Source organism: Calypte anna, chromosome 15 (genome assembly GCF_003957555.1).
Source record: "Calypte anna isolate BGI_N300 chromosome 15, bCalAnn1_v1.p, whole genome shotgun sequence".
NCBI lineage: Eukaryota > Metazoa > Chordata > Aves > Apodiformes > Trochilidae > Calypte > Calypte anna.
This window is the reverse complement of record NC_044261.1, coordinates 8,319,138-8,563,793: the sequence shown is the minus strand read 5'-3', so window position 1 is coordinate 8,563,793 and position 244,656 is coordinate 8,319,138. Positions and strand designations below refer to the sequence as shown.

Genomic DNA, 244,656 nt, shown 5'->3' with positions numbered 1-244,656 from the left:
AAACATACCCTGGTGTAAAGATGTGCATTGACCAGGTAGCAGGCTAGGCACAGGGTCTTGTTCTGCACATCTTGCAGATGTGCAAATCTAATCCACTTGTACCCAGGTACATCTGTGTTGTCCTTGGTGTTCCCTGTAGGAAGGGACATCTGAATTAGTTAACAAAACTGAGGCTTTTTGTGTAAATTAATTAAATCAGATCAGTTTTACAATTACTTACCTTGCATGTCTGTAACAAGCCAGAAAAGTTGTCACTAAAATTTCCATGGCTAGGTGTTGGTGTATGAGTTGTAACTACCTTGCTACTCTTTCAATAAGAGAAATTCTTGACCAGGGAGTCATTTTAATGCAGAATATTTATTGGCGTATTAGTAGAGACTGTGATATTGAAGATGTTTTACAAAATCTATCTGCTTTATTCTTAAAACACTCCTTTCTAAGTTGTTTGTTCAAGCATTTCAGTCCCAATTATGCACCAACTCTCTTGAGTGAAGTTAATGATTCCAATGAAAACAAGGGAAGAAAACTGATTTACGGATTGTTTGCCTTCTGCACTGTAAAGCATTCTTTAAAGCAGTATTTTCTCTGCTTGTATTCAGCGTTGGCGATATAGATTTTTAACCTCAGGTTATTTTTAATTTTTCTGGTGAATGTTGGCTACAGCATTTGCTAATTTTCAGGGAAATAAACTGGAAGAGTCAGATTGTAAACACAATTTTGTTTAAATAAATAGTCCTGAATAGTAAGGTGAACAAGGGAAGCTGAAACTGAAAGTTCAGTTTAATGATAGGTCTCACTCACAGTGCTGTTAAAGTCACTAACTTCTCTAATGTATATACAATTGATCTTCATGTTTTGTTAAACATTTGTCTATGAAAGTCCTCCCTACTGTGGGGCATATGATTTCCCAGTGCTTTTTGCAAGCTTCTTATTGTTCCTACAGATCCATCAGCCTTTCTTTTCTGTTTAGGGACCTCATTCTACCTAGCAGCAAATATGCAAGCTGCAGAGCTGCCCCTCCTTGGTTTTTTTGCTTCTCTCTGCTTAAGTGGGACAAAAAATCTCGAGGCTTTTCACAGACCTATTCCAGTACACAGAATCACAGCTTTCTTCCTCCTTGCTCCCTTAATAGAGTGAGAGAGCTCTACCAGGGAGAAACCTCTCCAGCAGGGCTGCCCAGTTACCCAGCATATGGAGACCTTTGTGCTTTTATTGACATGCAAGTACATTAAATGAACATTAATTCATCAGCAGGTTCTTCAAGAGCAATCCACTGAGATTGTGAGGCTTGGATCAGGCACTCTGGTTTGCACGCAGGATGCCTGGTGCTGCCTCTTGTCTGCTGTGAGAGCAGTATGACTTCTCAGATCAGGTTTCCAGAGGATCACAGGAATAAATTCAGAATTTGTTTCTGCAAATAATCTCTGATGTCTGCTTGCAATTTGCTGTTGCCACAGAAATTTTTGGCAGTGAGCAAGTTTGCATGGATTCTCACAATTGTTTTGGTAAGCATATTCTTTCCCTGGACAGGCCCCTCTTGGCGAATATTTCAAATTCCTTTCTTTCTCCTTTTACGTTTTTGCCTCTCTCAGGATTTTTAGCTGTAGCACTCAATTTCTACTCAAGTTCTACTTGTCAGTATGTGATGCAGAATTCCTAGGGTTTGCAGAGTTCCTCCTCTTCTTTCTGGTTATAGGGGAGATTATGGCTAACACAAATGAGGGAAAGTCTTAAAAAACCCAGCAGAAAATAAGGAAAACTTAAGCTGGATATAATTAAGTGGGAAGCTAAATATTTTGCAGGACATTCAAACCGAAATTCAAAATTTAAAAAATTATTTTGTTGTAGGTCTTAAATCAGGGTTACAAACAATGTGTGGTTTTTTTTTCAATACTGAAATTTTGTGATATTAAATGTTGATAACATCAAATTATAAAGAATTTATAAAGCATTTATAAAGAATGTGTGTCTTAATGTTTAGAAAATCAATTTTTATCTCTTCAGTCCCTGGGCCCTAGAGTCCTGTCTACTTGCCAATTATCTGCAAGCAGATAGTTACCACCAGAAGCTTTAGAAGTTCAGTATACATACTGGGAGCCTGCTGGGTAAATAAGGGCCACAGCTATTGCCAGACTTTCTGGGCTTCCAGCTATATAATCTCTATATAAATTGTCAGTGGAAAGCTTTCATCTTAAAAGTTATAATCAAATCAGAGTTTGGTGCAGATGTGATTAAGTAGAGGGTTAATATACTGGATGTAATAGAGCTAAGAAAAGGAACCAGGCAAACATTGGCTGATATAAGTACCTGAAGAGATAGGGCCAAGATTGACAAAATGGTTGGGTGAGGAGGAAGGATAACTAAAGTACAGAAGATAGGTTGTAGAGGGGAATTAGCATGTGTGTCTTGTGTATCATTGATTTTAGGCAGGAATGTTTCACTGCATGAGTAAGTATCTTGATCTCAAAATAAATTCTGCTGACAGAACTTTTGACAAAGAACAAGGTAAGTAAAATTATTTGTATTTTATTCAGGTATTAGCATGGTATCCTAGTTTTTAGTTTCTGATCTTGCCTACATCACATTTAATGAGGATAAAGAAGCAGTTGATATGGAAATGCAGGGAAGAGATGAACAGATATTGAAAGCTTATAAAATGTTATTTAAAATCTGATTTGGTTTATTGTCCTGAAAATAAAGAACTTGGTGGGAACTTAAAACAAGATTTTACCACAGGAGAGCAGGTTAAATGAAGGATGCCAGCTAATTGTAGTTTCTATTTTATGTATAAAATTATTATTAATATTTGTGACAGTTCACAGTGTAATTTGGAGGCTCTTATAAAAATACTCAAATGTACCTTTTAATTAAAAAAGTACAGTGGCAACTACTATTTACCCAGTTCTTTTACTACGTTTGTGAATTTTTGAGCAAATCAGTGAAATGGCTAATGCCTCAGTTTCCCTTTCTTGATAGAGATGTAGTAAAATTAATCCCTCAGTATACCATGTGATTTAAATCAATATTTTTTTTTAAAAGGTCATGCTTCTGTAGACAGAAATACGTGTTAATTTATTAAATAGATATTAGCTTTCTTTCAAAAATTTATGTCCAAAGCCTGTTTTATTTTTCTTAAGTATTTAAATCTGAACACTTGTTTTGGCTTTGATTCTACAAGTGTGCAGATTGCTAAGAGCAGTAATCTCTTTTATCTGTTTGCTGGAGCACATTCACTTGTTTCCACTTGTTCCTAGCTGGCTGGTGTTAGGACCCAGAAAAGAAGCAGCAGTGTGATATAAATAGAGTACCAGAATGGGACAAAGTTTGAGAAGAAAGCATGACATCACTCAGACTTGCTCTCCACCCAAAAAGATCTGGGATGGAGGTGCAAACGTGAGCTGGACAAGCAAGGAGTTAGCAACTCTTTTCAGCTGAGTTTCTGAGGAAATAGTGAGAGTTCTGCGTCCTGCCTGCTACAAGGAAGTGCATTTTCTTGCTAGCAAAACTAAAGCTGGCTTCAGACTTCTTTCAGCGTGGAAGTAATTGAAAGGAAAAGGCAACTGTAGGAAGAAAGTTGAAAACAAGATCTTTTCTTTTTGGCAGAGATTGTAACAGAAATATTTGACTTCTTTCCATGGAACACTACAACTTTCGGATCTGATGAACATTTCTTTTAATTTTCCTCCAGCCACGGTAATTTATTTATAGTTAAATGAAGAGATCAAAGTGTGAAGCGAGCAAATACTACTTAAAGCATCTGGAAGGATATTTTGCCATCCCTGAAGGAACAGAATTTTTGAACCTGCATGGAAAATGTCTCTTGTAATACAGAAAGTAGCAAAGGAAAATTTATGATTGAAATCTTAGAAGAATTTGATTTCACTTGTACTTTAAACCTTTAATAGACCATGGAGAATTTATTACCTCTGCTCTGTTGTCATTATTCTTTGCTGATTTTATTTCAGTACAAATATCAGGTAATATTCTGAATATGGTCAGAATTGAATTATATTTAAATTCCTCTTAGCAATTTTTGCCTATGTCTCACTTATGTTTTATGTGCAGGTGTGTGGAAACTATTCCCAGCTACCCAAACATCCAGGTAAGGAATGTTCTCTTTACATTTTATGATAATGTGCCTAAATATTTACTTGCTTTTCCAGTTTGTATTGTTCCTTTTTTTTTTTAAGTAGCTCCAAAGAAACTGTGATACTGTTTGAATGTCTGCTCCATATTATAAATGTAATGAAGTCCAGAGTATAAGACTGTCCCAGTCATTTTAAATTCAGTAATCTACCTACTAGGTATCTTCAAATATAGAGAAAAATGGCTTGTATTTTATATATAGAAAGTCCATATACAATGTTTTTGTTACTAATTTTTTGAGTTTCTAAATCAGACTTCTACACAGACTATTTTCTTTTTTCCTCGGCATCTCACTGTTCAGCATTTTCAGTTCAATGATTTGCAGTTAGATATGCCAGCTCGTATACTTTGCAATACTTTGGCTTGTCTTCAAGTCATCTGCTCTCTCTCATGCTTAAGTTTAAATCAGTTATAGAGCATATGAAGAATCTCTCATCTGTTTTTGATGTAGAAAAAAACTTGCTCAAAGCTTATTTGGGGTCTGTGTGTGTAACTGCAGAATTCTTCTGTTTATATAAATAGTTTAACCTCAAGCCTCATGGTGGTGTACAAGTACAATTTTACTGCTTACCAATTCATGTATGGCTTTGTGCTTTTAAGTTTTCACCATATGTAATAATTTTCAAATAAAATACAGAGTCATGTGGAAAAGCCATGTTGCCTGCTATTGCCGTAGCTTCAGGCCAGTTAGTTTCTTTTTTTCCACCTTTACTAAAAAACAAAAATATAGTCTAATTTCCTATAGATGAGTATCACTGACTTCTAGCTGATGGAGCAGTGGGGGGAAAATCCTGCGGGAAGGGGGCAAGTTACACAACATTTATTTTGCAGTCTGTGTGTTAGCATAAATGAGTGATGCTTTCTGGATTTGAACTAGGCTGTAAAGTCCTGTGATTTTGTTCTAAACACAGCATAGTTACCTACTGAAAGGATAGTGCAAGTGTAAGTTGAATTTGAGGCAGCAGGTATTTGTTTTTTATAAGGTCTTCTCAGGGCTGATGGACAGGCTTGAGTAGTCATATCTCCTAAAATCTGCTCAAACTCATCATTTAAGCTGTGTGGATAAATCTGCCGGTGGAAAGCAGCAGATGTTTTGCTTTTGTCTGCTTGTCCACCTCTTGCTGAGAAGGACATCTAGGAAAGCAAAATGCTTTTATCAGCACCACAGAGTTCTGGTTTTGATGTAGTGGAGAAGTTTCTGAAGGAAAGCTAATACTGTGTGGGGAGAAATGAACTCTCTTCTATACATTGCTTATTATTCTGGAAGCCCTTCTCTTGAGGAACATCAAATTCCTCCTGTTAAAGGAAGTTCTGCTGTATGACTGTAAGGTGAGAGTTATCTGTAGGTGTCAGGAAGATTAGACTGCAATAGCAACTGTGCTAGCACCTATACTCATCCATGGTGCAGCTCCTCCAACAGAGTACTGCTCCATATTCTTGTCTTATATGTGTTTTACTAATAGTGTTGCATTGATTTTTCCAGGGGCGTTTGGAGATAGAATAATATTTCTGGGAATTTGGAAGTTTTTTCCTACTCCCTTGAACTGCAGAGTGCTTATGTGCCTGTAGAGGAAGCAAGCAGGAACAGAAGTACCATGCTGTAGACTCTAAATACTCCCTGGTGCATTTCCTTCTTGGTGCTTTGTACTATCCACAGTGTGTTTAAAATCTGGGTAAAAGCTTGAAACAACTCTTGAATGGCTCCTCAACTATTCAATGAAAGCTGCCTGGTACACTAGCAGAGACTGAGTCAGAGATTGTTACACATTTTAAGTGCAGTTAAGATAAAAATGAATTGAGTTTTAAGGGAAGTTTTCTGCAGTGGTAAATCAGATATATGGCTTTTATCTACTGTGCCACTTTGATTTATGATCTTGCTTATGTGACATACTTGATTTACATAAATTATCTTTAAATTATTGTCCTCCTTTATTGGTTTCTTCTGTAGAGACTTGTTACACTCCTCATTGTCCCTTACTTCAATAACCTTTACCTCTTTCTTGAAAAGGGTTCAAAGTTCTGGCATCAGCTTCCCATTACTGGCCATTGGAAGATGTGGATGGAATTCATGAGTTTCGGGATACAAATGGAGGTAGACAAAGGATTCATTGACAATGACAATAACAATAACATAAGAGTTTGAGGCAGTCTGTAAGTAGGAAGGGAGCAGGAGAAAAAGAAGGGGTTAGGTTTTGTACCACAGAAATTGAGGTATTTTCAGGTTTTTTTTTTTTGCACTGCTCCTATGTCCAAGGGATTTTGAATTTGTGAACTAATTTTTATATTCTCAGACATTTTATGGGCTGTCTATGGATTGTTAAGGTTATAAAGAGAAAAGGTTTATGATCCAAAGAGTCATTGAAATAACATTATTATTTGTTGGTTTGGTACACACATAACATGCACTAATCCACTCAGTGACTGAGATGTTCATCTATGCCAGCAGTGAAGATACCTGCTTCTTTTTTGCTTTTCATTGGCATGAAATGCCTAAGTTCTTCATACTCTTTTGAAAAATTACATGTAGGTATCTATAGAATGGGAAGTCTTAGCTTTTACCTGAATAATTCTTACTAATCTTTATTTGCTTTTGGGTCTTTCTTTAAAAGCAGTATTGCAGTGTTCAAATTCTTTTTCCAGTCGAGTAAAATCAGGAGAGGTTTGTAAGGCAGAGCTCACTGATTTGAAAGTCTTTTGTCAAGACTGCAGGATCCCAGAGGGAGTGATATTAAATAGCAGCCTGATTGGATTCAGCAGTTTTCTGGTTCTGATATTTCACATCAGGATGAAAAAAAGGGTGGTGGAACTTCTTGGGAACAAGTCCATTCCTTTCTGATGGACTTTTCAGCTATGCTCAGCCTCTTCCTGAAACTCAAAGGTCCTGTAGTAATTTTCACATGACCTGTTTTTTTAAACTTCTGACATGTTAGCCAATTCCAATTTGGGAGGATGTATATTTACCAGTATTTCTCACACTGTGGCTGACTACCCTGGCAGTTAGCTAAACTGTTTTTTGTACTAGTGCAAGGGGTAGCTGCTGTGTTACTACTGCTGACTATATACCTTTATACTATATACTATAGCTTTACCTTGAAAGACCAGTGCATAAGAGACCTTTAAAACCTTATATGAAAAATTTTTCAAAGTGTTTCTAAAGTACAAAGTTGTTTTTTTATTATACAAAAAAGTCAATATCAGTCTCTAAGTGGGGAAAAAACTCCATGAATATCTAAACCCTTTTATTCCAGAGGTGTTCAAGTATTTCAAACTTTGACCCATCTTCATACAAAGTTTGTTAAAGAAATTAAATTGACTGACCAGGAATAAATATAGGCAGTGTTCTGCTACCATTGAAGACTGGCAGCATTCCTACTGACTTCAGTAGAACCATAATTTGGCTTAAAAAGTTGCCATATGAGTTCTCTATCAATGTGTTAAAGTAATTTTCTGACATGGCACCTCATACAGTTTCAAGAGTAAAGCACTCATGTCACAACAAAGTGCTTGAAAGCATTATATAAGATATAGCTCTTGGAGAAATGACAATTGATGTTAGATTGTTTTTCAAATTATATTAGATTTCTAAATTTTGCTGAAATAATGTAGTCTTTTCAGTAGTGTCTTGGGAGAGCTAAAGCAGAACATTTAAAGTTCCTAATTCTACAAGCCTTCACTTACAGGAAAGGAACTGGCTCACATGAGAATCTCCTTTGACTCCTATTATGACATTGTGTTAAATAACTTTATAAATGAGCCAGCTCTGTGACTTCGCTAAAAAAATTTGGTGGACTTTGTCTCACTATTATTTGCAGAGGATGCCAGTTAGCAAAAGTCTTTTTCTCTGAAGTTCAGTTCTGACACTGAATTCTTAATGCTTTAGTGGATAGCTCAGATTCCTCTCAGTTTCTTTTGTTGTGTCATGTAATACGCAGGTGATATTTCAACTGCTTCCAGCAGAGGTTTTATGTATCTATATGATAATTAAATTTGATATACAAGATTTTTTTATTCTGTAAATGTAATGCAAGTGACAATTTGCTTGTTTTTGTTACTGTTCTGATTACACAACTCTTCTGTTTATTGCTAGAGTCTTTCTTGTTTTTCCACTCATTGTATCATGCAATTATTTTCATTCCATATTTCTCCTCTTAAACTCTTGAAGCATCATAATCTGTCTGTCGTGTTAATCCATTTTATTTGTTGGACTCATTGTGTGTGAAGCCAGATTTATATCTCTCAATGCATTTGTGTTGTGAGAGAGCATGTTGAAAACTAATTTTTTGAATCTCAGCATTAGAAACAATTGAAAGGAAACAATCAGCTTAAAGTCTAGCAAATGGAAAAAAGATGTGGTTGTATTCAGGTCTCTCATCTGCCCCTTGTGTGGTGGTGTTGTGTTTTTTTGATTTTATTTTTTTAGATTTGCCTTTCTCTTCTCTGATCTCAGATGGTCTAAATGCCAAATCAATGTCTTTTTGCTTCCATGGGCTTTCCATCAAGCTCTATTTGCCTGCACAGCATAAATAATTACAAGATACTGTTAAATTATCAAAGTTAGGAAAATAGACCTACAGAATAAAAATGTTTTGTCAGATATAAAAAAAGCTGGGTTTTCCCCCTGTGTTTAGATGGAATTTATTGTAATTTAATTTGTGCCCATTGCCTTCTGTCTATTCACTGGACACAACTAAGGATAGTCTGTCATTACCTCTAAAACCTCTGTTGTGTGTTTATACACATTGATAAGATCCCTGAACCCTCTCCTCTCTGGGCTGAGCATTCTCAGTCTGTGATGTGTGCTATGTTGAGAGATATGAACTGGTCAATTCATTACTGATTGTGTTTATTCATTGTTTTGCTTATTTGCTTATTTTCTTTTGTTGTTCCACCCAGCTCTAAGAATCCACAACTTCACTGTGCTTCCTTCCCATAACTCTACCTTTGTATATACCAATGACTCTGCCTACTCTAACTTCTCTGCAACTGTAGGTGAGGATTTATACGTTTTTTTGTTTGCATTTGTCAAGCTTGGATGATTCTTATAACGTTGGATTCAAGGTTAACAAGAATTTTGGTTGAAGTGGTCACATGGTAAAGATCTATTTATGCTTTTGTTGGTTTACACAATTGAAAAAGCACTCTTGTAATGTTACCTGAGTTATTCTGAACTACTGGGAGAGTTATCCCCATGCTAAGAGCAGCCCATGGGAGGGTGGCATCTGCTCCTCCACAGCCTGAAATATTCGTATAGAGCTTAAAACAAACAGATGACATTTCAGAGGAACATAAGAACAAATAGGTTGACTTAAAAGGAAAAAAGTCATCTGTTTTTCACCATTTCATAGTAATTTTTAAAGGCCACATTAAGAAAGACAAATGCAAGCAAATCTGCAAAGCCTGGAAGTAAGGCCTTGTCAATCAGGACATCTTTGATTAAAATGCTTTTTTTTTAATATTAAAAAAAAAAAGGGCAAGCAAAAATCTGCACATGTAAATAAATCCTTTTGTTTGTTTGTTTATTTATTTTTACACCAACACACCAGAAGATAAAAACCCCAGAAAATGACAGCTTTCTAGGCAGAAGCCTGACAGATTGGAATCTAGTTACATCTATAGCACTATAATCTTAAAGTAATTTAAGTCACTAAGATTGATACTTGTGTAGGTGCAGTTGAAATATGATCTCTTGTCCTCTCTACCATTAGGTATTAACTCACATCTAGTTGGAAAATCTGACCCAAGGGGAAGGGTGGAAATGGTAGAGCTGTCATTCAGGCTGCTCATATAGAAGGAGGTTTATATTAGAATACCAAACCCAACATTTTTCGACCTCTCTAACAGTAAAAATATGCTGGCAAATATGAACTATATTAGTAATGAACTTCAAATGACCCTAAATCCTCTCAGCCATATCTTATCTGCTTTATAGACCATTTTCATAGTTCTCACATAATAAGATATATTAAAAATGGACATTAAAAAGTGTGACAACAGTGGCAAAGGAAGTGCTATGGAAACAGAAATGTATTACCTTGTGGAATTTATTCTGACAAGATTAATTTAGAATGCCAGTGCCTCAAGAAGAACATAGAAATATTTGCTTCACTCCATAATACTCTTTCAAAATTTCAACAGAAAGTGTATTTTATCTGTCAATTAGAGACAGAGCTGGATGAGCCAGAAAAAATGATTCTCATAGCTCGTGTTTCCCTCAGAGCAACTCTTCTCATAACATCTTTTCAGAAGAAATTATAGAAAAGTTTTAAAACCAAGGTCCTGAATTTTCACAGTCCTTGCAGAATTTCTGCCACAAAAAATGTGAAATTCCAAACTGAACAATGGCATTGTCTGGCTTGGAAACAGTATTCTGTGGAATGCAGGGTTTTTAACACAGTAGAATCTTGGCTTTTGTTATGTTTTTTATTATCTTAATTGCTCAATATATTCCCTCTTTTTATCTTAGGACTTCCCATCATTCATCTATTAGCTGTACTCCTCAGACCGTAGTGAGGTTTCCTATATTAAACAACTGTCATGGTTTTTTAGTATTAAGAAGGCTTGTGTGTTTAGCTAGAAGGCTAAACAAGATGAATCAACTTGCTTTTCTTTAGGAGGGAACACAAGAAAATCACAGTCATATCACGAGACAATCAGTTACTATCAGTGTTAGACAAAGAAACAGAGTTTCCAAATGACAGTGATGCCCTACAAAAGGATGTCTGAAAAGGATGTGTATTTCTGCCTTCTGAATATAACTTGTCAAGTATATTTCATGGAGTTATTTGTTTTTCATGAAAAGTGGCTTTTGATTGCAAAATTTCCCTTTCAAAAAGGGAAGGAAAGAAAGCTCCCCATTCTGTTAAATCTTTTATTTTTGCTTAAAGAATCTCTTCAGTATCTCAGCCAGACAGTAAGACAGCAGATGCCTCAGTGAGGTATCTGGTATTCAGTTTTATTCAGGTTATTTTGAAATAATGATTTTTGGATATATGTGTTCAGTCAAGCAGTCTTAGTTAATAAAAAATCCGAGTGATGGATATGAGCATAATTTTTAAAAACTTTAAATCAAAGAGTTATCCAGTTGATTCTTTAAAACACCCCACCAATATTTCCTCATCAAATGAAAACAAAACCCAAAAAGACCACCAACAACAAAAAAACCCTAGAAAAGCAAACACACAGATGGGATAAAAGAAACATGAGGTGTATGGGTCTTAAAGTCATGTTTCTATAGAGTTTTGATTTTCCAAACTTTTAACTATATTTTGCTTTTCCTATAGATATTGTAGAAGGAATGGTGAACAAAGGAATTTACGTCACTGAAAAGAAAGGAGTTACCTTTCTCTTCTTTGGAAGCTACCAGAATTCTTGCATTAGTAATCCAGAAGTTTGTGGACCTGAAGGTTAGTAAGTTCATTAAGTGCTATTTGCTTAAATTTTGCCATGTAATTGTGTAATTTAACAATCATTGTTTCTTTCCTAATTGGAATGAACTCTCTAGAATTCTAGCCTACATTTTTCTTTATTGACTTTTAAAACACAGGCTGCTGATTGCTGAAAATCTAGGGTTTTTTCCAACTGCAGTGTCAATTAGGACTAATCACCAGTTACTCAGATCAATGATTTCCAGTATGACTTATTCTAACAAACAAATAAAAAAGAAGCTTACTGTGCCCAAAATCCTGCCTGTTGCAAGAAGAGTAATTCCTACTGCAGTTTGACAAACCAACATGTCCTACAGGTTTCAAATTTAGGAGACAGTTTTTCAGTACAGCCTTCCCAGGAACATTGGATTGTTTTGGTTTTTTTTAGATTTATCTTTGGAATTGAGAATTTTAGGTCTCTGTCCTGATGTCCTCAAAGATGCTTAAATCTCATTCTATATCTTTTCCCCTTTCTTCTTGGAGTAGGGTTACAAAATGACTGGTGGAATAGGGGGCCTTGGGTTTGAAGTGTTGATGATAGAATATGACTGAAACAGTAGTTTCAACAGTAGTTGACTGTCAGATCAAGCACAGACTAAACACTAGCATAAAACATTCACTGGAGATTTAAAATTGAATAGAAATGGGAGAATCAATGAAAACGGTGGCTTTCTATACATCAGCTCAGCAGTCCCTAAATTTAAGCAGTATTGTTAACATTCAATTTTCTTGTTTTTATTGATTTAGGTCATTCTTCAAGTAGTTAATCTTATTTGAAACAGGGTACTTTATTTTGAGCTTCTGTAGCAAGGGCTTTGAATTAACTTTTTAAGAGTAGGAAAAACTTGGAGAGTAGATGGTACACAGCTATTACTTGAGTGTTAGAAAAAGTAATTTAGTATCCTACTGTAGGCATATTTTCTGATACATGCTGTATCTTTTAATAATTTTTTATGCCACTGGGAAATAAAAATCATCACTAAGTTATATTATTTCTGCATCTATGGTATAACGTAATAATCGGAATAAATTATTTTTATAGTACTGGAGCACTCCAGTATCTCACAAACAAGAACATTAAAAACATAAAACACTGAAATATTCAGCAGATAAATTGTGAGGAGAAGAAATCATATAACAAATACTAAATCACTGTAGCAGGTATAAAAATGAAGGGAAAAAAGCCAACACCCCTTTAACTAAAGTGAGCATCTTTTGGTTTTCTGGGAATTGGATAAAACCTGTGGCAATAAGATGTAGTTTTATTCAAGGCTACTATTGCTTAACCAGGCCTTGGTGTTCATTGATTGCAGTTCTGTGAAACTGGTCTTAATACACTTGAGCAGGGAATGCTTTCTGAAAAAATCTTGGCATCTTTTCAGATGAAATAGTACAGCCTATGAAACAAAAATCCCATTATTGTTCCCTAGTCTAAATATAATAACATTTCAGAACTGTTATTTTGACTTGACAAAACAAATTCTTGTTTCTTAAATGCTGAAACATTCTCCCCTACCTTCCTTCCTTCAATAATTTTTAAGCAATGGTTTACTGTAAACACCTCAGGGCTCATTAAAGTGGAATTTTTAGTCAAAAGAAACATTTCTGAAAGCTGGAAGAGAATGTTCTCTTAATCATTAGTTTGAACATACTAGGAGACATTGGATTTAGTTATCATATGTGAAACTGAAATTTAAAAAAAGCAGCCCTATGCACAACTTCTAGAGGGCCAATGTTAATTGATCAGGATTTTCATGGTGGTTATTTTATCATGTATAAAGCAATTAAGGAATAGTGTGTAGATCATGTAAATTGATGGGCCCTGTCATGGGGATAAACAGGTCAGTTAGGGAGGAAGATACTAAATAGTTATATTAATTATTGTGCAATAATAAAATTCTTAACTTTTATGGTAAGTTAATGTGACAAAGAATGTGTGAAATATAAAAAAGTTCTTTATAGTAATGGGGAATATTTCTGACTGCAGTAAGTGGTCTGAAGCTTTTAATAATTTAATAATAAAATTATGAAATATAGGGTTTTTTTTAACAAGAAATATACCTAATAGTTTGAGGCCTTCATTAACTTGTGCTGGGCTGTCTGGTTACAAATTTGTGAAGTTCATACTGCTTAGGCTGCCTGCAGAACTGCTAACTATAAATTCATCCAGACAGATATTTTGACATGTCAAAAGAGCAGTGTCAGCAGGCTAAGGGAAGTGATTATTCCCCTCTATTCAGTGGTCATGTGAGTGTATCTGAATTACCAGGTCTCTTTTTTTGTCTCCTGATACAAAAGAGATGCTGACAAGCCAGAGTGAGTTCAGCAGATGATGTAAGAGGATAGAGAATGTGTCATGGGAGGGGAGGCTCAGGCTTTGCCTTACACCACTGCAGAAAAGAGAATGCTAAGGGCTTGTATCAACTACTTGATGGGTGGTTATAGAAGCAGATGGAGCTAAGCAATCCTGGAGATGTATGATGAAAATGTGACAAACATTGCAGGCACATAGTAGCACAGGAAATGCCAATTGGATCTATGGAAATCAAGTTTCTTTGCAATGTAGATGGTCAACATTAGGATGGTTTGCAGAGAGAGGCTGTGTAATCTGTATCCATGGTGACATAAAAATCTCAGCTGAGCTCTGAGCAACCACATCTAGCTCTGAAACTGAGCCTGCTTTGGGAACATAGTTTAGATTAGGTGGTTTCATGATCATTGCTAATTTATTATGATTCTTTGTGGCAAAACCTCTTCCACTTCTGTACTTCATAACCTTTTTTATCAATCTGCTCAGGTCAGATTTTATTGTTAGTACTTTGTATTATATATTCAGATATGAACATTTTTAGGACCTGTTAGTGTTGAGCCATTTTCTTTGTAACTGCATTTGACTGCAGAACCTCTACAATGAACTTCTGAAGTGCAAGGGGATTTGATTTGCTACTTGTGTTTCAGTCAGTCCTTTTGAGGTAACCTTTATTAAAGCAGCAAGCCATCTTTCAGAAATCATACTTCACTAATGTGCAATCTGAAGAGCTCTTTAATGTATTGTGAATTGAACAGGTTTATTTGTGGACAAGTTTAATCACACAATGACTTGCAGGATTGCACAGGATTGCACTTTCATTTGGGGAAGAATTTTTTAAAAAAAATTAATTATATTTTAATTATCTTTTTCTTATACTTCAGAATTTTGTCTGTGGGTTTGCATATGTTGTTATCCCTTTCTTTACAGTAGCTCTTTACTGTGAGCAATTAGTGGAGCACTGAAGTGTGAAAACACAGGTGATAACATGCTTAGAAGAATTAAAGTCAATGGATGCTCCTCAATAAGCACAGGCATACTGGCAGCTAGTTAGTGCCTTAGTAGCCTAGAAGCAGTCAATGCACTATTTCTGCTTTTTCTGGCATTTGAACATTAGAGAAAAGAGGTAGTTGCTGGTGGAGGGTATGGAGATATGAGAGATATTTGTGTGTTGAAATAAGCTAAGATCAGAGGAGGAAAAGGAGATCGTCACAGGAGTGTGAGAAAGGTGAGGATGGAGAGATGAGAGGAAAATGGAAGCCTAATTCTAAGAAAAAACTTCATTACTTTTTGTGCTTAAAGATCTTTCATTTTAACTGACAGGAGCTATTCAGAAAGCGATGATTAAATGTCCATGGGTATGCACAGGTGATGTGAAACTGGAGATGTTTCTTTGGTTTAAATTGTTAGAGCATTGTTGATTTTAAAAATACTGTCCTTGTTTATGATAGATGATGATCTGTCCTAAAAAGCATTCCCACTCTGTACTTTAACAGTGCTGAAAGATCTTAACTGTGCTTGTCTGCGTTTATTGGTTTGGGCTTTTTTTGTTTTTTTTTTTTCCTTGTTAAAATCTCCTCTCACTTGTTTTTTGATCAGGAGTAACATTTTCCTTTTTCTGGAAGACTCAAGACCAGCAGGCTAAGTTTCTCCCTGCCTCTGGTGGACAAGTAATTTCCAGTGGTTTCAAAATCTGTTCAAATGAAGGTGAAGGCTCAGTAGAATTTTATACCCGTGGGAATGCAATGATGAAGTGGAAAGCAAGCTTTAGTCCACCAGGTAAAACTTATCAATTTTTTAATTAATTTCTTTGTAAAAAATTACTTTATTCTTGCAGACATGTAGTAGTAAGAGCACAACTTCAGGAAAGAAAAATGGGTATATAAAAATAGCCACAGAGCTTTGTACTTGAGAATCGTCTTGATTTGGAGAGAGAGAAATAAATCACAAACTGAAAAAACATTGCTTTTGTATTATAGAGCAATTGTTGTTCAGTAACAGTCCTCAGACCCAACTTCCAGCTATTTTTGAAGCAGAATTCTTATTGGCAGCAATAGATTAATGGGGGTGTAAGTGCAAAAACACAAGAATGTAGGTTAATCCCTGTCAAGTCTCAGTATATTCTAAAACTTCATACATGTGCTGTCCTCTATGGCCTCCTAAATTCAGTCTTTATTTGGTAACCAAGTGTTCAGTGCTTTGGACATTTTATTATCTGTTGGGTGTCAAGTTTTGTGTGCCGTGGCACTGTATGAGTAAACATTTTGGAATATCACTGTCTTACTGCTTCTATCTAAACTGTGCATGGTTGGGTTGTGGTCTTACCTAGTGACTGGAACAAATTCTGATCTAGTAATGCTAATGACAGTCATTCAGTCTTCCCTTGGCTACCTGTACATTGGTAAAATAGGACTCTCTCACCTTCTAGTAGCAGTGTTTTACAAAGCTTAATAAATCAGAGTAGAAATCTTATTTTAAGAAAATAAACTTCTAAATTATAAGAATAATTCACATGTTTGTGGTTTTACTCAATCCAAGTGAAAATTAATATAAGTTTTCAGCCTCTCAAGTACAACAAAACTCTAACTTTTAATTAGTCTGTTGGCCTGTTCTCCAGTACTTGCATTCTTTATGCAGTTCTTGCTGCACTGGGTTTTTAGACAGTATTGAACAGACTTCTGATCTTGGCCAGTAATACTTTAGCAAGTGTAATTTATGAAACTGCAGTGAGTCCAAGTAAGAGTTCAGAGAAAAGCTAACAGGAGTTCTGCCAAAGTATGGGCTTCCCCTTGGGTATAAAGATTAATATATGTGACATCAACATTCCATAACTCACTCTTACCACTTTCTATACAGTTCTATAGCATTGCACAAGTCAGCAAAAACTTACTGAGCAGGAGAGACTGTAAATGGAATTGATTCATGGATTTTGCTGTGACTTTTGATGTTTCGCAGGTCCTTATTGGACTCATATTCTCTTTACCTGGAAATCAAGAGAAGGACTGAAAGTCTATGTCAATGGAACTCTAAACACAACTGATCCAGATGGGAAAGTTTTCTATGACTATGGAGACCCCAGTGCAAATCTACTGACTGGGACAGAGGGGGATCCAACAAAGCGTTATGTGAATGGGGCATTTGATGAGTTTATTATATGGGAAAGGGCACTCACCCCTCATGAAATTGAGCAGTACTTTACAGCTGCTGTTGGTGAGTATATGCATTGTTGCCCTAATTTATCTTCTGTAAAAATGCTGACTTCAAAATCTTTATTGTGTAGGATTTGTCTTCGTTTTACATCTTGCAGCTATTGAATGTAATATTTAGAGGCAGAAAAACTCAGGTATCAATGTCATCAGAACACTCAGCTGTCGTTGGAAGTGCAGTGTTTTCATCCTGGGTTCTAAGTCCTTAAAAATTTCATCAAAAATTAACAAGACCCAAAGTATTCATCCATCTGTATTCTGACAGATGTGGTTAATAACAGTTACCTCTCCCATTCCTGGAATGATAAAGACTAACTGATGTGTGCTTCTGAACGGAAAAAAGGTATTTGCTAAAATGTAATATCAAAGGCAGAGAATCAGGATTTTAACAAAGACTTAGAAGACTTTGTTAAGGCCAATAAAGCCTGATCATTGTTCTATGGATCTTTATAGTAAACTTTTCATAAGAAAAAGTTGCTATTAAATGCTTATGTGTGAGTAGCATCCCTCTTGGGAACAGAACTATAGGGCATGTGGCTTTACTATCAGTTTCCCTGATTACATCTAGTCTTACTAGGTAAGTGAGAGCTAAAGCAGTTATTCCCATAACTCTGGTGCTTCTAAACTCCTGGAAAACTTTTTAACAACAGAAACTCTTTGAATAACAGAACTCTTGATGCATGCCTGGAAATGAGAATGTATATATTTGACTTAAAAGTTTGTTTATAGCAAAAAATATATACAAAATGTAGTATATCAAAAAGAACATAGAAACTACTTTATGTGGAATTGAAGTCACTGAAAAAGAAAACCCTCCATCTGGTATATAATGAAGAAATCTACTTGCTTTGTCACACTAATATTAGCAATTGCACTAAAGTTTTCTATTTTACAACCTTTTAATTTTAAAAAGTGAATAGTCTGAAAGTCTTCAAAATTTCTGTTTGGGAGAGTATTTATTTTATGCGGGAAATAGTTTTAAAATCTTAGTTTTATTAACTTATTAAAGTTCTGTCCATGTTGGAAAGAATGCTTTTGCTTTTGGCTGTTGTCTCTTTCACAACAGTCTAGGGTGACTATAACACTATCCAAGTCAAAGGTACCATAAATCACATTCTTTGATTTTGTGTAACTCAAGAAGAAGGTTACACTGTTAAACTCAAGAGCTACAGATATTTATATTGACCTGATCATCTATATGTGTGTGCTGCTTCACTGTCAGAGAAGTATAACTTAAATAAATACAAAGAGAACTCTTTTTAACCACTTGTGAATCGACAAGGAATGTGTTTTTAACCACTTGTGAATCGTGTTCATTTTGGATCCATGAGAAGTGTGTCCTGTATATGAAACTATTGTTTAATTGTGCTGCAATGCCCTGCTCCTGGCAAATATAAAATCTTGGTAAAATGTAAATTGGAAGAAAATTTTATTTCCCTGTTACAAATGACCAATAAATTCCTTTGCACAAAAAGGAATCAATATTTTTAAAATGGAGCAAATGGAAACCATCCAAAATCAAGTTTATTCTTTCTGTCTTGACAAATCATTTATGGTGTGCTCATATGGTATTTTTCAATGGATGTAGTGTTGGTGGGTGACATTTACTAGTGAAGTCTGTCTAAATAATAGCAACTTCACTCTTGCTTGAAATCAAGCTACAAACATCTAATGGAGAAATTCTCTATATGATGTTCAAACTACTAATAATGGTTACAATTCAAATCCTTTACTCCTGTTATTTGTTTTATGCAAAACTGGTATAGCCCAACAGCTTTAGTGTACCATAATTTTTACCAGTGTTCTTTTATTTGGGTGTCTTAGGTTTTTTTTCTGCAAGTAATGAAAATGTTTCCATTGGAGTATTTCTTGCAGATTAATGTGGAAAAGGCTTTCTGAACTTGCCTTTTTGGGTGGGGTTATATTTGGCACTCAAGCAGTTGAGGCTCAAGATATATATGTAAACATTAGCATTTGGAGATCATAGGTTAGGCTTGAGTCTCATTTTTTCCAGTGAGTGTATGTTCCCAGTCCCAGCTTATCAAATAAAGAAATACAGCAAAGTCATATATGAAATTGTCAGAAGTACCTACAGATTATTATTTACTTATGACAAGACATAAGTTTATTTTTTATTTTAAATTTTTGCTGAATTGCAAAAATGTTTGTGGAAGAGCTAGAGAAGAAAGATGGATCCAAATGTCCTTTTTTATTGAGATACAACTTGAGCACTTGAAGTTTCTTATTTGCAAACAAAGCTTTAAATGTATAAGTCTTAGACTAAATTGCAAGGCTCATCTATATAAAGGTGGCAAAGTAAAATTAATGACAGAATCAGATAATGAAATTCTTCAAAGAAGCATGTGTAGCAAAGGTGCTGCAAAGAAATAATATGCACCAAAGAGTAAATGAGTTACTTTTAGTTGAAATGGATTCAAGATGCAGTGGGAATATCAGATCTGCTAACATTCTCATTTGTGCATGAATTTTCCCCAGGTGTACAAGTTTTGCTTTCTTCAACACTTCCATGGTCTGTGATGACAACCACTACAAAACCTGTGGTAGGACAGTCCTCTCTTTTCTACAATGTCAGAATGTGTCTATATTACAAAATTACAGAACCTCCTCACTTTACAATTTTCATTAATGGTACTTATTTTATTTCCCCAATTATAAACACTTTCCCATAGGCATAGAGGGAATTTTTAGACACTTTGGGAAGACTGAAGTACTACAGAACTCTTAATGCAGAAGAGATAAAAATACATTCTATATTTTTAGAAAAGGGAAGTGTAGAAACTTCTGAAATATTTCATTGAATTAAAATTAGAAAAAATATCCCAACACAATAACAAAAACTTGTTTTTATCTGTTTAGTAGATGTGTAATGAAAAAGCTAAAAAAAAAAGTATGCAGAATATATACAATTAGCTGTAATGAGCCTGCATGCAATTAGCTGTTGCTGTGTATTTTCACTTTCTTGCTGTCTGCAGTGGTCTATTAGTTTTCTTTTTTAGAGGCTTTCAGAAAATGATGGCAGATAGGACCTTATATTTGCTAATGAAAAATGAAGCTGTGCCCATATATTCTGATTCTCCCATCTCTCAGCGTGCTTTCCTTTTCCCATGGCTTATGTACTCTCCTGTGTGTCACCAGTCTGCTGTGCCTCAAACTGTTTTAGGCCAAACCTATAAATAATGACTGCTGTATGGAATAATTTCTGATGAGTATTTCTCTTCTGTAGCTCTCTACAAACGCCTATCATCCCATCATAACCAATCTGACCAAGGAGAGAGGGAACTTTCGCTCCCCTGAAACCATGCTGGGCTACCTGGAGAACCTCTCCTTCAGCTTGCCCAACAAATCCTTGCCAGAAAATACTGCCCGAAGCCTGGCAGAGGTGAGTATCTTTCACTGAGTGTGTGGAGCCACATAAAAATTTCTCCAGAAGCTGGAATACTGATTGCAGCTTTGAAAATTTCTGCTAATTGTAGAAAATACAAATGAAAAAAGCAGTAGCTGTTATAGAGAGCAGCAGACGATGAGCTTCAACCAGAGAAAATAGTTTTATGTTCTCATTATTGCTTGGGGGTGTTATTTAATGAATAAAATATATATACCTGGAACCATGACTAAAATCAACAAAAATCAATAATTATTTAGAGAAGCAGGAAACAAAGGATGATTAATTTTTTTCATCTGCAAGTGTGTCCACTGAAGAATATATAATTCTGGGAAAAAGGCATTTCTCTGCATGGCCCAACTAATGCAAAATGCAGCAGAATTTGGCTAACACCTATCAGGTGCAGGACATAAAGACACTAATCAGAGTGGTGGCAGCAGCAAAATGGAGGCACATGAGCTAATAGCAAACTGACTGACTTGTGTGCAGGGTACTACTCTGGTTGTGGCTGTATCCCCAGGGAGCTGCCCAAATATAAATGTAACTTATCTTTGAGGTTCACACCTGCACTATAGGGTTAAAAGTTACCAATTACTGCTCTCTGCTCAACCTTTTATTAGCTTTTATTGCTCCTGTAGTAAGCGGAGAGCAAGCTGTGCCTCTCCTCTGGCTTCTCTTTTGAGAAGTTATGCATCATTCTTTCTTGCAGAGGCACACAGCCTGCTCTGCCAGCTCTCTGCTCTGGAGATGGAGAGGGCCTGTTTGGGATGGTGGTGTCCCTGAGCTTTTGTGAGTTAGCAGCTTTATCTTGCTCCAGGTTTCAGTCACAGACAGGACTACTATGCAGACATATGACAAATCTCTGATGAAAATAGTTCATGGGAAGATCAGATCCCAAGCTTAACTGAGCAATGTGGTTTTGTTTAAGCTAATCCACAAAGGAAAGCAAAAAAAAAAAAAAAAAGGTATTTTCTGCAGTCTGAGCTGAGGACAAGGGGTCATGTTCTGCTAAAAAAGTTGGCCTTCTGTAAAATGATGGGCATCTAATTCCTTGATTTCAGCAGGCTAGAAATCTCTTATTACAGTAATCAGCTCTGGCCTCACTAGTGATTATTCCTTTTAGCTTGTGAGTAGTCCCAGGGTGACAAGGATTCTTTATTCAGACAAACAAATAAATGTTTCTGAAAACTACATGGACAGCAGTGGATAGTTTGTGTTAAAAGCTTAGCATTTTTCGGCTGTAAAGCTTGGATTTCATAGCTCACAGTTTAATAGGTAGCAAAAAACCTTCTAAAAAGCTCTAATACATTGTTTCTTTTTGCTTTAAATTTTGTGTGTTTTCTAAATTGAAAAAGGAACATCATCCTGTCAGATTTCATACCTCTTTCCCACATCATTTCAGCTGCCATTTCGTTGCTCATTCATGCTATCTGATGCTGCTTTGTGTGTCATGAAAATGATTTGCAGACAGAAATGTGGGACATGATTATCTTTGGCAAAGCTATTTTGGGAGGTAAATACAAGAGAAGCCTGATCATACATACAGACTCTGTCATTTGTCTGATTGATGGTTTGGCTTTGTATTGTCTGCAGCTAATTCCCTGAAAGACAGGAGCTGAGCATTTATGCTATTTTCTGTAGTTATCTCTGTCCTGATTGCCATATGCCTCACAGCACAAGAATATTTAAGTGTGATATGCAATAAACCTTTTGATTTCTGACACACATTCATAATGGATTGCTTCTGACAAGTAGCTCTGCTCTGCCCAGTGGCTCCTGCTTTTCCCTCCCTTTCCAATGGTCTGATACATTCTTGGAGTAATTCTGGAGTGATGATGTGACCTGAAAGGGACACTTCCTGACTGTTCTGGGCAGGTTGAGCTGGGTTCTGAGTTTAGGATAACTTCTGTGTATGCCAGGAAGAATTCCACACTGAATGGCTGAGAGGGTTTGCAAAAAAGTACTGCCCCAAAGTAAGCTCATATAGCAAAGTTCTGGTGCTGTATTATTAAACTGTAAATTATGCTCAGAAAAGCTTTGTAGCTTGCTTCCACATTTTTCAGTGGAATTTTTCTAAACTGAGTTGATGCTTTTAAGTGATTTTAACAGAAATAGCTAAGCAGGAGATGTGTGGTTTTTTTTTCATTTTAATTTTCTGTATCATTTTCTCCTTCCATTTGTCACCAGGACTCCTTAGGACAGGGACTGTCTCATGCTGAGTACTTGAACAGTGCCCAACATGACATATATTTCACCTCAAAACCAACCTTTAAGTGCAGATGTTAGGGAGATAATTGTACAAGTGATGGAACCCAGATATTTAACAAGTGCTATTGAAATATCTAGTAACCTAAGACTGAAAGAGCTATTGATGTCAGATGAATTTAGACAAAATCAGAGAGAATCATAAGAGAATCCTAGTGGAGATCTGCCTTGGATTCTTACCAGGAGATGTGGCTGATTAATTAATAATAAAATAATATACTTCTATTTCTCTTTTAGGCATTTTTAAAAGCTATTGAAGATTTTCTATTATTGCCCAACTGGAATAATGTACCACAGGTAAGACACATGGGCTTAGATTTAGAAGTTGCTTCAACTGCATAATGTCATATAAATAATAATAAAACGGGTTGCTTTTTGAGAGTTAAGAGAGTTTAAGAGAGGTGTTTTATTTAAGAGTTAAAACAACAACTTTATCTGCTGCTTTTTTCACAAATTTCAAGAAGAATGAATAAAAGTTTGATAAAATAAGGTATTGTCACTGAAGTGTAAATGCATTCCTTTTTAGCACTGAACTTAGTTATTTAGAAGTTTGTTTTGTTTTATTTATTTTGATGTTTTTCAATGCTCATGAAATACGTGGTAGTATTTACCTGTTCAGTGAACTGAAGCTTTGAGAGAGATTAAACTTAATATATGAAAAAGCAAACTGCATCAATGTTCTTTCTTTTCTAGTCTGCCTGTTAGACTGTGGAGAAATGTTTGCAGTTTTTTGTTTGAATCTTCATGGAGCACAGATTTCAGAACAGAGAGCTTTTAAATTGAGAGGAGAGGCTAAAGTAAATTAGTTTTCCTGAAGCCTAAAATGCTTTTATGACAAAAAGCTGTGTAATTGATGCAAGTTCTTGGCCTAAAATCCTTGGTTGTCTCTGATGTAAATAGGTTTTAGATAATGTAAGTTTCCTTTTCATTGAAACATGCATTCACTCTGAGATTTCATGGAGCAAGTTTCAAGGGTTGTTTTTCAAGCAACATATAAACATTTTGAAAATAGCTTTATACTAAGGACCCTTTTAATAAACAGGAAAGAAAGCCCAAACTGGAGTGTCTCCACTTATGTTCCAATCTGATATCAGTCTTTATATATTGTCAAAATAATTGGCTCAGTTCCTGGCCTCATTCTACTGAATCCTGAGTACATTTGACTGTCTAATGCTGGTGGGAGCAGAAAGTCATTTGCAGACATCCTGTAAATACATAGCATTTTATAAGGTCAGGCTCTGGGTGGCATCAAGTTGTGTAACATTTTATCAATAGCCTTTTTTTGCCATAACATTTAACAATTTTTTTTTTTATGTGGACAAGGTTGTGGAGAAAGTCTCAACTTCGGACAGTTGAATAATGAGTCTCACAGGGCTTAATATAGCACCTTGGCATTTTGTGCAACTGCAATTTCTTTCTCTTCTTTTCTTTCTTTTCCCAGACCACACACATGTGTGGAAGTCTAATTCAAACTATTGACAGTGTGATGGCTCACATGACACGCAACCTGGAAGAAAACTCATTGACTTTAACTGTTGAGGGCACATCATCTGTGGCAGGTAGGATTTAGCTGGAGTGTCTTCTCTGGACTGTCAGGATGTCCTAAATGCTTCTGTGCTTGCAACTATTCCTTTGCCAGCCTGAAGGAGGAAATAAAACCAGGCACTTCTATTTTTTTAATATAAAAATAAGGCTTCAGTTGTAGAAGGATGACTGGTTAGTTCAGAGGTAATCAGCTCTGAATGTACTTGAATATCCTCAACACTACTTGTGAGGATTTAGAATATTAATTCGATGAGATGAACCTACTAATACTATACTAATAGGCAGCTACAGTGCCTAGAGTTCTTATGCATCATCTTAGAAACTGCAGATATCTGGACGTGAATAGTTTGGGGTTTTTAGGGCAACCTTATTTTACTGCTGTTTAGCATCCTAGCACCCTAATTTCATCTGTGTCTTTGGATGCTACTGATAGAAGAGGTAATTTATCTGTTCTAGCATTGTGCTGCCTTGAGACCTGTAAGGGGGGTGTAGGTTTTAAATTAAAAGTTTGCAGTAGTTGTTAGGAAGTCCTGGTTAAACAGTCAAGTAGGTTGTAGAGGCTATTGATTTAATCATGCTTTTGTTTGGGTTATTACACAGATTACACGTTAGTCAAAATGCATCCTCAGATTCTGAATTTGTCCCACTATCGATTTCCAACTCGGGGGCAGAGTTATATTTCCATTCCCAGTGAAGCTTTTCATGAAAAAGGTAAGGATTATGTAAACAGGCTATCTGAAAATTATTTTCCTTGAAAACAGGTTTTGGTTTCTTTATTTCTCCAAGTAACTGATTTGATCACTGATTATGCTGGCTCTAAAGAAGCAGCAGTTGTCCTCTCATACTGATGAATGATTACTGTAGTAGAATTTTCATAATGCTTGAATTACTCTTGAATAATACTGCTGAGCCATAGAGACTGAAGCCATCCCATCAGAGAAGACATAATTTCACAGATGATTTTTAATCATCTGAACTGGTTATTTTGAGGTAATTCCAAGATGTCAGGTCATTTATTACTTATCCCTTCATGCAAAGTTGCTCTTAAAATGTTGTCTGAAATTAAACTTTGAAATGACAGGTTTAAGCTACAGAAACAGAATGCAGATGTAAATTACAGTCAAAGAAAAAAATCAGAACTCAGAAATCCATACCTATGTTAAAATTTTAATAATCTCGAATGCAAAGTATGGCAAAAATCTGAAGCTTTAGTCAGGACTCTAAAATATGCTTCAAGTTAATTATCTATATTTTAATCAGGGATTGAAAAACATCTACCTGCATCTTTTAACATTTGAAATTCTGACCTGTGTGCTCTAGATTCACACACTCACAGACCTTTCCACTGAAGGAAGGTTTAAGGAAGGTTGGTTCCTGTTCATGAGGTGCAGCACTAGGGGTCTATAACCTGCAATGATAAATACTCTAATAACTACTTAGCTGTTTACCTGACTTGTGATGGCAGCTTTGGTTCTTTGCACTGGCAGGGGGCTCTGTCTGGAGACTTCACTGCAAGTGTTCTGAGGCTTGAATACCTCTAACTTCAAACCAACTTGTAATGCCAGAAATAGCATGTGGGAGAACTTCTTTTCCTGTGCTACACATAAAGTCTCTCACCATGCAGTTTTATTTTTTTTCTTCAGAACATTATCATGCATTGATAACCTGAAGTGATACGCCCTATTAAATGTTTAATTCTTTTTCCAGCTAAAACTCAGTTCTGAGTAATTTCAGCCTTCAGGCCACACTGCTACACTGTCCACATGAGCTAACCTAAAAAGTTATTCCACCTTAAACAGTTGAAACTATAAATACTTGGAACCCAACAAAAGGGGTAGTAAAAGACATCTGTGTGGCTGACACTTAGAAAATATGCATCTGTCTCTTCACTCAGATGCTGAAGAACTCATAAATACTCGGAATGCAGGCAGCAAGCAGACAACCAAAGTGGAAATGCCTGTGTTAGAGTTTCATAAATTGCAAGTTAATGTAGGTGGTGGTGAATTAGCCTTGAGATTGCTGTAGCTGCTACTGAGACATTGGCTGGAGTGTCATGGCTCCCTTTTCAGTGCCATGTGGGTGGTTTATAATTGACTACTAATTACTTTAACAATCTATTTTGGAAGAACAGTTGCACAGGGCAGGCATCCTTCTGTTTTACTTCTGATATCTCTCTTCTGTGCTGTACTGCAAGGTGTTCATACTTTTTCACTTAAAAGAGTAATAGAAAATCTTTTAAAGCAAAGATATGAAAGTCTACAGAAGTCAAGGCTCTTCATTACCACTGAGTTTCAGGTCTATGAGAAGTGTCTCTTACTATTGCTCTCAGAAATAACCCCTGTTCACTTTTCACAGCTTGGATCACCATTGTTGGCCTGCTTTACCATAACATGCATTATTTCTTTCACGATATCAACCCTATGGATACCAAGTAAGTATCTCAGACCTCTCATGTTGCAGCATTTATTACCTTAGTGATACACTTTTATAACAGTCATGTTATATGTTCATTAGAAACTGTAAATGGTGAGTCATAATCCTGATTCTGCAATATTATTGACATGTAGTCATTAACTAGAGAGAGATTAAAGCTTACATTAGATATTTTATTTTATGTTGCAATAAAATAGATTCTCGCAGCAACATGTTTGTCTTTCTTTGTCTTTCCTTCCATTCATTAGATCTGGTATTAGAATTTCATAATTCTAATCTGCCTTATGAAAGGAAATTACATCTTTTCTCCTGACACATATAAAGATAAAGCTTGCACTTAAATGAAACAAATGAGAAAGCATAACATCTCTCTTTAGATGAAAACTGAGTCCTAATCCTAGAAACCTGTAAGGTAATTATATAACAGGAGACCAAGCAATGCTTTAAAGACCTTTTGTTTTATATGCTACATAAATGAAATCATTAGTAGATAAGATAAAGTAAATGCAGAGCTGTGTACCTCAGCAATACAGTTCCCTGGGGAATTTGGCAAGGCCATTAATGTAAATCATTACACTTTCCTTTTAAGGTAGTATGGCTATGGCTTTGTTTTTATCTGATCTTCTTTGGGGTATTTAGTTTAGTTTATGACAGCAGAAGAGAAGATGCAGTGCCTCATGGATGTCAGGGAATTGTTTTCCTTTCTTTTATATACAGTTACATGGAAGGTCATGATCATAGGAACCCATTTGTGAACTTCAGGGTAGAGTCCTGGCTTATGACCAGATTGATCACACAGAGATAATCACATGGCAGTTACTAAATATTATTTCTAAAACAAGTAGCAAGCCATACTGTTGTTTACCCTGCTCTCTCAAAAAAAGAGCCCTTAGCAGGTGGCTATAAAGGAACTGAGTCAGTATCATGCAGTATTTTTTACTGACATGAAGAAATACAGGCAATAACTTATGACAGTTCATGTTTATCAAATAGGATCTGTGCAATTTATTAAGATAAGCTATAATCTCAACTTCTCCAAGAGAGAATATATGGTCTATGGTTTCACAAGCAAAATATGATGAAAGATGCTTCTTGTCAAAACACTGTGTTCCAACACACTGTTATAGAGTCTACAAATCCTGGGGCTCTGATTTAGCAAAACATAACACTTGTGTCATCTTTGTGTATGTTCTCTGAACTTCCTGGAATAGGGAAACCCATTCCTGTTCCACTGAGCTGTATATATATGAACTCATTTTCAAGAGGGAAAGATCTGGCCCTGCTGAAATACTAAGAGACTGGAGAAGAAACATCTCCTATTTCTATAATTAGTTGAAACTACTTTAACTGTTTGCAGTATGTAATGCACTACAGTATGAGATTTATAAATTCAAGATGCAGCTTTGTCCAAAACAGCATCTAAAAAATAGTAGCACAGGGAAGACTGTCTTAGAGATTTTATTCTATGGAATAAAACCTCAGATATTCAAAATAGTTTTAAAAATAAGTATGTGCTGTATTATTTTTGCTTGGTTTTCTGTTTTGTGCTGCATTACTATAACTTTTTTTGCTTACGTTTCAGTAGAATAACAGCATTTTCCCAGAGCAGTTTGTTTTAAAGACTGTCTTTTATGTTACTTCTAGCACTGGGCTACTTGAACACCTCTTATTTGAATCCCATTCTGTTTCTTCTTAAGGGGATTTTTTTTTTCCGTGTTGGGTAGAAAGCTAAAACTAAAACTCTTGGAGCTTTTGTGCTATGCAGACACATGATTTGTATTTTCAGACTACATAAACAGCAGTTTCTGAGGGGATTCAGTTTTGATTCATTAAAAGAAAAAAACAAACCAAAAAACAAAACAAAAAGAGATTTTGAGCCCAGTTCTGGTCCTATTCATATGCATTTGGTGTTAATCTGTAGTAATGCCACTGGAAGTAATGAAATGAGACTCATTTTTATCTAGAATCAAGTACCACAGTGAAGGAAGAGTTGTGTATGCCACAACAAAACACAGAAATACTGTTTCTTTTTTTTGTTTGTTTTTTTTTTCCTTCAAAATTCATCCACCTCTCAAGCTAAAATGGCAGATAATGGGTGTGGAAAAAATGTCCATCCTGTTAACTTGTGTAGAAGAAAAATGTCTGACAGTGGTTTTAACATTACGAGTCCTCTACATGGAAATAGTTCCTGTTGGAGTCAGCAAATTCTGCCCTCAGAGGAACAAATTCAATTCACATGCTGGTTCCTGAGGGCAGAAGCAATCTCTTGATACTGATGTGTATTTGTGGTCAGAACTAAGGACTGGTACTTGGGGTGTGCTTATTGAGTTCTGTTTTATTTGACCTTGCTGAGGAACAGAATGAAGCTATTTAATGTCTGCCATGACTTTTTTTTTTTTTAAATTCTGAATCCTTAATATATTTGTTTCTTTTTAAGGATTGCTGAAGCTGCTGCCTACAAAGGTTATATGATCTCAGCAGCCAGTTATCTTATCTCTATCAAAGTGGAACCTCTACCCAAGTTGTCCCACAATCTTTCAGGATCTCCTCTCATTACCATCCAGCTCACTCACAAATTGGTAAGTGACATGGAACCTACCTGCTTAGGCTATCATCAGGGCTGTTTAAAATTTCGGTGTTTATGATGACTTCTTTGTCTTGTAGTTTTTGTGGGCATATTTAGTAGCAACTCAGGTGACATTTGTGCCTACAATGTTTCATTTACCAACCATTCATTGACTTCTCTTTCATCACTGCAAAAAGGCTGATGAGAGCACATGTTGAAAAAGAAGGTGAATTGACAAGTATAGCTTTAGGCCTTTCTCTTCTATGAGTGTTCTATGAATGTATTTGTGCAATCTGCAATAGGATGGTATGAATTATTGCTGCTTTTTCATTAAGATTGTCAAAAACATGAATTCACTTCCAATTTTTCTTTTGGTCTTATTCCACTGATGTATTGGAAATGACTGAGGAACTTTGAATGTTCTCATGACTAAACCCAGAGAAGGAACTCCTTTGAGGGCAGATACAAGTAGGACAGGCAGAGCATCTCCTGAGACAGGAGTGGAGCAGGTTCACATCCCTCTTCTGGTGTAAACTGCCCTTGCCAGAGAGCAGAGCATTCTGTGTCTGAGAAACAAGATATCTCCAGTTTTTCCAGGTTCTCATATAAGTTTTGTGAAAACTGATAAATTTTGGTAAGCTATTTTAATTACCACATTAGCATATTCCAGCAAGAAGCTAGAAAATACCTAATTGTGTTTGCTCTCAGAGAAAAAACCATCCCTTTCCTGTTAGTAGAAATGGAGAACAGTTGAGTTCAAATTCTGAGGTGCTGCAGGAATCATGTAGCACTTTGTGTTGTATGGAAATGGAAAAGAATTATTTCTGTTCTTAAATGCTTCCTACAAAACATCTCTTAGATGTTCTTCCAAATATTTTGTCATATTTTTCTTTTAATAGCTGTTTTCAGTTTGGTTTATCTTCTCCCTATTGGGTTTCTCATAAAGGCTGAGTAGGCCACAGAATACAAATATATAAAAAGCACCTAAGAAAAAGAAATAAAAACTCTTGGTGCTCTGACAGTTATTTAAACTTGAGACTCATTCTAAATGTCCCTAGTGATCTCTTAGAGATGAGCACTTGTGAAGACTGAATTTATTGTAGTTCATTTATAAAATGTACTTTGTTGATTCAGGTACCTCCTCATGCTTTAGTATGATGATTTACTAGCAGGCTGTTAAACTTGTGAGGTTTTTTTTATGCCTGTTGACTTTCATTATGAATATCACTGAGATTGTGGTATACAAAAAAAAAATTTACATTTATCATCTGCCTCTTTCTCTCTTAGTGAGGATGTGTCTGTCTTACTTAGCCTCTACATAAGAGACAGAGGTTGTTTGGGGGTTTCAGGCTCCACAAGAACAGTGTGTGGGTCATATGCATAAGGGAGCAGCTGTTTTCTCTTACAGAGCTCTTATTGCTCACTGGCAATCCATTCACAGATGTTCATCTATCATCTACTGTAATATTTCTCTGGCTGCTTCCATTGTGGGTAATATTAAGGTCTTACTAACCATGGTAACACCTGTTCAGGTGTGTCTTGATTTTGGTTGTTGGTGGGGTTTTTGTGTGCCTGTGTTTGTTGGTTTCTTGGTACATGAGCGTCATCCTCTCTGTTGTCTTTTGCCTAGCCAGCAGCGTGCCATATTCCATCATTTGTTTAACATCATTACTGATAGGAAAATAAAATTACAATTTGTACACAAATATTATTACTACCATAATAGAGAGGTAAATCAATGGGGAACCAATTTATTTTTATGGCAAGTTAAGTGTTGACTGACTAATTTATATATTGAGTGAGGAAAAACATTTTGCCCACATCTGCAGAAAAAAGGTATAGTTTTTCACTGGATGGACTCTGCCAGAAAAGCTTGAATAAAATCCAATTAAAACTGTGACTCTTTAGAGCAAACCACAGTTAAGCAAAAAGAAAATAAAAAACCCAACTTGTAATTCAAAAATCAATGCAAAGTTTGACACTTTGTTACACAAGTTAAATCCTTGCTATAAAGAATACAGAAAATCCATTGAGTTCAAATGAGAAATGGTCATAGTTGTAGCTAATTTTCTTGCTCCTGGGCAATTTTAAAATACCAGCAGTCATTATGATGATATGCAGCATCTCTTAACAATACAGCAATAGTCCTGTATTGTTCATGTTATTAAAAGAAAGATCCCAGGACTTATTTTCTTATAGGAATCCATTCTAGAAGCCTAGAAAGGTGCAATAACAAAAAAATATAGATTTTCGTTAAGCACATAGAAGATTGCCTGTTGTAGGAATCAGGATTGCATTGTAATAAACTGCAATTCATAGAAGCTTTCATTTCCATGGCAGAACAGACTTAAGCCTTTGAAGGCACAATGCTTGTGTTATCACTCATTTGTCATGAAACAAGCCCTCAGTATTTCTTTGTAAATGATTCCTTTGCCTTTGAGGTAGATACAGCAACAGGAGTGAGGGCATCATGATCGAATGGCTTTGGACGTGCAAGTAAAGTTTTTTTTTCAATTTTAAGTTTAGTTGCTGACTTATTCTTTGGGTATGAAGGTAATTTTATCTGCCAGCTTCTCCTTAGTATATATAAAATTACCTCTTGCCTAAAGAAAATAACCACTGGTGACTGGAACCAAGTGTTATCAATCTATAGCAAAAATAATCCACTTTTTCAAACATCTGCTTCCAAGTGATGGTGCATCAAGCAGTTGGAGGTCAGTCAATACCAAGCAATAAACTTGCTGACTTAAACCCAGAACTGAATTCCAGTTATCCTGTTTTTAGAACTGTGGCATCTTGTGCTGCTTCACTCTCTGCCTTTGATTGAACATTTGTCACAGGAGGAGAAGGGAAAATTGAGGTTTATATTTGACATGATGTAGAGTTCTGTCCCAGCCATGTACACAGCTTAAAAATTCAATTTAGTTCCTCTTGTTTTAAGTTTCTCATCAGTGACTACATCATTGAAGCATTCTTGCACATGGTGATGGCTTGTTACAGGAGTTCCAGCTGGTTGTGCTATATTTGTCTTCTATAAAACCTTGTGTTTCTTTGCACAATGTTGAGAGAGATAAATACAAATTTAAACGTTATGAAAAAAGTTATTGCAGAAGTGAAGTAGCCAACATTCACGTTTTAGTAGCTTTGATGCTAAGACTTATAAAATGATTCTGTTGTTGATTAGTGGCATTAGTACAGAAACAACTGAACAGATTTTTGTATTAATTATGCCCTTTTTGTCACACTTCTAAGCTGTTGTGTTCACCCAGCAATGGCAAAATAAGGCACCTGCTCAGCAGTGGTGAGTGTGATCTGCCTCTGCCTTTCCACAGGGGCATTTCTGCTGAAACAAACCCACAGTCACCTGATGCTGCCTGGGGCTCTGCCCATCCTTATTACAAGGCAGCAGTGTGGCTAAGTGTAGGCTCTCTTACAGTAACATCATCAATCTAAAACAATGCTTGTCTTTAGTTTACACAGTATAAATAAAACCTTTGGCTTAGAAAATAGTGTTAATTTTAGCTCAGAAATGGCAGTGGAGTCATACTTGAGAGATTTCTGTGGATGGTAAATTTCTAGGTTTGCTTGTTCCCTCCCCACCTCTTGTTACTCTGGGCATTTTTAACTCCCTCTGCTTTGCAACAGAGCTGGTAGATAATGATATTAGCAGATAGTATGAGAAACTTTGAGTAGTTTTCATAGCAGGAAATGGAACTGCGCAGCTGCTAAGAGGGGGGGGGGGGGATTTCTTTAAAAAATAAAATAAAAAAAAAATCCTTCCCAGTTTCAGAGGCTCACACAAGCTAGGTCAGTAACAAGATTGCTATCAGGACAAGGCCAGCCAAGAGGAACTGCATTTCAGTGAGTCACCCTGAAGCTAGCTCTGCATGCCTTCCTCCTCTGCAGTGACTCCTAATAAGTTTAAGCAATTTTAATCTTTTCAAGGTATCATTTAATGTCTAACATATGCTTTGAACAGGAAAGTGCACCCTAGACAAAGATAGGGCTTACAGGATAACTCAGAATGACAACCCGAGCATCACCCTTTAGGGGAGAGAACCAAGAACATAGCAACATGTCCTACAGGGATTACTTGTGTGATTTGAATCAAGTGTATTGCTAAGTGCTTTGCTGAAGTTGGGTATGAGGTAGTGCTAAACAAGGAGAGACAGAAGAGATGAAAAGCATTAATATGCAAATTCCATAAACAAATAAAGAAATGTAAGGAATTTTCAGTAAACAGATAAGTTTAAGTTATAATTCAGAATATTAATCTATTTTTTTTACTTTTTAAAAAAGTTCATTACAATCTCCTTTCTAATTTCTTTCTTTTTTCCCCTCAGCTTATTCATTTTCTGAGCACTTTTTTATCATTGATGAATTTTCTCCTGGATTTTGATGTTTTGATTGTATTTGTTTTTCTAGATGTTTCACATGTATTACTAATGTGGGGGTTATAGAATATGCTTTGTATCAAAACCAGTTTGGAAATCTTTGTGAAGATAAGTGTAGAAAGTAATGTATTAGAGGCACAGAAATTTTTAGTAATAAAAAGGTGTTGATAGATTTCAGAAAAAGAAATAGTTAAATATTCCCAATTTTAGTTAAAATAAATTGTCACGTTTAGTTAGAGCAAATCTAATCTGGTCAACTGGTTGATTGGTTGTTTTTTGGCCTGTCATATGTGTATAATATCTATATAATATCTATATCTCTCCCAATTTAGTTTTATTTACTATGTATGCTTAAAATTAGTAATGATCTACAGATTACTGAAACAAACAGAATCAAGAAGTTCTGATTTCCATTGATTTCAATGCATGAAACTTGTGATGATCTATTTTCTAGGCCAATGTTCTCGTTGGCTTTTTCTCAAAGTGGGGAGAAAGAATGATGGTTATAGAAGTAGGCTAAATTAGTGGGATAGATTCTTATATGGAGTAAATCAGCAGGAGTTCACAGAAGTTAAAGTGATGTCAGTTTGTACTGGGAGCATCTCCTTGAGGAAAGACATTTTCAGACTCAGCCACAGGGGCCTCCGGGGTGTTATTGAACAGCCATTGTAGTGCCCCAAACTGCTAAAATTTGCAAAAATGTGGCTACTGCAAACATCTTGAATGCTACCAGAAAAAATTCGTTTCAAACCATTATTTCAGACTGGGATATAAAAGCTTTAAAACTTAAAACTAACTCTTAAAACGAGCCTCTTAAACTGAAGCTGTTTGGTGAATGGCAGAGGAGGTCAAAATGTTGCCTTTGTTGATTCTGCAAATGCTGTATTGAGTCCTAAGCAGTCACCAAGGAATTGTGACAGCTTCATGCATTTCTCCTTTGCAAAGCAGTTGGGCTTTATGCAAATTCCTTCCAGGAGCAGAAATATTTACATTGAAAATCTGCCAAGAGCTGGACAAAGTGTTAGTTGGGGTAAAAGAGGTGTGGGTGAAGGAAGGAAATCACCCAGGGAACAATTTGATATAGCAAAAAAAAAAAAAAAATAGAAAAACACCATTTGTGTTTCAGAGAAGCATTACTTTGCTCTGGGGAACAGTTGCCAGTGTGAGACAAATGGGCATAAATTCAGCATCCTCTTTGGGACTGAATTCTCCAGCAGTATGGCCAAGTGCTGTCAACTCATTCACTTCAGAGCTTGGCATGTGATAAGGTTAGGTTAACTTTTAATCTTTCGGGTCAAAGCTTTTACTAAGTGAGGTACCTCTAGATGCTCAGGGCCCATGTATTACTGAATCCATAACCAAAGTGACAGGAGCAGTGGAGGTGCTTGCAGGCTGCATGTGTACACAGCTCTGAGACGCTTCTCCATGCAGCCATCCACGTGGTGTGTGTTTGTTTCTGCTCGGAGCCCTAAGAGCAAGCATCCATGCACCAAGCACAGCTCTGTGTCTGATAAATTCCCACTCTTAAATCCTAACTAGAGACATGTAATTTGTCTATCAGGGAAGTTTCTGCCTTTTTTTTTTTTTTCTTTTGTAGATTTCCATTAGGTATTAAAATGTACAGGAATGAAAAAACAGCATGGGGGTGACCAGGCAGAAGGAGTGAAATGGGATGCTGGGTGCGGGTAATTCAGTAAAAAGTACTGGGACTGTCCCTTAAAGGCAGCATGGAAGGAATGAGCCCCTTGTTGGAAAAAAAAAAAAAAAAGCCCCTTAAGAGAAAATATTTTATTACTTGATATCTAAGCTTCTTAAATTTTCCCATGATATTTTCTTTCAGATCATCAGGGAATTTTACTTTCAGCTTTTTGGGACTGACTTCTGCAGTGTGTATCTTAGTGCTAGAAAAGAGTTAGCTTCTGAATTGTAGCACATTGTCAAAATGTTAGAAGTGAATTTGCTGCCCATCACACTAGATGAAGAGTAGACAAAATTCCTATTGGCCTTTCCAAGGGCCAAGGGATAGGAAAAACACCCAGTGACTGTTCACTGATGCTGCTTGAGTGGGTTCCTATAGCAGTTCAGAAAAAGGCAGAGGGCTGGATCTGTAGAAGTATTTTGATATCCACTTACCCTGTTCTGAGGAATGAAGGTGTTTGCATTTGAAGGCCTGGGTCAGGGTGTGTTTGAGTAAAACTTCTGTGTTTTACCATACTACATAACTGACACTTTGGTGGGGGCAACAGAGATACATCAGGGAATTAGAGGTGCCGTTTGTGCTGAGTCAAGACTGTACAGATAAGATAGAGAGAAATATAGCTGTGATGACTGAAGTCTGGATTACTTGCTGAGAAAAACCTGCCTTGTTTAGGATTTTCTGTAGTGTGTGAATTTCCATAGTGTGCAAAATTTAAATGTAATGAATGCCTTTGGAAAGATAGAGAAAAACATTTAAAAGGGAAAGGTACAGAGACTGAAGCAGTGCTTTATTTTGCCTCATATTCTTTCTTGCATGGCTGAACCAGGGTTGGTTTTGATGACACCACAAATGTGACATTTCAGCCCAGAGCTGTAGAGCTCTGAATATAAAAATGTGTCTTGGAACCACTGACAAATCACTGACAAGGCTGGGGCTTCCAAACTAATGAGAAATTGACTTCCCCTGCATGCAGATGTTTTTCATTCTGAGCTGCAGTCTTTCTCATTTGTCTGACAGTGTTAATTCTTTATACAACATTGCCTCATAGCACGGGGTTTCTGAACAGGAGATAAACACTCATTATCTAGCTGTAGTTTGTGCTAAGTTGCAGGATCCAGAATTTGGTGTTACTTGATTTACATAATTCCTGATGAATGGATCAGGGCTTTGATGTAAAGGACCAGGTAGGAACTGGACTGTGCCTACACTCAGCTGGATTTCCCTTTTGTAAGGTGGCTTAAGCACATATGCTTTAGGAATATGAGGGACAATATAGATGTCAATATTTTGCATTTTGCACACAATATCTCCTTCTGTCACAGATTGTTAACTAACTTTAGGAAAACATAGGCTAAAAATAGAATGCTTAAAAAAATATTGTGCAGCTGAAACATAACTTGATGAGAATCTATATATCTTATACTTTGACAACTAAATATACTTAAGAATATTCATATATTCTAATATACTTAAGAATGTTCAAATATCCCTTATTTAATTTACTCCAAGCTTGAGAATATGGCAAAACTAATTACAGCTTTGGTATCTGTTGATGAAAATGATCTGATGTGTCACGTTGTTACTCTTACGGCAGCAAGACAAATGGAATCAGAATATTGTCTGCTGCTGTAGTTTTTTATTATGGCTGATGTGATGCGAGAGCTTTCTGTTCTGCTTCTGTCTTCTGGTCTGGATCCATCTCTGGAGTAGGGATGCACTGGGTGACCCTAAGGATGCGGGGGAAGCTGCCCCTGCAGCTCTTTCAGCCCAGCAAGATGGTTCTGGCTGCTATCCTAGCTGGTCTGCAGCTGACATGCAGGTCAGTAATTTATACCCCAGTGATAATATGTTGTAGTGCCAGTAACTTTTTATAACACTCATTAAATTCCATATTCCTGTGGGGGAACATTCCTCCAGTGTGGGCAGTTAAAATGATAACTTTCAGATGTTGGTGTGGACTTTTACATTGATATGTTGCCAAGTGTATATTAAGGTGACCAGATTTTTTAGGCACCAAGTCAAGGAGAAGTAGTTTGGAGAGTTGGAATGTGGACCCCACCTGGAATATCATACAAGCCAGAAAGCCAGGAGTTCCCTTCTCTCTCTCACACCTACCACCTATTTCTCTCTTGTATCTTGAAAGTCAGATACAAAGCAACTATATCAAATGGCCATCACAGTCTGCTGTGTTATTTCATTTAAAGTCGCTTTGGTTTATAATTTAATCCTTGTCCTACATTCCTTTGGTGTAATCTGTGTAAGTATTTTCCAGGGTTCAGTCTGTCCTGCTCATGCCAGCTACAAGAACTCCAGACTTTAAGAAAATGTTAGCAATGAGGCTGTGTCTTCCAGCACTGCTGTGCCTGGTGGTGCTAGGCCAGGCTGGGGAAGGAATGTACTTGATGGAGAGCATCAGGCAATGGAGAAGATTTTTCTTCTGAAAATGTTATCACTGGAACTGTCTTGAATAAACCAAACACAGCTCAAATAACACATTTGCTTAACTGTTCCAGTTGTGTGTGGATCAACTAGTAACAACTGCTTTGAGGAAAAGATACTGGCACAGCTAGCCCTGATGTTGCTTTGTTTGGTTTTTTTTCCATTTTCTTTGTGAACAGAAACTCTCTTTTGACATCCTGTTCATTTTCTAGTGTAATAGAGTAAAAGCCGTTCATGAAAACTTTAGATTTCCTGCAGGGAGGTTATGGAGGCAGAGGAGTCTGCTTACTCTTTAAAATTTCAAAGTCAGTCATGCCTTTGAAATTTTCTCTTATGCTCTCATTTTTATGATACTTCTGCTTACAGAATTCAAAAAAGCAGAGTGTCCCTGTGAAAAATCTTGCAGTATACTGTGCTTTGGTTTTAATTAAATTTTGCATAAGCTTTATCTTCTGAAAATCCTTGTATAATTAAGATTTACCTGATGTTTAATTTGCTATAGAAACAGCATCATCTTAGCATTTTACCTTTGTAAAGATACATGCACCTAATTCTTTATGGGGACAAGATCAAAATTAGTAGATTGTTGGATTTTTCTTCAGACAACGTATCTGCATCACTGTTATCAGACATCAGTTAGCATGCTTACTTAAGGTAAGGACAGAAATAGATTGAGGAGTAGAGCTCTGAACTGGCTTTATTTTAGCTCACAGATATTTCTAGCAAACCATTATGCTGGAATCTCTAGGCAATGAAAAACTTGGCCAAGCAGACAAAAAGTTGCCTAAAATACAGCAGGCCCGGAAACAACTTGCTTTTTAAAAGTAATGAATATCCCAAAAGGAGCAGCATAGGAATATACTTAACTATGTCAATGATTTCCTGAACTTGGGGGTACTGTATTTAACATTTGTGGATGGAAAATTCAGCAAAGGTGGAAATTGGGCTAAAACTCTGGATGGGGTGGTATTTTCAGCCCAATTTCAGAACTGGGTGAAGAGACCGTTTTGGTGTGAACCACGTTTCACGTTAACAGTAGAACTGCATAGGAGATCCAGTGGGTCTGAATCCTATATGTTTCTCTGTAAGGTAGAGGAAGATTTTCTCTGGTAGCATAGAGCTAAAAAACTGGCCTAAAGTCTTTGTTCCATAGCCATAAAATGCAGAGCCTCTTCTCCTCAAACCTGGCTTGCTTGTGAAGAAATGTGAACCTTGCAAAGTCTGTCATAGAAAAAAAGTCAAGAACAAAAAACAAAACAAATGCAGATGCTAAACCAGAAAAATACCTATAAAGTCCTATCAGTTTCAAAAGAAAGAAACTCCCTTCCAGGAATGTTCTCTCTCTATGGTGGGTGATGGCAGACACTGCATGCTGTCAAAATAGGTTCTTGGAGCAGAAGGCGTAAGCTGGGATGATGTCAGCCCTGCCTCTGATGCTCTGAGTCTTTGTTTCCTCCAGCCAGAGGTGGAGGCAGGCAGCCATGCTCTGGTGTTGCTTGGGAAATACCTCCTCTATTGTTTGGCAATTGCCCCTTTTGCTCCAGTGTAGTGATAGATTGAACTCAACTCCAACTCTTTTCTTCATTAACTGCTCTAAAAATGGGATCACTTTTACCTAGTTTAGAGAGAGAGCAGTTTGCATATTGTTTTCTGATAATCATTAATTGCCTCACTTTGCATGGGCAATTGCAATTCTAATGTGAATGCATATATCAGCAAATTATTGTGATATAAAGTAGACTGGTGAAAGCTTGTCTTTTTTTGGCTCCTGTTTGCATGACCTGATATGGACTTTGACAGCGGAGGAGTTGCATGAGAGTTTAGGTCTTTCTAATTAGTTTTGCAAAGAGGTTCAGATTCCTTGTATGAATCTTTGAAGCAAAGCACTTTTCAGTGTGATAGGATCTTGACTTTTTTACAGGTTTCTTGGACCACCTGCTGTGGCTAGAGAGAGAGAGTTTCTTAGATGGTGTATTGAAACAGCAGATTGGGCTAAAACACCTGGAAAAAAAGGCCCCTGGGTAATTAATTAATTTTATATAATTACCCAGTTCATACTGTTCTTTGTCCATCTGTTTGAGCTGTAATGAGACATCATCTCAAAGGTACAAAGGATTTTAAGTTTCCTAGTGGTTCAGACATTGCAGGATGTTTCCAGGATGCTGGGTCTCAGGAGGCTCTTTGTTGAACGTGGGATAGCAATGAGCTTTTTTTATTTTATTTTAATCAATTTAAGAAGGACAGGGGAAGCAAGCACTTAAATACAAAGCTGGGAAAATCGGAGGGAGCATGCAGCTTGGGTCATGATGTGGAAGCATTAGTCATAAGTACTGCAGTTCTTACTTAATCTCTCAGTGTATATGAATCTCTTGACTTTGCAAATGGGCACTAAAACATCTGTTGCTCCTTTCTTTATCATCTCTATTACTCATCCTTCAGGTCCTTCAGAAAAGTAGTGAGGGCAACTTTTCTCAGCCTATTTTCAGTCTGGTCAAGTTCTGCCTTTCTGGCCCTTGTAGTAGGAGACTTCTCAACTTTCTTTGAGAAGGAAACCCTAAGAAGGGTCACAAAAAGGCACATTATCTAGAAGTAACATTAATGCTCTGGTAGAAATTCACAAAATACCAGTCCCTGTTTTCACTTAGCTGAGCAGAGTTATTTAGGCAAGGAGTCCACATCTCCTGAAATGTGCAGTCATGGAAGCCGTGGGACTGAGTTCCAGGAACAAGTTTCATGATGAAGATGTTAAGGGCCTGGTGCAAGGAAAAACTGGAAATATTTGCAAATAAAGGTGTCTGGTTGTTCACACAACCACCTATTTGCTTGTGGCAGAATCGAATGCAATCTGTTTCATACATTAAAGTGCCTGTTCCCAAGGCACCTCACTCATTTGTTTATAAGGCAGAGCACATCTGTGGAGCTATCCTGGCCCTCGGATAGCATGATTTCATCAGGAATGATGGAGGAAGGCCAAATGGGCGCTCTTGTTTTGCAGCAGCCTGTGACTTTTTCTTCTTCCAGATCAGTGGATTCAGCTCTCCCAAGTATGGGTGTAGGTTTGCTCTTTAAGGTTTGTCATGAAATCTTTCTCATTTGTCACAACCAGCCACTTGCATTTACATAGGCACCTGTGGTTTTAAAGCACAACAGCAAATATACTTCTAACAGAAAGACAAGAAATTACTCAGAAGAGCAGTAGTCCATTTATGTACAAAGTAAATTTGCTTCTTTCCCTCTCTCCATGCACTGAAATGGTTTTGAGGGAATGGTTTCTCATTGCAAATTATAAAGTATTTCAAGGTACTTCTTAGGAAATTTATGCCTTAACAATTATGCAAAAATATTAGTGATTCTGGTCAAAGTTCCAGCTCTGACTACAGTGTGAAATTAGCTGAATCACAGACCATTTCCAGTAAATTCTCAAACACAGGAAAATATGTACTTGGTTCTCAGAAATGCTTGGGTGAGAATCACAGTACTGTCTTCTGCTCTTCACCCCAAACAGTAACACTGCCCATTTTAGTACCAAAACAATCTCTCATCCAGGGACCTGGGTTTGCTTGACTGATAAACTTTTTTGCTGGTATAACTTCCATCCCTATCTACTAAGAAGCTCTTCTGGTGTCAGTGTTTTGGCAAAACTTTTTCAGCGTGGATGAAGTTGTCATCCCAAAATTTGTGTTTCCTTGTGGTGCTCTCCATACCCTGAAGCCTTGAGGTAAAGCATATCATAAAACAGCTTAAGAGATCTCCTGGAATTACGTTTCTCTGTTTCTGTTGAGGCTGATCCCTTACTTGGGCTGCTCAGTTTAAAAGGAAGATTATACTGAAAGGAGCTGCATTTTTACTGCTGTCGTTTGTTTTTGTGTTTCTACTTTTAAAAAGAAGAGTAGGGGACTTGCAGCTGTGCTGTTTTAACAGGCTCCAAAGATCTTTGTTAGTGTGCCCTCTTTTTAATAACAGTAATGGTATTTATGAGCTGAGAGAGTGAGGTTTTGGAGCCAGATGTGCTACCTTGTGCAAGAGGAGAGCAGAGCAGCAGCACCAGGGCTGGCAAACCAGCATTGGGCTCACTGGTGTCAGCATGCTGGGGGCAAAATGCCCAGAGCTCCTTGAGACAGCCAGAGGGAGATGCAGAACTAACTGTGCATTATGCTGAGGAAATCTTTTCTTTTACTTTTATTGACTAAAACTTGTAATGTTGGAGGAGCTTAACTAGTTGTCATTTGTATTGAAACTATGGAATAGTTCTGGCAAAATGTTGGTAAACACGTGGAGGATTTTTAAATTTGAAACATTTTATTTCCACATTTAAACATGGAATACAAGATTCAGGGTATTTTGTGACATGAATGTAGGTTTTTGCTGTATCAAAGAGGAAAATGGATTTTTCTGACAACATAGAATATCTTGCTACAACTACATTGTTAATTTTTTTTTTCTATTAACAAGAAGTGGTTCCACTCTGAGAATCCAAATGGAATGAACTGAGCAGTTATTGTCTTACAGTCCTCCTTTGGCATGGCAGATTGTTACAAAGTCAGAGGGATAAAGGGACAATGCCATGGTAGGAGAATTGTTCAGGAACATTTAAGTGAGGAAGATAATTGAGGGGAAACAGGGGCTATTGCATTCAATCTCTGCTGTCAAGAAAGGACTGGGTTTAACTATGAGATGGATCAACCTATTCAATGCCATCTATATAAAAGTAACTGAGGTGCAGCAATTGTACAAGGCCAGAACTTTGTGAAAAGACACATAATAAAGTATGTGGAGGCCAGAAGTTGTATACATTTCCACTGATCATTGCTTGTATTTCTGTCTGGAGTTTGTAGCTATCAGTAACTTCAAATGTGCTTGTCCTTCTGTACCTCTCACACAGGCAGAAACCTGAATGTATGCCTACTTTGGAGGCAAATAGGATATTTAATATGTCAACCCAGAATTGACAAGCAAGTCTAAGGTGTTTTAAGGCACCAAAATGAAAGCTAAGAAATTTGCTGTTTACCAAATGTGTTGGGTAAAGAGTGAAGATTTAGTGGTTGTTTGAGGAGTAAAATAATTTAGAATTCTGTGAAAAGAACTAGCTGTCAGAGCTGGCAGATGGGATAAACCAGGCAGGTTGAAAGCTGGGAAGAATCTAAGCAGTACAGAAGTTGTACAGAACAGGAACCTATTGCAGACACTGACTGCAAGTTCAATGAGAACTGGGCACTGTCCCTTGTGTGTTCTCAAAACCCTACACAATGTGATTTAGAAGTGTTCTGACCTCAAAGCAGAAACCAAATGGCGCTCCAAGAATCTGTGAAGAGCCTTGGTAATCCAGAATATGAGGCTTTTCTGCTCTCAGCATTTCAGATTAGGCAAGTCTTTTTTTCCCTCTCTATCTCACACACACATGCTCCAAGGATCCCTTCATTTCTGGTGCAGTGGCAGACTCCTCTGAGGCACAATTCTCCCTGATGCAAGCATTCAATTGGACATCACTGAGTTTTGCATAAAAGCTTATGTGGGACAGCTCTTCTGGGCTTCAGTCAGGCAAAACTATGCAAATTATTATCATGAGGAGGAATTAATCCTAACAGCATAAACATTTTGTATCACCTTATTCTCTTTTTATTTAATATAATATCTTATACACCAGATTTGGCATCAGAGGTGTTTGGTATGCAGCAGGGATGGATGAATCCTTATTCCAAAAATGTGGAGTGTTTTATACTCAGTCTAGGAGGATCCTGATCAGTGTACAGCTCCCTCAGCAGCTGCTCTTTGGAAAGCAGATGCAGTATCCATCTCCATAGCCTTCTTTCCTTGGCCTCTGAGCAGCTCATGCAGATGACCATTATGAAAGGGTGGGAATTCTGCTGTCTGTACATGTGGCAGCCATTTCCAGCAGTATCAGAGGAAAATAATGTTGTTCCAGAACTTTAATATTTTATGGCTTAAATGTGTTTGCATAATTTATCAGATATAGTTACTGTGGTTTTTTTCTGTCATCTTAGAGATCTTCCAAGATCCTTAACTTGTCTGGTTGTTACCCTGTTGCTGCTTATTTTAAGAACAGATAGGACCCATCCTAAGACTGCGTGTGGAGACTGAACTTCAGTTCCTTGCACAACCTTCTCATCTCAGGGACAGCTGCTAATTTAGTCTTAGCATTCCTTCTTCAGTTGTTCATCCCCAACATGAGTATAACTAGATGAGATCCCTGGGGACCTTTTAAATAGCTAGGTAAGGTCTTTCCTAATAAGATGTCATAATTCAATAGCAACTAGAATGTTGAATTCACATTGCACAATGTTAGGAAATAAAGAATCATGAGGGAGAATAAATCCTCCACACCCTGGTCTTAATTTATTTTAAACAGCAAAACAAATGAAATCCAATTAAGCTCATAAGTCATAGTATGAACAGAGTCCAGAAAAATGTCAGTTCCAATAAATACAACAAATAAAAAATATTGGCATAAACTCCAAGGATTTATATCATTGGAACCACAATAAGGCCTTCTTTAGTTGATCTTGAGACATGACTCAAAATGTGAAGAATGAGAAGATAAATACAAATAAAAGGATTTTTTTTTCCCTAAATGCTGAAAGGGTTATTTTTAACACAGTAAACATTTTCATTTTAAGTTAATGCTATCCAGTGTAATTGGAAGAACTTCTTGCTGGGGTTAGCCCAACAAGATGAAGTATTCAAGATAATCTTAGCTGAAGTGTCATGGAGCTGGATAACATAGATTATTTTGCTAATCAGACAATAATAACCCAGAGAATGTTTCACAGTCTTCATGATCTTTGTAATGAGTTCTGCATTACTGTTTCATAGATATAACCTTTATAAGGAGCATTTTTTCAAAATATAAAGTCTACCCTCAGAGGTTTCTTTTTTTTTTTATCTTTTAAATTTTTTTTAATTGCAATGTGTAGGCTATAGTAGCAGAGGACTGATGCACCCAGCAGTGGAGGCCTAGTCTTTAGAAAGTTTGTTTTTCTGAGAGCCATTTAGTATGAATGAAATAAAACCCATGCAGATGAGTGCACTGAGGAACTACTTGTGCTCCACTGAATTGCTTTCACCTGCAGACCCCATGGCTGCTTTCTCTGAAGGCTCTCAGCTTTCTGTGTGGCTGTGGGCTTGCTGTCACAAGATGCTACACTGGCCTCCTGACATCTGTGAAAGAAAATCAGCCCTGGGCTTGGCTCTGTGTGTCCATGAACATCAGCAAAACTATTTTTGAGGCCTGAAACTCAGACCTCAAAGGTTGAAAAATTTATTCCAGAAAGGTACAACAGCATATATGTAAACCAACACTCATTTCCATGAGTTTTTTGTTCTAAGATATTTTTCATCCTTTAATTAAATAACTTCAGTGTGCAAATAACAAGCATTGCCTGTGACAGAGTGCATTTATAGTTATTGAAGTGATCTCCACCAGCAAAATTGGCCTACAATCAAGCTGTACCTTGTCCTTTCAAGTAGATTTAGTGATCTAGATTGATTTAAAAAATGGAGCTCTTTCTATTGTAGAAAATAATAGATGTTCATTTCACATTCCCCCTTTTTTAAAAAAAAATTAATCACGAAATGTCATTCAATGAGTCTGAAATAGCTTCTGGCAAAAATAAAAGGAGTTGGCATGTAGTGTTATACTAGTGGGTGTCAGAAGGGCATCTGTGTAAATTAACCATAGACTCCATGGCCTTGTTTACAGTGATTTGTTTTGTCTTTTACTGTTTCAAACTATATTGAATTATTGTATCCAGAAACCAAGCCACAAGGTAAATTGCTTAAAATGTCCACATCAGGCTGCCTTCTTCATTTTCTGGTAGTGATAAATTCCCCTTATCTGAATCCTCTTATTCCTAATCTGATGACTGGTAACTGATGGAAGCATCTGGGGAAACTCCTCAAGCGAGAAGAGTCTGCAGTATTTTACAAGATTAATTGCTTTGGGGTGAAGGTTCTTAGTGAGTGTAAACTATTGTAAAATACATTGAATTCAGAACAACTTGGCTTTTTATGCTGAGATGAGGACATGGAGCTTATTTTCCATTTCACTTAGAGCTATGTACAATGAGCACTGATTCAGTTCTATTTCTGTTTGGTAGCATTTGAGGCTGGCCTTACACATACAACTGGGTATTTGTACCTTTGCAAAATGTGGTTCATTTTCTGTAATTTTTAGTTCTGTAAATATACTAGGGGTTTTTTGGTTGGTTGGTTTTTGTGGCTGTTTTTGTTGGTTTGGGGTTTTTGTGTTTTCTGTTTTTTTTTTTTTTTCATCTGCCCTTTGATTTCTGTCTAATCTTGATTTTTGTTACAGCCTAATGCTATACAACTCTTCTCTTCAATTACTTAAAGTGCTTAAATTAAATTATTTTATCTTAGAAAATCATCATAATGTAGTGGTCCACAATACTGAGAGCAACACAAAAAAGCTGATGTACAAATGACTGACTTATAAAAAGCTAGGAAAGGTACAAAAGAGAGATGTAGAAAAAAAACCTAAAGGAAACTACAGATTTAGACAGCAGTTTAAATTATAAGGGTAAAATTTAAACCCAGCTGTCCCAGAAGTCCGTGAAGATTTTGTAGAATAAGGGAACTTCTTCAGTCCTGAAGGACTGAGTGGGAGACCATGGGAAATTAGAATTAAATCCTTAAAAATAAAAAAAAAACACCTTAAACTTTGCTTAATCTCAGAACCGCAGTTTCAGTGAGATTCAAAGTGAAATTGCTGGTGTAAAAATACAGTTTAAGATGATGCAGTTGTTGAGTTGTGTTTGAACTGGATGTGAATGCCATGCCAGTAGCTTTTCACGTGGCAGTTCTGGTTTGTGGCTCACCAGGCACCACGTGGAACCTCACGCAACTCTCATTTCCATGGACTTGAAAAAGATGCAGTGCTGGGCCAAGTTTCAGAGATGCTATAAGTAAACCATGCAGTTTTGGATCAGTGTCTCATATTTCTGAGCTTTCTAAAGTTAAAATAAGAAAATAGACTGGAAATTATCTGGTTTTGGTAGAGTTCATCTTTCTGCCAGTGCTGTTCATTATTATCCCTGTGATATGCCCTCTCCAATTTTAAATAAGCTTTGTTGGATCAAACAGGAAAATCTGTATTTGTCCCAAGCAGGCATGAGGGTTCTGCTTTACAAAACCCAGCCTCTGGAAGTACTGGTTCTGTGTGTGTGAAATTAAGATGCTCAGTACTTTTCCAGCTGGGCATGTAACTTTTCACAGCCTCATTCTTTTGTTCTACCTCTTAGAAACAAAAGCGTGGATGATCTTCTGCCAAGCTTATTCAGTGTTTGTTTTCATTCCTTTTACCTGCAGTTTTCTAGAGTGTTGCTCAATTAATGTAGAAATTGCTTTCATTTATAATTGCAGACCTGAATATGTAAATCTGCTTTCTGTAAGGATAAATGTTGAGAAGAATTTATTTGCATAAAAAGTTTATTTTCCTACATTTGCTCCAGCCTTTTGCTGCCTTTAATACCCTTATGCGTGGTCCCTCAATTAGGACTGCTGTGATAGCCATGATCATTGCAATAGTGAGCTGCAGTTGTTTAATGTGAATGATGCTAATTACAAAAGGAGAGTGAAAGGACAGCTTTATACTGACCGATCATTTAATAACTAAAATCAGTTTCTGGATCTGGCATAATTTGCTTCTGTAGCTGTGGGAAAACTAATCAATGTAGTTAGTTCACTCAGATGAAATAAGAGGAAGTATGATGAGTTATGTCACTAAGGGAAATATTCCATAACAATTCAGTGCCTCAGTTTTCCCATCTGTGAAATGAATGCAATGATATTTCAATTTTATTTTTTTAAAATTTCTTTTCTATTTAGTTATTTGGCTCTTCAGAGCTGAAACTGTGTGTGTGCATAGCACTTAAAATATTGGTATTTAAGACAAACGTAGACTTGGAATGGAGATTTTAGGATAAATTGCTGCTGCATCACTTGTAGAAATCAATTAGAAGTTAATGTATTATATTATTTTTTAGAAGGATTCCTGTTCCAATACATATATTTAAGAAAATACCAACAATTTTCCATTCCTACCTTCCAAACAAGATCTAAGGAAGGCATGCTCTGGTCCCACTAAAGTCAATGGCAAAGTTCCCACTGACTTCAAAAAGACCAGGAGTTGGCTGTTTATGTATAGATTTTATTTTTTCAATAAAAACAAGCAAAGCTAACTGAAAACAACTTGGGCAGCTCACAGTTGCTGGTTCCCATATGCCACAAATATTTTACTATTTGGTTTGTGTCCATTTCTCATCACAAATTTGAATCAGAAGTTTATTATTCCATGTGCTAGTAGGATCTTAGGAGAAGAAACTATTGTGCAAACGAAATCACTACGTTCTGTCTGAAATTATTTTCTTAATGATTTCATGTTTTTAGCTAGACCTCTCTTGTACCATGTAATGGGGTAGGAACCAGCTTACATCAAAGAAGCAGCCTCAATTTTCCTCAAGTGGCTACGTGCATGGTTTCTGTGATTCACATGGGATTCACATATGTTTTACTTTATTATTACTATTTATTGTGACTTTGGTCTCTTGGAGAAAATTTGTTCTTCTGTTGAAGTCTTTTTAGAGAAAGATTTAACTGAAACTTGAAAAGCCATTGCACTCCTTGTTTCTGCTGGAAAAAATTATTTTCCTTTTTCTTTTTTTCCCCAACTATTATTTACCCAGAAATAGAGCCTGCAGATTTTTATAGTGGTGACTGGTTCCTTTCTGAGCTCTCTGGAGGGAAATCTCAAGTGCTGGAGTTTCAGAGTTATCAGCCTGTTTGCTGTGGTCTGTGACTCTGGGGCTGCTCAGATCTCAAAATCCTACAGGAAATCTTTTTTTCTTCAGCACATGACTCTCTGGACCTGTGATTTTACTTGACACTCAGAACAGTTCAGAGGGAAGGCATTAGTGACCAGGTGAGATGCTCAAATGAATTTGTTTAGTTCAGCTTTATTTCACTGCAAATGAAGTCTTGGCCAGCAACTGTACCAGGGTGGAACCCTTCTCCAGTCCTGAAGTTAACAATAGTTGTTATTTTTGTCCTTTTTACAGCCACAGATTAGCTTGTTTGACTTATAGTCTAAGATGTTTTTAGAGAAAAAACACTATATATACGTGAAATATATTATTATTACAGGGTTCTCCATAACTCACAGTTCATAGGCTGTCAGCATTTTCTTTAGAAACCCTGTATTTTAGGTGACTCCAGTTTGGTCTTGAAGTTGTTCTCGGAGTTAAAAGCTGAAATACTAGAAACAAGCTCAAAACAAAGTTCTTTCCTTCCTCTCCCCTTGTCTTGTAAAATGAAAACAAGCTCTTCAGAAGCTTTTACATCACAGAGACTCAGATGTATAAATTACACTGTTGGCTTCAGGCTTTTTCATGCTTGAAAAATAAAAAACCCACCCTCCAACCAACAAACAACCCCCCAAAGCATTGTTCCTCTTAATGAATATCTCTGGAAGTCATCATCCTCATGGGTCTGATCTTGTAGTTTACATGAATTTGGTGGGTCTGATCCTCTTGCCACCAAAATCAGTGAATGAAATCCCTACACTGGATTTAAAGCAAAACAAAACAAAACAAAAAGGCTTGGGTAAAGTAATAGGAGCAGTGGGATAACAGTGAGAGGAAATGTGCAAAAAGAAAAATGAGAAATATGTCCTTAGGAATGTAGGTGATAAACATGTCTGGAGGCTTTCTTGTTTCTGTGCTCTGGGGTAACAGTTACTGAGCAGTTGTGTTGTGGGTCTTTCAACTATGGTAATTAATACCTGTGGGATACTAAGATGTGTTCTGTGAGTAAATTTAGTAGGATAGAATTTAATAATCTGTTGTATTACATATAGGCCCAAACAAGAGAATGCTGTCCAGAAGAGAAAAATCAGTGTGTTTTGAAAATGTCTTGGCATTTTTGGTCAAATTAAGGGTACAATTTTTTTTGTCACTCAGTGATTTCTTGGGGGAAATGGTATAGAAAAATAGGGCTTTTAAATATTTTACATTTTAGAATATTCATTACATTTATATTTCTGCTGACAATTATAACAAAAATGGAAAAGCCTAACAAGAGTAATACAGCTCCCCCACGTTTAAAAAAAAATAAATGTGGAGAGGAATTCTTGTTTTGTGTAAAGTTTCAGGAAAAGTAAGAAACAACTCTTTATGAATCTTGATGAGTTTTCTGTCCAATGGATGAACTCAGAAATGGGTAATTTCACACCACAAAATGATTTCATGGACATGCATACATACGATTTTCCTCCTCTTTGCTGTCTGTGTCTGAGAAAGTCATCCAAATCTCCCAAACAGGTAATTTCATATTTTATCAGGCTTCTGACAAGGCTTAGCAGAGACTGTTTGTGCACTCAACATTTGTAGCTGTGGCTCTTTTTTTGGATGTCCTCCTTTTTCAGAATCAGATAAACTGGAGTCTAATTTAATCTAATCACAGAGTTTGTTCTGTGAACAGAATGTATTTTCGGAGTCTCTCTCCAGTGTTCCTCTGTGTCTGTGTCACCTCCTACCACATTCAAAATGCTGCTGCTATTGTCCAAAGTATTTAACTTTGTTGTGCTGTGCCTAAACACATTATGTATTTCAGCTTGACAACAGAGTAGGAAGAAACACTGCAGCTATATAAAGTTAGAATTAGATGGCAGTTGTTCAGCATAACATCGAAGTATTCTCTCAAAGAAAATGTTGTGACCTCGTGGAATGTGGGGAAAAGAATTTTCTTCAGTTTTCACCAAATGGCCCTTTAAGGCAAGTATGTTTAAAAGCCACAACAAACCAAAGAGACAAGCTTTTTTTTTTTTTTTTTTTTTTTTTTTTTTTTTTTTTTTTAGGAGATAAACTTGTAAGTGCTACAATCAAAATGAATAGAGATAAAACATCGCTTGTAATTGTTGGAAATCTGCACGTTAGTTTTCTGAGGATATTTTAAACCTTGCCTCAGCCCTCAGGATGCCAGCAAACTCCTTTATATAGCTTGTGTCAGAGGAGCTGTGTTGGTGACTGATGCTGGGGAAGTAGAAAGTGCCTTGGCACTCTCATGATTGCTACTTTTGTTGGCCTGTGGGCATTATTAACAGTTGGACAGCAGTCCCCTGGTGTAACATACATTAAAGGCTGCTTGTGTTAATTACTAGGAAGAAGTAGGCAAAAGTAGGTATTTGGGATGTCATTTTTTGTCAGTTGAATTCAAAGTCAAGCGAGTGCTGTAACCTATAATATCCATGTACCACATAGCTGTATGCTGCAATTTGCACATCTGTAGCCATTGACAGTAATTCTATTACATGGGGTCTGTTACTATGTATGCTTTAATTTATCTTTAGACTTTTCAATACCTCACCACATTCCCACTGAAGCAGAGGGATTGCTAAGCAGCCAGTGAAAAGAATGGAGAGGAGTCCCACATTCCAGTTCTTCAGTGTGTGGTTAATGAAAAGATGCAATCTTGTTCCAATCTCATTTATGTAAAATACACCAAGGATGAGAGTAGATTACTGCTGTCTGGATTGCCCAAGGCTGGAATTAGTTTCACTGCTCTTTCTATTAAGTGAAAAAATAATGTGATTGTTATGATTTCAGTCCTTGAGGGCAGGAAAGAAAGGATCTAAAAACAATTCAAGTGGCCTGTGGATTTAGGGAGAAACAGGGTTTTAATAGCCTTGATTCTTCAAGCTTAAGGCATGCATCTGCAATACAGATTACATCTAATAGCCCTCAATGTTGTGTCAAATAGCTGCTCAGTACACCTGAATGTCCACATTTTGCCTTTAGATATCTTCACATGTGTTGTATCTTCTTGCAAGTTCTTGTCACAGTTTGTTTCATCCCCCAGATATCTTTGTTAACAGAAAACAGGAATATCCATACCATGGTGCAGACCAAAGGACATGTATAATTTAGATGCCTGAGTAGCCCCTTCATTTCTTTGGGATGACTCAAGTGGGGATGATGTTCATGTCAATATATATTTATACTGCAGCTTAAATTTGTAAGCATTTGGGCAACCTGTAGCTGAGTCAATCAAAATTAAAAAAATAGAAAATAGTACAACTTGGAAAAACATAAGAAAATTAAAATGTACCCTTGAAGTGGGCCTCACCTTTGTGCTGTAAAGGACTCTGGTGTGAGAAAACTCTTGGGCTGGCATCAGTTTCCAATAATGAAGTCTGTCCGAATCTGGAATCTCAAAGGGTGTTAATTTGGAGTTTTACTGGCCCTATAATGGTGACAGTGAGCCAAACCTGCTTTAATTCTAAAGACAGACTGTAACAGGCTTAAATGGTTTTGGCTGCCAGCCATGAATTCTGTAATGATGCTCACTTCATAGACAGATTCCACTGGACATAGACACTGCTTGATTTATGTTGCAGCTCAGTCTCAGTTACAGCTGTGCCCACCCTGAAGGCCCTCATGGGTCCAGTGTAGCGTAAAGAGACCAAACGTGATGACAGATTCAATTATAAAATTGCTTTAAAATTAAAAGTTGCTTTTACAGCTAGTAAACATTAAGGTTTAGATATTCCTGAAACATCCTGACTCACCTGAGATGTTGCATGCAGCCTTATGATTTTTGTTGCTCTTTCTCTTCTCCTAAGCATGAATGTGGGAAGAAGCAGGGGAGTTTGCCAAGGCAAACAATGAGAAATAGGACGAAAAATGTATAAAAAAACCTCCTGCTGGTGGGAAATACACAGAAATTAATCACTACTTTGTTAAAGAAGTAAGACCTATCTAAGTAAGAGTATGAGCAAGCCAGTAAGACTGTGATACAGAAGTTCTGCTGCAAGTGCTTAGAAGATTCCCTGACTGCTCCACTGTGATCAGTGGGCGCTCCTTCATTAAAATGTGCCAGATGTCTGCTTGGTGGCACCAGACTTAGCTGACTGGTGTGCAATTATTTGAAGAGGTCATCAGTGATAAACCTGTTGGTAAACAGTATTTCAGATGAGGTTTTGCTGCTTCTGAAAGTTGTATTTTCTTTCATTCCTTTAATGTGGAGTACTCTCAGGCAGATTACAACCTTGTATACACAGCTGAGTCCAAGGCAGGAAAGAGCTGTGTTTTCCCTTACCTCTTCACATCTTTCCATCCCTATCCTCAGGCTCTTCTTCTTTCTGAGTCTGTGTATCATGAGGAGACCATAATGAGAGGCTGCCCATAAACAGAAAGATTACATTTAAAGAATATTCCTTTTCTTTGTATTGAGGCTCAAAGCTGTTTCACTCTGGTGCTTTTAACTTCTGATTTATTAATGGGCACAGCCTGGGCTATCCCCTACAGTGATCATGGTCCCCACTAGGGGAATTGCAGCCTTATGATATGGGTTTATGAGAGTGTTTATGTGATGCAGTAATACCTTTTGTGTGCTCTGCAGTCACAAAATTCCCATGATAGTGTTGATCCCCCTGGTAAGTTAATGGGCTGAAGAGAATCTAAATCTACCTCCAGAGAGGATTGTTTTTCTTTCTTCTCTTCTCCATTTTTAGAAATACTTTGATTTTGAATTACCATAAGAGTTTGTGAAGGAGCCTCTCATCTCTGTAAGAAACTGACGTTACATTTTTTTTTTCATGAACCACTTAAGTATTCCTTAATAAGCATTAAATGATGTGGACGTGGGATAGATATGAATAGCATGTGCCATTTTTGGTTCTGAGGATTCTAAAAGTGCTTAAGTAATGGTCGGAAGGAAAAACTTGACTTATTTGGACTGTGTATCACTCTGAGACAGGTTTACCATCATTTGTTTCTTAAAAAAATTTCTTTTTAAGGCTGTCAGCTACTTATTAAAGTATCTATACACTATAAAAGGGAGGTCTTAATTGGAAGTGTTGCCCCTTGGAAATATTCCCGTGAACAGTAGAAAAATGTTTCCTAAAATAATGTGTTTAGCAAAAGAGAGAAATCTCTGTGCTCCATGGGATGAAGTGTCTCAAACCAGCACTGAGATGACACTGAAATAGCTGCCGTAATATTCTGAGACACTGTGTTCCTAAAACTGGACAGTCTTTCTTTTTAGTAACTCCTAATCACAGTGGAACAGGAATATCTTGCCTTGTACCTACTGAGGGCACTGGGAGTTTCCCTCCTAGGTTCAGTGGGAACAGAATGGGTGCCTCTGAGCCCTATAAAACTCCTGTAAGGCAGCATTTTGCTGAAGGCTTTTCAGCTTTGGTTTGTAATGTTTTTGAAGTTCTGTAGCATTATCCTAGAAATTAAATTGTGCTGTTAGCCGTTTCTGTTTGCATTTGATTATTGTTTTATTAGATCTAAAAGCATTTCCTCTATTTATGTAATACACTTTGCTTTAAAAGAAAAATGGGAAGAAAAAAATTGATTTACAGGGTGTCTGTGTCACAGGAGCTTATTGGAATGTGACTCTGGTACATTGCTTAGCTGCTGGCCACTGCATCTTGTCAATATGCTTAAAAATCCAGGTTACAACATAGTGACATTTCACTGGAGTGCAAGAAAGAGAAAGAAAAAGGGGTGTAACAGCATTCCCATTGAAGGGAAAACTTAACATTTCTCATTCTTTGCCCATTTTAAATTGTTGTACCAATTAAGTTACAAGTCTGGAGATTTTGCAAAGCTCTAATGACTGTAGCTGCATTCCTCAAACCATTAGATCAGTTTCCAGAGGGACCCATTGCTGATTTCAGGAAACACATGGAAAAACTGAGCTCCAGACAGCAGTGCACACTAGGAGCTGAGTAATTATGGAGGTATTCAAATTTATGGCAGAAGATGGCTTTATGTAGTGCTTTATGATATGGCAGATGAATGGGCCAGCAGGCAGTAATACCTTATTGGGTTGCTTGCTGCTCTTCCTGAGCTTGCTGTAAAGCCCTTTGGGGTTGCTTTACCAGCTGCACACAACTATTTTGGTCATGTGTTGGTGTAAGCTTTTAGCTGAGGAAAAAGAGGAAAAGCTGGTGTTATTTGCAAAGTGGCAAAAGTCTGGAGGGTTGACTGTAATCCTGCTTTTAATCTTCCATCCTGGCTGTCCTGAAAAATACCTCACACACTGCAAAGTCAGAGCTCCAGCTTCTCAGGAGTGCTGCATTTCTTGTGCTACTGAAAACACAGTCTTGAAGTTGCCATTCTCATCATTTCTGCAGTCCCAAGACCTCCCTGCCTGGCAGGCTCAGGTGTCCCAAGCTCCACATCCCCTCTCCCAGCACAGTCTGCCCAGTGCTTCTCAGGAGCTTCCCAGGTGGCTGTGCCAGCCCTGCAGCCTCTTGCAGAGCCAGGGTCCCTGCCTTAAACCACAGTTGGGCTATTTTTCTTTTGCTGCTTTATCAGCAACAATATCTTTATCTGCATTACGTCTAGAGACACACACAAAGCTCCACTAGCTTCTATGTTCTCATCTGAAAAATTAATTCAATGGCTTTTTCTCATATTGCTCAACTTTGTAGCTGGAGTTAATGGACCAGGCCTAATTCCAAAATGGTTCTCAATTCATTGGATGTGGCTGAAGCACAAATCAAATAGTTCTGGCATCTTGACACTTCCTATGAATGAAAAATGACCCAAAACCAAATAGTTGTGTGAATTTCATCCTCATTCATGCAATGGAATAAAGAACAACTCATATTTTGGCAAATGTACAGGAATGGGAGAAAAGATTCAAATCAGAGAAAGAAAAATGTAAATGCTCTTGAGAGAGGGTTCTTTCCTACAATGAAAAGAAAAAAAAAAAAAGTAATGAAAATCTGTGAGCTTAATCCTAGAAAGATCTAGTCAGGAGTGGATAATGTCTTAATGGGATGTGAAGGTCTAAGAAATACAGTTTTGCAAGAGGAGGTGTACATTACTCTGCTTCTCAAGAAGCATTACAAATAAGGATTAATTTTAGACCCAATCTGGTGCAGATCTGTGCTTTATCTGAACAAAGCAATCTTGCTTATGTCTTTGTCTCCCTTGCCTTGCATTACTTGTCTCATTTATTGATTGCACTGCTCAAGACAGCAGCTGTAGCTTATTCATGTGATAGAAAACTTCTACTTTTTTATTTGGGCTAGAGTTTTTTTAAGATTATTTTCACTCTGGGGCTCTGTGTTTGCTAACACTGGAGCAAGTGAAGAATTGGGCAGGTAACTCCCTACCTGATGTTTGGAGAGAGAGAGATGTCAGAGAAGAAAGCCCCTGGGTTTACTGGGTACTTAAGGAGGTATTTAGATGACTCAAGGCTGCTTTTCTGAAAATGCCACAATATTAAGCTGTATGTGAACACAGGCTTCTACACTGGTCTCTGGAGACTGTAGCTGGATTCCTACCATGCAAAGCTTAACAAGATACAGGAGTCATATTTTAGCTTGAGACATTCCAGACTAAATAGGTAGAAAAAAATTAATGTAAACCAAAATATAGAAAAAGGGAAGAACCTGAGAAAAGTCACATGGAGAAAGTGAATTTGGGAATAAAAACAGGTGATCAAGTGATTTTTTAAAAAAATTTTTTTATTACACAAAATATTCTTGAATCTTACATAGTGGGCTTGATTATTTTGGCCTTAAGAAAGCATAAGGTTTTTTTGTAATATTTGGTAATTTTTTCCATCTGATTACAACAATCTTATCATAGAAGGATTGGGAACTGTATCTTTCTCAAAGTTGTCTTTGTCATGAGATGTGACATTGCAACTGGAATGTTTCCTGTATTCTGTCAGTATTTATATACCCCATTGCTTCCATTCACTGCCTGTCCCACCCGCTCCATGGAGATTAGCAGAGGCAGGGAAAGGATAAATGAGGATGAGCAGCTAGTCCAGGGATGTAAGAGCTGAAAGGGTCAATATAAAGCAGAGTCTGCTGCACATAATTCACAAAGAATGTGAGGCATTGCTTTTCAGAGGCAACATTTGCATAGTCAGGATTTTAATGAGAATGGAAAATGCTAGCAATATAAATTCAGTCATAGGACATATATTAGCAACAAAGGTACTGGGCTGTAAATATTTTTACCATTAATCCTGGCACTCTGCTTCTGATGTGAACTATTAAAACTCCTACTAAAGCTTTAATTAAGTCACTTCTTTAAAATGCCCTTTTAAAAATGGACTTTTTTTTTTAAAGAAACATTAGCAAAGATGACTCTACAAATGTTCAATGTAAGCCAACTGAATATCATATCAAATCGTGGGGTTATTTATTTTTTTTTTTTAATCAAATAAATGCAGACCTGATCCAACTCTCACTGAAGCTGATGAAGTAGCTTCTGGCATCTGCAGGAGCTGGTCTTTTCCTTCAGGAGTACAATTTTACTTGTATTACCATATCTCTGTCATAAACCAGAGTCCCAATAAGTTACATGCTGTGCACACACAAATCAGAAGGATTTTTGTACCTGTGCCTTGAAGACCTCACAGCTTGGGTACTCACCTTTTGCTGCTCCACTGTCACATCAATTCTTCCTCACCAAGGGTTACGAAGCCCTTGCTTTTTCAGGTGTGTGTGTGCATGGGAAAACAGGGCTGTGCCTTATCCAGACCCCTGGGCAAAGCCTCACTGGATTAACAGAGCTCCCAAAGGACTGGCAGCCCTGGTCCCTTTGCCATATTTCTAGTGCCATAGTGCCCTCTTTCTTTATTGTTGTTTATGTGCTGGTTTTGGCTTCTTGTATTCCCCAAAGTTACCCCTTCCCAGAAGCTAAATTTGCCCTTGCAGGTGAAGTGCAGGGCACTGAAATTTTTACAAAGAAGGTAAATGCATTATTCTGTAAACAGTTCATTAGTCCTGTTATTATTATACAGAATACATAAAATTTTAATGTTTAACTGCTCCAGGCTGTCAAAGTCCTTGTGCTCTTCAAAAATAAGGACACAGGCTTTGTTTGATCTCTGTGTGGGAAAATCAGGACAACTTTGTGCTTTCTCTTTTTGTCTACCTAGAAAAGGCAACACATAGTGATTCTTCACTGGAAAATCTGTCTTGGGCTAACTACTATGTGCTCCTTGTGTGAAAAAATTCTTAAACAGTTTTTAAAGCCTCTTCCATAATAAATATGAGTGAATATTGATTGGTTCTTCTTATAATTATGACTTCCAGTCCTGCAGGAAACTCGCTTGCAGATTCAGACTCAATTGGGGTGTTGGTAAAGCAGTGTGTAAAACTGATATGTGCCCCCAGCCTTCCCCTTGCTGTTAGGTGTTGTAGCTTCACCTTGGTTTTGATTTTGGTGCAATTTTCTACTATTGCTGATACTTGTTATTTGTTGGGGCCCAACCTGTCTTTTAAGGGACTTCAGTTTCAGCTGAGCTTGGTGAAATCTGGTTATCAAAAATCCATGGGTGTCTTGTTTTGGGGTACAGGTGACTGTTGTGTGGAAATTGGAGCAGGCACTGTCTGTCTGTCCATCCCTCCATGGGCAGGGTGGCACAAGAGCTCAGCTCTTATCCAGCTGGTACCAATTTCTTATTTTTGATTTAAATTCTCTCTGCCCTAGTAACACAGACTGGGAATCACAGCTGCAGCCAATGTTAAATCAGTGTCTTAAGTGGTTCACAGCTGATGCAAATGTTTCTCTTAAAAAAACAAAACAACCCAAGAAAACAAAACCCCCAAAACAAGAAAAGAAAATCATAAGGAAGAAAAGTCCAAGCACTTTTTTTTGAAACTAAGAATCGTGGAAATACTGCCTCATAGGAAAAATATTCTTAAAACTGATTCTACTCTGGGCATCCCTTTATGGGATTATGCTTTCTGCCTGCTCTCTGGTCCCTTTCATGGCTCTTTTTATTGCCTAGACATTGGTTCCTGCCACAGAGTTCTGGATTGGGCCTGGACAATTGTGTGCCAGAGGGAAATATTTCTGACTATGTCAAAATACTGCAGGTGAATGGGGAGAAAAAAAAGATTTGTTTACCTCTTTCATCATGGTTCTGTTGCTTTAGAAACGTGTCCATTTTTAAATATCCTTTCAATATCAATCAGACCACTTGTTTTCCTTTAGCAGTACTTTCACATGGGTTGAGAAAAATTGAGGAGTTTGGGGAGAGGTATAGAAGGAACATCTGCTTCTCATTTTACCAGAGTAATACATTATTAACACAATAATGCAAAGGAGCAGAAAAAGCACAGCAAAAGGAAACAAAAAATGTTAACAAAAGAAACCATCATCTTCTTCAATGAGCAGTTTTGGGAAGTTATCATGAACTTCTATCAGCATGACCACAAAATCTATTTTATTGTGCTCATTGTAAGGGAGGCAAAAAGCTAAAATGATATTTCATTCATCTATCCAAAAAGGCCTTTAAGCTGTTAGCAAGGTATGTGACTAGAAGTTTTCAAGTCAGGTGGAGAATTTGCACAGACAAGTTTATAAGTATTTGACTATAGTTGCATATAAAAATACTGTTTTCAAGGATCTCACATTGTAGAAGCAGCATAAGGCAACACAGCCTTGAACCAGAGGGCTGAACATGCAGCCAGTTGCATTAATAGTCAGCTTTGGCAAAAAAAAAAGCCACAAAATTAGTTCCTAGAAGAAGGAGGCCAAATGCCCAGGTTTGGGGTAGTTTTATATTTTTATCTTAGCTTCATCCATGCTCAAAACTTACAACTCAAACATGTTAAAATAGATATAAATGAGATTTGGGTTAGAAAAGAACAGCCCCGTGGAATCTGGTGTTTACAGCCTTTCAGCAGTCACCACTTTAGGTAGCTCTTCCAATGAAAACAACAATAGATTTCCTTTTTGTTTGTTTATTTGCCCCTCTGACAAACATTTCCTGAGCCCTGATAACCAAAGTTTCTTTTGTCTGGTGTGAACTTCAGGTAACTCTGAGGGAAGGGAGATGGCAAAAACAGAAAAGCTGCTCTGCAGGGCTTTACATTACAGTAAACCAAAATAAGGTCTTTTAAACAATGAGTAACTTCTTCAACAGGGGCACCTTGAGTGAAATAACTTACATTTTAAAGTACTTGATTTAAGTTAGATCTCTTTGGAGCCAAGATGCATTCCTTAATTTTGGAGAGGTAGTACAGAGTTGGAGGTCATGCCCTGAGACAGCTGGAGGCAATGTGGGAATGTCCCAAGAAGCCTGATGACCCTAACTCTACATAAAAAAAATTCTGTCAATAACATGCAGGAAAGAAACAGCCCTCGCTTGCTCTCTCATTTGAACTGAATTGCTAAAACTCAAAAGGTGAATCATGTCCCAAGTGCTTGAGTATCAGTGGCTTTGGACTCTTTAGAACATCCTTACATATCTGAATCACTTGCATATGTAGAGGGCTGGGTATGTCATAAGAGTTTGTCTCACATATGGATAAAACAGTAACTGTAAGGACATATCAAAACCCATCAGACTGCTTTGTTGCTAATTACTTAAGATACTATTTCTAGAAAGACCATATTAATGTTTTCACTTTGTCATTCTTTGTACCAGAACTGTGCTTTAAGGGACATGAGAAATCATTTTTTCACTTAAGCATTAAGGCAGCTTTTCATGCAGATCATGAGTTCAGTCCTGCATTTATTGGTGCTCACGTAAGGGAAAGCTGCTATGCTGAGCCCTGTTTCTTGCAGACTGGCATTTAAAATTTTTAAACATCAAATATTTACTGGTGTAACTTGGTTTCTGCCCAAACTGAATTTCAAAGGCTCTTACCCTGCAGTTTCTGTTTGTGCCTGCCTTCCCTTGAAGTCAGCTCCATACATCTCTAATGAAAATCAGCCCTCTTCTTTCTGTGGCTCCTTTTCAGCCTTCCTGTGCTTTCCATTTGTTACCATGATTTACATCAATATTGTATTATTAATCCATGTTGCAGTCAGTGGGAGCCTGGTATGGTTTTACACTGCAATACTGCATCTTAAATAGCTCTGGCTTCCAGGCTGTAACAATTTGGCATTCAACTACTTGTCACTGCCCAGTTTTAACAAATACATGCAAAATACTCATCATGCCCATATGCACTCTGGCCAAAGGGAAAGAAAAAGAGAAGAAATATATTCTTATATATTTGAGATCTTTGAAATTGAGGAATGGCTCAAAGCACAGTCCAGAGAGGATACGTGGCTTAGTGAGGCTGAGCAAGGTACTTCATGCTCAGAAATTCCTGGCTCCAGCCCTCAGTGCTGACCTAGTGATGCTGTGGTATATTAACTGCCTGGGGGATCTATAAGGATATAACTTCTACATTAGGGTGGGATATTTTTTTTAGCTGTAAAATTACAGAGAAGTCACAAGGGAGCTGCACATGGGTGTTTGGGGAAAGAATAATTTTAACCCATGGTTGCAGTCAGTTTTCATTGCTAAAACTGCAGTTTTCCTTGAGCACTTTGGAAAAAAATTACTTTTATGCTATTTAGCATCCAAAACCAGAGAGAAGAGCTATTACTCTTTTAGTACTGTCATGGCATTGCACATAGAGTATATGCAGCAATCTCTGTCCCAGCTTTTCCCGTTGTCAGGAAGCCTACCTGTGCTCTAAGCAGGGATTTTGAAGTGGCTAAATGAGACAAGCTAAAGAAAGGTAAGCATCAAGTAATAATTACAGTTTCTGTAGATCATAAGCAACTATTTTACAGATGAATGGTTCTTGACAGCCCACACTGAGGTCTGCAAGTGAGCAGATGTTGTCTTGGCAGATGTTGGATGAAGCCCCTCATTCAGTGCCATAAAAAAGATGAGATCCTGTTAAGAAGATGACATTTTTATTTAAAGGAATGTGCACTTCATAGTCTCAGAAAAATAGTAAGATTGCCTGATGTACATAATCAGGAGCAATAAAATTATTTGTGTACAATAATTTTTTTTAAAAAAAAGTTCCAGGACAATTTCCTCATCTTTTCCCTCCTACTTTTCTTTCTTTATATAAGTGCAATCAGTAGAGCAGCCAAGCTATTTTTCAGTCTGTTGCTTGTCGGTTTTTCTTTTCATTACTTTTTTTCTTCTCACACTGCTTGCCCAGTACAGCATCTGGGGAAAGCAATTGGCATAGCATTTGATTAATAATATTTTTTGATAGGAATTGATGATTTAACTATTTCTAACCTCAGGCAAAGCAAGGATCCACTCCAATCCCTGTTCAATTATATGACATCCTTTTCTAATTTCAGAGCCTCTGATATTTTACTGATTTTTCTCTGTCACAATCTTCCTTCCTTTCTGATATCATGGGATTTTTTTTCTTTTTTAAACTGTATGACTATACCACTGAGAATTATATCCAGCATGCTTTCATGTTGACACTGGAAGCACACAGCATTTTGCTCATTGTTTCAGTGTGTGTGTCTTGGCATAGCTCTGCATGGATTCTCAATGGAACAACTAAAGGTTTTCAATGCAGAACACAGTATCATTCCATGTTCATGAACTAAGGGGAATTTTGTACAATTTTTGGTTTGTTTTGTTTTTTTTTTTCATTTACATGGACTACTTATATACTTAAACAGATCCTAAATTGAAATAGTTGGGTGATCTAAGCCCAGGATTAATGCAGTTTTCTCACAGCTTGGAAGAAAACTGCCAACATAGCCACTGTAGAAATAGTTGACTTTCATTCTATTTGTCTTTTTCTAGGGAGCTAAGTAGATGAGTGCACTTTAAAGTTTTCCTTTTCAAGGTAATTAGAAGTAGATTGTAAAAGGTGGACAGGAAAGTCAATAAACCATGTGGTCCTGGATAGGGCATACTAACAGTCAAGATGGCAGTGTGAGGACAGGAAATGCTGAAAGTTAGAAGCCTCACTTTATTCTCTAATTTAAACCATAAATCAGAATAACAAGTGCTTTTGATTCATACACCTTCAAGGCTACTGCAGTTATGAACTGCAATAAGACATGAACATACTGATAAGAGGCTTGTTTGTCTTAGTGTCTTTTCTTGCTACCTTCAGAGAAATCCAAGGTATTCCTTGAGGCTGAGAAGGCAAGGCTTCAAAATTTCTGAATTAGACAAATTGCTGTATTTTGTAAACAGAGACATGTGAACTCCAAACTTCGTGGGCTAAATTGTCAACTGCTTTGGATGACAGGAAGTCCAACACCCAACACTTTGCAGTTGGAGGTACTAAGTTTAGACCAATGGCAAATCTGACCCAGAGATTTGTCCTTCTTCACATTGCAGAAAAATACAGATTGAATTAGAAAGCACACACCCTCTCTCCTCCTTTGGTGGTCACTGCTATGTAACTAAAAATTTACTCTTTTAAATTCAGGGGAGGAGAAACAAGCTAATCTCATAAAGGTTCACCCCACCCTCTGCTTGGCTTCTCCTCCTTGGCAAGCCTTCCCAGCAGCAGCTGGCTGACTGTTTTTCTTCTGCAACTGTGTGCATGACATTTCCTGCAACTAGGTTTTCCTGAAGGTTTCCAGCAGTGTTTTCAGCCCCCCAGGCCCCCCTTTTTGGCCTCTTCACCCACTAACCATGGCTTTGTGCCCAGTTCCCAGCAGTGTAAGTACCACATCCCCATCACACATCCATGCATAGCCTCTCTGTGCCCTCAGCTCTAAGACTGAATTTCTGTGGTTTGCTTGTGAGTCCTGTGGTTAGTGTAAGAGGTATCTCCAGATACTTCCAGTCCCTCCTTCAAGATACCTGCTCCTTCAGACAGAGTTTGCACAGTTTCTCAGTGACAAGAGATTGCTTTCCTCTTTTAATTTAATTCTTTTCTGAAGCAGCTGCATGTCCCCTCTCCACACAAAAGGACTGATAAGAAGCACCTGGATTAGGGAGAGCTGGTGCACAGATCCTGGATTATTTGGCATGCTGGTACTTTCCCTCTCCACACTGCTGGAAGCTGCATAAACTGCCCTTTCACAGGATTTTGTAAACACTCAAGTTACTTAATCTTTCAGTGTAAAAGCCTACTTACATATCTAGCTTTCTGTTATCACTGTCATTAGTTCAATATCCTCAGTGTTACAGGATCCAAGTCACATATAAGCTGTCACACAGACTTTAATTTAAGAAATGCAATATTGAGGTTCAGTCAGTTGATTTTTCATAGAGAATAGTTTGAAATAGAGCTGTTGAAGACCAGAGAGGGTTTATTCCTCATTGTAGCCAGTACCTTATATGTTGGTGATTCTAATGATGGATTTGTTGCAGAACTTCACTGGAGAAGAAGAGTATTTTATGCAGTTATCATAAGTGGCAGTGAAAAGCCTTGAGAGACCTATGTCGTATGTGTTAAAACATGAAGAAAAGCAAATAGGCAAATAGATATGGACCCTTCCTCTATGTTCATTACTTATCCGTTTTCCATGTGGCTATGCAAGCAATTCTGGACAGCTCAGACACTCTATATCCTCACTTGGTGTAGTTCTTTGTCTAATGGATGACATCTGTGTTTAGAGTTAAAGATGAAGAAAAACAATAATTTGTCCCTTGCCAGAGATTCTTAATTGAGGGTAGAACATACATCTGGGATTTATTTGTGTAAGAAGATACACAACTGAAGTACTATGCCTTCTTCCAAACTGATGCAGTGGTGCCCTTCCCATTTAGTATATTAAGAATCAAGATTTATCCAGATATAAGGTACAAATCAGAAATGAGATTTATCGTACCATCCAAGCTGTTACTACAGCAGATCTTTCTCTCTTCTTTAGCCACTTTTTTTTCTGTCATGGTAATTTTAAAGTACAAACTGACTGAAGTAATTTTAAATACAAACTGACTATGGATTGTTTCAGTTGCTTCCTTTAGGAAAGCTGCGGAGATGATGAACATAACATTATACAGAATAATGGGCAAATATTTTAATACATGTACTTGCTGCTGGTAGAACAGTATGAATGCTGCCATCAAAACTCTGAATTAACTGGAGCTGCAGAAAGCAGTTTTCCAGCCATGAGTTATGCATCATTAGTCTTCTGCAGTCTCTGGAGCAGTGTTCCTCAAGAATACTCTGAGCAGCAGGAGGTGGGATAAAGGGAAGGAAGCAGTTTTTGAAAGACACTCCATATTTCAGAGGTGGTTTGTGATTTGGAAGCTGTGCAGGACCACTGCCAGTATTAAAGGTGAAGATTATTGTGGGTTGCTTTCTGAAAAGACTGGGAAGTTCAGAATTGATGGACCTGGCAAGGAAGACACCAGTTTGATCTGAAGCCTTGCAAGGGGTTTTCACAGGACAGCCAGCAATGGGGAAGGTCTTCCACAGGTGAGGAAGGGCTCCTCTCTATTAAATAATGTCACATATTTGGTTTTGCTACATGTCTCTCACCACAGTTGGAAAGAAAGTGAAATAAGTAGATGGGGATTTATATCTGTGAGATATTTCCTGATGATCAGGGACATTAACTTTGTGCCATTATCACTTCCCAGTGTGGCACTCATGTGAGACTGAGGCTTTACTGTTTGCTTTGCTCCCCTCGTGGAAAAAAGGTTTCAGGATGTCACCAAAGTCAAAGGGGAAAATGGAGACTCTTAGCAGATAAGTGCAGTCTTTCCTCCTCACAAAGCTCTGCTTCTGTGGGTTCCTGACCTGCAGTCTCAGCTGTTTCTGTGGTGAGGGTTTAGGGAAAACAGGGTGAGTCAAAGAACTACAAATTTTTGTCCAGGGATGTTGCTTAAGCAGATAAGAAAATTCCATTTATATTATCCAGAGATGTGAGTTAAGAAGAAGCAAATGGTCTTATCTACAGCATAGCTACTTGAAGTGTGTGGAAATCCAGTATGAATGTGTGAATGTCCTGGGTTAGGCAGAAATGCTTTGTTATCACTGGTAAGGAGGGAACTGTGCTACCTTGTGCCTGACATTTGTTGGACTTGTGGGAGAGGAGAAGGAACATTGCATCAGGGACTTCTTGTACTTGGTTGAATTTCAGTGTGGTGAGGCAGTGAGTTTTTGTTTTTTTTTTTATTGTCTAAAACAAGGAAAGCAATACATGGTTATCTTTCAGCTTGACAACAGAATCATGTTGCAATAATCTGGAGGCTGATAATTCACCAGTGATTTCTCTATGTTGAAGACTTTTTGTATTTGAAAGATTGCCTTAAGGTGGTGTTTAACACAATGTGGACTTTGGGTATTAATACATTAGAAAGGATTGAGCAGATTCTGGAAATCCTCCAGTTTGCATATTTTGTCTGTAACAAACTATTACTTCACTTCAGTATAATTTGAATTATTTAGTCATGAAACTGGTGTAACAGAGTGGAAAATGGGGTCTCAAGGCTTCCTGAATGGAGGAGATTGAGTTAGTGGTTACATCTGTTTATGAAAGATGGAAACCATGTCATTATAAAGCTCAGGTGTGTAAAATAAATCTTGAATTATGTCATTGATCTTTCAGTTTGATTGTTTTAAAATAATCACCAATGTGGAAAGAAAATGTCTGTGAGTTGGTCACTGTAATGCACATATTTCAGTGTTATTAGTCCTAAAATGTGAGATTTTTATTACCCGATGAGAACAAATCTCAACAAAACCAAGTACATGCTGAAGAGTAAGACCCCAGTCCTGCAAAAATTATCCCATATATTTGTGCTTATATACAACAAATAATTCTGATTTGCTATTCAATTAAATGGGATATGGATTTCTCACTCAAGGTGACATGAGTTTAATGCCAATGTGTAAAATTAAGACTGAACACCAGCCTTTGCATTTCTGGAGTTTGTGTTAAAGCTACCAAGACTAAAATTTGCTTTCAGTTATGCTGTGTTAACCTAGAAAAAGTCTACTGAAGTTATTATAGCAATGAGAAGTTAAAGCAGTTGAATAGCAGAATTTAGTCCTTTTAAAATGTTCCTTTAGAGTTTATATTTTCTTTCTTGCAGACTCCCAGACAATACAGCCAAGCACTAAACAAGAGTAACAGAGTTCATCTTTACTGTGCATTCCTGGACTATAGGTATGTCACAAGATATCAACTTCTTTTAACTTAGTTTTAAATTACACTTCATTTGTCTTCTTGTTCTCTTTCATTTGTGGAAATAGTTAAAGAAATGGAACCACTGGTTTACAAAACCCACAATCTGATAGTGGCTTCTTACCATAAATAGGAGACTTGATATTCAGAGACCCTGTGTGAGGGGTAATGGGGGAGGTAACGGAGACTGAAGAATTTTGAAATCAAAACTACAAATTGTGCTTATTTTGCTTTATGAGTATGGCTACTTGGGCAGATGCTTGGATATTTTAAAATGGCAAAGTTCAGAGCAGAGCCATTGTTTTCACTGTGCCTGTATCACAGCATCATGTGAGATAAGTATTTCAGAGCTGTGAATTTTGGTCAGTGCTTGAAGTGGAGAAATATCATGCCCCTGAATCCAAATCAGAATAAAAGAAAAATAAATATCATCTCAAATTTCATTCAGAAAATAGAAACTAACGAAAAGCAGTAGGGTTTTTTGGGTTTGTTTTTTTTTAGCTCTGAATATATTTAATCTGTCTTTGTTTTCCAATCATGCTGCTCTTAGTGAATAAATTGAGAAAGAATACAAATAGTTGATTTTTAATTTAGTGGGGATTAGCAGTTTTTGAGCCACAGTGATATAAACCTATTTGATGTAGCAATGGCCTGCAATGCTGTGATCCCTCCTATCCAGTATGCACATGGAAAGGTCACTGTAATTGTTTTATTATAGTTTTGTTTCAAATATGTTGAACTGTCCCAGCTGTTGGCAGTTGTTGTTACGGTTACTCACAAATTACAATAAATTAAAACCAGATATTACTGAAGCAAATGAATATGGTTTGAGCCTTGTTCCTGTACTGTTTTCCTTTGGGACTTGGGCCCTGAGGCATTGCCTCTGGATAGAAACTGGACTATGAAATCTGTCCTTCCAAATGAGTTTTATTTGTGTCAAGATGGTCTTATTCCCTAGTGCATGGTAGTCAGAGAATAAGCAATTTTGTTTCTGACCTACAACAGATTCTCTTTGAGAATTCAAGGAGGTCCCAAAGGACAGAGTAAGAGTGAGGCTATGCCTATCTTTAAAATAGGCACCAAAAAACACAGATCAGTGACTTGAACTTCAGGGTGGGTGACCTAATATGCCTCTGGAGCCCCCCAAGATGTGTGTCTGTGGCTTCTGTGTCCCCCCTCCACTGCAGGACTGATAGCACAGGGGTTTCTGGTTTGCCCTCAAACGTATGAACCCCACTTTCCTGCTCAGCCCTAGGATCTGGCCACACAGCCAGATCAAGCACCTCCTGCTCTTGCTGCCCCTGGGGATAAAGTGACAAAACCCAGTTGACTTGAAAGGGTCACCAGAAACCATGCTCAGTCATTCTGGATGTTTCACTTTAATGGGATGAGTGGGATAGGGGATAAAGGAGAGGCAGCAGATTTGATATGCTGAGTTTTTTGACTTTTGCAAGATTATTGACTTGTCTGGTATTATAGTTCTCAGAGTATAGAAATCTGGGTATAGGTGAAATGCCATAAATGAGTTGGTTATACTATGAAAGAAAAAAACCCAACATAGTCATCATTCACCAGTTACACAACTGGGGAGATATTTCTATAGGGAATCATGTAGGGCCCTGTTCCTGAGAATATTTTCCTGCACTATTTTCACGATAGAACTGAGAAGACACTGGCAGTGTCATTGGATGCTCCAGCCTGAGATGTCTTTCAAACTTTTTATCTCCTGTCCAGTACAATACATGTCAAATTAATTTGCATAGATGCATTCTGATGCAGATTGTGTCCCATTTTTGTGTGCTTTGCAGCAATGGAACTGGGGTGTGGTCTGATGAAGGTTGTGTGCGTGAGAGTGGAGACCTCAACTACTCAGTGTGTCTTTGTAACCACCTCACTAACTTCGCCATTCTGATGCAAGTGGTGCCCCTGAAGGTGAGATCAAGCAAAGGAGTAAACCTCTAGTAAAAATGAAGCATGAATACATCAGTTGCACTCTCACATTACATCAGTAAGTGATTGGAGCTGGACTCACTTATGCCCAGCTGAGATTCATTCCACATCTTGCTCTCTGGGATGATGTTTTATTACATCTTGACTATGCTTTAATAACTAAGCTTTTGGGAACTGAAATGGAGCATGAAATGAGACACATCTGTGGTAGGTGGGAATTCTCTTTACTATATTCTCACCCTTTTGGCATGTTTTCTTAAAGTACTAAGGAGAAAAAGCACTAGAGGGCATTATACTGGATTTTGTGGTTTATTTTCAAGACATAGCTGAGATGTGGCCGTTTAAGGGTTTTGTTAACTAGATTTGTGGAACGTGAACAGCTGACCTTGAACTCCAAGTGAAGCAAGCTTTGCTCCAGCTGGTCCCTGCCATTGTCTCTGCCAGCTTTCCAAGTGCCTCCCAACTGCTGTTCTCCACCTTGTTGCCAAGCAGGCACTTCTGTAGAAGGAGCATGATAAAAACAAGGATGTTTTTGAGTTGGGAGTGAACCCTTTATATTTAGTTTTCTATATACTCTGTTTCTTTATCTGAAGAGATAGCAAGCAAGCCTCTTTTCAGCTGGAATATAATACATTCTCTGGTTACCCAGAACCTTATGCTTACTCTTCATACTGGTCACTGGTTTCAGGTGAAACTTTGATGGCAAACACATTGTTCTCACTAGACATGTTCTTCTCTTTATGATGCCTTGAGATTTCCTCAGAGATGGAGAAGTGTCTGCTCCTTGCAGGTGAAGGGCTGGTTTGTTCCTTCTGGACTTCCTCTCCAAAACTCAGCACCAGGCAAGGTGGTCTGCATCCTAAATCTTAGGAGACAAGCAGACAGCATGAGAGTATGAGAAATATGCTTTTACTGCTTTATTTGGATATTACTGTAAGGGAGTATCCGAAGAAGATAATGATGAAATCCTGCTCCCAACAACCCTCTGTTAATAAATAATGAATGAATAATATAAATAATTTACAAACCATACATTCAAAGGAATATATACGAATTGTCTGTCCAATTTATACTCTCTGGCACATTCTCAGCTTTCTGCAGACACTGCCCTAACACTATAAATTAACAGATTGAAGAGGGGCTCCAGCAGGACAGCAGGAGTCCTGCTGTTACATTTATCACAATATGCTGCTTCGAAGCATAAAGTTCTCTGGTACAGCTAGAGGGGTTTTGTCAGCTCAGTTGGCATGGAGGTACTGACTGCATGGCCATGTCTTAGGGTCCTGTTAACTGGTTTGAAACATGGATTTGCTCTTCTTCTAGGCACTATTGATGCCAAGACAGCTATTGCTGCAGGCTGGGCTGCATGTGGTTCCTGCAGGTAGATACAGAAGTTCAGCTGGCAGTGTAAGGGAACTTTGGTCTAGGTTATTCTACTGAGCAGTGACAAAGCTTGACAAGGAATCAATCATCCCAAATTGCTGTTGGGAGCTACTGGGTCAGTAACACTGTTAGCACAACTACTCACCTGGTAATCCTGGTTAGATGGTGTAATGCTGTCAAAGTGAGGGTAGAATGTGGTACTCTGCTACCCAAATTATTTAATTAATACCCACAGCCCTTTGTACTGATCTGAACATTTGAAGATGAGGGATAACTTGTTCAGGTCATCCAGTTTTTATCTCTTATTATCTTTATAACTTGTGAAGCACCTAATGATCCCAGCTGGTTTCCAAGTATCATTTTTCTAGGAACTCTTTGTACTGATAATAAAATACAGCTGTGCCTGAAGAGCTTCCCATCTTGTGAGAGAATATTACATGCAAAAAATATGCCACAATTAACCCTGTTTTAAAGAACAGTATACAGGGATTTATCCAGGGTTAAAGAGGGAATCCACCAATTAAATGACACTGAAAGATTATTCAATTTTCCACTGGGGAATACTACAGAAATGTCCCACTTTCAAATAAACAGATGTAAGACAGTCATAGTTAATGGGATGCTGCAATAAGTTCAATTATACAATATTAGTAATTGGAGAGCAAAGCTATTTCATATCAAAGGCTTTGGAATCAAACTTTCCTAAAGAGATCTGAAATGCATAACTAGGAAAGGCTGGATATGTACAGCTGACTTGTCCCACTGAACATGTCTGGTTCCTCTCAGTCATATAATGATTCCATTTTCAATACTTTCTCCCTTCTTAACTTGTTGGTCTAATGCATTTACATCTGCCAAAGTTTGTGCAGAATGCTTTTGCATTGCTCTTTTTCCCCCTTTATGGTAATCTAGAAGACAAAGTGAAAGCACCACTGAGATGTTATGTGAATGGGTGACACTCACAGAAAGTCAGGTTCATGCATAAAAACCTTCCCCATGTGACACAGCACTATAATAGTCTATATCAAATGGTTTGGGTTCCTCGTTTAAAAAAAAAGAAAATGGGATTTCTGTAATTTTCTGTTGTATTTTGACTCCTTCCACCTAAAATCCCATTTATGTATAGAGAAAAAAGAAGAGAATTTTAGCAATTTTGGGCAGAAAAAGTGGAATGCTGAAATGCAATAGGAGCATTTCCTGTATGGAGTGCATATGTTCCTAGTGCAAACCCATGAGAATTCAGAATGCTCACTGGAAGTTTGTGCAGGCTGAGCAGAAAGCAAGCTTTTATTTCTGGTCACCTAACAAGCTTTCATTTCTTGATCACTTAAATTCACCTAGAAACTAAGCTCACATGCACCTCACTTGGCAGAATTTATGAACTCCTTGTAGCATGGAGAAATTTCCTTGGTCTGCAGAGTAATGAACCTGAACTAAACCTCAACATGGCTGCTGTGCCCTCCCATCACCTGCACAAAGTGATGTTACAGTGAGGTGACAATGACACTGGACCCACGTGGAGTCTCTGGTAGTGTTGCCACCAACAACCCAGTGAAGGATGTGATCCATCAATGTGCTTTAATTCCAGTCCCTCTGGTTTGGCTGTTATTTAGTCTCTTTCTCAGAGCTCATCAGAAAAACTCATCCCAAATCTTTAACCAAGATACACCCTTTAAAATGTTTGGAATTATATTGTGGGTCTGATTTTTTTAACAGTGAAAAAATTTGGTATCTTTATTGTGTAACTGGCACAAAGTTAGGATTTGGGCAAAACCAAACTTCCTGGCTTTTGAGCAGATAATGCTCAGTCACAAATTCCTAAAACATTTGCTAATTATTTGCTTCACATGCTCAGTCAGTAGAGCCTACTGAACCACCTAGGCAATTGGAAACTTATCCCAGATGTCCTTGAAACCCTGTTAAGTAAATGTTAAAATGCTGTGGGTTTTAACACACGTATCCATGTTTATTCACTGTGTTCTGAAATTTGTGTGTCAAGGTTCAAAGGGCACATATCAATTACCCACTGGAATATGAGATTGTCAGGGCTTTAGGAAATAGTTGCAATGATGTTATATTTGATCTTGAACTTCTGTATATTTTATTTTTCTTCTTGTAAATGGAGTTCACAGATAATATGAGACAAGAAAAAGGGAGGTTGGGAGCAAATAACTGCCCACATTTGAACAGTTCTGTTTATAAAGCTATTATGCATCTGTGGCCCCATATATAGAACTGGATGAAGTTTTTCCACATGAACACTGTTTTTGACAGAACATTTATTTTTGGTGTAGATTCTGTTTCTTAAAAAAAGGGGTCTGCTTTTCATGAAAAAGTAACTAAAGTATTGGCAAGAGATTGCCTGAAAACTAGAGAGGTTTTCATCAAAAGCTGTCACAAAAAAAAGTGACTTCATTCTTCATGGAAATTTTCCTTTGGGTGCTTGATGCTTCCATTCTCCTATGGAGAGTTTAATTTCCCTTTCTCTCCGTTGTACTGATAAATGCACAGACAGGCAGACATCCTACCCAAGGGAACCATGGCAGCCTTACCCTAATGCACCAGTCAGCAGACCAGTAAAACCAGTACTGTATAGTTCTACTACCCCTTGCAGAAAGGCAGGCAGATGCACAGAAGACAATACAAATAATAATAATAATAATAATAATAATAGCATAAGCTTTTCATTACAGACCCATTGGACATTGCAGTTTTGTAGAGTTTACTGTTCCCATTTGAGTACTGTGGCATATTCTGAGTTCAGGCAAAGCCAAGGTGTCTCTAAGCAGCAAATACTGAAAGTAAGTGATTTTCCTCAGAAGTCACCTGCCACAAAAATATTTGTGCTAAACATTTCAAATGACCCAGAAAGCTGGGTTTGCATGGTAACTATTTGTCAAGGATGGTTTCTTCTGATACACTGATTTTAAACAAGAATCTCTTTGACTGACTCCTTCTCTTTGTTCCTCCACCTGGTCAGTCCAGCTTTGTCAGCTCTGATGCACTCTGAACTATAAAAATGCTATAAACTATATAAATGCTATAAAAATGACTGCTACCCAGAGCCACCCCTCCTGCCACTACTTGTCCAGCTCATTTTCACACCTCCACCAATATCCAGAATATATCTCTCTATATTGACATATTTTGTGCATTTCTTGTGGTCGTAGATGCCTTTGTATATTCTCAGAATTCTTTATCATTGCAATTTTATTGTAAGGTACAGAATTCTGTTAATAATTTATGCTCGTGGCTTTGGGAGGAATATGCTGTGTCTCACATGAACATTCATAGGAACAAAATTGTAGGATATCTTGCATCTGATGATGCTTTGTCTTGAAGACTTGAAGTATTGTGAGCTGAGGAATGCTGACAATTTTTTAGATATTTATGGAGCAGGCTGTCAGGTGGATCTAATTTCCAGGGAGCAAAGAAATGCATGAAAGTTCTTAGGAACAAGCTGTGAGTTCTTGATTTTTCTTCTTGATCTTTACACAAAACAGGGTTAGATTAATTCAGTCACTATTCTACTGCATGCCAGCTGGAGGTAATCTCCCGAGACTGAAATCTGCTGAGATGAAAAAGCACTTTTATTCCAGTATTTCAGAGAAAGAAATTGAAGGAGAGAAGTCACAAAGAAAAAGTTTAAATTCCGGAATTTTAACTTAAATGTGACACAGTGAACCTCCCTTCACATATCTGTGTGCTATACAGCAGTGTGTGAAGAAAAAGAACTTTCAATGCTGTGAATTAGCTAAAAATGAGCTGGGAATAGAAGCATAGCTGAACACTACTCCAGATTTTATATTAATATCAGTAAAAGCTTGAACACCCTAAGGTAACAGTGATTGTGAAGGAACAGTGCAAACAATGGTGCTGATTAACTCAGGACATGTGCAGTTCAGCTACGTTCAGTGGTGCAGGGGATTAGCAGTTGTAACAAGTTTATTTCAGGAATGAAATAACCATCTTGGAAAAACTTACAACCATGTGGTGCTCAGATGTCTGTCTGGCATGGAGCTGTTATCCTGCTGATGAATTGGCCCAGGTGGAATGCAGAAATTATTTGTGGTTTATGTCTGTATCATGGCTGGCCCAATTTCATGCTTGCTTGTTGAGATTCATTTATCATCTTGGTCTTAACTTGAAAACTGATAGCATTTATTTGGAGTTCTGGAAATGGTGATCATCAACTGGTCTAAATGAATAAATAAGTTAATTGAAGGTGACCAGAAATGAGCGGAATGTTCCTGAAGGGATACATCCATTCAGCCCATGGTTACCTTCAAGAAGTTGCATGGATGTAATAATGGTCAGCACATGATCAGAATTTGGGAACTGGGCTGGTCAGGTCAGTAAGATTGAGAATTTAACAACAGCATCTTCCCAACAAAATGTGTCACTGATGTTCAGAGCAGTTGTGTGGATATGAACCAATTTGGGTCATCCTCCTCTGGGAAACTGTTTTTTTGTGATCAAGCTTCTGTTTGTGATGGGGGAAACTGAGGTAGAGTGAAAAAATCCCTCATAGTGAATCGTTGCTAAAGCTGCATTCTCTGGGGACTCATGTCTGATCCACAGGATATTGTTCCAGCTTTTGCCTCATCTGGGGCAGTCAGAACAAACCCCTGCAGACAGCTGCCCTGCACTGTTATATTTAGGGAGAAAAAGGTGCATTAATAATGCTGAGTAGGAAAAATAAATAATCCACTCAGCCTGATGTATTTACACTGGTTTATGTTTGCTTCTTCTGGAGAAAATCCAAGCAGAGGGCACTCAGGGTGATATGCTCCCTGCTGTGGTTTCCTTGCAGCAGGACAGTTCTCTGTTGGGCCACAAGTTGGAACTTGGAGAGGGACAGCAGAGCATGGGAGCTGAGATGTTCCCTCAGGTGGGAACACAGAGCCTGGGGAGCAACAGCATCTCCTGTGCCCAACATCCAGGGATACCTCTGGCTGGAGAGGATGGAGCTGGGGAAGAGGTCCTGTTCCCAGGGAACAGGTGAATTTGGGAGGAAAGATGTGAACAGTGCTCCTGTGGCACTGAGGAAGGTGCTTCCTAGAGAGCAGGAATCAAACCCAACACGGAATAAGCTGCATTTCAGAAGCACTCCAAAGAAAATTCAGGCACTATCATTTTATTTTGGGCAGCTTTACTTCCTCTCATCAGTCAGGGGAGCCCTATGCTCCTGCCAAGAAACATGCCAGCCATCTGGCAGTTTTTATTTTCATAGTGATCCAACAACTACAAAGCATGCCAGGCTATTTGTACCATCTGCCACATAAATGTCATTTCAGCAAAAGGATGGTGGACACCTGGGGACCCAGAGTTCAAAAATTATTTTAAAGGCAAAATCATTGTTTTCCACAGCAAAATAGAGTTTGAGGTTTGAGTCCACCACCCACAGGTGACCAATGCAGGACACTACTATTTATTGCTCCTGGACCATTCTCTTAAATTATATTTTCCCCCGTTTTGGTTTTTTTTCACTCTCTCTTTCTTAACTGTGAGGGTATAAAAATGACTGCTATAAAGTTCACATGTGGAAGGCCATATCCAGCAAAGTTATAGTTTCATACAATCTGTGGCAGAAATTGTTCAGGTTTTTAAACACATATTTTTCATTTTTAAAGCTAGAAATAAATTCATTTTTCATCCTGTTTGTAGCTCTTGTTCCATAATTCAGAATGGAGGATCAATCAGTGTATTTCAAGCTGCTCACCAATGGGCTTCAAAGCAGAGAAAGTTTTATTAACTGGAAAATATTTTAAAATGCCTGATCTTGGAGCAATAGCTATAGAGACAACCTATAGCATCTTTAGGGAGCCCAGGATTTTGAAAAGGCTGTGAGGTTCTATCTACAAAAAGTTCTCTTTACATTCCAGATTTTTTCTTTTGGGTGATACGTGTGGTTTTATTTTATTTTCTGTGCTATACCTGAGTTTGACAGCAGATTCTGACAATGTATGGCCAACTGACAACAAAATGCATCTATTTATGTTCATAAAGGCTGTTTGGAAAATGTCCTGTTATTGTGAAATGCTTTAAAATTATGGGGACAGGGGTGTAATATAGAAGATGGGGCATTGTTTTCCTAAATCTAGTATTGAAGTTTTTAATCAAACATTGCACCCAGGAGGCATAAAAACAGCAGTCTGACATGATAACATTTTTCCTTAAATTTTTCAGCCAGCCGAGGTTCAGATTATATACTTACATAGGACAATGAAATGGAAATACTGTGGCATTCTTTGATTTCTACTGTTTTGCCATTTTAATATAATTACTTTCTCAGCATGCTTTTTGTTGCTGGGAACATAAAAAGAATAATGCCTTGGTCCAGTAATTTTTCTTTTGTGTTGCATATTTAAAAACTGGATAGGCACTGCAATTTTTTAGTCCTTGTTTATTACCATTGACAGTTTATTTAACTGAAGAGATCTCTGCAGACAGTTTAGACAGCCCTTACCCATCAGATGAACAAAGATAAATCAGCCCATGTGCTTATTGTAGCACTGCTTTGTTAACTTTCTGTGCTCTTTCTGACTCTCTCCACTTTCCCCTCTGTTTTATTGCAGTGAGTGTTGTCCCCATGGAGGAACACATCTCACTGATGTCTTCACAGTATGATTGTGTGTCTTCTTTCTTTTGTCTTTACTATGCTCATCTTTCCTGAAACTTGAACACTAATCCAAATTTTTAACTCTTTTTCATTGCTCATTCTTTTGCTATTCCATTCCTCTGCCCGGACAGCTCTGTTGATTTTCATGGGAGGAAACAGAAGACTTTCTGGTTCTGTCCTTAATCCCATAGAATTACGTGGAAAAAGTTGGATTAATGCTGCAGGATATTAAACCCCTCCATTTCCTTAGAGAATTATTTGGCAGTTACTGAATTTCACTCCGCAGAGGAGAACCAAAAAATGACTTCTTATTTTGGAAAGGCACTAATACTTAAGAGTGCTCTAATGGTCAAAAGAACTCCTTTGTTTGAGGAACATGAAATGGGACTTTATTTTGATCAGAATCCTTAAAATAGCATAGACTTTCTTTTTATCTTTCAAATGAAACACTCAGCCATTTGGCAGCTGGGTCTTCCTGCTGACTGAAGGGTTTCCCCGTGCAGTATAAAAATGTTGTACTGCACCTTTATCCATCAATGTTCTCTCTTGAATATCTTCAAATTTAGTCATTCTGTCCTCGAGTTCAATCCCTCTGCTGTATTTGCATTTTTCAGGCCTTTCTCCCCAAAGCTTGCTGTATGGGAAATTAAGGGAAATTCAGGGCTGGGTTACTGGGGTCTTTTGGTTTCTGTGCAAGCCACAGGTAGCTGCAGTCCTGAATTGAAATGGACCTTTCTGAATCAAACCCCAATTTTGGATTAAGGGAGGTAGATGTACTTATTTTAATTGAATTTTACTTGGAGGTGGGTATTTAACCATCCTCAACTGCTCTGAAAAATCCCAGACATGGAGTCTGGTAAGAGACCATCGGGCCTGCTGGGCCCACACTGGGTTTTATTCTCCTTGTAGCCCTCTGATGGACTTTGGTTTGGCTTTTTATTGGAGAAGAGGATGAGTCTGTTCTTGCTGGAACAGAAAGTAGAAAACAGATGTACAAGTCCTAGATGTATGGGCAAAAGTATCTCCTTCAGTTTCAGAGAGGATAATCTCCAAATACAGCATTTAACACTTTTTGAGAAACACTGAAAGTCTTAGACCTGAAATGGAAGCAGAAAGAAGCACACAGCTTTGTGTGACACAGAGATATGGGAAAAAACTTGCTAACATCAGCTTTTCTTCCCCCAAAACATTATTATAATTTGGTCCTACTTCACAATTTGAGTCCTTCTTCCCTGCCATGATTCCTCCAGGCTTCGTTTGAACTAAAAACTTTCTGTGTGTGGTTTGTAATGAGCAGATTACCTCCTGTTTGATGACATCTCATCCAGAACGACTTTAAGGACATCATGGGATTTAAAAAATACTAATTATTACCTTGGCAGAGATATTTGGAAAGATCTAAACTTTTTATGTCTCTGTGCAAGTTTTAAATAAGTGGCCAGTCACCAGGATTGACTGGCTGTAGGAAAATGTTCCTTTAATCCTAATGCCCCCTTCATAGCACTTCATTGCTGATCACTAGGAATTGTGGAGTTAATAGACAATGGGAATTCAAAAGCAGTTCTGCTGGAAATTGGTGGTAAAGATGATTGTTCTGCAAAGCATGACTTTCAGAAGTTGTATTTTTCTCTAAACTTGTGGTATCTGATACATTGTGACTCTATAAAAGAAGCCTCTGAATCAAGTTGGACTGATTTTTTTTCTGTGAGTTGTGACTGTGCAGTGCCATTAGGTATGGCCCCCCAAAAATAGTTCTTGTGGTCTCAACGAGTAGGCTGAGCCTCCAGAACTGAAACCAGATGTTAATTTGAAAAAAACATAATGTTATGTACCTAACAAAGTGCTTGGCAAGCTGAAGGAAAACAGAGATTTGTATTGTTATTATTACTTAATATATAAATAAAGGCCTCACTGGACTGAAATTGAATTTCAGCAGCCTTTCTGGAGGCAATTAAAACCATTAGGTTCATCAGGCAAGGCCAGCATCTTAATATCTCTGAAACACTGGGGCTGCCAAAGTTAATTATTCATCCTTCTCCTAAATGGATTCAGATTGCATTTTAAAGGTGCAGCTCCAATAGTGTTGGCTGAAACTTGATTTTTCACCCCTGTCTCTCCTCCCTTCCCTCCCCCACAAGAAAAGTCTCATAGGAGTTTGCTTCAAGCCTTAGCAGAAGGGTTTGAGAGTGGATTTCAGACCAGGTCAGCAGCTGATTATCTCATGGCTGATCTCAGATGGTTTGATGAACAAATGTGAAATGTAAAAAATGTAAAAGCATACATCATTTTAAGTAACATTATGGTAGGAATGATTCACTGAGAAAAGGGACATTAAGATATAACTTAAGAGCAAGTTTGACTCAGGGAAGAATACAACTGTTATTATGTTTTTACCAGCAAACCTGTAATTCATTTCAGAAAATGTATACACTATAAACACATGCAAAAAGTATCATAGTCTGTGTTCTACCCATAAGTAACAAGAAGATACAAAGGTAAGGCTGAATGTAGTCCTTAGATCACAAGGCTCATTTTGTAAGACTGTAGAACTTTTTTGGATCAAGAACTACTCTTTTATTGAAAGAAGATGATTTATTGTTCAGAAAGGGGATTTCAAAAGAAGTTTAGACAATGAAACTTCCACTTTTGGTGGCTAAATCCTGAAGTTGTGATTCAATAAATAGTAAAACCCATTCAGGATCATCTGTGACAAAACCTGGTTTTAAGTATTTGAATTCAACCCTTTATCTGACATGTTGCCTCTAAAGGTAAACACTGAGGGATATTTTGCACTATGTGAAGAGGAAAATTTTAGATTAGTGGTTCCCTAAAATGTCCCATCCTCTGGAGAAAGCCAAAAGTGCTCCCTTTGCAAAGCATAAAACATGCAGTCAGCAGCCTGAGAAATAAATAAGCCAATTTCTCACAAAAGAAGGGTTTGTCTGGATGGGGACACCGAGCAGAGAAAGCCCTGTGCTGCCCAAAGTGTTTTGGTCTGACCAGTCACTGCTCTGTGTTTCTTCAGCCTATTTGGCTTTTTGTTGGGTGGTTGTGCTGTATTGTATCTACAGCTGCTCATTAATGTTATATAAATCAGTTCTATACAGCTTTCTGTTCTAGGCACACAGCAAAAACTTTTTCATGTATAACCCACAGGCCAAGTCTTGGAGTCTCACCTGACCCTTTCCAGGTACTCCAGAGATGAGAAGCACCATCCCATTATAATAATGTATTTTCATCTTCCTGTGCAGTTATGTTTAAGCCAAGGAGTTAGATGTCACTCATTTGCTTGTTACTAATAAGCATCGGAAAGGGAAAACACATCCTAGGAGCCTGAAGTGGTATCTTTCCAGCATCATTTCGAGGTCATGATTTTAAAAACTAAAAATGTTGAGCAATGTACTAACTTTTTTATGACTGAGAAAGAGAGCAAGACAATAGATTATAGTACTGCAGATGGGTGTAACCACCAGATGCTGTATGAAACCAGTCCATGCTATTACTTGCAAGGTAAAGGGTGTTACATCCTAAACTAAAAGGGTGGGAATTTCATAGGGAGGATGATTTTTTTATTTGACTGCTGACACTCAGAGCTGAAACTAAGAACCATCTGTCTTTTAGTGCTCATGACTGCTGACACTCAGGACTGCAAGAGCTCGTTTCCCAGCTTGTCAGCTTGCTGCAGAGTAAGGGAATGACATTATAAACTCAAAGAAGCAAAACCTTTTAGAGAATAATTTAATGTAGATTGGGACAAGTGTGAGAATCAGGCTCTTGGGACTACTCCATAGATTGTTCAGTGTTTATTTGGTACTTTCTAATGCCATTTTCTTTAGTAATAACATTACAGCCTGATTAGCATTTTTGTGCTGACTACAAGATCATCCCAAATTACTGTCTTGTATTCCACACCATGCACAAAGTCTGAAAATTTTCAAAAAGACAAGCTGAGGTAAGATGAAATTAGACTGTATCAGAGCACTGGAATTTATAGGAAATTGTTTCTTAACTGCTGATGCACAGTGCTTTGACAGTCCTGGTATTTCTGAAAAACCTTTTCTTATCCATTGCAGTGTGAACACAGACACACAGCACCCAGCTCTGCTGCAACAGCTGGGTTGTGAGAAATTAGTTCAGATCTGTGTTTGAAATACAGGCTCTCTTCTCTCCCACACCATATGTGTGTGTTTAGACATGAGGCTCCACACCCTGGATCCTGTGTTTTTCCCCTGCAATTCATACCACCCACAGAAAGGAGCTGCTTTCACTGGCTGGAGCTGCTCCCTTGAACCCTCCATCCTGACTGTTCAGCTGGAGAAAAAGCTATTACAGGCTCTGCCTTTTCCTTAATAAACAAAAAATGGTTCAGAACTACCTGCAGGCTTTTTATCCCTCACACCAGGCAAGATGAGAATGTGGCTTCTGAAGTTGTTACTGGACTGGTGTGGGTATTAGCTCAAGAGCTTCATTGTTTCTGCATCATCAGGTTTTGGGTGCATTTAGCAAATCAAGAGCAATTTCCAGTTGATAGACATGGGGACATATGTAGATTATTTTAAGTTTGAATGGATGTTCTTAATTTGTTGGGAAGAGGTTGTTGGGTTTTTTTGCTTTTTAGTTTCTAAGTAATACAAGCTCCACTTGACATAACTTGATTCATGTCTTGTCCTGCCCTGCAGGAGTTTCTGGAGGAAGACTGAGCAAAAACCCAGAGGCTTTTTTAGAGTCATGTTAGTTATAAACGAGTTAGAAAAAGGTGTTTGTGTGATTATTATCTTCTCTTGGATGTATTATACAAAAAACAGAGATTTTTGCCCAGTTCCACTAGATGGATCCCCTGTATCTCTATACTTGTGTGTGGTACAAAGACATTACTTTCCCATTGCAGATCTTGGCTGCCTTTGCCAAGGCAAACACTGTGACAGAGCATTGTAAATCCAAATGGGCACTGAGCAGCTTTCACCTCAGGGGACATTTTCTGCCTGCAGGTGTTGGGAGTGAAGGGAGTGAAAGAAAGAAAGCTTTGAAATGCTGAGAAATACTGATTGCACTGACCTGAAGCTTGAAAAGCTTCCTCTGCTCCCCTCCTCCCTCTGGAGAACTGCAGGCCACCTGTAGCAAGAGAAAGGGATGTGTACTGAGCAATCAGGAGATCAGGTCCATGCATTTTGGACATGAATATCCCTGATGAGGAAGTCACTTCTGAACTGCCCAATTACAGTTGAATTATTCCTGTTTCAGGAATAATCCGTGAAGAATGGCTGTAGATGGCTTTGGGGGAGTTAGGGGTGATAGGGCATTTTTGTAGAAATTATATGGAAGTGTTAAACTGTTCTAGCAGGGTTTTTTGCAGTACACATATACCCTCCGTGTGTGTGTGTAAGAGTGTTTTAGACACTGGGTGTGTTCACTGCCCTAAACGCACAAACACTCACATATTGTCCTAATCTAAAAACACACACAGAGTGTCCTAAACACTCACACACACAGATAGTGTCCTGAACAAACACAAGCACACACAGCATCCTAAAATCACACACATACACACAAAGTGTTCTAAAACCACAGACACACGGCGTGTCTTAACCATGCACGCGTGCACACACACACAGTGTCCTAAAACCACACACAGTGTCCTAAACACACACACTCACACACATTGTATCCTAAAACCACACACACAGTGTCCTATACACACACATGCACACGTGTCATCAGCGCACACACACAGTGTCCTACACACACATCATGTGCTACACACACAGTGTCCTATACACACACACACTCACAGGTGTCCTAAACACAGAGACACATTGTGTCCTAAACACACACACGCACACTATGTCCTGCACACTGTGTGTGTGTGTTTCTCCCCTCTAGAAATTATTTACATGGTAGAACTGGTTTGGTTTGATAATCTCTGACAAAATACTTTCTTTGGGGGTGAATTTTTGTTGTGTGTCTGGGGAAAATAATAGAAGGCCCCTAACTCTGAGAAAGGATTTTATTTTTTATTAGAGTTAATGTTAAAAATATTGGAAAATGCATTGTTCCTTTAAGTATTTTCAGAATAAGTAAGTATTTTAATGCAATTTAACTAGGTATTTAGTGTATAGTGAATGTATTAATTTAATGTATGTGAATGTATACTAGGTATTTAATGTAATGTGAATAGAGATTAAGACATAATACTTCAAACATAAAAAATTAACACATTTGATTGATTTTTTTAATTATTATTATTTTTTTTTAATGTTCAGTTTATGAAAATGTCAACTCTGTCCAAATTCATGTCAGGAAAAATGTTTGAAAATTCCTCTGACATGAGAAAACTTTTTCCTCCCTAGCTCTGGTCTACTTATTATATATTAATCCTGCCTGGCTCCCATTGTTGGGTGTGGCTTTTTTGTCATTCTTTTATGAGAACTTGCATGGAAAATTAAAGCACAGCCTCTGATAAATTTAGGAGGAATGGTCAAAACACACACAGTCCCTCCTCCACTGAATCTCTCCAGGTTTTAACACGGATCCCTTTAGTGAGCACTATGGACTTACAGATTTAGTGTTCATGAAAATTGAATTACTTCAAAAAAAGTGTAAAACCAGAGGCTGAGATGAGAGGTTTCCTCTCTGATGGCTCGTGCTGGGTCCTCTGTGTGGTTTATCCATTCTGTAGGTGCCAGTCCAGGTCCTTCAGCAAGCACTGAAAACACAATCCATTAAACAAAAGAAGTGGGCTATAAATGGCTGGTGATTTAGGGGTTGTCTTGGTTTGTCAGCTCTCACTGTGAAGCATTCCTGGTATTTGCACAATGCTGGAAATTATTGCAGTGTGAGAGCATCAGTGAAGCTCTGTGAGCTGTGAAAGATCCCGTTGCTGGCAGTGGCTGTGCAGCCCAATAAACTGCTCCAGTCTCAGGCTATCACAGCACCAGAGAAGCAAACTTGTCCTGAAGAAATACCAACTTAGGAAATAAAAGAGGGAGCCAAAAATGCCACGGGTCTGTGGATATCCTTGTTGTGTGACTGAGTTTGCAGTTGGATCTTCATTTCCCATTTTAGAAACAGCAGCAAAATCTTGTGAACATCAGCTTATATATGGGCAGATGGAGGAGGAAACGTTATGTGGTTCTGTAGTGTAATAAATCAATTAACAGGTTTTTTTGTTTCATTTTTTTTCTTTGTGCACAGCTAACGAGAGAACACCAGGTGGCCCTCTCCTCCATCACTTACATTGGCTGCTCCCTGTCCATCTTCTGCCTGACGATCACTCTGGTCACATTTGCTGTGTTGTCGTGAGTACTTTTAACTTGATACCTGCTGCAGAAAGCCAGGCAGTGCATTCCAGGTCACCTGCAGGATCCTTGCAGAAACAGAGGCTATTAATTCTATAACCTTCCTTAATTACATTTTGCATATGTATTCACAACAGTTGGTTGGTTATTCTTAAATTACCTTAGTTTTCTGCAGTGGGGTGGTCTTTGTAACAAACTATTCCCATCCTATGTTGGTTTTTCAGACTTAAAAAATAAATCTGCATATTTTGCTGTAGTTCAGGAATCTTGCAAGGAGGCTGTAGGAGGACTTGCTCTGAAGCTGAAGCAAGTATTCAGCAGGGATTGCAGGATCACCCCCTCTTCTTCCCCTTGAGCTGTGTTGGGATTGCTTGGAGTGGATGATCACTACTTCTTTCTGCTGCCAGCTGTAGTGTCTGTCTGACTGTGTCTTTAGAAAGCCCAGCAGGTGTGCCCAGAAAGGAAGGCTCAGTCAACATCAGTCCTCTCACTTCTGTCTCTTACAACTTGGGCACAACTGCATCGTGTCACCCCCATTTGTTTCCAAGTACCCTGCTGTTCTCTGTGAGGGCAGTTTTCAGTGTGTTGCTATAGGCAGCGTGAAATTCACTCCATGATTTATGTTTAAATCTATAGCATCCTGCCTGTAATGCCACAGAGCCTTTCAGGGCTCTCTGCACTGGGGAGGTTTCTGCCATGAGGCCCTTGGGGTCTGAATATTTGTTTATATTCCAGTAGTGACAACTGAGTTTGAGACTCCTCAAACTAAGCTTGATATAGACATTTCTGAAAATTATTCCATAGAGGTTTCTGTCTAAATAAAAAAATAGAAAGCCTGACAAAGGGTAAAATAACTTGTCTGAAGTTGTGCAGCAGATTGGGAGCATAGCAAGGAATTGTATTCTTGTCACCTTTTGCACACTGAACCACGTTTTTCCCACTCATGGGTTCAATTTTTGATTTCTGTGCCTAAGCATGTCTGTTGGACGTCCTGTTAAGAGGCCAGTTTCTAGGAAAAAGAACTTGCTGAAACCTACCAAACTGACTGCAACCTTTGTTTGTTCCAAACCCCATATTATTTCCAAGTCTCAAGATCTGTGTTGGTCATACTTGGACTGTGTAACGCATGGCAAAATACACTCTAAATAAATCCAACATCTGCCTATCTGGCATTGCACTGTTGGCATGCTTAGGCTAAGAGGAATAATCTTCATTTTTTTCTGGGAGTGAAACTGGATGTTACAGTGTTTAGAAAGAAAAAGGGAAGAAAAGGAGTTGGTATTGCTGCTGTGAGCCTGAAAACTCAAGAAACTGGAGGCAAAGAGAAGACTTGGAAGGAGAGCTTGAATCCATCTGACTGTTACAGGGTTAAGCACCCCTGAATGATACATCCAGGATCATTCAAACTGCCAATTAAAAAATAATTTAATTAAGTTTTCACAGGAGAGCAGGGCCTCGTTAAACAGCTGAAGTGAAATTTTGCAATTTAGTGTTAGATGACCATGAGGTAAGTGGAGAGGAATCTGGCAAGTTCTTTGCTACTCCAGAGCTGCTTCCCAGGAGGGCAGTCTGATTGCCTGCTGGGCAACCACCTTCCAGTCTGCAGCTACATGAAGCTCCTTATTAGAAGGTTGTTGGCACCAGGCAGCACAAGATGTCTCTTAGAATTACTTTTAGCACAACAATACTTCTTGTCTCCCTCTTCATTCCTTTCTAATGGAGGATTGGCTGCAGCAGTGCTGGAAGAGCAGGGCTGGCAGCAAACCCTGGTCAGCATTGTCCACTCTTTGTCACCCTGCTGCAGGGGACACCTGTAACATGTCACCAGTGGTTGTAAGAGCCATCAGAAGCCACTGTGCTACAACAAAAAAATGGAAGTGGGTGCTGTTGTGTGGAGGAAGCCTTGCTGGTCACACGGACAAACTGCTCAGGCCCCTGGAATGATTAAAACTGTTGGAGGGGCTGGCAGGCAGTGTGGACTGAAACAGAAAACCTGTTACCACAAGTGCTGTTCTTTTTTTAAATAGAGAAGAATAAAATCATGAGAAAACCCTGAGATCTTCACATTAGTGTTTTTGTTTGTTTCTGCTTCTGATTTCTGGAGAGAACAGAAACCCGAGGTCAGGAGGCTCCCAGGAACGCAGCATGTTCTTGTCAGATTTCCAGCTGTTCTTTGCAAAGCCAGAAGTGAGAGGTTCAAATGATGTTGTAATCAAGGTCAGATTTCTGTCAAGATGGGCACTGCCCACCCCTGTAAGTAGCCACAGTTCTTGTGGTCAGGATCAAGCCCATTGTTTCTGTTGTATCCCAGTTCATTAGTGGAGCCAGTCAGCAAATCAGCCTTTCTGCTGCCCTCAGGACAGAACCAGAATATGCAAGAAACCACTTAGGTACCACTCCATCCTGGCAGAGGATTGCTCAAAAGACAAGTGACACATCAGAATGTGTGACCAAAAGCCAACCAAGATGCTTGCTGATAAATCAAATACATTTGTGCTTCTCAGAACAGTTTCATTCATTTTTCTTTCTGTCTCCTGCCAGGTCTGCCAGCACCATCCGCAACCAGCGCTATCACATCCATGCCAATCTCTCCTTTGCTGTCCTGGTGGCTCAGATCCTGCTTCTCACCAGCTTTCACTTCAGCCCTGGAACAGTAAGTGCTAGGAAGAGTGATTGGGTTCTTTGTGAGACCCCTCCAAGAAATGAATGCCACATACCACGTGCAAAAAAGCTTCTTGCATGTAAGATCTATTTTTAACACGCCTCAGCCAAAAATAACACCCTGCAACACTGGGTAAAGCTTCTGTGCATCCAAGTGGTGTTATCATGGTACCCAGCTGTGCTGGGATGGCTGCCAAAGCCAAAGAGCTACACACCTATGAAATAGAAAAACACCCATAGCAATGGGGAACATTTCAGCTGTGTGAGCAAAGGCCACAGCTGACTTCTGCCTGGCATGGCTGATGATTTCTCTCACCCTTCTCTGTATGGAACACTGTAGTAATTTTGAACTGGAGAAAATGGCATAAATTTTGTATTTAGGTAAGGTGTTTGTATTTCTGTTAGGGTTTTGGACTGGTTTGGGGTTTTTTTTGTTTGTGGGGTTCTTTCCCTTTTATTTTTGAGGTGGGTGGGTTTTTTAGTCTGTTCCGTGCTATGGTACGGTCACCTTATTCCTGCTGGAATGTGATGAGCTTCCTCATGGAGCTCTGACCATTTCTTCTGCTTTCTTGGTGAGCATAACAGAAGGTGTGGTAGAAGACACTTTTTCTGAACAGCAGATACATTCATCATTATCTCTACTCTGAAATTTTAGATTATTTTAAAGTAATAATCAATGAGAAAGGTATAGCAACTAGTGATTAATTAGCCTGCATTGGCAGAAGGCATTACCTCTAAGATTGCTGTATAAGAGCTTAATCCAAGATCCTCAGTACTGGAAAATATGTGTCATTCTCTGGGCATCTAATGCAACCACTTAAATGGCAGGCATCTTCCTGTTGCTTACATGGTACTTGAGCTCCATTCATGAACAAGTTTGTTCTGCCTGATCACATAGATTGGAACTTGAAATTACAGATTGATTTTTTGGTTCTGCTATTACAGGTGGCAATGCTTTATGCAGAGTAGCAGGATCTAAACCATTAAAACTGGCAGCTAAAACAGCTGGGTTAGATTAAGACAAATATGCCAAGGTAACAGTATTTAATTCCAGTAAACCTAATTTGTTTCCACAAAAAAAAAAAAATTGTCTTTAAAAAAATGTTATGTACAGTAGTACAAGTTCTGTTGATAGAAAGTCCCACCTGCAAAAGCAGAAGTAACCTTGATTTTAAATTAATCATCCAGTGTGCTCTGGTTTTGCAATGGTCAGAGCTTGGCTACCTTGGTGACTGGATATTGCTCCATATTACTTTTGACAAGCAGTGAACAGGATCTATTAATCTTACATTCTTTTCATTCTCAGTACAAGAAGTATGAGGTTTTCACACTCTTCATTTCAGCAGTACAACAGCTACTTAAATTTATATTCAGCTCAGCTGGGATCCCCTAAACTCCTGTTAAGTTTATGAATAATAGTAATGTCTGGTTGTACATTGGCTATTATATTACCTGAGGAACTAAAAGCACTTTGTAAAACCAAGTTCATACTCTTTTGCTGCTTAACATTCAGATAGGCAGCGCTGTGTTTTTCCAGCACAACTGGGAAATTTAATTTGTCTACTATTTGTAGTTGTACACCAGTGTATTGAGCTCTTTCCTACTCAGTACTACTGCATGGCATTGCTTAAAACCCTTCCAAATAGAGAGATGGAGTTTGATACTTTTGTTTTATATATATGTCTGCAGAAATTCAAAAATGTACATCAAGGCAGCATATAGATTTCAGAGAAGGATGTGTTCAGATACTTCTGTATAATGTGGTAAAATTGCCACTTAAATTGACAACACTATTATAAGGTGACTTTAGAAAATGTATGCAAATTTACTTACCTGTTTAAAGACTGTTCTCAGCAAACAAATGCCTTATTTTCTGAGGCCTTTTGGAGAGTCCACTGCAGTGTCTCACACCTAAAACATGGGAGGCCTTGCTCCTGGCTTGATTGATTTTTCTATTTCCACAGCCTCACAAGTAGTCAGCTGTAGCAGTAACTGTAATGAGATCTGTCTTCTTACAGGTAATCTCCTAAAAGTAGTGTGCATCAAATGACACAGGAGGGGAAGCCTGCTTTTTATTATGTAAAGTCTCAGCTTTCCAACTGCAACTTGGTATTACACAAAATTATATCCACACCGTTTTCCTGTTACTTCAGCACATTTTATTTTTCTGCTGTTTTGTGATTCACTTTGGCTACTCAAAAATTGGAAAGTATCCATTTGACAGAACTATCTTGTATGTCAGTTTTATGTTGCATTTATATTTTTGTGGACTAATCTGGTAGAAATCAAAAGGCATTAAAATGAATTTCACAACCTTATGATAAAATGAAAGGGAACGGTTTTTACAGTTTTTGTCAATAAGTAAATCTGCTTCAGTTATATGTCACCAAACATTGCAAAATACTAAAATACTTAGAGTCCTCATTTACATGAATTAAACCCAGAGTTATTGCTTTTTAATATGTGTAGTCACAGTGGATTTGCATTAGAGTGTCCTTGCACCAGCACAGAACGAGCTAAGTACCAGTGAGAAGGTACTGAAAAGCTTTAATACTGTCAAGTCCCAACATTTTAATTTTCATTAGTGTTCAAAATTCCAAACCATCAAGGAAAAGAACAAAATGCCAGCATAGGGCAGCTAAGTTAATGCAACAAAGAGAACTAAATGATTAATATCTCAAGACCACTGTGGCAGCAAATTGGTTCTACTGGTAATGATTCCTTGGTACTCAGACTCCACCTGCCTGCATGCCTCACTGTGACTTCTCCAGGTGAGGAAGGAAAACCTTGAAGGAAAAAAATCCTAAAAAGTCTTCCCATTTGCATGGAGTGCACACAAGCAACTCCTCTGAAATTCTGTGTCACAGAAGGGATGTTACAACTACAGAGCAGAATGACCATCATCAGTATGCCACAAGATGCAAAACTGAGATATATCTGGGACTCGTTCCAAGAGGATGTTTAAAATGTGCCTTAACTGAAAGGAAACCAAACAAGCTTATCTTGTGGTAAGATTATTGGCAGTCACATCTGTTCAGTTACTGCATGATGAGCAAAACCACTTGTGACGAGACATCCTCAAAAAGCAATTAGTAGGGAAAGGAGAATCTGCTGTGTGAATATCTGAAGAGTGGGGAAGAAGAAAAGATGAAGTTTTTCTGTGCATAAGATAGGCTGATAGGAGACTGCTAAAAGGTAAGGGGGTTTGTTACTCTGAAGTTATGTGTCAAAAATTAAATTCTCTAATGCCTTGTTTTTAAGACTGTTTTACTCCAGTGGTTTAGCATTTAGCATGTAAATGTATACAGAAATTAAAAATAAAATTAGAAAACCAATAAAATTACATCACAAAGTAATGTATTAATTTTTATTCTTAATTTAGGTACCTTGCAAGATCTTGGCCATTCTCCTTCATTTTTTCTTCCTGAGTGCTTTCACATGGATGCTTGTGGAAGGATTCCATCTTTACAGCATGGTGATCAAAGTCTTTGGGTCAGAAGAGAGCAAGCACTTGTATTATTATGGAATTGGATGGGGTAAGCATTTGGTAGCTGCTCTCTTTAAGTGTCCTCACTGTAGGATAAGATTATATTCAGAAGCATATCTAAAATTGTCATCTTATGATCATAACTTGCCTTTACTGAGAGTAGTTCTGTTGGATAAGAAAATAGATATTTTTTCTGACTGTAATCAGACTTTCAAATACACAGTCCCTAAACCTAATTCTGCTGCAGTGAATGCCATGGCTTCATTAGGCCAGATCAGATCCTTAATTACCAAATCAGTAACAGGAGTGTGGGAGGGGGTTGCACTGCAATGGTAACTTCTTATTTTGGTTCTAACTCACAGCAGTGGCTTATTATTCTGCAATCCCTACATAAAAACTGGTGCAGTAGCTCAGGAATATGACAAGAATTCATTAGCTGGTGTTTTTTGCCTTGAAATCTTTAGATGAAAAACCCTGTACAGAACCTCATTATTATTAAGAAAAAACAAGTCTTATGTCACAGGAATCTCACAGATAACAACTCACAGCTGTTCAAATGCAGTAATGGAAGTATAATTTGTGTGCATATTAAGGTCTCAGAACTGAGTATATTGTTCCAGACTCTTCCCAGCAGATGTAAGGTAGTTTGCTTACAGTGTCCTGGAAGTAAACCCATGATGCCTGACAAACCTTTGCATTTAGAAGAAAACAGCATACATTGAGTTGGAAGGAGACTTGTAAAAAGTTTGAGAAGGAATATCTAGGTAACTGCAAATAGTTTCAAAATATGTTAAGATATGCATTATCTTCACCCCTACAAGTTCCTCTGAAAGCTGAAAGGAATCCAATTGTACCAATAATACAGACCTACTGAATTATAATTGGAATATTTGATACCTACTGGCACCCTGCAGGTCTTGAGGATCTTTCATTTGTACATATATGTTTCAAAAGCTGAGTAGTTATCCCTTTTATTTTTAATATGGCCTTTTAATGCTGTACATCATTCTTCTTTCATTTAAAAATCTTTCTTATCATTCTGTCTAAGGGCCATTTGATACAGTCCTCTGGTAAAAACATTATCTGTTAGACTGAGGGGACAAACTGCAGTTCAGTTACTTAAGAGGTTTTTATCATTGCTCTTGTAGTGTCCTTGTGACATGTTCAAGAGTATCACATACAAGTGTCCTTATCCTGGTAGCTTTTAGATAGGTTGTTTGTGGGGGTTTTTTCCCCTCTTAATAAGTGGCCAGCTTACATGCCAACAGAAGGCATCTTGAAGCTTTCAGCTGCTAAAAAAACTCAGCTGTTTTGCTTAGTTTTCAGTAGTGTTGTGTAAAATATTTTCAGGAAAAGTGTTACATGAAAGTAAGAGAACCTGGGCTGGCTGAGGCTTGAGGACTTTGGAGATTTGTAGATTCTTCTAGATTCAGTGCTAAATGGAGAGAAACCTGCTGATCCTAGAGAGATTTCTTGTGAATTTATTTAATCCAGAGGTCATGGAATACAAATCCAAGTGGATTAAACCAAATAAAATGTTCTCATAAGACCTTGAGAACTAGTTCCCCTTCAAAAAGATTGTGTAAAAAGTCACATAATAAAATAATAAGAACTGGCAGGTAATTCACTGGGGTATTTTCTTACACCAGATGTTTTGATTAACTCAATTGACAATAAATAATTAATTACCTTATGAAAATGTTAACACATTAATGATTTATATGGGACTCAATGCACTTTTGCCCTTTTTTTCCTGGCATTTTTGTGGGGATTGCCTGCTTTTAAAATGGCAGTGATCTACAAAGGGGTTTAAAAGACTAAAGTATAAACATGGCATCTGACTACAATATGACTCGTAATGAATGTTATATTTTGCCTCATTTAGTGCAAGAGGATTGCTGTCACCTCAATTAGTAGTAATTAGCACAATGACTCCATAGTCTATTGGTACATAAACCAATGGGATGTTAAATGTGCTTACTAAAAGTCTTTTAAGTGTTATATTCAGTAATGATTTGGACAATAATCCCTTGGGCCAAACAGTATGTATTTGTCAGCAAAATAGATGTACATAGGAAAGTACAGGAGGCACAAGCAGAAGATGTTTCTGCATCAGAAATGTTTTTATATTCTAGAAATGCTCTTCTTGGCAAGGATTGTGTAAGAAACCCAGTGGCAGGCTCTTTTTCCTAAATGTAGGAAAGGTACTTTTGGAGTCAAGTAGTGAAAGACATCATTCATTTAACATTAATACATTTTCTTTGTGTAAACATTTCAAAAGCACTTTTTGTTTTTACAGGCATTTTAATTTTGGAAAGCATTTTCCAATTATTATTCCCACAATGACTTAGAGAAAAAATGTTTTCTGATATCCAGTGTATCTACCATGTTGCTGAGAAAGTAGTTTGTATTGCTTTATTTTTCCTCTATAGTTCAAAGTATTTACATTTGAATGAAACTTTGAATTTCCTTAATCACATCTGACATCACCTCTTTGCTGCAAGTGTGTTTAAACATCCCTGAAGTAATTTAACTAGGAAATTGCATTCCAAATTATTTATCTTTTGATAAGTATCAGGGCAACCTTCATTAAATCAACAGCATCACAACTCACTGTCTGGGATGTAACTACTCTCGTTCATTTGGTAAAAGATGTTGCTGAATAATGATGCTTTTAGAGAGCAAATCCACATTGCAGTCACTGCTTACATGCTCAAAAGAACACCTGGGTTTCTCAGTTCCCAACTTTCTCTTTTGTTTGCATGTTTAATCAGAGATCAAATGTCAGTCCTGCCTTCAGCAGCAGCATAGGCTCATGTTCTGCAGAGCAGAGTTTGGGTTATTCCTTTGTGAATTTGATGAAAGTATAACAGAGAGAAGTTCTATGTGCAACTGTCAAAAGGAAGGAAAACATTGTTGCACCATAGAGAGACTTTTCCCAGTACCTAATAAAAATGGCCATTTTTTAAATACTTTGGCTTAACTAATCATTATGCTGACCAAAGATGGTTGAAAGACATTGAAGAAAAGGATCTCTCATCTCGTGTCAGTGGGAACAGATTTTTTATGTCTTTGTTTTAATTGAAGTGCAAATGCATTTGACTTTTGCAAAGTCATCGTTCCTGGAATAAAGACAAACCCCAGTCCTGAATTTAAAAACCTGGACCCATCATTCTTCTTTAAGCAGCAAAACTGGACCAGGTACCTGTGGACAAGTTTACAAAGTCTACAGTAACAACAAATTGAAACTTGAGACAATGAGGAGGGGATGAGCAATGAAGTCCCTACTGATTATCACTGACCACCTAAGACCTATTGAGGTTTCTGAGAGATGTTACTCGTATCAAATTAATTCAGCAGTAATCAGAGAAACAGAATACCAAATGTGCAGAGTTGATTGAAGTTCCTGTGATTATCTTTAGTCCCAGGGGTGCTAAAATTACTTCAAAGTCTACAGTTCCCAGGGATTCAGAAGAAGAGCTATTTGAGGAAGGTGGTAATATCCTACCTTTAAACTACCTTGAGACTGATTAGAAAAAAAAATAAAATATTTTGTTGCCTCGGTGATTCAGCACAACACACACAGATTATTGTGGCAAAGCTTTCCCCACCCACCCTTTTGCTGGGTCCTGATGTCAGAGTTTGTGGTATTGGAGATTTTGCTGTGGTGTTTTGGCCCTAACATTTTCCTATGTCATTTTCAGTTCTTTAGAGACTACCTTAGAATGAAGATTTTGTTCTGAGCTGTCAAAAGCCCTAAATTTCTTTATTTGCTATTGCTTCACAGAGTCCCAGGCTTCTGCATAGATAACTATGGAGCACAGCAGGAGAGAAAGAAATCACAGCAAATTAACTGCTACAAAACAAATGGGGGAATATACTCCCTATCTCACAAAGTAGATTTTTTGAGTATTGGAAGAAAATACATTTTCCTTTATGTCTAATGCTTCATCTTGGTGAATGACACAGTTAGCCTTTTATAATTAATATGCTAAAATTGCTTTGTATTGTCTGCCACAGAGTTTCTATTGTTATCAGGCTTCCCGTGCCAGCTATTAAGAGCTTCTGCTTGCTCTGCTGGCTCTGGGTTGGTGCTGAGCTTAGGAGGCAGCTTTAAATCAGCTGGCTTGGGGACCCAGAGAACTGGAGCTGCAGCAGCACTGGGCTCTGTGTGGAATGATTTACTCCACTGGAATAAGATGCTGTATTGCTGTAGGACTGCAGAGACACAGATGACACCAGTGCCATAGATCAGCTGCCAGAAAGGTGTGCAAGAATGTTTTCATCTGATACTGCATTCTGGAAATCATGGGCTACTGCATCATAAATTTGGCAATTTGGTGTGGGGTTGGTGAGTGTATTTGTAACCTCTTCTATCTGAGAAAACATTCAAATGCAGTAAAAAAACATATCCATAATTCTTTCATAGCTGATAACCAGTGAAAACACAACAACCTTACCTGTTCTGGGTGTAGACTGGGCTTCACAGCTCTTGTGTCATTGCTGATAAAACAGCACACTTAATTTCATGTGTATAATATATAATCCATATGAATTCTTCAGTCTAGATAAAATCTTACAGTCCCCTTAGGCTAAATATGTTTTTTCATCCTTTATGGAACTCACTGGATGTTTGCTTCTTAAAGGAAAAATGCTCCAGTTTCACTGTAACAAAACCTTGATTTTGCCTGCATTGCCATCTACCATTTAATATCTTGTTAATGCAAAGAAAAGGCAAACATTGCACTATAGGCTGCAGACCATTTTATTCTCTGACTGAACAGCTCTTTTTATGCAGATGACTGCTCCTTGTTTCATCTGCCTAAGTTTTATTAGCTAACAAAGGAATTCTGTATTTAATGTGCTCCTTCACTGCCATTTAACATTCATAAAGAGCCATGCTAAATCCTTCAAATATCCAGCATTTGACTTGGAAAAAGAAGGCAGATGAGCAGTATGAAGGGGAGTTAGTTGCACACAGGTGTTTTTGCTTCTGTGTCAAAGTCCATGCTGTGGGAATGCATCAGAAGACAAACAGTGCCAATCAATAATGCCTACTCTGTTATACCTGCTGAGAATAATTGTTCTTGATTTTGTTCAAATGTGTCTAGGAATTTCCTTTCTTAAATAGATAAATGTGAGAGTAAACCAAAATCTTGCCTTTGCTTAGGTCTAACAAAAATATTACTGCTGAGGACTTACTGTTGGTTTGGACAAGAATGGGAGAGAAGGATTCAAGTTCAATCTGCAGTCTGGATTTCAAAGTCTAAGACCTAAACAATGCCTGTAGATGGCTGCTTCTTAACTACTGAACATCTTTCATATTTATAAATATAAGGTGCTTCTAGCCACAATTATTACAGAATGAAAATACTTATTCCAAAACTTACAGTTCTTTCATTACAGGAAAATTTTATGGAATTTTATGGGTACAATTTTATTGGTAAGATTAAGCAGAAATTGCTTGTCAGAGGATTTTGTAAAGCCTCATGCAGAAAACCTGAAGAATGTAAAAGAAAATTGAAACTTTAAGCTATCATGTATAATACTCTGTCTGGGACCTGATTATTAAATTCTGTAAGATGATAAAAATCCAAACCCTAACATTTGATTAAGTCATACAGGAATTAATAGGCAATCATTTGATATTAGTGGGATGCAGTTTTACCATATTCAGAACTGTTGCAAGAAAAAGCTTTGCTTCCTCTCCTGCTCCTGGCCTGGAAAGATGAGCTGCAGTGGCACACCAGGGTATCCCAGTGCTGGGGTTGGGGACATGCAGGTCCCCAAAACAGCAGGACCATAATTGTCAGCCTTTGCCTAACTCCTGCAAAGCACTCCTCCACCTCCCAGGATGTAGCACATTGGGACTGTCAGAACCCATCTGGAAACAAAGTCTACTTTAAGCACAGAAATCTTGTAGAGCTATTATATATTTATGTTCAGATGAGTCTTGTTTGGGCATCTGAGTGGGGATCTGAATGTGCTTCTGCCTTTCCCTAATTATCTCTTGCTGATGCTCTAGATACCCAAATGGTGCCATTTCTGTTCTCTCCCCTGCTATCAGGCACCCCTGTGAAAAACTCAACTTTTGTTTTCTGGATTCTTTTGGATTTTTGCACAAGGTGCAGTTGGGGGAAGGGGATTAAACTAAGGCTGCTATTGCCCTGCAGGATATCCTGCTTGAATAACTAGAGACAGGAATTACATAAACGAAAATGAGGCTGAAAAAGGGCTTTGGCTCTCGGTGAAATTAGCACTAATTCAGTTTAATTGTTAAACTAGTGCTTTATTGAAAAGTAATTTTGTTTGTCTGACATTAATTGATTAAAACATGTTGTATTACACAGCTGCAATAGGATGTTGAGTTAGACTTAATTCTAAAATTACCCTGAGCCATTCTGTTGCCCATGTGAAATTTAGCTGAACTGGCCGGGCTTACTGGAAGACTTCCTTTTGTTACTAATATTGCCACAAATTCTGCCTTTTTGCAGGCTGCCCACTGGTGATTTGTGTAATTTCTACATCATCATCTCTAGAGAGCTATGGAGAAAGTGGCAAGTGAGTATCAAAATGTCTTCATTCCAGGTGCAATAAGGATGAAAAATCTGATGGGGAGAAACAATCATATATCTGTTAGCAGAGCCCTGGTTCTGCAAGATCCTGCTGAGGATTTGTAGTTGTTATAGATCTGTTCCTACACCTAGAAGCCTCAGGTTTGCTTTTCACTGCTGAGATGATGCACAAGAAACTCCTGAGATGTTTTGCCAGGTTTTTGCTTTTGCTGCAGAAGCAGAAGAACTGCAGGGAGCTCCCTGCTTATCCCTTGCACAGAGTAAAGTGCAGGATGAACCATTTTTAGCAAGATAAGGATAATCTTTGGTTAAAGACATCTAATCTTTTGAAGAATAAACATCTACAATGTTTATTGTTAAAAATTTTGAAAACTCCTTTGTGTTTTGGAAAAAACAAATTTATCTGAGAAAACACCATAGGATTCAGTCCTACTATAATGTAAGCAAGGGATTTCAAGCAAGAGTTATTTTTTGGGTACAGTGGACCAGCTTGTATCATCACTGCAGCAGGAAAGACCTGTGAAGCTGATAGTCTGTTTCCCAGCCTCTTCCTCACCCCTAGCCAAGGAAGGCAGGGAAGGCTTCAATTTGTCTCCTGCTATGATGGCAGGACTCACAGCACTGAAATGAGTGCCTGTGATACAGGATACAGGAACAACAATAAATAAAACTTTTCCTTTCCTCCCATCTTTCCACCCCTAGTGCTATTTGAAGGCATGCAGGGACAGGTAGCTGTCACTGACTCTGCAAGATACAAATCAAAATGAGATCCTGCCTTAGATTCCCTGAGCACAAAGGGAAACAGAGCTTCTTATTAATGCTCTATTGTGCCTTTTGCTTTCAAATTTCAGCAGTCTTTTTACGCTCTCCTTTAGCATCTTCTTTTAATTAAGAACATTACTAATTAAATGACCGTGTGTTTAATCTAAAATAATTTTGATTTTCCTCTGCAGCTGCTGGCTTTCACTAGAGAATGGAGCAATCTGGGCTTTTGTGGCACCAGCGTTGTTTGTAATTCTGGTAGGTAAACTCACAACTGCTGCTGGATTTTGTTGCACATCCATGTCAGCCACAGCAGAGCAAGCTGCAAGTCTGATGTGCCCATGGAAATTATTGAACAGCCCAAAATACTGAGAAAGCTCTCTCCAGAGACAGCTCTGCTGGAACCATTAATAACTGCACAGAACTCAGTAACCTTGGGAGTTTTAATAATTCTTAGAAAGATGCCCCAAAAGAACAAACTGTGGTTTGTGTTTGATTTACACCATTAAAATCTTCAAGGCTGACTCCAACCCACTGGTATTTGAAGTATTTGTTTGAAGAGAGCTCACTTTTCCCACTAAAGCTGAGTGCCTGTGAGCAGAGTTTGGGTAGAGTTTGCAAGCAGTCAGCAGGGGTGGGTTAAAGCAACAGCATGAGCTGCTGGGGGAGTTCTGGGGAAGGTAACAAGCTGCATCTGCCTTCTTATAGCCATAAGGAATTTGTGCTCTGCCTCTGGGAGGGGATTTTGGGATTCCATCAGGTTGGGTATTGCAGTTTGGCTGATCCAGGCAGGGCTGGTAAGATGAGTGTGCTGGGGTGGCCACAGCCACCTCTGCCAGCTGTAATAAACATCATCTTTCCAGGGCAGGGTGCAGGTTTATGGCTCTGATGCTGATACATGAATGTTCTGTAGCAAGTTAATTATGTCCAGACACTAAATTCCTGTGAGTTGTAGCTTAATCACTGTGCTCACTTAAGGAGCTAGAGTTGTTTGCAGGGATTAAGTGGGAGATTACTCCTCTTCAGCACTGTTTCCAATGCTTTAATTGATCAGATTATCTATGATTTTTGCTGCAGGTTACAAGGTTAGAGTGACAGGATGAACACTGAATAGACTGAGTGATTAGTGAAATCAGACTGTCTTTGATGAAGCCTTTGATGTTAAATACATGAGCCTAAATCTAGACCAGAGTCTGCCTCAGGTCAGGTAAATAAGATCCAGACTGCCTGCATAGAGGAGCATCAAAAGGAGGCACTGTCTGTACCTTGTACTTCCCTAAAAAAGCTGGGGTTTCCATGGAAAGCACAAGGAAACTTCCCAAGATTTTATCACAGAGAAAAAACCTCACAAACCCTGCCCATGAGGGAAGGAAAGGAGAGCTGTACATATAGAGCTGTTATGTACCACTGCATCTCTCTGTAACTATTTGGCAAGCTGAAGGTGACTCCTTGGCTGAACTTTTCCATCACAGGGAATTTTACACTGCAGCTGAGTGAACATCCTAACATTTGCCTGGGAGACAGTGAAATCAGCCCCTCTTACAGGCAGGCTGGCCCAGCCTAGTCCTGTGTCTTCCACCCAAGATAGAGCCTCTGAATGATTAGGCTACATAAACATGTAGAAAATGATGAAAATAGCTGCTATATTGATGTGGCAGTAATTGCCTCATGTTAGCATTTTAATCAGACTATTAATGACAACACTGGAAAGTCTGTGCAACTAGGGCAGAATTTCTTTTACCCAAGTGAAAGCGTATCCATGAAAATAAGAAATGTTGACCACTTGTTTAGAGCTTGCTAAACAGCTCTGAGCTTTGTTCCAAAAAATTTATTGTTGACCCATTCCTTGGACTTTCTCTACATGAGCTTGTATTCTAATACGTGTAGATATTTATGATTAATGGGCAATTAAAATAATCTAATATGCAAAGGTCGTCGTCTCACATTCGCACTTGCTTTTTGGCTGTTCAGCAGCACAGGAGGAATTAAGATCCAACCATTAAAATCAGATCTTTCCCAGCTCCAGTCCAAAGATGCTGTTAATCAAACCACAGCAGACAGTGAAGTATTTATTCACCTGAGTGAGCACAACCTTCAGCAATTTGCATGCGTAGCTGCTTGCCAACCAAAGTCCAGGCTTGACTGTCTGGCTCCCACTTCTGATGTAAAATATTTGGGGAGCTCAAGTTATATTCTGGTGAGGAGACAAATATTTTGAGAAAGAAAAAAAATGAGCTCACAAGGTAGATCCACGTAGAGCAATTTGTTAAATTGTCTAAACCTGACTCTGCCCAAAATAGCAGCAAGCTAGCTGACAAATTATTCTCTCTGGGCACTGAGTATGCTAGCTGAAAAAATATGTTAGTGCCTGTAGGGAAATAACAAGGCTAAATGCTGTTTTGTGTGTGCACGTGTGCCTGTGCTCTTTAAATTACAAATTAGTCACTATTTGCATGAACTAGAGTTTAGCTCTGAAAATACATCTCAAAAAGCAGTATTTGACTACTTCCATCCATAGTTTCTCTCTGCCAAGAAAAAAGGATTATGCTATGAAGAAAACAGGGGGACTGTTCTTTTCAGCTCCCACTCCCTAGATAGTATAGGCAGATGCAGTCTGCTTTTTTCTTGCCACAGCCTCACAGGCAATATAGAGCCTGAAAAGAGAATGATATCTGTGAGTATGACAGGGAAAAATACTCACAGATATTCTTCTAGGGAGTAATTCACAGAACCTCCCAGCCTTATATGGATTCCCATACCCACAGTATGGGAATATTTCTTGGGTATGAGTCAAGAAATATGATGGAAGAAATATTTCCTTCTATGGGCAGCTCTTTTGGCTTCCACCTGCATCCTAAGGTTTAAAGATCACTCTTCTCCACCCTCCAAACCACGACACTCAAGCCTCTATAGCATCCTCCTAAGACAGCTTTGTAACATTTTTGCAATTAATTTGAAAACAAAACTCATCTCAGTCAAAGTGAGCCTGGGATGTGTCTTTTAAGAAAAAAAAGTCAAAACACCAACACTTGACAAAGCACCTGAATTTCTGGAACAAGACGTTAAAACTTCTGGAAGAAGGCTTTGTTTGTTATCATCCATCTGCTGCCTTGGTGTGTTTCCATAGATATGGCAGAATTAAGGAAATTCTGCAGAAAGCATCTGTGTACACAGAGCAGTGGGAGGGCTGCAGACAGTGAATGATCCAACACAGAGGAGAGATTGGGCTGTAGCAGTAAGTCCCATCTATTGTTTTCCCTATGAGTAGTTATTTTCTGTGTGGTTTTTTTTACAAGTCTTTTTGATAAACAGCATTATTCTGCAGCTAAATGATTTCCATTAGCATATTGCCAGGAGTTCTGTGCTGTGAGGACATCAGCTTTGTAACCAGTGTCTTCAGCTGGGACTCCATGGAACTTGGAGATTGCTGAGATTTCCCTCACTACATCCAGCTGGTACCTGCTTATGAATATTATCTACATTAAAAATATTCTCTCCATATTATACCTGCTGATCATGTATAATTTAGTTCTGTTGGGTCATGGTATTCGTTCAGATCTTTATGTAACAGTGCAGAATTAGGATCATTTTTATATGTCTCTGACTCTGCAGATAGGCCCACTGATTGAAAAGTGGAAAATTCTGTCCCATAGTAGACATCATCCATTATGGAAAAACGTGACAGAACTGGCCCTGTAGTGCTTACAGGCCCCCAAACAGTAGGATTTCTCAGAATCATAGAAATCAAATACGTAAGTGCTGGGGTAGACTAGAGCACAATTGAACAGACCACAGCTTCCAAGCTTCTCTTTTTTTCTTATTAGCACTCAGTTATGAGCACTTTTACTATTTTAAAATTAAATTCCTCCATTATTTTAAAATTAAATTTCTTACTTAACCAACACAAAAGCAGGCAACTATTTTTTTGACTAAGGGAACAGATTTCTGTTGCAACTTAGGAAAGGGCTGCAGCTGCAACAACCTGCAGCACTGGTGTGCTCCTAATGAAGGCAAATTAATGATGATCAAGTGAACTCACAACATGAGAAAGGATCCTAAAACTCAGCTTGGAAGAGTCAGTTATAGCTCCCTGTACCACTGCCCGAAACTGGAGCCTAAAATAGCTTGTGGTTTTGGAGGGAAGCTGGTCAATGGATTTAATTAAGGCAATCTGTTTTATCCTTTTTTTTAGTATTATTTTTAGTCGCTCTGTGCTGCCAAGCCTCTTCTTGGCCAGAGAAGGCAGCACACCACATCAGAGGGTTTTACACGTGGGATTCCTGCACTGTGCTGAAGTAGAAACAAAAATCTCGTGAGACTTGGAACAAACCTGGGTGAAACCCCTGAAGAAAAAAAACAGCAAAAAAAACCCCAAACCAACTGAGGAAATGAATTTGTCTCACTGAATCTGGTCTGTCAATTTTTTGAGAAAAGATATTGAAAGGGGTCATTTTTACTCATTTAACTCTCTTCTTGCTCTGACAATTTTTAGTCAGCTGAAGTTGTCTCTAGAGTGAGCCAGAGCTCCCTGATGCCTTTGGGATCTTTCCAGGGGCTCTGGTGGGTTTTGGCTCACGCCTGCAGTAATGGGAACTGGCAGCTCCCACTGACTTTGCAGACTTGTGGGTGCCTGGGGCTGGACAAGCTGCCTTGAGAGGAGAACCATCAGTTAAGAAACAAGCACTAATGTTATTAGCTCTATTTTATTGGAAGTACTGGCCAGTACATTAAGGGAAAACTCTTCTAAGTTCCTGTGTAATTTTAAGGCATAATAACTGCAACTGTTAGGTAATCTGGGTTTTCAGAAAAGTAAAAAAATGGTAACTATATACAATAGAGTTATCTAAATTTGTAGTCTTCTACTTTAAACATTCTGATGTAGATTATATAAGGAGTGTTCCATGCTTTACTTACTGAACAATTGCCAAAGGAAGACAATTGTAGCTGATCTGTTTACTTAGGCTGTATGAGATTACTCTGATTTTTTAAATTACCTAAACAAAAATTTTCAAGTCGTTAAGAAAATGTATATATAGCATTTTGGCACTTGAGAGTAATGGTTTGGAACTGCTACTATGAGTACCTTGGTTTTTATCATCAGTGAGATCAGTGTTTCCTTCATGTTACTAATGCATCCTGGAAAGGATACAGTCACACTGACTGCACAAGAGGATAAGCTCAAGGCCTTTTTTAAAACCATCTAATTTGTTTCCTTTGAGACTATCTTGTCTGTGCTGTTTTCATAACCAGATCTTAGGGTTCACATCCAGTTTGAGTGAGAGTTTGCAAGATTCCAAGGATTCATTTGTTGGTGCTTCTCATTCATAACTTTTACTGACTTTTGTAAGATGTCAGAAATTCAGAATCTGAAGAATGAGATTTAATTTTGGTTTTAATGTTCTGTTTTTTACTTCACTTACAGCTTTACTTTTTTTCCTTGCATTTTTTAATTACTGGATTTTTGGGGGAGTATCTCAGTATACATTTTTAAGTATTTATATTTTTTAAAATGCTGTGAAAAAATCAGAAACTACCCTTTCATCCTCAGAGTTAGAAGAGTTTGTTAGAATATGATTACTGATTTTTAATTGACCAACATCACTGTTTTGCAGTCTTCTCTTTTTGTGCTCTATTTCAGGATAGTTTTGTTGTACCCTTGTTCTGAAAGTGATGCTAAATACCAGCTTTGTAGCTGATGTGTAACTTTGGACAGGAAGGAGGAAATAAGTTGTTTCTTTCACCTTTCCATTCTCTCTTTCTCTCTCTCTTTTTTCTTTTTTTCTTCAAACTCACAGCACGACTGTCTTTGCCACATTTCCTTTAAGTGATAAAGATTTCCTTATTTCTTCGCATGTGACTCCAGAGCCAGCTCTCTTTTGTTAGGTATTTTTCATCTTAGTCTTTTCAAGATTCCCTCCTTTTCATTTCATTTATCAATGTTTCTGCTGGGCCTGACATGGAAAGGAGCAGGGCTTTCAAAGAGCAGAGTTCAAACTTAACATATTTTCCTCACTGCTGTTTTAAAATAATCTTGTACTTAAATTGCAAGCAGATAGGAATTTTACACTGAAGTCTAGTTAGAAAGCTGCATTCTGAAATGTCCGCATATGTAAGAGCAAAACCAAAGATCATGCAGACATGTGTCCCTGTTCACTGAAGATTTGTCTAATTTTCATCTGTTAGTAAATTATTAGGGTATTTATTTGCACAGTAGGAATCCTTAGCACTTCTTTAGCTGTGAAGCAATGTATCCAACCAGATTTGTCCTAAACAGGCATGGACTATTCCTGAAGGAAGGAAAGCACAAGCAAGAAATTCCCACTATGAGGAGAGGAAAAAAGAACTGGCAAAGGTCAAGTTTTACCAGTCCAAACCTAGAAACATATTTTGTCAAATAAATACAACACATGAAGTTCTATTTTCTATTTTATTTGTACAACATGCTCCTAGGGCAATCTGCACCTCTGACGTGGTCACTGCTCACTTTCCTGACAAGTCTTGTTCTTTCTTCTTCAGGTCAATATTGGTATTCTCATTGCTGTCACAAGAGTTATCTCAAGAATCAGTGCAGACAACTATAAGGTCCACAGAGATGCCAATGCCTTCAAGTAAGTTTTTCTCATTCAAATTATATTATAAGAAGTTAATAATCACACTAGCACACACACATCATCGAGACATGGATCATGGGCTTCTCCCACAACACTGATACTGTTCCTCTTTTGTAAAAAACCCAATAATGTTAAAGGTAACATGTCATTCTCTTACATGCTGCCAGTAACCTGCATTTTATGGGTGCTGCACAGAATGCACCTTGTGGTTCAGAATGATCTAAAGTGTTTTTCTTCCTAAAGATTTTTTACAGTCTCCTGCATTTGCTGATTCATTAGTGTCCCTTTTATTAATGGAGATTTTCCTCTTCCTCTACTCAAATATAAATCTCACAGACCATGACTAATCTTTACTGGGTTAGTGCAACTATTCTGCTCCTTCAGAGGATAAACTGTGTTTCTATCCCCAGTTTAACATAATATTTAGGCATATGATTCTTTTAAAATTCTCTTGATACTGCAAAGCATACAGACTTATTCTGGATTTAAATGTGCTTAACTTCAACTGCTTCTTTACATGAAGGTGCTTTGAGCTTCTTAGGAAGGTGGCCTCTCTGAGTCTGTATCAGCTTTTAAATACTGAGAGGAAGTGTAAGGTAGACACATTGCTTTATATGAAGGGACAAGGAAAAAATCTGATTTCTAAAACCTGTAAGATTACATATGGGTAGCTGAGAAGACAGTTTAAAGTAAGATGCTGAATATTACATTTTGTATCCTCCTAAGGATTCATTTTTTGGTGCTTTAATCCAGTAATAAAAAGGCCACTGTATATAACAGAGAATATGTAACTTAGGTAGAAGAAAAGTATCATGGTGGTTTTTGTTTAATGTTTCTGCATCACAGTCTATTGTATGATAAGGCTTTGGCTCCACTGACCTGAAATGGTGCTGTAAAGAATAATTTTTATGCTTGGATTACTTATGTAATTTTTGAAAAGCCATTAAGTTTTAAATATTGATGACAGTTACCTAGCTGAGTTTAGATTATAATTGCATACTTATTCAACAGGAAAAGAAAGCCAGTAGGTAAGTCTGTACAAAAATCTATAAGATAATCACGTTGTAGTGAAATGAAAAGACTGGAATCTAAATGATTGTTCCAGGTTTGACTCTGTTCCTGTGACCTTCAGAAATAGAAAGTATAAAACCTTAGGAAGCAAATAACTGTATATTGTCAATGGCAATTTATGTAAACTATTAGAATTATTAAGACAAAGAACTTCCATGAATAGGAGCTACACAAATTGTTCAATGTACTTAGATATTTCCTTACTTGTATTACAAAGATTGATTCAATATACACTGTGCCCTCCATGTTAGTATGTATATAAATTTTAAAAATAAAACTCTGTGTGTATATGTAAACTCATAAAAAATTTTTAAAACACTTTCATAAAGCAATTTATGAATGGTTGGTCAAGGAGTAAGATTTAACCCATTAAATCAGGAGTTATATGATCTTAGTTCAAATATTATCAGCTGTAGTTTTGGAGTAGTGAACTTCTGTACTGAAACGATGACTTCTCCAGACATCTTAGATATGAGATGCTCCTTTTGCCAACTGATTTTTAATCTGCAGTTTTAGGATTTGACTTTACAAAAGTGATGGTGGTGGAAAAAAATTATAATCATCAGGAAGATACATCTGGAAGCATACAATCATTAAATTATTGGTTAAGCAGCAATATGCTTTTATAGAAGAGCTTTCCTCAGAGAACTAAATTAATTTAAAAAAAACTATAATTGAGAGTAAACAGATTACCCAGAATAGCTCCTCTTCTGTACATATCATTACAGAAATGGGTCCTCAGAAGAAATTTTAAATGAGAAGGACTTAAGTGGTTATCCAAATTGGATATTAGAGAGTATTTATACCCTGGTTCAACAAAATGGTGAGGCTTATGGTCAGTTAGAGTTTCAGGTACAGAGGATGTAATGGAAAAAATAAGAGGTCTGTTGGCCTGTTGAAAAGAGAGATATTAGGCCTTAGCAACAGTGGATTTCATTGTCTTGTCATCAGTATTCCTTATAGAGGTTTCAGTTCTGAGGGTTGCAGGGAGATGTTTTTCATAGTGAAAAACCCTTTCCTCCAATCACTAAAGGATCTTAGATGTTGATTAGAGGCTGTTAACAGGTGAGAGTGGATAACAGCAAAAGGAGTCAGTGACAGCACAGGAATCAGAAAACCACAGTAAGCTCTGTAGTTTCTGTCAGGTTGCTGTCAGCAAGGACTACAAGGTAGTTTCCAAATCAAGTTCAGTTGGCTTAGGGAGGAATCACAGAAGACTTGCAAAATGCTTAGTGTAGTATGAGCCTTAACTAAATCTGACAAGTGCAGTGCATTTGATATTAGCTATGGGAGAAACTGCCACATGTTAGAAAGAATTTATCAAGCCCTGATCAGATCTGAACTAAAAGGGTACAAGGTGATTTTGGTGAAACAAAAAGCATTTTGTCACCATGATGGAGCTGTTTACTTCAGTGAGGTATGTAAAGCAGAAGTAGGTTTTTTAGGGCTGTATTCATGGCTTCAGAAAACCAAAGTTGGAAAATGAGAACTGCAGTGCAAGGAGCCATGGAGGGGAAGACTGCTCAATCCAGTCAGCTTGGAGGTAAAAAAAAAGAGGGATTTCAGTGCTGTCTCTGATGGAATGAAATTTAAGTGGAAAGCACAATGAGAAACAGTAAGTTGCTGTCTGCAGCTATTTGGGTGACAGCACTTAAGCAGCAAGGTTTAGAAGTTTATAAGCGATAATGAACTGAAAAGCACAGCAAGGCTGGCTGGAGAGCAAGGAAAGAGTCTGTGGCAGAGAAGTGAGGGAGGTGCCAGTGCAGGCACCTTGATTTGTGCAATTGTAAATGCAAACCCCTTTCCTTGATAGCAAGGGCCAATGTTTAAATCTGCCTTTAAGCACCTGAATAAGAGGCCTCAACCTCACAGCTGGAGTTGAGTTCAAACATAAAGATTCCTTGTGGTCTGAAAATCCCAGCCTGCAGGTTTTACAGACCAAGCTTATCATCAGATTCTCCTTTTACCAGGCTTTACTGCCAAAGGAAAAGTTGAATTGTGTTGACAAGGACTGACTTCCATTTCTGCTGGCAGCCTGGCTGGGAGAGCACCTGCCTAGGATTCATCTCCCCTAAGAGTGGGGCTCAGTAAAGTGGGCACCACCTCCACCTGGATTCCTGATAAATGGCTAAATGGGAGCTTCTACCATGCAGTTATCTCATCTGTAAAGTGTTCATCTCTCCTTAAAAATTCTGATTTCTCCCCAGGGGTTCTGCCCAGCTCATAGTCAGACACCATCTCTGTGTGGGTCTCAAGCCAGGTGTGATAACTCCTCCCTCTGAGGCCATCAGCTGCCCAGATACTACCTTAGGAAACAAAGAAGCAGTTATGAGCCATGGTGATGTCAGTAGGAAAGGATATTTATTGTTAGAGAAGTGCTGGTACTAGAGCATATTTTAGTTTCCCTGAAGATTAAGTTACTTGGCAACGCAAGTGAACATTAACAACAGGCCTTGTTTCTCTTGGCAACAGACAGCAATAAAGTGATGTAATTATTTAGAGTAATTGTTCCTGATTTTCCATATGGCAACAGGTCCTCTCAAATGCTGACTCAGATGCAAGTATAGAATATGAAGCAGAATGAGCCAGTGCTCAGCTCTGAAGGCAGCATCCATCAAACTTTATGTGTAAAGGCCAAAATAGGATAGGAAGCTATGAAAAAAATTCCATTTTCATCACAAAAGTAATTGATTATTCATCTTCCCCATTCACATTTTGCCCAGAATGAAGTGCATTGCAATTATGGGCTGATTGCCCCCTTCAGGTTCAGAGGTTGCTTTTAACAGTGGAGATCTGAGCATCTTACTGAACATTTTATTCTGGTTTCAGAGACACTGGTGTGCACATGTCTTTTTGTTTGTTTATTTAAAATAAATAATAATAGCATACCCCAAATAAGATAGAGGATAAACTGAAGAAGCAACATAAAGGGGTAAGATTATATGTACATAAACTGCAAAATACCCCCCAAAATCAGGAAAAAAATAATATAATTAATAATCTGTATGTGAATAGAGACAATAATTACTGTATAACAGATTCCAGTGGCAGTTGAACAGTAAGTATTTGGTCATTGTAGGAATTTTAGTATGTGAAACAATCTCTTTTCAGTGTCTGACACTTCAATTCTGCAAGAGCAGTTTACTGGTAAGAGCTGAGCAATGAATTATGATCAGCTCCTATTTACTATTGAATTTACTTAAGAACCTGCTTTTTGTGTTGTTTTCTGAAGCATGTTGGACACATGTATAGAATGTGAGCTGTTTCACTGAGTTGTGATTGATTATATTTGAACCTTCTATTTGATGATTAGATACTGACTCAAAGCAAAATCATTTTAACAATTCAGATGCTGCTTTCTGAGAATATTTTGTACCCGTGGAGCAGACTTTTCACCAAAAAGCCAATTTCAATGTTTCAGTTTAAAGAATACTTAATCAGACAGCTTGAAACATTGAACTTCATACATAGAACCTTTGTTTGTGTTAGCCATTCTTGAGTGGGCCCTTTCTTATGGAAATAATCATGTGTTTGAGTTTATGCATATGAGTAGTCTCTCTAAGGCTAATGCAATTAAAGTAGATTAGTTTAATGGAATTTTTCCTGTGCTTGAAAAAGCACATGATTATATTTCTGAGTTATGGAACATTTGAACCCTTTTCCTGAGTTTTCTCTGCTGCATGTAAAGTCTTAATTCTAGTCAGTGCATTCATTAACTCTTATTAAGACTTAAGTAGCTTTCTTCTTGCTGCTCTGCCACTTCAAAGTTTCATTGCTGTGTTTACTTGGGAAGTTATTTCTCTTGTTACAGAGAGAAAAGTTATCTAATTTGACAGTGTTTTAGCAATGTGCACATTTCATTCACTCTTCCCTGGTTAAGGCTATCACAGGCAGTCATTTGATTGTGTTTTACCTGGCTCCTGGATTACAAGGGTTAAAGTATAAAACAATTGTAAAAAAATCTTAGTTTTGCATTAAGAATAATATTAACTGTAATAGAGGAAGAAATGCAAAGCACATTTCTGTTGCAGCAATAGCAGTTTTAGTCTAGAAACAAAGAAGCCACCCCTAGCCATACCACTGCACTTTCCCAACCAGGTCACTGTTGCATTGTCATGTCCAGAAGAGGCAGTGTCATTAAGTTTTCTTGAATGAATTGCCAAGTCCACCTCTTATTGAACACTTTGCCCTGAAATGGTCCAATGAGTTGGAAAAATGTCTTTTCTATAAAGTGTAGAATTCAGAAGCTAGTGAACCAGAAGTGGTAGTTATCATAATTGTTCATGGAGAAAGCAATTATGACAATTAGAAGTATTTCTTCACTCTTTACTCCATTCTTTCTTTCATTTTACTCATTTTCTCTATCTCTCAAAGCTCAGTCTTTACGGAGTAAAATAATACAGTGAGCTCTAAGTTCTCTACTGAGTGAAAGAAAAACATTAATTCTGTTTAGTTAAATTAGAGGCTGAAAAGTGGAACAAATGGCAGGGGCTGCAGTGCATGGGAGCAAAGGAGGGCTTAAAGGAAAGCTCAGCAGGGCAAGCACGTTATGTAAGCTGTTGTGTTAGTGCTTTCTGCATTTTTTATATAGATTAAACCACTTTGGAGAAAGCTGAAAATGGTGTGTAGGTTTAATGTGAATCCATTCCCTACTTTGGATATTTAAAAAATCCCAAAAAGCTGCACAGATTTTCCCATTGACAAATACAAATACACAAGGGCTGTTCTCCAACAGCTCACGGTGCTGCAGACATCTGTGTGGTTAAACCACGCAATTGAACATTCCAAAGCACTTTGCAAAGCCATCTATTACATCCCTGCAGCACACCGAATGCACTGTGGCAAACTGCTCATCCATTTAATCAGTGGTCTGTTCCATGCCATGACTCTGCATCACTATTTTACTTTGTTTATAAACACAATCCCTGCATTTCAGCCCAGACATCTTCTGTCTCAGACACCAATCCTCCGAGTTGGTGCTGACAGCTTTGGTGCTTTTAGCATCAGGCATTATTATGCAAGACACTGTTTGTTACATTTTGTTCTCGTGTTTCCATTCCTGTTTATGTGTAATTTAGTGTTCAAGGACTTCTCTTTCTAAGGATTATTTGCAGCTGTTCCTTTTCACAGAGCTGCTTGTGTCAGTCGTGGCACTTGCTTGACACTCTCATGAGAACTGCGTTGCCAAAGGAGACACCGTAATCTCTCCACAGCTGAATTCCACTCCTTTGTGATAACATTAGGGAATGTCTTATCTTTTTTTCATCTTCCTTTCCAAGAGGGATGAGTAGCAAGTTACAATCTGCAAACTCTTCTGAATGTCTATTCAAAATTCATCTGCACTAGATTCAAAATCCATTGCACTAGAAAATCCTTTCTGTGGCTTTCTGGGTGGCAGGGGCAGCAGTGCAACCCTTGGAGAAATGGAGCCCTTGCTTGTGTGTATTCTACTGGAAAAGGAAAGAGCTTTTCCCTTGTGCTGAAGGAGAGCCATCAGTTAGAAAGAGCAGCATTCCCAGCCAAATCTGCTTTCTGCAAATCCTTTTCTCTATAATTGTTGATTGTATGTAAGGTAACATGTTCATTGAACATGGCTTCAGAGAGCTGGACCTCGTGGAAAATCCTGGAAGGAGGAGGGTTGACTGGCAGTAAAGGAAAGAATTAAAAGACGAGTATTCAGCAATGACAATTAGTGAGCTGAAGTGCTGCTGCCAGTGCTAATGGATTCAACCTAATTAAATTTTTGGCTCATTGAATATGACAAATATAAATGCAGTTTGGGTTTCTCCTTATTAGACTCAGAGTTTTAGACTAAAACTACATGGGTCTGAATGTTGCCAAGGAGAGTATTAATGAGGAATTGCTAATCGTTTAGGAACCATAATGACAGTACTGGTAGTGGGGTTGTTTTTCCATAGATGCTGAGAGTCAGAGCTCTGAAGAAAGGGTCCAGACCATGTTGTGATCTCTCAGGTGAAAGTGAAGCCCATTTTGGGAGGAGTAGTAAAAGGTTAAATGTATGCAAAACATAGGTGCAGGGAGGGGGCAACTCAGCAAAATAGAAAAAGGGACAAATAATGGATGAAAAAATCAAATATCTTTAAGCTTTCAATAGTGGAAGGGGAGCTGCAAAGCAATGGAGCAGATCACCTGGAATGATGCTGAGCTTTTGTCTTTGAAAGGCTTTCAGAAGTGATTGTACAAATGTCTGTAAGGGCTAAGTGGGTGTCAGGAGTGACAAATGGTCCTGCTTGTGTGTCTGAGCTGGACAAGTTGATGTCATAAGCCCATCCACAGCTTGTTTTTTTCCTGATTGTTTCCTTCTGAGCCAAAATCTTCCTTTGTGGGAATTGTTTTCTGCCTGCCATTTCTCATTAGACAGGGATTTACTGTTATGATCAAGGCCTGCTGATTGTAGGCTTCAAAGGAAGAAACAGCTCTGATACTCATGTGCCTGTTTCTTTCCTGTGTTAGGCAGAGCAGTAAGACACACCATACAGGTACAAAACATACATGGAAAAATTGATAGCTAAGAGGTGCTGGATTTTCTGAGGATAAAGATCAAAAGTTTTCATTAGAGATCTTTAGGCATGTTTGGGTTTGTATCTGAGTGTCAGAATGAAGTTTATTAAAACTTGGTTACTAAATCCCTGTGATGAAACCTTGCTCTGCACACAACTAAATCAGGAATGGAAGGAAAGAATAAGAGAGAAGGGGCCATACCAAGCAACTCTTCAGCTATTTCTCATCTTTATTGTCTAGAAAGCTCTGGAGTGCTTATTGGTCTATGGCTGAATCAGTTCTTGATTCCAGTCCTGAGAGATGCTAAGGAACAGTCACAGCAGGTGAAAGCTGCTCTCTGCAGGATCTTGAGGGGGCTTTCTTAAGTCAAATCAGGATTTGTAGGACATTTAATGAAAAAAAAAATCCTGGCCCTGTGACCAAAGGCCTGATGAGTCTTTGGTGGTATACAAGGTGCCAGAATACACAGGTCAAAGATGTTGGTAGTGGTAAGATACTGTGATAGATGGGGATGATACAGTGGGGTGGCACCTCCTCATTCCTTCAGAGTTGTCCTAAGAGTAGTTTGTCTTCTTTGCTTTGGAATTATAACAACAGAAAGTTTCAGCTTTTGAAAATCTGCAGTGAAAAAAAAGCTTTGAGATTCATATTCTTCTGTTTTAAAAGAATTCCCAATTGTTTTTCATTTCCAGTGTTTTAATAACTGATTTTAAGCCATGAAAATACCAGTAGGAGAAGGACAATGTTTAGTCACAGCTTTATGCCTGACACCAGAGTAACAATTAAATGCTGTTAATTCATCATGAAATGGTGCAATTCCCTGTGAACAGCAATAATTTCAAGAGTTTGCTTGAACTGCTGCATTTACCTCCTTGGTCCAATTTATAATACTATTTCAGCTCTATGCCAGCTTTATGCAGAATAATGACATTTATTATAGTTATTCCATTGCATAAAATAAATGCCTATTTAAGCATGCACCTTGTGCAGAGTGCTGGGCAGCTCTGTAAATTACTACTCAGTCTGACACAGCTTTATCTCAGTGTGATTTACATATTTTCCTGGTAATGTGCTCACAAAATAAAATTAAATAAATGAAAAATACCAGTAATGACAATATGATCCAATTTTTGGAATCAAAAGTACTTTTAAGCTGGTAGATACTATCATCAGGTAAGTAATAAAAATGCCCCTAACTAAAGATATGTTACAGGTGTTTTAGAAATAGAAATTAAGCCCAGTTCTTTATAATTGAAGGAGATGTGAAGGAGAAGTATATTTTAGTGAAAGAAACTGAATTAAAAGCACTTTTATTTGGAACAATATTAGAAATGTTCAGACAGTAGAGTCAGATGATAACTGCAAGCATGATAATGGCAGGAATATAGTGAGATTTTCAAAGTGAGGTGCTGTGATCACCCCATGAAGAGTCATGTTCTAAAACTCTACTGTGTTTATTATCCCCAGTGAGTCCCATGTAGCTTCTCCAGTCACCCTTCCAAGATAACTGCCTGGTTCTAACAAAGATATTAGAAAGTGAGGGAGTATCTTAGTACAGAAACAGAGCAAAGAAGTTTTGGGTGTTCTCATGGGAGTAAAGATAGTAGTAATTCAGATTACTGTTGCTAAAAAAGTAAGCAGCAATAAGACAAATGTAAATATGTATGGAGCTGCAGAAAGGATCTTGTCATGAGCTATTGTCTGAGCCCACTGGATTGAGAACTGGGAATTAAACCCAAAAAATTTACAACAGAAGTTAATTTTTATTTTTATTATGTATATGGAACTGCAACCATACCCAATACTGCAGCATTTTCCTAAAAGAAAGGACTTGGGATGGTTCCAAAAAGCCAAAGAGCTGCAGACATAAGTGCTGGCATTGAGATGGGCCCCCAGCAGCCATCTGCCTGGCAGCCAGCCCACACCCCAGGGGACAGCTGGCCTGCAGCTGCAAAATTCCTGCCCCTTGGGGACCCCCTGGATATTGCAAAGGTGTGAGGGAAAAAAAGAGGAGAGGACCGAAGCCTGGCATGACAGAGCCTGGATGCTGCAAGGAGTTTATTAAGGAAGCATGCAGATTTTTCTGTATTTTCCATTTGCAAACAGATCCTTGGGAGGGGGCAGGAATCAAACCAATTAGTAAAACGCGTTGGGTTTGAAAAATTAGAAACTTTTCTGACTGGGATTTTCTTCAAGTAATGCAGAATCAGCTGTGACATGAACTTTGATGAGCACGATAAAAACCATATGTTGCCCTGCTTCTTTAATGCCAGCTTAATAAGAAACCAAGTTCCTCACAATACAGCATTGCATTTTCTGCTCTTCCAGTTACCCTCAGAAGCAGCAGTCAGCAGCAGTTTCCTGCAAGCAGACAGGCAGTGTGATTGTAGTTGTACTTCAATCCTTCGCTTTCCCTTATGTACATTTGAGACAGGTGATCAAGCAAGTGTATGGCTATTTATTTGCCACTGCTGCAGTTAAAGCTCATATGAACCATTACACAGAAAATGACTTTTCTCTCTCAGTTTATATGCCTGACCTTGATAGCATTGCTGTTCACTGGTACCGTTGCCATGGAAACAGAAGAATGATCTTTCTGTTGATATCATTGCATAATGAAGGGTCACTGAGACTGTCTAGGTCAGGAGATCATTCTCAGAGTTCAGCTCCTCAGCAGGAGAATGTAATTCTACAGAAATTCTGTGTATGGGTTGATGGGATTGTTACTTTGTCTTCCTAAATTAAGCTATGAGCCTCACTGACTTCAAGCTAAGAGCAAGAGATATTTGATAAATCTACAGATTTCCAATAAACCCCATTTCTGTGAGACTGCTTTTTCTGGGTGTTCCCAGGCATACAGAACTACCCAGCAATGCAGTTCATTGCCACTTCTCAGCTGAACAGCGGTAACTGGCTGTGTAATTGCACCTGACCAGTGTGAATTGTGTGTAAAACACAATCATTTAGACTGGTAAAGGCTTCTGGTGATGGTAATTTGAGTCTCTCCAGGGTCTACCTAGCTCAGAATTTTCTTTCCTAGTGGCTTCTCTTAAAAAGCTTGCTGCTTCTGCAAGGACAGTTCAAGAAAGGACAAATGAGAGCCTCTCCTTCTGCAGTGGACAACTTTCTTTTCCTGCAGCCTTACATATTCAGCACCTGAGTCAAGTTTGACAAGCAAAGTTTTCTAAATTACCAATAACTTTTGTTCCTTACCTCCCCTCTTCCAACACCTGATGCTGTGCTTTGAACAGCTCCTGAGATGTTTAGGGGAAAAAAGGCCCCATCCACATTAATCTCCTGGTTTGGCAAATCAAAACATAAGTATGCTGCCATGCTGCTCCCACTTTCTTTGCCTTTATTTTTACACAGAAACTTTTGAAAGGTCTGTCTGCCTCTAGTTTCTGGCTCTCTGAGCAGAGTTTTTAAGAAACCCTTTCTTTTTCTCTGTGTGTCCTTTCTGAACAAGCTGTGCCCTTTCATATCAGTATTCCAGTCATGTGAAATCCTCGTTCCAGTCTCCTGTTATGTAAGGACAAGTGAACACTGTGAGATCATTTTCATAACTTCTGCAATCTGACAATCCCTCCTTGTTAGCACTGGGTATGTAATCTTGATTTGCTGTTGGGGAAATAAAAATTTTCACCACAAGATATAATAACTATGAAAAAAGATTTGGATGGCTATAAATAGTGCAATAAGACTAATTTGCAGTGTACTGTTTCAAGATGACTTGAAGAGATTTAGCCAATTAAAACCAGAAAGTGTTGGGCTAATGTAGATTGATGCCTCAGAGTGACAATATGTCTAGGGATAGCCTGTACAGAAAGCTGTCATGAGATAGAGGAAGTCCTGCAGAAGGAGCTTTGGAATTGGATAAAATTATGGAGAGTGTAGTGGAAGAAATAATTAGGTGCAAATGTTGGGGAAAAAAAGTGTATGACATCTAGCCTGGTCCATCTGGCACCCACAGGCAGGATCTAGCCCTTTGGGACATTTTCATTGCCTTGTCCTTGGAAGAGACAGGTAATGAATTTTCTGAGAATAAGTTGTCCTCACAAATTCCTTCTGGGCTGACTCCAATGCAGAGCCAGGCACCAGCTCCCTCTTAGAGGAAGGGGGGAGTCTGAAGGAACATCTGTTTTCATGTATGTGGAGTGTCCAGAGCAGCCATGGGTAGATTATCTTATTAATATGTTGCTCCTGCCATAACTTTTTTGAATCCAGGACCAGCTCATGGCTAACTAGATCTAGATTAGACCAAATTTCTTGCAGAGTTTTTTCCTTTTGGGTGATGAGAAAAAAATGCTGCTCCTTTCTTGGGTGCAAACTGAAAAAGCAAGAAGACTGTTCCACCTTTGGAAACAAACTGACCCTTAATAATATCATGCTGTAATAATATCATGACCCACTAGAGCACTGCAATTTACTTTCTTTTTAAAATAACAAATGCATCCCCCCAGACTTCCCAGTCAATCTGCTTTTGTGAGACTATTAAAGAACCCCTGAAGTGGAAGTGGTTAATATTTTCTGGTCTTTTTTTCCCCCCTTTTTCTTTAAAGTAACTCAAGAACCAGTCTGAATTCACTTGCCTTTGCAGTCTGGATTATTTTTTTCACAGTTATAATTCTTCTGACTAGCAGCAGGTTCCCTGGATTATAAATGGCACCCACCAGAAAGCAATGATCTGAAGTGTCTGTAAATATTTCCTATCCAGTTTCACAACATCACTTTGAAAGAGCAAATAACATTTGGGAAAATGGGAAGTAGCATCTGCAGTTACCAGTGATTTTGTCTTTTTCTTTTTTTAAAAAATCAATTTATTATAATTGTGACTAGAAATCAACCAAGATGAGGCTAGGAACTGTGTATGTGATAATTAAAAAGACATTCCTTGTGCCATCAGTTTTATTGTCTACACAGCCAAGACAAGGGGTATCTATATTTGCAGGAGCTACTGCTCAGTGGCAGGAGAAGTATTAAAATCTGTCTGTGCTTTCAGAGACAAGAGGTCTATCTGTTAAATCAAGATGTCTAGCAGAGTTCAGAGATTAATTTCATTTTGAAAAACAATGCAAACACCTCCTCTCAGTCTCACTTGCATGCAGTATGTGGAGTAAATTTATTGCTGTTAGAAGGGAGCCTGAGGCATTTGACTCTTAAGCCTGTGATTTGGCAACTCTGCTGAGCTGCTTATCCCTCCCACAGTGCATTACTCTACTGAGACTTGGTTGTTTTTTATTGAGGAGTGAAAGGGAGCTTGGTCCTGTAGACTACAAATTAAGTCATTGGTTTTTGATCAGGCTTTAAAACTGTTGTGTGTGTTTTAGTTCACTAAAAAGATGAGTTGTTATTGGAATTCTTCCATTTGGCTGTTTGATGTTGGTAGGAACTCACCAGCTAAACTGCTTAGTCTTGGTTTGGGATAACCAGGTAACAAAGTGAGCAGCAGCACACAGCACTCCTGAGTGCCATGGTCAGAACTGCCATTCCTCAGGCAGCCTGTCTGAAACTGTTTTGAAGACAACAACTACTCACTTCTGTGCCTGAATTAGTATAAAAGGTCTTTTGGAATTCCTCATTGAAGTTCCTCCATTTTAGGTTGGATATTAGAAAGAATTTCTTTACTGAGAGGGTGATCAAGCATTGGAATGGGCTGCCCAGGGAAGTAGTGGATTCTCCATCCCTGGAGATATTTAAAAAGAGACTGGATGTGACACTTAGTGCCATGGGCTGGGAATTGCTGCGGTAGTGGATCAAGGGTTGGACTTGATGATCTCTGAGGTCCCTTCCAACCCAGCCAATTCTATGATTCTATGATCAGCAGAATGAAACCTGAGTGCTGGTCAGAAGGAGTAGATAACGGGTGTGTTGGAAACACTGCTGAACCTGAAAACCATCTTTGTTTGTTGAATTATCCCTTGTGTTGTCCCAGCAGCTCGCCAGCTTCAAACTTGAAAGTCATTGAGCAGTACCTGTAAAAACGGGCAACTGAAGCTAAATTCAACTTGTCCTGGCATTAGTCTGAAATATTAGGGTTTGGGGTTTGTTTGGTTTTCGTATAAAGTAGAAAGAATATTACTGACAGTGGCTCGTGAAGATTTCAAGAAACAAGAGAGAAGTTTCAGTTAAAAGGCCTATTTGTCAGGGTAACAATTTTGGTGAATTGTTCTGACAATTTTTTGCTTTTTTTTTAGACAGTATTTCCACCAATTATTACATAATCTTGGCTTATGGGTCTCAATTTAGTTCTTCCTTCAGCAGGCATCATGACTGAAAAGTGGATGTCATAAGTCTTAAAAGGATTAGTGCTCTATATAGAACCAATAAAATTGATTTGTGATTTCGGGATCCCCATCACAGAAGTAATAAAGTTTTCTCTCTGCAAGCAGTGAAATCTCTTTCTTGTAGCTGTCAGTGTAGTGATTCTGCATCAGTGTAAGATATTGACAGTGTGCTCAGGGCAATAGCAGAAAATGGCAGAGATTAAATAAGAGGAGGGGAGCAATCAATTGAGTTGAGCTGTTCCAAACCAATTGCAAATACAATAAAATTATAAGGCCCAATCCAGCTTTTGGAAAAATGTTCCTAGTAACTGCAGCAACAGTGCAGTGATTTTATATGATGTTGATAATGAAAATATACCTCAGAGATGCTGAAACCTTGACTTTTTGTACACCAGGACATCAGTAGAGCTATGATAATTATCCAACTCAGAAAACTTCCACCATTGATTGATTAGTGCACTCTGCAGGATGTCACCTGGTATAAAACACTGGGGAACAGTCCTTCTCTGACTGAGCAAGATATACAGAAAATATCAAAATCCTGCACTGAAGTGAATGCTAAACTGAAAGGAACCAGAGACAACTGAGGTAATTTGGAGTGGAAGATCTCTGGTTTACGTCTTAGCTATTAGAATCAAACTGTAAGAACAGAAAAAAGAAGAAACAATTTTTTCAAGAGGAGCTTTAAAGGGTGAGTGCATGTTAAATGGACAGCTTGATTGAAAACTAATGAATAGTTAAAGTTGTTCCTGTGAGAAGTTTAGCAGAGATTTTGTAAGGATTTTCAAAGGACACCATGCTGCTCTTACAGCAGGATTCCTGTGTGAGTGTGCAGCTGAGTGGGACTGGAGATGAACCTACAAGGAGCAGCAATGTCTGCAGAGCAGTCTCTGCAGACCTGATGGCAGAGGATGGGACACTTTGCAGTACTAATTTATTGCTGCTTGGTTTTGCAGCCCACAACCATGCAAATCTGAATGAAATCAAGTCATGGCAAAGTGGTTCAGGAGTCTCTGCAGCCCAGTTGAAGAGATTACAAGTGGTGAGGTGGAGTTAGCAACAACCCAAATCATAGGCTGACTTGATTGACAGGTAATGTACTTCTAGTGACATCCAAAAGATTATTCCATATACACTGGATATAAAATCATAATCAGACTCAAAATATTTTTGCATCATCCAAAATTTGTCTAAGTAATAACAGGAGCATAATTTAAAGTATAGTGGCAAAATGAAACAACAGAAAGGAGATAAGAAGTATTTTGTGCTGCTTTTGTTTTGTTCCTAATTAATTAATTCCAGGGCTGATCATTTGGTGTATAGAGATGCAGAGAGACAAAATATCACCAAACTTAATGCTGTCGGATGGCAGAAGAGTAACAATATCTGGCTTTTAAAAGTGTGTGTGAGAAGCAGGCTATTAGGTTGCTTCTAATTTCAAAAGCAAGAGAATGGGAAAGAGCAGGCAGGAAAAATTTAGAGGGTCCTTTATAAAGCATGGCTGTTCTGTTTTCTGATACATTAGGGCACAGGACAAAGAAAGTTTTTAGCAAGGTTTATGAAGTCCTGCTGGGGCTGGACCTCAATATCTGCAAAATAAGACCTATCCCTGCCCCAAAGCATTGCTGCTTCATCTCACCAATTTCATAGAAATATAAAGCTCAAGCAATGGCAGTGACTTTTTTTAAGGTTGCACAACTTAAGTCAAGCAGTATTCCTTCTACAAAAACAACATGTATTTGATTGTGCTCTCTATATTAGTGTACTAGAACTAAGCTACTAAAATATTCACGTAGCAAAGAAAAATGGGAAAAAAAAAAAAAGTAAAAGTTCGTGCAATGTCTTGGAAGTAATGTGCCTTGTGGAACAGTAACTTTTGTATTTCTAAGATTTTTTAACTTTGCCACGTTAATGGTTTTCAGATGCAGCATTTTACATTGAGTATTTTTCCTTTATAATGCTGAAAGACCAAATGAAATAAGGATGGGAAAGGGAGGTGTAAGTGGAAGGAAATAAAAGAGGACTAGGAACAATAGAACTGAATCCTTTGCTGGGTGACTAAAGCTCATAAACACCTTGAATTAATAATTTTATATACAGGTTGAAATTCAGAGCACGCAAGCATAGGAAACTATGCAATAATTAGGTAGAAAAAAACCCAACGCTTAATGAGATTTAAGTGACTCACATGCAGAGCTGACCCCTAGACAGTCTAAATGAATTTCATCCTCATGTGGCTGCTCTACTAAATGGATGTACATGGAACATCAATACGTTTGCATGAAAAACCCTGCATAGCTGTATCTTGTTTTCATGTATAGCTGTGTATTTCATTTGCACATTTGCTGAACCTTGTGATTAATAGTGATCAGTCTTTATTAGTACAGATTTAAAAAAAAAAAAACCATAAGGTAATTTTTATGTTAAGGGTTCCTGAAGATTTAGTCTGAAAGAATGTTTTTGAAAACACTGAAATGGAGTATCTAACTCTGTTCTGCCCCCAACTACAAATTACAGATGAACCTTTTTATGCTCTGGCTCAAAAAGAAATAATGAAAATATAATTTTGGCAGCAAACCAGCTGGGGAAAATTATATTCCAAGCTGCAAATTTTATAAAATTTGAGAGTGTTAGAACAAAAGGAAAAAGAAAAAGGGATAGTTTGTAATGAAGACAGTTTTACAAGTGAAGCTGTGCTGGGCATACTAATCACCTGCTCTAGCAGGTTAGAGTGGGCATCTAAACCATCATGGAGTCTGAATGTACTTAATCCACCTTCTGGGTGTTCACATATCCTCCCCCCCTGCCAAGTCTGCCCCGAGTCCTGCACATTTTCCTGGGGGCACAAGGGCTCTGTATGATTACACAGCTCCTTCTGCAGAAAGCTGATTGCAAGAAGTGGTCTGCTGGCAGCTCCCCAGTGGAGAATGTCTTGTATTAGAGCTGAGGAGATGAACTTCAACCTTGACAGAGAAAAGCCCAATGCATTCTTGATACATAAAAAATAAACTATCAGTTGTTTCAAAATTCTATCTTTGAAAAAGGATTTTTTGAATTAAATAGCAGAGTTGAAGCGTTCAGGTATTCCTTCATTTTCTGGCTGAACAAAATCTTTGCAGAATTAAATTGAATTCTGCAGAAATGTTCATGGCCAAGGACATAAAGATATGAATCAATAGAGAAAAAAAAAAAAAAATTCTAGATTCTTCCCTGTCCCAGATTTCACTGTGTACCTGAAGCCAATGCAGCTCTTCAACATACATTTTTAATCAAGACTATAATGAAGTGTGTGCTCAGGTCACTGAAGTGAACAAGATGTCTTGTCTCCAAGTTTAATTAAGAGATTTCTTCATTTAATTGTGTTGTACGAAATTCTCATTTGTTTTATGTTTGTTGCAATTACAAGTGGTTTCTTGTCATGCAGCTCTGTGCACTCCTCTCATGAACCTGGACTTTAAACTGTACAAGGGAGTAAATGGCATAAGTAGGGTATTAATCTCCCTAAAGCAACTTTCTCATGCATAAGCTTCCAGATAAATAGAAATCTGCTAATTTCTGAAAACTATGGATTTAATGAGCATGGACTGACTTTTTGTTTCTCACTACCCCTGTTCCCTTTACTGCCCTTTATAATTGTAGCATAGACTAAATTCACTCAAATATTTTAAACACATTTAACTACATGTCTATTGAAATCCCACAGGCTACAAGGGTGTTTCTAAGTGCTGGGCTAAGTAGAGATTAGATCTACCTGCTTTGTTGGTTCACATTGTTTCAAACGGGCCAGGTCCCTTTGTGCTTTCTGTCTTGTACCACAAAACAGCACTCAGCTACTCAGGAGGCAGAGTTTGTCCTTTGATGTCACTGCAGGCACAGTGCCTGGGTGTGCAGAGGTTGGGCTTCCTCCTTGGGAGATAAGATGGCCCTGGGCTGCTGAGTTATTAATGTCTTGACTGCAGGAATGTTTTGCTCTGTGGGATTCATGGGTTTTGAGTGATGACAGAGCAAACAGACATGGAGAATACTTTTGGGCTGCCCAGTGCTGTGAACTGGATGTGTCACACTTACTGGGTAAAAGTGAGTGGGGACTTATCAAGTCCATTACTTGTCACCTGGCCCTGAGCTATTTTACATCTGCCTTTACCAGGTCTCACTGAGGTGAAAATGAGCTGTGCAGGTGTTTATTGATTTAATCAAAAAGCCATCTGGGTTAGGCTAAAAACTGAAGGACTGCCACCTCGAATTAAACCAGATGAGCTGGGGGGCCCATCCAACCCTGCATCCCCAGAAAGGTCAAGGAGGGAAATTCTCCAAATACATAGTCCCAGCTTTCAGCACATGAAGGATTAGGGACTTCCTGCACAAGTGGCTGCATCTGGATTCTCACATTTAACAATCCTCAACAGAAGTATCTTCTGTGAATTTATAGGATCCTTTCTAGATATCTGTAGCATCCTGTGGCAAGAACTTCCTGTTCTTTCCTCGAATTACTCTAGAAACCCTCTGTAGTGCTATTACTATGAAACTCTTGAAGTCAGTATTAATGGGAATACAGAGACATTAAAGTACAATTCTTTAGAGCTATTCATTAACATGAATCAGAGATGATGCTCTGAGGGCTTCTTAAGGAGAAGACAAATTGTGTGGGGTAAGTGATAAGCTTTGTGACTCAAATTTCATCAGTTGTGCCTTTCTAGGAAATGGTGGAGTGATATTCAGACACTGCAGAGATATTAACAATGTTACTGTCAAAGCAGAAAATGTATGAAAACATTGCCAGTAACTCTCCTACAGGGTCCTGAGTGCTCTCTGAAGTTTGGCTGCCCTTCTGTTGCAGATGAAAGAAATGATTTTTGGTGACTAATGCAGGAGGTTATGAACACACTGAAAAGATCTGAATGCCATCCTAGAATTATAAAAGCAATGCCTTTGTTTTCTCTGTGGTTCCCTTGGTTTACTCTTTATATAAAATCTGGTCCACAGAATTAGACAGCTGCATAAAGCTTTCATTTAATTCTCTAGTATATTTCCTGTTTCTTTCCATCTTACACTGTAACAAACATCTTGTGCATAACTCATCAAGGCAAACCCCCAAATCCTTCTTATTTTCTCAGTGCTATTAGCTTTTCAGCTGCCATACCATCTTTTACTGAAGGTCTGCCAAGTCCTCCAAGCTAAGCAGAGTGTACATATATCAGTAGGAACCTCCAAGAAACACAAGGTATTTTAATATCTGGCACATGTTTCTCTGAATCGACTCTGAACAAAGCAGGGTGGTAGCAGAATAATACCCGGGTGTTAGAGGATTTGCATTTGGCAGAAATAGATCATGTTTCTTCCCATTTGTGGTGATTTAAAATCCCAAGTCATTTTCTAGAAGAGAAATAGTGTGTTGTCTTGAATTAACTGTTATTCTGAGGAAAAGTATTTTGGATGTACTGGATAGTGGTTCAGTTTTTCTGTGTGATGCTGACTTTTCTTCTCAGTTTCTGCCCTCTGTTTTTGACTCTTACACTTGATGTTTCACTGCAAATTGAAGATATGAATACAGTAGTTATATGACTATCTCTCCATTGCCTCTCCCACACCCTCAGATACTCTCGATCTGGTTTTATGCCATGTGATACTGAAGTTCTATTATCCTCATTTTCATAGGAATGAGTAATCAGGAGACTTGTCCATTAAAAAAAATATTAAAGCAAAGCAAAGAGTCATACACTCTTCTTTACTGGCAGAAGATCACTGATAAATTGTCTGGTGTGGGAGAAGTTTGTTCAACTGTCTCATCATATTTCCTTTTTGTTGTTGTTTTCTCTTTCAGACTAACAGCTAAAGCTGTCGCTGTTCTCCTACCAATCTTGGGAAGCTCATGGATCTTTGGGATTTTGGCTGTCAATGCCCATGCATTAGTGTTTCAGTACATATTTGCTGTTTTCAATTCATTACAAGTAAGTACCTGGTGGAAAAGTTTATGACTACCAAACTGCTGCTGAGATCTAAGAAATGGACCATTAGTAATTTTTCACATGCTTGTGTTTATTGGATTTTTTTTTTCTATGCTCCTTCCTTTGTCTTTTAAGTCTGTGCTGACCACATGGTGCTGGTAATTCTTCAGTCTCTGTATAAGCAGAAATTTTAGCTCACTCATTAGTGTTTCCAATAGCAATAATGGAATAAATGAGCCAGTGAACTTGAGAAATTCATTCTTCCAGCACCAGGTACCGGAGGGCAAGATTCTTCAGGAGACATTAAAGAAAAATAGCTCTGTCCAAGGAGGAATGTAAGCATCTGCTTAGCTTCTAGCAGGCATTTCAGTAGAGGCACAAATAAGTGTGTTAGACATCTTTCCCAAATAAAGTTTACAAAGAGGATGAAAAAAATGAACTCCTATAATTCCTTTTTTATCTCTGAAACAAATAGCACTGTAGTGACAGAAAGAGTGAGAGTTCTTTTCATAAGGTGATAAGAAAAGTTCCAATTTTCATCCAAAGGAAAACCCATAAATTTGGCTTGTATAACCCACAAAAGAAAACAGAATTATTTTGGGAGGTAAAAGGGGTGGTACCTTTTAACTTTCAGCTAGACAAAAAGCCCAAAGATAGCAAAGGTTTTTTTTCAATTTTTCCTAACACTAACACTTTTCTAGTGTGAAAAATATTGCTCTTGTGTTTCCTAAAGAGGATTTCCCTCTTCATTTACCTTTTCAAGCACAGACAAAAAGTTCTCTTAAACAGGATTCCTGCTTCTTTTGAGCCAGATTTCTTCCTTAGCACCCCAAAATTTAGGAGGTGCTGTTTTACAGGAAAAGGTCCAGACAAGTCTCAGAGCCAGCTGGTGCTATGGGCTTTTCCAGTTTAACCTGGGGCACAGATTTGCCTGCTCTTCAATTTATAGATCTCCAGCTACTCAATCCCAGCTTTATACAATCCTGAGAGAAATTTATTTCATTCTTCACAGCCTGTCTTCACCTGTCCCCCTTTTGTCTGTTTTCAGGGATTTTTCATGTTCCTGTTTCACTGTCTTCTGAATTCAGAGGTATGTAACCAAATGGTGTGAACAAGTGAAAAACAAGAAAAGGATTTTCCCAGTATCTTTGCTTGATGTGCCACTGATTTATTTTTTTCTTTCAATTGATATATGGCTCTTAGTGAAAATATGACTTGTGAAATTTTCACCCGTGCTTGAGATTTATTTTAACTTTTCTTGTTTTAGAAATGGAAAAAGAGAAGACAAGGCAGTCCAAGGCTAAGGAAAGAATTATCCTGAGGGCTGGAGGGTCTGAGCAGGGCATGGGCTGTTGGCCTCTGGCTTTGTGACACCTTTAGTTCCAGAGAGGGAAACAAATATTATTCTCAGAGAAACACACTTCTTGACATTGCTCAAGCAATTCTTAAGGGACAACCAAGCAGGATAGAGCATGTTCCAGGTATTTTCCTTGGCAGGAATTTCAAGTTTTCATAGTGGTCCAAGAGGCATCTTTTTGCATTAAGGTGATCTCAGAGCAACTAGGGTAAAGCCAAGGCAAGGCTGATGTAAATGGGGCTTGTGGAGACCATCCCTGCTGGGCATGGAGCTCGGAGCATTCTCTCCTCCCATGGCAGATAGCAGAAAATGCTCTTCAGAAAATTATTTCCAGCAAGCTGACAGGCAGTCCTGCTCTTGAACACCCACATAGATACGAATCTCCCACAGCTTTCTACTGGATGCTACTAAGTAATTCTGCCCATAGCCTGATGATGCTTCTTATGCAAGAGTAGCACTCCAGCTCTTCTGTGGAGACACCATTTATTAATATTTGCCAACCTTTTCCGTCTTAGAGCACTGATATGATATGATGTAGTAAACTACATTCAGTTTGGAGACTCAAGACTGACTATGAAATTCTTGATCTTTATTGAAATAAACTAAAGCTAAGCAGGCAGGTTAAAGGTAAGGAGGAAACACATTTCTTTTTCCTCTTCTCCCCCAGGCTCAGAAAGCTTTCTACCTGCTTTCAAGCTTCAAATGTCTTACATCAAACACAAATGTTTAAATTTCTGCCATCTTTCAAGGAACCTCATGAGAAATTAAATTCAGAAACTTTTCAGAATTTCCCTGCTCAAAAACCAGTTCATACATAACTAATGTGAACTGTCATTTTTGGAGAGCAGATCTAATTGGCTCCATCCTATGCTGTGCATACCTAAAACACTTCTTCAGCTAATCTGTGAGAACTCTTCTTGAGAATATCACTCTTGCCACTGAAGGAAAAATTGCATACTGTAAAGTACCATCTGCAGCTAGTTCCAAGTGGTAGGATAAAAAAGACACCTTTATTCCCTGTGGACCTGGTCTACAAATACACTCTGTCAAGAAGCACAGGAGAATGGGTCTGATGGTGACCTGAGCAGCCTCTCCTGCAGCATGGATCTAACCCACCAGTCTCACCCCTGGCAGCTCAGTCATCGAAGTCCCTTGACCTCTCTCAGCTCTTTGACTCTGTGCCTCACTATTGCCACTCCTAAATTGTAGTTGTCACCTTTCTGACTGCAGTTTGATCTTTTTTCCTATTTCAGCCACTATATGTTCAAAGAGTAGATAATGCCTTTCCTCTGTGCAGGAAGGGGAAGACTCATCCTGACTTTCCTCAGACTCCTCTTTCTATCAATCAACCTGAGCTTCTCATGAGTTTGCTTGACATTGCATCCTCATTGCTTTCCTCATGTCTGTCTCCAACTGATCCCTGTTTTTCCTGGGATGTTGCACACAGCTGGGGCCGTGCCAGTGTTGAACAGGGAGGGAAGATTTTTTTCTGTGTTCTGCAGACTATGCTCTTCCTGATAAGCAGTTTTTTATCCTAACTGTGGTCAATCACTTCCAGCCAGTAATCCTTGAGGAATCTCACCTACTTGCCTAAAGAATGGCTGCCTCTCCAGCTTTTCTTTATGCAGTTGATTATTTTTACCTCAGTGCAGATTATTCCTACATCTATAGGGAGTTTTATGCAGCATTTAAAAATAATTTCAGTTTTCAAAAGCTGTCAGCTGGCTTATATCCTCATGGCATATGGGTGCCATCAGAGAATTGTGAGCTCCAGAGAGAGCCTGCCACTGGGAAGGTGTCCTTGTGAGCTGTGGAAAATCAGTATAATGGCACCTTATGAAAGCTTTCAAACCAAGACTGCAAATAGAGGGGATGTATATGTATAAGCCTTGCAGTTGTTTTTTTTTTGTTTGTTTGTTTCATTGGGTTTTTTTCTTCTTTTGTTCCTTTATATTTTTAACAAGATGAACTTTAATACAGTTATACCTCAGACATTTAGGAAGATAGGATATCCCAGATAACATGAAAATGTTGCCAGTGAAATGAAACATAAGTGAGTTTATACCATGATTTGTGTTTAAACTATGGGTACTTGAAAAGTAAAGTTTGATTGTAAAATAAGACCATAAATATCAAGAAAAATGTAAGGATTGTTGGATTGTTTCTTGGGTTTTGGTACAGTGATATTCATGTGGGGAAATGCTTGTAGGTTGTACCCGTGAAAATGAGTAAAACATTCTCAAAAGAAATTTTCTGGTTTCCTATTTTCCATAAAGGTTAGAGCTGCCTTTAAGCACAAAACCAAAGTTTGGTCCCTTACCAGTAGTTCAACTCGCAACATCAATGTGAAACCCTTCAATTCAGACATTGTGAGTATTCCTCTTAATTTTTTTTCCTACTGTACTTCAAAGTCTTCCACAGTAAAGGCTGTTGGAAAGAATAGGGTGCTAGAAGCTGTGGGGGTATTTTCAATACTTAACCTAATGCATGGTGTAGACAGGTGGAATCAACAAGCATTAAGCTGCAGTTACAATATCTGTTTTGAAAGCAAAGGCCAAATTTCAGCTTCCTGGTAAACTACCAAATAAAAGTAAACAAATTTTATGACCTCTGGAGTGTGGTTCAATAAGACTATTTTAAGACCACTTCCTATTATGCATAAAAGCAGCATTTTGGCAATATATTTGTTTAATGAAGATGTCTTTTTGGTAGGGCTTTTTTTTTTAGTGCTTTTACATTTAATCCCGAAGAAAAAACTCTTAAATAAGTCAAGATGTGAATATGCTTTCCTAGGTCTCCTTAAGGCAAAAGACATTTGTTTTTTTAAAGAACCAGGCTTCTGAAGTGATAGGTGCTATTAAGTGATTGCTGCCAATCACCTTAGATCCTGGCAATAACTGCTTAAAAATCTTTTATGCCATGTGCTCTCATGACTCGGTGAAAACACTGTAATGTAAATAGATGCTTTCAAGCTTTTATTTCACCCAGACAAGAGTGGTTTAATAAAATAAATAAATCTATTTCCATTTCATCATCTCTTATTTTTTTTTTTCAGATGACTGGGAACAGGCCAGGCACAACCCCCACAAAGTTGAACACCTGGGATAAAAGCACCAATTCAGCCAACCGCATTGATTTATCAGCAGTGTGACAGCAGCTCCAGCTTCTCAGTGAAAATCAAGCCATACATTCAGGACCTCTGACACAGTGTCCACCAGGTTTTTCTCACTCAATACCAGTAAAAAACCTGCTTTTTAAATCACTGCCTAATAAATTGGAAATTTCCATAATGTTTAATTGAGTAAATAGCCCTCATCTGCTTGTCTTTGAAATTGTTACACATTCCACCACTGGGCTATTAGCAATATCTGTAAAAATAACTAGCACAAATATACACTGGATGGTTTTGTCAGCAATGATGAAAACACTAGGTATGCAAAAAGACCTTATTACTATCTGAATCATTCCAGCTCCCAGAATTGAGAAAGGACAACATACCTCTGGAAAGATGGATTTTTATTCTCTAAAATGAAATTCTTCCCATTGTGCTATTGTAATGGGCCTATTCTGGTCTTGCTGTGCACACTCTGTTTACATTTATTACCTTACAGAATCCAATTATTGAAGTGGAGCCTATTCAAAATACATATTCTGGTTATTAATTTAAATGCTATATGAAAGTCAGGACTTGGGGGAGAAGCAGGTTGCAGCAAGGGCATGGAATTAGCAAAGCTAATTTCCTGTGTGCCTCTATATTCATAAACAGCAAATGTAACATGTAAGTAAATGTAAGTAATAATTCTGTACGTGGCCTACTAGTATTTCAGATATTCCTGTTTACATCACATCTATAAAAGGCAATGGGTAATGTTGTCCTATAGCAGTCCACAGCATTTCTGTTGCTGATTTGTGTCTGCTGACACTTGGCAATACAAAGTATTTCTGTTGCTTTGTCTGAAGCTTTTGGATGCAACCAACTGCCCATCAAATGCATTTTGCAAATGCGCTGTAGCTTTTGGAAATCCAAACCTGGCACTGTGATTTCCCTTTGTCCTTTTAGTGGTCAAATCCAGACATTGAATTCCAACCCCAAAGTGGAACCCAATGTTATACTGTGAAGACAACCAGACTACAAATAAGTCTATGTATTGTTACCTACAGACATCTTTTAAATAGGTCTCTGCAGAGCCTTTTGTGGTTTTCAGCTCCCCTCAGCACTTACTAGCTCCTGCTTTAGTACTGCTGTGAAGTACCTTTAAGGAAGAGGGAACACTGTAATTTTTCTTTTGACCTGTGTTTTGTATGTTCTCAAAAGTGATGCTTGGAGCATAAGGAGGTGCAATCTCAGCTACCCCAGTGATGTACCTTTCCAGCAGGGGGTAAAGCAGACTGTGAGCCTCAGAGGTGGTCAGAGGCCCTAAATATGTCTCACTCTAGTATTTACTCAGCAGCCAGGAGGTCCAGAGCCATTTCCAGAGATGAGGGGCCCCTTTGCAAACAGGCTGTTCAGCCATCTCACCTCATTCCCAGCTCTTCCCTGTTTGTAGTATCTCTCTAACACACCAGGTATGCTCATTTGCAGCAATTACTAAGGTAATTAGCATCCCTAATATACTGGGTTGTCAAAATACTACAAGAGGAGGGGAATATGCAGATCTTCAACCTTTTTTTCCCCCCCTTTCTTTCTTCTGTTTATTTCCTAATTATAGGTTTGTATTTTCAGCACCTCAGACCACTTCTGGTCCCAGTGACTCTAGCAAGGTATCCACCATTGATTGATTTCCAAGAGAAATGGTATTTGCACCATTATGTGCAGGGTGAAAATTGGTATTGGATGGTAAATTTGTGAAAAGAAAAAAAAAAAGTAGTAAATTGATCTTTAGGAACAGGAAATATGCATCAATTAGTCAAGTGTTTCACCCAAAAGAAATGGAGTTTAGCAAATACCAATGCATTTCAGTTTCGATTGATCCAAAAACAGTTTTCTCCATGTTTCTTTCCTACACTAAGTAAAAATCATCTATTTCAGATTGTGCCAATCTGTTTCACCTGATGTGCCTTCCCCCCTTCCTGTTCAAGACTTCTTAGTTCCACCACCAAACTGAAACCCCACAGTCCACCTAATTTTGCCTGTGGCTACAAATAAAAACATTATACAGAAATTCTCTTAGTTTCATCAGCTATATGCTGGAACAGAGCAGAATGTGTCAGACTGCATATCACACATATACATGCATGAGCATTTAGGCTTCTAATCTTGTATTTTCTATTGCTAAATAACTCAAGTTGTTGACAGCTAAGTCTAAAAGGCAGGTCAGTAAAAGCTAAATATCTAAATGGCTATGTCTTTATTTTGGCTTTTGCATATGGATTTTTCCTAGTCTTTTCTACCTTGTGCTGTCTTACAGCTGTGCAAATATATGGGCTTTTCTTGGCATGAGAATGATTTTTTTTTTTTTCCTCAAGAGACACAGTAGAAGGAGCCCTTGGAATGTGTGGAGGAGAATAACAGAACAGTACTGTGATAGCAGAGCTCAGTGTTTGTATTGTGTGCAGACAACATATTTAAGCATATTTTTTATACTGGAGCATGTGGGGTTTTTTTTTGTTTTGGATTTTATTGTGGTGGTTTTGGTTGGGTATTTTTTTTTTTTGTGAGTGTGTATGGGGTTTTTTTGGGTTGTTTTTTTTTTTTACACTGTGACCATGGATATAGATTGAAACCCTCCTTGATTCTTTCTCTTCTAATCATTGTATTATAGCACAAAGAGTTCTGTGAATGAACTAGAGGATATATAAAATACTTTTTTTTTTTTTTTTAGAAAATACTCTTCCTCCTGTGTTGATAGACATGGGATACCAATGTCACTACCCAAGGCTCATCTGAAGAAAACATGTGACTTACAAATAACACTATCAAATAACAGTAGTATAAAGGGCTAAATCTCTTTTTCATCCAGGTATACCATATTTTTTAAGCTGTTCACCTAAAAATAAGAAAAGCATGAAAATGTTTTTGGTTTTATACTTTAGAATGTGACATAGATGTATTATGTATATCTAAGGAGCATTTATTATCCTGTATCTACTGAGATCCACTGTGGATAACCTGTACCCCATACATTAAGTTTTGAATGTTACTTACAGTGAAGCAGTTTATCTTCCTTTTTTGTGTCACATGAGGTTAGGAGCTAGAACATTGTATTTATAATGCTCGGTTAGGAATTGGGTTTCTTTAGGTTTTGATAAATTAGTAAAAAAACCCAGGAAGTACAAATGTGTTCCATTGCCATCTAAGTCCATTTTTTCTGTTGTTTGGTTCAATGTATTGAATGCTGAATGCAGCAAATGTACTGAATAAGAAATGCTCAAATGAATCTTTAAGCAATCTCTTCCTGTCCTCAGTCTTTTGAAGCCTGAAAATTTAGCAGTTTATTTATGGGCTTGTACATAGCAGCTTCTGCAATATTTTTTTTTCTAGGACAGCATCATTTTGTCAGTAGTATGAAATCTAAATTGAATGAGATGTGAGTTTAAAAAAAGGTAATGTAGCAAGAACTGTTTTGCCAGTAACCAGTAAAATAATTTAGTTTTGTTGTTTTTTTCCCAAAAATAAATAAGAAATCTTAATTTCCTAAAACAACTTTGTATTTATTCAAATTATTCTTTTGACATGTGTTAGAAACAACAGCATAGCAGTTATGGCTCCCTATGAGTACTGTTGTGATTAACCAAGCAAAGCTTTACTTATATGAGGAATCCTACTATATGTGTCAGGTTCACCTAGGTATTGTGCAGACAATATTTTTGTATTAAAGTTTACATTCACAGAATACACTGAGGAAAGTCATTCACTCCCCTTTAAGAGAGGAACATATTTTATGAAGCACCTGATGCAGATTATTTTTTCTTACCCAACTATCCCACCAGCCTGGGTAGCATCAGTTCATACGTGAAAAAATTACATATATGGATTTGATAAACAGATTCTCTGGCAGACTTCTCCTTCTACCAAATCTCAGAAAATAGCAGTCCATGTATCTACCTCCCTCCCTCCCTACCTGTCTATCTCTGCACACACATATATTTTTATATCTATACACACCCAATTTACATACATCTTTCCAAAGTCTCTTCCCATCACTGCACCAGCATCTTCTGTGCTGTTTGCTCTGGTTGGGGCCAGAGAATCTGTTGCCTGGGAGACATTCAACACCTACCTTGGGGGGTAGTTTGTACCCTCTTGCAGCCAAATACCTGTAGCAACTACCAACTGCCACAAACTATCCATCATTTGGATGCCTGGGAGTGTAGGCATGGTTTACTGCTTGTTATATTCAAACTTTACTACTGCTACACTTTTATCTGACAATGCTAATGTAAACTCAGAAATATGACACCTCACAGAACAAATGGCTCCAAAAGGTTATCATTATAGGGGTACAGTCCTATAGATGACATGTTTTAAAGGTTAAAGCTAGTCCTGTTATGATTAATAGGCTGCCAACTGCCTCCTCTTTGTTGCACAGATATGCTGATGGGGTGGGGTAACAATGGAAAGTTAAATAGGAGGGGAATTATGTGATAAAAAATAACTGGAGCAATTCTATCCTGAAGAATGAAGGATTAGAATTTAACAGAGAAAGATGTTCCACCTCAATACGCATCACAAAGAAATCATCTTCCCTTTCTATCCCTCCAAAACATGTAGCAAGGCTTACATAAAAGAATATGTTCTTGTTCTTCTGGGGCATGTAGAGGGTACTTTTAACATTTATCATTCATGACAGAATAATAAATTAGATCATTGTGGTACTAGTTAACACCATGTTTGCCTTTAAAAATATTTTCATTATATCTGTGTTATGCTTGGATGACTCAGTGTAGTATTCCATGGATAGTTATTGCTCTAATTGCTCTTGCTCACACATTTTTCTTTCTCAATAATCCCATATGTTCTTGGAATTTGGAGGCCATATTTCATCTTGTCAAGGGTGATTACAATACTAAATGTACTGCTGACAGCATATTCATCAGGTGCTGACACGTGGCAGAAACATTGAGTCTTAAGTGTGGCTTTTAGATGTTGTTCAGTGCATCTTCATCAAACAGTCTCCTTGACCAACTGCTGATTAGCTAAGGGTAAGTCTCAAGAGAGCAGTTTCAGGCTGTTTGGTATCTTGATACAAAATGCAATAGACATTTTCCCTCCTCGTGTTATTTTCTGTGGTTACTGAAAAAAACCAGGCTTGATTTGGCATTGCATGTGTTTCTTACAAATGTGGAACAATGCATAAGACAGTTAAAGGCAAAACCCAAAAATGATAAGAAATAAACACTGAAGAACAATGTCACTGCAAAGGCCTGGAGCTCTGGTATGTGCTGATGGCATTCTGGAGGACAATGCACAGCAAAATGAAATTTTTGCCCTCCCAAAGTGTCTCATGCTAAGCAGAAAAGATCAAATATTCCTTGGAAAACCTGGGCCTTAAATACTAGGATTTTGACATTCATTTCAGTATAGCATATTTCCTTGTCTTTTTGTTCCAGATTCTGCACAGGTCAACTAAATGTGAGCATATCTTGTCACTTAGCCAGCCATGTATCACTGATTTTTCATGTTTTACCACTAAAAAAAAAAAAAATAAGAGGAAGGGAGGAGAGGTGGATACTTGTCCATGTGTTCATAAAGGAAAATGGGGACAGCTCAGTCTCCATTCTGACCCAGGGGACTTCCATGGTATCTGTTGATGACTGTGTGGGAGGATTCAGAACCCAAGGCTTAGCATCTGTGGCTATTTGCACAGACAGCTCTCTGCAGCAACAGCTAAGGTCATAATTGTATAATAAAATAAAGACTGTGGACTACTTTTCACAACTGGTAAAATGAATATTGTTCATTTAGATAGTGTATTATGCAAAAAAATCTCAGATATGTGGTCAACAGAATACACTGCAAGTTTATGCATCAAGCCCATGATTTACAGGTATTATTTAGTCTTACATTCTTATATTCCTGAAAGGCTGCTCAATATTGCCTACTAATAACACCAAATCAACATAGAACACGAAAAATGTCTCCCAGAATTAGTTTTTTTAAAGCCAGACTATCCATTATTTGGGGATCCTATAAATAATTTCTTACACCTTAAACCTAAGGGCATGTCAAAACCAGTTTTGTTCAATCAGTTGTTGATTGAACGTGAACTTTTTATAGCTATACCTATAAGCTTTAAGAAAGTATTTTGCTGTTTTTAACTTGCCCCAAGCAGCTTTGGGGACTCTATTGGTAGCTGCAGCTCTCAGCAGCACCTTCCCACCTCCACTCCCATTGACTTCTCCTTAGACTCCCACACACCACCAGCAGATCCCTCAGCCATTCCCACTGCCCTCAGCACACCACCCCACAATGTTTTCCTCCAAGAGGACCTACAAGGTCAGTACAGAAGTTCTGGAGAGATTCCTGCTACCAGGCCAGCCCATGGTTCAGCAGCACCCTGAGCAGTTTTCCTCAGCACACTGCAGTGCCAGGGAGGCACAAAAACAGCCACAGGACAGGACAGGTGAAGTCAAGATGGTGACCCCATGTGCTTCACCATAACCTCACTGAACTTGCACTCCTCACATGCTGAGCTGTATGTGCATGCTATGTGTGATGTTGCCTGAATTGTCCTTCTCTTTTCCACTGTTCATATCACCTTCAGGGGTGACCCTCCCTCAGTTAAAGACAGGAGATGGAATTTGCATCACTTACGTTTTGCAGAGAAGAGCTCAGTGTTTCCTTCTACAGCACTGCCACAGCACCGGGATGTATCACATGCTTTGTAATTCCTCTCTGCCACCATGTAGCTGCTGCTGCTTTACATAATACTGTCAAGGAACTTCCTCTCTCTCAAACCTATTAAGGAAAATGAATAATCACAGAAAAAGTCATGTCAGTGCAGTTCTCACAGATGAAAAGCCACATGAGTGAAGCAGCATTTGTCTTTTCTTTTTTTCCAGTAGGGGAGCAGGAACCACCCGGAGTGTCACAAATCTGTATTTCTACATTCTGTTCTACAATGTAGCTGGAAAACAAATGTGGGAAAGCTGCTCTCTCCTTGTCAGAAGGGTCTCCAGTGTACCAAGTATTTCTGTCAAATCAGTTATTATTTTCACTTAGTGAATTTTCTGCCTCACACTCAATATAGGATACATTTGTGCTGCAAAATAACTCTCACTGTGCTCTGCCATCCTAAGAGAAGACCTTATTTGGATCAGAGTGGCCACTGAGGAAAGTAATATTTTCACTGCTACTTCAAGAAAGTCACTTCTATGAGTAATTTGTCTTTGAATTCATGGCAGTTGGAATCCAAGGAACTTCTGAAATCAAACTTATTTTCTAATCTATCAAGAGACTAGACCCATGAGAGGCACAGGCACGTCCAAACCCACGAACTGAGAGCCTGAAGGCCAATAGTGCCTCATGCAATTACAGCTCTGCTCTGGGGCTCAGTCTCAGCTGACAGCAAGGCAGAGGTGTCTAACCCAAGTCCCCACAGCAGCTGACACAAAGAGAGGGACTTGCCCAAGGCAAATGGAAGAAGCAAGGAAGATATCCTATGTCCTGTTCCCTGCAGGCACAGCAGTGTGGTGTGCAGGGTGCCCAGGGCTCCCCCCAGCCCAGAATACTCAGTCCTGACCCAGTGCAGCAGCATGACCATGGAACATCCCTCACTCTCCCACATCCTGCATCTCCCACTGCTGCTCCCTTGCTTTGACCACATAAAGCCTTCAGTAGAGCTTGTGTGTGTGTGCAGAGCAAACTCTGTGGAATAGTCTGTCTGTCCTCTGTAAGGGTTACATCAGCCATAACTTGTAGTGACAAACAACAAAACACTTTGTAGAGCAACTTTTCATAACGTCTTCCCAATAAGAAAATGTTTGGTCTTATAAACACCTATCTGTTCTTTCTGCAAGAGAAATTCAGTCTCTCCTGGATGTGCATCAGTACAATAATTTAACATGGAAAGAAGTATCAAATAATTTTCTTCCTACATATCAAAGCTCTTCATTTAATGGAGCTATTTTTCAGCTAACATCCTCAGTAATGGTGCTACAAAAAATGCTCATTGGGAAGCTCAAAAAAAGCTGAACTTGAATTTCCTTCTGTGTACTATAATTTGTGAAACATTGTACTTTCCAAAATGAGAAAGTAAGGACTTAAAGATGCAGCTTAAGGAGAAAAACAACAGCAACAAAAAACACCCAAAAAGCCTTCCAGGCAAAATTGAGTAATAACAAAGCAGGCTGCAGCCTTATTCTCTGAGCCAAGGGCCATAGAGAGCAACTGGCTTTGTTCTGTGGAAATGATGTACAAACAAGTCAAGAAACATCCTGGCAGATATGGTGGGACACAGAGGGTCTGCACCTGGGTCAGAGTGCACATTAACTTCCAGCTTCACAGGAATGGAGCTTCCTGCTTGGCAGGGGCAGGGGGTGACAGGGAGCACAAAAAGGAGCAATATTTATTCTTCTGCTAAATAAGAAATGCCCACAGTAGAGCTGGGCACCTGCTGTCATGATGAAAACCACTATTATTCCTTCAGGTTATTCTTTCCAGAAAACATGAAAATTCTCGTACATGATAACAGTGATTCTAAGAGTGTAATAACACATCATCTGTATTATCAGGACCTCTCTGTTTCTGCCTGAATAACTCTTCCATCCACGCTGTTTCTAAAGCTATTTGATTTCTACCATTGATACAGCTTCAGTCAAATAGAGAACTCCTGCCCTCCTGACTTTGAGTGAGTAAAAAAATGTTAAAAAATTGTAAACTGCATCTCTTTGTGCCAATAAAGTTGCAATCCATGGTAAACCACCCTTGCTCAAGCAGCCTTCAAGGGTGAGTGCTGTTAAAGATCCAATAACTCGATGGATGCTTGAGAGCTGGGAAACTTTGGAGAGAGCAAAGCTGAGAGGTGTGGTGCGTTTCATGGTACATCAGGGTTCTCATTTCAGTTCCTGTGCTTCCCTCTGTACCAATTCTTTGAAGGACATAAGGGCTGGAGCAGAACTATGGCCCCTTGTTTTAATTGCACAAATGGACAGGATCCTGGTTTGGAGCAATTTGAAACCTGTGTTCCTCATCTGACCATCAGTTGCAAATCATTTTTTAATCCTTACAGCATTTTCAGTTTGAATTGTATTTTTAGTTCATGACATACAAAAATAAACATATTTAGAACTACCAAATTCCAGTCATCTCATCTATTTGACAATTAACATTCTTTTTAAACTGCATCACTATCACTAGGCATCTCCCACAGTGCTTTAAGAACAATATTGGTTTAGTCACCTGTGTAGTAACTCCCTAAACTCTTTTTTGTTTCACCTGATGTTACCTATTCAAATGAAGCCAGAGCAGATGTCATAAACTATAGCCATTTATCTCCTACAATCTACCTGTACTGCTTCTTTTGCAGTATTAATTTTGGGACTGGCATAGGAAAGAGGTTCTACCTTCCCTTCTGCTTTTTCTTCCTACACAATAAAATTAATTGCAAGACAAACTGTATTTGCCTAAGAGATGCAAGGCAGCTGGTCTCTGTTTATGGTAATCAAATACGTTCACAGGTCTTGTTCCCTTCTTCATTCTTTCAACCTCTCCAGTTTATTTCACTCCTCGGGCATTTTTTCACTTGATCTTGCCAGCACTTATATCAGATACTGCAAATGTTCATGTCTGCAGTGCCTACATTTTACTTTTTGCCTTGAAGATTTGCATCTGCCATGGTGCTGCCTGGCTGGGGAGACTGAGGAAATGTGATAGAGAGAAATTTGTAGCTATCTATGAATCTCAGGTGGTAAGTGGCTTATTTTTAAACACCCATTTACAGAAATCCCAAGTTGTCGAAGAGCTTTCTGAAAACATCCTCTCCACATGCCCAGGTGGTTCTGTGAAGTAGATCCTGAAGTGATGTGAATTGGCATGAATTATATTGTGGGAACTGGTGCCACCTGAGGGTCTGTCTCTGGCTGACTTCTTTAGCAGCTAATAACTGTCTGCAGCCCTGCTGAGAGCTTTGATTCAGGTCCTTCACTCCTCTCTCTGCTTTCTGGCTCCCCTGCTCCCTCCTGGCCTGACTTGGCATTTTGATAGGCAGCTGCTGGCCAAACCACCTCTCTATGTGTTTTTTGCTTTTATACTCTGAATCTGGCATAGCATGGATGTTGGGGCTCTTAAGAGAGGAGTGTTTATGGAAGGTAGTTTTTCCATCCAGAGAGATCAAGAGGTAAGTAGCTGGCTTGAATGTATTAAAGGTGGTTCTCTAATAGCAATTAATACGGAAAAAATTATGCTTTGTCCCAGAAGTCTCTGAAGCCCTTTATAAGAAGGGGCACAGAAAGCCCAATTACCACATCCAGTTCTCTGCTACCCTCAGCACCATGCACTGGAATATGAATAGACTCCCTTAAGGGAAGTTATCTCCCCCTTTATCACTCAGGAACCAGCAGTGCTGTGGGAATTTTCCGGCCCTGTTTGATATCCTTGACTTGAGGCAAGTTCTGCCTGGATGCTCTTGCCACTGCTCTCCAACTTAATTTCTCTCCCTGCTATCTCATTCTGCAAGAGTGCAGCAAAAAAAAGGAAAAAAAAAAAGAAAAAGGATTTATCTACTACTGATCCTGCCATTGACCCATTGAGATTCATTTCATGACATCTGGATTTACCTTGACTTGGATATGCACAGCTATTATTAGTTGCATTTTCATCCAAGTCAGAGACTGTGCTCAGACACCATGCAGCACACAGGGGCTGGACCCCACATCTGCCTGGCCTTGATGGCAGGCCAGAGGTCTCCCTGGCAACCCAACTGGGATCAGCACTTCAAATAGAACTCCCTATTAATAAATTCATTGGCATTCAAGACAAATAGAGCCCCGTTACTGAGAGTTATGTCAGGGCTCCTCTGATATAAGTTAACAGAAAAACTTTTAGTGAGCAGCTTGCCTCAGGCCAGCAATATTCCACCTCCTACCACTGGCTGGACTCAATTGCCTCCAACTGCTACCAGAGCCCAGACTCTACTGGTCCCATGTTAGTCATCCATAGTCACAGTCCCAGTCAACAAGGAATTAAATTTCCCTGTTCTAGAATTCAAGATACTATAATAATAAGCATCACAGAAATGCCTACTGTATCATGAATGCAGCAAATCCCATCACATCCCAATCAAAATTTCATTCCCTTCCCTTTAGCAATTGTGGAGATACCAGGAGATCTAATGATACAATAAACTGTGCCTTAATCTGTGAAAAATATTCTCTTGAGCAGTTTTGTGTGCAGTATTTGCAGTGCTTACTTGCTATTCATTATTATTATCATCTATAAAAATAATACTGTTGATGACAGTAGCATTTAGGGGCTGGCAAGAAACAAAACTGCATAAACACAGAGTAATAGGCAGTCTCCTCACTGGTAAGTAGGATGGATGTAGAAGGGCAGAATATAAACTCAGTGAATAATAAACAGTAAAATCTTTCTTTTGCAATACAGCTTACCCTGAGTTTACTTGTTGGTTCTTGTTCTGGCACTGTGGTTAATAAGAGGAGTTTGGGAAAGCAGCTCTATATTCTTGTTAAGCACAAATACTTGCTCAAGTATTCAGCTGCATTCAGCACCAGAGGAACATGACAAAGTTTTGGTACCAACAGGAGTAAGCTTTGGATCCCACTTTCACTCACACTGGTATCACTGACAAAAGCCTTCTCTGATTTTTAGTAAGGGGAAAGCCAACTTAGTAAAACCAAGCAGATATAGTCAGAAATGAAGAGGATAAACGGCTCTTCTTTCTGTTTTTCCTCTAGAGTATGAATAGTTCCCTAATCTATTTTGAAACATACAAAAGAAAAAAAAATCAGAACAGAAGGGGAAAAAACAAGAAAAATACCCTCACCATTCGCCAGCCATCATATTATTCAGTGTTCTTGGAAAAAGACAGTCCTAGTTTATGATCCAAATTACAGATAAGAGCTGGCACCAAAGCAAATAGAATAAGAAATATTATTTCATGTAAGGAAAGTGGGAGAAAAAGCACATTTGTTATCTCACTCAGAGCAGCCCAGTTTTCTGCCAGAAAAGGCAACATTTACAGTCAGCTTTACAAGGGAAAGTAAGTAAAGGAGAAAAAAACAAGATGAAAAGTGGTTTAGGGGAAATGAATATTTTTTCCTCCCTTCTACCTGGAAGGCCAAACCGAGGGAAGCTCCTGTTCTGCACCTAGCACATATTTAATTTTACACAAGTACAAATTTCCCAGAAGAGCTAAAGAGGCTGTAGCCCTTCTCTCCCAACTATACTGCCTGGTGAGGTATTTATCCTTCAAAGGCTGTGATTCTGAAAGAGAAATCCACAACGCAACTCCACCATCCAGAGTAGCTTCCACCTCTATTTCCTAACACATGTTTAAATTTAAATACAGTTAAGATGCTAACAACATGCAAAATAAAGATCAGCCTATTCCAGAATAAGAAATGGGTCTGGTTTCCTTTTTCTGGTTTCCCTCCTTAGAATGTAAAACATTAGGATATTTGTTGCTGATGATGCCCTTTTCCTTACAGTTAAGAAGAATTAGAGACTTACATCCAGCTGAACATAAATGACTCATATACATCACTGCCAGATTCTGTCTAAGGAGTGATTTGTGACTATCCTTTCTCCACTTCTCGTTCAGGCAGAAATCATTAGAAAATATTTAATCAAGAAAGAGTAATGAACTTGATAGATGTCCAGACAAATGAGAAAATATATATTTTTAAAAGATGTTAGACCCCTTGAGTTAGAGCAAACATTTCTTACTGTTAATATAAACTTGATTGTGTATTTTAGCTGAATTCCCAGCTACAAGTTAAATTGTAAGTCAGATGCAAGTCTACTTCTCTTGGAGATCTCTGTATTCACATAGGGATTTATCAATATGTATACACACTTTCAAACTTGCAGATATCATCATCTGAGCTATTCTGGCCCTAATGTCAGAAATTTTTATCTGCATCTTTGCTCCAAACCAAATATCAATTAAAAAGCTACAATGGAATGACAGAAGTTGTTTCAGCATAACTCAGTTTAACTAGTCAGAGAAATACAAGAAGGGTCCTATGCCAATCTTGAATAGCAGCACAGATTTTATAATAATTATTTTTATACGAGTATTGATACAAAATTGGAATCAGATGCCTGAATGAGATAGATAATGGTTACATCTACAGTATCTGAAATCCACTGTGTTCCTTCTTCTGAAGTAGTTGTCTTTCTGGATGGTTTTTAACATGGAAATTCTGATTACAATATTCTTATGAGCATCCTGAGATTATTGCCTCTTATTTGAGGAATCCCTCATGTCTCAAAAAAAACCAACCAAACAAAAACCACTCAGATGTTCTTGGGAAGCAACATAGAAACCGAACTACTTCAATCGAAGTTTCTTGCTGAAATCAAGTAAAAAATGTGATAAACTTTTGTTCCCATTTTTGACCTCAGTATATACTTTTGGTTCACTACTCTCCAGGAAGGAGTCCAGAGAAAGTTATTACTGCTTAAAGCATCTGTTTACAGTACATGCCATTTAACTTCAAAAAAGAAAAAAGTGCAAGGCCCTCATACAGGAATGCAATTTCTAAATGGAAATGTAAGAAGAGGAAGCAAAATATTTGCAGAAAGCAAGCAGAGAGGGAAATACTCTGAAGATACAGTATTTCATACATGAAAATAGTTCCTTTCTCAATCTCAATATTGTGTTTTCACATTTCCTGGTGTGAATCTCATTCTGGTTCTGTGCCACGCTGGTCCATCCACTCTCTAATGAATACATTAGGGACATTACCAGGCACTCTGGAAATACTGAGGTAAAAAAAAAAAAAATATTGCAGTAAGGTGTAAGTTCTGCAAAGTGCAACCTCTTCCTCACATTGAATAGTTTGTTTTTTCCTGAAAAAATTATCCTTCAGGAAAAAGGCCTTTTTCTAGGAGAATCCTGCAAGTTACACAGCAGTCCATCAGCCTTAAATCATTTCCTCTACCCTGATGAAGCTGTCCTGAGAACTATGAAATTCTTCCAGCAGAAACATGAAGGGTATGGCTTAAAGGCAGGACTGGTGGTAGAATTCACAGGATCAGGAATCCCACCTTGATCTCATTAGACTCCAAGTAGAACAAATTGTACCAAGCAAGTGGGTCTGGCACAAAGATGATTTTCTGCCAATGAACTTTAGCATTACATATTTGCTTCAATTCAGATGCAAAGTCCTTTATTTTTTTGTTTCATTTTTTCAAATTCAAAATATCTATAAAACATAAAGTAGCCATGTTAACACGTTTAGGTTTATTCAGTTCCTTCATCTCCCAGTAGGCTTCAAGCAATAAATGAGTTTCAGTAAAATTGTTGGCAGTGCCAGAGAAGCTACATTTCAGATGTTTTATTAAAAGGAAACAGAATTGTTGTCAGTTCACATTAGTTGACAGACTATAAAAGAAGGCATCTATTTACCCAATCAGGCTAGATTTCAGTTTACATAAAATTTCAGGATTATTGTGAACATTTAAAAATGTGACCCAGGCAGAGAGAGAGACCTAACCCTAACCATGTCGGTCTCAGAGAAAGACTTGAGTAAGTAACCTGATTAGGTTTTCTGCAATTATATACAAATTTCAGCACAATAAACAAGCAGAGAATCATTCCTCGTTTACAGGAAGGTAATCACTGTCCCCATATACTAATTAGACCCTGTTCAATAAGCAGCATGGGCACTTTTGAGAGTTTTCCTTAAGCCTAACCTGTGTAGGCATTTTCTGATACGCTGCTGAGTATTAGTTGTATCTTTAGGCAGCCAGGTTCAATTTTTTTCATGCCATTGCATTAAGCATCACAAGGTCTACAGGATTTGAGCAGCTAATCCTGATTTCCAAAGTGCCTAGGCAGCTGGATGCCCAAGTAGCAAAAGGAATTGAACAGTCTAGGCACAGAAATCACATAGGCACAGCCACTGAAATATACTTAAGTCCTCAGATGTAAGTGGGTACCTAGCAAAATGTTCAAAAAGCAACTGCAGTCCAACTTCTACTTTCAAAAGATGTTTTTAAAGATAAAGCTATATGCGTTTTGCCCATGTCACGTAATAATATGATATAGATTTTAAAATCAGCTAGAAGCTTTCAAAAATGTTTCCTTTTTCCTTCCTGTAAAGTGTAATTTATAATACTTTGGGGAGTACTTATTTAAACTTTTAATATGTCTTTACAAAGTTGCCTGCAGCTATAGCTGGGTAGCAACAGCTTTATCAGAAATTTGGGTGCGTTTTTATTTATACTTTTCTGTTTGTTTCTTCCTGAAAAAACAGGAAATAAATAAAATAATAATACAATAATCATTGTAGCAGTCTGTAAAATAATAATAGTCAAAGTGTTCAAGTCAAAATTATTTTCATTGCACATTTTTCTCTATAACCAAAGCCTACAGCAACTAATTACCCTGATTAAACTAATAAATAAAGATTGCATCGCTAGAATCCTGACTGTTGTAAAAATGAGTACTAAAGGAAAGAGGAAAGAAGTCTCCATTTTAGCTACATTTTTAGAGCTCTTTTGGTCAGGATAAGCTGACAGTTGTCAGATTCCAAGATAGAGATATATGATGTTTAGAAATGGTATCCAAGTTATTATGCCAGAGACAGAGCAATGTGTGTTACTAATCTTGGGTTCTTAGGCTAACTTAATTGATGTCTATAAGTCAGTAATTATTTATACAATGTCTTTACCATGAATAACTAAGGTATTGAAATTACTTCTCACACAGTTGTTCTGCAGACAAAATTCAACAGTTACTTTTTGCTAAAATATAATGGCTGAGGCCACATTTACCTGGGGAACTTCTGTCACACAGTGCACTTTGGTGTAACCTGTTCCATGTTCAGCCCAATGCTCTGAGTGAAAGTAGCACATTAGTATGAATTTGTCTCCTCTTTGTATGAACCATGCAGAACAGAAATGTATAGATATATATACAGCCATTGGTGTTTACTAGATTGCAAATCTATAGGGAAAGGTTTCACTGTAAATTTGAAAGAATATTAAGATCGAATTTGAGAAAACAGAAAGTCATTTGGATTCATTTGCCAGTCAGAAGATCTTGGCAACTTTTCTGAATCACCACTGCCATGCTGTCTGGGGCATCATTTGGCTGAAGTCCACTGCAGTCATGCCAAGAGCTCCCATTCACTTTGCATCTGTAGGAGAGCCAAGGCCCAGCCATGTTGTGTCTCCCCAAGAAATTTGGTATACAACAAAAAGTGGTTTCCAGCTTTCATTGTAGCAGTCACCATCACCTAATTTTTGTGGTTGCAAGGTCTTGTCCAGTGTTGGAACCAGTTCCTGATGAAATTGGTGGATTTTCTCTCTCTATTTACATCCCATGAGCAGCAGCCAGAACAAAATGGAAGAATCTGTTAATATGACAAGATTGTGCTACATGCAGGATTAAATTCATAGCTCTTGAACAGTACGAAGAATTAATTGTACTACTCACAAGTTCTCAGTCTAGGGATCTCCATGCAAGTTAGAGAATGAAAAATCATGTGAAATTCAGCAGGATTCAATGTATGCATGTCAAATATTATGGCACTGAAAACAAATCCAACCCTCTGAGCAGGTATAAGAAATAAGGAAAGCTGCAGACTGGAAAGGGCTGAAGGTGATAAAAAATAGAATGAGTTTTTTTGACTTATGAATTTAATAGACTAACAAGAACCTGTAACAAGAATCTGCAACAATTCAGACATCCAAGATGACTTTTTTGCAATCCCAATTGTGAAGCTATTTCTTATAAAAGGAAATTATAGCAGAAAAACTGAATGTGTTCCAATTACTTTCATTGCTAAGGGAGGTCAAAAGAGCTGTACTTTTATTGCTTATGTACCTGGATGTCCTTAGGCCCAGGAGAGAGATAATGGAGAAAGGCCTGGATGTACTACAGTTTTCTCTAAAAGAAGTACTGACTTGGTTCTATCTTGATTTTTGTTAAAAAAAAATAAAAAAATATGAAGTTTTCTAATTACAAAAGAACAGCCTGGAAACTACAAAGACATGAAACACATCAAAACCCATAATGACACTAAGTGGAATGTCCATAATAATATGTAAAATAACAGCTATACATACTTTACATGCATGGTGAACACTTATGAATAACTGGCTGAATCAAGAAGAACATGTCAGAGGCTTTGAAGATATGAACAAGGCTTCTTATTAGTTCTAAGACTGTAGCAGTGATTTGGAAGAGCTGAGAAGAGTCCCCCTAAAACTCCTGCAAGCTTTAAAGAGACTCCCTGCAGTCCTTTTTTTCAAACATGAAGTTTAATCCAGTTAAAAGACACCAGGAACTCCTGAGAAGAGTCTGCCAGGAGTGCTGCAGGAACTAAGGCCTGCCATTTGCCTCAAGTCTGCTACTCTTTGCAAAGAAAGTATTAGCAGGCATTAGTTATGCTCTGCAATGATAGAAGCTATTTTCCAGCCAGGATTTAGGAAACCAGCAACATCTTGCAGAAGCCAAATTGGTATAACCCTTGGGAAGTCTTCCTGAAGGCTATCTGCATGGAAGGGAGAGGGAGGAAATCTGCAGAATATAATCTGAATCTGATTAAGGACTTTAGACGTGGCAATAAATGAATAATACCCAGTAATTAACACAGTAAATTAATAATTCTGCTCAATCCAAAATCGTCTGTGTTTCTGCTAAACATTTAAAAACTATGTACTTTTCATTTACATTTAAATTAAACTGGAGTCCTTCAGTGCTGAGGCAAACATCCATGAAAGTTTTTGAGAGTTTGCAGTACTTCCAAATGCAAGGTAATAACAGGATTGTCTTGCAGAAGTACTACATGTTCCTGGAAATGGCAACCAACTGTGATTTCTTCAGTGATCTAATTGGTATGCCATTGCCTCTATTATTTCATTTTGCTCAGTATGAGCATAACCAGATGCTGGGTGTTCAGAACAGAAAAAGGATGCCTTAGATGTGTGAAAGTGAAGGGTTTGAAACATAATAAAACCAATTCCCCCAGGAACTGCTGAGGGAGCTTAAAGAAAAGTTAAGTGAGACATGTAAAACATGTAAAGCTGTTCTTTAGACTGCATACAAGCCTCAGGATCCAGCCTAAAGCCCAGTCCAGCCTAAAGCCCAGTCAAAACTGACTCAGATTTAAGATTCATTAAAAACTGGAAACTTGAAAGGAGTTAACCATGAAAAAAAAAGCTCTTGGTCACATTCAAAGCAACGAGGTCTATTTTCAGATGAAGATCCTGAGTGGTTATACAGTGATAATAATGTGGAAAATAATATAACGTTCACAGAAAAGTTCTCAAAACAACTGAGGGCTGAGTCTACTGACAGAAACACATTTGGTACTACCTGGGAGCAAAGCAGGCATAGAACCCCCTGATCAGTTACTATCTGTATCAATATGGCATGCATTTAAGACTGGTCACCACAGTTACCTACTACTGCAGTTCCCAGACTCAGGAAGTTTGAGGCTGATCTGCTTAGAGCTTCCTAAAAAAACTATTATTCTGTTATCTAAGCTGTATTCTTTTATTTATCAGTCCTAAAGCTCTTTTTCTTCCAAATTTAATTCTCTCCATTTTAAGGGTTCTCCTGTCTCTCCATCTGCAATTACATTGCAATAAAACATGTTTCATTTGATCAATATCAAGAAACAGACTTTTTAATGTACTGCAAAGCAGGAAGGAGTGTTATTCCTAACTGCATTATTCCTACATGTAAAGCACCAAACCCGTTTTTTTCTGTGTCTGTGAATTTATGATCAGGTAAATCTATGCCATTCTTAGTTTAAAAATTACTAACCTATCTGCTTCTGTAGATATCCATGGAATCAAATGCACATTTTAGACTAAATAATCAGGAATTCATTGTATTTCCAGGCATGTCAGGAAAGAGTCTGTGAACAGCTAAGAGCAGGACTTATCCACAAGAGCCCTGAAAATGTCAGTAGGATAAAAAAGTCCCACAGTTCATAACCATCCCAGCAGGTTACCTCTCTGAATTGTCTGAAAGTCTAGTGCATAGTACTGTCAAAGTACAGAGAATTAAACCAGTTTAAGCCCCAGCCTGCATATACCTGTTCAAAGAGAACATTTGGCATAGGGTATCACACAGACATGTACAAAGCAGCCAGCTAATCTTGGCTGATGACTTTCATATGGAAATCTAGAGAGAAGAATTGTTTCTGATCACATTTCAGGCATCTGATGCAATCAACAGTACTTCTTCCTTGCAGAGTTTCAAAAAACCAGAGCAACCCTCCCCCCTGAAAAAAAAAACACCACAAAAACCCAAAACCAAAACAAAAAACAGCCCCCAAAAAAGAAGAAAACCTCATGATACCTCAGAGGACATCTGCATACTTGGTGCATACTTGGCTTGTAAGTATGGTTCATCTAAATGAAGTTTTCTGATCAGATGTTAGTGACTGCATGTTGATGGAGAAGAGGCAAAGGATACAGGGATTTGCAGAGAGGATGGGAAGCTGGAAGTTGTTTGGCATATGGAAAGGGCTGACTAGAACCATGGTTGTATATCTGGCAGCAAACCTAATTCTCTGCAAGCCAATACACTGATTAAAAACATGCTACTAAACACTCAGCACTGCACTAAAATTTAAGTGTCAAGATTTTATTTCTTCAAGTTGTTTTATTTCTACAAGCTTGCTGTGTCTAAAATATGAGCTTTATTCCTATCAGCTGGGGAAGAAAGCAACAAAACTCAATATTCTGATTGATAAAAAAGGCCTTTATGTTTCAGATCTGGCAATTTTGTTCTCTCATCTTCAACTATACATAGTCCTCCTCCCCCCTTCAAGATAAATAGAAGCTTTTTATGTTACAAATATTTATTTTTCCATTTAGTCTCCAGTTAGGAAAGACTCCTGTAGCCCTGCCAAACATCTCCAGGCCTCACTCATCAGAGCTTTTGTTTTCTTTACAGCAAATGTAATAGTCAGGTTGTAGGGAGAGTCACAGAGATGGATGACCTCTGTTTAATGACAAATAGGAACAACATTGGGAGTCTCAGCAGGGGCTGCTCCTCACTGATTAAACAACATGCTCCAAGCCCAGCTGAGATAGCTCATTTGTAAGAGTTAGAGGTGAATTCAGCTTTCATGTCCCTTTAGTGTTTCATATGTCTTCCTAGCTTAAAAGCCACAGGTACCAATTAGTGACATCAATCATCTATCCCACTACTATTATTTCACAACAACCCCCTCACTTTTAGCAGATCACTGAATAGGCCTAGCAGGTAGCAAAGAGATTGTCCTTTTCTCATTTGGAATATGGCTTCAAAATAATATTTGATGTAGGCAAGATACAATGAAAGATATCTGGAAGTTGTTATCCAATGAGATGCATGGTTTATTTTCACTAATAAATCTAATTTATCACACTCTAACATTATTTCCATTAAGTTAAAAATTTGGAAGACAAAGCCCTTAGTTCACACTCAGTCTAATTTGCACCAGAGGAAACCCTAAATAACTTACTTCAGAACAAAACATACATCAATCTGAAAAAAAAAAGTTTTTCAGTGAAATTGTGTTTTGGTTTGTTTTGGGGTTGGTTTTTTGGGGAGAAATCAGTACACAATCAGCAAAGTAGTTACTCCACAGTCCTTCCTGCCTGAACACATAATTATGCAAAGTGAACAGTAAGAGAGCCCCTCCTGCAAACTAATGAGCTTACTTGTTTGTATAAATTCATGCCATCACATTTTTTTACACCAATCAAGAGAAACACTTCATGCTATGGGCTTATAATAAGACACCCTGGTGTGTATTCCTGAAAACCTAAGAAATCTGAAACCACAACTCTACAGTTACCTAAAGAAATGAACCCAATGTGTTTTTCTGAAAAGCTGTAGGACATGTTCTCTCCAGATCTTCTACTGTATTCTAAAACATTCCATGGAACTCTATGGTTTTGAGATGAGTGGTTACACTGGCTGAGAAACAACATGGCTCTTCTGCCCCTAATTTCCTTATTTTCTGGGAATTTATTGATTTTCCAAATAATGCAGCCACACATTCAAAATTTTTAATAATCTAAATGCAGATCCCTTTGGCTTTCTTTTTGCTTTTTCAATAACTGCAAATATTAATAGGGTGCACTTTACCCTCTCTCATGAGCTCCTAGATTATAATACCAAACTCCAATGAAACTGAGAAACAGCTGTCAGATCTCAAAAAGGGAAATTTGGCTGGACCTTGGCTTTAAGTCTGGCATCAGTCAGCTGCAAGATGCTGTGGGGAATGCCAGATGATGTCCCAGCTGCCTACTAAGTCCTAACCTTCAGGTCTCCTGTAGAGTGTTGAATCTGCATCCCCCTCCCTTAACTACAGAAGATCTCATAATGGTGTTGGAAAGGGAGGGCTGGGAAAGCCCATATAAAGCACAACCCACCATTCACTGCTGCATCATCTCTTGGTAACTAATGCAAATGAGTCCCCAAAGAGGTATCTACTGAACCAGACAGCTGTATAAGAGAAGAAATGACAGTTTATAGCTTCTGCCTATATGTGATGGTGAAAATGAGTTGCTTTTCATAATTATAGTCATGCAGATTTAAAGAGGAGAAGAAAAAAATGTTCTTTGCTAAGATTTAAAACCAGAGATTTTAAACCCTTTCCCATTGTGGTGCTTGGCAATAAGACGGATTATCCAGAGTTGATACCTGATTCATTTGGAAGGCCAGTGTGTATCAATGGCATTTCTTTAAAACAGAGATCATCACAATATAGTTAATCAAATCAACGTAAGTAAAAAATGCCAAAATATTATAAACCATTATAAACATAGTGATCAGGACTCTATGCCTGTAACACAGCTCTTTTGCAGTGTAAATGGCATGCAAACAGCATTATGTCATTTAATTTTGTGTAAGACTTAGTGAACCTTGAACAAACTCTTTGCTTGAGTCATTTTCCATCCCCAAAGCAATGAGTAAGGAGGGACACAGGGAAGAGAGGCTTTGCTCTTTGTGTAACCACCTCTGCTTCTTCTGTGTGTGAGCACTGGAGCTTCATGGACTAAAGTATCTGGGCACTTTCAGTGTTGCAGAGTCACTGCCTGACATAGAGAAGATGCAGCTCTAAGTCCTACTATGTGGAATAAAGTTCCAAGGCTGGAAAAGTCATGTCTTGTGAAAAATAACCTTGGTAACACTAATTTTAGTGAAATATATACGGACTGAAAACTAGAGAGTTGCATATGTCATTGTTTTAACACAAATACAATTATCAGAAATTATTTTAAGTGTTTCTCATTTTGACCTTCAAAGTGTTCTATGACCACTGATAGAGATTCTGACCTTATGAAACATTCAAAGCAGTGTTTAGCTTTTAGCACATTTGGGCTCACATGAGGTCATCACAGGCATTTAGGACATGTTAATTTCACTGAGGCTGAAGCCTTGCTGGATTTGACTGGAAACTTTTCGTGTTTCATCTGCTGAATTGCTGAACATAATAAAGAGAATGTGGGGAAAAAATGGAGACCAGATGATGCACAGAACTGGCTAATGCTGTGCAAGTATTTCTCTGTTGAGGTTTCACTGGGATTTCTCCTTATGAATTTTCTACACAGATCATCATTTCTCTGACCTTATTCTTTGCTGAATCCTGGCAGCAATACTAATTCCATGTATGACCTCCAAGATGTCTGTGTCAAAAACTTTAGAAATCTTCTAGACTTGAACACTTTAAAAAAGCACAAAACAAAATAAAAAAAAAATCACAACCAATACACAATGTCTAAACTAATTTGGAGAGGAAAAGGCTAAAACTATTTGATATAAGTATTTAATGTCCTTAACACATCAGTGCCATTTAACATCATTCAACATTTACTTGATTATTTTTTTTCTCTTCAAGTCTTGACTTCAGCAAATGCTAGGGACTAGCTGGGGATCATGATTAAATCATTATTTTTCTGAGTAAACACTCAGAAAAAAATCCATTTTCTCAACACATCAACTGAAATTTTTCACATTTCTTTTAGAGTGTACCAGCCTGGTTCTAAAGCAATTAAAGCCGTGGCAATGATGCTCCAACTGTATCTTACATTTTTTTTTTCTTCTTCGTATTTTTAGCTGCAGTTTGAATGAAAAAGTCTGAAAAATCCCCAAGGCAACTTCAGATACTTCTCTTCTGACCTTATTTCCACAAACTTAATTAAAAGGGGGGAAGAAAACTGTTACCAGTTTTTGTTCTTGTCATGTACTAACTTAAAGACAAAAGGAAGCTGATGATTTTAGCAGTGTTAACTCCTAACTCACTCCATTAACAAGAGCTTCAAAGTCTAGCAGCTGATTTAATGATAGATTTGGAACAAGTGATAAAGGCTGCGTGTCATTTGCATTTTAACAAAAGTGATATCTACTGATTTTTAGTGTATGTTCTGGAGATTCCTTCTCTGAACTGCCTCTGTAAGCAGTATTCCCCCTGCTTTCCCCAGTTGTTTCCATGTGGATCTATTGCAATTCTCCTGACTTCACCAGCAGAGGAAACTCAGGCTCTGAGCAATGGGGTGGTAATTTGGGAAGTCCCAGTCTCTGAACACAGCAGGTGGTTAATAAGTTTTGAGTGTGTGGGGGAGAAGTTTTGCTCATGAAAAGCAAGGGGGAAACCACGGAGAACCTGAGGATGGTTTTGAACACGAGTTTTTGCAGATGGATGTCTCCAAGACAGATGTCCACATTTGGCACACTGAACTACGCAGATGGCAGGCAGAGCCCTCATGTGCAAGGAATTGTTTCTTTGCTAATGCACTGCTGGACACAGAATTGTGCCCTCATCTATAATGTAAGTAATGTCTTCTCAAAACAGGCAGAGGAAACCAGATCCACTTACTGTAGGAAGAACTGAAGTGCATTAGAAAGAAAAACAATACCATTTCAGCTGTCCTATAACCTTTGCCTTGGGGAAAGACTTACATGCAACTTTTCTTTATTTTGAGGCATGCTCCATTTTGGTTTCAAAATTATTTGCAGATCACTTTCATCTGGTGGGCTCTCAGCTTTCTTGATAAAATGTAGTTACCCTTGAAGTAGCCAGGGAACTGCACTTTGCATGTTCTAGTAAAATGAAATGGATGGCAAGTTCTTAGAAGTTTCATTTGTCTTAAGTTTTTCATCTGTTTTTAATTTTGACTGGTGTTTAATTAGTCCAATTGGTACTTGCCATTCCTCCTAGCTTTTCAAACAGATCTTAAACCTTTTTAAAAAAGTTTCAAAGTCCAGTTTTACTCATTGTGACACTGACTGCTATGAATCCTTAGGGTCTTGTGAACACATCTGGTTACATTGTCATAAAAGCTTCATTCAAGGAAGAGATGAAATTTTGTTTTTGCAGTTACTGGTGTATGGGTGACACAATACCATTATTGGCAAAATCTTCAGCACAGGAAAAAGAAGGGGAAAAGCCTAATAATTGCAAATGCAAGTAGGATAAACAGATAAACAATGTGTGTGTTCATACTATTGCTCAGTATTTGGCAAGCAGAGCATATTGTTAGCTGAGAAAACTCAGTGTTTAGCCACAAAGTATTTTTTTTTTTCCAGAATTTCTCTAATAATATATTTGAATTCTGATGGGTAGGAATTTAAACTGCAAAAGAAATCACTGAACAAGCCCATGATGATATGCTTGTTTGGGATGCTGGCCTACTTTTGAAACAGGGCATGGAAACACATACTTGAGTTTAAGTATTTGCCATGCAGAAATCAGAATCTGAGTTTTTGGCTTGAGATTCCCTCTTTAGTCAAGGATAAGAAACCAGTGTTTGTTATTTCACCCTCACAAGGACCTCTGAGGTGTGCCAGGGAAATCACACCCTGGAAATGCCTCTGTCTTGCCACTGACTACTTAGGTGACTTGTTCAGTTGCAAACACCTGCCCTGTCACACAGTTATAATTAGGTGACATGAGCTTGCAGACAAAAATTATTCAGGAACAGTTGTCTCTTAATGAAAAAGGCTAAAGGCAGACAAGCTCTAAGATCTGGGAATAATTAGAGAAGGGATTGCCTTCATGCAGTCTGCTTCAAGTTTTATAATATTTATATTTATACTCTCACAATATTCTGAGAGTTTTAAGTACATCCTTGCACTGCAAAACCATAAAGACATCCTCTCATTAAAATACAGGAAATCTTAACATCTATTATGATTTGTGTGACTGCTAACCAGGAATAGGATCATCTTTCTATAGTGGGTTGGAACTGGCCTGTGCTGAAATAATCTTAGGCAGAATAGGAGAATTACTCCAACAATTTCTTTCTAAATGAGGTCTTCCAACATATAGTATATTAACTTTAAAAAATCAGCTAAATTTCTCATCTTTATCCATTTGACACTAAACTGTTATTTCTTTAGAGACACTTAAAATATAGCTGTCTTTAAAACAAAATCCCTTTCTTACAACTCTAGCAGTTTCAGAGGATCAGAAAAAAAAGCAACAAATAATTTACTTCCAGTTTAATGCTTCTTTAAATGGTCAGATAAGTGTTTCATTATAAACTACAGTCAGATCTATTGCTAGTAGTCAGCAGCTCATCCTGAAAGAAGACATAGGTAAGATTTAAAATAATAATAATAAAAATCAGCTATGGAGAAGAAATCATCTGAAATTGTTATTCAATGGCTGGCTCAGAAAATACATTCCCTACCTGAGACCTGTATTGAGTCATCTAAGCAACTTGAAATGAAAAGCATATAGAAGATATTGAGGGGAAAAAAAAAAAAGGAATTTAGAATCTAAAAATAAAAATAAGATGATGATTCCAGACAGGCAAATACTTCAGGAGATTACTGAAAAAGATGGGATTAATATCAACCTTATCTCCAAAGCAGAGATGTTAAAAGTACATCTGGCAATCTCCTGGTGTTCTCGGGATAGAAATTCATACCAAACGACAAATAGAGGATTCAAAACAAACTTATTTTTTATCAGATAAAGGGGTTCAGAAAATAAACAACAATAACTCAATGCTTGAGAACATGGAATTACAGAAAAGGGGAACTGCAAAGAAGAATTCAGGTCTCCATGAAAAATGTATCTATATCAGGCTTCAGTTCAGTTTTAGAAATTAAGATTTGGGATGCAGGATCAGAGCATTCTGGGTACAAAGCAATATTTGAAGCAGTAAACTGAATTACACTGTAGGCCAGATTCCTCCAGAGACAAGAGAGAAAGTCATCTTCAGAACCCAGAAAGAACAGATCAGAAATACAGGCTAAAAAAAACCCCACCACATTAGACAAAAAAATGTATAGGTAGAAAGAAGAGACAAGCAGATAACGTTACTGTGTGCATGCTCCAGCCAATGTGACAGTACCAGGGGAGGGAAAACAATGCTAATGGAAACTACATGTAGATATAAGTGTGACATATACGTTCAGCACATTGCTGCAGGTGTAGCCAGATGTTCCTGACTTAACCTGCCAGGGAATTAGGGAATGTGAATAAATTTCAAAGCCATTCCAGTTCCAGACCTCCACTATTGTAGGCTTCATTTTCATGACTCTAGGTCCATGACATTTCTTATGTTAAAGAAAACAAGAACAGATATCAGAGATCTCAAGAATACGAATAAAGATAATGAGAATAACCAGTATGTAAGAGAACTGAGCTGCCCTTCAGAGACTGCAGAACATTTACATTCAGAGAAGAAAAGGATTCCCAGATGGTGAAATGTCAAGGGAAATCGCTCTGTTTGTAGCAAAATTGTACAATAATAATTAGATCAGAAAGCAGTCTGAAAAACAATATGACAGATTTGCTAGTGTCTATCTATGGCAGATCCATTTCAATATGCTGCTGTTATGAGTGATCCTCTCTGGCACTCTGGTGGGAAGTGGGATGACTGAAGCATTTGCTCAGTGTGGGCAAAGTCCTTCTGCTGCAAGCCAAGGTGCTGTGGTGTAGACAAGTACCAGACACCACAAGCAAACTTTGCAGGATCCCACAAGAAGGAATGGTGGCTTCATCCAGCTGTCACGCTGGGAGAGAGGCAAGGTGAAGTGAAAGAAAGCCAGTGAGCCTCTGTGTGTCTTGAAGCCTTCTTTTTCCTTTTCTTGTGGAAAGATTTGACTTACTCTAACTCAAGATACTGGGCTCAACAAAGGTGTAATAGAGTTAACTTCTCTAGCCTGATTTGCAGTGGCTGAGACCACAGGATCTCAGTTCCTTTCAGGTCTAGAAAGTTCAGCACAAAGGTGGCAATAGCAGAGGAAGGCTCACATGAAGTGCTTTTAGCCATGAGAACTTGTGCTGGAAACAGGTCAATGATCCTATGCAGGAGAGAAGTAAAATTAATATTTTTTTAATAAATAAATTAAATGAGTCAGAGAGGTCATTAAAATACAGGTCAGTTAATTTTTCTCAGAACTGAGAAAGGCTGATTTATAAATGAGAAACAGTAAGGCTGAAATATTTTTTAAGTACTTTGCATTTCTTTTTTTATTCCTTTCCAATTCTTGCAAGACAATTTTTGAATGAACATTTCTTCTTTAACTGAGTAGATCACTTCATGGGATTATGGCCAAATTTGCAAACCCCTAAAGGTGAACATACATGTCTGGCTGGATTTACAGAAGCTCTTAAGCAAGTCAGGTAGACAGAATGCCAATGAGGAGTTAGAGATCTGCTAACACACTTTGGCACTTGGCAAATGTCAGCAAGTGCCTACTTGAGCCTTCAGCACAGCAAAGTTGGCCCCTGACAACTGCTGCCTACTAAAGCCAGTGATGAGTAAGCAGGAGAGGAAAGCCAAAAATATTGTACCCTACAACTTCATGGCACACTGTTTGAATTTTGCCCACAGGTCTGGATACTTCACATTATTCTGTTTTATGCCAAAAGTGCAACTGCCCAGGGAAGCAGTAATAGCCTGAAATAGTCCAGCAATTCAGCTTAATCTGGTTCATTTTATAAAACTCATAATGGTAAAGCGAGTTGTAGGATGCCCCTGAAAAGTTTTCAGCAGTATAGATTAAAGCAATACACCATCTGGAACAGCACATATGCTTTTGCATCAGTCAGGTGAAGTCTTGGTGAGAAGAAACAATTGCCATGACATTAGTGCAACAGGAAAGATAATCTGTCCATTAATAAGCATACATATACTCTTAATACTCCACGTAAATCTGTTTAAATACAGGATTGTGATGGTAACCAGCTAGAGGTCTAGCCAAAATAACTAAAAACTGTAATTACTTGTATTTTAAGTAATAAAATATCCTTCTTAAGATATCCTTGTAAGATATCCTTATTTGAACTAGGATTCTATTATATCTGTACAGAAAATATAACACTACCTGTGACACATAGTGGTAATGTATAGCAAATCATAATAGGAAAAAGGGTAGAAAACATTCTAAAATTACAATTTATGTGGAATTTTTTCTAATCAAGATCAAAATCCATGCAACTGAGGTATCTTTGAGGAAGTCAATGTGCTTGTACTAAAGATATTTTTTCTTTAAAGTTGACATAGTTGTTAATAAACATTGAAGCAAAGATTAAGCTGCCTGATGATAGCATACTATCAAATTAAAAAAAAACAAACAAAAAAAACCCAAAAGCGGGACAAGGAATTCTCAGAGAACAAATGTGTTAAATAGTATCTGAAGCTTCTTAGAGTTTTATAAAAGTAAATGAGATATATTTATAGGTAACTCTTGTCCACCTGACGAAAGAACAGGATGAAACTTTTTTCAAATGACTTTACAGTGTACTTGTGAAAAGCAGTAATGCCTACAGCAATGCTTAATAGGCATTTTTCTCAGCTGTTACATTTTAAAGGGAAAAATTGTGATATGATTGTTCTGCAGACAGAAGTAAAGGTCAAGAGAACTCACAGCAGGTGGCTGGATGTGGCAGTGCCAGTACTTACTGGAGAGAGAAAAGAAACAAGTCCTTTTGATTCTGTTTTAGAACTGAAGAATCTGAGATAGCAGAGGCTTATTGCTCCTTTGTTATTTTAGTTCAGCAGACAAAAGCAGATAAATAAATTATATAAGCAGTTAGTCAGTGCTATAATTTCATGTACAGCTAGGTGTTAATTACACATTTAAATATGAATATGAAAAACACCATGCAACTTTCTACCAATTCCACTGCTTATTCCTGCTTATATTGTATAACTATATGTGAAAACAACAACTGTGAAAGTCTGTGTGAGCAGCTGTCATTATCTAATAAGGAGAAACCAGGATTCAGGCTCCTTACTATCAAAAGTATCACCAGTAAATTACTGTAACTGTCAGGATGACAGACTATTAGCAATGCTGTTACATGCATGGATGATTTTCTTGTAGAAATTCATTTAGGCAGAGCATTTCTTTATCTCAAGTTTTGATACTGAATCTGTACACAAGGGCAAAGACCCAGTGACACGATGCAAATAATGAGCCTGGTGTATTAATAGAGGAAATTGTGCAAGATATTTGAAGTCAATGGTCTTACACTGCTTAAAAATTAATGTATGGGCCTTGGAGCCTTTTATAGCAGCTACTCAGTTCCAGGAAAGATCTTTTGTTCTCTCATTGCCAAGCTCTGTATCAGCTTGCATGGTTGGAGTAATAAGCAGCACAGATCCTGTTAATGTATCCAGGCTTCTCAGCTCCACTTCTATGGCATATAATTTTAATATTTCTTCGCATTTTAGTATTTCTTTGAAATACTATATCCCTTTTTAACAGCAAAATAAACCATCTCAGACATGTTCCTCCCTTTGATTATTCACTTTGTCAGGTATGTGTACACCTTTACCTTTGGTAGGAGTGCCTCATGAAAGAATAAACTTAATAATAGAGAGTACTGAAAAGCAGCCTCGTGCTTTTGCAGCTCCTCTAATCCACACTTTGTTTCCTCTCTTAAGCAAGACAACACTCAACAGAAACACTTTAGGTTGTCTCTGGAGCTAAGGTTTTCCTCAGCTTTTGCCTTCTTTAACTTAATGGAAGCTATTTTTTTCTCTTTGAAGTAATTCTCTGAAGGACTCAGACAAATAACAGGGCCCCTGAAGTACCCCCTGACCCTCTGGCACCCTTGGCGCCATTTTCAGTGAGGGCCCTGGAGCACACAGACAGCTCTCCTCACACACTTGGCCACACTGTAGCCAGCTGAAAGGTTCACATCTCAAATGCTTCACTGACCCTAGGGACTGAAAAAACGTTTAAAGAAAAATCTTTGAAAACACTACCAATTTAAAAGTGGTTTCTAAGATTTCTGCACCCTCCTAATGGCACTTTGATTTCAATGGCTGAGGTGCCATGATTGCACGTTCCTGTTTAACCAGGGTGCTGCTGGTGATTCTAGAATCCAATGTTTAGTCTAGAAACCAGTGTTTAGTCTGGAAACGAATGTTTAGTCTGGAAAGCAGAGCCTCACTCTGTGACTTTGCAAGCCGCCATTTCCCGCTCTGCCGGCAGAGCTCGCAGCTGCCCCTGCTGCTCCCTGTGAGAGGAAGGCGGGAAACTCCAACCCGAATTTACAGGCTGAACAGAAAAGGAAGTGAAGAATCGAATCACATTAAACTGCGAAGCAGCCAACAAAGACCGAAGGCAAAATCTCAGCCTCACTGAAGTTCCTAGCAAAAATCTCCTTGATTTCAACAGGATTAAACTCATCGTGTCTGCACATCCTTTGAAGTCTCTCACTTCTTTTGCCATACGGACTGAGAACAGAAGCTGCATTGAGAGACAAAGCTCCAGCACAGCCCTGCAGAGCCCTGCTGACACTGAGTTGTGAAGATCCATGAAGAGAAAGCTCCAGGATAGCCCTCCAGAGCCCTGCTGACACCATGAGACCTGAAGCTACATGGAAAGAGAAAGCTCCAGCACAGCCCTGCAAGGTCCTGCTGGCACCAGAAGACAGAGCTCCATGAAGAGAAAGCTCAGGAACAGCCAAGCAGAGCCCTGCTGACACCACCATGAGACCTGAAGAGAAGGCTCCCGCACAGCCCTGCAGAGCCGGGCTGACAGCAGAAGAGAGAACCCCATGAAGAGAAAGCTCAGGAACAGCCCTGCAGAGCCCTGCTGTGATGCCACAAGACCTGAAGCTCTATAAAGACAGAGCTCCAGCACAGAGCCCTGCTGACACCCTGAGACCTGAAGAGAAAGCTCCAGCACAGCCCTGCAGAGCCCTGCTGACAGCAGAAGAGAGAACCCCATGAAGAGAAAGCTCAGGAACAGCCCTTCAGAGCCCTGCTGTGATGCCACAAGACCTGAAGATCCATGAAGAGAAAGCTCTAGCACAGCCCTGCAAGGTCCTGCTGGCACCAGGAGAAGAGAGAACGCCATGAAGAGAAATCTTAGAAACAATCAAGCACAGCCCCACTGACACTGAGACCTGAAGAGAAAGCTCCAGCACAGCCCTGCAGAGCCCTGCTGACACAGTGACCATTCCAGCTGCAGTGCTCCGACCATTTCTCTACGGATTCTTGGACTTAGTGGTAGTGAGTTTTAAAATGTGCTTATGGGACTTGCTTCTGGACTCCAGGGCTCTTTGAATGTAATTTCTCCACGAAGTGTTCTCAATGGTTTAGAAAAAAAGTGTTCCTAAAGGGACACAGGGAAGAAATGGACTGTTTCCTGGGGGGCAAGGGCCGGGGGGGGTGGGGGGTGGGGGGTGGGAGGGAATAGGCGATGGGGGGGGGAGGGAAACAGGGGATACTGGGAGGGGGGAAAAGGGGATACTGGGAGGGGGGAAAAGGGGATACTGGAGGGGGGGAGGCTCTGGGAGGTTGTGAGGAAGAGGAGAAAAGAAGAAAAAAATAAAAATAATTTAAAAATTAATAACAAGTGAAAAAATGAAAAAAAAATTAAAAAAGAAAAAAATAAGAAAAAAGTAAAAAAAAAAAGAAATAAAGAATAGAAAAAGAAAGGAAAAAGAAAAGAAAATAGAAAAGAAATTAAAAAATAAGAAAAAATAAATATAAAAAAGAAAAACCAAAAAAGAAGTAAAAAAAGAAAAAAAAGAAAAGAAAAAATAAAAAATAAGAAAAGAAAAAATAAAAGAAAAAATAAATTGAAAAATAAGAAAAAAGAAATATAGAAAAGAAAAATAACAAAAAAGAAAAAAGTTTAAAGAAATTATTCTTTCCATGTTTTCCTGTTACAGATTTGATTCAGTCAGTAAATCAAAGCAATGATAACTAAAATCTACTTTTTGTGTAAAAAGAGAAGATGAAAGTACAAAGCTCTCTGATACACTGTTGTTGATCATTTAACAGAAACAGATTTTCCAGACTACCTGTTGTACCATTAGGTGAACAGCAACTCACTTTCTTTTCTGCAATTGAGCCATAGCTTTCCAGTTACAGATTGTCTGCTCTTACCTGGGAGGTCTGGCTAATTATTACAAGTGTTGAAGCTGGTAATAGCAGTGAAGCCAAATCTGCCTGGCACTGCTCTTGCCCCAGGCTCTTGGAGAACAGGCTGCAGATTTTCCTTCATTGCTGGAGGAGAACATTTCTTGGTATGCTCAGTGTAGTGAAGGGATGGGGTTTTGCTACTGATTTTTGGAAAAAGAATTTTTAATGAAAACAAAATCATCCTTCTGTGGTCTGAATATCCTTCCCTCTATAGCAGAGAGAAAAAAATTAATTGATTCAGAAAGGAGGATATTTTAATGGGGAAGGAGATATTTTCACCTTTTAGGACCAATTGATACCCAGCTGATTGTTATAGCTTTGGTTTCAAGAGGATGGTTTATTACTAAATGATTTATACAGAAGCACAGTTAAAAAATTGATTATTATTCCAAATGAAGCTGAACAAGAAGGGAGGGCCTGTACCTTAGCTCTAAAGGGGGTCAGAGATCATAGCCCCATTCTCCCACATACTGATCTGTGCAATTAATCAAACTGCTCTGTGTTTCACTTTGCTGAGGTATGAGAAGGGCAACAAGGTTTTTTTGCTTCTTACCTAAAAACTGTAAATGCTGTGGAATGGTGATACATAGATAGAGTTCCTTGCAGAGCTGTTTCCAGTCTGTGAAAAAGCCTTTGCCCTCACAATGTAATAATTACTTATTACATGATTATGTAATGTAATACATAATATTACATGACATAATGTGATCTTGCAACAAAGCTGGGCACACTTGAAGAGACCAAGAGTGCCTTATAGAGAAACAGGTTTAGATACTGGTTCTGCAACAATGAAATTCCCTTCTGGAACAGGAAAGAGAAAATTATATTGTAGCTATTGGAGCTGATCAGCCTTTTGCCATAAGACAAATGATGACACCCGTGATCTTTGTCTCTAGAAATCTCTATTACATTCACTGAGCCATCTGATCCCCAGAACATGGGAATAATATGCTTGTATTAATGGTGATTGTTAAAAATTGCTATTTTCATCAGTGTGCAAGACAGCTGAATTCTGTGTGTCTGGTTTGCATGGCTTTAGATGGGGGGGTTCCTCCACAAAACAAAAAAGCTGCTTTCTTTTGCCTTCAGAAGATAAGATTAGGAACCTGTGGTAATATTGACTTGAATACATGTAAATATTTCATTAGAAACACTTCAAACTGAAGTTTTATTTGCATTAAAGCAAAGTGTGATTAATGCTGTATAAAGTTTAATTAAAAAAAAAAACCATCAGTAGCCTTCTCTGAAAACACAGCAGAGAAAATAACCTCTCAAAGGTTGAAGGATTAGTGATTTTGGAGTATTTAACCTTTGGGTTCAGTATTCAGTGAATGCACATGACATGAAATCCAAGGAAAAGTAGAATTTTGATAAGCTGAGCACATTGCTCTGTATTATTATGAGTTGGAATCTACCTCTTCCTGTTCAGAAAAATTATATTATTGAAAATATGATCAGTGTAAAGTGTGTAAGGTTTTTACTCAATAGGTAACTCATAGTTTTAAGAGAAAATAAATTTGTTTGCAGGTTTGCCAGAGTATTTCACCGGAAAACTACTTGTTCTGTTGAGCTTCCAATGAATCAAAGGCTTTAGTGCAATAACAGTGTCCCTGCTTCCTTCAGACAGGCCAAAAGTCTGTGGAGCTGTTAATCTTATAACTTAAAAAAAAATTAAAAAAAAAAGACCAAAAAAAGAAAAATGAAAAAAAAAAACAGAAAAAGAAAAAAACGAAAAAGAGAAAAATAAAGAAAAAATGAAAAAAAACAGAAAAAGAAAAAAATGAAAGAGAAAAATAAAGAAAAAATAAAAAATAAAGAGAAGAAAAAGAAAAAAGAAAAAAATTGAAAAGAAAAAGCAAAAAGTGAAAAAGAAATAATAAAAAAGAAAAAAAGAAAAAAAAGAAAAAAAAAGAAAAAAACTTGACAAAACCATCATCCCACAAGTTCCTATGGTTCTAGCTGAAACTTGGACATTGACCTTATGAGTTGTTAAGCATAAAGTTCTTTATAAGTTGAGTTTCTTATCTAGGATATGAAAATAGATTACTCTATGTTAGCTCATTTTTTGCTGTAAAAATAAATACACCAACTATTCGCTGTACTGTGCTCAAAACAGCTAAATTAGATGATCTAATAGTCAAGAAAATGAAAGATATTTTAGCAGCACTTACAAATTTCTGAAAACACGGCATATTAAAAAAACAAAACAAAAACCAACCTGTTTAACACTGTTAAATCAATAATACTTATTGAAATTTGTATCTTTTCTGTAAAACCAGTATCTGAGAACTGTTAATTATCTTTCATTTCAATGAAAAATATAGATTATAATCAGTTCATCCCATACTGTGTGAAAGATACAAAGAAAAACAAAATATTATCAGCTGGTCTGAGAGTCATCTCTCACTCTTCAGAAAAGGGGGTATCAGACGTGTGAGACTGTTACTTCCTGGGGGTAACTAATGCTTGCCTGTTCATTAGCAGGCTGAATTAAATAAATCTGCTACACTTTGCAGAGCTGATCTTTCATGCAGTTATGTGGATGAACCCCACTGATCTGTTGATGTCAGTTTTCATTGCTAATTTTTGGTCTGTAAATGTGGATAAAAGTCGAGCTTCTGAAACAGACTTGGAACCCCCTCTCAGCTTCTGAACACAAGGTCACACAAGAACATGAAGATCTGTAGCTGTACAACCAGAATGGACTTAATTTTAGTCTTTCTTATGCCAGTTTTCTAAAGCAGTACAGCAAAAATATTGGAATCCATGTAAGCATTTTTTTTTAATGCTATGAGATGGGGGAGAGCTCCCATTGCTTGTGTAGCACCTCCATCACGGGAGATCCACTGTGCTGGGACCAGCCCAGCAAAGCCTTTAAGCACACATCTGGTTTCCAGTTCTGTGCAAAGTCAGACTCTTGCATGAAGCTGGAAAGCAGGATGATTATTTTCTGCAGGGATTATTATCTAGAATGTTTTCTTAAATGAGGATTACTACAATGAAGGGTATTGTACCTATGCAGCAAGTGCTGCAGATAAAAAAATTAAAATAATGTGGCAAGTTATGGACATGTTCATCATGACTGACTTAAAATGATGAGCAATGACTCTTTCCTTGAGTGGAGTCAAGTAGAGATACCATGGGATAAAATAGCAGTCAAAAAAAGTGATTTTTGCAAGAACAAATGCTTCAACTTCAACACTTCCTTAAGTGGAAAGAGTCTTTTTTAAATCTAGGTACTTTTCAATGCTTTATCAAAATTGCTGGTAACTACTAGTTTGAGCATGAAAAGATTATAATAATTCCATAAATCAGTATATTGTACTAGAAGAGGCTTGCAATCACTATTAATGGAACTGGGGGGGCGTAAAATTGGGAGGGAAATATTCTGATCATCAACATCTCCAAACAGCATTGGTGCAGAGAGATGAAAAAAAAAAAAAAAGAATTTTTACTGTCCTGCTGGATTAATTTTGTCATTCAACCAGCTATCCAGTAGGCTGACCTATATTTATTACTGTTTTCCTGGTTAAAGAAAAAAGACTTCCAGAATTTTAAATAATAACACGAAGTTTGCATTCACTTCAACTGGAAAATATTAAAGACTTTATCCTGCTTAAAACATTCAAACCATTATCATCCACTTCCATAATTCTTTCCATTTTCTATTCTATGTTTCTTGCCAAAACAAAACCTGCTATATAAGTTTTTATGCCTCAGTTCGTATGTTCTTTCATATACACTTCTATTAATTGCTTTCTCTCTGCCTTCCATATTTAGCTGATGCTTCTTTCTTTTTTTCGTAGCCCAAAACTTTTTGCAGTCTGCTCTTTTGCTGTTTTTAAATCAGTTCCTATTTGACATTTCCAGATCCTCCATTTGGCTAACAACAATATGCCTTTTTAAGTAGCAGGAAGGAAAACAGCCTCTCCCCAGGGATCAGTGAGGGACCCAAAAGGAAAGAAGGAAATTTCCATGCCCCAGCAGCAGATTCTATGCAGCTGTAGTCAGGCTCTGTCTGCTCTCACATCCTTCCCAGTAAGTACCAGTCACACAATGTTACAGCTCTTTCCAACTGCAAGTATTTGCTTTTAGCCCTCTGGGCTGAACACCAAATGTTCTTTTTTTAAAAAAAGGAAAAAGACATTAATTAACAAAAAGGTGGATGCAGCTGAGAAGGAAGGCGAGAGTCCCCAGTATGCTTCTAAATGTTTAGAGTTGGTTATGGTTTACATAATCTAAAAAATTGAAAATTGCTTTCTGAACTTAAGCTTATAAAAAAGATACAGCTTGTATTTCAGGCTAGGACTGCTCCTGCCTGAAGTCAGGGGACCCCTGAAATCTCTTAGAAAATTTCTGCCTTGGGCTGACACTGTCAAGATGTTCTTTCCCAAATACCCACCCCATTTCTGTGAGGTAGGAGGTCAAAGAACATAAAATATTTTGTATCTCTTTGCATGGGATTTTGAGACTGTATTACTAACAAGTAAATGACCTCATGACAAATCCTCCATCTTTGAGAGTAAGCTAAGTAACTTCCCATTTCCCAAAGAATGGGAGAAAAACAACTGAAGTCTTTGAAAACTTTCACATCATTATAGTGCCAAGTATTATACTGTATAGTGAGGTAGAAGGATGGAGCTATATAGCACTGATATTTCTGCTCAGTTTGGAACTCAAACTAGTGGAGATAAGGAAGTCATTCTGCATCCTGATTCAGAGTTGAGAACCTGATTTTCAGCAGAATCCTTATGCAAATACACGATGATGCTCAGTGAAATTTAACATGGTCAGCATGAAGGTCTTGCCCTGGCCAGTCATGTGCTGGCAAGCATCTACATTGCCATGACATGCAAGGCAACATCTCTCTGCTTGTTTCACTCATTTCTCATGATACTACTATGCTTCATGGAATAGAGCAATGGAATAGGCATTATTTGTTTCCCAGTCTATATAGGAATAGTAGCTATTTCCTCCTATGGGGGCAGACTACCACTACCTGGACCTAAGTGATTAATTTTGCATCCCTATAGGTAGGCTGCTATTCCCAATGAAAATAAAACTCACTGTAGCATTTACCTCTGAAAGAGTTTAGAGCACCATTTAAAACAGATGTGAGAATTTTTTTATAAAGGGACAATATTTGGGTATTAAGATTTGAATACAAAGCTACAGTAACCCTGCAGTTAAAACATCCTATAATTGTTTTGCTGAAGTGAGGCCTCAACAAAAGGTTGTCTTTTGCTAATCATACTTAAATCTTCCTAAAAATGTGATTACAGCATCATTAAAATGTACTGCCTTTGTTTACAAACATAGATGTTTCTACTGGGTTTCACCATCTGTCCATAATTATTATAAGTATCCATTGTCATCTTTGCTTGGAAATTTTCTTTTTATGGTGCTTATGATTTCAGTACTTACCATATCCCCTGCTACAGGTAACAGCTGAGAGAAATAAAAAACTAATAGGCTTGGAAACACATAAAGGCTTAATTTTTTTATGCCACCAGATTTCTGCTAAGTTATGAAAAGCAAATCATACCCCTTGGCTACACATCACCAACTCTCAGTGTTAGCTAACAGGAATGGAATGAGGTTGTTAGATGATGGAGGGGTTAAACTGGGTTAAACAAGATTGCTCAGTCTTTAGGGATTATGTTATCTGTGACAATCAAACACTTTGCAGAGGCTTCATTCTGTGATCACAGCAAGTGTTCCAGAACTTGCCAGCCCTTTTCAGTGTGCATGAGATCTGCATCTTTCCCAGGGTGCAATCAGAGCTGATCCTGTTGTTTCTATGCATCAGTTACCACTGCAGCACATCCTCTGCCTCCTTTTTTTCAAGGACATAGATTTCCTCTTGCTGGGAATTCACATTAATGAGCCCTTTGGTTTTGCTGAATCCCTCCCTTTACATTTTCCTGGGGTTACCTGTGAGGTTTAGCAACACAGGGAAAGTGAGTTGTGTTCCTTCTTTAAGGGGAAGCAAACATTTTCCTGTCGAGGTCTTGGTACTACCAAAGGAAAGTATTACTCTTCTGCCTTTTCAAGCCTTCTGCTATTACTCTTCTGCCTTTTCAAGCCTTTTTTTTTTTTTTTTCCCCTGAGATACTCCATAGTTAGTGACTTGCTCTCACATTTCTATAACACAAGATCTAACAAAATACTATCCTACCAAGAAAGTAGGGCTTTTAAACTACTGTTTTTTAGGAAAAAAACACCCTCTGCAGAGGAGGTAGCAGTGCTCTCACTGTGTAACCCTATTTTATCAAACTGGTATCAAATGATGTCTTAAAGACTAAGCTTCCTGCACCTTTAGTTCTTGAATGCTGGGCATGTTTTTAAAAAATCTTTCATCTTTGTACAATAATTTTTTTCATCTTTGTAATTTTCAAGTACCTTTCCCAGGATGTTCCCTTCTGTCCCTCACTATACTTCATTTGAGATCTATCATTTGTTTGACAAAGCCACCATTATATAACTGTTGTTCCTTAAAAGGGAAGTACACTATGACAGATTTTAGGTTCTTTCTATTTTAATATCTTGATCCACAAAAAACAACCTAATTATTTTATGAGATTCAAAATTCTTTGTAGCCCCCAAACCAACCAGCTGTAAAAAATAACCTTCAATTTCTATCCATATCTCTTCTGATGTTATATTGGGAAAACCTGATCAAGTTCTTTCTCTCTTACAATATAACAGCAAACCAACAACCAGTGACTGATAAATATGTGCAAAATATATCACACTTATCTGTAGTTTACAGAATTATTTAGAATGGAGAGGAAAAACAGCAAAAAAAATGCAAGCAATACATCAGGAGCAATTTCCTAAAATTGGGAGAAATCAGGACTCCAAGATGCTGTGTAATGTTTTTTAACCAGGAATCTCAAAGCACTTAGAAAGGTTGCTGATAGTCTCTCCTCATATAGGAGCACCTCGAGTGCAGGGGAGCAAACTGAGTTTTCCTAAGACTGATGCCTGATAGGTTTATCATCTTAATATATCAAAATATGCATCATAAGATGCATAAGCAAGCCAAAGATGAAATGGGAGAATGGGTAATTTGGACTGTTAAAGACACTTCAAATCTGGAAGTGTCTGCTTCTCTACTGATACAACCTAAAATTGTCACCTGTGCCTAGGAAAAACCAATGACTTTGCTGGTGTGGCACCTCCTAGATCCAAGGTGTGCTGTTTCTCATGCCTCAGGTGTAAGAAGACATTAGAGATGCTTGAATGAGGCTGGTTCAGTAGCCCAGTCATTACTGAACTGTACTCTTAAATAAATAACATAGAGTAAATACCCTATAAAGAATATCTATCTTAACAAGAACAGTAAGGAAAGAAAGCAAAGATATAAAGTACTCAGGAAGTTGATGAAATTACATATACATACTCCTCTACCTCCTCAAGCCTAAGTATTGTACCTCAAGATACTTAGGCACTCAGTTTTTCTAAACAGCAGCTTCAGCTGCCATTACAAGTAGTACTGAAGTCATAGCAAATTCAAAAGCAATTTTGATTTTCTTTTCTCAAGTGACACCATGTAGTTCTGCAATAAATTACTTTCAGATGCTTTAACCTTAATTTAAAACATAACAAGGAAAACATTATTGTTTATGAAAGTTTTATAATGATATTATGGAAAAATCCATCTTTGCTCAGATGAGGGCCAAAAAAGAAAGACTGAAAAAAATGTTTGGAAAGATACTACTTGCCAGGTTACTCCCATTAGGTCAGGAGATTGCAATAACCATTTTTATTTACACCCAACAGTACTGTTAGGAAAATGACAGCAATTTAAAATATCTTTAACAACTCCAAAAATTATTCTAATTATTTTATTACAAAGTTAATAGTTAAAAATTACTTCCAAAAAAGGATCAAAGCTAATCTGCATAACTGCTAAACCCTGCAGGAGCTGGGAAGAAAGAAACAACATGCAAAGAAATTAGATTTAATAACTTTTGTAGCACTTTGTTCATCTCAGGGCAAATACTAATAGCACAGATTAGTAATTTCTGATTATTTAAATTGCTGTCCAGACAATATGATGAAATGGCAGGGGAGAGATCACATAGCACAAAGGAAAAGGTTGTGACCAGCCTGGCTGGGCTCCGAGAACAAAGAAGGTGATGTCTTTGTTTGTGTGCTGAATCAGTGGCCCTGGACTGGAAGAATGTGGGATCCATCCTGCCAGCATCCTTTGGGGTGCCCAGGGCCACTGAGATGCTCTGGCCAGAAACCTTTGGAGGCTCAAGCAGGAGCCTGAGGGCTGTGGTTGTGTGAGGCTTCTGCCTGAACTCCTCATAAAAGTAGTATTTCCCCCTACTCAGAATTAGAAAAAAGGACTGGATCTCAACTGGAAAAAAAAATAATTGAAAGCTTTACTGAAGTCTTAAAGACCACCTAAAAGTGAAATAATATTCTTCTGGGAAAGCAAATTCTCCCCTCATCAGGAGGGAAGCTGCAGCAAATGTTTGCCCTGAGAAGCAGCAGTGCCCCAGGGCAGCTCTGGTGATGATCTGGGGGAAAACCATGAGGTATTTTGTTCATTTCTCTGAGGAAGAGGAGGTCATGGGCCTCCTGCTCTGCCCTTGCCTCAGGACAGGCAGAGGGGATGCATATGGTGCCTCCTCTCCCTCTCTCCCCAGGCAGAGGAGCTGAGGAAAGAGGGGGAAAGATAAAACATTGGGTTATGTTGCTTCCCAGAACAGCCTTGCCTGTCCTAACAGTGCCAAAGAGGGTAACAACATAATGCAGGGCCATTTATCCTCAGCTCCTTACAGGATAAGGCAGGAAACTAATTTGATTAAAGAGGCAGCTCTATACATACTTTATTGCTCTTGATTTCTTTCTCTACTTGTGAATCTCTGGATAAATGAACCTACTTTCCAACATCATCAGAACAACCCCAGGAAGACTTGAGAGCTAAAGCAGTCCCGTGATGTAGCAGAGGTGCAGCTTGAGCAGCCCCAGCATTGTGCTGCTGAGTGTAGCCATGCCCTCTAAAGCCTGAAGGGAGGAGAAGCACTGATGTTTCTGTTTATGAAATTATTAGGTCCAAAAAGCATAGCATGCTGAGGCATCGGGCTATTAGCAGGAGTCCTGCTGGCAGGCTGCTTAGAGAAAAAAAAAAAAAACAACCAAAACAAAACAGAACAAATCTGTGACAGCAGATTAGGTTGAGGAGTTGGGGATTTTTTTTTTTTTTTTTTTTTTTTTTTTTTTAAGATGTGTACAGAGAAGTCAGTAACCTTTTTCAATTACTGCTTCATCCAAGTCTAAAAATACCATACAATCCTATACATCTCTGGTCAGCCAACAACTGAGGTCAAACACCTAGCAGATGTAAAGGAGACCCATAGGGACAATGTAGGACCTGACCTCAAACAGCTTGCTGGCAATGGACAAACAGATGGTTACATGGATAAAGAATCATCTGATATTGAGTTCTCCAGCAGACTTGGCTAAAATTGTGACATTTAATTTCATTCCCTAGTGCTTGTTGAAGTTTTCTTTTTAAAAAGAATAGATTTGTTTATTAGATTTTTCCAGAGTAATTATTTGACTTTGAAGTAACTGCTTAATGGCAAAGAATCAAAACCTAAACCTTATACACATAACTGGTCACCAGGTGTCACTGTCTGGTCTTTCCAACATGGCTAAAATTATATAAATCCATCAGCAGAAACAAAAAACAAATATAAACAAGAGTTTGGAGAAAATCTGGATTATGAAGAAACAGACTCTGTGTTAGCCAGCAGAACTGAAGGAACATGATGTGGTTTATAACAAGTTTGTCCACTTTGTTATAATCACTGACTCATTATATCACCATTACAACACAGGGTGAAGATGGTCACTCTGAATAATTCTTTGGAATCTGAACACAAAAGGTGAAAGGAAAGGCCTTTTAATCTTTTGAAAAGAATGAAAAAATGTAGCATAGAAAAACTGGCAGTCATGTCTCCAAAAGGGGTCAGCCACTAACAATTCTGTCTTGCCTGAATTATTTTAAAGCAAACACCCCTTAGCAATTTTACACAGATCATATTGCAACACCTCATTAAAAGTGACAAGTTTTAATGGGAATTCCAGGTCCAATAACATGCCATCTACTTTTGATACAATCCTTTACATTCGCAATGATTTGAAGTGAAATCAAAGATTTAATGCCCATTTAACAATAGAGATTGAGACTTCTGCCTGATTTGCCTACCCAAAGATCAAGGGCAGGGATGGGGATTCCATCCCATTTTCATGACTCCCCTGTCTAGTGTTCTGCTCATGGCAGCCTTACTAATAATGGCATAAGGGTGAAATTTTATGGACTTGAAATGTTCTAATCCATAAAAATACTCTATTCTTCCATAAAGATGGTGTGTGGCTACAATATACTGTAAAAACTGCATTTTACAGCTTAGGATGCCTTATGAACCATCAAATTACAAATATTTTTACAGTTAAAACCAAGAGGTATCATACAAAAGAATGAATAATGTAATCTCTCTATCTGTGCTGTCAAAGGGCCAAAATACAAGACTTCAGAATTCATTGTGCTGCACAATACCATAGCCAGCACAATGAGAGAAACAGGGCACCTCTAAATGAACTTTCCAACCATGTGCATTTTCCCCTGTGTTACAAGGCATGTGGCAGCATTATCAGGTAATCTCTACAAAAGCCCCTTTCTTACTCCTGGGTTTACTCTAGAGAAGTTGTTGCTCTAATGGAAACTGAATATGCCCAAAGTGAACCAGAGACTTGATAGCTTGTACTTGGGAGCTTTTATAAGGTCAAGTGCTCTCAGAGCTGCCAGAGATACTCCTAAGGACTGCTGCCTTTATCCATTTTCAGCTGCTGCTCTAAATATTGCTTTAGTTGACTCTTCAGCTCAGTTGACAGGTACCTTTATACGTATGTAATTAATTTGGAGAAAGGCAGATGGGTATATTGCTTAGCCACTCTGCATGAGCTTGTCTGCCATGGACTGGCTCTTCCTAATTTCCTCTGCTTCCAGTTTATTCAATGTCTCCTCATTTGAAAGAAAAAATCACTGCTGTATCAAAATCAATTTAAGAAGAAAAAGAAAAAAAGAAAAAAGTCTTTTGCTTATTATTTGAAGTTTTCTCTGAGTAACTATTACAGCTTCAATGCTACTTGGGAGTTCAGTATTATGATTGTGAGCATAGCTAAAAGTGTTGACATTGGTCCTGCAAGTTTTCTTAGTGATACCTGTGTGAAATGTTTGCTGACACTAATAAACTCTGGCAAGTTAAGTCTTCTTGCTTAGGGCAGGCAGTAATCAAGTACTTTTACAAAAACTACTGCATATAACTACAGTTTGGAGAAGCTGTGATTGACTCAAATTAGAACACTTTAAAAAGCTGAGAGAGAGCTTAGACTGTATATTAATTTGAGTTGTTATTGTGGAAGAATATAAAAGCTTTCTGGCTTGTAACTGTTACAGAAATGCATGCAATTATTATTATTTTTTTCTGTGACACTTTTACCTCCATTAAAGCTCTGGAAAAAATCATCAATGTTTGCCAAATGGAAAAGGCTGAAATGCTAGAGAAAAATGTATGAGCTATTTGATAAATTATGAGGAGAGAAAACCAATCAAGCTTTTCTGGTTCTGGATTTACATTCAGATCTCACACTAAAAGACAGAAATTTCAATCAAGTTACAACCCCAGTGTGATGGGCATTGTCCAATAGCATAGCAAGCAACAGCTCCTGTCCCAAAGAGATCAGCAGATTAATATCACACAATTTAGAAAAAGCAGTGATAACATTAAGCTTGGTATCTTCCTCTAATGCAGCCAAGTCTATGCGCTGATCTCCAAGGACTGAAAATCTGGGGTAGTACTGAGTTACACATTCCCCACTGAATGCATTTGTGAACTATGGGTACTCATGGGTATCACTAAAAGTAATTTCAGATGACCTCTCATTTTCAGCCAAAAAGCTGGAGTCAATTTCATTTAAATTAATTTAGGATGAAAACTTTATTTCCTAGTAAGACCACTCAGAAAAAGCCAGTGTTCATGGAATCCTCAAAGTGGTCTTGCATAGTCCAGTGCAAGCTTCATTGAAATCTAATTGAAAGCAATAGGACTGAATTAGATGCCATAGAATCTTAACTAAAGAATTAAAATGGCTAAAAAAGGGAGTAGCTGAGCAATGTGTATGATCATAGAAATGGTCCATTACTCTGACATTTAGTCTCACAAAGAGAACAATAAAACAATTAAGTGGCAAATGATGTAGATGATGTTGAATCTTGTCAGTGGGGATTCCAAAAGTGGAGGGTTTTGTCTCCTCTTTTTCTCATTTCAGCAGGACTTTAGGACTTGCTTAAATGTTTTACTACCCTGGGGAAAAAGTAAAATACAAGACAGAAGGGGTAATTCTGAATCCAAATGTCAGATGCTTTTCTGTCAGAAGCATGATGGCCATGACCTCTCTCCATCAGGGCACTGAGGTCGACCTTAAGAAAAATTGGACTCTTGTTCTGATGGAATGGCTGCTGCTGCACCTCATTGTTCTAGTGGATGGAAACCTGCTTCTAAACTGCCAGTCTGAAAGCATTCATGTCTTGTCTGTAGCTATTAATTCTTTTATCACCATTATCCCTCTCCTTCCTTCCATTTTTATTTATTTATAGCACTGATGTCCCTGTTCAGACTTTGCTCCGAGAATGAATGAGGTCATTCCTGGTTTCCTCCTGTATGATCAACTTTCCATTCTCCTGAGTGTATTAGTAATCTTCTTTTGCTCCTTTTCTGATTTTAACTCATATTTATTGAGTATAAAGGAATAGAATTGCAAAGATATGCCATATCAACCCTTTATTCAGCACCTTAAACTTCCCCTCTATTATCAGGAATTTGTCTCTGTTAAATATTAGCTTTTAATCTCCTTATTTTGAGATCATGATCATGACCATGATCAGCATGATGCTGTAAATTATCAAGCTCCTGCTAAAGTAGGAAAATGAGAATTATTAATTGCAGAAGGATCCAGATGTGGAAATTGGATAAAAAACATACTATGTTTTCAATTTAACTCTGCTTCTTTTAAAAGAATCCCTCTCATTAATGAAAAATAAAATATTCAAGGAAGGGGAGGGAAAGCACATGAATTCTAGTGCCATTTAAAAGTGGATCTAAAGAACGTGGGCTAAAATGTCACAATATTTTCTTTGACATCATTAAACAGTCTAAGTATTCTATCAAAATAGTCATGGCAATTACATAATTAAAACTCAGAAAGAAATAGCATCATTGCTGGTTTATGGCCATCATTATCTAATGAGTAGTTTTATAGCTTTCTCAGCTAATTCTGTATTTGGGTAATTTCAAAAACTTGTTGATTTCCATGCTACCCCTCATTACTTAATCCAGAATACTTCAAAAAAAGAGGAATTATATTTAAAATGGTGTTTGTGTCTCCTTCTTTTAAAAGATTTGAAGGAGGGTTCTTTTTGAAAGGCTTAGATAAAAGCTTAAAAACCCAGAAAGTGTAAAGTGGATTTTTTAGAGGCATTAATAGTCAGCCTCGAGCTGATAAAGTAATAGCAATGTTCAGCTCAAAGTGATTTTTAATGAAGACAATAAGCCCCAGAAAATAACAATTTATGGGCAATATATAACTTAACTTAAATCAGCGACTCATTTATGGAGTCGCTGCCTCCCACACACCAGGTTACGTGCTGTGCATCTCAAGACCTGAAGCATAAAGAGAACAGACTAAGGAAGGAGGGGGAAAAGTAATCTTTGTGCATTTATTGTCTCTCAACTCTTTATTGTCTCTCAACTATTCACTCAGCTTGAGAGGCTTTCTGTCCTACAGTTGCCTCTTCCAGCTCTCCAACTTGGGCTCCTTGCCCCTCATATTTTTCTCCTGTCCCTGTGTTACGCCCACCAAGCACTGTGAAGGTGGGGGAGCACTGGCCAGCACATGCCAAATCTACCTTATTATTCCCTATATTGTGGGAATTGCTATGGGGTCTGTTGTTCCCTGTAGCTTCAGGTCTGTTTTGCTTAAAAAAATTTTAAAGAGCTCCAAGATGAATGGGAGCAATCATATAATGTATACAAATCAGCAACATTTCTGGGCATCACAACAGAAAATAAAACAGGCAACCAACTGCCACTTTTTATACAACAACCCCGCCAACAACACTTGCACAAATATCCCCATGTTGTACAGCAATCAGTCTGCAATTGTTTCTTGCATAGAGGAACTAGAGCTAGCAAAACAAATTCTTGTAATGTGTTACTTGTATGTTACACATACACCAAACCCAGGATCTCATTGTAGACTACAAGTCTGGGAAGGCAGATAAATTTTGGAGGGGTAAATTAGCAGAGTTTTTATCATTCCTCAGGCTAGGTAAGGTAAAACTGGCTCAGATATCTCTACATGAGCTTAAATCAGACCTTTAACTGAAGAGTAGATGTATTTTTGGATCATCTCTCTTACTACCACTTACCAAGAAAACTTAAGTTAAGGTTGCATGGAAACCTCATCTATCCTCATTTCATATACTACTATTCTGATGTCAGTATTTGGCTCTTCCTTGCCAAGAACAAAATTACAGACATGTCAACCACAGCAGTGTGTAAATTACAGAACACGTTATGGAAGCTGAAAGATGAACTCTTGAAGAATATTTGTAATGCAAGAGCAGAGTATTGAGATTGACTTGATATGATATTCTTTGAAATTGCTGATAATATTTGAATAATAATTAGAAAAAATGTCTCCTATATATACTCTAGTGAGATAATAGCAATAAGAAGTGTCACACTTGGGCAAGAATGGCAAATCAATATTCTCTGAGTTAACTAAAGTGAATTTTAATGTACAGTGTGCAGATACTGGGGAACAAGGGAGTTACCTCCTAACACCACTGGTGTGTCTAAAATGTTGCATGTATTCTGTTCTTTAAATAAACCAAAAAAAGCTTCCTTTACATAAGTTTTCAGTGTTACTAAAGGAAATTTTGCCCTTCAGCAGTGGGTGGTAAATGTTTATTGATGATTGTAAGCTAAAGGTATTACCATCTTCAGACCATGAGACCTTCACAGTTAAAAGAAGCTCTTCAAGGTTAATGAGTCAATTAGTTGTTCATCTGCTATCATGGCTAGTAGGTAATATTCTGCATTTTTTGTTCTAGGGAAATATGTAACACTCCAAGACAAAGAACAGAGTTATTTGGGTTAAAAGAAGGTACCATTATCCCTGCATCTCTCAAGCCTTGGGTGAAATCAAAGACAATAAAACATTTAGACAGTTGTTTTCTCACCAGTGTTACAACATAGATTTTTTTTTTTTCTCCATAATATCATCAGACTTAGAGCATGTCCTTAGCATCTGAAGCAGTTACTGAATGATCATGCTCATGAATTGTTCATGGCTGGCAGCACAGGTGCACAATAAACATTTTCATTGTACTGCCACCCATGCAATTCCCTCAGTCCTCAGCCTGCATTTGCTAATATAACTGCAGTTAAAAAATATCAATATAGAAAAATTACTTTTTACAGGAGTAACTGAATCAATACAACAGTTTAAATTTGATTCTCATTGAATAATCATTCAATTTCATGGGTAGAGGAACCCTTAAGTACTTGCTTCATTCACTGTTTTATTATCTAAAGTCACCACATTTGATGATGTCCATTCATGAATGAACTTTTTGCCCTTTGACAAAGAATTAGATGAATTTTTACATGATTTTTATATTCAAAACCATCACTTATTTGCAACTCTGATTTCTAAACCCAACAAGAAAAGAGGCCTTAGCAGTCCTTTTAACTGAAGTTCCAACCTGTTGAATGACATCATGCAAATGACATCAGGAGCTTTCTTGTTTAGCCCTAAAAGGAATTCTAATAAAATTTATCTGATCCCACTGCCAGTAACATACATTTAATCTGGGCTCTCATAGTTAAGCTTGGCTTTCACTATCTTATCCATCTAACCAGAGTGGTTAGTACCTAATGAACAGCTGTAAGGATCTGCACTCAGCATTTTCCTGTTCATTTTCTGGCCTATGAACAGTGCCTTAATTTCTGCTGAAACAATCTCTCTGGAACCATTCATTTATCTCACTTCTCAGGTCCATAAAAATCCAGTCTTTCTCTGTACTTGATATTCTGCTTTTCTTTTTTTCTTTCGTGCCTACATGTGAGGTAGCAACATAGACTTTTGCATAAGTAAGCAGCAAGGAAAGTTATCCTCCAGTGTCTGCATGCTTCTACTCAAATGTGAACACCTTGGGCTGGTTTTCCACATACCTTCATATCTTTTCTAGCATTTAACAGCTTACTTTTAAAGCAGAGATACTCTCCACTGTGGCAGCCAAAGAGTACATTACTGAGATCATCCAAGAGGAGAATGCTGTTAAATAATAATATGTAGACTAATTAATGTAACTGCAATGGTGAGAATGTGATGATCTTCTTGAAGCTAATGATCCAGCTGCATTATCATTTCCATCACTGTAATATTGAGAAAAGCAAAGAATTTGGGTTTCTGCATCCCAGCACAGCATTTCCATGAGGCATCTTGCAGAGACAAACAGTCTTTCTATACTTTAGTGACCACTGTGTGATTTGAACTCAAACTGGCAGTATACATACCATGAGGACACAGCAGCCTGAGATGAAGCCACCTTTATCACCTCTGCTCTCTCTATTGCTACTGCAAACAGAAACTGCCTGTAGGTCTTTTTGAAAGGCTTGTCCTACTTCTATTCAGGTTATGCCACAGTTTCCTCACCAACCCCCTCTTGATCTGTGGAGAGCTGGGCAAAAGCCATTATGGAAAGACTTCTGAGAAAACTACTTTAATATCAGCAACTGTAGCCCCTTTTTGTTTTGTTATTACACATTAGGAGAACAACAAAAAGTTGGTAGTCCTAGAAAGATGGACATATCAAGCATAAAACATTGTACATTTTGGAGACTGGAAGAGATAATGAGTGAAAAAATGTGATGCACATTATGAAGAAAGAGCCCTTTTTCAAGAGTGGAGTGTGGAAAAACCAAGCCATCTACTTGTTGCCTGAGAGTATTCCATGATAGTTCTGATGATGATGGACAGGGTGGAGGGCAATGTTCTACACCAATTTTTTTTAATAACAGCAGAGGAAAAAAAGGCACATATTTTCCCTGTTAGATGGGCTTCAAAGTTTACCCAGGAGCTGTTCTGCTGAATAAATGCTTCTCATTTATCTCTAATTACTTTTTGACTGAAACTCTGCTTCAAACTAGGCATAAGATCTGAAGCATGGGCACTTCTAGATCCATAATGATGAAGTGTGGCAATGAAAGAGGTTTTTAAAAAATCAAAAACTTGCTCCAGCAACAGATGATGCTCTCAAAGAAAGTTAATAAAAGAATATGGTGCTCTAAATTTTCTAAAGAACAGGACAGTCAGTGATAAGCTTTTGGCTCATTTCAGCAGGACTATTTTTGTCACTGATTTTCATGGTTCAGAAGGAAGGGCAGCACTTGATAAGCAGTACAAAACGTCAATGAAAACAATCCACCATCATGCTGCCAGTCCATATTTCATAAGAAATATTGTTTAAGCAGGACTAGGAATTGTCTACAATGCTGATTCACAAATGCATTTAGCTACCCAAGGAGTATTTTTCACTGTACTCCACCCCTGTCTTGAGCAGTGCTGGCATATATTCCTTTCTACTCAAGTACAACTAATTTTACCAATTTTCAATTTCTTTCCAGCTACAAATCCTGCAAAGGGACTGCTATTTAGAAAGAAAAGAACAAAAAGGCAAGCACAGCTGGCCATCTTGCCTAAAGCCATTCAGTCACAGCTCTCTGAAATCAGCACCACCAGCTAAGGGAGAAATGTGGGAAAGCCCCAGGCAGACAGAAAGACCTTTCCCTCTCCATGACTTTTACTAGGAAAAGACAATTGCTGTGAGGATTGTACTTTAGGGGCTGATTTTCTGGAGAGCTCAGCTTTCCTCTAGTATAGATTCTAAAGAAGTGTCCAGTGATGGGAAAATGCCAAATACAAGGTAAATCACTACAATAAAAACCCATGTTAGGATAAAATGAAATAATCGAGCCAGTCTCCTTTTTCCCTTTCTATTATTTGAGTTTTGATTGACAAAGTGTGACAAATTATCACAATTCAATTTGTGAAGGATCTTAATGAGCAGTCCTTCTTTTGTTGCTGAGAAACCCTGCCAGAAATGGAGGGATTAAGAGTACACCTTATGCCATGCAATGTAGGTTTCAACAGAATGTATTTGGCTTCAGAAAACTATCAACTTCAGTCTTTACCCTGGTGGGGAGTAAAAAACCTACCAATATTTGGAAGTGGTGTTCTGTCATGTCAGTTCTTGTGAGCTGGCTGGGAATTTCATCTGTGACTGTTTTACATGGGGCATCACATAGAGAACACTTGCAATACATCACAGTGATTCAGTAAAAGAAAATAATTTAATGTGATCTAGACTATAAATCCCAGGTGCTGGAAGGATTTGGAAATAGGTACCACTGAGGATGTTATATCTGCAGGTAGGATTTACATTTATGCATCTTTTCAGCTTAAAGGTTAAGAAGAAAACAAGAAAAAAATCACCTGCTAGCCAGCTCAGCTATACACATGTATTGTGTATGTGAGGAAGTGCTAAGTGGTGAATATATTTATCCTGGGGAATTACCCTATGTAACAAAGTAAACACAGGCTCTAGTCCCTATCTATCATAAAGGTAGAGGAAAAAAATAACACAGATTTTATTAGATTATAAAAATAAAGGCAAAAAAAAAAAATGAAAAGGAGGAAAGTATCCAGTGTATGTGCACAGTTACTGATACAGGTAATTTTCTACAGTGCTCAGTTACCATGGTGATGGGCATGAATCAAATTAAATAATTTCTCTACTCAAGAAAAGCTTCTACTGATGCCATTGCCAGGTTTTCTAGTTGATCTGCACTGTTAGGTTCATGTTTATTCTTTTTCCTTCTGCAGAACAGATCACTTGAAAGATTAAATGGTAATGTGTACACATGAGAACATTATTTAGGGGAAAGACAAGAAGCCAGCTTAAACATTTGTTACAGACTGGTTCAAAAGCTTACTGTAACCAAGAGAAAGCACCTACTAATCTTGGATAACTTTCAACAGAGCCCTACAAAACCACAGAAAACCCACATGGAATAAAACCCAACATAGGCAGGGAATTAAGAGAGTGGATGAAACTCCTCTGATCTATTAGCATGAGGGGGTAATAGCAGAGCTTAGCAACATCCCCAGTGCCCTGAAGTGCCTTTCTTAAAGCAGCAGCTGTCCTTGCACTATGCCTCTATGTCCTGGTTTGGGCCAGGATAAAGGTGATTTTCTGTCTTGTACTTTTGCTTTTAGCTAAGTCTCTTGTAAGTAGTTGCACTTGCTGAAATTAACAGCAAGTTTCTCAGACAGTGTGTGCTCCTAGGACTGATAACGTTTGATGTTTATAGTTACTGCTAGAGACTGGTGTGCAGAGCCAAGGACACTGCTCAGCTCTGAGGAAAACTTTTACCCTCCAGAAGGAATAAAGAGGTCCCACCTGCAGCCCTCCTTTGGGGAGGAATGGACAAGATAGATGCCAGAATTGACCAAACAGAGTATTCCATCCCATACACGTCATACTCAGCATAAATCTGAGGCATCACGAGGGCCAAGCCATGATTTCCTGCTTCCAGCTTCCGGCTGCCTGCCCTTCCTGCTTCCCTTCCTTCACCTGGCATCCTGGAGGGATTCTGTCCGTTCCTCTGCTTGTGCTCCTGATCTGTGCCAGCCCATATCTGTGTGTTCCTGCCTCCAGTTCCCAACTGCTGCTGACCCCAGGATTCCAGCCTGGACTTTCCCAGGTGGTGGGACTTTCCCTGCAGCCTCGGTGGTGACGTGAGAGTTACTGGGGGAAAAGGGGGGAGGAATGTGGTTTCCGTTTTCCTGTATATTTGTATATATTTAGTAATTTTTCCTATTTATCATTACTGTTTCATTAAAGTTCTGTAATTTAGTTTCCAAGCCATCAGTCTCTCTCCCTTATTCTCTCTCCTTTCTTTATCACGGAGGAGAGAGAGATTAATAGAGAGTGTCTGTTACTCGGTTTCATTGCCAGGCCAGTGTTAAACCCTGACACTCTATTGCATGGGATTAAGTGTGACCCAACTCAATGGATCCTCAATGCTCAAAATGATATAAAGTAGAAGCAGCCATATGCTGCTTCTGAGGCTGATGTCTACTTCATTTCAACACTGTAAGCATCATGGAAGATGCATATGAGCCACCTGTCCAGCTCTCAGCTCACAAAGTTCCTTACAGAAACCTGAACAGCTGTGGATCTTACTGAAATAACATCTTGAGTCGTAGTTACCAAACCATCCTCCTTTTCTGAAGGCTACTGAAAAGTCTTTATAGAGAGATGAACAGAGGATTCAGGACACCAGAAACAGTTTAGTTCAATTCAAACTCTACAGTGAAACTAGTTAAATGGTAGTTCTGCTTTATTCCAGAAAGAAATGCTCATCATAGCTTTAATGCTCTCAGAGTAGTGAGAGTGCAGAGACCCTTTTGTTGATTGTACAGCAGCTGCCAACATCTCACACTATTTCTTCAGAGATTTTTCACAGTGACCTTCTATTGCCTCTGATCTCCTAAAAACAAGGGTCACAACAGCTCTGGCAGGAGTGTCACTCTGTAATGCTCCTAGCTCTCTATAGCTTTCAGAAGTGCATTCCCATGGTAATACTTCAAACCCTGATGGCTACATCATTTCAGCACAGTACGTTTAATATCAGATGCTTGAGCCATCTGTCCAGCTCCTCCATTAACATAAATAGCTACTGAAACTTGAGCAATTGCAGATATTATTGAAAGCACATTGCAATCAAGGAACAAATGCACAATGCAAAAGCAGGACAGAGAAAACCCTAAAGCAACAGTGAATGAGAGCTAGTATGAGAGAAGAGAAAAGGAAGGGCACTTCATCCAGAATTAAATGCAAATTAGAACTTAATCTAGCCCATAATTTCTATCCTGAGTCCTCATTTTGGCTGTGGAGCAGTCGGAATCCTGTCCTCATTAGTGTAAACAACTGGGAGGTGCAAGGAAACAGAAAACCAAGCTCAGCACTTTTGTCCTCTATAAATAAACTTAAAGAGAAACACCTTGGGACTGAGATGGAAACCAAGTAGCCCAAGGTTAGGCTGTGAGAAGGAAGATGTCCTTTTCTTCTAGGTTTGGATTTGAACTAAATACTGTGCAATCATCTGGAATTATGAAAAGTTTGTTAGGTAAAAGTGTGCTGAGCACAATCAAATCCTGAAAACGACAGGATTTGAACTGAAAGCTGGATTGCATCCCATACATGTTCCCCTTTGCATGGTCTGTGGAGATGAGGTACAAATCACTGGTTTAAAGCAAGTAAACTGGGGCCCTGGAGGGATAGGAAACAATCTCCTGACACAGAGGCTCTCTCAGGGAGACCACAAGCTGCTGCACATGGTATCTGAGAGGAAACAGGCCCAGAGGTGGTGATCAGGAGTGAATCTGGAATAGAAAATGGAAGAGAGGACCCAGTGGGAAGGGGCAGTGTCGAGATGGGGGCAGCAGCCCCAGTGCCTCTCAGACACTGTCTCACCATTTCACTGGAAAGCCAGGGAAGGAGCCTCATCTCACCTACCTAGAGAGGGGTAAATTCAGAAGTCTTCAACTAGTTATCTACATCTTATTAGTCTGTGGGGAGACATAGGCATTTTTCCAACATGACTTACATGGCACGTTAGACATTTACTGCAGAATAAGACAAATCATTCCCTATTTCCCTCCATGGACCATAAAAGTAATCTGTGTGCCCAGCTCAGCTAGAGTTGTCTACTGTGGATGTCTAAATTAAGGCAGCTGAATCCTGCTTTGAAGGGTTCTGATGAACGTGGTATGAGGAGGAACTGGTTTCTTGGTTTGCAGAGGTTCAGTGTTGGCAGCCATCTACTGCAGGGCTGAGGAAACCAATGCTGGTTCCTTCAACAGCTGCAAAGTCTGCCCTCAGTCCTTGCTCAAGCAGTTACAAAAACTGCTCAAGATTTTCCCTTGTCAGAAAGAGCAGCCTCTTATTGCACCTGAGCTCAACCCAGCTTTGCAGCAAGGGAAATTCTGTTTCCATTGGTCAAAAAACTACATGAAACAAATTGAAGATATCAAACAAAGAAATATATTTCAATAGACATTATGGTCCCATATGTCAGCAAAAATAAGGCAAGGCACAAATGAAGCTGCTTGCAGCAGTTTATTCCCTTGCAACAAGCAGTGCTGCAGAACATTTAATTTTTTAGTTCATGTGGTTTTGATATTTAAGCGTTGCTTTTGCCCTGAGTATTTCAGGTGGCATTTCTGTTTCTTGGTTTGAATCTACTACGGGAAGCAGTGATGCCCAGTTAATCTTCTTGTAAGGCTTTTTGTCTTGCAGTCTCAAATTCCCAAAGCCTCCATCTCCAAGTGCAGCAGAGTTCACTTTGCATGAGAGCTGAAAGGTCTCTCCTCTATCAGCAGCCACTCCCCAGACTTTTCAGCCAGGTCAGCTCTAAGCCTGATCCACAAATAGCCCCTCCTGTCCTCTCTGGGCTCTCTATCTTGTAGCTTGCTACACACCCTTCACCTAGAGAAATGAGTCCATAAATCACAAAAGTCCCATTTGCTTAAAGAAATTGGCCAGGAGTAGCCTTTTTCACAGAAACTCAGAGATTTGCAGGCCTTTGGCAAGCTCCCTTGCAGTCCATGCTCAGTGCCACCAAGTGTGGGCAGCTTGTCCCCTTTCTTGCTTTTCCCTGTCAGGCTTAATTCCTGGTCAGGAGGCAGACAGATTAATTAAAAAAGGCTGATTCCAACCCTGGTATTGTTGTTTGGTTGGTTCTCCCTAAATGTTTATTTATAGAAGTTATTCTACTTCCTTAAGAAGAACATATCATGGAGTAAATCCTGTTTCTCCTTAGAGGGACACAGGGGATTTTGATAGCACACCAAGGCTGCCTTATGATCCTCACAGTTCTGTGGTTTTGCTGCAGACCATTAAGTCTGCTCCTTCTTAGGAAGAACATTTTCCTAACTCAAGATTGCTCTCCTCATTTTGTATGAATGTATTGATTTCACCACAGCCACAACCCGTCATGTGTTTTGCTGCTGCTACATTCAAGCACTCAAAATAATATTGCCATGTAGTGGAAAGCTGTTAGATGCAGCCTAATATTTACCAGCCAGTGAGATGTCATAGAAAACTAGGGAACTATCCCAAAAGAAAAACTCAAACCATGTAAATGTAGTTTAGTGATTAAGATAATTCTATTTGTTTTCAGTAACAGTCAATTGCAGCATTCAGATCATGAAGTTAATTCTTTGTGTCCATTCATCCCTTGGTTTTGCAGTTATTATAAACCCCAGCTATTACAAGGTTCTTTGAACAGCTTAACAGGAAATGAGCCAGAAGTGCCAGACTGACCTTTTGTCCCATTCTGTTTAGGAATTTAAGCCTAAAAATAGCACTCGTTGCTTCTAAAATCCGTTTAATACTGATACAAGCCTTTCCACCTCCTTGTAATCAGTAATATTTGGCATATTTTGACCTTGTATATCATCAATATTGGGAATTCTGCTATTAAAAAATAAAATCTAGCTCTTGCACATTTTTGTGGATCTTGTGGAAGTGACTTGGCTGGAACTACTCTTCACTTTTGCTGGCTGAAACTGCAATATTGTAGTGCCTTTAACTCCTGCCAGAAACCTCAGTCACATATGTTCCTAACTGAGAGGAATCATTTATGGATATGGTATGGGCTCACTCGCCTGCTCACAGGATTAACTTTGCCTCTGTGACTGCATCTTTCCCAGGGAGAAATCTGTCCTGCTCCCCATGGAGGCAAAAGGCTTGAATCCCTGTATCCTGCAAATCAGTTATGATTCTCTTGGGTCTGGTGAGGCACAGATGGATGAATAATTAATGGACTATCATTTAAATCCCAATATATTTACCATTTGTTGTTGTTGCTGTTGTTTGAGGGCTTTAAAAATAATCAATACATGATTTAAAATGTATTTTAATTGAAATGCAATCAGACAATCAACAACTGACACTAAACTAAGAGCAGTGAATTCTTATTCCAACATTACTTCCCTGTGAAGACCCACCCAGGGTCTCACCTTCTTACTTATTTCTCAGCAGATTGTTATTCAATGAGACAAATATATAGACTGCAGTCACTCAGTACAGTTTTAGGAACTCTACCACAAGCCAGCACACGCATGAGCTTTGAAACTCATCACAAAGGAATCCACAGGTTTTCAGCAGCAGCACAGCAGCAGAGAGCAGAGTTCTGATGGACTCTTTCATTGTCACACAGCACAAAAGCAAGACTTTAGTCAGGCCAATACTTTCAGGTTTCAGACTAGCTCATTTTTTACCATCAAACGGTAGAAATACTTATTTTGGTTGGTACCACTCCCCAGTGCATGTTGTAATGTTATTTTTTTCAAAGACTGCTTGAATGCTTCAATCTCTTTGCTCAGTTCCGTGGCTTAAGAGGAAGCCTGTTGTAATTTATTAAGTGTTCAACTGAGAACTTTGTGCAAATATTAACTTTTTACAGAAGTGAAAGGAAAGATGAAAGTTTTCATGATGATAGAGAAAAGATTTTAAATTATCAAAATACGTGTCCCTAAGGTCAAAGTAAAAGAGAGTTTTTCATTTAAAATTTTTCTGATTTCAATCCATTTTTATGATTTGTAGACTTTAGTTGTAAACTTAGAACTCTTGGGGTTGCCATTCCTACTCCTGTGTCTATCTTTTATGGAAATTGGAACCTTTCCAGAGAGGCACAGAGACTGCTTCAGTACCAAGCCATGACCTGAAAAATAATTTTATGCTATTCAGCTGATGCAGAGAACAGCAAAAATATTATTCCACATGTTCCTAACTAGACAGGGCCTTTAAGTCTGATGGCAAATGTGGAAAACAGCAGCACACTGAAGATGAACAAATCCATGACACTGCCACTTCATATACCTCCTTATATGTATAATATGCATTACTGTCCTTTTTTGTCTTGTTCTCTCATCTTTCATCTGCCTGTATAATCTTTGTTATCTTTTTCAAAACATCCACCTTTGGGCTAAAGAAGAGGGGGAAAATAAAAATAAATAAATATATTTTTTAAATTTTAAAAAAGACTGAAAAGGAAGCCATTATAAGCATGCTGATAGCACTGGCCCTACATTTTAGGGCCATCTCTCATATTCATTGCCTCAGTAAAACAGCTGGTGTGGACAGAATGCAAATTCTGTTGCAGTAGAAGAGGTATCTGAGCACCTGTTTGCATACCAGACACCTCGAGGCCATAATCAGAGTATAAATAAGACCATTTCAACTGTAATCCTGATTGCACTGGACCAAATTTCCTAATAAAACCCCACCATGCCTGAAAGCCACAGGAAAAAAAAAAAAAGTGCCTCCAAGAAGAGCTGCAGTGTAAGCTGATTTATGAGTGTGCAGTCATGAAGAGAAAATGGCAAAGCAGAAGTTAATGCAAGGCTGGGTGAAGTCGTTAGGAGCCCTCCTAAGCTCTTTGCAAAGTGACACAGTAAGGGGGTCTGAATTCCACTGCAAATCTCATAGACTGCATGCTGGAAGTGAAGAAATGAGAAGTACAAAGGCTCATCTACATTAGAAAGCTTTACTGCTTTAATTAATCCAAAAGCATAATTAAAGCTGTGAAATCTTTCCTGGTGTGGATGCAGTTTCAGTGGTTAACTGAACGTGCACTTGGAGCTTCCTCTGGCTCAGATTCATCCTTTACCCATCGGACTCTATTGGACTCTGGCATATTTTAATATTCCCAGTTTGCTTCCACAAATAGTTCCAGGTATGAACCTAAACTTCCATATAAATTATTTCTTTTCTAGACCTCTTTGGTGGCAGACCAGACCAGTCCAAGGAGATGTTCTGGATATGTCTCCATTAGAGCAGAGTACTCCACCAGCACCACGTACTGTGCACTTTGGAGCAGTTGTCCTACGGTTCGCTCATTAAACTCTGGCATTAAAATTCTTTTCCCAAGGTTGGAATAGGTCAAAGTTATAATCTTCATTTATTCAATTTGCCTAAAAAGTGTGCTTCAGCAAAGCAATTAAATGTGATTAATGAGGGAGTCATCTTAGTAGCACTACTAACTTCAGTGAGGATGTAAGGAAATGCCTGAAGTTGAGCATCACACACACTCCATCTCTTACCCTGGGCCCAAGTTCTAGTGCCTTCTCATCACTGAGCAGAACTTTGCAGCAGCCTTTAGTACAATTCTCATTAGCACAAGCAAAGCTAATTGGCAAATGGTTCAATTATCTCAAAATGAAGTTTGCAAAAACTCTTTTGCACATTACAGCCAAGTTCTTTCAAAGTTTTTTGTGGATGGGTAGATGAAAGGATAGACAGAAGGAAAAGCCAGTCTGAGAAATGAGCACTCCAGATTTAAGGTTTTGCTGTCTCTGATTCAGACTGGTTTCAAAATACAGAGATTCTGGAGATCAGCCTCCAGTTCCTATCATCCTAACTGATGGATCTCTGGTTTTCACCAGAAATTCCATCCTTGAACAAAGGTGCATCTTTGAGTGTAAACTTCAAGAATATAGCTGTGTTCCTAGAGCTGAGAAACTAAAAACTTCCTAATCAAACTTTCAGAGTAGAGGCTGCAAGAAACACTGAAGAAGTGGACAGCTGAGTTGTAAATGAGTTTGGGATGGTAAATAAGGATGGTGTGAAATGACATGGAGCAGTGCCAAAAATCAGCACATGCTGATTTAAGGAATCTAAACATGAGGAGGAATCCTGAATTAATTCTGAAGTAGAACACCACTGTTTTATGCACAGCTGGTGACAACAGGTGTATCAAATGACAGAAAAGCAAGCAGGAACATCACTGTCTTCTATGGGGATTTTTGGTTTGTGAGCAAATAACCTAAGTTTGATAAACTCAGACACCAAACACATTGCAGGTGTTGAATTGAATTTAGCAATGAAAGGGCACTTGTGAAAAAAAAAGAAAAAGGAAAAAAAAACCAAACCCAGAACAACAACAACCAAAACAAAACAAAAAACAAACAAAAAAACCAAGCAAAGAAAACCAAACAAAACCAAATCCCAATGGTAGTACACTGATATTTTTTATTCACAGCTTAGGCAGAAGAGCTGTGAATGAAACCATCAGTTTTTTAAGATTTTTTTCCTTGGTTTCCTTATCAACTGCAATTAAAAAATAAACTAAATTTCTATATTTTAGGTTTTTTGTGAATGTTAAGCCAAACTCTATCTTGTTCTATTAAAACATGAAGAACTATATGAATTAGGTATCAGAATTTCTTCCATAAGTCCCACAACCGAGCACATTTCATTTATAGTTATTACTGTCAAAAGGGAGGAAGGTTACTGGTGTATGACCATTAAGGGCCATTAAGAGTGGATTTTTCTCATCTAATTTGTCCTCCTCTCTCATCAAAGAAGAAAAGTAGAGGCTGCCATCCTACAACACTAGACAGCTATCTCAGAAATCAGTTCAGTCTCTGGTGTGAGTTTTCTTCCCAGATTTTGGCTGAAGAAATGACTGCATTTACATGAAAGCACTATATTCAGAAATTGAAATGTAATTAAATGGTAGAAAATAAGTTGGGAAGTGCCATTAAATCACACAGTCTACACCTTGATTCCCAAAGAAGCTTGAACTGTTCCTTGAGAGGTTTTCCAAGGAACTGTTTTAGAATTGCATTCTTAGAATCTTTTACTTTCTCCCTGATTCATGTGGTCTTCTGTTTAACTGACAAGCCAGGACCTAGCTAAGCAGCTGATGCCATTTCATTGACCTAGGGCTGACAATTCTCCAAAACAGTGAAAAAACCTGAGAAAATCCTAACCTCTTCCTTTTTTCTTTGCAAACAAATCTAAGACAAAACACACTGAGGATGTGTTACATGTACATAGGGGCCCTATTATCTTAGAAGCAGTGTTGGAATTTAATATGTTAATCCCTCAAAACTACTTTGAAATACCTAATCTAAAAGAATGAGAGTTGCTTGTTCATTAAAGGAACCATTCCTTAAAACAATATTGACTGTGCATTAATTTAATACCTACACTTACATTAAATTGGAAGCTGTTAAATACCCAGCTGCCTGCTAAGCAGGAACGACTCCATGGGCATCAATGAGATTTTCAAGCAAGTGTCACAGACAAAGCTGCTTGGGTAGAATAACTACTTTGCCATGGAGGAGTGTTCCTGACAAAAGGCACAGCACATGAAATACTTTATCACAAATATTCTATAAAGCAAGTAGTTCTAATAAGCTTAAGAAGTTGCTCAAGGGGAGTTTGAATAGGAAAGCAAGGTGGAACTGCTCAGCTGAGGATTAATCATTTACTCCGTGTATTACAAAAATTGGGAGCTCATATTAAACTCTCTCCGTCCTTTAAGTGTTTCTTGTGGTGAGTTTAAACTCCCTCTGTAGCCCTGGTCCTTCAGGGTTTCTTTGGATCCAGTCTTATTTGGTAATTAACCAAGATCAGAGCTCTGTTTTTCAAGCTTTTTCATGCAACAGATCTTTGCAGATACAGCCCTTTCTGAAACATTTTCCCGTAATGTCATGCACTCGTGCAACAAATTGTTTTTAGGAGCACTGTGAATTAAGCATAAAGCTTACATAAGGGGAATTTCAATCATTATTCAGCTGCTTTTTCCCCTTGTCCCGGAGTCTGAAATCCAATGTACAAATTTGCATTGGCAATGCAATAGCTGAAAAACTTAAATAGTTTTAATAAATTATTCTGAAAGATATTAGATAGAGGTCAATTCCCAATTCTTTTGAACTCCATCACAGAACTCTCATTTCATTTTCTGGGAATAGAATCTGGCCCCAGTCACTTACAAAATGGGATTAAACCTCTGGCTTTCTTCCCAGAAGCTGGAATGAAATTAAACCTATGAAAATCTGTGGAATCGTGTAGCATAGCTTTCCAAAGAAGGGAAAGCCTTCTATGTAGCTTTATGAAATGGATTTTTTAGTTCCTTTGATTGCTACCTTGGGCTTTTTCTGTCATTCATAAATTAATTAAAATGCTTGAAGTCAGAAGCAATTTCTTGAACTTGCTTTGAATTTGTGGCTTTTCCACATTTAAACATTTTTCATCATGCATTTACAATTGAGTAAAGGGTGAGTATGAGCAACTATCATTTCTGTAAGACCATAACAAAGGTCAAACATTCCTTAGATTGAAAGTGACATCAATACCTTCTGAATTCTTATTAAAATATATCCATCCTGGTCTCATTTTCCTGGAGAACAATAGGTCTGTTGTCAAATCTGTCACTGTCTCTATATTCCCACTTTCAATCCAAGACCAAAGAGAAGAGAAGGAAATCAAAGAAATAGACTTCTCAAAAGCATCAATTTAACTACTTTAGCTAAAGTCACAAGTTCAAGCGATACAATCCCTGGAAATCCTAAAGCTGAAAAGAAGAAATTTAAAGATGAAATTTAAGTATAGGACTATTCAAAGCATTTGTATTCTTACCTACCAACTCAAGAAATATGAATGACTTAACCCAAAAACTATGAAAGAAATTAGCTTCAGATGAAGCTAATAGAAGAAGATAATTAAAGAATCACATTCATACTAGGTTCAAGATTCAAGCAGGTTACAGAGAGGAGTTTTGCTTTCAACCTCTTGTCTAAAAACAGCTTAGCTTAAAAGATTGTGGTTTACTGTGAATATACAGGATTCTGCTGCTCTTATCAGTGCCCAGACTCCAGAGTTTTGATAGTGATAAATCTTATAGAAAAATTTCTAAATCTGCAGTTAAAAGAAAGCTGCTTATTGAATGCATTTTGTTTGAGAAGGAAGGAAAAGAATTTCTACATATTTTAGCCACTTGATAAAAAAATATTCTCTTCAAAATAAGATAGTGCAGAACTGAGATCAGATTAGTCTTTGAAGTGATATATAGTCCAGATTCACAGAATGTAAAGCCTAATACATATTGAAAAATATTTTAGGAATGAAGGAAAGCTTCATTAAATGAATACAATTTCTGAAGATGCAGATATAAAAATTTTCTATGTTATTTAGGTGCAAACATGTAGGAATTTTTTTTTACCTGAATAACTTGTTATACAGGTCTAAAATACATCTGTCATGAATTCAGCTTGCACAGATCTTTCACATCAGATGTCAGAAGCAAAATGTACATGATGGAAATGGAGGGAAACTGGTACAAGGCTAACAATATGCACAATTAAAGAGGGAATTCTGTTAGTACCCATGCAATTGTAGAGGTATTTCCTTTTCTGAGGTAGTTCTCTTGCTAATATACACATATAAACTGAGAATAGAAATTTTTTTTTTAACTGTTAGATATCATTGGTTTGGCATTCTCTAGGTTTTGCCCAATGCTGTAAGGACACCACAAAACATCTGTATCTGGTACATATTAATATTATGAATTTAGGAAGAGTTTTTTCCTGGTTTTTAGCTGCCTAAGGAAACATTGTAGAAGACTGCATCATGCACTTCAAAATCCATTATTAAAACCATATTAGCATTTTGAGTCTCTGAGGAGGTAGATGTTGTTGTGGGTTACCCACAAAGACTCCACTTTCAGGAATGAGGAAAGAAACTCTGACATCTGTCAACTGTGTAAATTCTACTGTTTTGTAAATATTGATCAAACAATCATGGTTAATGATACAACTCTGTAAGTGAATTAGACAAATGTTCCCACATGGCTATCAATTTAATTTCCCAGACTAGATTAGCTTCTTTTGTAAAGCAAAACCCTTTTAAGGAAGATAAATTGTTCAGTGACATCAATGTCCATTTCAATTATGCCTTTTTTCTGGTAGAGCTTGTTCTGTATAATACACCTGCTGCTCACCTGCTTGTATTATAAAAATACAGAGCAGGAACCACATGACAATAACCTTGAATATTTATATACCAGTTCTCTAAAATATGGGATAGCTGATGTAAAGAATACCCAAGTTATTACCTTTTTAATGAGTCTATACAGTCAGCTGAGCTCAAATCAACCTTGTTAGAAAACACACTGATTTAATTCACCTCAGCACAACCAGGTTTCAGAACAGTGCTGGAGATAAGAGCTATCAGCTGAGCATGAACCAGCTGCAAGAATAGGGAGCCAGAATACAGCAAAAGGATACTTGCAAATGGGTAGCAAGTTTATTTTTAAACCAGACTGATTGCTTTTCTAGTAATTTGTGCATTACTCTACAGCCTTCTTCAGTGGGACAAACTGCTGGGGGCTCAGTTCAACCACCCCTCTATAAAACAAGCAGGGAGAGGCAGGGAAGGGTTTGAATTGGTCCCATTTAAAGAAGCAAATCCCTCTTTTTCTCGACTCTGCTCTCCCTTCAGATCTCAACTATTTCGCAGTGAAGTGGGGTAGCAGCTCCCCACTGACTTCAGTGAACTTTGGAAAGCCTGATATGAAATAGCAATGCCACCTGATTTCTGCATGTTTGCCTTTTTGGCAGCAATTAATGAGTCTTGAAAGAAAAACTTCTTAAAAATAATCTCAACAAAAAAATTCATTTATTTTCATAAAGTTTATTTCCAAACGCTTACCTTAAAATAACCATTTTTGTTTACCTAATCAAATGTTAAACTTGACTTTGTGACAAAATGGCTACTAAATCTCCCAAGAGAATCTTGCATTTTAGTTGCATGTAGTGGATGGAAGGAGAAAATCTGAGTGGGTTTCTATTAAAAATTGTAACTACTCTGCTTTTCCCCTCAAAAGCAAGACAGCTGCTGTTCCTTACATGAGGAAAGAAAAAGCTTTTTCATTGCTCTGCAATGTGAGTACATACATGGATGGTTCAGCAGAAACAGCACAGCAAGAACCTCAAATCCCTGGTGTTAGATTGTGCAAAGGCAGACAGTAAAAGGACAGTGACTATACAGGCAATCTGCATATTGCACTTAGAGCTTAATGAAACACTTATTTTTTGAGAGTGAGTCAGCTTTTTTTAGGATAATCAGGTGAACTCAACAGAAGCAAAGTGCCTAAATGCCTTTAAATCTCCCTCAAGGTCCTCACTGACAATTCCATTTCCAGAACTCTGATGTTATCAGAACAGTGAAACAAGTCATATCTAGACCACGAAAAAAGAACAATATTTACTTTTCTCTAATTCCCTAATACTGTCTTCCAGTATATTTGACCCCATTTTGAAAAGGCACAATCCATGGATCCATAGAAATAGGCAAGGAGACAGTTTGCTGTATAAGCACAGGAAACTGCTGAACAAGATAATTTTTCTGAGAACTCCTCTAAGACCTCTCAAAAAGAGGGATGAAGCCAGTCCAAATTGCTGTTTCATTTTTTTCTTTCTTTCTTTCTTTTCTTTAAGGTTGTCATACAACAAATATCTGCACAGTTATCTGAACAAGCAGGAGCAACTGAATCAAGTCTCACAGTATGAAAGCCCACAGAAAAAGAATGACAAGCCTGGCTTTCAGGGGAAGTTCCAAAGATGTGTAGTGGGGTAAGAATAGGGTTTAGTTGGTTTCCTATAGTTCAGTCCAGGCTCAACATGGAAAAAGTGGCATAAAAGAACACTTTATGCATGTTACTATGCATAGATATAGGCAAGAACTCTGAATTATTTTTTTTTTAAGTTGCTGTAGCACTTTCATTAGTCAAAGTACAAGAAATAAATGAGAAATTGTAGCCTGGCATTTGTTATGCCACAACTTTGATCAAGCCCAAACACACTAATACTCTTAGTGCTGGGAATTGAATGCTACAGTTAATAGAACTGATTTCTTTTTAATATAATCAGTGAAGAGTAGGCTAAGCAGCCAATTTTAAAAGGGGCAATTTTCTTTGATTAATTGAATTGTCAAAACTAAATCAAGATAATTGAAGAAATTGAAAAGGCAAGATAACATCCTAGGCAAGATAACTAATTTCTTGACAGGGGCAATACTTAACAGTTTTCTTTTGTGGGTCCTGTTGCATTTATCATGGATCAGCTGCTCATTGGATAAATTATGTATTAGAGTTTATCCACATTTTCTGACATCCATAAATTCATTACTGAAACAAATCACAGATGGAAAAAAATATTAAACACACATCAAGGACTTATAGAATGTATTTAGTGGGATTTTTTTTTTACCACTAACTTCACTGAACACAGGGATAGTCAGTTCTGAGTGCTTTTGCTTAGCTGACTTGGGTTAATATTGCTGTCTAAATTCCACTGTGATATTTGCAAGACAACATATCTGCACTCTCAAGAATAAAGCTTTATGCCCCGAGACAGCTAGATAGATGTAGATATAAACAAGAAGTCTGAGTCACTGAGAAAAAGAAAAGCCTTGTCAATACCAGGAAAAGTCTCTCTTTGTGAAAGCAGGAAAGGATGGTTTGAGGTATGAAAAATGAGGCAGTCATAAATTCTCAGGGTTGTTTAGAATGTTATGCCTACAAGATTCAAGCTTCAATTCAATATATTTTTTTTCTTTTCTAAAAAGCTTATGTTTCCTACAAAAATTTCAGTTTAAAGGTGTTTATATCATTGTCATAAATTATTTTTTCCACATATTCTCCCATTTTTTGAACAAACGTTTTACTGTTTCAATACCAGGTTCAATTCTAGTGTAAATTCAAGTAACATCAGCATGATGGGTCAAGAGCAGCCAAATGAAGTAAGGACACCCATTTCCCCAGAGGCAATGTAATAAGCAATGGTGTTTTCTGATTCCAGACATTTTATTATCTGACTGAATTTGGAAAAATACAGATGATTGTATGGACTGAACGGTTCACAAGGATGTTGAAATAAACTGGAAAACATTTCTTACTGTAACTATTTCTCAAATATATCAAAGTCATATGTATAAGTCTTCAAAAGTCCCTTTGAAAACTTGTAACTATTTTAGTTACAACTTTTACATTTCCCACAGGCTACTTCTAAGCTCGATACAGTCAGAGTTTAAACTGCAAAAATTCTGGGGTTTGGCTTAGCAACAGGCATTAATTTCAGCAATGCTATTGTGTTATGTAGTATTTGGAATTAAACACATTGCTGTGAAGCAGTGCACTGTGACTGCTTTTCTGCTTTTCCCTGAGGAGGATGCTTACAGCTGTGGACATTCTATAAATGGCTAAAAGAAAAGACACCATGACATGAATGCATTGTAGTGAGAGTTGAAACCAAGGTGTACAAGACAGCCAACCCAAATATCCAAAACATGAATTAATGGTTTTAACACTAATGGCACTGTAACATTTCCAGAATGTAGATATGGATCCAGATCACAGTTTCATAGCTGTCCTAAATGTCTATAATGGATCAAATTAAAACCCCATGTCTAAACATCTGCAGCTCCTCAAAGTGTGACCTAATGAACCATGAGCAATTCAGCAGGACATGGCAGATATTCTCCAAATATCTATGAGTGCTCTGCAGAGATAAAGTTATTTTGTTCTTTAAAGCAGATGACTAAAGTATTTTCACAGCATCTGATTGTGTAAAAGTACAGAGCGATTGATACGAACTTCAGTTTTCAAAAGCATAAGGAAAATTGCTGAGAAGCAATGTTGTGATATTAAAGATAGACTTTATATAAATTAGTGTTGTGATTATTGAAAGAAATTCAATATTGACTTGGACTGTAGCATTTGCATAATTTGTGAAGGTCAAAAAAATTATGGACTCCTATAGACCTTTGCCCACAGTAGAAAGCATGTATTAGAGGTTTTAATTTCATTTCACTACCTCAGTGGAAAAGAAAAGAAAATAAAGCCAAAAGGCACTACAGAGTAGCTGGGAATTTCACTTGAATCCTTTTCTATGAGTCTGTTCAAGAAGAATCAGGAGAACTAAAAAAAAAAATAGATAAAGCAGAATGACAATTCTCACCTTAAGTGAGCTATAGCAGAAAGGAAGCCCAAATAGGTCTCCTAGAAAATCAGTCTGGGATCCATCATATGTTTGCATGAGGTGTTAAGAAGAAGAACTTAAAACAGGTCAAAGAAACAAAATCAAAATGTCTCTTGAATAGTTAGGCTAGCAAGTTTGTTCAAATATAGGAGATGTTTCTTCAACATGCATAAAAGCTAGTACTGAGTTTTATAGGATCCTGAGCTTTAGGAATGGGGGATGTCCAGGCTGTAAGGAATGACCAACTATCTCTGGAGCTGAACAAGGGAAGCAATAATTCTGAAATGACAGCTGGATTCTTTTTTGTGATAAAATTTATTTCATTGACTTAGTGAAAAACTTACAGTGGCAGCTGCTACACTTACCTCTAAGAAATATTAGAAATGCCATCACCATCATTAAGAAAAGTTCAGGAAGAAATGACATATTGTTTTATAGCAACATCTGTTTTTGGGGAGGAACTGAGAAATGATGGAGGGACAAAATCAAGAGAGCACATATATGCAGTAAATTTCTCCTTGCAAAAGTTATTTGTAGTTACTGGGAAATCTAGAGTAGCTACGAATGTCACAGTATCAAATATCACTCCAAGGTGACACTACATGATTTGCAAGTTTAGTCTTAAAAATTTTATTTTATTATTGTTAAATAATTTATCTCACTAACACTGATCATAGTTTCTGTGCCATTGTGCACTGACAAATCTTTGGGCTGCTTCTACAGCAGAGACCTCAAGGACTCAAGAAAGGGCTGAGGAGGCCAGGTGTCTCCAAAAATTATATTCACAAAAAAAGAAACTTTCTGCTTCATTTCAAAAAGAAAAAAATGCAAACTCTTTGCTGCAAGCTTCTTTATCTCACCAGTGCAGATGTAGAATGAGGTCATTGTGACTCTTCACCAGAGGCAGAATTTGAATGTCTCTGTTCAAGAGAACGTGAATATTTTTTTTGTTCAAATTTTGAGAGATTGATTCTAACTAAAAAACTGAACTTTCTTCACTCGTTTTGATCTGCTTTTTTAACTGAAATATCTTCAGACAATTGGAAAAACACACATAAATTCAGCCTAGTTGAGGCAGTACTTATCATTCTCCACCTGGAGTCTTTGGCTGTGTCTGGGCTTTTCCTTATATGCTGAGTGATGGGACTGAGAAGCTCCCCTCAATTTCCAGGCTGCATCCCACCTGAGACAGGAGTTTCTGGGGGTCCCCCTGGGATGGATGTATTGCCTCAGATGAGGGTCTCAAGGGCTGGATGCCAGGACCCTGGGTAAGACAGTGGTTACTGTGAGCCTGCAGAGTTGGAGCAAATGTGCTGGTTTCTACTGTGTAGATTCTAGAAGACAAATTTTTTTTAATGTTAAAAAGATTGATCTGGGGCTTTTTGGAAACTTTCTGCTTTAAAAATAATGCAAAAACAGTGATAGATTCATTATTTCAGGAGAACTTTTAATGTGTGAGCCATAAAATAACATTAAAGCTATCTAGTGCCCTTTTGTTCTAGTTTTCAAATGCTGAAATGAGCTGGTCCTTTTCTCTTAGGGATGAAATAACGTGTGCATTAAACCTCATATAAATAAGATATAGGAGAGAAGCAAGTGTAAGGAAGAGCATAGATCCTAAAAATCCTGAGCACATCATTCAGAGCAATTCTCCTGAGCTTCTGAGAGCTGAAAACACGGAGGTGACAAAAACCATTGCACTTACAGAACAGAAGCATTTATCATCAGCTGTCTTCTTTTTCTATACCTGTTATGAGACAATTCATTTTGCATTCCAAGTTTCTTCCATTCATTTTGCACCTGGCCAGTGAATTCCAAAGGTATATTCTGTCTCATCCCTCCCTGCTGAAACTGCTGTGCCTATTTGTGGGTACAAACAGGAGAGCAGACCTCCCAGCTCCTCTCAGATCTACATGAGAGACTTTTTCTCCTGCAGTGCTGGAAGATTGTTCCACCCAGGAGGAGAGTGATGGGGTTATTTGTCTCTCAGTTGCCAGATAACTCTCACAGCAGCATTAGTTGCAACGTCACCCCTCTGCATTCAGTGAGATGTCATGGTAATGAAAAATAGAAAAAAAAAAAAAAAAAAAAAAAAAGGTATTCTGCAACTACAGAGGGAGCATAAGGGAGGAGATCTTAAAGCAAGAGTGAGTTCTGGAAACTCTGGGAATTACTGTCAGCTCACCTGCTAGGGCAATTAGGAGCCTGCAGTGCTGTCTGCTGTTTAATCCCAAAACATGGGCTCAAAAGTAAAGAAACACTTGAAAGATAAAGTCAGCACTTGATTGATACAGAGCATTTTTTGAATCAAAACAAGAAATTAGGAATTAATCATAGAAAGTGAGGAAATCTGGGGGGAACTGATGGTGTTGCTAGTTCTGCAGCAAGCTTATTTTTGCCTTGAACAAGTCACATAAACTCTCTGTGCCTCAGTTTCTCATTGATAAGTAGGAATGACAAACCAGTATGCATGCTCTCTGCACACCTGGCCAGTGTGGGACCTCAGCTGTTCAGATTATGAAATATTTCTTATTTGGGTTCTCCTCTAGAGATTCATTTGGCAAGCTGATTCAGAAAGTACATTAATCACCATAGTGGTAAAATGAGAGAAAGGAAATATGTGAGCTTGCAAAGAGATGTCAGAAACAGCCTTTTCCACCTGAGAGAAATTGAAGTGTGTATGTTAGAGTCTCAGAGAATACAAGAAAAATATGTCTTAGGCTCTCATTTAGGTGCCTTAAATAGTGTCATGGTGAAAGAATAAATCAATGTAAATGCATCTGTTCTGAAAAATACTCCAAATTGCTCTATTAAAATAAAAACATGCCTAAGGAAATAGCTCCTGTTAGGCATATTAACAGAGTAAGAGAACTCTTTCATGTTTATTAAAAAAAGAGAGAAAAAAATAAATGAAACAGAAAAAAGTAAAAATACACATTAAAATGAACAGATAATGAAAGTCAGACCTGTCAGGTGACACCTACCCTTGCCAGCATTCCTGAAGGTAAAAGGGATTAAACAGATTTTAATGCATGATCTGGCAATAGAATAAAGAAAACCCAGATAAGAAGAGGTGCTAGCCAAGAGCTCCAATCTAACACTTTGCAGGAGAAGTTGCTAGGCAGCTGGATCTGGGACAGCACCCCCAGCACTGCCAAGCAGCCAGTCCAAGGAAAGATAACATCAGCAGTATTAATAATATTAGCAGGTTCTGGGTTTTAATGGAGATAATGATTCTTCAATATCATCTGGGATTCTAGTGAAAAGCTACAGTTAGGAAGACAGCAACAGTATAAAAAAAAATGAAGGAAAATTTGGAATATCTGTATGTCCTAGACAGTAATAGCCATATATATACACACACATATATGTCTGAGATAAGGTGGTTGTTGTGTTAGTCACATGACACCCATGAGAAGTATGAAGTGGTCTCTCTCTAGTGACAGCAAATGCCTGAAGCCCTTGTTCCAGGTGCTTTGTTCCCAGCATTCTGCTGCCTCTGCTATTTGCCAGCTCAGGTGAGCTGTGCATCTGCCTGGTGTTAAGCTTGCAGTGCTGCCTGTTCAGCTCTGATGAAGGGACCTGGGTCCTGTGGCTCATGCTCTGCTTTGCTCAGCTGGCACTGAGCTGTCCCAGCAGGTACAACACAGGAATCCCCAAAGGCAGTGGAAAATCAAGTAGGAACTATTAATCAAAAAGAACTGCAATGTCTCCTAATACATTGTGCAATTGTGCCTAATACTCCTTAACCCCATTTTTTATCAAGCATGAACAACTTTATTTTTTCCTTTCCCACCCACCTAAAGTGAATTTTTTTAATTCAATAGCCAGATTCTGAAACTCATTCTCCCACTGAACACTGCCATACAAGTCATGAAGAAAATCAATAACCAAGTATAAGAGTCAAAGCTATATACATAGTTATAAAACTAAATTGTTTACCTAAATATATTTACAGCTTTAGGAGACATATCTAGGACAAGAGAACTCTTACACAAGCCACTTCTCTATCCCTTATTTGTAAAGGAAACAGATCTTGTCTTCAACTGAATGAGACTACAAGCAAACATTATAGAGCTGAGAAGAATAATCAAAGTCTTTCCTGCAAGCTGATTTTTGCTGAAATCCAGTAAATGAATTGGAAATTGATATTAAAAGCTGTCCAATCACAAATGCAACTCTGTGCACAGAATCAGCTCCTGATCATGGCTATAAAATACTGGGAGGTCTTTTAACTACACTGGAGAGAATTATTAAATCCAGCAGAAGATAAATTGTTATTGTAACAGCTATATTCAGAAATAGCATAAATATGAGTTTTTTGGAATAAAAACTTGACATGTCTTTATGCCCCCTTTCTCTCTGTTTCTCCAACAGAAAGAGCGTTTTATTCTGTAAATTTTTGTAATCCACTGTGTAAAAAAAGAGTGTCTCCACACCATCATCAAGAGCACAATTTCCCAATTCTATTTGATCCAATCTATGCATTAAAGTTTCCAAAACAGGAATTTTTTTAGAGGTGAAATCACAAGAATTTCATCAGGTCACAGTTAGCAATCACACTCACACTGAGCAGAGTAGATACCAACCACAATAATGCCTACACCTGGGCACTTGTACTCGTGTGCACTTGGGGAAAATGCTCACATTCCTCCAAGAATTATTTATCACAGAGTTCTGTGCCATGCTCTACCTTCCATGTAAATGAAATTCTAAGCAGGTAGACGAAGAGTGGCAAGAAGGCAACATTAACAAGGAAGGTGGCTACAAGCCAGCAGTTTCTGACATGAACTCTATCTTTTGGAGCCTTGCCTGGAAGTAACTAAATTGTGCAAGACACTTGTTTAATTTTACTGAGGCTGCTCAATGTCATTAAGAAACAGAGATAGTGACTGTGATGGTGTTCTTTGCATTGCTTTTTCTCAAGAGGTTTTTCAAGGATCAAAGTGCCTGTGAGCAATGATGGCCAGGAATAAACATTAGACAGAAATTCAAATTAGAGGATTCAAAGATTAAAGAGTTGGGCTGGAGGCTGGTGCTCTGTAGGGCTCCCTGCAGGAGGGCCAGGCTGCAGGGCCTGTCCCTATCTCCTGGTGGTAACAAGGGATGATGTTCATCCCCTCCAGCTCACCTTGGAGAAAAGCAAGAGCTGGAAAAAAACCCTGGATGTTTTTCAGTGAAGAATTGCATCAATTAAAATGAACTTCACAATATTTAGAATTCAGATAGCATGGGTCTTCCCATTTCTCTTGAAGTATAAGGATTAAAAAGGAGAAATAATTAAACAAACTAATGTGCAAGTGAGGGGTACAACTGAAGATTAAATACTTGACTACAGACAGAGAAAGAATATCCCTAAAACAGATTTTGGGGAGAAACTGAAGCTATGCAGTTAGAAAGAAAAAAAGTAACTTAACTTGTGCCAGAAATTGCTAGCAATCAAAATAACATTTAGAAATTAGAGTAGTGGAGAGAGAGCACAACACATGTAATTGCAATTTAAAATGTAAATTCCCTGCAAATGCAAAAAAACCTTGCAGATACTCCAAAGGCAATCAGAGAGCAAAATCAAAAATAAAGAAGCCAAACCCAAGACAACCAGACAACCTCATGTGTTCATAACATCTTTATATATATATATATATATATAAATATACACATGTAGGTAAAAAATCACTGCCACCTGCCATTCTATTGGTTTTAAATTTCTGATTTGAAAATAGACAGGCAGACTGTGGCAAAATGTGTCCAAGTTTTGTATTTTCAGTTGTGAGCCAATTACAGTTTAAAATTCTCAGTTGAAGTGCAAAATTACATGCAAAACAGAAAGCACAAAGAATGCTAATTTGTGGGTGGGCATCAGAAATCAATCATTCACAGTCATCACCCCCTCTTCATCTTATATTAAATTACTAAATTACCAAAACAACAATGACACTATTCATTAATTTACTTGCTCAGCTTGTATGTTTGACTGTGTTCAACCCTGGCAATGATGTAAAAGAACTGAATAAACACCATGTCTGCAGAGTTTCTTTTCTCCTGGTATAAACTAGCACAGCATGAAACTATTGATCTTTTTCTTCTTCCAGACTTCAGCTGAATTTCATATAGGGAGAAGAGTGATAAAAAAGGCTTGAGTAAGAATTCATGTACTCACTAGGTCCAGGTGAACCAGTGTGGAGGAAATCTTGCTGTGGGCAGGTAAACAATTATTCCTGCAAAAGAGAAAGGGAAAAGAGAGTTTTTTGCTTTTGTTACCTGGTCCCTCATCTGCTCCAGCAGAGCTATGAAAGGTTATAAATTTAGAATACAACATTCAATTTCTCAAATACAGTGTGTTATTATATACAGCTGGCTTCAGATCAATGGCAAGCTGACTGGTAGACACCCAGACACATTATCTGTCTGCATCTTTTTGTGTTATTCATTTTATCCTCATGTTACTTTAACCTCTTTGTGGAAGCAAATATTCTTTTACTTTGACCTGGTATTTTGCCAGGCAAAAAAGGCCTTAGCTAGGTACAAGTCCCAAGCTGCATGACAAAAGATAAATATCAGTTCTGCAAGCCAATGGCACATTTGTCAGCCACTATTACACAGCAAAAACATAACAGCACATACAGTCATCCATACATGCATACACATATGTATAAAAAACTCATGGAAAGGAAAAGCCTACGTATGAAAGATGAAACAGAAATCCCATTTCTGATTCACTTAAACCTCATCTCCATTTTTATCTTTCTATAATTTCACTTCTGAAAGAAACCCCAAAGAAGATTTATTGTTCAGCAAGTATTCAAAATGTGAAGCAGTTAATTAAATTATATCAAAATCACAATACAAAGAACCCGAGTAATTGTTAAAAAGGGAAGTAGAGTTAAATGAATACTAGAAAAAGCTACCTGTCACTTAATGGACTGGTATTAAGATTTAAAGCAATTATCAAACCCTCCACAGACATCAAGAATGACCTTTGGACAACCACTGTGTTTCAATTCCCCTTTATGAAATAGGGATGCCAATAATATTGACTCTATTTTCTTTTGAGGCTGTCTTGTCTCCTAAATTGCAGGAATACCAAGTGGGAGATGACTCATTCTTTGTAAATCTAGCCTGAAGCATTTTCCTCTTTCAACAAAATTTAAATGGTATCATTGAAAGGGTCTTGTACAGAGCAAGTTACCTGTTAAGTAGAGAAAGAGGAAAATCAAGCTCAATTATAATTAATAATTTAATCCAAAGGACAAAATTGCAAAGCTAAATTTTATTATTTTATTATGCAATATGTACAGCTCATAGAAGAGCCAAGCTTTGAAAAATAAGTTAATTTTTGAGTCTCTTGTGTGTTTTGGGAATTATTATTATTTAGCAAGCTTGGCTATCATCTGTTTTTAAATACAAATTGAATTTCAGAAAGCTTAACTCCATAGACTCCTGATTTTGTCTACAGACAATGAGCCAGAGCAGGAGTTTAACTCAGCAGGAGCCTCTCTATGTGTAAGGAATTTATGTAAAACACTCTTTGAAGTCTGACTGCCTAAAATTAGATTTTATTCAATACCTCACACAACCTTGATTCTATGTAGCTTCTTGCAGATGGAAAAAACCTCTCCTGAAACACCCCAAACATCAGATATTCAAATCATTCTGGGTGGTTGAGTCACTTTAAATACACTCTGACAAATGAAAAATGTTTTTGCAAATTTCCTGACTTTTTCTTGTTATACAAAGGACACTTTGGACTAACTCTTATTAGTGGGAAATGTTGTTAAGGGAAATCAATAGCAGAACTCTCATGTGTGCTGTTGAAAAATATTATTTTGGCCATTAGCCACATGTAGCTGACATTGGAACTCAGCAACAGATCTTACAAAGGGAAAAGCTGGAAACATCAAAGTGCTACTTGGGAAATTCTCTAACTCAGAACACTTGCAGTGATTTCAGACCCTTCCAACTTCATAGAATTGTCTTCAAAAATGCTAAAGACTGTTACTTGTAATAACCATGAGAGGAATGTTTTTCTTAATGGTGCAGAACACAAAAAAATAAATCAGAGTATCACAGCAGCAGTATGGTTTCTGGACTTACATAGAAGTAGCTTAAGAGATGGGAATCCTACAGGTATTTTGTCTTTTTCTTGAGTTCCAATCACATTAACTTTAACATTTTGCAATCTATGTTTCTGTTTGTCATGCAGGTGATTGGTGTTTCCTTCCCTGAATGAAGCATTTCTCTCTAATCATAATGAAGTTCGTAGAACCCATTAAAATCAGAGACACTGTGCTAAAATGTCAAGTGTGGAACTAATGTGTGAAATAAATGGACTCTCAGGGCTATGTGAAGGGTGAACAGGCACTCTGAAGTATAGTTGAAATGAATGCAGTAGTTTTGTCTGTTCAAATAAAATAGACAGGAATATTTTAGACCAGTTTTACTGTTGCCTTTCTTTTCCTTTTCCTGGCAATGGCTGTAGAACAAAAAAAAAAAAACCCAACAAATTCAGTTTAATTTGAGGAAAAATTCTACTGCAAATCTGTTTCTCTGAAGTAGCTGCAAAGTGAGAAAGACTTGAGAGCAGAGCAAGCAGCCTGATTTTTTTTCATGAAAGCAGCAGACAACCATGATGCTGAAATGAGTTTGGTTTGTTAAAAGCCTAGGAACAACCACCACTCACTGAAGCCCTGAGCAAAGACTGGAAAGGCTCAAAATAGCTGAAAATAATTGAGGAGAAACCCAAATTCTGGCTTTTTCAGAAGCTAAGGAATAATTACTTATTCAAATGAAATTCCTATCTATGATGTAAGCCTAGTCCTCATCTTTCTGCACTCTTTTCACTTTATTCAAGTGGGGTACCTTTTATGACACTGAAAAGCTATCAAATGTTGTGATTTTATGAAAAACAACATTTCTACTTTTGTGGTATTAAGACATCAGTATGGATATTTATATAAATATTTATTAAAACATTTTCAGTTTTAAAGAAGTTGTGCTATTTTACACTATGCTTGAACTATTCTCTAATTCTAAAGGTGAATACCTTTGAAACATCTAAAGAGTACATATAGCTACAGGGATTGATGTAAAGATTCTGGGGATTAATAAAGTATTGCATTCTTCTAATTAGTCTAAAGATTTTAATTTCCACCACTACCAGCAGAATTTAAATGTCTATTTAATTGCATAAATGCTACCAAGTATCATGCTTTGTATCTCTATGGTCCTTATGAATATTCATATAAAAATAATGATTGCAAATAGGTTGTCAATAGAACAGATAGCCTGAAATGCTTAATAATCTTCATTACAATAATTGACCCTTATACTGCATTTCCCATCTAAAGTGTATAATGGCCCTTCCTCTTCACATTAACAAAACTTAATTAGAATAGTTCCCAATTACCTTAGGAGACTTCAGAATGAGAGAGTAAACCAAGAAAGATTGGTCTACAAGAAAGAAGTCTGGTGTTGTAGACAAGCTATTAACTACAACAGAGGAAACCTGGAATGAAAAGAGGACACAGGCACGTGTGCCAAGCACTGGTCTTGGGCAAGTCTGGGGGCATTCCTGACTCCTGAGTAATATGGCTGCCTTCCCCCTTCATTGAAGTCTTCAAGTAGTCTGCAGTTAAATTTAATTCATTATTTTGGCCATTTGATGTGTTGGAAATTGTCACCTCTCTCACTGTCATTCAAGATTTCATATTGTTTCACTATTAGAGTAACCTTTAATTCTTCCTAATAATTCATGAGACAACAACTTGATTTTTTTTCCTGATTTTTTTTACTGAACAGTGAGAATAAATGAAAAATCAAAGCCTAATGAAAATCAGGGGCCTATTAATGATGTTTGAGGTATCATATGAACAGATGTTCAAAACTACACTGAGAGCATGGCAGACCTGCACATCCAGATCTTTCTGTAGTCATTATGCCTGTTCTGCTAATGGTTTACTCTGAAAAATCACATTAAACATTCTAGTCTAAAGGGTTAAATGACAGGTTAAAGATAAATTAAATACATTCTCAAATGAAATAGAGACTGATAGAGACCTTGCCCACCTTTGCACATAAACACAAAGCAGAATATAATGTGTTAGCTTAAGTGTTAGGAGGACACTTGCATTCACATGATCACTGCCTCTTTTGCAGAGATACAACTTGCCATCCTACTCCCAAGTCTGCTGTGCATACCTGAATTCCCAAGGGAAATTCAATTCCTATTTAGAGTGTCTCAGTGTTTGCACATCCCCCTGCACATTGTCAGTCCACTGCTTGCAAGCAGTCAAGCAGTAACCATGTTTTCCATCACAAAGATCTTTGATCACCTTCCTCAAACTGCTGACCAAGACAAGGAGGGCTGACTTTTAAGCATGTAAACTCACAGCCTCCACTCAGAGTCTTTAGCCTCTGACAGAGGAGTGTTAGAAAAGTAACATTCCACTGATCTCTTTTTTCCATTAGGGAGCCATTGATTTCTGTCTTCAGAATCTAATGAAACTTCAAATTAATTGGTTTTTCTTTAACAAGGAAAAAAAGTTTTTTAATTGACCTGGGTTGCCTCTGCAACAGCTGAATAGAAAGCAGTGTAGGTATACCCATAGGTAGCACAAGCTGTGCATACTTATCTATCCCCCCTTAATGGGAACACATACATTTCCACCTTCTTTGAATATGTTTTTATTTCAAGACACATTTTTATTTGGAAGAGGGTAAAGTGAGGTTTTTTAATATTTCTGGCATGACAAGGAGAGTCCAGGGTCCCCCTGAGAGGGGGGCAGTGATGAGTCTCAGCCAAGCTCCAGAGCAACAATCAAGCACAGGGAATGGGTGGCTCAGAAATGGCTTGCTGGAAGGATTTCTTCCAGCAGACTTGACCTGTTGGAGTTAGCAGAAGGCTTCCATTTCACTGAATAAGAATTTTCCACTAAAAGTGACTTCTTTAAAGAATTTCAACAGGCCCTAAATGCTTAGGCATCACATATATCTTCTGCTGTTATGACTTTCTTGTAACAGCATTTGCTACTTTTATTGTAATTCCACTATGCTGTATTTTAGGCAGAATTTCTCCTCCCCTAGGTTGGTAAGAATAACAGAATTGCTCCCCAGAAGCCAGCGAATACAGAGTAAGTGCAAACACAGCCACACCTCTGCCTCCTGTCTAATTCTATGTGTGTTCTGTTAGTCAGTCTGTTCTAGCTATTTGCTGCCAGCTATTATTTGCTGTATGAAGACAGCACACTAATGGCCCATTATGAGATGAAAAGTATTAGTGATGGACTGTATTTATTTTGGGTGCATATTCAGAGCACAGAATGGTATAAAATGATCATTTTCAATATATCTTAATGCAATGGAGGGAGGCTGTTTGCATTGTGTTTGCATTTCAATATCAACTATTTTTTAGCTTTCTTTTTTAACAAGCATTCAGAAGAATTGAGTAGTGGAGTATCACATATAAGCAGAAGGGGAAGCAATTTGATACAAATAATTTGAGAAACAAAGGCCACATGCAGAAAACAAGTTAACTAAATATATTACACTCCATCTGCATTGCTTTAAATGTAGTGACAGGTGGGTTGCACAGAATGCCACTTGTGAATAACTCTTCTTACCTGAAGAAACTGAAAATCAGACAGCACGTATGTTCTACCCAAAGTGAGAGGTTTTTGCCATGGTTACAGTACTAACTCTACTTCTGTTTATTGTCAGGTAGAACTGTGTTAAGTGGTTTTAGTCTGAAATATTCTATGAGGATGAAGAAATGCTCTACCAAAAACTATTGCTCTGAATATACAGGTGAAGCATGTGTAAAATGTCTTTTTTCCACTGATTATCTACTGAAGAGAAAGAATAAAGTTATATAAATTGCTTTCAGACAGAAAATTAGGAATGTGGAGGTACAGCATCATAGCAATAGGGATGAAAAAGATTTCAGAAACATCATGCAGTCTCTATTTTTCCCCTCCCATCTAGCACTTCATCTCTAGCAGCCCTGATAAACACTCAGCTATGGCAAGGGCCAGCACTGAGCATTCCACCAACTGACTGTGCATCTTCTTTCAACAAGTCATATTTTAGAAGGTTTCTCAAAATTACATCCCTTTTGGTGCAAATGACCAACTTCATCCTCTTCTATGCTTAGAATGATTCCTTTTATTCAACTGTTCTAGTCCTCATAATTAGTGATTTTGTTGTTTTCTTTAAAACTTTCTGTTTCTCTTGCTTTCCTCTATACTTTATTAAAAACATGCACCCAAAAGCAAAAACAAGATAATGTGATTACTGAAGTTTGACCAAGGAAAAACTAAGTCACAAGCCTTTTTTCTTTAATATTTTTTTTCCTTTTTGGGTTGCTGCCAGTTACGTGCCATATTTTAAAAGAATTATTCTGTAAGAAGTTTTTAATTTACTTGGAGGTAGACTTTTATGATACACACTTTTTAACCTTTATACTATAATTTATATCTGAATATTAATAATTCAGTGCATTATTTTACCCCCATCATTTTTAAGAAAGCTATTAGTTGGATAAGTTCTGACTTTAAACTGTCAGAGAAGTAACACTCCAGACTAGCCACCTTCCATCAGATGCATTACTCTATAAGCAGATAAATACTTGCTTAACAAACAGATGTTAAAAAGCTCAGAAGAAATTACATTGTCTAAAGTTTAACAAAATCTTTAAAATTGAGGTCTAAAGATCATCACAATTATTCCCCATCATCTATTTTTACAAGAGCTGCGAAGTCAAAACAGGCAGATAGGAGCTCTCTCACAATTAACCTTTTGTACTAAACAGTGTGAAAAGTCTGAAGAAAGAAGAAAATTCCTTCATAAGCATTCTGAGAACAACTGCATCACCTTCAGTGTCTAATAGGGTTGTTCTGTTGTCACTCTGAAGGTCACAATACCTCAGGGAGACATTTGGCAGGCAGTGGAAATGAACAAAGGCTGCTGTGATAATGCCAGCCACAATAACAATATGCTGGTGAAAAATCATGCACTGTTTTTTTCTGATACACATAAAATTGACTTTCTGGTTCAGAGGCAGCTTCAGCTGCTTAGTTTCTCACAGCCCGTGGAAGAAGCTGCTATTTTTCTCTTACAAGCATTACCAGACCTGTTTGATCCTTGCTCATGAGAAAACAGCTTTTACTAAATCTGTGTTCACAAAGTTAATTTGTGAAATGATTAAAACTCCTGCTGGGTTTGAGGCACTTCAGTTTCCACATTTCACTTTAATTGCAACGTTTTTTATAGAACTGGTCATTTTCAGTGTAAAAAAAATAAAAATTACTTGTGGGAAATGTGAAACTGATTGAAGAAAAAATCACAGAATTAATGACTACATGTGATCTGAGCAACCCTGTCTCCTGCAGATCATATACAACAAGATTCTCACTGATATGGAAGAGTAAAGAAATTCAGTGATAGCATAATTAGCTTTTAGATACAAGAAATAAGCCTAATTGTTTTTTTTTTCTTAAAACAACCCAAAGTGTTAACAGAGGATTGTAGCATGTTTTCTGAAAGTCTGTTTTCAGACTAAAGCTTTCCTGGATTTATCACACCCAAGGAAACCAGAAAGCACAGCACTTCCCTCTCTGGAAATTCAGAACAAGTAGGTAATGTGAATGTATCTAGTGGGAGCTGTAAATATGGTAATAAGGTCAGGTTTTATTTTAACTCAAACTTTCATGCCCAAAAAATCCTTGTCCAAGACAGGATGAAATTAACATCCTAAAGGTGAGAATAAGCCATGGCAATGCCACTGAATACCACTTTTTTTCCTTGCTATGTGTAAGATGAGCAGTAAAAAAGAATTCAGTTTTCTTAAGGCTGCAGCCCCTTTTTTCCAGACTTGACCTCAAGGGGCTGGTGTAGCCTGAGGTCCCAGGTCTGCAACTCAAGACTTAACCCCCCATGGTTTTGCAGGGCAATCTATAGAAATTATTTGTTCCAAAGAGCCTTAAGCAGGACTTAAGGCCAATCCACAGAGGCATTCAGGTACCACATCCCCAGGGAGAAGAATAATAGCTAAGTGCCAAAGTGCCTCTGCTGTCCAGGTGTTTGATTGCATGAACATACTTGGAAACATAACTGAAACAACACTTTAAAGCATTGTGTGAAATTTCCTTTAGACTCAATATGAAGAAAATTGCACGTTTTCTAGAAGTGCAATGCCTTTTGTACAGAAGAATAGGAATGCTTTTCTGAAAAAAACCTATCTACTAATATTTGCAATAAACAAAAATATTAATAGTCACAGAGCATTTGGTACTCCACATTGTGTTAAGCACAGGAGAACCAGTATGTTCATCTGCAGTAAAATTAAATCTCTAAGAAACATTATTCAAAATTATAGTCCTCATTATGATATCATTAATGCATTATCATCATTAATGCAATGCTGAAGAATACATGGAGAAATTCATTACACTACTCATCTCACACAATGTTTTCCTTACCTTTTTAATTGTATTTTTGACATTTCTGTAGGATGGCTAAATAAATTGCTTATCACAGTAATTTACAAAGTTTTAATTTTATGGATACATATTTACACAATATTAATTTTTATAGATATGTATTTTAGCTCTATGTAATAATTTAAATAACTGCTCCTTCTACTTCCTCAGGCGAATGGATTAGGAAAGGAAGGAGACATAACAAGTAGACAGAAAAAATACCTGAAAAAGAGGAAGAGAAGACTGTCTTGAATCCTTTGTCTCAGCTCCCCATGTGCCATTAAATATCCCATATTAAGTCCTTGCCATATCACCAAAGCTATGGTGAAGCCTGTACTATTTTTTTCTACATTGGTTCAGTTCTGTTATATTATTTTGTGTTGTGGATAAAAGACCTTAGAATACTGATACTTCTGACAGATCTGCTTAACTTTTTTTCTGGATTGTCATCTCATTTATATGGCCTTGTTACAATACCCGACCATCTCCTGGAAACTGTTCTTGGTATTTAAATTAGATTTAAGATGTTCCCTTACACTTATTTGCATCTTAATCAGTAAGTCCTTTACTTCCCTGCAGGAATTTACTGCCATCCTTTACCCCTGCTGCAAGTTTATCATTTCCCATATATCAAGAATGTCCTTCCCTATTTACCTAACTTGCTTGTACTAATTTCCTCACAGATTTTCCTCACTGCTTCCCTCAGAGGTAGCTGCCATAATGACTCTCCCTTATTTAACTTCAGTCAAAGTCACTGAAGGAAACAGACATAGTTATAAAAAGTCTCACAATATTAACACTCATTTTTAAAAGGCCTGGTTTTCAGAAAGCTCCTAGCACTTACTCTCTGACAACTCCCTTTGATTAAGTATCAAGCTGATTGCCTGGAACATGACTCAGTCAAAAGCACTAGTTTGAAAAACAATTGAATTCCTAATTGTGATGCTTGTTTGAATTCTCAAGTCTGTATTCAAATAAACAAATGCATAAACAACCTGATGCAAAAGAATCATCCCAACAAAGAGTAGGTTCTTTTTTATCAAACATCATAAGAAAAAGGTTTTTAAAATAACTGATGGAATTATTGCTTGTGTAGAAGCTTTCTTTCCAGATAATATTTACCTCCTCTGACAAGTGCTTGAGAAGGGCTAATTGAATATATAAAGTATGAGTCTTAATTTCTCTGTGAAAAATTAAATGTGATCTTTTCTTTCTGTTCCTAAATGTATAAGTGAGAATAAGTTAATTAGTTTCTAGCAGTTTGAAATTGTTTTTCTGACCATACTCTGATCAGTAGCAGCTATAAACATGCTGGTAATATCTGTAAAGAAACAATTCCTCCAAGTCTAAGACAAAGTTCTTGGGGAAGATAAATAAAATATCATTAGACAAAAAAAGTTTTGCCAGATCAAAACAGAACTTCAACCATTAATTTTACATTAAGTTTGAGTTTTGTACTTCCTAAATATTAATACTGAGCTAAATAAAATGGGATACACATTTTCTTGTTTATGAAACTTTATACTCAAGACCCACTCTTTTAAATTGACTATGGATTATGAATCAGAGTTTAGTTGAAAAGAAAAATTATTCCAGTGCACATGAAGAAAACAAAGCATAGAAAGTTACCTCCCCATAGATTTACAAAATAAACTTTAAAAAATTATACAAGTCTTACAGTCTACATGGAAAATATTATTTGCCCTGCCACTAACGATGGAAAATGCAAAATCCTAGGTGCATATCTGATTTTGTTATGCCAAGCTACCACATGTAAACTGGTGAAAAATCATTTTCATTTTGCAGTAGCAATTTTCAGATAGCCAGCAGTATTCACTTCATACCTATTGTTTAACAAAATGGGTTCTGCACTTTGATGCTTTAGGAGTCAAGGCAGTAAATTAAAAATGCTTCAGCTAAAAATGGTGTAGAGCAGGAAAGCCTCTGAAACAGGACAGGGGCACATCAGCTCTATGAATTCATTCAAAATCTCTCACCTAGTGAAAAAGTACCCCAATTCCTGGAATAAACCAGCTTCAGGCATTGTCAAACTTTCTACATCAGTGTTCAACAATGGGCTGTAGTTTGGTTTAAGGTTTAAGGTTTGTTTAAGGGAAGTTAGGTTCAGCAATGAAAACTGGAGAAACTTGCAGAACAACTCTATGAGATGAGACTCAATATATTCATTGCAGATTAAGCCTCTTGTCAGATACAGCATGTTAATTTAGGTACCTGCAGCCCACCAGGGTGTGCCAAGTGCCCAACTGTACAGCAACTGCTAAGAAATCATTGCGATTGTATTTCCTAAGGTTATCTAGTTTCTTTTGTAATGTCCTACTAACCTTTAAAGAAATCACACATTTGCAAAAAAGAAGAAAGGGCTTGAAGGGAGGAAGAGTAGCTACAGAGTTATGTATCATTTATGGACCTACTTCTCATACTAAGGGAACTGGAAAAATAAGTATTTTTGCTGCCTGTATTTTTTCATCTGTACTAATACCTCAGGCTTAATAATAATAATCCAATATTACAATAAAATTCATCTCATTTCTGTTTGCAATAGGGTTTTTGGAAGCTTTGGGCGAATACCCATTAAAGGCCAAAGTGGAGTATTTATTCTGCACCATTTTACTGCAAAGCTTGGCAGAGGTCTAGGTTCCCATATTTATACCAGCAATATGGCCTACACCCCATTCAAAAAAGCAGAGCACTCTTTACAAATAAAGAGTATGGATGCTGCCTCTGCATTTACCTCAAAAAGGTCTAAGAGAGGGAAAAATCACTGACCAAGGAAACAGCAATAAGGAAAGCTGACAATATTGATGATATGCCTTTTGGCAGGAAAAACTGTTCAGCCTGAAGAAGAGGCTGCTCAGGGGAGACCTCATCACTCTCTACAACTCCCTGAAAGGAGGTTGGAGCCAGGGGGGGGTTGGGCTCTTTTGCCAGAAGACTTTCAACAAGACAAGAGGGCAGGGTCTCAAGTTGTGCCAGGGGAGGTTTAGGTTAGATATTAGAAAGAATTTTTTACGGAGAGAGTGATCAGGCATTGGAATGGGCTGCCCAGGGAAGTAGTGGATTCTCTGTGTCTGGAGATATTTAAAAGGAGACTGGATGTGGCACTCAGTGCCATGGTCTAGCAACCACAACAGTGGTTCAAGGGTTCGACTTGATGATCTCTGAGGTCCCTTCCAACCCAGCCAATTCTATGATTCTATGATCACCTTTCAGTATGCCTTAGGCTGCTAGCATGAAGCACTGGAAAAAAAGGCCAGAAAACTTTGATTATTGTTTTAGACAATGCATTTCCTTTGCTCTGAAAATGGCAAGAGGGCCTGAAATAGCTAACACTTCCAGTAATGGATATTTTTACTATCTAATATACATCAATTTAAATGATAGCTATAGCCAAATAAAATGCTGAAGCATAAAAGATTTTCTACTTGGAAAAGGATATTTTTCACCTTTATGGAACACGTTTGAGAGACTCACCTAAAAAAAATGTGTGTCTGTATACAGGGAAAAATAACGCTAAAATCTGGTGGTGTATTTCTTCAGGACCTTTTACAGTCAAACATTAAACAATATGAAAAACACAAACAACTCCAGTTCTGGGGTCTTCTCACTCCTACCTTTTACTATTAGCATTAGACCAAGTTCTTACAGTCTTTTTTTTTTTTTTTTTTTTTTTTTTTTTTTTAATGAAAATGCATGATTTGCTTCAAACTGTCAACATGATTATTTAACTGTTTTGACATATCTCCTCCCTGGCTATGCTATGCATTTTATGTCTTCTAAAACAGTCGGTTATTTGACCATGCTTGACAGGCCTTTAAAGGAGTTAAGATATATAGTGTTGTTATTATTCTGTATTCCTTAAAGCCATGAATCTGTAGAATTGTGTTTGTAAAAGTATTGGGTTTTTGACAAAAACAAACTCTATGCTCCCCTGTGGAGGAGAATTCTGTTGGGTTTGTAATTCAGGAATTGAAATGGATTCTTCTTTCTTCACTGCTTGCAGAGGCTGCAGAAGTGTCAGGAATGAGATTCAGTATGGATGATGCAGAGAAGCCTCTTGGCTGTTAGAACTAACAGACTTGTCTGCATCTGCACAAATTTCACCTAGATAAGAAATATATATTTTTTGTGAATTATTTTTACCTGGATATGAATGTACTGTGTGTAGTATTAAACAAAAAAAGTTTCAGAATTAAAATTATGAACATAATTCACATTTAAAGACATTCTGCAATGTTGAAATTCACTTAAATTACAAGGAGGAAAAATATTGTGTATTAACATAAAGTTAATTTACATTATTGCCTATGTGGATATTATACATGCTTGATTTTCTTATGTTCTTCCCTTCCCACCAGCTGCTGGCCTCAGGTGTGAGGCAGATCTCTGTCTTGATCCAGTAGCACTATTTATGTGTGCAAGTCATGGGACATGACTGACAGGGACTTTGCCAGTTGGGGTTTCCAGTTGCTCTTGATTTCAACTCTGGTTTTGATGAAACTGCTAAATTCTCTATACTATTTGCCACAGTAATGAGTATATGCCTGATCATCAAGAAAACCCTGGAATTGACTAGATTGCCATGAAATGTAGATGTTCTCATAAAGTCTTCAGATCTTGTGGATTCAAAAAACTGTTTGAACCCTTGTAATCTGGAGAAAATGCTTTGATGCTCAAGATCTTACAAGAAAGCACAATGTATCATTAAATCTTGACCAATTCTGGTTGGTTCTGACTTTAAACAGTTTAAATCCAAGCACTTTAGATGGCTGTTGTGAAATGCAGCATGTAATTTAGTATTATTGTATGTATTAGATCTCAGCATATAATTAGATTTCATCTGAATGTAAATGTTCTGACCTCCAGAATTTCTGAGTAAAATCCAAGAAAATGTGACCTTTAAAAAACCATAAGAAACTCTCTTACTCACTCAGCAGCAAAAACAAACTCTTCAACAGAAAACTTCAATGAAGTTTCAAGTGAATATAAAACTCTTTTCAAATTAAAGGTCAATGTCAAGAACTCTGACAAAATTAAAAGTCAACAAGAGCAATAATAAGTATCTAGATGTCCCTAGCATGGCAAGTGTTTTAATCCTAAAAAATAAACTTTTTTTGGCCTCAGTTTCCATTGAGTAAACAAGAAAATGTGCTATTGAGGTCTGCCTCCCTCTTATGTCCTAGAATTCTCTGTTCACTCTGTTTTAAGTTAAGCAATTTCTAAAATATGTAAATATAATAATTTACTCTGAACACCTGAAAGAAGGTAAATTAATTTATGTTGTTGTATACCATTTCTGAACAGAAGAGGTACTTAAAGCCACATTTTTATATAGCAGATTATCTCTGAGAGTATAGAATAAAACTGTAAGAACCAGGTAGAGAAAAATCAAGAAGAAATAAAAAAAGGAAAATTTGGAGTCTCTATGTTGGTTTAGGTATATAGTATTTTGCAAATAATACTAATCAAGGAATTACTTATTGGGAATGTGTATTTTTCTTACAGATTTTCAGATCAAAGCCATATTGCATACTCATCTACGAGTCACATAATATTTTCATCAAATAAAGTTTCCATGTTTTTTTATTTGTCTGTCTCAGGCAAAACAGTTTCATTGTTCTGGGAAACATTTACTAAGAAATTAAGAAGTGACAAGAATAAGACAATATCTGGAACAGTTTCCCAAAGTCTAGGAATTTGCCTCACATATCCATGATTAAAGCAATTTGTAACCTATGCATGTCTGACTCTAATTGAAATGTATGACCTTCAAAATATTATTACATATTGATTCTCCCGATTGTAACAATTTATATCATAGAATGAAAAAAAATTCTGCAGTAAATTGCACTATTATTGCAATCAAAGATTTTAGCTTCAGAAGAAACAAAGGTTTAGAAAAACAGCCAGGCTAATTGAGCTCATTCAGACAGCAGATTCTGGATGTGCTATGAATGCAAAGCAGCTTCTGATTGCACAACACTCAGCACACAATCACAGAAGTAATTGATTTCATATTTCTTTTGGATTTTGTTTCTCATTACTAGGCAAAGGCAGTGATCATCTCATTTTGTATCAATGCAAGAAATGGCAATTGTTGATAATTAATACAGAATTTCTTTAATAGTCTCTTGGATGTTTAATTTTCTGAATCTCTCAAAATTTTAAAAGTCCTCAAGTTACAAACCAACAGCTCTCATAACTCTCCTACTTTCTCTATATTATCTACTTAAAAGATTGTAAGAATTCAAGAACAAAAAACCAGAAAATTGAGTTTGCCATGACAACTGCTGTGATAAGGCTTCCACACATCTGGGAAAATGATGCCTTCCTGCAGTAAATAAGCTGAATTGGTGCTAAAGTGGAGTTAGACTGAACAGAGACAGGGGAAAAAGGGTGGGAAGGAATGAGGAAAGGGACAAAAACTATTGGTGATAATGGTATTTTAATAACAGGGAAAATGGAAGGGTAAAATATGTTTGAATTGTTTAATCAGTTCTGCTGGAAATGGAACTAGGACTCAGTCTCCCTTCTGAGCTACAATATAAAACTGAGTTTACAGCTTAACACCAATATAATTGTTTCCCTTGACTCTGGAATGGCATTACCAGGGACAATTTGAATTTACTGAGGTTCGGGTGGTTTAATAGCATTCTGTGTTGCAGTGCATGTGAGGTTATTCCCTATATCCAGCATCCTGTAGCTGCACTCACACCTATTCTACTATTACTTCTTTATCTTTGCCAGGTACACCTGACAACAGTTGATTAAGTTGAAATATGAAGCATTTGTCATAAATGGGGAATGACTAGGATAATAAATCTTGGGTCAATACTCTGAGTTTTCCTTGGCAGTTCAGATTCAGCCAATCTGTGACACACAACTTCAACTCCTGAGATGGTGCAATTCATCAGTGTGTGTGTACCTGCACCTCAGTGTGCTCCTGGGATTTTTAGGAGCAGCAATGCAGGGCATCACCCCAAAATAGTCCAAGATTTTGGAAAGCTTTATTGTTCACCTCTAACTGAAAAAATCTTCCTTTGCAATTTTAGACCTAACATTTATCCTGTCTGATGCAAGATCACAGCTTTGTAATAGTGCTCTGAATGGAGAAGGACACTGTACTTAAGTTTCATCTTAAAATATAAAAGGACCATGTTAATATTAAAGAAAATCTTGTTTTAAATCACTTGCTTTAAAAAAATGAAAACCAAATCCTTGAATTGCTTTTTTTTCAAAAAAATCCTTCAAAGTTCAGCAATGGAATCCTCTCATATTGATTTATATTCAGGGTATGCATTTGTACTGCAGATACCTGGCAAGATCATAATTCATCTCCTTTAAAGGAGAGCTATCATCATCTATTCAAAGCCAAATGTTTTCTATCCTACACAAGAGTTGTTAGCAAGATTACATGTCAGCCAGCCATAAACCTACACAATGCCATAGCAGTCATTTGAATAACTATGTACAAATATTTGCTAAAATACCACCCAATACATCACAGTCCTTCAGGGAACAGCACATTTTTCCATTGAATATAGAATGTGATTGATGGGGGCTTTCCTCAGAGCATTATCTACTCTTTTCTTCTTGTCTCCCCATTCCTATAGGCTCTGGCCACATGCCACCAAACCTATTTTGTGTGCAAACTTAGAAATCCATCAAAAATCCATCTGTTGATCAGTTTTTTTCATTTGTTGAGAGATAAAGAAATAGGAATGAAAAAGCTAATATATTTTTACGTTGAAGCAGGTGGAAGAATCAATACAATATATCTCCTCATATAAGCTAGCTGAGCATTTTTTTAAGCCACTGTTTTCATCCTAAATATTATGTGAGCAGCCTTGCAGTTATCAGTACTTTCAATTTTCTTTAAAAAGGCATTGTTTGTAGAGAGGCTTTTCCCCTCTAGGTACATGAGCTATCTAATTATTTTTTTTAATCAGAGCCAAGTATTTTCTGCATACCCTGCAGTCTTTACCTCTTATAGCTCTGCAGACCTTTCCAGAAGTCAATTTAGACACTACCAGAACTGTTCTACATCTCTGGGTGAATTTGGAGATCAGGGAAATCCTAACACTCTATTGAACTGCCTTCCTTAAAAGGCCAAGGTTAACAGTGCTTCCCACAGCTGCTTGCTCACTTCATCTTCTCTGCAATACTGAAATTCCTCTGTCAAAAGTGTCAAATTTGAAATACAGCATCTTCTTTAGCTACCTTGATTTGCACCTTCAGCTGAGTCGTGTAGTATGTTAGGCATGAAAAAATATTTTAAGTATAACTCTAATTCTATATTTTTTTCCAAAAGGTTATGAGGAGATATGACTGGCAGAAATGAGTTGTATTTACTTTATTTAGCAGGAGATGGAAGAACAATTCCTTATGGTATGATCAGCCTTTAGACAATGCAGTAGTTATTGTGAGCTACATTTTCCCTTTTCACTGCAGTGGTAAAAAAAAATAAAATGTACTCTGGCACTCTAACATGTAGCTCCAAGAGAAAGGGAAGATGAAGCAGAGTGTTCTGGAGCACAGTTTTAGCAGTACACAGTATACTGGTTTTATGTTACTTTCACAAGAGAAGGTAAAAGAATTAAAAAAGCAAAGAAAAATACAAGAAATGAGCATCATGAACAATGAGAAAAAGGCTTTCAGTACTGTTTTTACAGATTTAACTCATTTCAGCAGCAGTGTTGAAGTAAACACAGTCATAAGGCAATGTACTGGAATGTGAAAGTAGAGGGAAAATCTTCTAACGTCCTTAAATAAAGTTTTCTTTCTAAAGTTTTCCTCTAAAATAACTGATATCAGTCTCTGTGGACACCAAGATAAATGGGCCTTATCCTACCCAATATAATAATTTCTTTGTTCTTATTAATTTCAATCTAGCCAGTCTACAAGGTTACAGAAATCTATTTTCTGGCGTGTTTCAATATTGATTGGTAATTATTTTGAAGGGTGTAATGGAATGGGAAATCAGTAACTAAAGCTTAATCTTATCACTCAGTCTTGGTGCATCAGCATCAAGGTAGTGAGGGGATTTTCAGGTTCTTGTCTGCTGTAATTTTTCAGCTTATGCATATTATGATTGAATTAATAGTTCTGTATTTTAATACCTGGCAATACACACTCAGCCAAGGGACCAAATTATAAACACAGAATTGTCATAAATTTATATAAGAAGCGTTCAAGTTTTCCTGACTATGTCACATCAACTTCTCTTATCAAGATGGAAGACTCCTGTGATTCAGGAATTCAGAAGTACTGATCATAAAGCACATGGCTGTGCTTTAGGGGTTTCTGTAAACTCAATAAATCAGTACAGTCAGCAGAGGGTTTATTCAGTATCTAGAGAGAATGTAACCAAGATCCCTTCTTTTGACTGGTAGTATGATGTACAACCCAATATTCATGTATTTATAATACTAGTTATTAACCTGAACTCATAACTGCTGAAGAATGAATTAGGAGGGCTCAGAGTGGGTTAGAAATACAATACATATGGAAGACAGTGTCAAATGAACCTAAACACCCATTCAGGGAAGAACTAGAGATTTGAAAGAGAAGGAAAAAGCCTTAAATAAATAAATAAGTAAGATGAGCATTCATTACTAAGACATTGAGCATGGACACACCAAGCTGAGAGCAGATATTTGCATTTCAAACAGCAATGTGCTAACAAAACTGAGGGGTACACAATATGAAGAGACTGGGGGGGTATTTATGGTGTATTTCTGGGGGGGCTTTTCCTACTATTTAACTGCCAAAATCCTCAACTATAGGGTAAAGGCATTTTGACAGTTAAAAAGGACCTGGAAGGCTATGTCACGTTCTGCAGGAAGCTAAGCAGGCACAAACAATAGGAACTGGAGACAGCCAACTGTTCAAATATCTGAAAATTATTTTGCTTGGATTGTTTACTTTAAAAAATAAATAAATAAATAATTGGACTATTTTTCAATATCCTGTATTTACTTCTGCCACATGTCAGCAGTGACTTTCATATCAATACCTTCAAAAACTGCCTGGCAGTGGGAAATGTCATTTTATAGTGTTTAACTAAGAGTCAGCACTGAAAGACCATTTCAGCACTTGGGTGTTTTGGCTGAAGTCATCAGCAGCAACTTGGTTTGACTTGCAGTTAAAAGATTTATGTCTGAGCCTCTGGACATTATATTAGCTTATAAACCAGAGAGGTGGTTCTATCAGGAGTTAAACTTTGCTTTAAAAAATAAAAGCCTTGAGTCAATGTCAATGGGAAACGCTGAAAATCCATATTAAGCAAAGGTGAGGGAGGCAAATGAAACACCTGTCAGTTTATTAATGATATGGGGTACAGGGATGGAGAGGGAGTAGGCTTCAATAATATAATTTCAAGAGAACACATTTAAGAACTGACTCTACAGTCTAAATGGGGTAAACATGGTAAAATAAAATACCTAAATGATCACTCACTACAGATATTGAGTCTAAATGATGTCCTGTAATATGCTGTGAATTTTAATGGCCACCCTCTGGTCAACCATGGCAGTTTCACAACAGATGTCACTTATTTGAAGAACTTAAGGACAAGAAGAAAGATCTGACCTTCGTGTAACTTACATGAAGGTAAAATTTCATATGAAAAGTACAACCAAAGCTGCTTTACTTATTTCAGATCACAGAGAGAAATGACTAAGAGATGCAGCAGTTCAAAGGGAGGCAAAGCTGATCTGTAGGGACAGACACGTGGGGACAGACAGATGCAGTAGGGACAAACTTGCCTATGCCTTGGCTCAGAGGAGCAGCATCTTGTGAAGCCACCTGAACTGACTGTGGTGAGTTCTCTGAAGTAAGCACCAGGACTGCTTCAGTTCAGTGCTTTGACTAATTATCCTTCCAGAGATACAGAATTAATTACCTTGGCTTGAACTCTTGTTTCCAGGGTTCAAGCTACTAGTTCCACATGGTGCTGCACAGTGTGTTGGATAGAACTCTGTATTCACTTAATCATTTATATCATGGCACTGCTTGAGCTAGCTAAGTATATCCTACCTGGTAACTGGTGGGAATGATGCAGAATCAAGGGTGCTGAGAATATAAATGTATTATTTATGGAATAGCTACAGGTGTGGCAGTCAACAGGTATAGCCATCAGCACATCTTCTCTACAATTAAATATCAACTATAGCTTTTATTGTAGAACCTTATCAACATTAAAAAAAATCACTATAAAATATTTTTTTGCCCTCCAGCATCACATTTGTTAAACACACTGCCTCCTGGAAAACAAACAAAACTACATAAAAATCTATACACTAGAGAATATTGAAGGTTGAATTTCTCCTTTCACACAGAGACATTCAGTATGAGTTTTAAATTTATTTCACCTTATTTTCAACTCAAAAAAATACTTCAGCCTTGAGGAATACTCTGAGAGAGAAAGGTATTTAGAACCACGCTTAACAACACGGTTGCTAACATGCCCTGTGGTTAACAAATACACACGAGGAATACTTGGTTCAGGAAGCCCCCCAAGTCAAACAGTAACTAAACACTGGTTTTAGAGAGCAACCTGTACAACACATTCATCCTAACTCTGTAACATCTGAACCAATCTGAAATTTCACTCTGTCAAAAAAGCTGCATTCCAAAGCTGAACTGGAAAGACATTCTCTGACACAGCTGTGCTGATCTTTGGGTGTAAACTACACTTCTTGACCTGAATATAGAAAGTGTTTTTAAGAACTAAAGGAATGAAGCAGGAGACTTTCTGAATTTTGTTTAGAGGTAAAAGTTAGCTGATTGTTTTGCTTTTTGCTGGAAAATAGGATCATATTGAAAATGCAATAACAAACCCAACAGTGGCAAAGCTATCCCTAACAGGGAAAAAAGAAGCTCTGCAGGAAAGCAAGGTGTCCTATCACTAAGTTTCAGTTTTTCAGAAACTGAACACTAATCAAACTACTTTAAAAAGAAAACCTACTTAAAGCAGAACTGTATTTTTTAACATTAAGCAATCAAGTTACCTGAATTTAAGTCTTTTGCAGATTTTATAAGAGCTGAAAATTAACCAGGGAACTTTTAGCATGAAAATACTATAAAATTTTACTGAAAGATTATGCCAAAATGCTGAGAAGCCAATGATATCATTCAGTGGGCTATAAGCAATTTAAGTGTTTAAAAACCATGGGGAAGAAGTAGGACTGAGGAGAGTTAACACAAATTAACTGTAAACAGCTCATTATAAATAATCCAGTTCCTGTAGGAGCTAGCAATGAAATGGCAGCAGTCAGAGGAAAACTGGGAAGAGTCTTTCCATCAGCAGTGCAGTAGCATTACCCATGGGGTCTATTTTTAATTGATTAAAAACCTTTACAATGCAAATTTGCATACATGTGTATCAGGAACTTGATGTTGGCTAAAGTTTACTACTCTGAGTGTTTGGTTTGTGCTCATTAATTCAATCCAATTTATTTCACAAGATGAATTCTTATAAGCAGCCCTGCTTACTGAGGTGTAGAATGATCACAGCATTTCACGTGTTTGTGATGGGTTTGAGATACTGCTCTTCCCACACAGCTTTGTAATAAAAATGCTTCCAGTTTGCTGAGCTTGCCCTCCTCAAGGTTAATGGTTTGTTATCTATAAATCACTTATCATGATACAGCTCGGCTTATGAACTCTGAAATGGTCTTCTGTGGAATCTCTCTTCAATTTGTTTCAGGCCGACAGAAAAACACCTTTCCTAGTAACTGAGGCAGATTTTAAAATAAGAAAAAGTACCACAGAAATAAAAACCTGATAATGTTAGCTTTAGAAACTTGTCTTTTTGTTCTGAAAGATATTATTTTTGTCAGTGTTGTGAAAAAATTACTGCCATGTTCTTTAGTAAAGGTGAACATGTACACGACTGCAGGTTACCAAACATTGCCCATTTTTTTTTTCATATAGAGCCTCCAGGCTAGAGACAATTAGCAACATTGCATTACTGCAAAGGTTCAGAAGGACATTAGTAGTCAGACCATTTCTTATATGTAGTTTTTGTTATCATTATGGGACATCTGCTACTTAAGAGCCAGCTGTTTAATAAGCCATGCTCTAGTATTTTATAATCCTGTCACAGTGTAAGGGAAAAGTAGAGATATTAAATCTGATCTTGAGAGGCAGCAGACATATTTGCATCATACTGAGAATGGTACAAGCAGAGGGTGTTCAGCAACACCTGGCAGTTTTCATATACTTCAATGATACATCACAAAATTCTTTACCAGTTTTCCATTCCACCTTTTAAAGTTAGTGAATTTCATAAGAAACCAATGACAAGACTCCAGTAGCACATTATAGCACTGTGCCCAGGAAATACACATCTTCCAAGCTCTGGAATACATTATAATATCTACATTGTTAAAAAATAACTTCACCAATTTGGCTGTAGCTTCAGTTATAAAAATAGCTGCAAGAGTCTCCCATCCAGGTCAAGTGTTGTTTGCTAGAGATAATTCACTGACCATGATGCCATATAAGAAGGGATGTAAAAAACAAAAACAAAAAACCAAACAAAACTCAAAAGACTGACTCAAGCAAAACTTCCTCAGCATATCTGTGGCACCCTCACAGAAACAGTATTGCAAACTGCTTATTTTGTTTTATTTTGCACAAAGCATTATTAAACTTTTTATTTTTAAGGCTTTTTGAGAGATATATGGCTGTATACTTCAGAATTACAAGCTGTAGTTACTCATTACTTTATCAAAAGGAATAGCAAAGGCCAGATATTTTGCTTAGGGTTAACTAATAATAATTCTGTTGTTGCCATTCTGAAACTGTTGAAATTATGTCAGTTTATTCCAACAAAAAATAAGTTCAACTACATTAATTCAAAATAGTTGAAAGGGCTTGCTAATTTCTCACCTATTTCACAAATACATCTCCCATACTTCCGTCTCCCATTTAATTACTCCAGTAGTCCATTATTCCATGCATCAGAGCACTGACCATGCAGAACTCACTTCTATTTTCTATTCTTTAAGACTGAGCTATTCAATGACTGTGAAGTGCTTCTTTTTTGCCTGCAGAGATCATTATTAAAATCTGGAGTTCCAGCCATGTGTGCAATGCCTTTCTTGTGTGCAGAGAGCACTACTCACCTGTACCTCTGTGACCTTGCTTAAAAACTTCAAGCTACTTCCTATAGTATAGGAAAGTTCTAAACTGCAGAGCAAGAGCAACAAAAAGCAGTTACAAAAGGAAATGTCAGAATTTGAATAGCAAACTACACATGAACTTTGACTGCTAGAACTAGATCCAGATTTGAACATTAAAGGTTTGAAGTTGCTCTGCTAGGGCAAGAGGTTGTTTCTGCTCATGCCTTTAATAAGGTGCTAAGTAGTAAAGGTAGACCAGAGCCAGTCAGACCAGAAAGAATTCAAGAGACAGAGTCTGTGGCTAAGTGAAAATGGAGAAAGTAACTCTGTTATTAGCTACTGCTCTACTCTTAACCTGGTTTATGCTCATAAACACTGTAAGAATCTATTTACACATATCTAGTAGTAGGTACCAGTTTCAAACTCCTGCAAATTTTAAAAACAAATTTCAAGACCTTACATTCAGGAGCTCAGCTAAACTGCTGTTGTTGTGATTGATTTCTTGCAAAACACTTCAGACTTAGTAGGAGTAGAAGGTGAGGGCTGTAGCAATTATAGAATACTACAGGGTGTTTTGAACTTTTATAGTTTAGTTTTTAGCATTACCAGAAGAATATCATATACAGATTATCTTTTATCTGGCACTTTGGGTTGTAGGTGATTCTGCTTTAAAATTAGACATTGGTGACAAGGTGAATTCTACTGAATATTGCAAATAAATAATGTAACAAAAATAGGCAGAGAGGTAAACAAGCAGAAAACCTATTTGAAGAATAACTTAACAGGTGTGTTTTGACACCAATGATTTTTCTGGCTACAGATGTAGGAAGGCTGAAAGTCAAAGAGCCCAAATGCTCTATATGAGTGAACTCCAGTTAGTCCACAGTTGTACCTGATCAAAAGCTATTTACATGCATTTTATAATTCTGATCCTTTACTAATAAAAGTCCATAAAAGTCTACAACAAATTTAATACTGAGAAATTTGGTCTGTGCTCAGGAGAACTCATTTTTTGACAATGGTTACTATTTCAGTGTACAGAACTGAGGGATAAGAATGTGGTGCTTAGACTTTTAAAGGAATTTTTTTATCATATGATAAAATAATTTGTATTATTTTATCAGGATATTCTATGCTCAAGGAGTAATGCCTGAGAGATTAAGAAGCACCTCTGAAGAATTAGTGTAGATATATCACCTTGGTCTCCTAAAACTCTGCAGGATTTGCAACAGCTTACTGAGCTTTCTGTTTTATTAATAATACTTAGAACTAATATAAAACCATGCTCCAAAGGTGAGCTTCTGTTTTCATAACTAATATACTGAAATAATGTTCTGTATCAGTTCTCCCTTAAACTGTTGGAGATATACGGTAAATTCATTTTTGATAGGAAGAGAGTAATGGTGCCAGCTTTGTCATGCTGTCTTTCAACTTGCTGGTAACATCAATAGGGAAGCTTTTGAAATATAAAATGATAGTTTACAGTTGTCTTTTTGACACATTTTTCCATGCCTGAAGTACAGTACAACAGCACAATTGATCTGTGATCCAAACCAATGATTGTTTTCTCCTGCTTTGTTTAGCCATGGGCTGCTTCATGGTTTTCTCCCCAGCAGTAAATGAATCCTCAGCATTGCATTGGGAGGTTTCAGGCACTTCAGTGGACAACCAGAGTGGGAAGCAGTAGCTAAAAGCTGCAGAACTGGAGTTCTCTCCCAAGGGATGAGATGCTACTAAGAGGGTTATAATTGATCTTTGTATTCTTGAACAAATTCCTTTAAAGGGCTTGTTTTGGTGTGGTAAGCTCCTCAGAGTCAGCCACAAAATCCCAGGATCAGCTTTAAGATAGTCCCTACTTCTTAATCAACATGTCTTGAGGAATTGGTTTTAGAATGTCAGAGATGGAAGAGTAGACACAGGGATTTATCACTCAGCTTTCATTATTAGTGGGAGGAAAGAAAAAAAAATACTAAAATGATTTTTGCAGGGCTTCTGCTATCTTCAAAGCTTTGGTCAGCCCTATTTCAGCAGTGCCTGCTTGATAGATCTATAGAAGGAAAATAATGGGCCAATCATCTTATGGAACAATGCATTCATCCTATAAAATGGTAAAGGGAAACACTCCTCAAAATAAAATCAAATTGTGACCAACTGGCACAATTGTCTCCCACAAAAAAAAAAAAAATAGATATATATTCCCTCAAAAGAAAAGGGCATGAAAAACCAGGAGCATTACAGCCCCTGGATAAAAAAAAAAATCTATAGATGTAATAACCAGAGTTTGCATTTAATTTACTAGAATTTCATCACTTCAGTCATCACTTTACTGCACGATAAAATCAGAACACAATGAGCTGGTAATACAACCAACCTTCCATCAAATATGTACTCATGCAGCTGAAAGATATACACAGTAGAAGTTTAAAAATAGCTGTGCTTTTTCACAACAGAAGAAAGGCGAGTTCCTCTTTCAAGATATATGGACATTCCCATATTTTCTCACAGTGTACAAACTCCCTGTTTGAAGAAGGTGGCAAACCCTAAGATAGAAAGATTTTCAGGGGTGCTTAATGATGCTGAATTGCATGAAAGGTTGCCTCATTCCCTCAAGCACAATGACAAAAAAAGTAAAATCGATAACTCAGTATCTCCATTCTTTCTGGCCAGGAGAAGAAACTGTCTGCCTTAAGGGACTGAGTGAAAATGCAACTAAACTAAGAGGTAGGGTACTGTCAGGTTCCTATGATTAGATTCACTGAAGTTTTGTGCAGACCATTTAATTAAACTTGAACCAAAGAGGCCTGATTACAGAAATACATTTCCAGGCTTTTTTTTATCTTCTACCATGGCCTCCAATATGGAATCCAAGTTTTGAAGTTTTGATACCTAATGCTAAGTAGAAGAAAACATGCATTGTACTTCAACTGATGGAGTACTCAATGACCAAAACCACAGAAAACTCAAGTAAATTCAGTTTTGTTTTGTTGGAAACATCTAGTGCAACTAATATTGATGAATAATCTGACAGCAGGCATCCAGAGATTCACATATGCTGCTAAGAAAGCTTCTGTAGGAGCTGCTATAGAACAGAGGACCCCACAGACACAATGCTTGGAAAAATTGGCATATATAATCTCCCTGAAAATTTATATTGTGAAAAGGAAATGTTATTTCCAGGGTCTATTTAAACCATTGTCCTTGTAGATATATTAGGAAGAATTTATACAAGCAATTAAATCCATTACTGGCATAATGGAGCCTGGTGGTGATTGAAATCTGACTATGCTGCCAACCAAATCCCTGTCTCTGGGAAGGGTTCACTCTACTCATCCCTGTGCTCATTACTAATTGCAGCTCCTTGAAAAACTCATAATAGAGACTTTCTCTTTTATGTTGCAGAATTGCCAATGTTCTTTGGTTATATGCCAACCTGCAAAAAGAAATGCATGCTGAGCAGCACTGACACTGTCTTGGATAACAACACCTCAATTACACTAACAAGCACCTCCACTGAGAGGAAGATTTCTTAAAAAGTAATTTCCATGTTACTGTCTGTCTATTAGGAGACAGATGAAGAAAAACAGATGTAATTAACAGCACATCAGTAACTAACTCTATAGCTATCTGTTAAGAACAGCAGGAGAAATGTGCCTGTGAAGTTTTCATGTTGGTGCTCATGTTCCTCTGCTTAATGACGACCCCGTTGCACATCTGGCTCTCAATATCTTTATTTTAAAGTTATATTTGTAATGTTTAATATATGCTCTGAAAAAAAGTATTAAAAGAATAGTGGTGGTGGATCTATTGTCAACATGAAGAAGCTGAAGTTTATTAATTAGAGATTATAATTCAGACACCAAGTTGCAGATGAGGAGAAGGAAATCATTTTGCTGCTGTGGGGAAGCAGTGACCTTCTCAGTCTACAGAAGATCTCTGGCTTTAAGGGATTTGCAGGAATATGCATGGCTCCACTCAAAGGCATCATGGGACAAATCAGCCACATTGCAGGTTTTCAGGGATCTGAGTTGCAATAATCTGACTACACAGTTGCATATCATGCATGTTAAGACAACTGAACCTCTAAAAACATTCATACAGGACTTCAGAGATGCCAAAACCGTGCAGAAAAGCACATAAGAACTACTTTACAGATAGAACAGCAAAATTATTCAGGTCAGAACACACAGGATCTTCTAACTAAGCCATTTACAATCTTCACCCAAACCAGAAGTATCAGTTTTCTACATAGGCACAGACAATGTAGATTTGATCCAACTAAATTTGTTCAGGTATTACTTGCTTTTGACAGAGAACCATAAAAATAATTGATTTTTTTATAGGCCTGGATACTCCTCAGTTTTAACCTGCATCTGACCTCTCAAATTCACATTGTAAATCTGAATTTGAAAATATATTACCTATATAACTTTGTGTCCAAGCAATCAAAACAGTTATTTAATATCTTTATTAATGCAATGAAAGAACTACCTCTAAAAGAACTCATCAGCAATAGGATTCCTAGGAATTCCATACGTTTTTCCAGGTCTCTGGAAGTCTCACATTCACTGTATTTGTAAGCATACTTAAGTTAAACAATCTCAAAACTCTGACTGATTTCTTAGAATTTATTCAGGACATGTGAAATGACCTGGCCATTTAAACTATGCCTCTCAGTTGATGAGCTTTGTATTTTGGTTCTGGCTTTTATTTTTAGCCAATAAACCTGGCACAACTCATCTGAAAATGTGTGAAGCAAAACCACTTCCCATTCCTGGGTAACACAGGCCTTTATACCTACATTTCCTTCAAGCTTTCAAAACATAAGGCTGTGTTTTTGAAGTGCACAGGAACTGCAGAAATTCAGTGAACAAACAATAATAACCACTTTCAAAGAAAATATGAAGTACATTGCTTTTATGTCTACTGCTAGTATAATTTTTAATTACTAAATGAAATGTTAAAAATATGTTAAAGAATCTTTCCTGCTGCTCCTGTTACTCCTCATTGCTGTATAACTTTGCAGTACTATAACACAGAAATCACCTTTTGTGCAGGTAGTGAGTTATTGCCAGAACACTGACAGTGTCTACACAGAAAATCATGTACACTGCATTGAAGACATAAAATAACTACAGAGTTTCCCGATTTTCCTTAGGCTCAGAATTGACAGCAAGAGAGCACAAAGATACAAAGATAAGAGACATAAAGATAAAGAGTCTTTTCCCAAAGTAACTCTTCTACAGGTACTGACAGTTCTGATGTTCCTTCCAAACACTAACATGCTTTATTTACTGTTGCATTTCACATTATGGATTTTTTTTTCCCCACATTGAGTTCAAGCAGAATAAACAGAAGCTTGAGTTATAGCATCCAACATGGTCAGAGAGGGACTTTATGGAATTAGATCAATTCTTGTCTCTTAACCACCTGGGTCCATATAACACTCATATTGACTCTGGTACTGTAATCTTTGTGTTTGGTTGCTCTTGTTTTACAATCCACTACAAGCTGAAGGAAGAAATTCTAGAAAAAAAAAGCAGTCATGGGACTTTGGTAATGCTGTACTTCTCTCCATGATTTTTTTCTGAAGCAAGAAAGTTCTCAACCTCTTTTTTTTTTTCTGTGTGTACATGTATTAAATAAAACCCTTTAATGAAATACAATAAACTAGGATTCTACAGTCAGGAAAGTCAATGGAAATAAATTTCTCCTGTTAGTTCAATAACAAAAGAAACATATTTGGAAAAAAAAAAAGCCTGCAAAAATAGGACAAATTGCAGACACGAAGTGAAATGGAAAGAAAGTGATTGGATGCAAGGAATCCTACTCTGCCCAGTTCTAGACAGCTCCAAATGTTTTTTTTTTTTGTAAGAGTTCAATGTACTTACCTTCTGCTGAGTGATATGGCAAAGGAGCAGTTGGCAGAACTGATGCAACATTGTCTTATAGAGGGAAATGATAAACACCTGAGTACCCTGGTGCAGAAGGCAATATATCAGGGATGATTCTTAAACAAGTTGTTGCTTAAAGAGTTTTATTATGTTGAAATGCTGTGTTAGGAAATGTCCTTAAGGATCTCTTTCTAGACATCTCTTAGACTCTAAAAATTATTTACTAACTCTCTTTACCTTCCTTTATTTTTCTTAACTTTAAACAATAGTGACTTGAAACATATTTTAAAAATGCAATTTCTCACCTCCTTTCCTATTTCAGGAAAATGAAGCTTTTTGGATTACTTCCAGTCTAGCTTTCAATATGTATGAAAGAAGAAACAATAGTGCCTGTGATTTAATAAAAGTGATTATCTGTAATGAAAAGCTGTGACCCCTCTGTAATTCATCTAAATGAGATCTGCACAATAAAAAGGAAAATTTCTCCCTTCTTGGCTTTGCCATCCTGGTTGAGAGCATCATTATTCCAAGTGAGACACTGTGATAATCCCAAAAGCTGTAGATCAAGTGTTATGGAGCACAAAGGTGCAATTTGAATTCTGACTTAATTCTCTATATAAAACTCCATACACATTCCAGTGAGAGCAGAATGGGTCCCTAGCTATGAAGAAAGCTTGTATGTATTGTCTACCAGCAAAATAAATAAGCCTCTCAACACAATCATGTGGGCATTTAAGATGATGGAAAAACTGTTGGGTTTTTCATTCCTACAAAAATATTAAGGATTAAAAGTGTAAATGCACTGCAGCTTGAATCAAAGAATTACAATTCCACCTTCCACCAATAATAACAATAAAATAATAAATTTCTAAGTCAGTGAATAAAAATTTTCCAATCACATTCAAACTACTGCAGTACTCTTCTTTGTATCCAGTAAGTTACAAATTGTATTACCCTACTATTACATTTTGTAATAACAGCTCTTTTTTGATCCAGAAGTATTTTGTTAAGGAAATCTAAATTTTATAAAGAAAAACAGCTGAATACAATTTTATGCAGTTAAGAACAAAAAACAAGCAAAGCAAAAATGTAAGAACACCTGGCTGGCACAAAAAGAGCACTTTCTTTCATGAACAGCATTCATCAGTAGGCTGGGATGCATTTACCTGAATACAGCTCTAGTGATGAACATTTCCTTTAAATAATGTTACTAAAACTTTCATAACTAACATTTGCCTTTACTGGAAGCCAGGGAATAGTTTTGTCTTGGACTTTCTTGCTATAGCTCTATTTCTTGTCTCCAACAAGTGCTAGAATTGACATGGGAATCTCTGGCCCTGCTTGCTCTAATTACTGGCAGTTCAAGGAAAATGCCTGTTGTTAATTATGATGTGGAACTACACTTTGTCTGAAACATGCAAGTAATCCTAACTAAAAAATGGTTGAAAACCCTGATTTTCTTCCTGCAAATTGTGCTAGGTTACTCCTTATGCGGTGTTAGAGTTGACACAAAATTATTTTTCACCAGATGCTAAGCCAATCCTATTATTTAATTCAGATCATGTGTTATGTCTCTGAAAAGGTGACTCTTAGTAATTTTAAAATTAGTGCTTTCAAATCATATTAGTGAAGAACTAGCTAGAAAACAGCACACTATTATGTTTGTTATAAAACCACCCCATTCAAATTATGTGACTTTCCTCAGAATACTCAATGCTATAAAAAGTGTAAAGTGGTTTACACCTCCTTAAAGCACTGTATGTTACAACTCACAGATTATCAGAGATTTAAACACCCTAATTCTCTTTTACATTTTAGATTATTTCCTGCCTTGATTCATCAGCTCCTGAGGTATTCCTAGGCAAGCAGAATCCCAAAGTCTTCTAGCAGAGTGAAGACTTCCATTACTCTTTATCATAATTTTGTGTTTTGCTTCATGTCTCACAGTAGTAAATATTACTTATTCTGTTTGGATCAGTATTAAGATTCATGGCTTTTCTAATCTAACACTGACTGCCTTCACCTCCAATAAATTAGTGGCTTTAGATTAAACACATAACCATAGCAATGAAAATTAAAGGCAAGATTGCATTCTGTGCTGGTACAGCTATTGAAGCTGTCAGGAAGTTGCATGAAGAGAACTTTTAGCAGTTGTCTCAAGAACAGTTGCATGTGTCGAGACTTATAATAAAAATTTAAGAGTTATGAGTTCTTGCTGAGCAGAGGAGTCAGAAGGTTTTGAATTATAACCTGTTTCCTTCAGTAGAAAATAAATAACACGTGCTTAAGAACATAGATGTCTGAAAAACAAATGGAAAGGATCTGCATCCACATCTCAAGCCTAGAGCTATATCTATTATTTTCACAGCTAGTTCCAATAAGTGGCAATCCTCACCTCTTAGGTACTGATTTCACATCATCACATCCAGTGCTAGGCTACTGCATTAAAAATACATGGCTGCTATCCAAGGCTCAGAGCACTGCTGGATACATGAATAACAAATGTATTTAATAAAACATTGTGTACAAGCAAATTAAGTACTTCAATATTTGTATCTCAATGAAAATACAGAAAGCGAAAAGAAAATTATACTTGCCATGAAACCAAGTATTACTTAAACACTCAGGAATTAAGAAAAAGAAGTGGGCAAAGTTATAGTCATACAATCCTGCTGGTAGAAAAAGTAAATTCTGTTCAAATTGCCTTTAGCTTTCCATGTAGAAAACCTTGCTCTTGCTAACCCTGGGAGTCTCTAATTACTCACACTGGATCCTTCTCGGGTAACTACAGCTGGCACAGGTGTTCTGTGCTGCTGGATGTCTGAGAACGGTGGAAAGAGGATGAAATTCCTTAAATAGGAGGACTCTAGAAGCACCCAGTGCTGATGCCCATCTTCATTGTCATCATTCCCATCAACCTGTGCCCCCCCACCACAGCATACTGCTAAAATAGACAGAGATACACAGAGGGCAAATCCAGATCAATTTTCCCACAGAAAATCTCCACAGGCGTTTGAAATCACTATGAGATACTGGGGATAATAGCAAGAAACTAGATAAATTTGTTTAAATTTGGTAAGCAATTTGATAGGCTACGTTTTCTAAAAATGAATACAACTTGAAGCACTAGTAAGACCCACTGCACCATTACGTGGGACATTGTTGCACTTGATTCAAAGTGTGGCTTCTTTATTTGAAATCTTTTGTACACACAGTTGTTTTAATCAAGCCAAGCATTCAGGCAGTTCTGCTTTTCTGTTTTGATTTTATTTTTTTAGTTGTGGTTTTTGGGTTTTTTTTTGTTTGTTTGGGTTTTGTTTGGTTTTTTGTTTGGTTTCTCCCCAGCTCCCTAACTCTTCAGATACAAATCCTAAAAGAATATCAAGCACAAAACGCAGTGTGGTTCACTGAGTCATGACAAAGCAAATTTGCTAAATAGGTTAACACACCATCAACATAATAAAATTACTTGAAATGATCAATGTTGTAAATAAATAAGCAGTGCAATTTACTGTTTTCCTCTGTGTGCAATATATGAAACCATAACATTTTTGCTAAACTGTGTCCTCCCAGAAAGATTTCCAATATCAATTACAGTCCTGATTGCATTGCTACTAAAAAGATTTCCCTGTCGTATTTTCTTGATTATATGTAAATATTTCCTAAATTAGACACATTTCAAGCTCCATTTAAAATGTGGACAGTGTGTCAAAATTATGCAAGGCAGAACAAGGACTATCAGACTAAGATTTACATCCTTCAGTTTGAACTGAAAAGAATTCAGTGTAAATAACATCATTTAATAATACACTATGAGATAGTTTGGTTTTATGCAATGGAAAGGATGCCAACTTTCCTAAGTTGTTAAAAAAAATAAACCTAAAGTTTAGGTCATGTAAGTCCCTAAAAGTTTCAGACATTATTCCAACAACAAATTCAAAATATAAGTGTGATGTAGAACAAAATCTCTTTCCATTAGTATGAGAAATTAAATCAATGAATGGGAATGGTTGATGGGAATTTCATATGGAAGGAAATGTCACGTGGAGAAGTGTATAAATAACTCCTTGATTTTTTCATTCCTCACTTCTAAATTTCTGGGTTTTTTGAAAGATGTAAAGCTCTTTCCCTCTGATCTTGATATATTTTATTGTTTTAGAATTCTGTTGTAGTCAACTTCTCTGAACACTGAAAGTCTCCAGAGAAATGCTAGGAAAACATTAGAGAATACTAGATCAAGTGTTAGCAGCCCAAAACTGAGATGGTTTTACTTTAAGCATACAGAAGAAACTAAGAAGGGCTTAAAGTGATATTTCTTTCTTACTATTAAATGTGCTTTACATCTACAAGTATATGTATTTTTTGAAGAAGTTATTGGTAAGTCACAATTTTCTATTTTCTGAAAATTATTTATTATGAAAACTTCTCAAAGTATTACTCCTCAAAATCAGAGCTAGGGAAACTTAAATTCATTGGTTTCCCCCATGCCATTTTCACTTCTTGGGTTTCAAAGATAAGTAAACTTCCTAGTGCATCCTTAAACTTTAGTATCTCCTTTAAATATTTACACCTTATGCCATAGAAAATATAAATCAGAATTTCAACACAGCATGGTTTCAAAGTCAGCCATAAAAATATGCTGAGTAAGCAGAAAACATTTCTGGCTTGGAGGAAATTATTGATGTTAATGAATTAAAATCCAAAATTAAATTCACCTTTAGAAGGATACCATGAAATATGCTAAGATAACTTATGAATACTGAGAGTTTTTGCAATAAGGACTGACATTTTCAGGAATCCTTTTTTCATATTGTAAGACTGCACTGAAAGCAAGGAAATAAAATTAACTCTACATTTGCCAGCCACCTAACTCACTCTCTCCAGCTGAAATTCTTTTTTGCATTCTATAAAACCAGCCAAGAATTTTCTAATCAAATGGGAGATGTTGTATAGATAAATTTTGAAAGGCACCAAGCTGAACTCTGAAATATAATGGACAGAGTTAGGAATATTTTGTTTAAACCTATCCTTTTTTATTTCAGTGGGCCAGGAACTAAGGTATGAATAGATACATTGGTTTGTAAACATGCTTCTTAAGTAAAAGTTAAATACTGGTTCTTTTTTATATAACCCCAAACTAACAGAAGCCAAATAATTCAGTCCTTCCATTAATATAGAGTTTTTGGATTAGGAAATCACAGCATCAGCACTAGGACAAAAGATCTTGTTAGTCTGAACACTGAGCTTGTACAGGGCACAGAAGGCAAATGAGGGCATTGCTGCTTCCAGGAAGAGGCAACAGAAGTCAGCAAAAAAAAAAAAAAAAAAAAAAAAAAAAAAAAAAAAAAAAAAAAAAAAAAAAAATGTTGCTACCCGTTCAAGATGACACATGTCAGATGCCAGGAACAAGAGCTCCACTAGAAGACACACTGCTTCAAACCAGTTAGAAGAGGTGGGAGGTCACCCTGACTCTCTGGAAACCCTGCATGCACCAAACTGACAATTTTTTATTCCCACTCTGTCTTGTGGTGTGTATTCAACCTCATGTTGCCTCAGACAGGTTGCACATGAGCAATACACTGTGCTTTCTCTCTGCATAGAACTCCTGCAGGTAATTAGGCTTCTCCATAATACACTTTGCTTTTTACTTAACAGACTTGACACACTGAAACTTTATTTCTAGAAGTGTCAGCTGACACCTACAGGGTACACTTCAAAAATCATATCTCAACAAACTCGGTGAATTAGCATTTACAGTGGTAAAATGCCTTTCCAGAGTGTTTGCTAAAGCTTAAATAGGTTTTTTTCCCCTCAGATATTTTCGTAATAAAACTTAATCTACCTAAAGGTGCCAGGTGCACCTAAATATTGTGCAGCTTGTGTCTAATTAAGCCTCCTGTTGCTACCCTACTGCTCCTCATCTGCAGCAGCTGCTTGTTTTCTTTCTGTAATACAACCATGCACACTGATGGCTTCAGGAGCAAAGAGCTCCTCGACACAACATCTTATGACTGCAGATCCCATCACAGGCTTTCTATTTAAGAAATGCAAAAGTGCTAAATCCCACTTCTGAGAGAAAGCTCAGGCAGAACAGCACTTCATGAGAATGAATGTGATCAGGAACCACTGGGACAGACTGACAATCCAAGATGTCCATCAATCCTCAACCAGTGGCAATATTGAAAGTTTTCAGATCTACAAAAAGCGCAGGAAAACAACAAAAAATTTCTAATTCAGGGCATAAATTTCAACTGTTCAGCTGATCCTCCAGCAAAAATACATCTCTCTTCTGTTTGAAGATCATGGTCACCTTTATGGAATGTCAAAATATTATAAAGCTGTATAAAAATCTATGTCTCACTCTGCATTTGAGGCTTCAGCTTCTTCAGCGGGCAAGAACCGAAGAATTAGCAAAGCTGGATTGCAAAATTCTTTTCTTAAGGACATAGAATCATTTAAATCTATGATGAAACATGTTTTCAAGCAGCAATTCATCTTATGCTTTTGCAGAGAACACAAAAACACAGCTCTTCACATGGTAGAAATGTAAAACTATTGATAGCATTTGCTAGGCTTCAGGATTTTACCCAGTAACACTTCCTCCAGTTCAAACTATAAACAAGTGTATAATTCCTTAAAACTTACTTGCCCAAAGTCTAGTTGATCTTGCATCTTTGCCTCTAATTCTCAACAAACTTCTTCTAATTCATATTTGCAGGTGTGACAGGGGCAGATATGATGCTGTCACTTCACCTTCACTTGGCTCTTCCATTTCCCCTCAGTAAGATTTTTTTGAACTCCCCTTCCCCTGTACCACTTGCAGCCATCTTGTTAATAAACTATGAGATGTTATTCTCAAACTACAGATTAATTAATGTTCTCTCCTTGAATATTCCCTATGGTTTTTAGATGTTTAAAAATAGCTTCAAAGAATACCATAGTCTAACAGCCTCGATTCCTCATTAGTAGAAGAGCAATTTCTAATTTCTATTTCATTTCAGATCTCATGAAATTTGTACAAAGAAAATTCACTGGAAATTTTCAAACATTTCCACCTAAACATCTCCTGTGATATATAGTGCTTCAAGCCCCATAGTCAGGGTGTGCTAATAAAAACAACAACAATAAAAAAAAAACCTGCCGAAAGAGCATGACACAGCTACAATGCCATCAGGCGGTGACAGAGTATATGCAGTTTTGGCCATGTCACTGAATATATCTGCATAAACTAAAAATACACGAGGGATAGATAACTGGATCTTTGCCATACACAATTCTGAAAATTTTCATTCTGTTGTAGATGCAAGGATGGGGGGGGGGAGGGATTGGCAGGAAAGGGGCAGAAAGCACTTTTCTACTTTCAGTATCCCACTGTTTCAGTTAAAGGTAGGAAATACCCTTTAGGGAAATTTATTAGTCAGGAGTACAAAGTGAAGCCTTGACATGTTAGAAGTGAGTGAGTGAGAGCTTAATTATTTTAACAACAGAAAGACAAGATCTCATTACCAGTCTGAAGGTACTTTTACATTCTACACTCATGCTCTTGAATGGATCTATTGCTTTGCTAATTGACCAAGTACAGACAGAGGGTAAAGAACTGTAAAATAAGGGCATGTAAATTTCCAGCCATGTTCTGTGATAAAGTTATCAACTTTCTTTACTGAGAAGATGAGGAGAGAGTTAAGGAAAGTAGATAGAGAAATAATTTTATTGCAAAATTCTGCTAACATTAGCGACCTAAAAGCTACACAGTAAGAAAGCAGGGCCATTTAGATAACAATGCTAATGGCAATGAAAGCTGAAGTATTCTGTGACACAGCCAAAATTCTCAGAAAAAGATAATAAATATGTGTCACATCTAAGGCAGCAATATTTTTACAAACCAATCTATGCAACACCCTGCACTGCCTAGCCATAACATGACCACTAGACCAAGTTAAAGATGCCCATCCTTAAAAAAAAAAAAAACAAAACCCTCACTACCAAAATGCCTTCCAAACAAAAAACTAGCATAGCTTAATTAAGTCACTGACATACGTTAGCTCAGACCACTTGAGAATCTAGGTTCTAACACTACTGTTTTGCACCAATGTCATGTTTTCAGTTCTCTGCTAATTTCAATTAATTTGTCACCTCTAGGTTCACTGGCTCCCAGTTCTTTATTTAAGGAACAGGAAAGGGGACTCAAAGTGGAGGCAGATTTTTTTTATTCCAAGCTCAGCTAGCTTTTACAATTCTAACTAAAGAGGAGTTCCAGGCTACTGAGTATTCTCAATATTGTTATCTCTTTGGTGTTACAGGCAGGATTCTCTGGTGGAATATGTTCCATAAAGGTATTCTGATGCCTTATCTCAATCCTTGGATGGAAAGAATTTTTAGTTCCTTGTCAGTAAACACAGCAGGGGATAAAAAAAATCTCAAAGCATAAGTACCAATCTGATAGAAACTTCTGTGCAGAACTCTGACAGAACTGTACAAATGTCCCCTGCAGAATAGCAATTTTCAGTCTTTATGTCATGTTATACAATTGATACTGCATCAATACTCTTCACTTCAGCACTGACCTAGGCTCACACTCAGGTGACCTCTAAGTCCTTCACTCACCCGGGCACAAAAAACCTCTTAACTGAATAGAGAGAGTATTTTCTGTTGGGTTAATCTGAGTGGTTTGGGGATAGAAAGAAATACCAGAGTGCTGCTTTCATTCCAGGGAGTAGCTTGGAGAGGTTTTTTCAGCCCAAGTACTTATCTGCCAACCCTATAATTCATTATATGTTCAGAGACCAAACAAATTATCCTGTAATCCAGTGGGAAAGGATCAAAGCTGATTCTTTCTGCCTTATTGCTTTTGCTTCCAGAAGTCAGAGAGCATGTAACAGTGCTAAGAGTAGAGAGCAAATGATCACACAGTAATTCCAATATACATTTGATGCAGGTTAATCACAGCAGAGCTAAGTTAACCTGGATGCTGATTTCTTCTTCAAGGAAGATAATTTTGAGCAGTGAGTCCTGCTTCCCACATGGATTGCCAGAGCAACAGAAGAATGCTCTGGGGCAGTGCTAAAAACTCTTTTCTATATTCATAGTTTTGCTGTTCAAGTTTTAAACTGGGCAGGCTGCATAAGAAAAACTCCCTAACTCATATGGGATCCTTATATGGGATTTGTGGTAAAAACTAGCTTTTTTTGGTTTTGTTTTTAATGAAAATAAATTGAGATGTCTCTGATCAGTAGAGCAAGGGTTGTGCAAGTTCTACCTATCTATTTTGTTACCAAAAGGACTACAGATCAGTTGCTGACACCCACATCTCTGGTGTAACTCAACTGTTGAAATACAGATGTACTGAACCATGTTTTATAAATTTTTCAATACTGCTTTCATGTTGTATCATTTATTAGTTAGAAAGTAGAGTCACATTTTTAAATCAATGTGATTTTCTTACTCTTTTGTTACCTGTGTAGAAGTTTGATCAGAGAAATGTGAAAGAAGAGCAGTGGTAGTACTGTAATGGTCCCCCCTTATGGCTGGGATGCTGCTATGATAAATCTTAACCAAAAGGGATAAAGTAACTGTAAGCAGCTTAGATCTTTATCTGCCTAGCTGTTAAATTTGTCCTTATTCATAGATAAGAACATGTGCAAATTCTAGAACATAGAAGATTTCACATTTAGGCAGGAATGCCAAGTTAATTATTCAGCCATTGTCAAATGTTTCACTTAGTGATAAAACAAACTTTCCCTACTCTTCATTCCAGTTCCATAAAAATAATTTTCTTTTCAATCCAAGCACTCTTCAGCTACGGTAGAAAACAAGAAAATGAGCCCTCAGGATACTGCAAGCATTGTAAAGGTGATAGATTTTTAATTATAGGCAGCTTTTAATTGGAACATTTTCTCTAATATGGAAAAAGAACTGCAAGAAGAGACAGTTTCTGCAGTTGATGGATCTCAACAGTTATAAAACACTCTTATTTACAGGTAGCACAGATTGCTCTGTCAGGCTTTGCTTGAGGTACAAGCTGAAATCTAAAATTTTTATACTGTGGATTGGTATCAATGCTAACAAAGACAGTATGATCATGCACTACTGAAAAATGTAGACATAAACATTGAGCCCTCTCACCTTTAAATTTGCTGAAAAGGTAATTAGCAAAGGCAATTCTGACACAAAAGCCATTTCTTTTATGGATAATTGCATACATTTCTAGTATGAGTAGTTTTAGAATGACTCAGAACTTTTAAAGCCATTCATCTCATAAGCTTATTCCCTGATTATTCAAGGTTTCTTTTCCCACTCAGTCTCAGATGCCAAATGTTATCTGGGGGAAATTTGTACCTGTACTTGGGGCATCATGGCACAGCAGTGACAAAAAACAGAGGAAATTATCTAAAACTACATATCACATTACATTGCATGAGACATAGTTGTAAGCAGTAACAGAGCCCAGCACATGGCGCATTAACTGAGTTGTCTATTGCAATAGAAGCTTTCCCTGCTACTTAAAAGGAAAATGTAACATGAAGCCAGACATCTCCTTCAGTTTACACAGACTAGAAAAGTCTTAAAGTTACTGGATGACAAAGACAGTATTTATAATGCACTAATGTTCTAGATTCTGCTGAAGACTGTTTGTACCTTCTCTGATTCTTACTCTTCTTATTTCTGCTCCACCTTTCCTCCTCCCCCCTCCTACCCCTCCCACATTCGTAGATTGGGGGATGTAGAATAAACATGGAGACACGATTAGGGATACCTCTAAATAAAGAGACATTCATACCAATATAATGCCATAGCAGCAACAGAATGGAACAGAAGGGATTTTAGAGGCATTAGCCCTCTTCTCCTCTAGAACTGCCCGGCCTTTGTTCTACCCATGGGAGATGGCAAAAGGTTGCCTTTTCACCAGTTATTTTGTTGTTTTCTTTGCTCTTTTTCCACATTAAGCACTTAAAAAATGAAACAACAAAATAAAAAATAAAAAAAAACCAAACAAACCAAACCCAAAACACTAAAAAAACCTCACCAATTATTAGTTGGATAACCCAAAGGGCTGGAACCTGTAGATTTGGTACAAACTACTAGTGTCTAATTATAAAGAAAGACCATAGCAATGTTTCATGGAACCTCAAATAAACACAGAGAGAGAACACAGAAAATTGGAATGACACTTGCCAAGGTAGGTTGGTTACTGATATATCTGGGAGGTAACTTGCCCATGTGGTGCTGTGATAATAAATAAATAAAGCAATATTACTTTCATGCAGTGCCCTTCACTGACAAAACAAGGTAATTTTCCAGGTGAAACACCGATAGCAGTAGAAAAACACTGCTGGCACATCAATACTTTTCAACACTGATGTAAAAAAAGCCCCAACAGAGCTGATTCGAGTTCAAAACTATTAAAAAAAAATAGGCAAGCTGTTATCATGGGAAATAAACAGAACCTGCTCTTGACAACTTCAAATTAGAATTAAAAAACATACAAGGGAAAAAAAGTCTTGTAGAAGTCAGTAGCAATAACAGCCGAGATCAGAGGTGATCAAAGCAAGGACCAAATGGATGTTTATGCAGTTATGCATGTAGTACTGCAATGAACTAATTTAATGTAACAGCTTTCATGCTCGAGGTATTTCCTAAGGAATACATGCAATAGCTTTAATCCATATTAAATTCAAACACAAGGGCTCAGAGTCAGGTAACAGTGGAGCAGAGATTACTAAAGAAGCTGCAATCTTATAATGTAACAAGTCTACTCTCATTAGCTTTTAACTGTTAAAAACATGCCTTGGAGCAGGAGTTCAGAGCCCACATTCAGTCCAAGTGGTTTACTGATATTGCCCACAGTTTCCCACTCTAGAATTCTTTATTCCTCATGGAAAAGGATTGCAAGAGAAAAATTCACAATGGGTTACTTAGGCAGAACACTTGTGATTATTTGTCTGCAAAGATTGGAGGCACAAATGATACCAGCAAAGCCCTTCATTCAAACTCCTTCCAATGACATTCATTACACTTTTACAGCTTCCAATTACAACAAGTTAAGATGCTTTCATCAATACTCTATCTATAAACATAGCAATTCCTGTAAAGTTTTGTAATAAAAGGTAGATGCAGCTCTCCAGGATATGTCAAAATGCTCAGAAATATAAACCCACCAATAGCTGAAAAGAAGATTCTTTGAAGGGAAAACAGCTACTGATTTGTGATTTATTTAAAAGCTTTGTGCCATGAGTGAGGGCTGTCAGTATGCAATGGGCTGGCTGCGCAGGAAAGGAGGACTCTTGGAGTGCCTCTGGTGCACAAGGCAGGACAGAGGTGTATTTTCTCTATTTAACACTAACTTTATCTGATCAGAGATATTTTATCAACAGTGCTGCAGTTTTCACTTTGTGCTTTGACTAGAGAACTATGATAAATGCAACTGGGGTGAAAAAGAGAATGATAAAGGTCACAAGAACAAAAAAATTAATCAAAAAATATGAAAAAGATATTAATGCCTCTTAAGTTCTCATGATCACACTACTTTTCCAGTCAGTCAAGGCAGCAATGGAATTCAGGGAAACTGAAATCTCTTAAGCAGTTTTCCCCTTTTCAATTTTTTTTAATTTTCAAAACTATTTTAACGTAGTTAATGAGACCGATATTAAGGATACAGGCAACTTTTTATTCTACTACCTTGCTGCTCTTTTCCCCCTAGATTTGTTGATTAACCATCTACCAAACAATCGGACCAACTAATTTGCAAATCATTCATTGCTAATGAAGTATTCCCTTAGACTTGCTGGTAATATATTTGTGATGTCTGATAGAGCATCCTACATTGTTTCTGCCCTCATACAGAATAACTGAGACATTTTAAGTGGAAGGAGAACAAATTCCCTAAGAGGCTTTTTGTAGGAATACCATTCACCACTAAGATTTAGCAGCTTTGAGGATTTACAGATATTGATGAATATGAATATTATTCATATGGGACTGTATGGATCAAGGCAGATCAAACTTAGCAGTACAAGTTAGCCATTATTAGTCTACCACCCTCCTCTTGTTCTGACAAGCAGAAAACACAAAAATAAACCCTTGGTAGAGTTTAGATTTCTCAGAAAGGTGAATTTCAGTTATTTTAACAACACATACCAAGCAGAATGTAAAATTTTACCATATTGCAATAGTACATTTTTATGCTTTTTTCCCCAAGTTTCAAAGCCTTGAAATGCAGACAATCCAAGGGCAGTAGACAACACATTCTGGAATCCTAATCATCCACACTAAGATGTCTGTGGTCAGGATTTTCCTTTATACTCATCTCTAAGCACATATACTCCACTGCACAGCATTCAGAGATTGCCCACAAATTCTTAGTAGCCTGTTTCTGGAGAGCTGCTAATCCTTAACCATCACATAGATGAGAGAGAGATTCCTCTGTTGTTAGTGAAGCAGAATCACATTGGCAATCTTTTATCAGATGCTTCAAGTTTGTCTCATTTCCTTTAAATTTGAAAAGAGCAGAGGCTGTCATTCTGCCTGTCCTATCCCATGATCACATGAATATTATCACTCTGCAACTATACAATGGGTCTACCTATTTTATTATCTCTGTATTGGACATGTGAGCTACTGCTTCCTCTGCCTTTGACATATGAAAATTCAAATCAGCCTAATATAAAGGAAGTACACAAATCCAAATGTATCACACTCTAGTTTGGATTAATTTCTGAGAGATTAAAGTAGTCACTTTCAGCTCTCTCCACAGTCACTGGGGGGAAAGAAGTCCAGAGGGCAACTCAATCCATCAAAGAGCAGACTTGGTCTATGTTTCAAGGTACAAATGTGCTAAAAAATAGTGAAATGTGGTTTGTGTTTGGTTTGATTTTTTTAACATAGTAATTACTCCCTCTTCATGTCAAATTTCATTGAAAAAAAGACATGTTCCATAAAGTTAACGAAGGAAGACTTCAACTCAACTTTGCAATTTGCATCTAAGGGAAATTTGCAGTCCTGACCTTTCAGCAGGAGATTAACCCTGTGCAGGGGTTTGCCTTCATGTACAAGTGGTGTGTAACAACCTTTGGGAAATGAACTGTTTGCTGAGGTTTGACACATAATCCCATCACACACTTTGCTCAAGTGACACCCCATATTTCAACACTGAAAAGGGACTTGGGAGGGATCTATTCAAGCTGAGAATGTTTATCACATCCCAAGGGCTCTCCGGGAAGGTCAGAAGAGACCTGTCACCTAACAGAAGATACAGCCCCCTGATTTTCACATTAACTAGTTAATGCTATTTTCATGCACTTTTTTTTCTAGAAATCCTACCCACATGATAGTGAACTGAGGCTATCCAGTTCGATTTTGCCGAAGGCACTAGGTGGCA

The 244,656-nt window shown here is 37.7% G+C and overlaps 1 protein-coding gene across 1 annotated transcript; it reads left to right on the top strand.

Moving 5' to 3' along the window:
• The first annotated feature begins 3,312 nt into the window (after nt 1-3,312).
• On the top strand, nt 3,313-128,673 carry ADGRD1 (adhesion G protein-coupled receptor D1). The gene is made up of 25 exons (XM_030460696.1): nt 3,313-3,393; nt 4,066-4,102; nt 6,155-6,238; nt 11,427-11,549; nt 15,478-15,657; nt 16,834-17,088; nt 19,581-19,645; nt 20,329-20,484; nt 22,990-23,049; nt 24,194-24,311; nt 24,898-25,008; nt 26,653-26,728; nt 29,168-29,309; nt 66,620-66,693; nt 68,520-68,643; nt 83,858-83,961; nt 86,503-86,614; nt 90,005-90,158; nt 96,604-96,670; nt 97,638-97,704; nt 103,963-104,054; nt 123,756-123,882; nt 124,928-124,969; nt 127,513-127,605; nt 128,292-128,673. The coding sequence occupies exons 1-25, from the start codon at nt 3,313-3,315 to the stop codon at nt 128,385-128,387; spliced, it is 2,640 nt and encodes an 879-aa protein (XP_030316556.1). The 3' UTR covers nt 128,388-128,673.
• The last annotated feature ends 115,983 nt before the right edge of the window (nt 128,674-244,656 follow it).

What these genes read in the sequence shown, in the direction of transcription:
- ADGRD1 (XM_030460696.1), top strand. Translation starts at nt 3,313, where the DNA reads ATGGGACAAAGTTTGAGAAGAAAGCATGACATCACTCAGACTTGCTCT. An exon ending in GTCACATTTGCTGTGTTGTC is followed by an intron (nt 83,962 to 86,502) that starts GTGAGTACTTTT and finishes GTCTCCTGCCAG; the next exon opens with GTCTGCCAGCACCATCCGCA. An exon ending in AGAGATGCCAATGCCTTCAA is followed by an intron (nt 104,055 to 123,755) that starts GTAAGTTTTTCT and finishes TTTCTCTTTCAG; the next exon opens with ACTAACAGCTAAAGCTGTCG.